Source organism: Hippocampus zosterae, chromosome 9 (assembly GCF_025434085.1).
Source record: "Hippocampus zosterae strain Florida chromosome 9, ASM2543408v3, whole genome shotgun sequence".
NCBI lineage: Eukaryota > Metazoa > Chordata > Actinopteri > Syngnathiformes > Syngnathidae > Hippocampus > Hippocampus zosterae.
The window spans coordinates 7,754,464-8,039,636 of NC_067459.1; the positions used below are offsets into that span (position 1 = coordinate 7,754,464).

Consider the following 285,173-nt stretch of genomic DNA (forward strand, 5'->3'; position numbering starts at 1 on the left):
TGACAGTTCCGGGCCGAGAAGTATATCACCATGTTGTTGCTGGCTCCATGTTCTTTCTTTATTTTTTATCTTTACTAACCTCAAGGTGGTTATTAACTCATTAACTGCCATGACCATTTAGATTCATTTCCTGGAATCCAAGATTGTACGACCACCGACTAATATGTTCATCAAGTGCGTTTTTCAGAGGGTCTTGTTCAGCTTGTCTATTAAAATATATTAGAAAAGCATTGTAATGACCAAAGGATCCCTACAGATGGCACCAATGCATTGGATTGGATTAGACGCAGCTCATGAGTAACAGGTAAAGATCGGGAGAGATTCTCGGCTTGTCACGTCGATTGTGAGGAACAGAAACGCCAACTATAGGCACCTCACGTTCGAACAGCATATTCATATATACAGTGTATGGTATAAACCAGTGTTTTTTGAGGTAATGATGTACGCTGCATTGTCGATACTTTGCATAATTTAATCTTTTGTTCGACATAACGATGCCTCATTTATATTGTGGAATTATTTTCTCTGGACAATGTGTACATACGTTAATCAATATTAATTTGCCCCGCGATTTTCTGTGCACCAGTCTGCAAAAGACAGTTACATCACCCTTAAACCAACCCAGCCTCCTTCAGCCATCTTGTCTCCCGTTTGAAAATAATTACCGTATTTTCACGACTATTCGGCGCACCGTACCAATGGCCGCAGTCTCATTAATGGGTGACATTTCTGTATTTTACACATATACAGGACGCACCGCACGAATAGGCGCAGTTTTAAAGTGGTAAAACATACGCTTAAACATACGGCATGCATGCATGCTAACACGTTCGCTAACACGTTAGCTTGAAGCACACACTGAAGCTCGAAGCTAAAACACGTTTTTAAAAAGGCAACGAAAGCAGAACTGAGTTCGGGTGTATTTTATTTACAAGGTACTCACGTTTTTTGCTCAAGCATCACTCAGAAAGCCATCAAAGTCGTCATCTTCTGTGTCCGAATTAAACAATTGTGCAAGTATCGGTAATCCATTCAAACCGCCGGGTTCCCCCTCGTTGTCAGAGTCACTCTCGTCGTCATGTGGCTCCACGGAAATGATGCCGGCTTTGCCAAAAGCTCGAACAACTGTACTAGGAGCAACGTTCGTCCAAGCAGCTACAATCCATTCACAGATCTTGGCGTAACTAGCCCGGCGCTGCCTCCCACTCTTCGTGAAGCTGTGTTCGCCATCGATCATCCATTTTTCCCATGCCGCTCGCAACTTCACCTTGAACGCCCGGTTGATGCCGATGTCCAGCGGTTGGAGTTCTTTCGTCAAGCCTCCGGGAATGACGGCAAGCTCGGAGTTCATTTGCTTGACTTTGTCTTTGACGGCGAGGCATGGAAAAAGCCATCCGGTCTCTTAACATACACCTCACTTAGCCACTCTCTCATTTTCTCCTCGTCCATCCAGCCCTTTTGGTTTGCTTTCACGATGACGCCGGCTGGAAACTTTTCTTTCGGCAGCGTCTTTCGCTTGAAAATCACCATAGGTGGCAGTTTCTGTCCGTTAGCATGACAAGCAAGAACGACAGTGAAAGCTGACTTCTCGTGCCCCGTTGTGCGTATCGCAACCGTGCTGGTCCCCTTCTTCTCCACAGTGTGGTTCACCGGGATGTCGAAAGTCAGCGGGACCTCGTCCATGTTGGTAATGTGGTTAGGCTGGATGCGTTTGTCGACAATCTTTTTACTGCAGTAGGTGCGGAAAACGGCCAGCTTTTCTTTGTAGTCCGCTGGAAGTTGCTGAGCCACGGTCGTCTTCACTCTCATAGATAGATGGCGCCGTTTCATAAAGCGAAAGCACCAAGACGGACCTCCTTGAAAATGTTCAATTTTCAATTCTTCGGCTAACGTTTTCGCCCTTAGTCGAATGGTGACCGTGGAGACGCTTCTGCCGGCTGCTCTTTGATCAAGAATCCACCGCTCCAGTTGGTCTTCCAACTCTGGCCACCTCGCCTTATTTCCACGGAAACTGCGCTTGGTCTTTTTGACTTGGCGAAGCTCGTTCTCCTGCTTCCTCCATTTGCGAACCATGGATTCGTTGATATTAAATTCTCTGGCGGCTGCTCGATTCCCGTGTTTCACTGCATAACCGATGGCTTGGAGCTTGAATTGCGCTTCGTAGGCGTGTCTCTTTGTGGAACTCATTTTCGGGGGTTCTTGAAAACCAAAACCGAAGTTGTTTTGCAATAATGCACACACTCACCTTTTATACATGTGCTGGTACCTGCTAGAGGCGTGCCTTACACGCCCACCCTTCACTCATTGCCGGACCCACCCCCTGCGTGCCTGTCCTCCCTCACGTCCACCTCTCTTCATATATGTAAATTATGGAGAGAGAGATATGTAAATATAAGTGCGCGGACGCACTTCACTGATTGGCCGACCGATTCCCCGCACTTCACTGATTGGCCGACCTCACTTCCGCCTTTTCTCTATATAAACAGCATGTCGGGTCTCAGCCAGATTTTGGAACTCGGCTCATAGAAAAGACGCATCGCATTATAAGGCGTACTGTCCATTTTGGAGAAAATTTTAGACTTTTAATAGCGCCTTATAGTCGTGAAAATACGGTAGCTTATTGTTCTGCCAAGAAAAAAGCAAACACATTGCTCTGTTGTCCTTTCTTGTAAAATGTACAAAATAAATTGTTGTCGTCTCGTTTGCTGTTCTCGTCATTCCCTGTGCTGTACAAAGTCGCTTCAATGGATTCCATTTTTTCCTGGAATACCAGCTGCTTTCCTCCATGTGACGCAGCAGCCCAGCAAGTGACTCAGTAGTAATGACTGGAATCAGTGGCATGTTTCGAAATTCACAAAATCCTCTCTCTGAAGAAGAAGGGAAACGGCAATAACATTCATCGTGTTGCTAGTGGGACTCAGGGCTTAGCTAATCCGATTGCCGAGAACAGGAAGTAGCGAGATGGCCGTGGTCGGGTGCTGAGCACACGGATAGGAAAAAAAGGATTGTGTGCGTTGGGCATGAATAGCGGCATTTGAATGAACGCGCGCATGCAACAGCACTATTTACATTCCTGCTGCACATTGGAATTTTCTTGCTTGTTGGTTTGGCTGTCCCGTGGCTTGACTCCCAGAATGTGGGAGGAGTGTTGTGTGTCAAGTTTCAGTGTTTCATTGTGTGTCATCTAATCACATTGTGAGGCTTTTTGGTTTTGAAGTTTATAGTTACAGTGTCAAGTTGCCTGATATTGTATGGTTCTCTATCATCAATGGAAAATAAAATGACCCGATTTTTGGTTTTTGAATTTCTTCAGTTCAGCAATTTGGGTTCATTGTTAATCACCAGAGGTGTGAAATCCAAATCTAGAAAGTGAAAACCCTGCCACAGTTTGTCTTTAGCCACATGTGGTTCTACTCAAGAGCTCGTTTACCTGTCGGTTGAGTCGAAGCACCTCTGGCTCAAGACAAACTATGGGAGGGTTTTTACTTTCTGGACTTGGATTTGACACCTCCTTTTAATCACTTTTGATACTTGTCACAACCAAGAGAGGCGCTGTTGATTTGAGGCTGAATTAATTTGCATTCTAAAGAACAACACACTGTTGAATTAATTTAAGCGGGTTACACACATTCAAACAATTTGGTTTGAGTTTTGCATTTTCCCTCCCTGCAAAGTCAGCCAAGATTCCCATGGCTAAAACAATTATTCAAAAAGTTGAAGCAAAGTGTTGCCCTCAAAGCATAGTGTAAATTTTCACACACGGACTCATGTTACTGCATACTCAGGGAAGACCCACTCTGTGTCAAAATAAACTAGCACAGTAGCAGAGAGCTAGGATGAATTTTAATAATAATAATGCCTTGAATTTAAAAGCACCTTACATGCCACCCAAGGACACTGTACAGACAATAAGAAAATACAATGTAAAAATTAGCAAACGAGATATTATAGAAAAACAGGACATAAAATCATAAAAACATAGGAAATGGAAGAGCTATGTTTTGTCGGCAATCCTGAACAGGTGTGTTTTTAGACGGGACTTGAAAGTGGAAAGAGGTGTGCAGTTTTGAAGGTCCGGAGGTAGGTTGTTCCAGAGCTTTGGAGCAGCGTGACTGAAGGCTCTGGCTCCCATGGTGCTCAGTCGGGCAGGGGGCACTGACAGGAGGAGGGAGGACGAGGATCTGAGGGAGCGAGAGGGGATATGCACCTGGAGAAGGTCGGATAGGTAAGGAGGGGCAAGGTTGTGGATGGCCATATATGTATATAGTAAGGGTGTGAAAAATAATCGATATTAATCGATACATCGATGCGCACGTCCGCGATCCGAGTGCATCGGCTCATTCACTGGGTACGACGCGATTGACGGGTGAAATCGCGATTCATCACGATGCATTGATGGGTATCGGTGAAATCGCGATTCATCACGATGCATTGATGGGTATCGGTAAAATCCGTTTCAATCGCCGTTTTATTCATGTTAAACGTCACATACTGTATATGCCCTTTCCTAGGCGCAAAGAATGCACCATCATTGCTTTGCGTTTTGTGTTGAATACGGACGGTAGCCGTGCGTCACATACAGTCCAGTACACAACGAGCGAAACATTATGGAAGTTAGCGCACGCAGCAGCAAGGAAACTACTATATTTAATGCAGCCGCAACATTCAAATCTTATGTTTGGAAATACTACGGCTTCGAAAAGAAAGACGGAAAGCTTGATAAAACCTCCGTAATTTGCAAGGAATGTTGCACTAAGAAGCCATACAACGGCAGCACCACAAATATGCAGACCCACTTAAACCGATGGCACCAGATCACCGACAAGTTTCCCTCCCGCTTCCCCGCCCAGTTCCTCGTCGGACACCGGACAAACTCTTGGTAAACCAGGTCAGGATCAGAAAAAAATTGCCTCTTATTTTGGGAGTCCCCTTGCAACTCACTGTGACCGCGCAATGGCTATAACTAAGGCCACTGCTTATTTCATATGCAAAGACCTCCAGCCTTAGCGTGGTGGACAACGAGGGTTTCAGACAGCTCGTGCACGTTTTGGAACCCAGGTATAAAATACCAGACAGGTCTGTGTTCACTTACAAACATATTCCCGATGTGTACAACAAAGTGAGAAGTGAGATTACTGTGTCGCTGAACAGTGCGCAAAGAGTTGCACTTACAGTGGATGGGTGGACATCTTCCGCTAGAGATTCATATACATATATATATATTATTATTATATTTCATATAAGACATCAGTGAGAATAGTCTGTTTGTGTTTACACTATAGCAACAGCTGTGAGTCTCAGGTGCCAAATTGTTTACATTTTCTTTGCACAAAACCCAATTGTGAAAGGGCTTAAATAAGTTGTTTTACAAGTTCTACTCTTTATAAGGAATAAAGTGGTATCCTTTTTGTAATACCATACTGAATTCCATCTTTTTAAAAGCTTTTTTTCTTTGCTTATTTGCATCATGTTTAATTGCACAATATCGCAACAAATTGCATTGTATCGTATCGGATCACATTGATTTGAACTTAATGTGTATCGAATCGTATCGCATCGTGACGACGGTGAAACGTATCGCATCGTATCGCCAGAAAATTCCATGTATCGTTTAAGTATCGCATCGCTGGCAGTGGATCGTGATGTGTATCGAATCGTCCTCAGTGCTGAGATTCACATCCCTAGTATATAGAAGCAGTTTGTAATTGATGCGCTGTTGAACAGGGAGCCAGTGGAGTTGTTGGAGAACGGGGGTTTTGTCTCAATACTTTATTTATTGATAGAATAATACATATATTGTATAGCTGCAACCCTACAGATGTCCCTGAAAATGTATTCTGTGAAGGCTGACCTCACTATCTGAAACATTGTTCAAGCCCAATGTTTACAGAGCGGCGTGAAGTTTTGTTGGATGCACAAATTTGCATTGACTTTAGGGGAGCACATACCTGAATTCTCCGTGAAAATGTCGGCATGATGGGAATGGGAGGGTGTGATTTGATGTTTCTGCAGCATGAACCACATGCACTAACGTGTTTCAAACACCCTTCAGTCATAGGTTATGAAGACACATGAAAAAAATTTTAAATTCTGTAAAAAAAAAAAAAAAAAAAGAGAGATAATAGGGGATATGTTTCTTTGTCTTTTGTCTACTTGTCAACAGTAAACCCTGCTATTTATTCATTTTGGGTGTAATTCCTCTTTCGTCTACTAGATGGCTGCACACTACTGTGTTTAACACCATCTACTGTAAATTTGAACAAAAAAAGTGGAAAGTATTTCAACTTCCACCAATTTTTTTGCTGGCGAGATTAAGAAAAGGATATTGAATGTTTCAGTCCTGTGCAGTCCTGCTTTTTATGCCTACAGAAAGCAACGCCTGTATGTTAATTTTACAGTGAACATCTTTGGATATATTTATTAATGTACATTGTGACATGATGTGTTAAATTTGTTGGGAAAAATGGGGTATATGTAAACACAGAGGGATCATTACACTCCTACAGTGTGCAATATTTTTGTCTTTTCCACTGCTGTTAGTCTTTCTCACTACATTCAATGTTTAAAAACGGTATTTCTGTGTCGGTCAGGAAAATAACACCTTTGATGGAAGGGGTTTACTGTACTTCTTTTAGATAGTGCCCCCTACTGTTTAGACCTGGACATCATAGAAACCAACATTCCTTGTGTTGCAGGCTACATAGTGAAAATGGGATGTGTGGGAAGACTTTTAGGAATAAGACACGGTTGGATGTTAAAATGTCAATGCAGTTGTTTTATGTTCTTCAACAATATTTGGTTAAAATTAAATTATCATCACAATTGCAAGACATAATGGCATTGTCAAGTATCTGTATTCTATTGGTGAATACGCAGATGTTGACTTGTATATGACCTCAAAAAAGTGGTGTTGATGCATCCCTAATTTTGTCTTTCTTTCAGTGCTTGGTAGAAATGGTGAGATGTAGTGAAACAAATTGTAGCTCCACTTCCAATGCGCCCACCCCTCTCACTGTGCTGATGTTGCAGTCCCTCTGTTTTTCAAACACCAAAGTGGAAGCCAAAATTGGACAACACTCCCACAACAACCCCCCGTTGGCCCCCTCCCCTCCTCACTTACCCCTCCGCTCTCCCGACAAACTAACCAACTCTCCGGCCGAGCCACAACCACCCCACTCCTCCCTTACACTGGTCTCTTGTCCTTATTTGGGTAGAGACGTTCCCAACACTGGGAGGGGAGGTCGGAAAGGGAAAGGGGAGAGTCTATGTCGGGGGCGTCGGTTTGACACAGGGGAGGCAGGAGGAGAAGCAGTGAGCACTCGCAGCCCTTTCTTAATAAGGACATGTCTGGAATGCAGGCCGCACTCTGGGCATAGCACCTCACTTGGCCAAGATCGAGGTGCCCTCTCATCTGCATGTTGTTCCTCCTTATGATGCTCTCTTAGCGGGGGGGGGGGGACAATTCTCCTAGTCATCCCACCCTCCACTCACCACTCTATTATTATCATTTTTACCCAAAGCCTCACACCAAGTACCTACCGTATCCCCTGGGGATGGCTCACAGGAGTGTCTCCTACGGGGGCTCAGTTTGCAGTGTTGAGTTCTAACGCCATGAACTTGTTTAATGGGGTCGCCGCCAACGAGGGTTCGCCTGTTTAATTTAGCCACCTGACGCAGGGTAATTTGTCAAACTCTGGTTGGGGTTTGGTGATATCGTGTTCAGCGTGGCGTGTGACCGAATGCTGCTGCGTCACTGGAGAGCAAAATCAATTAAAATGGTATTCATTCATTCATGGTATTTTTTTCCTCTTAATCTAAGAGGAAGGTATTAATTTGCTTTGCTTGCTTATGGACAAAATAGATTTAAGAGTCTTAAATCTATTTCGTCCATAAGCAAAGTTTCCAAAACTCAATTTTCAAAAAAAGTTTTAAAAAACAAATTTTCGAATTAATGTTTTTTGTGCAAGTTAGGAGGAGTTCCCTAAAAAGATTTTTTAGCAGCGAATTTTCCGAATAGTGCGGTGCACTAGTGGTGAACACATTTACCTCACAGTTGAGAGGTTCTGGTTTTGAATCTGTGCAATTTGCATTTGTCAGGCTTCCTAACCCACATCCCTAAAAGTGTTTGATTATCAAAGACTCTAAATAGGTCAATAAATATGAATGTGAGTATGAATGGCTGTTTGTCTATATGGACATTGCGTTTTACCAGTGACTAGTCCAGTGTGGACACTTCTCGCCTTAAGTTAGCGCAGATATGTTTCAGCTTACTCGTAACCAAACACCAGGGGGACACATAAGTTGTGCCCTGGTCCGCATGGGCACTGGAAATTGAATATATCACCTCAATTCAAGTCAGTCATTGCATTTATGCACACTAAAAATAGGTCAGCCCAGACTTAAATAGAAGTCAAGTGAGTCAACTTCAAAATACAAGCTCGGTCAGGCATTGCTATCCATGTACACTATTACTTGTTGCAGCTGCTGAGGTGCCAGCACGGGGCCTTGCCTCATTAGCCTGCCACCCCAGAGGTTGGGAAGCACAAGAGACACAAGGGGCCAAGAGTACAAGCACTGGGAAAGCAGAAACATGACGAATGGGGGGAGTTGAAAAATTGGATAGTGAATTAGGTGATGAAAAAGGCGGGGAGTAAAGTGGCTTGGGGGCAGGTTTGGAATGATGCGAAACCAGAACCTTTACCTTGGCGCCTCCGTTGGCCACCCCGTGGAGGTCCCGGATAAATAGCCAATCGGGCACCTAAGGTAGTGTCTGAAGGGAAAGGTTCTGGGGTAGATGCTGAGTGATCATCAACAGAAAAATGTGACAAAAACTGACAAGCGCTTGAGTAACGACTGGGGAAGTAACTAGTAAAACAAAGGTCCGTGTCAAAATCTGAATCTGAATCAGAAAGGGGGTTAACCGAAGAGCGGCCATCTTGACAATCAGAAAAATCTGAGTAAAAATGAAACATGGGGCGGTAAAATAGAAGGGGAGCGTGAAAAAGTAGGACAAGTAGATGGTAAAGGTAAAGGTAAAGTAACCTTTAAGTAAGTCAGAGTTTACACAAAGGGTGTGTGGGTGCTCGGCAGACTGAGGGCGACCTATCAAGGAGAAGTGACACGCGGGGTTGCCAGTGAAAAGGTGAAGCAACAGCCTGTGAGACGATCACTACTTGATTGGAGGTGGAGGGGTGGTTAGGAGCAGGTCGTGACATTTGTGGCTCGATGGACTGTGCCCGAGTCTGCTGGGTCCACCACTGGTCAGTATGTACTGTCATGTGATGAGTGGAATTAGGACCCAGGAGCAGACATGACACGAAAGTTGAAAAGTCAAGGTCTTTATCAATGAAAATATAAAGTAACAACAGAGAGTAAGGCTGCATGGAGAGGTCAGGGAAGAGCTGTCACTCTGATGGAAAGCTCGACGTACTGACAACCTGTCACCTAATCATGCAAGTTTATAAACTGTGAGACGTCAAGCCTATATGACAGAATAAAGATACAAATACTATACAGAGTGATCCTTGCTTTCCGACAGAGTTCCATTTCTAAGGCGACAGTAGTAAAGTCATAATTACAGCGAATATTTTTGATTTCATTTGGACATTTCTTCCACCCGGAAGACAATTCAGTTTCATTTGAGCTTGTTCGACTGAAACCTGTTTGTTTTGTTGAGCAACTTTTCTGGTACATGTACAGTATAAGGTTAAATCAAGATTAAGTAGTGTGGCGTAAATCATTGGGAAGTTTGGTATCCGTTTAGTTTTCGATATTTTCCATTTCTGGTGGTCAAAGTAGTAAGCATGTACTTCTTACAGTTTTGAGTTTCAAGGTCCGAATCTCAGCTTAAGGCTTTCTGTCTGTATGTTCAATTTCTGTTTGCATGACTTTTCCTCCGGCTACTCCAGCTTCCTCCCACACTCCAAAAACAAGCACATTGGCCTAATTGAACATTAATTTATGCAAAACTATGAATATTAATGTGAATTCTTCTTTGGCTATCTACTCTGTGACCTGCAACAACCTGGGGCACACTACAGGATGTACCCCATTTCCTGCCCAAAGTCACTTGAGTTACGCTCAACCTTACCCACAACCCTCTTGACGACAAGCGCCAAAGAAAATGAATGGGTGGCTGTTTACATATTTTCCCTCATAAATAATCCCCTGCAAATGAGATTATTTTCTAGCATGCCGCTTTAGGCAAGCCACGAGAAATCACGTTAATATTACGACCCAAACATCATTACGAGAAACATTGATCATTTCTTATTCATCCTTCCCACTCAACTGCATCTGCACGAACGCTTAAGTAGAAAAAGAAGCTCCCTGTGGAGGGAGTCTCGTGGTTACTTCATAGACTTCCATCTGGGAGACAATGCAAGGCTGCGGAGACAGCTTGAAAAACACTTTGGATTTCTGCTCGCCGTCGGCCGCGATCTGTCCGCGTTGAGACACAGTTCCTACAGTTCCGAGACCACAAACATTCTCCGAGGCCAGTCCTGATAAGTGAGCTCTTTAAAGTTCATTTCATGGTCTATCTTGAATTTATTTTCATTCGTTCAATGTAAAGACACAAAATTTGAGGAATGATTTGTCATGATGTCATCTGTGGCATTGCTATATGGAGGATAAATTATTGAACTTGTTGGTACTTTTATCTCAGACAAGGGTTGTTTTTTTTTTTTTTTAGGTTGTTTCTTTCGCCTTATTCAGAGTGTCACCTGATGATGTGTGACTCATCTTGATCATCTGGTGTTGAATGAATAAGGATAACCAAATGGAAGTTAAAGATATATAGGACAAGGTGAATTTATAGAAGCAGTTCTCACCGGGCCTGCATGGGTTTTCTCCGGGTACTCCGGTTTCCTCCCACATTCCAACATGCATAGCAGGCTGATTGAACACTCCAAATTGCCCCTAGGTGTGAGTGTGAGTGCGGATGTTTGTTTGTCTCTGTGTGCCCTGCGATTGGCTGGCAACTGGTTCCCCGCCTACTGCCCGAAGACAGCTGGGATAGGCTCTAGCACCTCCCGCGACTCTTGTGAGGATTAATCGTATCGGAAAATGGATGGATGGTATATTAACAAGTACAAATCATCTTTTTTTGTACGTGACTTCTCGGATCACACCCAGACTGAATATGGTTTCATGTTAACTTTTTCTGGGCCTGCGTACATATGACAGGATGAAAATGTTTCACCAATCGGCGCATTTCTGAATTTTTGGGACCAAAATGACTATTGTCAAGATACGTGCAAATCCGTTGAGAGATTTTTCTTGGGGTATGGAGCTTTTGCCGTTACATTTGAGCGAGAGGGGAGGGAGAGTGACCTGTGCGACAAGCAAGTAGTTAAGCAATTAAAGAGCAGATCGCTCATAAGAGCGATTAACACCCCGTCAAAGGTGTTTTGTTTTTTTCTTGTGCCTTTTCCAGTGTGCGTCCATGCGAGGTGTCGTTAATCTGTCGTGTTCATTTATTGGTTACATTTAATTCCTGCTTTTGATGGATGTACATTAGCGTACATCCATCGGCAGCAGCAACAGTTTGCATTAGCTGGCACTAAATTGGCTTAGCGCATATTGCCTGTTTATCTCATTTAATGTGCCTTATTTCTGTTTCTGTTTGTTTGGATGAGATCTTTATTCAATTTGCTTTCATGTTGCAACTGATTACCCAGCATATATTCAGCAGGTTGTCAAATTTAGATGAGTTGATTTTTGCCTTGCTCAGCATATTAAATGTGATTGTCAGTATTGTATTTAAATTGAACACGAACATGTTACAGTTTCTGACTTGAAGACACACACATTTTATCCGAATCAAACATTTGGAAGTATATGTTCACGTTAAATCTAAGTGGATCATATAAGAATTTTATTTGGTTTCATGTTAGTGTTAGCGACAGTGGATACACATCAGGAATCAGCTCCTTTGTACTTTCTGGTGTTTTTGTGTGGACACTGAATGTTTGTTTTAAGCCGCCATCATCTCACTTTTTATGTTGTGTCTCTCTTGTTACCATCTCTGGTGTCGTAACATCTTGGGACTATGTGTTCTTCTATTAGCATTTTCTTTTGAGGTCTGCCTCTGTAAATAAATAAATGAGGACTTTCATTTGCTTTGTGGAGAATCACGCAAAGCAAAGCGTTTCCTCTTTCCTTTCAAATGTAGTCAAAACTAAGTGCTTCACTCTGTTTTTTTTTTTTTTTTTTAACAGCTTTCCTATCGATCCTTTCGTATTGGGGCTCGGGGTCGGGCCCAGGGTGAGCCGCCACCATTGCGTCCCACGATTGGAGTGCCAACGGAAGCCCAGAAGATGGGCTTGATGGCGGGGACAACGAGGACAAAGCCATCGATGGCGACGCCGAGGGGGTGTGGAGCCCGGATATCGAGCAGAGTTTCCAGGAGGCCCTCGCCATCTACCCTCCTTGCGGCCGGAGGAAAATCATCCTGTCAGACGAGGGCAAGATGTACGGTGAGTCGACAGTAAGACGAGCGATACAGCCACAAAGCTTAAACGGTTATTTGTTGAATTGTTACCAAATGTTTGCTCTCGATCGGATCCAGATGGGATTTCGTTTGACAGTCCAGTTTTCAGTTTGCATTCACATAACAAATGAAATCAAAATCTGACAAGTAGTAACAGCGATGTAAGGACTTAATCATGTAGATTGGGGTCGTCCCTGTTTAATTCAAATTAGATCATATTTGGATTTAAATTTGTTTTCACCTCAGATCTTCTTAGCCGGAATATATATCAATGTCCCTTTTTTCCACAACAGATAAGATTCAACACATTAACTGAGATTTTCAGTGTTGCGTTCCAATTGAATTCTGAACGGATTGAAGTTAGTTCCATTTTACAGCTTTTGACTTTGTATGTTGTTTGACTTTTGGCTTCGAAGTTCCTTTTAGTCAGGGGTTACAACAGCGAGTTACCCGTATGAAATACATTTAGCACAGTTTTTATGCTGAATGCCCTTCTTGATGCAACCCACCCAAGATAGTGGTATGCAGTGACACATTTGCCCATACTAGACACATTTAACGTTCCTGATCATAATACCGGTAAATGAGATTGTCAGGGTTATCTTCAAATTGGATCAGAGATGGATTCAATTGATTTCATGTTGCAGCTTGATAGCTTGATTGGTAGATTTTGTCCAAATCGGATTTAGGTAATGGGATTGTCAAAGATGGATTTGAATCAGAGCAGACACGGACAGAATATAGACTAATGTTAATTCTTGTGACCACGGATACACTTGGCAAATCGTGTTGTACTCCAGTATCTTCAAACTTTACACAACTAAGAACCCTATAATTAAAGAGCATGGACTAGTAATCAAACCATAATTAAAACACTATAGAATTGTGCGAACAAAGCAAACCTGTCATTTCTTTCTCTGGCGCCTATGTGGCAGTTTCAATACGAGAGCCAGTTTACTCTCCACCCTCAATTCTATGCAACAAGTCTGTGCACGTCATGCTGTCACCCGGGGGCAGGTTCTTCCAGTCGCACCAGCACTCGTAGCAGGTTTTTGCTGTTTCGAGAGCATCTTTTTGCTTTATTTACACCAGTCCCTTTCTTTCTCTTTTGCTATCGCTGCAGTTTTAGTCCTGAGTTTGATGCAGGACATTTACAGGGAACTATCACAGTCGGAATCAGGACGTTCATTAAACTGCAGGAAGTGTTGAGCCCCTAATGTCCCGCAGAGCTCGAGATGGATTCGTTTTGGCAAGTACTCATATCGAATAAGTGGCACACAGGTGTGGAGAATTAAAAGCCTCGCCCTCAACTTATTCTGATGTCTCATTCTCATCTCGTCTAATGAGATTCTGAGGTCGGAAATTTTGCCGAGCAGCAGTGATTGTTGATTGACTGGAAGCATTCTGGGCCCTATACTTGGGCCCTGTCCTCAACAATCCTCTCAGTTTTTTCGACAATGAAATGAATCTCTCCAACCCCTTCCAGTAGTGCTTTGTAAATCTTTTTCTTGCCCTTTAATTATTGTCCATCAAGTCCCAAAAAGTTGAAATCGATGCGGCCATAAAGAAACATCAATCACGTCCAACAGAACATGTATTTTAGAAGCATTAGTTTTCATTTTAGTGCTTTTAGGTGGTTTTGCGACTGATGAGATCACATTCCTTGTGGGTTTTCGGTTGGACAAAACTGTATTATTATTATTATTATTATTATTATTATCATATGTGTTATTATTGTTATTACTGCTATGATTGATTGTCGATCAGTCCAGGGTGTATTTTGTCTGCCTTTTGCTCATGTCAGCTGGGAATGGCTTCAGCTCCTTCGTGAACCCTATACAGGCTAAGTGTTCCAGAAACTGGATGGATAGATCCTGAACAATTTAATTGTTAGTATTTAACTGTATTATAATAGATTTAGAAATGTACATCACCTTAGGCCCTAAGAAAAAAACGAGTTTCTCTACAGTCGTATAGTTTATATATTCTGAAACAATTCATTTTGGAAAAATCCCAATTCATCTTTTATTTTGGAATTTAACGCTGAGGTTCTTGTGGAGTCAGGGCTCAAAACAATTTCAACCACTTTTTTCCTGGCTTTCCTTATTGTGGGCGCCATTGGTGAGATGTAAGCATGTTTTCTCAAGATTCATCATAAGCATTTTTTAGCTCATGTTTCAAAATCCATATTCAAATCAGGCATGTGTGGCTGTCAGATTTCTTGCTCGAATATCTGCTGGACAGTTTTCATGCATGTGCTTTCAGTGGTTTTCTCCAAGTACACCAGTTTCCTCCAAACACATGCTTCTTATCTTAACTGAAGACTCTCAAATCATCTATGGGAGTTTGAATGTGAGTGTGAATGCTTTTGTTTATGTGTGCCCTGCTATTGGTGGGAAACCAGTCCAAGGTACAGTATACCCCGTCTTTCACCTCAAGTCACCCACAAGCAAAACGAGGGCAAGCGGGACAGAAGATGGATGGATGGATAGAGCGGTGTTCATGCAAAGGTGACACAGAAATGTGAACCTGGCACCTCTTGACTATGAAGCACACACCGTGCTGGCCGGAAAAATTCTGAACTTCAACAAACATTTTGAGAAAAAAAAAAAAAAAAAGAAAGAAAGAAAAACACTAAGTTTACATGCAGGCGTTTCAGCTGATTCTGCTTTAATTCCTTTTTCTTCGTCACACATTCAACAAGTTTCCTGAAAAAATGCCAGTTAGGTTTGGGAGAAATTCCGCTCACTGTGATTTTTTTTTAATTGTATTTATGATAAGTTTTCACCTTTTGGCATTTAGCCCAAACCTGGCTTAGTGGGATTTAATAGCTCTCAAGTCGTGTTTAGCAGAGGAGTGTTGCATCTACATTGTGCAGTGGTGCGTTGACAAAGAGGCAATGCGCTCACAAATTGGGCCCCCTTAGCGACAAACTGTCAAGACCCCCTCTTGTAGTCCCCCCCTCCCGCTCCCCTATTAACACCATGCCCTCTGAGTTGACAATCCAGTTGAAACTTACTTGCAAGAAGATGACCTCAGATGTCTAAAAGCTGCTTATTTTTGCAGTGTCAGTCTCTCGAACGGCCGCCGAATGGGCGCTAGTCATCTGTGACCATTGGGAATTCCAGACATTCTGCCCAGACGCTTCTGGCTCGGTGGGAAAGCCTTGAAATTTCCATTGCCTTATCAAGGGGCCTGGCTACAAATATCGTTTCGGCTCCACGCGGCCGTCTAGACTTCTCAGTAGCATTGCCAGTCATTTCCATAACGTTGGCGGCGTGGCGGCCAGTTCAAGCAGCTTGACTCTCCAATGTAATAAGTCACACGTGTTAATAATAATGTCGCTTCTTTCTCAACATGAATGATTCTCTGTTGAGCCTTTACAACTGTGATAACAACATTAATTATAAATTATAATTATTAAAGCATTATGCTATCCTTTCAACCAGTTTTTCTAGCCCGTTTTGAAGGGGTGGCCCATTGGCATAGTTAGGATGGCGAGAATGGCTTTGGGGCATTCTTCTGTTTTTTTAACATAGTCTTGTACTAGGCTAAACCGACTGTGCTGAGTCGACGTTTTCAACTATCATTGTTGTCACTTTCTTTTTTGACATCGAATGATTTATAGCCAGGAAATCTCTACCGCGGATACTTCAAGGACTAGCAAAGCAAAAACACTTTCAATGCATTCGCTTCTGTTGTCACACAATTTTGCGAGGTGAGTGTGTGCATGTGTGTGTGTGTGTGTGTTAGCCAAGTTAAAAATGTCACCTGGCTTGTTTTTCTTCAGGGCTGTTTTTTTCACTCCCCAACAGGTGTTTCAAGTACATTCACGTACACACGCACACACACACGTCCACACACACACACAAACACACACACACTAATTCCGCTTCCAATCACTTAGCTTTGCAGCTGTCATTGCTGCAAAGTACTCTGGGTAGTGACAAATAAAACTATTAGTCTTGAGGAAACGGATCACCTTAAATCTTTTTGTAATAAAAGGTGTGCAAAGGTCAACACGTACAAAAGTAGTCCATGTGAAGTTCCACGGTGATGACGGCGCATGCCTGGTGCTTCCCTCTCAACCTTCACTCAGATTTTAGGAATGTTTCCAGTCATTGCAGAGCAGTATGCTAGCAATTTAGGATTACTTCAATGTTATGAGAAAGAGGGGAGGAAGGGCAGAGGCACAGTGGTGGGCTGGAGAGAGTTGCTGGTGGGGAGGGCTGTTATGTGGCGTGAAAAAAGAGATTACCTGACTATTTTAGCATGGAAGTGGAAAATTCCAGTGGTGGTGCGGTTGAAAAAAAAAATAGGATAATATGGGGGGGGGGGGGGGTGGCCTGTCAGGAAAAGAGGTTGCAGCAGTCTCAGGGGGATGTCGAGGGATCACAAAAAGACACGGAAGCAGCACCCCCAGTCGTTTACTCCCGCTGTGCCACCGCTGCCCCCACACAACAGTGTGTTCTGTTGAAAATTACTCATCATAGAACCAGTCCGACTGGCTCATTGTTCTGACAGTACGTGGTGAATCATTCATGATCACCTTCTTGTACTGTTTAGACTCCTCAAATGATATACACGCTTCTTTTTTGACAGGATTCCCATAATTACCACCACTGAGGACATTGTGTTTTAATTGTTTAATTTTGTTTACCTGATTGCTTAACTGCTCAAACAACTTTATTTCCACAGAACCTTGTGAAGGTGTTGTTACGATGGCCAAGTAAGTCTTTTTCTGCTGTGATGGAATTTCCATCCATCCATCTATCCATTCATCCAACCATTTTCTATTGCGCTTATGCTCACAAGGGTTGCAGGCGTGCTATCCCAAGTGTTTTTGGGCAGTAGGCAAGGTACAGCCTGCACTGGTTGCCACCCAATCGCAGGGCACACGTACACGAACACCCATTCGTGCTCACAACTTTGGACAATTTTGATTGTTCCATGAACCAGCCATGCATGTTTTTGTAACGTGTGAGGAAACTGGACTGCTGGAAGAAAGGTCACGCAGGCACGGGGAGAACATGCAAACTCCACACAGGAATGATGGAGCCAGAATCAAACCCTGCACCTCTGCACTGTAAGGCGGACTTGCTAACCATTAATCGAGTAATTAGATAACATTTGATTTATTTTCTAAAACTAATCAAAACGAACCTAGTGCATTTTCAAAAATAAAACAAATACAAATTATCAAACTAATTAAAAATAATTGAAGTAAGAAAATAACAAAAGTCAAAATGTAATAAAAACAAACGATAATGAAAAATCCTAAACTATTATAACCCTGGTGTCTGGGCGTCAGTTGTAGCCCTCGTGCATTGTGCCTTTGATCACTTGCTGGGGCAACTGTAGACATGCTGTTTTGGTACCCATTGCACTTTATTTTCCTGGCTACGTGTCTTTTACACACGCTTTCTTTGTGGCTCTTCACCACCGCACCGATTTAACAGTGAATCACGTAGTATAGTTTCCAAAATGAATTCAGCAAATTCACGAATGCTGAACTTTGAAACTACAAGGTTTCACTACTTCACTGGATTCTTTGGTGGGGCACCACCTGTCATGGTGACCAACCAATAGCAGAGAACATGTCAACACATTCAGGTAATTTAGTCTTCAATGATTCTAACATACATTTTTTTGGGAATGCAGAAGGAAAGAAGGGGTGCTTAGAGAAAACCTGTGCAAACATGGGGAGAACGCGTAAACTCCAAATGGGAAGGCTAGAGCTGATATATGAACCCTGAACCTTGGAATTGTAAGACAGACATGGTAACCTCAATTCCACTGTCAATTTCAACGGGTCTAAATTTGAACAGCATGTCATTTTGTCAGTTTGAAGGAAACTGTTTTCACTACTGAAGGTGTGCAATGAGACATTTGTGCAACCTGTGGCAGAAGTGACAAGATTAAACGTGACAGTTGGTGGGCTAGGCATTGTTCTCCTTCATCTACTTGGATGGTCAGCAGCAGGTGTTGCCGCCTGCTTCGTGCCGGGTCACACAGTGGTGGTTTTTTTGGCAGGGGGTGGACTGCCCTGGCCCCGTCCTCCTCCCCTACGGCCAGGTGGCAGTTGTTGGCAGAGACACTGATTGCTTTGTGTTGCCTCCAAGAGTTACAGCATCAGCTGCCCTTTTTGCCCCCTTACCCTCTTCCCCCCTCAACCGTCAACCTTCCACCCTAGTAGACCCATGGCCCTCACCCCGACCGTAACCCCTGATGTAACCCCTTCGCTTCCCTGGGCTACTGGATATGTGTGTGTGTGTGTGTGTGTGTGTGTGTCTGTGTGTCTGTGTGTGTGTGTGTGTGCGTGCGTGCGTGCGTGTGTGTGTGTGAGCTCTGGCTGTGTTTGCAGGCCCGGGCCAACCAGACTGCCTCGCACAGATGTGTAAGGCTTGGAGGAATGCAAGGAATGTGGAGGCGCCGGAGCGGGCGTGGCCATCCTTTGGCCCCAAGCGAAAAGTGGGCGGCGCTTGTTGGGTATCGGGCAGGCTGTTCGCGAGGGCCATGCTGTACTTTTATGGTCACTGAGAGATGCAGGGCCCTCTGGAGGCTATGTGCTAAAAAAGTGGGTGAAAAAACAGGACACCTTTCCTGTTGTGTTTCTGGATGGAAAGTTCTTGAACAATAGCGTTAATTACACGTGGTACACACTAATGATGCACTGATACCAATTTTTATGGACCCAAAATGGCATTTAATCTTGTAAATTTTAGAAACAGTAATCAAATAAGTAGAATGTTAACAGTTATTTCATTTGCCTCATTTTTTGCTTCATTTCAATGGACAATGTGCTGCTCCTTTTGGATGTACGCTTTGGCTGGCTGGGGTCAGACACATGAATGGATGTACAAGGATATGGTGGTTACAGCACAGTAAACAGCAATACTATTAGTTGTTCTTCACAGAGGAAAAAGGAAATATACCAATGAGTTTTATGTAGTATATGAGTAGTATGTAAAAACTGTCTCTATGTATTGGTCTTTGGACAAAAATCCATTGCTAAAGGGGTTAGAACTGGCCCGCAAGGAGGTTTGATCAGATCAGACCCGCAGGATAATTTAAAAGTGAAAAAAAAATGCATAAAAGACATGGAATGAATATTTTTAATAAGGTGCAATTCATGGAATATCTGCTAGGGGGACACACTCTTTTGATCAGAGGAAAAGACAACATTGTTTTGATCAGAGAAGAAGACAACAGCAGCCACTGAGACAGACCCAGCACAGCAGACGCTATCAAGGACATGTGAATACTTTATTCTTTACACATATTATAGCACTCCCCTTAGTTTGTAAGGTGTAGGCAGGGATTACATTTTATATGCTCGTGTGAATAGTTAAAAAATTCCTTCTTTATAAATCTCGTTTAATCTTAAAAGTGCATTACTATATTTTTCAATACCAATTACTTGTTAAGGTTTTGTGCCTTTGTACAGTCAGTGGGATCAGTTGCAATGCCTATACTGTATGTAAATGATAAAAGTCAATTGCAAATTTGTCTAAGGAAATCTTAGGTGCTTCATGAAATGTTTCTTAAAAGATATTTTCATTAAATTTCAACATTTTCCTCGTGTTCTTGTGCTTCTTTAGACCAAAACAAAGGACAGACACATTATTTTCGTTATTTATAGCAGAGTATGGTAAAATTTTTAATGGTCCGGCCACTTGACATCTACCGAGGCCGTATGTGGCCCAAAATGTGAAATGAGTTTGACACCCCTGCTCTAGGATATAAGCAGCTTTTCAAGCCACTTGTTTGAAGAATTGTTCAAACAAGTCTGCCAAACTGCAGCTTTTTGAGTTGCGTTAACCGCCACCATACAACGTTTGATTTTCAAATTTGTGATTGCCATTCAAATCAAAAGGCACTCTAACCATACTTAATAATATACCATGGCATTAGTTTCACTCAAATATAACACTTATTAGACGAACAATTTATCAGTAGTGACATTTTACATCAAGCATTGGCTTGTGCGTTGCAAGCATTTATCTTCTGTAAAACTGAATCACAGTTGTAATTGACCTCAAACTGTAAAATCCAAATTTTCAATTGTGAAGAAAGTAAATGGTGGTTTGACCCAATTTTTATATTGTAGCATTGATACTCTATTTCAATACGTTTTTTTTTAATGGAAAAAACACGTTTGAATTAAACTGAATTAAACTACCCTCTACATTTACATACACATTGAAAACTGTTTATTTGTGTATTATTGATACCAGTCTCATGTTTTGAGGTTATGGCAGGCTTCAGAGGATTTTCAGATTTCAAACAGGGCCTTGCAGCTCTTGGGAAGCACTGTGTTACTGTTTGATTCTAAACATGCAAGAGAAAAACGTTGAGCAGTTTTCCTAAGTCCAAGCTTATGTCCATGAGTGTGTTTTTTTCCCTTTGAGTAGGTTTGATGTTTATATTGTCACAGAACAGAATAGTCTATGGGTTATGTGTTGAAACCGCGGGCAATATGGGGAGTTCTGCTATGAAAACTGCTGGCAGTGAATGACTTGATCATCTGACCACCTGTGCTTAACTGTCTCTGAGTTACCTCAGCCAACCCGTTTGTTTATTTACTTATGTCTTTGACCATGGAAAAGAACAGTTGAACGCAAGATGATAATTTGCTCATAAAATTGCTTTTCTGCGGAACAATTTTTACCCCACAACCGACCCAATGCCTCCCTTAATTGAAAACCCATGGCTACACCCATGGCCACAGGGCATCCAGACTGCCAGAAGATACAAAGAAACATTTGTAGGACACTTAGGAGCCCTAACTAGAGGAAAAAAAATCACTCTTAACGCATCCGACACCGCAGGGTAATCCCTCAGGATAATCTTTGACATCCGACAAGCTGCCTTTTGCTGACTTTAATTGGAAGGTGTGAAACATGCTGACATTATACGGGATTGTCAGCAAGTGTGTACACTGCTTTAGTTTCACCTATGTGCTGTTGTCCACCGTCTCCGGGATCATATTTTCAGCCCTTGTCATACACCAGAAACATAAGGAGAACCACACGTGCCCAAAATAGACATGCAAACAGTTTGTGCAGAATGTCGCGAGTGGATGTGATGTCTGTTCTGTTTTCCATCTCGGTAATTAGGCTTGTGGTGAGAACCTGCTTACTAATCTCCAATTTAAATACCTGTGGGCCATTACGTGCCAAATCACTCAAAAATCTGATGATTTTAACCAAGTAAAATTGAATTTTAATGAACCTCTCAAAATTTTGGTCTGTCGAATTAGGGATTTTGGAGCTATGGCCTGCTTATTGCTGCTCAAAAAAAAAAATTATATTTCTGAAAGCTAAACATGGTTTAGAGAACACGTGAGATTACCATCCATCCATCCATCCATTCTCTACCGCATATTCAGGGCTGGGTTATAGGGGCAACAGCTTCCCTCTCCTCTGCCACTTTGTGACATAAGAGAAATAATTTACATGTTTTATCCAATCATCCAACTATCCATCCATCCATCCATCCATCCATCATCTACCGCTTATCCGGGGCCGGGTCGCGGGGGCAACAGCTTTAGCAGGGAAGCCCAGACTTCCCTCTCCCTAGCTACTTCTTCCAGCTCTCCCCGGGGGATCCCGAGTCGTTCCCAGGCAAGCTGGGTGACATAGTCTCTCCAGCGTGTCCTAGGTCTTCCTCGGGGTCTCCTCCCGGTGGGACATGACCGGAACACCTCACCGGGGAGGCGCTCAGGAGGCATCCGAATCAGATGCCCAAGCCACCTCATCTGGCTCCTCTCGATGTGGAGGAGAAGCGGCTCGACTCTGAGCCCCTCCCGGATGACTGAGCTTCTCACCTTATCTCTAAGGGAGAGCCCGGACACCCTGCGGAGAAAACTCATTTCAGCCGCTTGTAACCGGGATCTCGTTCTTTCGGTCACGACCCATAGCTCGTGACCATAGGTGAGGGTTGGGACGTAGATCGACCGGTAAATTGAGAGCTTCGCCCTTTGGCTCAGCTCCTTCTTCACCACGACAGACCGATACAACGTCCGCATTACAGCAGACGCTGCACCGATCCGCCTGTCGATCTCCCGCTCCCTCCTACCCCCACTCGTGAACAAGACCCCAAGATACTTGAACTCCTCCACTTGGGGTAAGATCTCCTCCCCGACCCGGAGGGGGCACTCCACCCTTTTCCGACTGAGGACCATGGTTTCAGATTTGGAGGTGCTGATTTTCATCCCAACCGCTTCACACTCGGCTGCGAAACGCTCCAGTGAGAGTTGGAGAGCCCCGTTTGAAGGAGCCAACAGCACCACATCATCTGCAAAAAGCAGGGATGTAATACTGAGGCCCCCAAAACGGACCCCCTCAACGCTTCGGCTGCGCCTAGAAATTCTGTCCATAAAGGTTATGAACAGAATCGGCGACAAAGGGCAGCCTTGGCGGAGTCCTACCCCCACTGGAAACGATTCCGACTTACTGCCGGCAATGCGAACCAAACTCTGACATCGGTGGTATAGTGACCGAACAGCCCGTATCAGGGGGTTCGGTACCCCATACCCACGAAGCACCCCCCACAGAACTCCCCGAGGGACACGGTCAAACGCCTTCTCCAAGTCCACAAAACACATGTAGACTGGTTGGGCGAATTCCCACATACCCTCAAGGACCCTGCTAAGGGTGTAGAGCTGGTCCACTGTTCCACGGCCGGGACGAAAACCACACTGCTCCTCCTCAATCTGACGCTCGACTTCCTGACGGACCCTCCTCTCCAGCACCCCTGAATAGACCTTACCAGGGAGGCTGAGGAGTGTGATCCCTCTGTAGTTGGAACACACCCTCCGGTCCCCCTTTTTAAAAAGAGGGACTACCATCCAACTAAATAACAGAAAATACTCCATAGCCCACTTATGTTGTCATTTGTACGTGTGCCTTCATTTACTTTCAAGATTATACACACAAGATTGACAGTAGCCATGACGTTAACCAAAACAACTTAAGCCTTAAATTAGCCCATTTGCGTCAGGAGTTACGTGGAAATCTTAACCTTACAATGATATATCCATTTACAGTAGCATAAGTTATCAAGTACAACTTTATTGTCAAGTTAACAGGAGTGGTTGTGACTTACCTGTGGAAAATATCAGCCAGGTTACAGTCGTCTATAATGAGTTGGTGTTGTTTTTTTCTGCTTGGTTGTACAGAAAGTATGAGAATATGAGAATTTTTGGAAAATATGTAAATTTTCCCGAACGCCGAGCATATTTATGTTTTGGTCTTGGGCATCGCCCCTCTTGTCGACAATTTTATTTGGGCATGTTACTGATGCACTCCCGCTGCGACTACGTTTCAAAGCATGATGGCAGAAAACACCCATGCACGGAATAAATACTTTTTCTCTACAGATTCCTGGAGGTTGGTGGTTTGCTGCCATTTCGAGGTTTACTAGTTTGCCTTTTTCTCCACACAGGTCGCAATGAATTGATAGCGCGGTATATCAAACTGAGGACGGGGAAGACTCGCACTAGGAAACAGGTAAATCATTTTAAGCGTTGTTTGAGTGTTTAACAAATTTAATGGATCATAGATGCATCATTTTTCAATTAATTTACACCCCTACAACACCGGAGATGCACAATCACCTTTTTAATAAAAAATTAATAACACCAGAATTATTGTTTTCTTCTTGCATCAGTCTTGTTCATGTTAGGGATAACACCATGTTGTAATGCTGGACAGTATATGTATACTGTTGTATATTTCAGTAAATTAAAATGTGGTAGAAATTTAATTTATTTCACTCTTCCGATTCAAAAAGTGAAACATACCGTGGAACTCTGAGACATGAGTTTAATTCGGTCCGCTATATTTCCCATTTTAGCTCAATTCACTTGCCTATCTATGGCGTTTTGCATTTGTTTGTTGTCAATCAGCTCCAGTGAACAGTTTAATCTAAACAAATGTGGTTGTTTTAAATTCTAATTACACTGGTGAGCAGCAAATTTTAATCAGAGATGGCTTTGTGTCCCTAAATGTACTGTAAACATGTCTTTACTTCTTCTCTAGTTAGGTTTGAAGATATTTTCATTTTTCATTTTTAAGTGTGACCTATAAATGCTTGGGATTTCGCCAAGTGTTATAATTTGTTGTCAGAAAAAAATGAACCTAACCCTACATTCATAAGTATTGCGAAATACATGACTACATTTTGTTGTTTTGTTTTTGATTTTTTATTTTTATTATAATTATTGTTATTTTATTATCATGATAATGAAATCCTGATGTACTAGAGAAAACAAATGAGGGCAATTTCAAAATTGGCTCAAAGAAATCATCTACAAAAATTTACTTTCATCCCTGATTTTAAAAAATATAATGTAAAAATTAAAAAAAATGTTGACTAGTGTTATCTTTGTGACATGTATAGTTTGACACTAAACTTTCATCGTTAGTGACAATAATCAGCCTCAAATCTCTTTTCATATGAACTGTTCACAATCTGCCAAAACTGCCGTTTGCTGTCAAATGACTTAAATTCACTGCCACTACACAGCGCTCGCAATCAAAGTGAAAAATCTGAAAACGACTTGTCTCGTATTTCAAGATATCACTGTACCATACAGATTTATTATATGAAGTGATGAAAGAGGAAAATACTTTTCAGAAGTTGTGTTCAAAAACTTTCTCACACCCCCATAGGTGTCTAGTCACATACAGGTGTTAGCACGGAAGAAAGTTCGTGAATACCAGGCTGGTATCAAGGTAGGTGATGGCGACCTGTCCCCCGCCTCTCCGGCGACACTGACTGGGCGTCTCTTTCCTCTTTTGGTTACGGCGTCTCTCTTCCCTTCTTCTTCTTATCTTCTCTCTCCTTTGCCTCCTTCCCTCCCTCTTTGGCTATTCTTCTGTGCAGGTTTCTAGCCACTTGCAGGTTCTCGCCCGAAGAAAATCTCGCGAGATCCAGTCAAAGCTAAAGGTATGCGCTTCACGGCGGGCTCAACTGGGGCTGGACCATACAGCTCGGCTTTGCACTAACCACCTCATTAGAGTCATAGAGCTGAATTAGACGCAAGCTAGGCTGACAAAATCCCGATTTGCATTGAACTAATTGCAGATTTATTGAGGAAGATTCTAAAGAAAATACTCTTGCATGCTGTGGTCAGACAGACAGCACTCTTTAACATCTATGTCTAGCTGACAAGTTTTAAAGGAGACATATGGTAAATGGACTTGTCCTCAGTATATGGTGGAGTTCCCTTCCAATAGTGGTGACATAAGATGATTTTGTGCGGATATCGGAACACTCTATGGTGTAGCGCTAACCCATTACCGACTGTTTATCGAAAACAGAGCAAAGGCTACTAGAGATGTGCATTATAGGCATGTTTTGAAACTTTGTAAAGACAAGCAGGTACCAGAAGTAGAGAAATGTTTTTATGCGAATTGACAATGTTGTTAATACAATCCCCGGTCCCACACAAAATCGACCAAAACGTTTTAAGGTGCATGCCAGGCCACGAGTTGGTGGTGGTCTACACATTCATTTTCACATTGGGCGAGCCAAAGTTCAAGTATTTGGTTTACAGTCAATAAGAAACGCCACTCGGTTTACGTTTTCTTCCTTCATCAGCAACGTACTCCAAATTTGTATGTAATTTGGAATTTGTGTACTCTGCGCTGACACGGTTGTAAAGTCATCATTACAGTAAATACCTGTATTTGTATTTAAGAAAAACAAACAGTAACCCGTAAATACATAACAACGATAAGTGAGACGGTAACTGAGTGTGTTTTTTCTTTAGTTCCCATATACAAAATGTTGGGTTCATGGAGGGTCTTGCCCACCCATTAAACGTAAGATTGTACGATCAAGTGAGTCTTTTGTGAGCTGCCATTTCCAAAATGTGTCTGGAAGGGAGCTGTTCAGAATTTTTGCCGGATTGTTACAGTGGTGCTAATTTACATAACACTGCATCAGCACCGAGTCTCCCCACCCTTGACTTGGGCAAGTTGGGCAAAGATGCGCGAATCGAAAGCACACAGGTCAAAGCGGCAGTCTTGTAAGAATCTATTTCGACACTAATTGACAAGTGTAATTCTGCACTCCACCTCCACAACTGGAAATAAAAATTGATGCTTTTATTGTTTTCACAAATGTTTACTTCTTTCTTCCCACTATGACGAGGTAGTAGCAGCTTGTTTCATTTCAAGCCCCTCCCAAAGTTGTGAGCAGTGAGCAGATAAAACAACCCCCTCAAAACAGGTTGATTTCATACTGGTTTATTTTCTTTTTGGAGGCTCGCACTTGCTTTAGAATGCTCAACAAGCTATTTATCTCCGCCTTTGTCATCATGGTAGCAAAAGCCGTTCTTGACTTAGTTCACTCAACTTGTATGATAAAGTTGAGACACCCATGGGCAACTCCTTGGGTTATCATTTTTGACCGTTGGCGTATATTCCACATGCCTGGATACCGAGGAACTATTTTCAATGATGAAATGAATGCCTAATATGTCTCCTTTAAAGCATAGAGACGGTCTCCACTTAAACGATCGCAACACACGCTGTTACGAGTAGCCCATGAGAAGCTTTTGTCTTTCACGCTTCTGCAGCATGCTCTTCAACAACCTCTGAGACTTGTCTCCCTTCTTTCATCTCTGACCCTGTAGCTCCTCTCTTCATGTTTGTAAAGATGCACATTAAAAAAATCGTCCTCTCTCTTCTCTTATTGCCTTTTATGTTTGTTTGTTTGTTTTCCCCCAAATGAAAATTCACCTTTACATCATATGCCCACAATGTTACATTAACCTCTTACTGGTACGTAACTAATACAGCTGCAGCAGAAACATGTAGACAAGTTACTTTAACTTGAAAGAAAGTGCAGCTTTTCTAAGTTCTTTAACAATAGTGTTGAGTCATTTCCTTTTACACACCCCTTAGCACACCTGAGAATTTGGTGGCAGAAATTTTTCGCGATGTTCAGTACCACTTTTTTTATTTCCAGACCAATACCAGTACTGAATTCTTCAGGTACTGAATTCTTTAGTACTTACCAATACCGATATCACGTACCTGTCACCACTCATACTTTTTATACAAAATTTTCAATTAAACTAATGACAGTTACGTTTCAAATGAGAGCTTTCAATTATTTCTAACAAAAGACAGGACAGTCACCCTGCAATACAGAATTTAAGTCCAAAATAAAAGATAAAGAACTATCTCTGAATTTAGGATTTATTTATAATAAACTAACAAAAGTGCATCATAAAACTGACACCCTGTGGTGTTCTTTGTTCAAAATCATTCGAAGTGCAAAATCGTGAAGGTTAAAACGACACTTCATATTGCACCGAATAGTCACAAATGCATTCTATTATATTTTTTTTCAGTTGATGAAAGTATGTACATCATACATACATTGAAATAAGTACAGCATATGCATGAAATAACGTAATGGAGAAAGTCAGCACATTGAACAACTGAGTTAGCAAATTAACATTTGATGTTGGTGACAGTGCTCTAATAATGCAGTCTAAGAATTAATTTAAACCTTATGAAAAAAATGTATATACTTATAGAAAGTGCATTTTCATGGGCGTCTGAGAGGATTCGCATGGATGGAATTCAAAAGAGAAGCCATGCAGAAACCGAGTTAGCAAATAAACCTGTACAATGTGGGTTGCATTTGCCTGCAGTATGAACCTAGCCAAAATGAACCTAGCCAAAGTCGACCAGGTCAGATTTGAAAAAAATCTGAAATGAGACTGTCATAAAAAAAATCAGTTGCAGGTCGTTTATGAGGAGGGTGAGAACATGTGATCTGGGTCGGATTTGCATGCTATGTGAAACTAGCCCAACGGTAGCGACACACTGCAGCTCAATTAAGATTTTTTTCTTTTTTTCCCCCCATATGCAACACGTGTTTGATTTTTTTTCTTTTTGTGCAATTCAGATTGTTTCAAATTCAACCTGGTGCTCTTTCGTTTGTGAATTTAAATTGGATATGTACATGCTCCATCTGCAATATGAACATAACCTCAACTGCAAGATGAATTTGTGCGATATTTGTGAATCCCAGAGAATTCATCTTGTCCTGAGCCAGCTGATTTACTCTAAGCAGCACCACTAAAGGAACAGTTGTGTTTGTAGGCGGGATATGCAACCGTGAAGAAAAATGTTCTTGGTCGCCAATCAGCTTGATTAAAAAAAATCAATGTCGTGTTATGCAAGACGGTCTTTCGCCACATATTTACATTCCAAAAACGACACCATGATGCCATCTGTACCCATCATCAAGATAACAGGACTCAGCTGGTTAAACATGGTGCATGAGGGTGATGCCATTTTCATTCATTGATGGGATTGGTCAAAGCAAAAGTTTGGTAGGCGTGCTCTTTAACAATACACAAGTCGCAGCATTGCCCAAACAAGTATTGTACTGAATGTCCCGCCTTTCCCGAGCAGACTAGATTGGAGCAGTCCCACATTGATATTGTGGCGAACGCCTTTGAGTGATTCACATTATCCATCTGGCGCTTGCCAGGTTAGTAACAACGCTTGTCTGTGCATATCTGACCGATATCAAAAGCCAAATGTGCACTCCATGCAGGGGGGGGGAGGGGTTGTTGCGTGAGATGGCTGAATTTGCAAAGATGTTTGATTTGACTTTAATTTAATGTCACTTGAAACATGAATTCGACATTTGTGGTGAGAGTAGTACAGTAGTTTATTCATGCAAGTGGCTCATTTGTTACGCGTGGCAACGATGTGACGTCATCTTTAGTGGATGTCTCCATCACCTGAGGAGATCAAGGAGCATCTCCTTATATCCATGAAATATTTCCACCCCTCCCATCTCGCTACTCTTTCCTTATATGCTGATAAAATGAGCTCCTACACACAGGATCCCATGTACTTCCGGAAACACTGCCACGTTATTTTTTTTTTAATCCACATCACTCGACGTTGTGCTTTGTGCGCATGCATGTTACGTCACATATGTGTTCCATTCAAATTAGAAGTCACATTTGTTTTCCTAATATGAATGAGCACGTAAGAAAAATCGGATTGAACAAAACATCTTTATTAGGCCTCACACCTGCTGTGTGAACCTAGCCCAAGTGCTCACTTCACAGCAGTAATCTCTGATGACCCTGGCTAACTATACATCATCCGCAAGTGTAGATTTTACAATTTGTTAAATATGTACTTTGCACACGTCAGTGTCTCCTGCATGAATTCCAGCAAGTCAGTTTCTGTATACGCCATGTAAATGGTGCACATTTCCTGCGCTGGAGTCGAAGTGAAGAAGAGGAGCAGCTTTCTTTGGCCTGGAAGCACTTTGGCTGTGTTCATTCCCATAACTGCACAAATACCCATTGCTAACTGCACGTGTCCTACAAAAAGAAAACTGAGCTGCACAGTTTCACCGAACTTGCGCACTGGGCATGAAAACGGGGCCCCAACACTAAGTACTCAGTCAATAGTATTTGGTGTAACTACTGCAAATCACTTATTTCTGTTTTTATATTCTGTATATAGAAAAAGAGAGAGAGAGAGAGGCGGTCCGGTGATTAGTCAGTGCAGAGGTACCGGGTTCAATTCCATCTCCGGCCTCCCTGTGTGGAGTTTGCGTGTTCTCCCCGGGGTGCCTGCGTGGGTTTACTCCGGGTAGTCTGGTTTCCTCTCACATTCTAAAAACATGCAGGCTGATTGAATACTCCAAATGGTCCCTCGGTGTGAGTGTGAGCACAAATGGTTGTTCGTTTCTGTGTGCCCTGCAATTAGCTGGCAACCAGTTCAGGGTGTCCCCCACCTACTGCCCGAAGACAGCTGGGATAGGCTCCAGCACCCCCCGCGACCCTAGTGAGGATCAAGCGGCTCGGAAGATGAATATATATATATATATACCGGGATCTGTTGCAACCACTCATCTAGTTTGGGGGTCACTGCCCCGAGTGCTCCGGCCACCACAGGCACGACTGTCACTTTTACCTTCCAGGCTCTCTCCAGCTCCTCTCTGAGCCCTTGGTATTTCTCGAGTTTCTCGTGTTCCTTCTTCCTGATGTTTCCATCACTTGGGACCGCTACATCCACTACAACGGCTTTCCTCTGCCCTTTATCTATGATCACGATATCTGGTTGGTTCGCCATTACCATCTTGTCAGTCTGGATCTGGAAGTCCCACAGGATCTTCGCTCTGTCATTCTCCACCACCTTCGGAGGTGTTTCCCATTTTGACCTTGGGGTTTCCAGTCCATACTCCGCACAGATGTTTCGGTAGACTATGCCAGCCACCTGGTTATGTCGTTCCATGTAGGCTTTCCCTGCCAGCATCTTACACCCTGCAGTTATGTGTTGGATCGTCTCAGGTGCCTCTTTGCACAACCTACACCTTGGGTCTTGTCTGGTGTGGTATATCTGGGCCTCGATGGCTCTGGTGCTCAAGGCCATTGAGCCTTCAGGGAGTGAGACCCCTTCAGTGCGGACTACCTTTCCTCTCTTAGTCACCATCCGACTACATTTTTCAAACCCGAATGACATCCCGATGTCGCTGCTGTAGATCCTGGTTGTGTGGATCAGGGAATCTATGTCCCTTTCGCTCTTAGCATACAGCTTTATGTCATCCATGTAGAGGAGGTGACTGATTGTAGCTCCATTTCTGAGGCGGTATCCATAGCCTGTCTTGGATGATTAAATTCCTTAGGGGGTTCTGTCCTATGCAGAACAGCAGTGGGGAGAGTGCATCACCTTGGTATATGCCACATTTTCCTTAAAACACTGAAAATAAAACGTCTCCAGTGTTGTCATTGAACTGAAATAACAATTTTGATTTTTTTGTAGTCATCCGAAATGATGTCTACATAAAACCGTAGAGAGACTTCTGCGCAAAAAGGACCAACAGAATCAATAGCCTGACTGCTGTGTTCAAAGCAAACTTGAGCAAAACAAAATATGCAACCATGGCTTAAATCCACTATAAACTGAATACTCGTTTACCTTCGACTTCACTTTATAATTTTATATTGCTCCTATATATTGCTATTTTGTTGTGTGACAAAATATTTTACTGTTGTTGATGGACAGTAATATTGTGTCAGAGATGATGTGTGAATAACTGCTCATTTAATAACTGCTCATTTATAATGTTCATTTAAAATTGAAAATCAAAATTATTTCAGTAAATATTTGAATTTTGCACAAACTGATTCATGATTCCATGTTGATGAGAGCATTAAAATGGGGAAAAATTGGACAAAAAATATAAAAGGAAATTCAGAAACGATAAAAAATGCATGAGTAATCGCGATTAATTTTTAGTTCGAGTTAATTATTACTGCATTTTTAATTAGATTAAGTATTTTAATAATTTGACCGCTATATATATATATATATATATATATATATATATATATATATATATATATATATATATATATATATATATATATACACACACACACACACACACACACACACACAGAGAGAGAGAGAGATGTGTGTGTTTTGGACAAGGCCGGTGCAACTGCATTGCTAGCTTATTCTTGATGGAGTATTGCTAAAAATCTGACCAGTTTGATGTTGGATTTTTTTGGAATATACAATCAATTGAAACTTAAGAGAGTTAAAGTAAGTTAAACATGTCAATTGAACCTGAAACCTGATCCATCTTCTTGCTTCTCAATTCCTCAGTTCCCAAAAGCTTATTAAGTATTGTTGAAAGGGAAGTTGATGTCATATAGTTTACGAGGTTTTTTTTAAAGGTGCTGCAGACATCAAATTTAATTTGAGTGAATTTTTAAAACCTCCAAAGCAAATAAATAAATAAATAAATATGTTTATAAGAGTTTATCTGTTTGAGCATGAAATGACTTTATAGTATAGTCAAATAAGTGTAGGTTGAGAAGTATTTGAAAATAATTCTATTCTGTTGTTATGTACACTTTACACCTGCTCCCAAATTTGTTGGAGCTCGGGTTTGTAATTTTTGGCCCAAATTCAGTACATGACATTATTTCCCATGGCACACCAATGTATTAGACTACCCTGTCCATTTCCATATGGCCCATAACTCCTATTAAATGCAACAAACTAACGGTTCTTTTCTCTTTTTGTGTTGCTTTAGGCGATGAATTTGGTAAGTGAATCTCATTCGTGCCGTATGCTATGCTTCCCCTACTCGCATCATCGGCACCAATGTACCTTTGTATGGCCCTCTGCTGGCATGGCATCCCCCCAACCTTGCCCCTGCCTCCCTACCTACTTCGCTACCCCAAAAGAAGGTGCGGTGCTCAGGAAACAGCCGTACTTTTGAATACTTTTTTGCATCCTCGCTTGCTTTTTTGAGGTGCTGCTTTGTTGTTTTGGGGCACTTGTCTCTTGAGACAAAAGCTTGGTGCTTTTGCAGACAAAAACGCAAAAAAAAAAATGCTTGAAACAATTCAACTTTAAGGCCATATGTTACTTGTCATTCCCAACTTTTAGATTTAAAATAATGTGACTACATCATGATTCAACTGTTGTTTCGTATGCTGTTCTCCAAACATTCATCAGTGCAATGCTGCTCTACTTTTGATTCTATGGTGACCGCAATAACGCTCCGCTTTTACTTTGCTTTCAAAGTTTAAATGAGCAGTGGAAGCTGTCTTTGGCATTATCTCGAGTTCCTTTTTCACTACTAATGCCTATGTATAACTGAGTTTAGACAGAAAGTCAAGCGCGGTACACACATACAACAATCTTTACTTCTTCTTATAATGTTGAGGACCAAGACAGAGCACCACACACCTATTCATATCTCCAGATCAGGGAGTCAAGTCAACAGTATTTATAGAGCACTTTCAAACAGCCATCGCTGCATACAAAGAGCTGTACATGGAGCAATTTAACATGCACAATAAACAGTAAGACAAATCGGTAATAAAGGCGGTAGAAAGCACCAAACAGTAAAACCAAGAACAAATCTAAGTCATGCTGAGTCAAATGCCAAAGAATACAAGTGAGTTTTGAGGAGGGCTTTGAAGATGGGCAGCGAGGAGGCTTGCCGAATGTTCAGTGGGAGGTCATTCCAAAGAGGGGGACCAGCAACAGAAAAGGCTCGATCCCCTCTGAGCCTCAGTTTAGTTTAGGGAGGGAAAATCAATGTTAACACTCCCCACACCGTAGTCCTATTGCAGAGGATAATCTTGTCGAGGAATCCAGCAATCAGCCGTTTGCTGACCTTGGCAATCGTTAAGTTTCACGTCACAATCCAGGATTTCTTGGCTACGCCCAACTCACTGCTGACCACACACATACAGTAGGGATTTTTGATTGTAAATTCTGTACTTGAACATCGAACACTTAGCGCCCACCCCTCCCCCCAGGGAAGACCCCCACACACACACTCCGGGATAATTTATCAGGACAGTGATCCCTCTTATTTTGCAGTGTTTATGTTCCATAGCACCCCAGCATCAGACAAAATCCATAAAGTAGTGAACAAATAATTATTTCATTTTTAACTTGACAGATATTTAATGTGTCATGTTTCTAATACCAACATATATGCAACCTCACACCACAGGATAAACTTTTATAAACATCTGATCATCGGGCCTTTGCTGACTTTGATGGAAAGGGAGGGAAAATGCTCAAATGTGGCCTTAATTGTCTGTCCCTCCATTTCACATTACAATCACAGAGTGTATGGCTGGGCCTAACTCATCAAGTATATTGACCAGGTTTAGTATTTACGATTGTCAGCCCGACAGAAAAATCATCCTTCATGCACCACACACTTCAGGATAATCTCGCAGGATAATTCTTTGCGGACGATTGGGCCTTTGCTGACAACTCAAATTTGGCCCCATTATGGGTATGTGTGTACCCCGCTTTAGGAATCCTGTGCACATTGTGGCGCCCCCTTGTGTTTGACGTGCCTGCTTCCCATGTGCCGTCACACAGGATCAGGCATCCAAAGACAAAGCCCTGCAGAATATGGCGGCGCTCTCATCGGCACAGATCGTCTCGCCCAGCATGATCAAGAATCATCTTCCACCAGTGCCCCCTGCACCCTACCCGCCAAGCAGAGTGAGACCCCCCACCCCGCCTACCCCCTCCAACAGTCCTGCTTTGTTTCACATGTTATTTTTTTAAACTGAGAACCCTCTATCATTTTCCAGTTCTGGCCCACTGCAATTCCGGGACAGCCTGGACCCTCTCAGGAGTAAGTAGAAGCCCCCTAAAACTCGGGGGGTGGGTGAGGTGGGTGAAGGGGTGTTTGGGACGCCAGGATTTATGACAGTAGACAACTTTTGTCACAGATGCATAAATCATTAGCGGCATTGCAAAGCATAATTAACACGTGACATTTTTGCACATCAGGCTGGTTCTAGAGCTCAACCCGGGAAGGACTCCTGGGCTTGGTCGCACCAGCCATGCGTAAGTTCCCCTCGATAGCTGAGCTCCTGTCGTGAGCACCAAAGCACTGCTACTAACTTCCACACTCTTTCTCTTGTATGTTTCCTGCACCTGATTGACTTCTAAATTGTATCACCCAAAAAATACAACCAAACACGGCCACATGCTCTTTTGTTTGTCTTATTCAAGGTTGGAACACAATGAAGCAGGTGGACTTACGCTTTGCTGGTGCAGCAACACATGCTTACCTGTACACCAACTAGCAGTCAACATTTAAAGGAGAGATATGTTGTTGTTTTTCTCCCCACAATTTAATGACATGTTTTGGGCCTGCTGTCAAAACAATATTCCCAAGAATCAAGAATGACAGTGGATTTTCCTGCTTAATTCATATTCCACAAACACAATATTAATCAGAATGTGTGTTTCAACTAATGGAGCATATAGAACATAGTGTACCGGTAATGAAAATATTTGGGGTTGATTTCTATTTAAGTTTCACTCCACCAAGCCCTATTGCGGGGTGTGACAAGGCGGCCTGATGGCTTTTTTTACCATAACAACTAGGAGCAGAGCAAGCCAAAATGTGAATGAAAAAACAGATAACACGTAAATAAAAGTTATCATTTGTATTTTCCCTCGTGAAGGCAGCGCTTCATCACTCTGTTTCTAAATTCCACTTGTTAATTACAGTAAAGACTGAGGACTACTGCTACTCGTTACAATGATTACTCTTTACATTATTTATACAAATAAAGGATTTCCACATTATTAGATATTTGGAAGTGCCCATGTACAGTGAAGACTCTCTGTAACTTCCACTAACAACTCAGGCTAAAATGAACAGACACACAATTTTGTCTCCCAGTTGAGACAGTAACTGTAACAATACCATCTTGACACCTGTTAGTACTTTCCATTAGCAAGGGCTTTGGTGCAATTTTGTGGCATTATTGGACATTACTAAAAGAACAAAAAGTAGTTCCACAGACAAAAAAATGACTACCGGTAGTTTTGATTTGTGAATAGTGAAACACGAATACTTTGGGGTTCATTGTGCCGCTTCTCAGAAGCGAACTCTAATTTGTACTTTTAACCCTGCAGTTCTGCTTAATTTTCTACTTGAACTTGAAAGTGTTTCTGTGTAGTCCGACCTGTGCTTGAAAATGGCGGATCCGGTGCCAAGTTGTGGGGAGAGAAGCTTTTCTAAAATGGGTGGCTTACAAAAGATTTACTCAGTAGTTCAATTTCCCACTCTTTGTCTGCCCAGGAAATTCACTAAAAGTACAGTTTTAATAATGTGGTCCATTGAAAGCATTCAAGCATATCAGCCAAACGTGTTCTTTCTTGTCAAGTTTGTCTCACCGAAGCATTTGTTTTCTTCTAGTATCAAACCTTTTGCACAGTCTCCCTACCAAGGCCTATCAGGTCCTGTACCACAGTCCATACCAAGTAAGACTAACTATGTGCAGACTGTTAATATATGGTATGACCTGCACTGTGATATGTTAAATATTTGTGTGTTTGATGTACAGGTTACGAGCCCTTGGCACCACCTCCCCCGCCCACAGCTACAGCTGTGCCAGTGTGGCAGGACCGGACTATTGCCTCGTCAAAGCTGCGCATGTTGGAGTACTCTGCCTTCATGGAAGTCCAAAGGGATCCGGACACTGTGAGTTCAGTCTTGGTGTTGTTTTTATAGTATTGTTGAGATAAGAGATATAGTAATGGAAAAAAATGATCACTTGGTGAAGTTTGTTTTCTTTTGTCTGCATTTCATTGTTCTTTTTTGACCATGTTAATGGAAGGAAGAAAAGTCTAAAATTAATTAAAAACATTTTTAAAAAGCAACAGATATTTGAACGTAAATGGTGGAGCAACACACACACATAACAGTACTCACTGGCAGATATTCATTATCCCCTGTGAAGAACACGTAATATTACTGAAGTGTACTGAGAAGTTGTGACACTCATGTATAATCATATGTCAGTATTTTACTGTCCTAAGGTGCACACACCAGAAGGAGCAGCATAATGTCCAGGTGTGCGCATAAGCGGTGCGCGAGTGTGTATGCTGAAAATAATCATGTGCGCGCCAGATACGATTGCCTCAGTACGCATTTGCTTTCCAAGCATATTGCAGACACACTTCTGTGACTGCAGCTCAGTGCCCACAGTGGAGAAGTCCAAGTCAAATTAGCAGCCACAATAATTGCTTTCTAGGGTCAACTTCTGAATAAAAGACAGCAACGTCCATTTATAGTATTAGTTGGGAAGTTTTATTTTGTTGCCATCGCGGCTCGTTGCAATGTGTCATCAACCATTATAGTGGCCTGGCTTCATTTTGCTGCCGCTAACAGAAACAGCGGCTACTTTCGATTGGTAGTAGTGGTGGCGGCGACGGCAGATACTTTCGATTGGTGGCGGCAGCGGCGACAGCTGCTGAACGCGAGGAGACCGCTGACGGGAAAGTAATTTTGTCTTGCTGCGCCGTGTCTTCGACGGTCCATCAAAATACATGAAAGTGGTCTGTGGTTCAATAAACATTGAGTACCGGACCACTGCCCAGATCTATGATGAATCAGCTAGCGGTCTCACACGGTTTCAGATTACAAATTGTAGTTGGTCAATTAATTTTTCAAGGCTGCCATGTGGAAAAACTGAAATGGTTGTCGATGGCCACGCCAACATTCACACACAATTGTATCAAGCATGAATTTAATGTCTTTATTTAATTGTATCATAACTACTGTAGCCTCTGTTAGAGCTTGTTCTTGAAAAATTAAACTTAAAAACTGGTGAAAAAAAACAGTAACATCAAAATGACATATCTCCATTAAATCACTATTTACACAAAAAATAAAATTTCTACAGTGTCTGTATAAGTGGGCTGACATAAGCACACACCACTACATTATTAGATGTTCTTATGCCTACTAAGTCATGACAAGGGCAAATTCCACTTTCCCCTCCATTGTGCAGAAAATACAATTGCTGTTCAAATTAGACTGTTGCTATCACGATGACCACAGTTAGTGTTGTTACTATTCATATTTTTTTTCAAAGTAGTTGCTAGAATGGTCATAAAAGTCTCTGATTACAGCAACAATATATTTGAGTTGGCAACACTAAAAACAAATCGCTGCTCTTGTTCTCTTGCACTGCTGACACACATGCACATCAAAATAAAAGCCACACATACTTGACACTTTAGTTTGACTACAGACTATGCACAGGCCCTACTTTGCCTGCTAGATGTGCTTTAAATCTTTATGTTCATCCATGAGGTCGGCGGCCCAGGAAAAGAATGAGCACTATTGGGGGGGGGGGAAATTAGCACCATACAACAACCTATCGTGCTATTCTGAGAACCACAACAAAATTATGGGAACCCCAAATAATGTCCTTTGAATGGAAGCAAAAGCTACTTTATTTTACGTTTAATTATGTCATTACTGTACTTATGTTTGTAGTTGGAACACACCCTCCGGTCCCCCTTTTTAAAAAGAGGGACGACCACCCCGGTCTGCCAATCCAGAGGCACTCTCCCTGTTGACCACGCAATGTTGCAGAGGCGTGTCAACCAGGACAGCCCCACAACATCCAGAGCCTTGAGGAACTCCGGGCGGATCTCATCCACCCCTGGGGCCTTGCCACCGAGGAGCTTTTTAACCACATCTGTGACTTCAGCCACAGAGATAGGAGAGCCCACCTCAGAGTCCCCAGGCTCTGCTTCCTCCAAGGAAGACGTGTTGGTGGAGTTGAGGAGGTCTTCGAAGTACTCTGCCCACCGGTTCACAACGTCCCGAGTCGAAGTCAGCAGCGCCCCATCCCCACTGTACACAGTGTTAATGGTGCACTGCTTCCCCCTCCTGAGACGTCGGATGGTGGACCAGAATTTCCTCGAAGCCGTCCGGAAGTCGGCTTCCATGTCCTCACCAAACTCTTCCCACGCTCGGGTTTTTGCCTCGGCGACCACCGAAGCTGCGTTCCGCTTGGCCAATCGATACCCGTCAGCTGCCTCTGGGGTCCCACAGGCCATAAAGACTCGATAGGACTCCTTCTTCAGCTTGACGGCATCCCTTACTGCTGGTGTCCACCAGCGAGTACGGGGGTTGCCGGCCACAACTCAGATTGGCCGCCTCAACAATAGAGGCACGGAACATGGTCCACTCGGGCTCAATGTCCCCCGCCTCCCCCGGAAAATGGGAAAAGCTCTGTCGGAGGTGGGAGTTGAAACTCCTTCTGACAGGGGATTCCGCCAGACGCTCCCAACAAACCCTCACGATACGTTTGGGTCTGCCAGGACGGATCGGCATCTTCCCCACCATCGTAGCCTACTCACCACCAGGTGGTGATCAGTTGACAGCTCCGCCCCTCTCTTCACCCGAGTGTCCAGAACATGCGGCCGCAAATCCGATGATACAACTACAAAGTCGATCATCGAACTGCGGCCTAGGGTGTCCTGGTGCCAAGTGCACATATGGACACCCTTATGTTTGAACAAGGTGTTCGTTATGGACAATCCGTGGCGAGCACAGAAGTCCAATAACAAAACACCACCCGAGTTCTGATCGGGGGGGCCGTTCCTCCCAATCACGCCCCTCCAGGTCTCACTGTCATTGCCCACGTGAGCATTGAAGTCCCCCAGCAGAACAAGGGAGTCCCCAGCAGGAGTACTCTCCAGCACACCCTCCAAGGACTCCAAAAAGGGTGGGTATGCTGAGCTGCTGTTTGGTGCATATGCACAAACAACAGTCAGGACCCGTCCACCCACCCGAAGGCGGAGGGAGGCAACCCTCTCGTCTACCGGTGTGAACCCCAATGTACAGGTACTGAGCCGGGGGGCAATGAGTATGGCCACACCTGCTCTGCGCCTCTCACCGTGAGCAACTCCAGAGTGGAAGAGAGTCCAACCCCTCTCGAGAGAACTGGTACCAGAACCCAGGCTGGGTGTGGAGGCAAGTCCAACTATATCCAGTCGGAAATTCTCTGCCTCACATACCAGCTCGGGCTCCTTCCCTGCCAGAGAGGTGACATTCCATGTCCCAAGAGCTAGCTTCTGCAGCCGAGGATCGGACCGCCAGGGTCCCCGCCTTTGGCTGCCGCCCAGCTCACATTGCACCCGACCCCTTTGGCCCCTCTCATGGGTGGTGAGCCCATGGGAAGGGGGACCCACGTTGCCTCTTCGGGCTGTGCCCGGCCGGCCCCCATGGGTGTAGGCCCGGCCACCAGGCGCTTGCCAACGAGCCCCACCTCCACGCCCCTCGCGTCCGGGCAAGGGAAACCCGGAAACCTTTCGATCACACTCCTCAGCCTCCCTGGTAAGGTCTATTCAGGGGTGCAGGAGAGGAGGGTCCGTCAGGAAGTCCAGCCTCAGGTTGAGGAGGAGCAGTGTGGTTTTCGTCCCGGCCGTGGAACAGTGGACCAGCTCTACACCCTTAGCAGGGTCCTCGAGGGTATGTGAGAATTCGCCCAACCAGTCTACATGTCTTTTGTGGACTTGGAGAAGGCGTTTGACCGTGTCCCTCGGGGAGTTCTGTGGGGGGTGCTTCGAGGGTATGGGGTACCGAACCCCCTGATACTGGCTGTTCGGTCACTATACCACCGATGTCAGAGCTTGGTTCGCATTGCCGGCAGTAAGTCGGAATCGTTTCCAGTGGGGGTAGGACTCCGCCAAGACTGCCCTTTGTCGCCGATTCTGTTCATAACCTTTATGGACAGAATTTCTCGGCGCAGCCGAAGCGTTGAGGGGGTCCGTTTTGGGGGCCTCAGTATTACATCCCTGCTTTTTGCAGATGATGTGGTGCTGTTGGCTCCTTCAAACAGGGCTCTCCAACTCTCACTGGAGCGTTTCGCAGCCGAGTGTGAAGCAGTTGGGATGAAGATCAGCACCTCCAAATCTGAAACCATGGTCCTCAGTCGGAAAAGGGTGGAGTGCCCCCTCAGGGTCCGGGAGGAGATCTTGCCCCAAGTGGAGGAGTTCAAGTATCTTGGGGTCTTGTTCACGAGTGGGGGCAGGAGGGAGCGGGAGATCGACAGGCGGATCTGTGCAGCGTCTGCTGTGATGCGGACGTTGTATCGGTCTGTCGTGGTGAAGAAGGAGCTGAGCCAAAGGGCGAAGCTCTCAATTTACCGGTCGATCTACGTTCCAACCCTCATCTATGGTCACGAGCTATGGGTCGTGACCGAAAGAACGAGATCCCGGTTACAAGCGGCCGAAATGAGTTTTCTCCGCAGGGTGTCTGGGCTCTCCCTTAGAGATAAGGTGAGAAGCTCGGGTCATCCGGGAGGGGCTCCGAGTCGAGCCGCTTCTCCTCCACATCGGGAGGAGCCAGATGAGGTGGCTTGGGCATCTGATTCGGATGCCTCCTGAGCGCCTCCCTGGTGAGGTGTTACGGTCATGTCCCACCGGGAGGAGACCCCGAGGAAGACCCAGGACACGCTGGAGAGACTGTCACCCAGCTTGCCTGGGAACGACTCGGGATCCCACGGGGAGAGCTGGAAGAAGTAGCTAGGGAGAGGGAAGTATGGGCTTCCCTGCTAAAGCTGTTGCCCCCGCGACCCGGCCCCCGATAAGCGGTAGATGATGGATGGATGGATGGATGTACTTATTTAGTACATTAGTTTGCGTAATACATTATGTATTAGTACAATGCTGGAATGGGTTACAAAACCATCAGCAAAAGGCTTGGTGAGGAAGAGATGAATTTTGACGCTAATTTAATCCAACATGAAAAACACAAAATAAACATCATTCACACTCTGTCTGGAAATCTCCATGCTCAAGAAGATGTAAATGTGTTATAGTTTCATCGCATGGAAGGAGCCACTAGAGGGCACAATTAATTCATAACAACCATGTGACTCAATTAATGGCTATTCCCCTGAAGGTCAGGGGTTCACATAAGAGGTGCGGTGATATGCATGCTTAGTTAAAATATTCACGTATGAAAGATTTGACTGTTTCAGTGCCCACTTGATTCCTTCAGAAAGCTAATTTGAAAATAAAAGCTGACTAAGGTATTGATATCCATGTCGTACAGTACCTTAGTACTTATTAGGCATTTATTTTGAAGTTCACCCTTGTGGCGCATTGCATCATGGCCTACACTAATGTCTTCATGTGAAAGCGGACCATGGTGCCAAAAAAAGATTGGGCATCGTACCGCTGCTGCTAGAGAACTGTGCTAAATCAACAAGCCAGTGGCGGGCGGTGAGTTTTGGACTTGGGCCTTAAGTGGGTATTTAGTGATGTAATTCACCTCCTAATGTCTTTTTATAAAACAGTAACCTGCCACTTGTGTAGCACTGATATCTTATTTGTCATTCGGAAACAAAAAATAAAATGAAAACTGAAAAAAATATATACTGTATAATCAGTCACAGTAAAATGACACATCTTTACATATTAATGATTAATCACTATTTTATTATAAACATTTACAAAAATAAAACATGTCTACGGAGAGCATTTTTCCCAATATTGCTAAAGTGTTCTGACATGATTGGCACAAACCACTTTTAGCTGTTCTAGGGCTCCCAAATTGTTTCCAGGCAAATTCCTCTTCCTTTGCAGGAAATTCGATAGTTGCAAACATGAGGACAGCAGTTGGTGCAGTGACAATATCTTAAAGTTGGCAAAACTAAAGACGAGTTACTGTTTTTGTTTACTTGCTCTGCCGGCATGCGTGCGCATATAAAAAATAAAAGCAGCACATAGTTTGTAGGTGTTTTAATTTGACATCATAAAGGCTGCACAGACTTTAAAAAGGCTGGATGAGGCTCATAGGCCCTACTTTGTCCAGATGTACGTACTGTAAGTCTTTAAGTTGAGGTCGATGGATTGGATAAAAAAAATACTCACCAAACAACAACAGCTGGTGCTAGTTTGAGAAGCTCAATACAATTCTGTTGTGGCGTACCTCTGCTTCTACTCTTATCATACATGTTTCGTCAAAACAGCTTGATGCTGAACATACAGTATATTTTCCTGCAGGATTAATTGTGCCCTTTCTTGTGTCTCCGTTTTGCAGTACAGCAAACACCTGTTTGTCCACATAGGACAGACAAACCCCTCCTACAGTGACCCTCTCCTGGAGGCTGTAGACATCCGGCAGATCTACGACAAGTTCCCAGAGAAGAAGGGAGGCCTCAAGGAGCTTTATGAGAAAGGCCCTCAGAATGCGTTTTTCCTGGTTAAATTTTGGGTGAGCAATCAAGTTTCATTTTTGGAATTCATTCGTGAGGGTGGTCGATATAAGCCCAGAGAAAATCTCTCTCTCTCTCTCTCTCTCTCTCTCTCTCTCTCTCTCTCTCTCTTTGTCTTTCTCTCTCTCTCTCTTTCAGTGTGTGTGCTTGTGTGTGTGCGTGTGTGAATCTGCAAGTATGGTTCATTGACAAGAGTATCTGCATATGTGACGTGATCTATTAAAAATTTAGGACATTGTTATTCAAGTCTCGCCTTAATTAGCCTGTTTTGCGTGGCTGGTCTTTGTCTCATGCAAATGAACCACTGCTCATCCCGATCCCCTTTAGTCTGAGACGGTGAGCAGCTATCATTCACCTGGAATGTAAAGAAAATAAATCAAGTGCCCATAAACAAAGTAAAATCCGACAGTGCACTCAATACACTTTAGTGGAGTGGAATCGTGTATGTCGCGCAAGCAACGGACACATCGCAGTTGTGTGATTTTACACATGATGGGTGGGCAAGCTCTTCAGATGTCCCTTTTTGAAGGATTACCGGTACATTGATTGTGCTCTCTGCAGGCCGACCTGAACAGCAGCGGGATGCAGGATGGCCCTGGTTCTTTCTACGGCGTCACCAGCCAGTACAGCAGCGCTGAGAACATGACCATCACTGTTTCAACCAAAGTCTGCTCTTTCGGGAAGCAGGTGGTGGAGAAAGTCGAGGTAATGGCATGTCAGGATTGATTAGCTCTGCAAACATGCAGTTTGTGAATTGAGCTATGTGTGTTTTCTCCTGCCCGCCCCTTTGCAGACAGAGTATGCCCGCCTGGAGGGGGGCAAGTGCGTTTACAGGATCCATCGCTCCCCCATGTGCGAGTACATGATCAACTTCATCCACAAGCTCAAACACTTGCCTGAAAAGTACATGATGAACAGTGTTCTTGAAAACTTCACCATCCTGCAGGTACACACTTCGATATGGGCACACATTTCACACATGTGTTTTATTTACGTATCGCTGGTGTAATCCCAGGAAGGCTTGGAATAGATAGGTGTCAAAGTCCAGTCCTGGAGGGCCGCTTTCCCTCTTCTTTTCCATCTCTCCTTGCTGCAAAACACCTAATTCAAATGATCAGCTCATCAGCAAGTGCTGCGGGAGCCCGAAAACGATCCAGGTCAGTTGAATCAGGTGTGTTGCGAAAGGGGCGAGATGGGAAAACAAGCAGGATAATGGCTCTTACCTCTTTATCGGTCAGAAAAATAGCGCCAGGAGGAGCGCTGACTGACTTAAATGTGCGCCTCAGGGACAGAAGTATTACTTTGAAAATTAAAGCAATGGTAACACAAATGAAGAATTAGGTGACTAAAGAAAGAGATTTAAAAAATGTGTGGCTCCACTCCATGCTTGCCTGACTACATTCCCACCTTACCACACCAGACTCATCCTTGCACTTTCAAGTCATTTAAATATCAATGCAACACATTTATTATTGATCCCATTTTTCATGAACTGAATTCAATCCAAGACTTTTTATGCATTGACAAGATTTGAAATTTGCCCTCATGTTAGGCACAAATCCGCGTTGCTGAGATAACACGGTTGGTACTGTATATCAAGATGCTGATTAGACAGCATGATTATTGGACAGGTCTTTCCACAATAAAAGGCTAGTTTGAAGTCATGTTCAGCTCATGAAAAATACAAGCAAAAGCAAATTGGACATTTACGCCTGTCATCACTTCTCTGTCAGTCACGATGGAAGGTCTGTGGGTCTGTCATTGACGGACTCCCATGTTCGCTGTCAGACTGACGACTGGATGTAATTGAAACACTGGCAGAATAAGTGCCGACGGAAGCGATTTTCGGCCATTGACGTAATAATCAACACTATCTTAAGAGGTTACAAGTGTGGAGGTCATGGAAGGCTACCGTGCATTTTCCTACCTGACATTGTTACTTCCATCTCTTTTGCTCCCCTAGGTGGTAACGAACCGCGACACCCAGGAGACGTTGCTGTGCATCGCATTTGTGTTCGAGGTGTCCACGAGCGAGCATGGCGCCCAGTACCACGTCTACAGACTTGTGAAGGACTAAGCAAAAAAAAAAAAAAATGAAAGCATGCCACTCCCCTCTCTTCAGCCAGCAAAACCAGAAACAATACTAGAGAACTAACACTAACACACATAAGGAATTAAAAAATAGTCACACACATGCATTTGACAGACCAGTATCTTGTGCTTAAACGTGCTTTAGATGAAGTGGAGGTACGCCATGGCGCTTGAGAGAACGAGAAGGTGTCGAATGAGAAGATCACTCAGAGCAAGGAAAAAAGACAGAACTGGACCACAGATGAGGAGGAGGAAGAGGAAGTGGTGTTGCAGTAGATCTTGTCAGGAAACAAAAGTGCCTTTTTTTCTCCAAAGATATAATTGCCTGCCACTTTGAATTGCCTTTTGTACTACCTCTTTTTTTTGTCAAATGATAGATCATCACAGGGCAAGTTCATTTGGAACCAAGCCCTAGAGCCTTTTCACACCAACATTTATCAGTGAAAGGACTTGATGCCCTGTTCTGGTACTGCTTGTCTGTGATTTTAATCTTGTCTTAAGTGGGGTTCACACATATCAATTTTTAATATCTTGGTGTACTTCAGATGAGCGGCACAGCACGCCACACACATAACGAGATCTCCAATAATCGCGAGTCTCCTTCCCCAAACCAGATGTCTGTCAAACTACTAAGTCCGACCTGTAAGTGGCAGCATGAGGCCACGGAAGAAAGACAAGTAATAGAAGAAAATTGTGAGTGATATTCATGAATATTGAACAGGGGTAACAGGTACATTCTGGGGCCCAACCCTTTTCAGACCAGGTCAGGGAAGATAGATCAACATAATCTTTTACAGGCATTCGATAATGGGGGAAATGCTCAAATACGGCCTCATTACAGGTACGCATGTATTGCACTTAAATCACACACAAAAGGATTTGCGATCGTCAATATTGAACGAGTTTCCGTTGATAATTGGCAGATAAACGAAGAAAAAATAACACATCTCGCACCACAGTATAATCACTCATATTAATCTTTCAGGGACATCAGACAACTGGGACTTTGCTGACTTTGATTAGAAAGGGGAATGCTAAAATATAGGCCGAATTATCAAGATGAGATATACCCCGTTTTGATCGGTATTGACAACACACATAGGGGTCTGTGATCCTAAATATTAAAAAAAAGGTTTAGCATGTATGATTGTCACACCGACCGTTTCTCAAGCAGATCAGCAAGGAAAATTACTCTTCACCCACTTCACACCACAGGATAATCTTTTAGAGATAAGAGGGCCTTTGACTTTGATCGGAAAGGGAGGTGATGCGCAAACTCGGCCCGATTGTCGGTTTGTGCTTAATTGATTTCACATCACAATCGTGGAGTCTGTGGCTCGGCTGAAATCGATGTTGATCACATGAAAGGATTTGCTGTTGAACAGATATAATATTTCTGATTGGCAGTCCCAACTGTCTTCTAAGCCGGTTGGAAAAGGGGGGAAAAATAAATCTTCACACACTCCACACCACAGAATAATCGTTTAGGATAATTATTAGAGGCATCCGACAATCGGGCCTTTGCTGAGGGAGTAAAGTGCTTCCATTTGGCCCACTTATCTGTATATCATACAAGAATTTGTAATTGTAAATATTGAACAGGTTTAACATGTACGATTGTCAACCGTCTTCCAACAAGGTTGGGGAGAGGGGGAAAAACACTCTTCAAACACCCCACACCACAAGATAATCACTCGGGTTAATTTTTCAGCGGCATCCGACAATCAGGCCTCTGCCGAGTTTGAATCGAATGGCTGAAATGCTCAAGAACATCACGATCTACAGTATATGTGCAAATCAATGATTTTTTCAACCCTATGGATGCTTTTAAAATTGCTCATCCTTCATAAAGCCAGCGCTTGTCCCTGCCCCTGCACGACCACGTCCACCAATCTTCTTGTTACACTGCTTTATTGGAAGACGTGAGTTCGCACAGATGCCCTGAGACGACCAGGGTGGTGGTTGTGGTGTGAGGCAGTGGAGACCAAGTGACAGCAGTGTTTGATTTTTCTGCCTTGACGTGTATGTAGCCCGAAGTGAAAACTATATTGTTTCTGTACTGTGAGTCAAGTGGATCCCTAAAGGAATATGTGTCACATAGGAGTATTTTTATTTTGAGGAGGGGAGGGGATGGGGCTTTATTTGTGATTAAGTGTCCTGGCACAGAAAGAGCAGAAGAGAACTAACAAATTGAAATCAGTGTTTCTTTTGATGAAAAAGAAATTGCATGCTGTGAAGTCATACATCTTCACTCACTATGCGGAGAAGCTTCAGTTTTTCATATTTAAGATGTAATATTGGCACCCATCTCCAACCTGTTGTCTCTGTGCTGCGTGCAATGTGATCATTGATTGTTATTTATGGGTTTGGAAAGCAGATTCTAATAATAAGGGCAATGTGGGGTTCACTACTTAAAGATCATTTTTCCATTGATTTGAAGATGCTTCAACGGAAGTCTGTGCATATGTCTGCGTGTGTGTGTGTGTGTGTGTGTGTGTGTGTGTGTGTGTGTGTGTGTGTGTGTGGCTCACTGGACAATTTCCATCCATCCATCCATTATTTTTCACCGTAAAATTGGACATATTTTGACAAAAGTGCCTGCCTGGCTTTGAATGTCGTATTTTGCAACTTAGACAAACACAACAATAACGCTCCTTGCTCTATGTATTTTTTATACAGTTTTCTTGCCAGTATCAATATTTGTCCATGTTTTGATTCTGTTGTCTTTTTGACTGTGAGTGTTTTGCCTCACTGAAAATGTGTGATTGTGCTGACATTGATAATTAATAATAAGATATATAATGTATCATATTCTGAATGGTGTGGGAAGGTGTTTTGTTGTTTTTGGTTAAGGTTTTTGCCACAATTGTGAATTGCAATTTTATACTTCCAAATAGAGGTTGGACTATGTAATCAAACAAATGTATCTAACAATAAAAGACACATGGTGCCTTTGGGGGCCATTTCCCCATGATACGATGTGTGATTTCCTTTGTCCATTACTTTTCTTCTTTTGATATTATTAGGTAACACAGCATATAACAATCGTATACTAAATACAACATTTTTGTTCATGTTATGATCTGTATCAGAATTTTATAAGTACTGTACCATCCATGATAAACACTGTACATACGAAGCCAAAAGGTGAGGCTAAATTCAATATTTTCCAACATACATGTATTATATATTTTACATATAAAACACACACTATTGTTGTATTGTAACACATTAAAAACGCAAAAAATGCTCAATAAAACAAACAAACAAACAAAAATACTGCTCGAATTAGCCAACTGAGACAACTTCATTTCCCAGAATTCAACGGGACCAGAGATAATACGGAAATCACCAATAAACCGTAAATTAAATGAGTACATTTATCAACTCCCGGTGGTCTTAGAATATGCAATATAAAATGTGTATGTATTTATTTATTTTAATTAAAATCGCCCTTAGGTCTGTGCTTTGTTTTGGAAGCGATGATTCGGATCGGATGTGAAGAACTGAACGGATGCTCCAATGCCGTCACTTGTGAGCAAACATGTCATTCCTTTTATGCGCTCTGTTTACACTTTGACCGTACTGAAGAGAAGCCGCGTTGCCGAGGGACTTGCTATGTCACTTTCAACCATCATGAAGTAAGAATAACTGACGACGTTGTGGGCCCCCTTCAGTCGGCTTAGCTGGCCGGTAGAGCCAGGAAGTATCCTGGACCCGAGACTGTTAGAGCCCCAACCGCGCTTCGCCCCACTGCAAACGATTTGTTCAGGTGAGATAAGAAGAATACACTTTTAAGCCTTTAACAATGCTTTAAAACATGATGAAAATGTATTTTGATACCAAGTCAGTCGGACTACTCTACTTAATCACGATAAAGCGAGTATGTGTAGCTCTCCTCTCGTTTAAAACTTAATTCATTATCTGTAAATTGAAGTAAACACAGCTTTTGCTCCATAAAATTATTACAGTTTGAATTAAATGTACCGTTGTCAAGATTGTATTTGCGACTGTGTGTGGGTACAAAACCAGAATATAACATAAAGGACAACCCTTTGTCTTAAAGGGCAAAGGGTTGTCCTTTATGTTATTATAAATCTAGCTTCCATCAGCCAGATTGACCAGTGCCTGAAAAGGGTCCAATGCTAAGAATGCGATTTCAATTTGCATTACGCGCTAACAATATTCACAAGATTTGGCTTGTGAATTCAAGTTGGATGTGGTAACACTAACTTGATCCATATGTCATGGCCAATACGAGCCCTATATGCCACTGCTGGGCAGAAATCAACCCTCAACGTTACACAGCGTCTTCTTGGCTGTGTGTCATAAAATCGAAACAAAACAACTACTCAGCCATTGTCAGGAAACACGTTCATGAACGCAGATATTAGCATATTTTTCTGTGCTTGTGTGGGGAGTCTCTTCACATTTGGATGAAATTGAGGTTATTTGGAGGTGCATACATGATATGTATTACTGTAATTGCAGCATTTTTATACTGGGTTGCCAGGTGGATTAGTAAGTCCTATGTAAGGTTCAATGCTTGCCTCATTTTGTGGTTACATAAAAACAAAAACAAAGAAAAAGTTTGCTTCAGCTCCATATTGTGAGACTGATTTTCCAGAAAATAGGAATTGCTAAAGTTCTAAATGCAGGTTGTGTTTGAATTAGAAACTCTTCAACGGAGATGGGCAACTTAAATCCTGGCGTGGCTACAATTTTTCTTCAGCTCTACTCGATGACCACAGAGGATGACACACTTCCTAACTAGCTAGATTTATGACAAAAAATGCAATTTTAAATACTGAATGGATGAAATGTGTGTAAAATGTGTGCTCTTTAGAAATTTCATTTTTGATTATACATTTTTCAATGCATGCATAAGATACACCATCCTTACCCAACAACAAAAATACAACGTACCATTCAAGGTAGCATAATGCTTAACAAAACAAACAAAAACAAAAAAACAGGCATGGTGAGACTGAGAATCTCTCTCCATCTACATGACCAGACACACACACGCACACGCACACAACAGCATTTCTCCTTTTTCTATATAAGCAGCGCGTGACCCAAGCTCTGCCTGGTCAGCTTTTTACACCACACACACACGCACACACACATTGTTGTCACATGTTGACCTTGCTAGGCAGCTAATATCAATGCAGCGGTAAATACATTTTGTGTGTTCCTATACTATTACTGTATCTTCCATCCATACATCAGTTTTCTATACTTATCAATCGATCTCAGTTGCAAATTGCACTTGCTTTTGTTAAACAATCCTTACTTAGTGGACCTTACCTTAGTTATTTGTTATGTTTTTTTTTGTTGTTTTTTGTTACCAGATAGTTAAAACAAACAAGTAAAAACAAGACCACCTGTGTTGTTGTGACGTTCGTAACCTTCTGCATTAGGATCTGATGCGCCACAATCATGGATCACAAGGACTCTGTCAGCATCCGAGTGTTCTCTCTCAACTGCTGGTTAGTGTGCACGCACACAAACGCACTGTGTTTTATTAGTAAGTTCTTAGTTGACATTCGGTATGTGCTTTTGTTTGTCAGGGGGGTGCGTTACCTGAGCAAGCACTGCTCTCAGCGGTACGCCATGATCGGAGACATGCTGCTCCAAGAAGAGCACGACGTGGTCCTCCTCCAAGAAGTGAGTGAATACAAAGAACACGTGACATGAAAAGTGTTTGCTTTCAGCAGCTTACATGATATTTATCTGCTCACTTCATCATTGTTTAAACCCTTAAAATTCCAGATTGTTATTCATATCTATATACAGTGATCCCTCGATATTTCGCTGTTAGTTTATCGCGGATTCGGTGCATCGCGCATTTTTTCAAACATTCATGCAAATATTTCAAATCATATACAGTACATGGAGTACAGTACTGTATATGTTGCTCTATGTGACTCGCTGTTGCCTTGCAGCTTCTCACGGACTGTTTGCGGACTTAAAAATTTTATTTTTTTACCTGTATATGTTAATTGGTCGCTACTTTGCGGATTTTCGTTTATCTCGGGTGGTTTTGGTCCCAATTAACTGTGATAAATGAGGGATTACTGTATCTATCTATATCTATATATATATTTACATCTATCTATCTATCTATCTATCTATCTATCTATCTATCTATCTATCTATCTATCTATCTATCTATCTATCTATCTATCTATCCATCCATCCATCCATCCATCCATCCATCCATCCATCCATCCATCCATCCATCCATCCATCCATCCATCCATCCATCCATCCATCCATCCATCCATCCATCCATCCATCCATCCATCCATCCATCCATCCATCCATCCATCCATCCATCCATCCATCCATCCATCCATCCATCCATCCATCCACCCACCCACCCACCCATCCATCCATCCATCCATCCTTGGGCAAGATCCTTCACACTAATGCCTACCTTATACAATGATGAGAGACAATAAAACGAATGATATGCCGGCTCAGACGTCGCCCGGCCAAACAAGGTCTGCGTCAGGTGCTGGGGAACCAGAGCTTGATGAAAAATGGGCTGCTGGAACAAAGCGGAAATGGGCGAGATGCGATAACATGGCTCTGTTGGAATGCTACTACTCAAGCAACCCTAGTCAGAGGGGTTACATGCAGAGAATGTGGGCTAAATGGTTACTTCGAAACCCACAGTCACGGTTGACCACGAAACAACTAGTAGCTCAGTGTTCCAACATCCACAAACGGCAACTGCTGTCACAACTTGAGATTGATGAGGTACAACGCAGGTTCCATGGTGAAGGGCCCCAGGCTGCCAGATCAGAGGAGGAGGTCATACAAGAGATTGGGAGGCAAGCCCCAATGAATGCAGATGATGAGATTGGGTGGCCAGCCCCAATGAATGAAATGCTGAGCGAGGCAGCAACTGGCCTGAAAGCTAAGATCATGGCGAGAATGAAAGCTGGGCAACCTAGAATCCGATTACAACGGCTATGTGAAGTACCACCTGAAAGTCTCATGGAAAGTGTGAATGCAGCACTGAGGGCGATCCCTACCGTAACGATCACAGAAACCAATGAGCTGATATGCGCTTCAGCATCAGTGATCCTGGAGACCCTGGACAATAAGAGCAACCATGGAAGCCATGAGATACGTTACCCACCATGGAAAACACAGTTGGAGGCTAAGATCAAGGCGGCCCGGAAAGATGTGAGTCAATTGACGGAGGCCCAGAGAGGTGTGATGAAAAGGCCGATACCCAAGAGGTACATCCAGATGACCATACCTGAAGCACTCGAAACTGCCAAACAAAGGCTCCAAGCCTTGTCCGGTCACCTAAAGCGGTACACGAAAGAGAATGAGGCCAGACGAATAAACAGGCTGTTCGCAACACAACCTGCGAAAGTGTACGCTCAGTGGCAGGGTCCTAACAACAGAGCTGACCCACCAAGACTGGAAACTGAAAGGTACTGGAAAGGCATATGGGAGAAGGAGGTTGCACATAACAGCAAGTCAAGTCAACAGTATTTATAGAGCACTTTCAAACAGCCATCGCTGCATACAAAGTGCTGTACATGGAGCGATTTAACACACACAATAAACAGTAAGACGAAATGGATAATAAAGGCGGTAGAAAGCACCAATCAGTAAAATCATGCTGAGTCGAACGCCAAAGAATACAAGTGGGTTTTGAGGAGGGCTTTAAAGATGGGCAGCGAGGAGGCTTGCCGAATGTTCAGTGGGAGGTCATTCCAGAGAGAGGGACCAGCAACAGAAAAGGCTCGATCCCCTCTGAGCCTCAGTTTAGTTCTTGGTACTTCTAACAAAGACTGGTCCACAGACCTGAGGCGCCGAGCAGGTGTGTAGGGGCCGATGAGCAGAGTCATTTGCCAGGAGGATGTCATTAGAAACGCGTGACAGGGCTGACTCCGTGCTATGCATCGTCTTGAAACCTGACTGGAAGACCTCCAAGATGTTATGTTCATTCAAGAAAAGTTTCAACTGCATGTGCACCACTTTTTCCAGAATTTTGGAAATGAAAGGCCGTTTTGAAAGCAGTGCACAATGGCTGGTGACCCTGAGAGAGGAGCACAGCAACCTCCCTGAACAGAACCCAGTTACCATAACAGTGGCAGACATACAGGAAAGAGTCTCAGATTTGAAGAACTGGACAGCACCAGGCCTGGACATGGTCCACACCTACTGGCTAAAGAAACTCACAGCACTCCATGAGCGCCTAGCAGTACAAATGAACCAGCTGCTGAGGGATGAGACTCACCCAGAATGGCTAACCGAAGGGCGAACGATCCTGATCATGAAGGATCCCTCGAAGGGTGCAGTCCCATCCAACTATCGGCCTATAACCTGTCTCTCCACAACATGGAAGCTCATGTCAGGCATCATTGCGGCTAAGATAAATGGACACATGGATCAATACATGAACGAAGCACAGAAGGGCATTGGATGAGATACCAAAGGAGCCAAACATCAGCTCCTGGTTGACAGAACAGTCGCACAAGACTGCAGGTCCCGACGTACCAACCTGTGCACAGCTTGGATTGAATACAAGAAAGCCTATGACTCGATGCCACATACATGGATCACTGAATGCTTGGAGTTGTATAAGGTGAACAGGACCCGAAGAGCCTTCGTTGCGAACTCGATGAGGATGTGGAAAACCACACTTGAAGCCAATGGCAAGCCACTTACCCAAGTGTCCATCAAATGTGGGAAATACCAAGGTGATGCACTCTCCCCACTGCTGTTCTGCATAGGACTGAACCCCCTAAGCCAAGTAATCACCAAGACAGGCTATGGATACCGCCTCAGAAATGGAGCTACAATCAGTCACCTCCTCTACATGGATGACATAAAGCTGTATGCTAAGAGCGAAAGGGACATAGATTCCCTGATCCACACAACCAGGATCTACAGCAGCGACATCGGGATGTCATTCAGGCTTGAGAAATGTAGTCGGATGGTGACTAAGAGAGGAAAGGTAGTCCGCACTGAAGGGGTCTCACTCCCCGAAGGAACAATAGCAGACATTGAGAACAGCTACAAGTACCTTGGTATACCACAAGCCAATGGCAACCTCGAACTGGCAACAAGGAAAGCGGCTACGGCCAAATACCTCCAGCGAGTGAGGCAAGTCCTAAGAAGCCAGCTCAATGGCAAGAATAACACCCGGGCAATAAACGGCTATGCCCTGCCAGTGATCAGATACCCTGCAGGAATAATAAGGTGGCCAAAGGAAGAGATTCAGACCACGGACGTTAAGACCCCAAAGCTCCTAACCATGCATGGATGGTTCCATCCCAAATCCAGCACCCTGAGACTGTACGCAAGCCGAAAGGAAGGAGGCCGGCCGGGGACTAGTGAGTGTGAGAGCCACTGTCCAGGATGAAATATCCAAGCTCCATGAATACATCAAGGAGAAGGCTCCAACGGATGACGTACTCAGAGAATGTCTCAGACAATGGGGAACAGAAGATGAGGCGCTGGAAGAGGGACCACCATGGGAGGACAAGCCCCTACACGGGATGTACCACCGGACCATAACTGAAGTGGCTGATCTCAAGAAGTCCTATCAGTGGTTAGAGAGGGCTGGCCTGAAGGACAGCACAGAGGCACTCATCCTGGCTGCTCAGGAGCAGGCCTTGAGCACCAGAGCCATCGAGGCCCAGATATACCACACCAGACAAGACCAAAGGTGTAGGTTGTGCAAAGAGGCACCTGAGACGATCCAGACGATCCGGGAACAACATCGGACATCTCAGTCCAGAAATGTGCAGTGCTGGGAACAGCAAGGATACTGCGCAGAACCCTCAAGCTTCCTGGCCTCTGGTAGAGGACCCGAGCTGAATGAGGGACGGACACCACTCGAGGGGTGAGATGAGGATTTTGTTTTTAAAAAAATATATATATATATATATATATATATATATATATATATATATATATGGCGGCCCGGTAGCCCAGTGGTTAGCATGTCGGCTTCACAGTGCAGAGGTACCGGGTTCGATTCCAGCTCCGGCCTCCCTGTGTGGAGTTTGCATGTTCTCCCCGGGCCTGCGTGGGTTTCCTCCGGGTGCTCCGGTTTCCTCCCACATTACAAAAACATGCGTGGCAGGCTGATTGAACACTCTAAATTGTCCCTAAATTGTGAGTGTGAGTGCGAATGGTTGTTCGTTTCTGTGTGCCCTGCGATTGGCTGGCAACCGATTCAGGGTGTCCCCCGCCTACTGCCCGAAGACAGCTGGGATAGGCTCCGGCACCCCCCGCGACCCTAGTGAGGATCAAGCGGCTTGGAAGATGAATGAATGAATGTGTATATATATATATATATATATGTATATATATATATATATATATATTTAATTGGAATTGTTATGAAATTAAAAAAAATGATGTGGTCATATCATGTGTCTAACATTTTATTCACTCATACAATTTGTCAGGTCAGCATTACAAAGAAATAATTTTAAAATGTGAATTATAAAAGGTTAACTGTAAATTATCGACATTTCACTTTGTAATTTTATTAATATGTGTATATATATATATATATATATATATATATATATATATATATATACATGTAATTCACAGTATACACATTTTTTTTTTTTTTTTATTTTTAAAACTTGTCACAATGTTCGAGCTACATTGCGCTTTTTACTCATTTAACTCCTTAACACAATATAAATTAAATTATTATGAGATAATTGACAGTCAAAGTAACCACCATTTATCTACTTGCTGTCTTACGACCATAAGTAGATATATTTTTTTTCCGCTGCAGACAACCACAAGTTGCTTATGTCATCCTTATTTTCAACTGTCCCATTGATTTTATGTTCTACAGGTTTGGAGCGAAAAAGACTACCTGTTCCTGAGAAAGAAATTGGCCAGTAGCCACGTTCACGCACATTACTTTAAGAGGTAACATGTTTCAAGATGTAATCCTCTTGCAAAATGGTCCAAAAGGTCTTTGATGTGCTGGAGCGCTTTGATCCACCTGCTACATGCTCTCGACTGAAGGATTAACACTCTTTAATTCTCTCTTAACCTGCATACCAAGGCACAAGAATCTAATCTTGACTACTTGTTCATTTAATAAAAAGAAGAAACTCACAATTGTTCAGATGTAGCGTGATGTCGGTCTATGTGGAAACTACTTGAGGTGTAGTATTCCATTCAAATATCTTGTGATGGCTCACCTTTTTTCTTTCCCTCCAGCGGGGTTATTGGCAGTGGTTTGGCTATTTTCTCCAAGCACAGAATCCAAGACACGCTTCTTTACCGCTACTCGCTCAATGGGTACCCATATATGGTAAGTATTAAAGAGAGAATGTATATAAATGTTTGATTTTTCAAAGTTCATTCATTTTTAAAATCTACTGTTCATTTCATTAATATGCAAAACAGTGTTCTATCACATCACTGTACATTTTGTAATTATAATAGTATGGGTTTAGTAATCGCTAATTATAAGGGTCACGCCTCTCCTGACAGGTGGCTGACATGTTTCACCGCCATCCTTTTTGGTGCGATTAATCAAAAGAGGCAAACTTTTGAAAACAAACTTACCTGGATCAATGACTACAGAATGTGTAAAACAATGCAATGCACTCATTTTGTCACTTGAAGGAACGCTAAGTTGTTTGTGATGACATTCTTGATTGCACCTGGCGGTAGGCTAGCGAAGTGTGGTCTCACAGAGGCACCGTAGTACACACGCTTCCAACTTAGGTCACCTCTAGATCAAGCGATGTACACACATTCTTAATAATAATAATAATAATAATGCTCTTGCGACGCGGGGGCCCAGTCTCATTCGGCTGGGTCGTCGCAGTGCGTAGAGCCGATCAGCTTCACCAGGGTCCGCCAATGACCACGGTCATGGGCCAGGTCCGCTGCATCCTCCAGGGTGAGGCCCTGGTGTTTGAGATCCTCTCTGATGACATCGAGCCATCTGGTGTGGGGTCTGCCGCGCGGCCTTTTCCAGCCGGCTGTCGCTGGATCAAATGAGAAGATGGCACGAGTTGGGTGTTCCGGGGGTAATCGGAGGAGATGACCAAGCCAACGGATGCGCCTCTGAGCGGCCAGTCGGGATGCAGGGGGCTGAAGGGTATGTTTTTGGTGGTCTGAGTTGGAAACATGGAGGTGCCAGCTGATGTTCAAGATGGTTCTTAGTGACCTGCTGTCAAAGCCGTCGATCCTCTTGGCCTAGGTCTTGTTTAATGGCCAGGATTCTGCACCATACAGGAGGATGGGAAGAACTGCTGCGTTATAAATGCGCATCTTGGTCTTTTGGGACACTGAGTGGTGGTGCCAGAGGGGCCGCCACAGTGACTGCATTGCCGCGGCCGCGAGGGCGCGTCTGCGGTCAATCTCTGGCTTGAGATCGCCGCTGCTGGTAATAGTGGAGCCCAGGTAAATGATGGAGTTGACAAATTGCACTTCGTCTGTGCCAAAGATCAGGGGGGAGGGGTTGGGTCCGTCACCGATATACATAAGTTTGGTTTTCTGCCAGCTTACTTGGAGGCCCAGCTTTGCTGCTTCTGTTTGGTATATGGAGAGGGCACTGCTGAGGTGTTGGAGGGAGTTGCTGAACAGGGTGGTGTCATCAGCGTATTCAAGGTCGGTCAGGTGGAAGTTGCCGAGCGACACGCCTGAGACTTGCTCCCGGACTCGGATCATAAGGTGGTCAATGACACAGTTAAACAGATGAGGAGCGGCCACGCAGCCCTGTCTGACCCCGCTGTTAATGGGGAACCACTCTGAGTCCTTCCCATTCACACGAACACAGCTCTCTGAGTTGTTGTAGAGTCGCTGGAACAATGTGGTTATTTTGGGTGGCACTCCAAGGTATTTCAGAATGTTCCAAAGGGAGAGGTGGTCGACTGTATCAAAGGCAGCTTTGAGATCTATGAAGGCTATAAAAAGATGTTGGTCCTTCCGAAACTCTCTAACCTTCTCAACAATGAGTCTAACTGCTGAGATGTGATCTATGGTGGACCGGTTGGGCATGAAGCCAGCTTGTTGGGGGCAGCGATGGCTTCGAATGGCGGGAAGGGCGCGGGTGAGAAGGATCCGGGTGAACAGTTTTGCGGGTATGGAGAGCAGTGAGATGCCTCTGTAGTTGTTGCAGAGTTGCTTGTCGCCTTTCCGCTTCCAGAATGGCAGGATGATGCCTCGGGTCCAGTCTGTGGGGGGCTGTTCTGCCACCCAGACATGGTTAATGATGTGGGTGAGCCACTGGGCCATGGAGTCACCACCTTCTTTGAGCAGCTCTGCGGTGATGGCACAGATTCCAGGGGCCTTGTGATTTTTTAGTGATTTTATTGCTGCTCTGACCTCGTCGATTGTGACTGGGTCAGTTTTGCAGTTGGGGTTGGGGGTGGTAGAGTTGGCAGCAGTGACAAGACGGGGGTCGTGGGAACTGGAGGGTGATGAAGGAGGTTGCTGAAGTGCTCTTTCCAGAGTTCAAGGCAGTCTATTTCAGTGGTGATGCGATTTCCACTGGCATCCTTCATGAGGGCGGTCTTGATGTGTGGTCCGATGCAGGCTTGGCGCAGCATTTGAAAGACCTGTCTAAGGTCGTTGCGCTGTGCTGCTGATTCCATGCGTTCGGCCTCTTCTCCCCAGTATCTCTCCCTGTCAGTTGCAATTGCCGCATTCCGTGCTGCATTGAGCCTCCGGTACTCTGTGATATCACCGCGCAGGCGAGCAGCACGGCGGCGGTCAATGATGTCGAGGGTCAGCTGTGAGATCCATGGTTGTTTGGGAAGAGATCTTGATCTTCCCAATACATCCTGGGCAGACTGGTTGACCTTTGATTTGAAAGTCTCCCAGTCTGCGATGTCATCAACGGCCAGAGCGGTGAAGGCGTTGGTGATGGAGCGGCGATATGCGGAGGCAGTGGTGGGGTCGCAGAGGCTGGAAGACATTAAGCGTGGCTGTGGCCTGATAGACGGGTCTGGTCGTATTTTAAGTCTTAGCTGGGCAACCAACAGGCGGTGGTCAGTGTTGCCCAACTGTGCACCTCTGAAGACCCTGCAGTTGGTGACGGAGGATCGCCAGCGGCGGGAGATGATGATATGGTCTATCGCCTTCCGGGTTCTTCCATCAGGGCTATACCAGGTCCAGTGATGGATCTGCTTGCCGGGGAACCATGTGTCGGTGATACAGAGGTTATTTGAATGGCAGAGGAGAAGCAGACGTTTGCCGTTATCATTTGTGGTGTTATCGACAAAGGTGGTGCCAATGGGTTTTGTGGGGGTTTGGTGAGATGGTCCTTCTCTGGAGGAAGAAGAGAAGGTTGCATTGGCATCCGTGAGGATGATGATGATGTCATGTGGTGGGGTTTGGCTAACGAACTGATGGAGTTGGTCGAAGAAGGTGTCCTTCACTGTATCATCGGCGAGTTCTGTGTGGGCATAAGCAACGATGACTGTCATCTTGCCATGTCGGTGGAAGAACCGTGCAGACAGGAGTCGATCGTTAATTGGGATCCAGCTGATAAGTGATTGCAGTGTATGTTTGGACATGGCCAGCGCAACTCCATGGAGGCCCGTCCGGATTTCAGGGCCACTCCATATGAAGCTGTGTTCTCCTTCTATAATTTCGCCGCTGCCTTGCCATCTTGATTCACAAAGAGCTCCAAGGACAGCAGTAAAGGAGCTCCATCCCGAAGAAGCGTTCGGACGTTCCATGTGGCAATGCGCGTCTTCAGGCGTAGGTCAATCCATACTCGTTGGTCGGGGGCGTTCCTATGTCTTGTCTCGGTTTGGGCAGTCTGGTTTCTTCTGGTCGGTTTCGTAACAATTAATTTCTCCTGAGTGGGTTGTTGGCCCTCTGCAGGATAGTCGGATGATGGGGCTGCCATCTCAGCGGCGTACCGACACACCGTTCGGACCTTGTTAGTCTGGAACCTCCCCGAAGACCGGCCCGCCAAGGGAGACCCTACCTGGAGCAAGCTCCAGACGGTAACGCTCTCCGGATCATTGGAACACACAAGCCTCCTTGCCACGGCAAGGCCAGGACCCACAAGGAGGGTCTTGGCCCCCAGGGAGAGCTGGAAGAAGACCACACATTCTTACACAATTTAATTTTTTTTTAAATGTTAGGAACTCAGCACACTACGGGGAAATAATTGGCCATCCTACTGCGAGTATATGATTTGCTGTCTTGGAGATGATTAGCATATCCCATGAACACATGCACACACGTTCTTCCCAAACCAGGTGTCTATCATCGTATTAAGACTGACCTGCTGCAGGCAGCAGGGTAGCGCAGAAGAGTAGTAGTAGAGGTGGAGTTGTTATATTTCATGAGTATTCGGTGCAGCACAATGATGTCGCTTGTAGGCGATGCGCACACACACAAACTGACAAACATAAAAACAAAGGACATTTTCACCATAGTTATATGTATGTATAGTATGTTTTGTTTTTTAACTGTACTGTACAACACTGATGATTTTCATAAAAGCTTTAATTATCATTCTTGATTAAACAATATTTGCTGTGCATTGAAAGAGCCAAGTGAAAGTGTAACAGTTGAAAGCAGACAACTGACACTACAACATCATCAGTAAAATAAATTGTTGCTGACCAGTCTGGAGTGACCCCCGCCTCTTGCGCAGAGTCAGCTGGGAGAGGCTCCAGCTCACCCGCGACCCTTACGAGACCGATGCGGATGGAACAAAGAGCATAATGTTCAGAATGTGTATGTTAAATCGCTCCATGTACAGCACTTTGTATGCAGCGATGGCTGTTTGAAAGTGCTCTATAAATACTGTTGACTTGATAGTTAGTTGGTTTTAATTAGCATTGTATATAGAACACGTGAATTAAAATCAACACTCTTGATTAATTCTATTTTGTTTCTGAAAATATTTTTGCTCTTTTTTTTGTTTGTTTTTGCTAGCTTCGATAACCTGCATTTGATTTGAAGGAAAGGGGAGATGACTGGCTGTTCGGTCACTATACCACCGATGACAGAGTTTGGTTCGCATTGCCGGCAGTAAGTCGGAATCGTTTCCAGTGAGGGTAGGACTCCGCCAAGGCTGCCCTTTGTCACCGATTCTGTTCATAACCTTTATGGTCAGAATTTCTCGGCGCAGCCGAAGCGTTGAGGGGGTCCGTTTTGGGGGCCTCAGTATTGCATCCCTGCTTTTTGCAGATGATGTGGTGCTGTTGGCTCCTTCAAACGGGGCTCTCCAACTCTCACTGGAGCGTTTCGCAGCCGAGTGTGAAGCGGTTGGGATGAGAATCAGCACCTCCAAATCTGAAACCATGGTCCTCAGTCGGAAAAGGGTGCAGTGCCCCCTCCGGGTCAGGGAGGAGATCTTACCTCAAGTGGAGGAGTTCAAGTATCTTGGGGTCTTGTTCACGAGTGGGGGTAGGAGGGAGCGGGAGATCGACAGGCGGATCGGCGCAGCGTCTGCTGTGATGCGGACGTTGTATCGGTCTGTCGTGGTGAAGAAGGAGCTGAGCCAAAGGGCAAAGCTCTCAATTTACCGGTCGATCTACGTCCCAACCCTCACCTATGGTCACGAGCTATGGGTCGTGACCGAAAGAACGAGATCCCGGATACAAGCGGCTGAAATGAGTTTTCTCCGCAGGGTGTCCGGGCTCTCCCTTAGAGATAAGGTGAGAAGCTCGGTCATCCGGGAGGGGCTCAGATTCGAGCCGCTTCTCCTCCACATCGAGAGGAGCCAGATGAGGTGGCTTGGGCATCTGATTCGGATGCCTCCTGAACGCCTCCCTGGTAAGGTGTTCCGGGCATGTCCCACCGGGAGGAGACCCCGAGGAAGACCCAGGACACGCTGGAGAGACTGTCACCCAGCTGGCCTGGGAACGCCTCGGGATCCCCCGGGGAGAGCTGGAAGAAGTAGCTAGGGAGAGGGAAGTCTGGGCTTCCCTGCTAAAGCTGTTGCCCCCGCGACCCGGCCCCGGATAAGCGGTAGAAGATGGATGGATGGATGGATGGAAAGGGGAGATGCTAAAATTTGGCCCGGTTGCTGATATTAGCATACCTGTTTAGAAAGTATGTAAACTCAACCCATGAGGATCTGCAATCGTTAGTTTTCTTCTGTTAAGCACCTAATTCCTGTGCTTCACGATTACAAGTAAATCTTAGGTTCGCTTAGTTATTAACATGACTTCTCCGTCCGTCTTTCTTTGTCATCCCTTTTTTTGTTTGTTTGTTTATTGTTTATTGAACATAAAACATACAGTAATAGTTTGACAGAAAATAAGGTAGATACAAAAGTAAAAAGAAAGAAATCAGTCTTCATTCAACACAGTTATTATGTTCAAAAAACCAGTAAAAAACGTATCTAGTCCTACCCCGTTATGTGTTTATATCTACTAAATCCTTTTTATATCAATCAGAAAAGAAAAAAGTAAGAAGAAGTCTCCGTTAAGGCTCATACTTTACCCTTAACCGTGATATATTTAGAACTTTTGGTTAAGTTAAGTTAAGTTAAGAATACCTTTATTAGTCTCGCAATGGAGAAATTCCAGATTCACAGCAGCAAAGTTATGAAAGGAAGAAGTAGAACAACAAAAAAATAGGAGCTGCTGGAAAGGCAGCCACTCTCGCGGCGCCATTTTGAAGTTTGTATCGGGATTATATACATCCACACCCTGGCACTCTTGTGTCAATTTTCTCTTGTATTCATAAATAATATTTCAATACCTTTCTCTATTTATCAATTTAGTTCTGATTTATCATTATATTTAATGTTTAGAATTTATCATTTTAACTCTGATTGATGTAGGTTGTTTGTACTGCTTTTTTGAATTTGTTTTTCAACTCATCAAGCGATTTACTCATTTTCAGGTCCGTTTCGAGATTATTCCACAGATTAACACCTTTGCTAGATACACTTCTTTGCTTGATGTTTGTTCTTGTTTTGAGTTTTTTGAATAAGTTGGTACCTCTTAATTCATAGTTGCTTTCTCGAATTTCGAAAAACCTCTGAATGTTTTGGCAGAGCAGGTTATTGTGTGCTTTGTACATTAATTGGGCGATTTTAAAGTCAACCAGGTCATGAAATTTCATCGTATTTAATTTGATAAATAGTGGATTTGTGGGTGCCGTATATTTTGATCTATTAATAATTCAAATTGCTTTTTTTTTGTAGTTTGAGAATAGGGAGTGTGTTTGTTTTGCACGCATTTCCCCATATAAGATAAGATAAGATATCCTTTATTCGTCCCACACTGGGGAAATTTACAGCCTCCAGCAGCAAGAATGTACGTAGAAAGAAGAAAGAGAAAAAAAACAACAAACATCTTTCAATTAAATGCAATATGAACACAAAATGGATAAATCGCAGTACTATTTACAATTTTCCTTCACATCATTTAATTACTATTATTATTATGATTGTTATTTTTTATTCATCAGCCTGACAGCAGTCGGTAGGAACGAGCGTCGGTATCTCTCCTTCTTGCAGCGCGGGTGTAACAGTCTCTGGCTGAAGGAGCTACCAAGTGCTGTCAGGGCGGGCTGGAAGGGGTGGGAGGGACTGGCCATCATAGCTTTTAGCTTAGTTAGCATCCTTCTGTTGCCCACCTCCTCCAGAGTGTCAAGGGAGCAACCCAGGACAGAACTGGCCTTCCTGACCAGTCGCTCCAGTCTCTTTCTGTCCCGGGCTGAGATGCTGCCTGACCAGCAGACAATGCCATAATGGATGGCCGAGGCCACCACCGAGTTATAGAACGTCTTAAGGAGTGACCCCCGAACCCCAAAAGACCTCAGTTTCCTGAGTAGGAAGAGTCGGCTCTGTCCTTTCCTAATCAGGGTGTCCGTGTTTGTAGACAAGTCCAGTTTGTCGTTCAGAAGAACACCAAGGTACTTGTAGGAGGTCACCCTCTCTATGTCCATACCCTGGATGTTCATCGGTGCTGGTGAGGACTTTTTCCTGCAGAAATCCACAACCAACTCCTTAGTTTTCCTAGGGTTGATCTGGAGGAGATTCTGCTGGCACCAGTCCACAAAGTCCTTTGTCAGTCCCCTGTACTCCCGATCGTCCCCTTCTGTAATGAGGCCAACAATCGCAGAATCATCGGAGAACTTCTGAAGGTGGCAGTTTGGAGTGACGTGTCTGAAGTCCGAGGTGTAGAGTATGAACAGGAATGGAGCCAGAAGAGTCCCCTGCGGCGCTCCAGTGCTCCAGAGAAGCCGGTCCGACTCACAGCTCTGCAATCTCACGTACTGCGGCCGATTTGTGAGGTAGTCTATGATCCATGCTGTGAGATGGTGGTCCACTCCGGCGTTCTGCAGTTTGCCTCCCAGCAAATTGGGCTGGATGGTGTTGAAGGCACTGGAGAAATCAAAGAACATGATTCTCACAGTGCTCCCAGCCTTCTCCAAGTGTGACAGCACTGAGTGGAGGAGGTAGATAATGGCGTCTTCCACGCCGATGCCAGGCTTGATAGGCAAACTGCAGCGGGTCCAGTGACGGGCTCACCAGTGGTCGAAGGTGGGCGAGGATGAGTCTCTCCAGCGTCTTCATCAGGTGAGACGTCAGCGCCACCGGTCTGTAGCTGTTCAGCTCCTTAGGGTGGGGGGGTCTTGGGCACTGGGACCAGGCACGAAGTTTTCCACAGCTGTGGAGCTCTGCCCAGCTTCAGGCTCAGGTTGAAGATGTGCTGGACAATGTTACACAACTGGTCAGAGCAGGTCCAGAGGAGCCGGGAAGTGATCTTGTCCGGACCTGCTGCCTTCCTCACATTCATCTTCCTCAGTTGGTTCCTTACCTGCTCTGTTGTGACGGACAGGCAGGAACCAGGTGACATACTGGGTTGATGAGAGCTGGTCGAAAGAGGAGGGGGAGGAGAAGAAGTCCTCAGTGAGAGAGGTTGCAGTTTGTGGTTGGGGGAAGGGACAGACGACTGGTCGAAACGGTTGAAAAAATGGTTCAGTCCATCTGCCCAGTCCTTGTCCTTCTCGATCACTGTCTTTGGGCTGTCATGGCTCGATCACTGTCTTTGGGCTGTCATGGCCTGAGATGGTTTTCAGGCCCCTCCAGACACCAGTGACATTGCTGGCCTGTAACTGGTCCTCCAATTTCATCCTGTATATCTTCTTCCCCTCCCTGATTTTTCTTCTCAGCCGAATCTGCACGGCCTTCAGCTCCTCTCTGTTTCTCGACCGAAAAGCTCTCTTCTTCTCCTTCAGCAGGGTCTTTATGTCAGGATTAATCCATGGTTTGTTGTTGGAAAAACACCGCAGAGTTCTGGTGGGTACGGTGTTTTCCTCACAGAAGTTTATATAGTCCGTGATGGTGTCAGTGAGTGCATCAATGTCCTCCCCATGAACCTCGCTGAAGAGTTCCCACCTGGTTGTCGCGAAGCAGTCCCGCAGAGCATCTTCAGCTTCCAATGACCATTTCTTGACCATTCTGGTCACAGTTGGCTGCCTGTGCACCAGGGGTTTGTACACAGGCTCGAGAAATACCAAGTTGTGGTCTGCTCTTCCAAGAGGGGGGAGGGAGAGGGGTTTATATGCCTCCTTGGTATTGGCATAAAACAAGTCCAAAATATTATCGTCTCTAGTGGCACAGGTTACATACTGCTTGAAGGTTGAAAGGGAGGACGACGGAGAGACATGCTTGAAGTCCCCTGAGATGATCAGCAGGGCGTTGGGGGACTGTGTTTGCAGCCTGCTCACAACAGTCATCAGGGCATCACACGCTGCATCACTATTAGCCGACGGGGGGATGTACACTGTCACAGCTATGACGTGTGAGAATTCCCTCGGGAGATAATGGGGCCTGAGGCTAATGGCTAGCAGCTCAATGTCCCGGCTGCAGAGTTTGTCTTTGATCGTGATATGCCCCGGATTGCACCATTTGTCGTTCACAAAAACAGCCAGTTCCCCACCTTTTCTCTTTCCACCCCCTTCATTCCTGTCCGCACGTATGAGTTGGAAGCCTTCCAACTCGACATGTGTGTCCGGAGTGATCGCTGTTAGCCACGACTCTGTGAGTAGCATTAGGCTAGCCTCGCGGTACTCCCTTTGATGTCGCGTCAGCGCCGCCAGCTCATCCATCTTGTTGGCGATCGATCTTACATTCCCCATGATGACGGACGGGAGGACATGTCTGAACTTTCTCCGCCTTGTGCGGCGGTCCTTCCCGGCTCGACACCCTCGTGTCCTCCTCTTCAACTCTCGTGGGATATCCGGTTTGTCACCGGCCAGTAGCCCGCTGTTAGCCCGCCATGCTAACAGCTGGTCCTTACTGTAAACAATGGAGTTGCGTGTGCTATCTGGATCTCCGTTCACAGGATACGTAAAAAGATTAAAGCAAATAAAGGAGATGAGCATAAATGGGGTACAAAACCACGCAAAACAAAATGGGAAGAAGTAATAAATAAAGTAAAAGGACGAAAAGAAACTCAAACAGGGATATGAGCTGCTGGAGAGGCAGCCACTCAGGGGGCGCCATCATCAAAAAAAATATATATAAATTTCCACACAGTAGGTCATATATCTGTATATATATTGCGCGTCGTCCCGCACGCGGTCTGTCCTTCCGTCTGTCCCTTTTCAAAACGTACCTACTTCACCGCGCCGCCGCGCGCCGCCACTGCGCCGCTCAGGCAGTGGCTCACTACGATCGCGCGGGCATCTTAGCGAAAAAATGTTGTCTACCCACAAGCATTGCAATGAAATTGTTAGTTATTTAGTAGAGCTAAACATCTCTTTATTTTCGCGATAAGCAATGAAGATGAACAAAAAGTTGAACCAAGCAACAACACTTTTGTGGGCCGAAGGCCCACCTTACCAGCCTTCCGCAGGAACTAGCTGATGAGCCGCCCGGAGGGCGGCGAACCACCACCTTACCAGCCTTCCGCAGCCAGCCCGCCCTGACAGCACTTGGTAGCTCCTTCAGCCAGAGACTGTTACACCCGCGCTGCAAGAAGGAGAGATACCGACGCTCGTTCCTACCGACTGCTGTCAGGCTGATGAATAAAAAATAACAATCATAATAATAATAATAATTAAATGATGTGAAGGTAAATTGTAAATAGTACTGCGATTTATCCATTTGTGTTCATATTGTATTTAATTGAAAGATGTTTGTTGTTGTTTTTTTTTTCTCTTCTTCTTTCTACATACATTCTTGCTGCTGGAGGCTGTAAATTTCCCCATTGTGGGACAAATAAAGGATATCTTGTCTTATCTTAATCCTATTTCAATTGAGTTTACCATAATTTTAGCTTGGTGTTTGATTGGTCTTGTGCCAAAAAAGATTAACTTCGATTTTTTTAGGTTAAGTGACAATTTATTTCTGTCGAACCAGTTTGTTAATTTGTTTAATTCGTTTTCTACGGTTGTCAGGAGCTGTTTCAGATTTATTCCAGTAGAAAGTTGTATCATCAGCAAATAGGACACATTTAAATTGTTTTGAGACCTTGCAGATATCATTTATATATAAGTTGAATAGTTTTGGACCAAGCACTGACCCCTGAGGAACTCCGTGAGTGATTTTCAGTTGATTCATTTTTTTATTGTTGAGTTGCACGTACTGATCTGTTTTCTAAATAACTTTTTATCCATTTATAAGCTACACCTCTAATGCCATATCTTTCAATTTTTTTTAATAATATACTGTGATCGAACGATACTTGTCAGAAGTGTAGCTTATTCGCCGCCACAGAGGCGATGATTACTGAGTGACCCCGCAACACATTTCGCCGGACTAAAAGCCAGCCGAAGCTCATTGCTAGCTGGTTGGTGTGGCGTAAAGTCATGCACTGACTCCCCGCAGTATGTGGATTGAGGATGCGTCCAGTCTTGCAAATAACCAAAATGCAGCAGGCCCCTCGAATCTTAAGGGTGCAATACATTTTAGGCTCACCACGGGGACTGGTTTGGAGGCAAAGCTGTGGGGCTGGCCATCCTGAACATCGGCACGCTGACCGCCAACTTCTACCTGACTCACGTAAGTGGCCCCTTAAAATTTACGTCTCATCCGAAAATATGCCTTAATGCGTTAATTGACGAGAAATCTGTCCTTGCAGCTGCACGCCGAGTACTGCCGGGAAAGGGACGCGTATCTGCCTCACAGGGTGGTCCAGGCCTGGGAGCTGCAGCAGTTCATCCGGTACGGTTCCATTGTTATCTCCATAATCGTAAAGTGTAGGCATGTCCAGCATAATGCAGTTTCACTTTTCACACATCTGTCTAATCTCTTAAGATTTATTCTAGGCTAGCGCTATATAAGTAACAGGCCATTTACTGTTTACCATCTTGCCTCCGTGGCGGCGACTAAACTACACTGACAAGTATCATTGTCACGAATGCATTATAAGGAGTAATTAACAAAGGGAAAGCCATGCTAATTGTTCAACTAACCTATATAATCGTAAATGAATGTAATTTAAAGTGCTTGGGTGACTGAGTACACTTCACAGAGATCTTGCTGGATGCACGTCAATGCAGAGCGTATTCATCTTTGGTCAGCAAAATCGAAGGCAAAAAGTGTTGGCACTACTGTTGTCAAACAATATGGCTGGATATGGACATGAATATGGCTGGTTGGGTCTAAGTATTAACTCGTATGAAGCAATCGCTATCTTAAAACGGGGAAACCGATTTATTGTGTGTGCTCCTGGCTTATTAATTTGATCACTGCGAAAGGCATAATATGTTTGTGATTTATTTGTATTATCATTTTTAATACACTCAAATTTGTTCTTCAAATGGATAGGATCATAACCAACACACAATACAAAACATTGACTTCTCGCAAGGTGCATTCATGTACCGTCGGACATTTAATACTCAAACAGAAAAAAGTCCCCTCACTGGAGTAAACGTTAATATTTACAAATATTTCAATGTAGGCTTTCTATCACTCTATTGAAGCTGACTTATCAAGAACAATGATGGGGGTGAAGTCACTTTTCTATTTTACATACCGATAATTGCAATTAATTAGTCCATCTTGTCACTTATGTTACCCTACCCGATTAAATCACTCGGCTTCCATTCCGTCCTTGAGTCGAGTGGTTAGGATGTCAAACATGAAATATTTTGAGAACTCCCCAAATGCTTAAATAATAAACGGCAAATATTTTTGTGCCCTAAGACTAAGTCCTGGATAAAACTGAAAACATCAGCCCTTTACTAAAAACTAATTTGTAGTTGTTTGGCTGTCAGCTATTTCACTGCATTTTACTTATGTTAAGTTTTTGCCATGGTATCATTTACTTTTTTTGTCTTCTTTTCAAGGTATATAAGATAACTGACCTGTTTTGTCAGCCGCTGCTTGCTCCAAACGGTAGTTGTTGTGGCACCAAATACTTTGTAAATACTGCATAGCTTCATTCACTGTCAATTTTTACATTATATGAGACTATTGTATGCTAATTGAGACGACTCTACATCAGCAAATATGGTCTTGCTGTACCGCTCCAAAAAAGTGCGACCAAGTCTGTGCTGGTGTGACCAACTGAAAAAGTTGCCCGCAACAGTGCTACCAATGCAAAAGTTAGTGTAAAGCTCTGGGAATTTACACTCTGTTGTTTGCTTAAAACTTGCATGTTTGCTGTTTTTGTGCTCACCTGGTGGCTTGAAGTGGGCTGAGGAGCTTCATATACACAAAAGTAGTGCTTTTGTGTATAGTGCTTGGCCACTGTCATATGGTGTCAGTAGACATATTACAAAACCTTTTGGGGCGGGTATGTTACTTGATGTCGATTTGTTGACAAATTTGATTGGGTTTCATGTTCCTAGTCACACATCCGCAGGCGCCGATGTGGTGGTCCTCGGTGGTGACCTCAACATGCACCCTCAGGACCTTGGCAACCGCCTGCTGACGTCTTACACACAACTGCGGGATGCCTACGCCGAGACCGATAACTTTGACGTAGGTCTTTAGAAACATGCAAAGACTTGGGACTCAAGAAGTCTCATTTAGCGGAAGGTAAACGTTTGTGCTCTAGGCCACAAGGTATTTTGCAAAACGGATCATTCGTAAATTAGGTCAACTAAATAAAGTGCCCCCCAAAGGTGGGAGTGATCCAACTTTGGAGTTTTTTGAGATCCGAGCAATCATTTGGACGATTTTGATGTATTTTATTTTTTGCTTCAACTTGTAAACTCAAACTTGAGATATGAGCTTTGTGCCATGGCAGTGACCTCAACTCACGTCACAAGCAGCAGTTTGCCAAATAGAGAAAGAAACAACTGACCAAAGTTGCCTTAAGAATGGCCCCTGGTAGAATAATGCTTAGAGAATAGAAAATGCCAATGTCGTGCTAACAGTTACCATTGACAGTAGTGGTTTGCTAGTAACAGATGTTAAACACAAATCATAGAACAACTCTGGTGACAGATAAACAGCAATATTCACTGGCATATATTTATGCTCCACAGAAAATGACTAATATTACATCAACTGAATGAGTCACTGTGGTGGTAGTAGTTGTAGTAGACGTCTATTCTTTGTCTGCTTGATTGCATTATACAGCACTGTACAGTGTCCAAGGCGGGCACAGGATGGCAGTATTAAGTCATGCACAAATTCAAAAAATTGTAGTATGGTGCGCTATTCTATATTGCTGTAATGCAATATTTTTGACTTCTAAATTGTATTTATCCACACACACACACGCACACAGACACACAAATTTGAGTGGTATCGGTTACTTTGTATCGGTATCATTAAGAAGTTGAATCATTAATGAGTTGACAACTCGTTCTGGTGTCGTTGGAAAAAAAATCCTGACTTTGAAATACAGAATTTTAGTCTGAATTCAAAGAACGTCCAGGGAATATACTGTGTCTACTGTTGATTTTATTGTTGTTCAACACAGGGTGGTTAATGTCACCCAAATGAGTAACTTTCGGGGAATAGTTCTTGTTTCCTGGCGTGATCCCGATCAATAGACGTCTACCTACCACCTTGTTTAACGCGAGCTGAGTCGATGTCTCCAAATAAGAGTTATCTTCTTTCTACATACATTCTTGCTGCTGGAGGCTGTAAATTTCCCCAGTGTGGGACGAATAAAGGATATCTTATCTTATCTTCTCAAATGCCAAAACGAGAAGTTGACGAGTTGCATGTTTTAGGGATGTGAAGATGGTCTGACTCTCATTCTGGAAAATCCTTTCATCAGCCAGAAGGTGATCGCTCCGTTTGAGAAAGGCATCAGAATCGACTACATCCTCTTCAAGGTGGCACACACATTCAATTCACCTTGTGGCACATTATAAAGGAGACATTATGAACACTAAGAATTCACTTTTCCATTTATTTGTTCCATATAAATCTTTGCTTTTTGCACGGGTGTAGGGTTCTTGCAAAGCCGACATCCAGTGTGTGTCCATGCACACCACCAAAGGCTCCATCCCAGGACAGGCTTTCCCATACTCAGACCACGAGGCTCTGACAGCCGAGTTCACCCTCGCTCCGAGCGAGGCTGGCGGAGACTTTCGGTCGAGCAATCGTGTTTGTGCACTAGGTATTTTTATGACCGCTTGATTCACATTTATCTCCCACAGGCAGACTCACTTTCCGTGCGAATATTGGAGAAAAAAAAGCAACTGTGATATGTGGACTCCCAGCGATATGAATTAGACCAGCCTCAATCGCGCTTTGAGGCCCTCCATACAATATGTTGCATTGTATGACTTTTTACTAATCAACAAATAGATGATGGCAGTCACACTTTGCGAAAGATGTGGGCGATAATCATGAAAGTGTGGAGATTAAAAGGCGAGTCAAGCTTGTATACAAGGAATTAAAAAGGCAACTTTGAATCCTCTTGTCTTCAGGGGACGTGGCCAGACTGGTGGACATATTGACTGAAGCCCGCACTGAGGTAAAAGTGGGTGTGCACTGCGCCGAGCGGATGCGCTACACGGCGGCCCGCATGGCCGCTATGGGCCTGGCCTTGCTGCTGCTGGAGCTTGCCATTGCAGCCGTGCCCTGGCTGACGCTGGGGGCGGAGCAGGCCTTCCCGCTCAACACCTTCTACTTGCTGGTGGCACTATGCTTGGCCATCCTGCTGTGCACCTCGCTGCTCTACGTCTTCTACACCATGGAGCTCAAGTCCCTGCAGGGCACCGAGGACCAGATGAGGCTGTCAGTGGGTGGCCTTCAGGAGAAGCTGAGGGCCTTACCCCGGGCCCAGCCCACCGAGGGTGTGAAGCCCGGCAACATGTTCTGTGCTGAGGAATAATGGGCTTGTTCAAATCTTATCCATCCACTTTCTGTACCGCTTATCGATGCTTTTTCTTAACCGAAATAGTGAATTCTCCATTTAACGACCTCAGTCAAATATTTTAACACACTTATCAGCTCAGGACGTGTATCAGATCTTTCAACAGGTTTGCAGTACAGTATAGTGAACAGCTTTAACATTTGCAATCGTCGACTGCAACTATTTTCCGAGCAGATTAGGGAGAGAAAAACATTTCTACGTTTACATCGCAAGTAATTATGCCCAACTCTTGATTTATTTTTATTAATTTTTTGTCAAATCTGACCTTGATATGTACTCATTCACATTACAAAAACAAACACGACTTACAATGTGAACGGAACACATCCATGATGTGACACGCTTGTCCACAAAGCACAATGCGGAGTCATACACACAAATAATGGTGTCGTGTGGCACAGTGTTTACCGAAGTGAAAATGCTCCCGCGTATCTGCGCTTATTTCAGAATGACAGGTTTGAGGCAGGAAAAGTTCGAAATATTTTGGGAAATGTGATGAAATTGCTTGATCTCATTTCCTGGAGATGTCTTCTAAAGATGATGCATGCAACATATGGAACATTTGTGGATGAATTACGACCATCACCTCAATCATCCACTTAATGCTTCATATTTCTGGTTGGATTAAAGTCAAATACAAAAGTAACACTCGAAACAACCTAGTAGGTTCGCGGACTCTCCACAACCTGCACTAAGCACCTATTTAACTTTTTATGAACATTGGTTGGATGTGTACGAATGAGCATTCTTACTGCAGACACATCTGATGCATTTATGTCCTCATTTTAAAGTGGCCGCGTCAAAAAAATCTGAGTTGTACCATTCACATCATGAAAAAAATTAGACACATGTCGCATATGGTAAAAAAAAAAGGGGTGCTCAAACTTTTTGGATTGAAGATCTACTTTTCGATCAACTAACCTCCCGGGATCTACCCTTACCGGCACGTGCGCGCGCCCGCACGCGCCCTGATGAGAAACAGCCTGAAACGGAGGCATGTGACACACTTCTGCAGCCTGTTAACTATCGTAGCTCAGACGTACCGTTTTATAGTGCTTCCCTGGGCCCTCCTAGATTCCTTTTCTTTGCCCGTGCTTATTTTTAAATGAGACTGATAAGATGATTAGGGTGCAGTATACATTAACACCCAAAAAATATATTATTAATATGTACAAAGACACACAAATGGTTGTTTGTTTTTCTCCTCGACACTCCTCGGATCTACTTGGGACCTGTCTTATATCTACCGGTAGATCAGGATCTACCTAATGAGCACCCCTGCTTTAGACTAGTCAACATGATTTTAATTTAGAAAAAAATGTAAGACATTTCTTAACAGACACACACACTGCACCAACAGGATAATTTTGCAATGTCAGATATTCTTGTGTGTACCAGAAATGTTTTGACACACTTTGCCATTTTGAAAATGTATAAAAAATGTTGCCACAAAAGAAATTTGGATGGCTAATATTAACAGATTTAACATTTGCGATTCTCAGCGTCACCAATTTTGAGATAGATCAGGCGGGAATAAAATGGTATGCCACAACAAAATCATTCAGGATAATCTTTTTGAACCATCAAACCATTGGGCTTTTACTGAACTTGATCATACGGTCTCAATTCTCTGCAATCGTATTAAGATAAGATAAGATATCCTTTATTTGTCCCACAATGGGGAAATTTACAGCCTCCAGCAGCAAGAATGTATGTAGAAAGAAGAAGAGAAAAAAAAAAACAACAAACATCTTTCAATTAAATACAATATGAACACAAATGGATAAATCGCAGTATTGAACTGGATTAACATTCATGATCAGCTTCGGCCGGTTTTAGAGCAGATTGTGGAGAGGTAAACTCGCACCACACCCCGCTGGATAATTGTTAACGGGAATGTGTACCCAGTTTTGCAAATGTAATAAGTAGAAAAAGTGCGGGGGGTTGTCATGGATGAAAAAATGGCCTAGAGACAACCCACAACCTCCATACAGAAAGCTAACCTTGTGAAGCCCCCTAAATTGACCGAAAACCATTTTGCTATTTTAATCTGTAATCTTTTGCTCTTTGTGGTAACTACACTGCATGGTGACAATCCTATAGCGCGAGAGGTTGTGTTTTTTAAGGCCAATGCAAGTTTCATTCCGCCCAGCGACCACTTCGAGGGGGGACCACATGCAGTATTCCCATTACTGTTTTTTACTAGTTATACTTGAACATTCTCTGACTCCATCTTACACATTGCAAGGTGCAACTCTTTTCCAACACATTTCACTCCCGGTGAGAAGTAATTTTAGGAAGTACTGTGTCAGAAGAATTTTCTCAATGACTTTTCTACCATAACATATTGTAATGGACACTCCTTGATTTGAGTCGTAACATCTCTGGATTATATGTGAAAAAATTGTAAATGTATCATTTCAGTTGATCTTTAAATTCATCAATGATAGAAACCTCTTCCGAGTGTAATATAAACATGGCTGGGCCAAATCTTTCACTGCTGTTATCTTAATGTTTTAAGCTTTTGGGGCATTATGAGAAAATGAGATTCATTCCAACGTACTACTGTGTTTTGCGTGATGTTGAAAGCAAAAAATAAAACAATCATGATGGCTGAGTCGCATCTTGAGGGCAACCTCAACACTTTCTTGTCTGAAGATGGGCTAAATGAACAATCACTACACTTACACACTGTTCAAGGTGTTGTTATGAAATTATTGAATTAATTAGTGTCAACCAAAATGTTTGTTTGATATTATGAGGATGTTTTATGTATTTTTATTCCATTCGTTTTGAAATTGCTAAAATACTTTCATGATTGGTCGTCATTTTCGGGTACTGTACTGTAGTCTTAAAATCCCAAGTATTTTTAAGTATTTCTATTCAATGTTTTTTTTTTTTATTTAGTACAGTACAGTTTATGATTTGTGACAATATTTGAAAGTATTTGTTCTTTGAAGTAATTCTAATTCCTCATCCAGTGATTTTGGTTGAAATTGGGCTAAAGTATTCGGCAAATAAGAGCTGTGCTGTCTTCAGGCATGGGGGCTTTTTTTAGCCCTATCATGTGTATGTACTGTTATCAAAAAAGTAATTTAAGAATGAGAATCTGTTTTATGATTCCTCTTATTTTGAAATTGTTACTGAAATACTATGCATTCATTATGGGTCTAATGTTCTTACAATAGCTCAAATAGAACAACAGTGTTGACTGTTGTGCTCTTGTCTTCCAGCAGGTGAAACTGGTATGCCAGGTGCACAATTCAGTGTTGACACACCCAAAGATTATTTAAAAAAAAAAGTCCTACTCAACGTGTCAGAAAGGGCGCGGTCTGGATAAGGTGTGCCAGCCGCCCTCCCCGCTCCACAGCTTCTCCCTCACTGTGTCCCTCCCTCACCTGTCTACCTGCCCGACTTGACTCATTGATCCCCGCGTCGCTTGAGCATCGGAACCTCCGTCACGATGGCCGGCCTCCAACCGCTCAAATCGGCCCTGTCCATCTCCCCCGTGGATGACACCTCTCTGGCCTTGCCCTCGGCCCACAAGCAGTACCGCTCCGGAGAGCAGCGCGTACTGGAGCAGGTGCAGAGCGTGCAGAGGACCAGATCCAGGCACTCCAGCAGCAGCAGGACTGGCTCGACCTCTTTGTCTCCGACCAGTAAGAAGTTTCAGAAATTTGTTCAGCGTTGCACAAATGTCTACTAATTGGCCATGATTATACAGAGCAGCTCTTATAAAGTTCGGTTTGTTGTATAACCTGCAACTATTAGTGCACATACTAATTTGCTCAGCGCAATGTTGCAACTCAACATCCATCATAAGAGAAGGTGTAATCTGGTTAGTACTGTTTATGCAATAATCACTCCATAAATCTGATTTGTTTTCATTCCGTTGTGCAGTGTTCACTCTAAAAGCACTATATTTGCTTTACATTTTAGTAATACCTGACTCATATTTTACCATTGTATTAAATTGCTGTAAATCTGCAGTTGTCAAATGTCTTCCACTTTACCCTCAGTTTAAGACCAAATCCTGCAAGATTGGCATCTGTTTTCAATTCACCTTTTGCTGAATATTTGTTCTTTTTATGTATATTTATTTTTGTGTGTGTGATTTTACAGTGGGCTAATTTTTCACTAGATACACAGAATATTTTTATGTTATTCCTGTATATTTTATTTGATTCCGATTCTGTAAATGTTGCCCGTATTTCATTGTTCAGTAGTGTTAGTTTTTGGTTCATATTTTTATAACCCCCTCAGTCTAACTTTTATTTCATTTTTCATTTTATTATTTCATTGAAGGAAAAATCAAATGATTGTGTGCGCCTGGTCATAGTTCAATGAGCAATTGGTGTATTGAAGGTGGAGCCCATAAAAGTGATATCCGCCATAAACGTTCAGTACTATCGCACTGTTTAGATATTATGTAAGCTCCAGAGGGTTTCCATTAGGCGGGCTTGTGATAGAGCATTTTTATAGCCTGCCTTAATAATACGGTGTAATCATGAGACGGCGCTCGGTGTGTTGCAGTTCTACGTTGTCAAATCCAGACATTGTAACTATAAGCAAACAGGTTTTTCTAATTGCCGCCTCATTAAAATACTATAAACTCCTTTTGACCTGTACGCACCCATACTTTTGAGTATGTACTTCTCTGCAAGACTTTAGATGTGTCCTCCGTCGCCAATTCAGTCTTTTAGGAACATTGTTCCTCTGATTAGTTTGCTCAACAGCTTTGAACCACAGATCAGTCACAACGCGGTCTGTTGGAATTAGAGTGATGATCACTTTGAGATACCGGTAATAAGTCTGCGGCTGCAGTCTTTGATCATGCCCGATCAAACTTTTTTTTTCCCCTTTCCTCTTTCAGGCCCTTTGAATGATGCAATCGTTTCTACTGGAAATGTCTTCTTTGGGAATGGTTACCTAAAAACTGTGAGTATGTTTTAAACTTCAGGGTTAGTCAGGCCTAGTGTTTAGGGTTTTAGTGTTAGTGGAAAAAATACAGTCAGTAGATTTATTGTCTAGTGAAGGCATTGTCTTACGGGTTCGTAGGATCAGTAGGTTTTACTAACCCGGTGGAACCAGGATTGCATCTGCCAAACAGGCAAAAATTGCCGCACTGTTTGTTTTGAGCTTTCTGAAAAGGAGTATCTATGAATTTAGCACTCTCAATATTATTTCTGAAAATTAAGATGAAGTGTGTGCGTCTTTAAATATCGCAGCTGGAAGGCAGATGAAAATTAGGATGCAGCGCTGGCAAAGTAAATGAACTTTTCCACTTTTCCATAAACATTTTTGGGTTAGGTTTAGGGTTAGTTGGTTTAGGGTTAGTCGAATGATCGTAGAGTTCATATGTAACATTTTGTAGGTATTACTTTTGAGTTAGTAATAGTCCAGAAGTATGATCCATATGGTTACGGTTTGTGCATATGCATATGCAATGCATTTGTTGTCCTGCAAACACACTTGTGTTTTGTCCCGACAGGTCCCTCTTGAGAAAAGTCTCAACCGCCAATCATTCAACAGCACACCTAGCGCCAAGACCTTCAATCGTCGCTATGAATTCGGCTACACTCCCATGGGCTGTGTGGCCCCCAACCGTGAAGAGCCCGACCGAGGCTGGCAGTCCTCCTTACCCAAGCGCCGCGAGCTCCCGCAGAGGCTCCTCTCTAACCGCAGCACCTACAAAACGGAGATGCTCCGCAGCAGGAATCAATTCACGGGTAACAGTCAGCATTTCGTCAGCAGTCCGCTTGACGTCAAGAAAACACAGTCCAAGCCTCTGCTGCTGGACAGTCAGCCCAAGCAAAGCAAGCTGCCCGGCAAAGTGGATTCTGGGTAAGGGAGGACGACGCGTTGATGTTCTTCACCTCTTTACTACAACCACGTTTTATCGATTTAGGGTTCATGTAAAGCAAATCAAAACGCTTGTCAACATCCATGTTATTAAACATAAGATAAGATAAGATATCCTTTATTCGTCCCACACTGGGGAAATTTACAGCCTCCAGCAGCAAGAATGTATGTAGAAAGAAGAAAGAAGAAAGGGAAAAAAACAACAAACATCTTTTAATTAAATGCAATATGAACACAAAATGGATAAATCACAGTACTATTTACAATTTTCCTACACATCAGTTAATTATTATTATTATTATGATTGTTATTTTTTATTCATCAGCCTGACAGCAGTCGGTAGGAACGAGCGTCGGTATCTCTCCTTCTTGCAGCGCGGGTGTAACAGTCTCTGGCTGTCTGTTCTGTCCATTCAGATCAAGCGGAAACAGCGCGGTGGCTGACATCACCATGAAAGAAGCCGTCGACTTCCTGTGCAACGAGGATATCGAATACCAGCACCGCGGAGCCTCCTACATCCAGCACAACACTTTCATGAACGACAAGGCCAAGGAAGAGGTGACTTATCTCACTGGCTAAGAGATTAGCGCGATAGCTTCAAAGTCCACATTGTTACTACAGGTGTTAAGTGTTTTGCCTAACACAGGAGGAAAAGAAGAAGGATCTTAGCTGTGTGACTGAATAATCCGATGCCCCAATGTATTGCCCTATCCATTTTGTGTCAGATTTATCATTTTCTGTCTCATTTCACCTCATATATCGAGGGTGAGTTTGAGCTAATGAGAGCTATGAACAATGGACGTATGCGTGATTGAGGATGGAATACTTGAATATTACAAACAGGTGATGAAGCGCAAAGGGATTGCTCCCTTGGTGGCACTTCTGCACAGCTCCAACCCGACCTTGAGGCAGACGGCCTCGGCCGCCCTACGCAACCTCGCCTTCAAGAACAACGACAACAAGGCGGAGATCCAACGATGCGGTGGCATTGCATCTGCTGTGGCCCTGCTTCGTGAAACCAACTCCCTTGAGACCCAGAAGCAGCTCACAGGTAGATCATGCAGTTTATCCTGCTCCTTAATCCAGCTGTCAATCAGTCATAAGGCAGAAATTCTGGGTGATGCTGCTTTTACATACCGATGACTGAACATTGATACGGTGCACTCGGAAAGTAGGCTATAAGAACAAATCGTGTGTTGAATATTGAATATTTTCCAGATTCGCTTCTGAATGTTTTAGGAAACGACATTCATTTTGTGTCCCTACAGGTCTTCTGTGGAATTTGTCATCAGCCAACAGCCTGAAGACGGACTTGCTAAAAAGCACGCTGGCTGTTCTGATGGAACGCATCATCCTGCCTTACACCGCAAGCCCAAAGCGGGACACAGCCAGCGGTCCGGATCATGAATCCTTCTTTCACGCCACCAGCTGTCTGCGGTTTGTTTGTTTGTTTATTGAACATAAAACATATACAGTAATAATTTGACAGAAAATAAGGTAGATAAAAAAGTAAAAAGAAAGATATCAGTCTTCATTCAACACTGTTATTATGTTCAAGGGAGGAGGATGAAGTAAAAAACTTATCTAGTCCTACCCTGTTATGTGTTTATATCTACTAAATCAGGGGTGCCCAAACTTTTTGGATCAAAGATCTACTTTTCAATCAACTAACCTCCCGGGATCTACCCTTACCGGCGCGCGCATGCACACGCACACACGCGCGCACGCCATGATGAGAAACAGCCTGAAACGGAGGCATGCGACGCACTTTTGCAGCCTGTTAACTATCGTAGCTCACACGTACCGTTTTAAAGTGCTTCCCTGGACCCTCCTAGATTCCTATTCTTTGCCCGTGCCCTCGGTGAATTGTACACGAAGCAAACTCTGAATGAGAAGAACGACGATAAAAAATAGAGCGCAACAGCTCTTATCACAAGCTGCAATTGCAAACTCCTGAGCGCTAACAACTTCCGGTGACGTAATCACGCGCCACCGTAAATTTAAGATTTACCTGCTTTATTTTATTTATTTATTTATTTATTTTTGGCCTACATTAAGACAAAAATATATTACTAACATGTACAAAGACACACAAATGTTTGTTTGTTTTTTTTCTCCTCGACAATCCTCGGATCTACTTGGGACCTGTCTTAGATCTACCGGTAGATCAGAATCTACCTAATGGGCACCCCTGTACTAAATCATTTTTATATCAATCAGAAAAGAAAAAGTAAGAAGAAGTCTCCTTTAAGGCTCATACTTTACCCTTAACCGTGATATTTTTAAAACTTTTGGTTTGTATCGGGATTATATACATCCTCACCCTGGCACTCTTGTGTCAATTTTCTCTTGTATTCATAATGGATATTTCAATACCTTTCTCTATTTATCAACTTAGTTTTGATTTATCATTATATTTAATGTTTAGAATTTATCATTTTAACTCTGATTGATGTAGGTTGTTTGTACTATTTTTTTGAATTTGTTTTTGAACTCAGCAAGCGATTTACTCATTTTTAGGTCCGTTTCGAGATTATTCCACAGATTAACACCGTAAAACAATTTGGCAAAATCATCTATTTTGTTACAGACAAATGTTGACAATAAAATAGCCCAAAGATTAAGAATTCAATCATATGCCAAACCACTTGACCTAACTAGGGCCGCGCGGATGCGGGCTATCCCAGCTCTCTTTTGGTGAGAGGCAGGGGACACCCTGAATTGGTCGCCAACTACTCGCAGCGCAAAGATTAAGAGTTGTAGAACCATTTTCACACCGTGTTTGCTGAGAGTGTGGTCATGTCTCACACAACTGAGTGACTCTAGGTATACACCCCCATATACTGCTGAAGCACAGCCCATTGTGTGAGGAATACACAAACATCTTATGAGACAAGAGCAGTATTTTTACTCATGGAGGCAGCACTTCATAGACTACACTATGTTTAAGTATGGAAACATCATCAAACAAATGGAATGAACCTATGCTATTTGCGGGACAGGAACCGAACTCTGCCGCAAATAGCGAAAAAGCCACAAATAATCAATGTCCTTTGAAAGAGTTTTTTTGAATTGCTTATAGATGCCAAAAGCAAAGCATTTAAAATGGAGAGGATCATAAAGCATCAACACCATGCTCCTTGCACCAGGATAGGCAATTTAAATGATGGAACGGGCCCCAAATTTTCATCAATGTGGCCTCGCAATAGTGCTGATGAACCAGATTTATGAGAAAATTTTTTAAAATACGGACAAAATACATTCAATTGTCTTTTTTTATTTAGCCAATGCACACTGGGCTCATCACAATAGCCTATTGTATTTCATTTTTGTAATGCATTTCTCATTGCATGTAGAAAACAAAGGGTTTGAATAATAATTGTGATTCCTCCCATCTCCCATGATAAGGGCTCTCATCCATAAAAATTACGATTCAAGGATGGCATAAAACTGCTCAACAGCAAAGTTACATCAAGTGCAAGAAATATGATTTGTTTTTTCACATTTTATATACATCTTCTAATATACTGTACATATATATATATTTATATATATATATATATATATATATATATATATATATATATATATATATATATATATATATATATATATATATATATATATATATATATATATATATATATATATATATATATATATATATGTATGTATTTATGTATTCCAATGTGTATATGTGTGTTTTGGTTGTGACAGAAACCTCAGCAGTGGAAACCAGAGCAACCGGCAGACCATGAGGAAATGTCGAGGTTTGGTGGATTCCTTGGTCGCTTACCTTGAAGACTGCGTGGATGCTGGCAGGACAGATGATAAGGTAACGACATATTGTGATTCCCAACCCTCACCCCACCCTTTGTTAGTGAAGAGTGACCACCGAAATTGGCTTTGACCACACACGCATCAAGATTTCTGACAGTAACTATTGAACAGGTTAAAATGGACGACTGTATAACCCTAATCTTTTTCCCAGCAGTTCGGGAGCAAAAAAGTCTCTTTTGAAACCCCGATAACTGTTAATTGTCGATATGTGTTTGCCCCAATTAAAATGTATGTTTCCAAACAGTGTGCGGAGAACTGCGCGTGCATTCTGCACAACCTCACCTTTGAGTTGGAATCCGAGGCCCCGGCTTTGTTCAACCGCATTACAGCACTTGCCAAGCCCGTTGGCCCAGTGGAGAGTCAGGGTGACACCGGGCCGATCAGCTGCTTCAATTCCCAAAGCAAAGGCTCTGACAACAAGGTAAGGTGGCATATTTCTATCAACTATCTAATCCTATCCAATGGTGAGCTTCCCCCTTCTGCCTTCAGCGCTACTTTGATTTCCCAGTGGTGGAGGACCCCAACCCGAGTGGGGCCGGCTGGCTCATCCACTCCAAAACCCTGCAGAACTACTTGTCCTTATTGGACTCAAGTCATCGGGAGGAAACCCAGGAGGCTTGCTGCGGAGCTTTGCAGAACCTCACAGCACAAGACGGCATCGTAAGCACCAGACCAGTCGTATTGAAGATGTACGGTGTTCTCTCGCGACATTGCCGTTTGTCGTTTTCCCTTGCGCGACACCATGTTTTTTAAAGTGACCCTTTATCATAGGTCGGCAAAGGTACTTTTCACATTTGAACTGGTTCAGTTCTGATTACTGGTACATGGAAATTTAAACAGGAACAATGTACTTTTAAATGTGTTTATGGCAATACACATTATTTGATAATGCGTATTGACAATAATAATAATACAGCAATGATAATAATAATCAGTCGACTGCCCTGGTTAGCACGTCCACCTCGCCCTGTAGAAGTGCAGGGTTCAATTCTGGCTCTGGCCTTCCGGTGTGGAGTTTGCATGTTGCCGTGCCTGCGTGGGGTTTCTCTGGGTACTCCGCTTTTCTCCCACATTCCAAAAACATGCACGGCAGTTTAAAGGAACGCTCTAAATTGTCCCTGGGTGTGAGTGTGAGACTGGCTGCTTGGATGAAAACCAGTTCAGGGTGTATCCCGCCTCAAGACGGCTGGGATAGGCTCCAGCACACCCGCAACCCACGTGAGGATCAGCAGATTGCAAAATGGGTGGATGAATGACAATAATAATCAAACTAAATAATGTTTTTAAACGTGTTTTTCAAAATATAAACTTGAGTGACAAAACCGTCATGCATTTAAAACAAATAAGCTATCGAAACGGAAAATAAATAAATAAAAACCATCAATTCCGAATTACAAACTACAACGTGTTTGCAAAGGACTTGCAATTCATTGCACAAGGAACAAAGTCAAACAGTAATAAAAGTATAGTAACTACAAAGTACTAATATTTAGTACTAATATATTGATTTTAAAAAATAATTGAAGATGGGTCTTCTTGCTTTCCCTGCCTTGTGTTCAGGTTTCCAACGTCATGAGCCAGACGGTGGTGCAAAAGCTGGACGGCCTGCAGGTAATCACGCCACTTTTGAAGTCAAACAAAGTCACCCTGCAGAGGAACGCTGTGGCGTTGATTCGGAACTTCAGCAAGAATCCCAACCTGCAAGGCATCTTGGGTGAGAAATCACATCAATGCAAATTTATCACAATTTCTTAGGATTTACTATCTAAAAAAAAAAAAAAGACGACACCCAAATGCCAAAAAGCCTAATATTCTATTACAAATATAAAAAAAGCTAATATATTTTATGCGGTACAGTGTATAGCATAGATGTCAGGTACAAAATGCAGCAAATAATCTGATTTCTGCTGCAAATGTGTTAATTTATTCGAAACAAAACATAGCACTTTTGTTGATTTATTAGGTTCAAAACGCAGAAAATTGTTTCTTTGGGACAAAATGGAACAAATTAGTCAATTCATTTGACTCAAAATGGAGTGGATTGCTTCAGGATGTACAACATTAATCAAACATCAGTACAAATGGCAGACTTGACTTGAACTTTAGTTTGACTGTTTTTGTGCTTTCTACTGTCTTTATTAATTTATTGTTTTTTGTCGCTTGCTGTGTGAATTATTTTGCTCCATGTACAGCACTTTGTATGCAGCGGTGGTTGTTTTAAAGTACTCAATAAATACAGTTGAGTTGAGAAATGTAGTGAGTTTATTTGCTTCAAAATACACAAACTACTTGGTTCATTTGGTCCAAAAATTAGCTTATTAGTCAATTGATTAGGTACTAAATGGACAAAGGGGGTGATTAGTAGGTACGTTTTAGCTAAAGAGTCAATTAATTAGAACAAACAAAACTGCTTTACAAATGCATACATATCGAGCATTTATAATTTGTTCCTCCAAGGTCAGTGAAAAGTTACTCAGGTTTTATAAACTTATATGTGGCTATTAATGAGTGAGTTATGGTTTAATAAAGGTTTTTCCGAGCTGTGTTGACGTCAGACATTTTGTTGTTGCAGCTCGCAAGGTGTTGCCTGAGCTACTGGGCATCCTGAGTGCGGGGGCCAAGGAGGGCAACGAGTCTGACGACACCCTGGCCATGGCGTGTCAGACGGCCAACTTCCTGGTGGCCAAGGAGCCCGAGACCAGCAAGCGCCTGCTGAATGGCGGCTTGATCAACTCATTGAAGGAGCTCAGCCAGAACAGGCCAGTAATGCCACATGTCAATTGTTAGCATCTTGAACGATTCTTATTCAAATGTGACAGACCCCACAAATAACAAATACAGTCCAACCTCTTTGCAACGTGCCTCGAGGGACATCACAAATCTGTACGCTATAACCGTAGGACGTCCTACCTGTTTCCAATAAAATGGCCGCCAACCACGAAGTATAATACTGTATGAACATTTATAGATGTAAAAACATGAACACGTATTACAGTATAAACATGTCAATTACAAATACGTGGATACAGTATGAAGAAAAACATGATTTTATATGACATGAAACAAACGGACGTGGTGTGGTGGTCCAGTGGTTAATGCGTCGATACCGGCTCCGGCCTCTATGTGTTGAGTTTGCATGTTCTCTCCAGACCTGCGTGGGTTTTCTGCGGGTACTCCGGTTTCCTCCCACATTCCAAAAGACATGCATGGCAAGTTAATGGAACCCTCTAAATCGTCCCTTGGTGTGAGTGTGAGCGTGAGCGTAGATGGTTGTTAGTCACTTTGTGCCCTGTGATTTGCGATCAACCGGTTCATGGTATCCCCCGCCGACTGCCCAAAGACAACTGGGATAGGCTCCAGTACCCCCGCAACCCTTGTGAGGATAAAGCGGACAGGAAAATGGATGGATGGATGAAACAAACAACTGTAGCATTCTCACTTCCTCTCTGAAAATATTGAGTCAGCAAATGTTACCCGCCATAGGCAACTGCCTGTGCCGCCGACTTCTGGGCAACTCCCTTTCGAAAGTGAGAGACAATTTCAGCCTTCGCAGACGGCAAGATTCGCTTCCGTTTACCAGACTTGATTTCAGACCATGTGCTCAGGACCGCGCCGTGCCTCCGTGAGTTACGACAGGACAACAACGTACCAAGTTGATCAGTGGTGTTGCTAAGCAACAGAGGGGAATCCGGCATGATACATCTTGTTCTTAAGCAAGGCCGCCGCGGCAATTAGCTTCCCACGGTTCGTCGTATCTTGTGGGGAAAAAATTTGGTCGTTATAATGAAGTTTGCATTAAAAAGGTGTTCGTGGTAAGCAAAATCAGCAAATGGTAAATGAATTTCGTGAAATGGGAACTTTGAAATGTGAACGTTGCAGGGGTGAAAACGGGGTACGTTGAAACGTGGTGACTTTTACTGCACATACTGTTTCATGTTTGGTGTCGGGACCCGGTCGATTAGCGAATAGCAAAAATCTACATGTACGTATTGAAATACATTCAAATTATATGGATTGTTATTGGGTTCTACAGAGCTTATTAATGAGCTGATCATTTGAATTTGGTGTGTTTGAGGAGGTCCACATCAAAAGCATGCAGGATAGGGGCCTTCGACAACCAGAGTTGGTGACCCCTGATTCTGAAACATCTGAAAATTGGGCCTTTGCTGAATTTGATCGGAAACGAGGGGGAAATCCTTATTTTTGAGCTGACCTTTGATATATGTTCTTGATCCCGACTGGTTTTCACAGATATTTCCCCAAAACTAGCAAGTCAGCATCTGTGTTCCTCTACCAGCTGTGGTCTGACAAGGATATCCAAAACCTCCTGAAGAGGGTGAGTTTGTCTCCCTGCTTTCACGCCTCTCACTGGTATTCGTGAGAAACAGCTCTCAGGATTAAGTTCCCAGGAATGCGGCGGCGCAGGTTATAGAGGAGGCTTTCTGTGGCGGTTGCACTGATTTTGTCTTTTTCATTTTTGTCCCACAGCAAGGGTTGAACAAGTCATCCTTTATCAACGACATCACCACGGCGGCCCACAGGTCGATTCAAGTAATCGACTAGGATGCGGGGGCCCACCCACTTTGTGCGCGGGGACAACCTTTCTCATTTCATTTTGTGTTCTTCATCTTCTTTTAAAAGTGGATTGGTGAGTGAGTGTTTTTAAAAAGAAAATGTCAATAAAGTTTTCAGGGGCAAAATTGTCCTACATTGACTGGTCGTCACTGGCCCTCTGTCCTGAGCATACTGTCAAAACTAAAGGAAAGCACACTTTTCGCACTACAATCACTCAATCCTTGTTGAGTGCTTAACGTTCGACCTCAACTTACCTTTATTTGGTGCTTAATACAACAATTGTGTCACTGGTTCCATTTATTCGGTATTCAATACATCAGGCTATCAAATTTATTTAGATATACACAATGCAACAAATTGTTCAGTTAATTTCCAAATGATTACGCAAATGATTATTCTCGACAATAATAATAGTATAATAACAAAAATAACAATGAGGATGATGGTGATAAAAACAATTGAAATAATTCAATACAAGGCACAAAATGAATTGAGTTGTTTAGGTTATTGGGTACAAAATAAAAACATTTGCAAGTTTATGAAGTACAAAATGCTTATAACTCGTCAGCTAGGTGCCAATATAATAATAATAATTATTATAAATAATTATACTTATAATAATTATATTATAAATAAATTATAATTTATATTAAATAATTATAAATTATACGGTCGGTGAAGGCCCTCGTTATCGAGGAATGCGGCCCCCAGGACAGGGCGACGGCTCCTTGTGCTTGTGTCTCCGATGACTGTGGAGGCCCAGTCTTCCCCGAAAACCCCGCCCGCAGGATTGACAGAAGTGGGTTGGGGGGCCGGGCGGTTGCAGGGCCCTCTCCTTCCTATGCGCTCGCCGGTCCTCCTCCGCAGCGACGCGTCGAGTCTCGAAGACCCGGACCCCGCCCCGCACAGCCCCACGCCAGGCCACCCGATCCGCAGCCAGGTCAGCCTACTGTGCCGGGGGAATCCGGCACCGCTGAAGATGACCCTTTAGCTGGTCTTTGAATCGTCTTTTCGGGGCACCACGGGGACGGGTGCCCTCCAGCAACTCCGCGTAGAGGAGCTGCTTCGGGAGATGGTCGTCGCTCATCCGCTGCACGTGGCCGGCCCACCGCAGTTGGGCCAAGGTGATCATGGCCTCGATACTCGTGAGGCCAACCCGGGTGAGGATCTCATTATTAGTCAATCTCTCCTCCCAGGAAACGTTGAGGAGAGATCGGAGTCGTCCTTTGTGGAACCTCTCGAGCCTCTTGATGCTGCTCCGATAGAGGGTCCAACATTCGGCGCCATAGAGAAGGGTCGGGAGGACTTATACACCATGATCTTCGTGTTGGTGGAAATGGTGTGATTCCTGAAGACCCGACGTCCTAGGCGTCCAAAGGCTGTGTGGGCTGCCTGGATACGGTGAGTGAGGTCCTCCGTGAGGCCGGCGTCCTGCTGGATAATACTACCCAGGTAAGGGAACGCCGAGACCTGCTCGATGGGTTCGTCGTCTATGGTGATTTGGGGTGGATGATGGTTCAGATGGAGGGTCTTTGTCTTTTTGGTGTTGACGGAGAGGCCAAAGGTCCTGTACGCCGCGGCGAAGCCGTCCGCGATGAGCTGGAGGCCCCCGGAGGAGTTGGAGACCGCAGCATTGTCATCAGCGTACTGGAGTTCGCTGACGGTCGTGACCATGGTCCCCCGCTTGCTCCTCAAACGGCTGAGGTTGAAGAGCGACCCTTCAGTTTGGTAGCGTAGAGTGATTCCGTGCTCCTGGACAGGGGTGACGTGGTGGATGAGCGCGGCGATGTAGAGGCAGAACAACGTCGGCGCCACCGTGCAGCCCTGTTTGACACCGGTCCGAACCGGGAATGGGGGAGTCATTTTGCCCTGAGTCAGGACGCAACCCTTCATGCCGTCATGAAACATATTAAATTATACATATTAAAAATAAAAAATAATAATTATTATTATTATTAAGGTACACAATATGTTAAATCAGTTACTTTATTCATTACAAAATTAAGGGGTACAAAATGCAGTCATTTAGTCAGTTTATATTAACATGCATCCAAAAGCTCAATTATTTGTTTTTTTGAACATATAAACAGATAACAGAAATTTGTCAGAAAGTAAAGGCAAGTAAAAAAACCCTATCTGATACAAAATGGAGCAAGATAAACCATTTATAATGCAATAAAAACTAGTTTATTGCATTGCTATTTTATTGCGACCTTAGTTTATCATGTAGCAGTTTGTCATTTACTAAGATATACAAAAGGCAGTTTTCGGACCTAAAGACTGCTCATTGGCTGTCAAGTTGCTTTTGTTTGGCTTGCAAGAAAGAAAAGAAAAACAATTCTTTCTACTCTGCACAGCGGGTTGATTGCTGAACTTTTGACTTTATCTTACCTTCTGAGGCGCCCGCAGGCTCACTGATGTCGTTTACAATTTATGAGGCCTTATTTTAAACACATTCAGGCACTCGTAAAAAAAGAACAGCCTATATGGATGCAGCCTATAAAAAGCATGTTGACCTAATGCTGTGACATATCAGTTGAGACTGTGGTCGGCAGGGGCAAGTGGGCAAGTGCCCCATTGGGCCCTTCGGATGGCACCGTGTGTCACCCAGTTCAGAATTGCAAATGAGATTCTGTTCTCAATTGCTTTATCTGGATAAATTAAGGTTAAATGAATATGCAATTACGCAACATGCAAGTAATGAGGCATTATTTGTTCTGTTCGATTAGTAAGTTAATGAGGCCCAAAATGTAGTGCGATACTTGATTTTTTTCAAATTGGGGTACAAAATCTTGCTCAGTAGTCAGTTTATTAGGTATGAAATTGAATGAATTGGTTTCATTTTCATAAGTTGATCAAATACAAAATGCATCAAAGTAGTCAATTTATAAATTGCACTTTAAGTACCAAATGCAGCAGCCAGAGTCAATTCATTACGTAAGTACAGAATAGAACATAGTTATCCATTTAGTTAATACAACACCGAACAGGTAAGTTACAGTGGATCAGATATCAAAAGAAAACCTGATTGGTACTCTGGAAACTGGGTGAGGCTAAATTGTAACAATAATAATTAAGAGTAATGATGTTGATGATTTGTCATTAGAGCCTTTTAGTTCCCACAAGTTAAAGAAACACAAAGACAGGAATGATGTCATTTTGACACTTTTATTCATGCAGGAACTTTACTTGACAGACAATCATGGTGATGATTTATTATTTTTAGAAAGTAAGGCGACTGATGAGGAAAAATGAGGACTCTGTGTTGTTGTTGTTACTTCCTCAGGCCTCGCTTGCTGCTGCTGCCCTTTGAACTGACAAACACAGTTAAAATCAGAACATATCAGCGTTGCCTTACCAATTCTGCTTCGCAACAAGTGACCTCACAAACGTGAGGCGACTGCGTGGAAGAAATGGGACGAGGCCTTTGACATACGTTGCTGAATATGCTAGCGAACTAACATTTAATGTTCAAATTTTATTAATCTTTAAACAAGCATGAATGCATACATTTATTGTTGACTGTCATTAGCAGTTAGTGGCTCACAACCCGACGTTGTTTAGCCAAGACTCTTATACCCAGAAGTGACTCAGTGTTAGTTTTTGATTGTAGTTGTACATGAGTGAGTACGTACATTGACAGTTGACAACCTGTTGTCATTTTCGTAAAGATTCTTGTGTATTTATAACATTGCCACCACGGGCTAAGTCGTTGGTTTATCTGCATTCCGATCCTCAGTCAATTTGGGGCGCAAATTTTTATGCCCGGACCAATTTTGCCTCGCCACAAAGTGACATGGCTCACAAAATGTGACGTGATTGGGAAGGACCTTACTCACATTTTATTAATTGGTTTATAATTATGTTCACACGGAATGCGTACGTTTAAATGCGTACATTGACTGTTTTCATTAGCAGTAAGCAGCTAACAACCTGCTGTTTTTAGCAAACACACTTGTTCACATCCAACAATGACTCCATGGGTTACGCAAACAATGTATCAATGTTGTAATCTTTGGTAGGTTTGGTGCACACACTTTTTAATGCTGCACCAATTTGAACCGAGGAACAAGACCAAATGCAATGCAAGAGAAGCTGCCAGCTAATTTACTTATTTAATCATTGGTGTGGGGTTGTTTCTTATCCAGGAATTTAATGCATAGATTAACAGTTGTGAACGGTTAGCGGCTAAAAACTTGCTCGTTTTTTTTTTTTTTTAGCGAACACTTTTGTTCACATCCAACAATGACTTAATGAGCTGGTGTATCAATGGTCTGAGGGGGGAGTCTAGCGTGATTTGGATGGCGGTGGGGTCACCAAATGATCATGTTGCACTCAAGATCTCTCAGCTGTTGTACCTCATACCCTCTGTCCCCCACTTTGGGACCGTCCTCGCTATGCTTGGGTTTGTCACTCAACCTCAACTTTTTGTCCCCCTCGTAGCCCCCACTTAGCAGGCTGGCAGCTGACCCTTGCAGCTGCTAAGGGGCTCACTGCCTTGTTAAATCCCCCACACCGTTTATTTGTCCATGAGATTATGAAGTGATCCATTCAGCATCTCCGAATCTTGATTCATTATTTGGGTGGAAAGCAGGAATATTGACTGACTCTACTTACATTTTCTGATGGTCGCTGACACGGTTCCTCAGCACAGTCACCTGCGTGTGTGCAGTTCCATGTTAGTCACGTCATAAGATTGCAATCTTTAATGTACAAGATGCAAAATTCTGCAGATTTGCCAGTTGATAGTACAAAGAGCTTGTCAGATATTGTGGCTAAGTAGACATTTTTGGAGTGCAAAATGTAAACACCAACAAAAAAATTTACAATGCAGCAAATTAGTCAATTATTGGGGACAAAATACTGCGACAGGGTCAGCTTGTCAATATTCAACAAAATGCAGATTTCTAGACAATTAAGTTGCAGCTTATTTGATATTGTAGATGTGGAAAATAGACCAAACTTGCAAGTTAAGTTGGACACTAAATGGAGTAAATTGGTCGGTTCAAAATTTACAAATAGTGTTGTTATTTGCTACAAAATCAACAGTTCACAATTGTGTACAGTTCACTTAGTTTGTGTTGGATTTACCTGTGGCTTTAAGAGGGGCGGGGATGCCACTGACAGGTGACTGTTCGCGTGAAGTTAAAAAAGCGGCATCGCAGTTTGTTTCAATTGAAAAATCACTCACTTAGTAGTCAAAATGGCACCAATGGTAAGTTACGTTTGTGTCCGCTTTTTTTTGTCAGATCTGTCGAGTTATCATTTAGATTCAATCATGCTTGCTTGCTTGCTTGCTTTGTTTGTCTGCTCTGCTTTGTATCCATAGCGCTTTGTGTTTGCTGCATCGCAATCATAATTAGTTGTTGTTCGCAGTCGGCAGTTTAATCAACGTGGGCAAACGTCAAGTCTTTCAATTACAACGGTGTCTTTGCTTAGTTCTTTTTTTTTGTTGGAGTGTTGCCGAGTCATGTTTGCCTGGCTGTACTAGAAAGTAGAATGATCGTTTTGCGTTACAACTGGAGTTAATTGTACCGGCGATCCGCTTCCGGGTTTGACCGCTGGGATTAGTAGTCCTATGTTAGGTTCTACTTGCATGGTTTCTTATATTTAGACAATTAATCTTGATGACGTTATAAATGAGTTTGATTATACATAAACTAATTCGGGAAGTAATGATGGCATTTACAATACATCACGTAAAATCATAGTTGATAAATTTATTGTTTAGATGAAGGTATTAAGTTTGATTAATTCATGTCAATTATATACATTTACATGATGCATGAAGATAAATACATTTATTTTGTTGTATTTGTGTACTTTTGGGTTATTACCTGCCGTGTGGTTCAAGAAATGATCAAAAAAGTACATAGCGAGTAATCCTTCCATGCTGACTGACGATCCCTCCTCCGAGGGCTGTGAATAACTGAACAGTTTTTTTATTACATACAATGTATGGACAATAAATGTCAGTTTAATAAGTCACAAATTGGAGTAATCTGGATTAGTCTGTTTAGTCGGTGCACAATGTTAGAAACATTTGGTAAAAAATAGTTTTCTTAATTTATGAGGTAGAAAACACGGTTTAATTTATTACAATGGTGCTTTTAAAATATGGGTTTCCAGTCATTTGACTGCGCTTACATCTCAAGTCACCCGTATCTCAAATCGTGTTTTACAAATAAAATGAATGGAGATGTATTGCACTCCTACTTCCCCCAAGATAAATTAATAAAATAAGAATATATTTTTTTGCGAAAATAGCACCTTTTTTAAATTGATCAATGGCATGGAAATAATAAAACAAATTTGCCGCTCCTTCTGGTGTACCTGCCTTGGCCGCTTGTGAGCAATGTAAGACAATATAAGATCGCACAGGATAAAAAAATTCTGACGTGACTATTGTTACAGTGTGTGTACACTGGGGTAGTCGGGTCACTCGTATCTCAAGGTACCAGTGTCGTTATATGTTGCAGCATTCTTTACTAGGTCTAACATGCAGCAAACTAGTCAATGTATCAGGTACAAAATACATGAAGGTAGTCCGTTTATAAAGTGCAAAATATTGTGCTGCAATATATTAAAATGTTTCAGTTTCGCACCTCATATTTCTGCTTCGAGTATTTGTACTGAAGTTCAAACTTCTCCGATTCCAGCTGCCGTATCCAATCCATCAATTCTTTGGCTTTTTCCCTGCATAGACACAAACGTACGTACGTTGATGAAACGAATTGTTTGATTGGGCTAATTGATTTCCACCTGAGTTTGTCCTCCCTCAGGTGCTCAATGTTTAACTCCTTTCGCCTTTCGTTGAGGATCTTCTTCTTCTTCTCTCGCTCCGTTTGTCGCTTGGTTCCCGTCTGTGTCTGGCGAAACCCAACCAAAAATATTAGGAACACCAAATACACATCAGAAATTATTATATTGTATTACTTTATAGCCAGTAAAGGTCAGATTGCTCATGATCGACTTCTTCCTGGCGTCATCGACAGCTTTCTTTTTGGCCTCTTCTTCCTCCTTTCTTGCTTTCTCCTCCTGAGGAAAAAAAATAATGCAACAACGTAATCATGAGTTAATTAAAATGTTTAACTAGTCAGTCATTCTTTTTCAGATTGCCATAATTTTGCATAGCACTGATGATATATTTTTTGTTTGTCGTTGACTCGAGGTTATTCCCAAAGCAAACACCATCGAAGGAAAAAAAAACAACCTCAGACCGTGATGGACTTACGGCCATTTTGTTCTGTCGTTCCCTTTCCCTCTCCGCTCTGATCTTCATCTGCTCGGCTCTCTCGGATCTGCGCTTTTCCTAAAGAGGCAAAAAGGGGAGAAATGGAAGCATGTCGCTGGTTGATGATGTCACCCTGAGGCAACAGGGAGCCTCACGATGCGGTCGGTGAGGCTGAGGAGCTCCTCTTCCTCCTTCTTGCGCTTCTCAAAGTGATCCTCGATCAGTGTCTGGAGCTCCGTCAGGTCTTTCTCCATGCGCTTGCGGTGGATGTCCTGAGACGATGCGCATTTGTGACCGGTCAGTCAATCAATCACTCATGGCCTTTGAAATGGTGCATCAATTGAGTGTCATCATAGAAAAGCCATCAATAATATTAACTCACGTCAAAGTCCACTTTTTCACCATCTGGGATTTTGGGGGCAGCCATACAGGGAACAAAACCAGGCCTGGCCACAAATTTAATCATTACAAAAAATTGGGAATATTTAAGAATGTTTTAAATATGTTGTATATTGTATTTTTATATTTATTTGGTAATAATAATATATTATATGGAATAAGTATCAAACAACCTATAATAACATACATACAATAATACCATTTTGATTTACATAATTGAATGAAACATCTCTTACCTTGACTTCCTCTTGGCATCTTTTACATACAAAAAAAAAGATGCAAAAAATCATCAATAAAAACACTTTGTGCGTGATATTGTGAGCACTTCTTACCGTCCTCAGACTCGTCTCCATCTAGTGAACGTCACAAAAGCATCACAAAAAAGAGTGGTTAAAAATTTTCATAAGGTGCGGTCCCACTCTATCTAAAGTTTGGAGACATTTCCTCATGCTTGTTAAGGAATTTGCCAGTCCTGCACATACTGTAATATTTCCTCTGCATGCACCATCGACACGGATCTGCTCAGCTAATGGACAGAATGAATTGTGTCGCTTTGATGATGAAGTGCTGCCCCCATCAGTGAAAATGCAATCAAATCTTGATGAGCGCTCACTTTATGGGGGTGATTTTGTTAAATTTGGGAGTGGTGGTATTGCGCAAGCGGCACTCATTTACAGTCTGGACACGGAGCTGGTAAATATTTCCAAAGTCTCCAATAACACTAGGAAATATTTGTTACGAGTCAGTATCTTGAAAATTAGTCATTAAATGTGGTGGAAAAGTAATGGTTCGGCTCTCTTAATGGATATCATTAGGTTGTGCAAGTGTACCTAATGAAGTGCCTGGTGGATGTCTATCATTTGGAATGACTGACATTACAGTACAGTTGCCTTTTGCGTGTTAAGTGTTTCACTTTCAAACAAAGAGGTTTTTCCATTTGATGGGGTGGAAAGACAACAGTCAAAAGACAGCTGAGTGAAAAAAGAAGGAAGCAGCTGCCTGTCGACGAGTGCTTTCAGTGATGATGGAATGAAGGTGTGCGCGGGTTTGCTCAGCGCACGCCATTAAAAATAACTGGTGACATCTATGCAAAAATAGACGCAAAATCATAGATGGAGAGTGAGCATTTGCACGAGGCATTCATTTGTTCCTATTTAATATATTTTCTTTTTTTTTTTTTAATGAAAACACATATACTCAAGTAAAAATTTTTTTTCTTGTAATGTTTTCAACAGTGGAAATTGTACTCTATAATACTGTAACATCAAGTAAATGTATATTTTTAAATGTAAAACGTACAAAATAAACAGTTTGTGCATCATTTTCCGCCTCACTTCGAGTCATTTTGCTGCTCCCTCTGGTGCGCCGGCTTTGTCCACCAGGGGGCAGTATAATGCACTCATACATGTAATAAGAGATTGCATTCGTTTGTCGATAGCTGTAGTGATATTTATTTTTCTTTGTAATAATAATTACGTTTTTGTGTACATGTAATACGATTGTTGATAAAAAAAAATAAAAGCTAAATATATTTGGAGATTTATAATTGGCATGAATTTCATACATTTTTCATAATCTACTCTTCAATGCATCTCATAAAAAGTGAAGAATACTCATCTGCCATATTTTATTATAAGTACACAAAATTGATGTACACACACACCCCGGGTGTTACCATATTGTACGTGTTACAAGAAGTATAAGCTGCACCAGCGAAACTACCTCCATCTACCCCTTCATCTTCTGCAGCCTCTTCCTCTTCTGTGCAAAGCAAGCATGAAGAGTTAGCAGCAAGCAAAGCAATATCAACAATTATTTTGTGATGTAACTATAGAACAGAAAATGAAAGCCTGCTCATGGCGCGCAGTGCAACTGCACACAGAAACACATGAGCCGACATTCTTGACTGTGCTGCGGCTCTTTGGCTGGTTCAATGCGGCTCCCGGGCTTTCACATGACAAGTGTCAAAAACGCGCTGGCATTCAAACAACGACGCTGGGTACACTAAAATTTACGATATTGGCCTATCATCAATCCAGTTACTTGATTGACATACAGGACAACCAGTCAAATGGCAACTGAATGTTGACCTTTATGTCACCACTCATGAGCAAATAATGGTGCTAAGTGCTAAGCTAGTCGGCGAATTACCTCTGGTAGTAAGGCAGGGCTGACCAATACATCTATCGCGATCGACCGGGAGCCAGCGGACTGGTCCCAAGTCAACCGTGAGGGGTGGCAGGAGGAAATGGGGGTAGAAAAAAAAATATTTGTGTGTTTGTGTGTTTCGGTTTCATTCATGTTCGGGCCGTTCTGGCTGTTGCTCATCGTGGCGTACGAGTGTGCTTGTATTTGTGTGCAAATGCATAGTTGGGCGCCCGCGTGCGCGTGCATATGCTTGCATCGCGGGAGGTTAGTCGCGTCAAAAGTTGATCTTCGGTCAAAACGTTTGGCCACCTCTGCCCTATATGGCAAGCTGATCCGAGTAGTAAGTAACCGCTGCAGCTTGCCTGCAGACAGTGCCTGCTTCGAGTGGCAACAACGGAATACAAGCCAGATTTGAAGAGGGTTGTATAAAAGAAAGAATGCCAGAAGTCCCCGCACTAAGGCGCTAAGCAACATGCATAGTAAGAGAAAAACTTTATATTTTTGTTTGTGGAATTGGTTGAACAGAGAGTTTGTGTGCGTGACACAGTGCACACAATATGCATTGTTGAAAATGACTGGCCTGTGGTCTTGGTACCGCAAGTGTCAATTTTTGTCGTTTTCTGTTTGTGTGTGTGTGTGCGTGTGCGTGTTTATGAGGAAGGGATGGGGTGATGTTTATGTGTGCCCATATGTATGATGTGGCTCTTTGCCGTAACACAGGAAAATAAATTTGCTCTTTGTCTGACTGGTCGGCCACCCCTGCCCGAGAGTGTGGCTCTGGGTCCTGTTGGGGGTAATTCAATTGGCGGCTGTTGTCTTTTACCTCAAGGGAGGCCCAGGGAGCGAATAAAGGTGTGTGCTTTTTTAGAGGAAATGTCTGGAAAATAGTTCAGGTTGTGTTATGTAAAAACGAAAATCATCAGGATGCATGCAGTTGGGCCCTGATTCTTCAAGGTTGGGACGAGCACCACTAGTGGTGGAGTGGTTCCCTCCAGTGGTAAGCAAATGTCATTGATTTAAATGTCCCCAACTGTGCAGTTTCATTGATTTCTTTTTTTTCCTTTAATTCAGCGCAATAGAATAAGTAAAGTTAGTTAAGTAAAGTTGAGTTGCATTGAACTTTTAATTTCAGCTTATTTGCAATTAATTTATCTCTAATAAAGTAATAAGAAATACTGTATCTTGTACATTTGGCACACCAAAGAGAAGAATGTTGTAAACAACCTTACCAAATTTGAATGATTAAAGAGATCGCCGAGTATATGAAACGAGGCTTCCAAATCATTAAAAACCACGCCACCGTCTCCGCTCTCAAACGCTTTGAGCGTGCCTGCTAATTGCATGGAGCACTCTACAGCTATAAAACACATAATGTATTCACTCAAATCCTCAGGTTGTTAAGGTCTTGCTCGTCTGAAGACCCAAACACAGGGAAGCAGGTAAGGAAAACCAGGGAGAAAATGGAATCCAAAATGTATGCAAGGTGAACTGGATTTATCAAAAACATAACATTTACAAAAAGCGTCCTCCCATCCCCCTCAAAAAAATGCTACAACAGGACTTGACATGACATGAGCTGGGGACGTGACGACTAACAGGAATGGAAAACCTACAAAGACAGAAAGAAACCAGGGAAAAAAATACAAGCAAGCTGAAGAAACAACGAATGACATCTGGACTCGACACGAGAGGCAAAGAGCTGACGTGGAAGACATGAAAGTAAAAAAAAAACTAAGCAATCAAGGAAAATGATGAACCACATGAAAGCAAGACAACATCAGACAAAACAAAAACACATTGACATTGATTGCTTGAGTCACCTTTGGGCTTTACACACATTGAGAAGAAATCAATCAAAAAAATTAAAACTCCATCTTTGACCACAACAATGGCAGATAACTCAAGGGTCAAATTAAATTGAAAAGGTTGTCTCCAACCTCATGAACCGTAATGCTTCTAAATCAGCCAATCCTAAACTGAGAGCCACTCAGCCTCTCACATAGTGACGATTCTTCACAATAAAAAAAAAAAATCCAATTTGTTTAAAGTTGAAATGTGGCAAAAGGCCAAAAAACGGCCCGTCTACTTTCGCAAGCCACTATAAGCCCGCGACGCTGCTTTATTTTAATGCTGAAATGTATGCGACATGGTGGATGAAAACCAAGAGGATGCATCCGGCCACTGGGGGATAAAGGTCAGCACGGTGGACAGCTGCTTATACAGTGGCAACAGGACAAAAATACAAAAGAGCAAAGGAGCACAGAGAAGCCAGCGGCTTTGCGCGTGGCGCACAAAGCATCAGGCTTAGGTGCGCAAAGCAGCCATTAAAGTGGCAGGAAAAACACAAGCAGCTTACTGGAGGGGTGAGCTTTGCCGCCTCAAAAGCCCGCTAAGACTGTACAACAAACTACTGCAAATCACTAAGCGGTAGTTTGAAGGAATTGTGCGGACACTTTACGTTAAAGCATCTGGTGAGAACCATAGGAAACGGAAGTAGCAAATGTGACATCATGGGGCCATACAAGCTACAGTAAATGTATGAGACCACTTTACGTTATGCCATTGCACTTTCTGTCGAGTGAAGTTATTTTTTTGCATCTCTTTGACAATTTAAAAAAAAAACGTGCATCACTACATTTTATTGATGACGCATAGTATGGAACATATTATTATTTACTTAATGTAAATTAAGAATATATTTTATGTTTCATCTATTTTATTTACAGTTTTATTAGCATCATTTGTAATATTACCCTACAATGACATTGAGCATTTATATATAAATCTATCTATATATGTATATACTGTATGAGAGAGAAATATGTACACGTATAGATAAACTTTATAGTTAAATTTCATTGAACAATTAGATTAGCAAAATAGTCTGCTGCGCACATCCGCAGTTCTCTCTGTGCCTGTGTGGGTTTTCTCCGGGTACTCCGGTTTCCTCCCACACTCCAAAAACATGTGCGGCAGGTTAATGGAACACTCCAAGTTGTGTGAGCACAAATGAGTGTTCATATTCGTGTGCCCCGCGATTGGCTGGCAACCAGCTCAGGTTGTCCCCCGCCTACTGCCCGATGTTGGCTGGGATAGGCTCCAGCATGTCCGCGACCCTTGTGAGGATAAAGCGGTTCAGAAAATGGATGGATGGATGGAAGAATCATTCTGTGTACATCCCTGTACATTTTAATGTATAAAATTAGCATTTGTCATACAAAAAAAACATATGATTATCATTGTCAGTCATGAGCCTAATAGCATAATTGTTGAAGTCCTATTTAGCACACTGTCACAATATTAATAAATAAATTAAAATAAAATTATGTTGAAAATTGTGTATATGTCTGTGTAGTTATCCAAGTCGTGTTAATCCGCAAAAGTTGCTTGGAGGCAACTTGACTCTGAAATGTTTCATGACTTTCTTTGTTTTCTGCCAATTTTCCAAAATGACTTCAGCAATTATGCTTTTAGGCTAAGGACATGCATCATTTTACATTTACTGTGTCAATCAACTTACGGTGTTCCCTGCAACACAACACACACACACACACACACACAAAAACAATGCATTAGTCACCCATGTCGCCAACATGTCATCGCACCGCCATCTTTCAATGTACTCACTCATACGAGGCCTCCTCGCTATCCCACATATTGCACCACAAAGCACCTGCACCTTTATAAAACCAAAAAAAGTCATTGTATGCTGAAGAAGAATATCAGAAAACACAACAACTGCAGACTCACCGGACGCTTCTAGAGATGTGGCGGAGTATGAAACGTTCCACGCTGTACCCTCCCCCCCTCCCCGTAAGCTTTTAAACCGGGCGCCGGATCACATGGCGGCACAATGGCGGCAGGCACATACCTGCAAGCAGATGGCGGCAGGCATTGAAATGTACGTTCTCACTGGACGTGCTTTGACTATTTTTACACTGCAAAAAACCTGGGCATGGGCACTATAAGGGGTCATGGGGAGATTAGAAGACGGGCTTAGTGAGACGTGTAAACCTACTCCAGTGGGCTCTCAGGCTTCTTTGATTTGCAAGAAGACTTTTATTGTGGCCTTGGCTCCTGAATGAATGCCACGGTTGTGTAATCACCACCAAAATGGAGCCATGATCCAATCGTGAGCTCCCTCAATGGACCATCATCAACGCTTGATCAACGCGGAAACACAGCTGCATGCGAGAACCTTTCGCACAGCTTGGAAAAAAATAACTGGATTATTAATTGCATGAATGGCACAGACATTGACTGGGGAGTTGGTGAAGTCCACCTGCTACTACCAGAGACAAGTGCAGATGGCACAGCCCCTTTTACACAAGTACGCACTGTAGGTTTTTGAAACACCATTGTTCATATGCCAGGTTTGATCATATACAATACAATACAATACATGCTGATTTATATAGCGCTTTCACAACAGCGGCAGCTGTAACAAAGCGCTTTACAAAACAGTTAACATAAAGTAAAATAATAAACACAACACATAACATAAAACACGGACAGTCATGCAGTTCTAACCACTTTTCCATCACACGCTTTGTTGTTTGAAGCAGTTTGAGATGAAAGAGGAGAGAATCAAAGTGTCCTTTAACCAGTGGATCAGAGACGTCATGCTCAAAATGTGCACACGTCGGCTGCAAGCTAAGTTTCAAAGTCAATAAGAAGCTGTAGCATCCATTGACGAAAAAAAGAGATTGGTTCACTTCTCCTGTCCCATGGAAATCCATTTCAATTCCAAGCGGCGCCTCACGGTTCCAAATACGCATCGGCGCTCTTCGCCAACGCTCCTCTCTCCTCATCCTCAACTTCAGCGGCCATCCATCCAGCCGCACCAACGCCAACTGTCCAACAGCGCTGACATAGCCACTGAACAAATCGGGGTTGTGAAAAATGCTGCCCATTACTGCGCCCCAGTACGCACAAGCGCCCCAGGTCTGTCCAGCACCGACAGTCAATGGCGCCGACATTCCTCCCAATCAACATCTGTGCTGGTACAGGCGTGCTGCCGAGAAGGTGCAACCACCAAGCACAGATACTGCTCCTTCAACGAATGTCGTGGCCAAAAAGCGCTGAAAACAGTCCATATCAGGTCCACACAATGAAACAACAAACAACATGTGACAAAACAAAAGACAAAAACAGCAAAAAAGAACAAAAAAGCATGCTGATATAAAAACTGATGATGTGGCAGCAAAAGCATGGAACTGCTAGACTAGTTAATTTCACACACTTTAAAGGGACAAGTGAAGGGGTGTGTAACGAGTGCTTCCTTGTGCAATAAAAACCCTTTTTTCTTTTTTTGGTGTCTTTTTTTATTGCATGTAGTGCATGTGTCTGTAAGCCTCTAAGTGGCTTACAACAATACCATTTAATACAATTCACATTTGAATCAAATGGATTGTAATACAACTAATTAAGTAATCAATAAAGTGAACGAGGGTGGGCCGGTCGTTGAGTGGGTAGCGCATCGACCTCTCAGTGCAGAGGCCGTGGGTTTAATCCCAGGTCCGGCCTTCCTGTGTGGAGTTTGCATGTTCTTCCAGGGCATGTGTGGGTTTTCTCCAGGTACTCCGGTTTCCTCCCAAATTCCAAAAACACTCTAAATTGTCCCGAGGTGAGAGTGGGAGCGTGGATCGTTGTTCGTCTCTGTGTGCCCTGCAATTGGCTGGCAACCGGTTCAGGGTGTTGTCCCCCGTCTACTGCCCGGAGAAAGCTGGGAGAGGCTCCACCATGCTAGTGAGGATAAATCAGTTCAGAAAAATTGAAAAATTGATCAAGCGAACGATTAGTTAGCACGTCCGCCTCACAGTGCACAGGTCGAAGGTCTGATTCCTGTGCTGACCTTCCTGTGTGGAGGTGCATCCTGTTTCGACTGACTCTCTGCTGAGATGTTTCTGTTGCTTGAGCCTAATCCACCTATGGTACTAAACTCAGTTGCTGGACATGATTTGTAAAGACTCCTACATGTCTATAAGGTCACACAGTCGGCAAAGCATTCAGTAAAAAAACAAAAAACAAAACAAAACGTAAAGAAAACAATAGCTCAAACTCCAGGACAGGATTGTCTCGATGCACAAATCGTAAGAAGGGAACGAAAAAGTGAGTTGCTTTCAAGGTGCATATTGGTCTCCATTGTCTGTAAGTGGAAACATTTGGGGACCACTATGAGTATTCCATTACCTGGTCTAGCCGGTTTAAAATGAGGAATTGGAAGAGAAAAGGCCTCGGTGAGGTCTGCTAGAACTCCAATGTTCTTCTGTAGAAAGACAACCTTACAGAACAACAATAATCTAAGCATCACTCTGTCTACGTTGTGAATTGACAACACCACCATGTGGTCAAGATGAAAACTGACAAACACTTGGCCGGAATGAAAGTGGTCCAAAAAAAAAAGTGCTCAAAGTCACAATCCTAAAATCGCTACATGCTATGATACATTGACTAGCATTAGCGTGACAGACCTACATTTCTTTCAGCATTCCCTGAAGTTTTGTTAAATTTTGAAAAGTCACCCTGAAGACACATGACAGATTTTGTTAAATCCAGACCAAATTTGAATTTGCTGTAATCGATAGAAGATCACATTTTTACCAAGAGGTTTTATCATTGCGTGTGGGCTCAGCATGTGGCATAATTTGATGACTGGATAGAAAACACAAACTGATACCTCCACTCCCAAATACAGCCCCCAAAGCCAGTTACAGGAAAATGACATTCGGGAAGACTTCATTGGTAGAACCACAAAAAAAAAAAAAAACAAAGTCGGAAGGAGCCAGCTTGCTGAAGACAGGTGAACTCTCCAGTTTTGCTCTGAAGAGGCCATTTTAGGGTCATTTTGGCCATTTGCAGAGTTCCGTTAATGTCAAACGCTTCCTAAAGATTTTGTCTTATTTGGATCAAATTTTAACTGCATATATTAATTACATTGACAATTAGATGATGCCAAATTGTGATTTTGAGTTCTTGTCATTGCGTGAGGGCAGAGCCTGGTTGCAAGATTTGATGATTCATCAATAAACTCCCAAAACTCCATTCTTAGCCTCTGAGGCTAGTTTTGTGAAGCACAATGGAATTTGGTAGGCCTGTCCATCTAAAGTAGCAGTATGAAAAAGCTCAGCGATTTTATGGCTATTTAGGCAATGAGCAGCGTCATGTCCTAGAGATTTAGTCTGACTGCTACCAAATTTGAGCAATTTACAGTGCCCTCCATAATTATTGGCAACCCTACGATATGTATTAAAAGCAAATTCCATTTTTATCACGGAAGCATACTCTCATACTGACAACTGAAGACATGATTCACCAGATAAAACAATCCCCAGTCTTCAGACTTCAACCCCACTGAAAACCTGTGAACTTATCTTCAGAGGAGAGTGCACAGGTGAGATGATTCAGGTCAAAACAGAATGGTCAAAGTTCTGTGTTCTTCGTTTTGCGAAACATTTTTGAACAGTAGTTCAGAGACGACTTTAAAATGCACATGAAAAGGAGATAATCATGTCTCAGCGATAAATTACATTTATGTCTTAATTTGGACAGTGACAATACCTTTTCTTAAAAGCAGCATGATTTCTCAGTTTACCTTTGAAGGAAAATCTCTTGGCAGGAATACTTGATGGAATTTCATCATCATCTGATGATGGCCTGTCTTTATTTGAAAATGGTGTCCGTCTCTTGGGTGTTAATTGGCACGGATTATCACTCTCACTTCTTTCTCCTATGGAAAAAGATTTTTTCAAATTGTGATTACACTTATAGAAAACTGAAGCTTTATCACTTTCATTTTTTAACTTTTTCTTAGTCTTTAGAAAGTTCAACCAGTTACGATTAATTTCTAAATGTATCTCAGTGTTCCATTCATTCATTCTCTTCCGTTTATCCAATGTCGGGTCACGGGGGCAGCAACTAAAGCAGGGAAGTTCAGACTTCACCCTCCCGAACAACTCCAGCTCTTGCTGGTGATCCTGAGGCATTCCCAAGCCAACTGAGAGACAGACTTTTCAGCTTGTCCTGGGTCATCTTCAGGGGACTCTGATCAGTGGGACATACCCGAAACACCTTTTCACGGAGGCGTCCCGGTGGCATCCTAAACAGATGGCTGAGCCACTTCCTCTGGCTCTTCTCAATGCAGAGGAGCAGCGGCTTGACTCTGAGCCCTGCTTGGATGACAGAGCTTCTCACCATATCGCTATCTATATGCATCTTCTTAAAAGAGGAAGCCCCCCCTGCCCACCAGTCGAAAGTCACTATCCATGCAATGTTGTAGAGGCATGTCACCCAGGACACCCCCACAATATCCAGAGCCTTTTGGAACTCCGGATGGAGTCTTGCCACCAAAGGATCTTTTTCACTACCTTGATGATCTCAACCCCAACGATTGGGAAGCTTGCCTCAGAGACTCCAGTGTCCTTCCTTATGGGAAGGCATGTCAGTGGAATGCACTGATTCACAACATCTCAAGTTGAAATCAGCAGCAACCGATCTCTCGTAAAGACAGTGGTGATGATGCACTGCTTTTTCCCTTCCTGAGATGTTGGATGATGGCCAGAATTTCTTTGAAGTCACCTAGGATTATTTAAAGTCGTACATTTGATAAAGATTTTTTGTTTGTCATGTTAAAATCTCATCTCATTATGAACTTGTGACATCAAACACAATCGCCCAAATCTTGTCTTTGTGAGCTGGTCATCTTGGTTCACCCCTATTATTTTGCGATTTTTATTAATTCCATCCATCCATCCATCCATTTTCTGAACCGCTTAATCCTCACTAGGGTCGCGGGGGGTGCTGGAGCCTATCCCAGCTGTCTCCGGGCAGTAGGCGGGGGACACCCTGAATCAGTTGCCAGCCAATCGCAGGGCACACAGAGACGAACAACCATTCGCACTCACACTCACACCTAGGGACAATTTAGAGCGTCCAATCAGCCTGCCATGCATGTTTTTGGAATGTGGGAGGAAACCGGAGCACCCGGAGAAAACCCACGCAGGCCCGGGGAGAACATGCAAACTCCACACAGGGAGGCCGGAGCTGGAATCGAACCCGGTACCTCTGCACTGTGAAGCCGACGTGCTAACCACTGGACTACCGGGCCGCCCTTTTTATTAATTCCACTTTTTTTAATAATTCAAATTTATTACAAAGCTATAAGTTGGCGAATAGTTTCTAGGTAATGCGAGAAAATTCTGCTCGCCGTTTGACTGTTGGATTCCTCTAGCCTTTATAAACAAAGGAACGGTGGTTGGTCTCAGAACCAATTTATTTATTATTCATCAGAATAAATCATTTTAATCTCAATTCAAACACAAATGCACTAAAACAAAAAAAAATACCTTTGGAGGAACACTTCTTAGATCTGACTCCTGATGGCTGCTCATCATCATCTGATGATGGTGGTTTGCATCTCTTGTGTGGTTTGCTTCTCTTGTGTATGATGTCACCGCTCTCAGTTTCATCCATGGGTGTGCCTATGAAAAATTATTTTTACGAATTGTTTTTATACTGAAAGAGAACTGGTAGGCTCTATTATCATTTTTTACTATTATCTTATATTTATGTCCACATATGGAATGTGTTAACAAATTCAAAGGTCATCCATGGTTATGAGACCATTCTAAATGCATTTCTATTTTCCAGTCAAATTAAATGTTCTTTGCAGTCAAAACCAATCGCACAAATCATGTCTCATTTCGTGAATTGGGTGGCTCGGTTAACCCCTGTTATTCCACTATATATTGCAACCATTACACAAGACTAACAAATGTCCTCTTCTGACAAGACAGTACATACCATCATCAGAAAGCATGTTTTCACTATCTTCTTCACTCTCCAGCAATTTTTCTGTATAAATCATACAAAATGCAGTTTATTCTTTTTACTCAAACAAAAATTAATAGATGGCAAATACAAAAAAAACAACAACAAACCATTAGGGTCAATCTCGATTTCATCCAAAGTTTTCCCATGAAACTCAGCCACTCTTCCCTGCTCAAGAGCCATCAGGAGTTTGCTGATCTTAGCAAGCTGTAAAGTCTTCTCAGGCAGTCTGTAATATTCTCTATGGACGCTGATGTCATGGCCAAGAAAGTTAGCCAACTGGTCCATTTCAGTGTTCGTCAAGTTGAGCACCGTTGACAAGGTTGCCGCATGCTTGCGCAGTTTGGTCGATGTCAATGCCCTGGGACATGCAGCACCGCATTGCATTGCAAATGTACGGAAGCAGTCCGACCCTCTGAAGTGCGTCATGGCCCCTGGTCACGCAAACAAGTAGTTGTTGTCTTTCAGAACCCCACAGGCCTCTTTTTTTGACACAAGGAGTTCTATGGCACTTAGCATTTTCGGTGTGAGAAGAATGGGTACTGGGCGTCCACGCTTTTGTAACCCGGATAACGGCATGAGGCAATGGGGAGCGGACATAACCAAAATCTATATTGACTCAAAAGAGTAGCGTCGCTAAAAAAAATATTTAATTAAACCGAATTGAATATTGCCGTGGCCCGAGCGAATCAGGGCACAAAATACTAGTGGGGTGTCAGCGAATGAGAGGTGCAGTTTTTCACCTTCGTGACGTCACGAGCGTGCGGCGCAACCTATCTTGGGCTCTTTTTCTGGCGGGACCTGAACGCGAGCGGACGTATTCTTCGCCGTTGTGAGGAAGTGTTTCGGGAGAAAGAGAGTCATTCTACGCAATGAGTGTGCTCAGAGGCTTGAACGTGTTATGCGCATTTCGGTTAAAATCACTTGTTGCTAAAACATAGTCACTTTCCTTAGACCTCGAGTACTGCACTGGGCTAACGTAGTTGTTAGCATTACGTACCGCCGGGATTTCGCCGCCCGTATAACATCGTCGGAGTATCGTTCAACGTTCTTCTGGTGAGTGTACATAAATGTTAATAACGTCTCACAGTACTTGGAATTAAGTAGTTAATATTAATTACTGTAGTTACTTTATTGTGGGCGCTCGTGTGCTCTCGGCCCTATTAGGCCGGGTCTTTTGTGGAGTTTCAATTGAGGACAGCGCTGGGATTAGCGTGCCTTCAGTGGAGTGGATTCCATTACGGTGCCCTGACGTCCAAAAGTGCTGGAAAAGGGGGTACAGTGGTGGTGGCGAGCCAACCAAAGAACACATATATTACATTTGATAAATTTTAATTTATTTTATTTGTGTTGGTGATGTTTAGAAGAATTTATTTTGTACGACAGGAGCTGACAAGAACATTTTGTGCTTAGTTATTTCATTCAGATTGAAAGAAAAAAAATAACTCACACCGGTGTTGAGAAAGGTGATCACCAATTATTTAGTTTGAGGGAAAGGTCAACTAAGAGGTTGAGACTAAATTGTATTTATTTACTTTCTTTTTTCCCCTGTGGTTGTTGTGATAATAATTTTGTTGTCCTGTGTCTGTTTGATGTAAAAGTTAATTGTTTTTACAACTGTTGTCTTGTTTCTTTGCCCATGCCACCCCCTCAATAGTGACATCATTGGCTCCAGTGAATCGAACCTATGCCCTGCGATTGGCTGGCAACCGATTCAGGGTGTCCCCCGCCTACTGCCCAAAGATGGCTGGGATAGGCTCCAGCACCCCCCGCGACCCTAGTGAGGATCAAGCGGCTCGGAAGATGAATGAATGAATGAATCGAACCTAGTGTCCCCTTACTGGTCCAAGTAGAAACCCGTTGTCTACCCATAGTGTTTTATCATCTCCAGCAATTATAAAACAAACGTAGCCCTTGTTACACTTTCCTCTGATGACAATCCTAGTGAAGTGCCTGGAGAGTTTTTTCTCCATGTCAGAGAGTGCCCAGTCCACATCCTCGTGTGGATCAGAAGGGTCTCTTGACACAAATGCAGATAGGGGCATGCTTGACACCTCTCCCTCCCTGCGCCGGTTATAGAGGATGAGCTGGACAACACACACCTTTGTCAGCTCCTTCCAGGCTTTTGTAGAGGAATATTCAGAGAGGGTTTCGTGCCATTTGTCTTGCTCTTGAGTGAGATATGCATGCAGCTTTTGTACGTCTTTTGTGAAGGGCATGACACTGGGCACATTCCACTTTGCTTCCCTGATTTTTCTCAACGCTGTAGCTGAAATCAACTCATGCCACTTTTCCTGATGGACCGCTTCAAAATTGGTGGCATCCTTAACGAGCTTCTCATCGTTTGGGAGTAAACCCTTCGCTTTTAGGAGTTTACATATTTTAACTAATGAGTGTCCTAGTTTGTTTGCTAGTGACGGAATCAAGAAGCTGTTTGATTTACTCTCATATCCGCACGTGAACTTGACGGCTTGAACAGTCTGCATGTACTTCACTGGATTAATGAGATCCTTCATATTCTTCAAGGAAGTCACTCTTCTGGCACCTTGAATCAACCTTCCCAATTCCCGCATCTTCTGTCGCACAAGCTCGTTGTTCTTGGCCGATGTCCCTCTTTTATTTAATAAGTGTTGCCCAAATTCAATAATGAGTTGGTCATTTTTTATTATGTGAGAAATTGGGCCAGGATTCATGGCAGCAATTACTCTCCACAGCTCTTCACTCGTGCTTGTCGGCACAGGTCCTGCGTATGTACACAAGTTCTGAACACAGCTCTTTCCTGGCATGGGGGCAACAGATCCAGGTTTGAGTCTACAATTACTCATGTGTTTCCAGAGAATGTGATGCAAGAAAAGTCCCTGACTGTATACACAGTGCATAAAGTCATTTCCCTCTGACTTTGTAGGAGGACGTTTGAATGGCACCAATTCTCCCTTTCCTGACTCCATAGCAGAAGCATTATGGGCGTAGTTTCCTTTGTTCCGAATATAATCCAATTGCATTTTTCTTTCAGTTGAGCGTTTTGGAAAGCTTACAGCACGAGCAACATCTGATTTATCGCTATGTGCATGTTCTAAGTGCCTTGCGATCTTAGCACAAGGCTTGGAACAATACAAGCAATAATGTCTCTTATCATTCACTCTTTTCCCACCCTTTTTCTTGCTTGGACAAACAACTACGGCACCTGTTCTTTGACTTGAACACTGATCACGTTCTCCACTGGGACCAGATTCTTGATCTGTTCCACTGAAACGTGATTCTTCTGCTGCACATGGATCCTCTTCTCGGTCTTGCGATGAATGGCTCGGTCTGTCTGTCATATCTCGTGTTGTAGAGTCGCAGATAGGGGAATCCATGGCAGCTACATAATTAAAATAAAGATGTTTTGTCATTGAGGGTGTGTTGAGTTGGATACTTGATTGGTTTAGGTCCTATCTAGCTGACAGGACCTTTTGTGTCAGCCTTGGCTGCTCTGAATCACGCACTGCTCCCCTGTCATGTGGTGCACAAAATTTCTTGGAAGTTCAACGAAAAGAAGACAGAGGTGATATTGTTTGGCCCCAGTGGACCTTGTACATTCCATCCTTTAGACTTGGGCCCCCTATCTCCTTATCTGAAATCAATGGTCTCAAACTTGGGACTTAAACTGGACAGTGATTTCAAACTCGATCGGCAAATTGGTGCCGTTGTTAAATCCAGCTTCTTTCACCTTAGACAGCTGGCCAGAATAAAACCTTTCCTCTCACATGAACACTTTGAGACAGTAATTCATGCCTTTGTCACATCCCGGCTCGATTACTGCAACGCCCTGTACTTTGGAGTCAGCCAGTCCTCCATCAAGTGCCTTCAGCTGGTACAGAATGCCGCTGCTCGCCTCTTGACTGGTACTCGTAAGAGGGAGCATATAACTCCTACTTTGGCATCCCTTCACTGGCTCCCCATTCATTTTAGAATTATTTTTAAGATCCTCCTCTTTGTTTTCAAATCTCTGAATAATCTCGCGCCACCTTACCTCTCTGAGCTCATACGCCCCTACACCCCTGCCCGGCGCCTCAGGTCTGTGGACCAGTCTTTGCTAGACGTACCAAGAACTAAACTGAGGCTCAGAGGGGATCGAGCCTTTTCTGTTGCTGGTCCATCTCTCTGGAATGACCTCCCACTGAACATTCGGCAAGCCTCCTCGCTGCCCATCTTTAAAGCCCTCCTCAAAACTCACTTGTATTCTTTGGCGTTTGACTCAGCGTGACTTAGATTTATTTGCTATTGGTTTTACTGCTTGGTGCTTTCTACCGCCTTATTACTTATTACTGATTCGTCTTACTGTTTATTGTATATGTTAAATCGCTCCATGTACAGCACTTTGTATGCAGCGATGGCTGTTTGAAAGTGCTCTATAAATACTGTTGACTTGACTTGACTATGCTCACTGTCAGTATCACTTTTGGATGTTGTGTCAGGGATTAAATCATCTCCGCTTGATTGCGTGGAATAAAAAAGTTCATCTGAATCTTCAGGAACATTGTCTTTCATCTGAAATAAATGTAAAATACTGTTACAATTGCAGAAATATAATGAAATTAATATAAAATTACATTTAAAAACATCTTTACAATGGAAAAAAAGTGTAGCAATAGTAGATTAAAGTGAAAATCATGCCAACAACAATCATGCTCATAAAAGAAATGTCATGACAAAAAATAAATCTTACAAACTCAAATTTTAGTAGAGACATCGAGCAAGCATTTCAGTTATCAACTAGCCTTCCTCCTGTAAAGTCAAAAGATTGTTTAAAGGTGTGTGATTAAAGGTGTGGATCATCTAAAACAGTTGTCAGTTAACATACTTATCATCTGATTGTTTGGGCTCTGAGTACAAAATGAAACTACACACCTGAAACAACACATCAACTGGCAATTCACACACGATCATGAAACGGTGAAATGTGATTTTGTTTACAACTAGAGTGCACCAGTCTCTTCTTTTGAATTATATTTAACCATAGACTCACTTTAATGGTAGGCAACAATCCAAAATACCTCTGAATTGAATTGAGAATTTTACAATGATAGAAATTAGATCTTGCTCCGAGTAACATTGTTTAAAATATATATTTTGACGAAGATTTTAGGTGAAATAAGATGCTAAATTCGTTTAGGGATATAATCCATTCACTAACTATTAACTGTTAATCTAAATGAATTTCCAATAAGTAAAAAAAAATGGTCATTTGTAATCAATTTTGTTTTGCTCAATATGATGGATAAAAACTTACAAAGATACTTTTGGTTCTTCTCAATCTTAGTACATATTCCACAGATAGGTCACTGTGTGTCACTTCCAGATTCTGCAAATAAAACGGAAAAATAAAAATGTAACAAACAATATTTAAAACAGAAAGGTAAAATGAGTCAGATCGGAATCCCCTCCACAGGCAATCTCTGGCTGCTTTTACACACCTTTACTCAAACTGATTTTGTGGGGACATTCCGAGAAAGAATATGTCAGTTTTGGGATTCACATTGAACACTTCAGAATATCATTGAGCAAGACGCCAATGGCCAATCGGATGCAAGTGCTGCACTATGAAATCGGGAAAATATTGGCAGAGTCGTTAAGACAGAAGTTAAATGCATGCCACGGATTTCTGAAAGAAAACAAAATATATTCATGCACATTCCTTCCTCCCCAGGCAAGGTCAGCTTCTTTTGACAAATTTTGACTGAAACAGACTTTGCAAGGACATTTCTGAAAATACGATGTCAGTTCATCCATTTTACATTTTTCCTGACACAAACTTGGTGAATGTGTAGTCTGGGGACACTGAGTGTTTTTTACACACTTGGAAACATGTGGTGTAAGTAAACCATCTAAATATAGATGCACAAATTATCTGATAGAACTTTATCCTGTAAGACTGTTTGATACGTTTTAAAATCGAAGTCATTGTGGGGACATTCGTGTAAACGCTTTGTCAGTTGTTTATGGGGACCATATTGAAACACTTGACAGTTTCCACCCCTCACACAAACTTAGTCAACGAGTGGTGTGGGGACACCGTGAGTGTCCACAAAAGAGAAATTACTACAAAAGACGAAAATCCCTGTGACAAATTCAATCTTCCTAATATAGTCTACTAACACTAACCTACCTAATGCATTGTATGAAATTGCCTGTTGTGCGCAAGTACAGTACTTTATCATGAAAATTACTGTACATCATCACAAATGCACAGTTATAGCGATACCAAATGGAATGAATCATTGGATGGATATGAATATACCTGACGTATGTTGCTTGGACCAGCACTATCACAACAGGGTTCAGGTAAAGTCGCCTCTTTGGGTGTTGTCTTGGTCATCTGGAATACAATTCGGAAAACAAAATTGGAGAATATGATAGAACACATACTGAGCCTCAAGTAAACCATCTAAATATAGATGCACAAATCATCTGGGAGAAGAACTTTATCCTGTAAAACTGTGTTTGATACGTTTTAAAATCAAAGTCATTGTGGGGACATTCGTGTAAACGCTTTGTCAATAGTTTATGGGGACCATATTGAAGCACTTGACAGTTTCCACCCCTCACACAAACTTAGTCAACGAGTGGTGTGGGGACACCGTGAGTGTCCACAAAAGAGAAATTACTACAAAAGACGATAATCCCTGTGATAAATTCAATCTTCCTAATACAGTCTACTAACACTAACCTTCCTAATGCATTATGTGAAATTGCCTGTTGTGCGTAACTATAGTACTTTATCATGAAAATTACTGTCCATCCTCACAAATGCACAGTTATAGACATACCAAATGGAATGAATCGTTGAATGGAAATGAATATACCTGATGTATTTTACTTGGACCAGCAGTATCACAACAGGGTTCAAGTAAAGTCGCCTCTTTGGGTGTTGTCTTGGTCATCTGGAATACAATTCGGAAAACAAAATTGGAGAATATGAAAGAAGAAACCTATACTCAGCCTCAAGTGAACTGTAGACCACATAGATACATAAATCATCTGAGAGAACAACGTCATCTTGTCAAACTGTTTTCTGCAACTTAAAATCAAAGACTTTGTGGGGACATTCTTGGATGCACTATGTCAGTTCTTTATGGAGATCATAGTGAGACATTTTATACCATTATTTTCCTCACACACAACATGTGAAACATGTGGTTTGGGGACACAGTGAGTGTCCACAAAAGAGAAATAACTACTAAATATTCACCATCTGTTATGTTCACTTGTTTCTTGTTCATCATCATCAGCAAAACTGATAAATCGTCATTGGAGTTCCTTTAAGTCGGGGGTGCCCAATCTTTTTTCAATACTGTATATCGACCACACGTGCACACATACGCATCCACACACGCATGCATGCCATAATGGCCCAGAACATAAACAAAACAGACAAACAAAGTAGATACAAGAGTTTCTGAAAAGAAAATCACTGCCGACCTTGGGGACGAATCGACGTAGAGACATGGGACGCACTTAGTGTGCTAAGGGTAAGACCATCACTCCCCAAGCTCAAGTGTTATGTTTTAAAATACTCCAGATTCACATTCTTTGCCAGTGCCATCAGTGAATTGGATATGAAACAAACTTTTTTTCCCCCATTTTAACCCACACCCATTAAGATCGATTTGCGACCAGTTCACAGGTTGATTGCGATTGACAGGCTGGGCACCATTGCTTTAAACTACTGAGATTATTCAATCACACGAAAAAGGGAAGTGAATAAAATGTATCTACCTCCTGGAGCGTGTTGAGTGGACACCCATCATCATCATCATCATCATACATCTGACCCTGAGGCAGAGAAGAGGGTTGAGGAGCCACATCTGTGACCATCATGCTGGTCATCTATAAAGAAAGTCAACAATAATAGAGATTCAGAATTGTTTTTGGTAAATCGGCCAATAGATCAAATTTGCAATTTGCAAGGGGGAGGAAAATTTCTGGTAAATTCAGTCATCCTTTAAGACATTGGTGTCAAACTCATTTTTGTCACGGGCCACACTTATAATGTCCGTTTCCCTTTGACAACCGTGATGGCTGAAACTATATAAAGAAGACAAGAATAATGTTTTATTCAACTATTGTTTCAGTAATTGTAATGAGGGGTTTAGTCACAGGAAAATGCTTACAATATGTCACTGATGTATTACATAACAAAAATTGAAATTTTGGGTACATATTTTAGCAAGTATCATGGAAGTTGTCATCTTTGATTTGCTTTTGCGGGCCACTTAAAATGATGTGGTGGGCCACATCTGGCCCCCGGGCCTTGAGTTTGACACCTGTGCTTTAAGAGATTACAAATCATTTTTTTCTGATTCTGAGATAAAAATTCATTGATCAAGTTGCACTTAACTTTCAACAGTATTTTAGAAATATAATTACCACTTGCTATGCTATTAGGTTTCAGAAAATATTTACAGTCAAACCTCGGTTTTTGACCATAATTCGTTCCAGAAGGCTGTTCGAAAACCGAAACCACGACCCTTTTTAAAAAAAGAAAAATCTTGATTGAACACGTCTGCTCACAATGAAACGCTACACGGGGAAGCGCCACTTTTCCTCGCCTACCCGAGGAAACTTCACTTCCTTGTGTAAGAAGGCGAGAGGAGTCAAGTGGCACATTCAAGTGTGCTCGGTTTGGTCGAGAACTGATTTTCGGTCGTAATCCGAAGCAGAAAAAAAAAATCGAAATTTTTGGTCGAAAACCGATTTGGTCGAGAACAGAGATGTTTGAAAACCGAGGTTTGACTGTATTTGAAATGTGTACCAACCTATTCCAAACACCTGCCATAGCTGATGAATTTGATTCATGCGTCCATCCATTTTCTAATCAGTTTATCCTCACAAGGGTTGGGGGCATACCAGAGCCTATCTCAGCTGTCTCTGGACAGTCGGCGGGGTAAACCCCGAACTGGTTCCCAGCCAATCGCAGGGCACAAATAGGCGACACCCAATCGCACTCACACCTCGGGACAATTTAGAGTATTAGCCTGCCACGCATGTGTTTAGGAATATGGGTGGAAACAGGAAAATTAATTCATATTATTTCCAGTAAGATTCTACTATTCTGATTTCATCAAAGTTACTTCCATTCTTATTACACAGAGCCATTCTGTATAATCGGCAATGTATAACATACTTGTGTTCTCCATGGGCAGTCTTCGCCACCATAATCATAGGTGATTTCTTCTCCCTTTTGAATGTCATTTATAGCAAACAAACATAGATGTGGCTTTCCATCCACATCTATCCTTTTCATCCGGCAGTTTGGCCTCCTGTGTTCATCGTTCACTGGACGCCCAAACGACTCATCTTCTCGTGAAGCATCAATGCTTAACAAATATGTGAGAAAAAACAATATGAGATTATTATCACAATATTCTGATTTGGTATATGCAGTGAAACTCCTCGACAACGAAACCTACATGACACGAAAATACCCAAGCCCCCCCGCCACCCCCGAGTGTGAAAAAAATCTTCATGCATGAAAGCCATTCCCTCTTTTCTGCTTCCCCCTACAACAAAAAGTCCCCGTTCCGTAATACGAAGTCCTTTTCTCCACCGTTGCCGCGCAATGACGTTCACAAAAATGAAAACAAGCATTCCGCTAAAGTCTATTCCAACCTCAGCCTGCCACAGCCACCGCTACTGCTTAGCTAGGAAACGGCAATCGCAACCACCACACTGGCTTACACAGTAGTACGGGAAGTATTTGTTATTGCTACTTTCAGATGCAGCACGAACGTTGCATTGCTAAAATGGCTACAAAACGGACCTTTGCAGACCAAGGACTTCAGAAAAGAAAAGCTTTAACGCTTGAAGAGATAAGTCATAAAAATGAAAGATGGAGGAAGCAAAGTGAAAGACATTATGCAAGAAATTGATGTTATTCAAAGTGAATGCTGATTGTAAATTTTGCTATTTCTTTCCTTCCCTTTCTCTGGACGCCGACCATATGAAGTGTCAAATAAGTGTATGCTCATACTTATGCACTATTGGAATCAAAATAAAAGAGTAAACAGATGTTTGTGTGTTTGTTTACATCTGAGATACAATTAGCTATCGTGAAAATTCCCCTATTGTGGAAAAAGTTCTGGCTGCAAAAATGATTTCGTTTTAGAGGAGTTTCACTGTTGTGGTGCAGAATAGGTGTATAATAAGTCTTACCACCATGTTTTCCCTCTCCACTTGAATGCAAACATGATGTGTGGTAAACTCTTCTTCTACGCTGGCATTCTGCATCATTTATCAGATCACCCCGATACTCAGCAACAAATTGTCCTCTGCTGATTGTACCCTCTGCAAATATTCCACGTCCTGTAGCAGACAGCAACAATAGTTTTTAGGGGGGAAAACAGGCTTGGCAATCTATTCTTCCATTATTGAGAGGTCCATGTTAATTTAGAAAACATATCTTGTAGAATGAAATGTTTTATTTGTTCCGTCTCACATGGTGTTCTACTCAAGACAAGACGTGGAATTAATTATTTAAATAATGGCTTGTTTACAAACTGAGTCGGAACCTGCAAAACTAAGCTCTGGGTTTATATTGAATGCTCATCTGATAATAACTGTATATGTTTTATCCACAGTATAAGCCATATCATCTAATAATCACTCAGCATATAACATCAGACAACACCTTACCTTTGATTGCATTAATGTACCTCACGCACAATTTGCCTGTTTTGTCAGTCCTCAATGAAATGTGGCCAATGGCGTCCTGAAGGGGGCTGACTCTTTGCGGCATTTCAAACTTGAGAGAGAAAAAGAGTTTGCATTGTATTCAGTGAGAATTAATGTACATATTGAACATATAAACACAACATGAAAGACATAAAAAACTAAATAAAAGAAAAAATATCAATACATGTCTTGGTTCAGTACAGTTTACATGCTCAAAGGAAATAGAAGTACAAAAACTTGTCGAGTTGTACACCTTGATCTTTATAAATTTAGGGAGTCAGCTTCAACTTCTTTGATTTGAAATTGTTGAACTGCATATATTAATATACAATACATAGTTATCTATATAGTGCTTTCACAACAGCTATGGCTGTCATATAAATAGCTTTTACACCATTTATGTGCCAAACATCTGATAACAGGGGTGTCCAACCTTTTTTGACCGAAGATTGACTTTTGAAGCGACCAAACTTCTGCTATCAATCCGATCGCAAGCATGCAAGCATACTCATATGCGCGCAAGGCAGTCTGCAACCATGCACACAAGTGCATATGCACGCACACATGCCACAATGAACAACAAATCTTTTCACCCCCATTCTACCGCTCGCAATCGACTTGGGGCAAGTCCGTGTGATACTGGTCGATCGATTCTTCCACAATTTCCATTATTGCCTTATATGTTGCCCTTTCCTCTCTGAAACTGTATTGATATTTGCTTAAAATATTATGTTTTGCAATCTATTTGTAAAGTTTGCGTGCAAATAGTTGTTCTAGAATTTTTGTCGGAAAAATATTGGTCTGTAATTTTTAGGTTTTTCTCTCCACTCTTCTAAATCAGAATAACTTTTGCTATTTTCAGTTTGAATGGGAAAACACTAGTTTTGAAAGACGTGTTAAATAAATACATGAGAGGTTGCACAACGTATTTTAATACTTTTTTATTAATCCCATATCAATATTAAAACAGTATACTTTATTTTTTAAAGTATACTGTCCATCCATACCATCCATTTACTAAACCGCTTATCCACACAAGGGTTGCAGGCATGCTGGAGCCTACTTTTAACAATATTAAATATTGACAAATTATTTACAGAACTAAGGAACATAGTGCAGGAATTGTTCTTTAAATTTTATGTTTTTATATTTACTTTAAGTATACTTTTTACAATTTTAAATAGTTACAAATTACTTCCAGAACTATGGAACATAGTGTAGGACAGTGGTCACCAACATGGTGCCCGTGAAGACCACTTGAGTAGCCCGCCAGTGCCTGGACATTGTGATTTGCTAGTAGAAATTATGATTTAAAAATGCAAACATTGGCAGTACTGTGAGACATTTCGAAACACGATCAAAGTCTGACAATTTAAATCATCAAGTATTAAAAATAACACATCCTCATATTATTGAAGGTATTTTGGACAAATATGTTATTTCAGACGTGTATCAATTTGGTAGCCCTTCACACAATCGGTACACATGAAGTTGCTCTCACCCTCAAATGTTGGTGACACCTGGTGTAGGAAATGTTCTTTATATATTAATTTCATACTTTTATATTTACTTCTTTATGTACACTTTAACAATATTAAATATGTCCAAATTAATTACAGAACTAAGGAACATAGTGCAAGAATTGTCCTTTATTCATTTATTTCATATTCTTTGAATCTGGAATTTCACAATTAGAAATATTACTGTTTAACAAAGAGTGTGCGTGCACTCTATATATATAGCTCATCTCACTTTACCAAAACGATACATTAGCTGAAATGCTTAAGCTTGAACTTTTTCGTAAACTCCATTATATATAATGTGTAGAAAGAGCAGAGAGACTGGCAGTGGCGTTTGAGTGTTTAGCATTTAGCTTTAGCCTAGCGGTAGCCGTAGCCGATCTCAGCAGCCCACGTTTTGTTTAGCTTGTTTCCATCACCTACGCTACTTGCCATACGCGACAAAAATCAACACAAGCTTCGCTCGTCGCGCGAGCGCGCAATGGATTTTGAAACTGCGTTTAAAAAAAGAGTTAAAAAGGAATTGTCACCGCTCGTTCGTTGTCACGTTCGTTGTGCTAGCCGTTAGCCCGAGACTCGGCCATTAGCCCCGAGACGAGCCTAGCCCCGGCTCTTATTTAGGTCTGAGATGCGTGCTACCCGAAAAAAAATACCCCGAGCTTCAATGCTTATAATACATTTGTCTTTTAGAAAGGAGAAGACTTCTCCTAGTTGTACATGTACAAACTATAATTACTTTTTTTTTCAGTCGCCAATTAGCGTAATAAAATAAAGCACTGGGGGAAGCTCTGGCCTACAATCGGGGAGTGTCGCCCGCGATGCTTGTTAATTCATAGAGAATAGCGACAATAGTCTTATTTTAATATGTACATATTTAACATTACACAAATAAATAACTTGTGAATTCTTAGAAAATTGCTTACCTTGCGTTTAACTTTTGCGTCTTGTGCTGCCATCTTCTAGCTTTGCAGACTGCTTCTGATGATCACTAATTGAAAAATCACCTGTCACACTTGTTGTAAAAATCCTTCCATTAGGGGACCAATGGGCGTGGCATATGCGAATTGTGTGTGTGTGTGGAGGAGAGAGTGCAATAGCACCGAATAACCATGTAGGGGGCTGCTGAGCACCATGTACACACACACAATCAGTAAAAATGGTGACTTGTGGGTTTTTAATAAAAACTTCACAGGCACATTCAGGGCAGCCCTCTGATGCTTTTTATACGTTATTCTTATGGGGACCTGCTTTTTTGTCCCCATGAGAAAAATGGTCCCCAAGAGGTGACTGTGTTTTCAATTTTATGTCCCCTCAAAACATGGAAACGAGTCACACACACACACAAAAACATACACTCACACACCTTCCCTCCCCACTCACTTCAAAGGTTGGATTTTCCTCAGAATTTTGGCCCTGCATATTGCTTTAAGAAATGATTTTTATAAGAAGCTAGAGAACACTTCTTAATGGGCGTGGGTGGGGGGCAATAATTTTACGCAGTGTGGCAGTATATACGAGACAGACGGGCAACTCTATATTGTGAAAAAACTCACGTTTCTGTCATCTTGTGTGAGTGGAGAATGAGAGTGACTTTGAATGACTTGCCATAAAAGACAAAAGACCAGCTCAGTTTGTGCTGCGTGTTTATTGGGTAGGCAATGGAAGCGATCACACTGACATAAGCTCAGTGAGTGTTTTTGCATCACCTTCTGCTGAACTGAAATGAATGGAGAGGGTTTCTTCTGTTACAAGATCTACTGGGGAGGACCCTGGGCGTCAAACATCTTTTTGCGGCCTTCCATGCCCGACATGGCCTCCACGTTCTTCCTCCAGTCGCTCACCTCCGCTGTCTTCTCCTGAACAAGACACAGTCAGCTGGGGGGATTTTTTTTTTCATTGTTAATCTCGCACACTGACCTTCTCCGTATCTTCCTTTTTGACCGACTTGAGGTTGGCTCGCAGGTCCAGGGACACTTTGTGTTTGGAGCCCAACAACGAGCGTAGGATGGCGTCGGCCGAGACCCTCACCCGCCGAAGGTTGGGTCGCTTGAACTTCCCCCGTAGGTCCACAACCTTGATGTTCAGGTCTTTGATCTAAAACACACAGCAGAAGAACTCTGAACAAACGGATCACTATCGACATTGTCTGTGTGGCATTTACCTCTCTGGTGTTGTGCTTGACTTTGGCCTCGATGTCGTATCGTTCCTCATCCACCACGTCGATTTTGGAGTGGAGTTCTTCACATAGCTTCTACAAAGACATGACAAGGATGTCACTGCCTGAATACACAAATGGCAATTTTAGGGCCTTTTCCATTCGCTATGGATTTTGTCGAGACGCTTATCACATAAGGCACAGGTGTCAAAGTCAAGGCCCTGGGGCCTGATCTGTCCCGCCACATCATTTTATGTGGCCCGCCAGAGCAGCTCCAACATGTCAACTTCCATGATCCTTTCTAAAATGTCTACCAACATTTTTAATTCTCATTTGTAATAAATGAGAGAGATATTCTAAGCATTTTCTTGTGATCAAACCCCTCATGATGGTAACTTAAATACTAGTTAAATCAACAGTAATTCTTGACTTCTTTATATGGTTTCAGTCATAACGGCCCTCTAAGTGAAACGGTCACTAAAATGTGGCCCACGCCAAAAATGAGTTTGACACCAGTGACATAAGGGTATTCAGCAGGTGTGTGACAAGACCGAAGGACAAGGTGATTTTTGGTTACTTGCTATAAAATGCAAAACTATCAAAAGACCTCTCTTGAAAACCAGCCCTCAACAGACAGCACAGCAGGAGGCATCTCGTAAAATACAGTAAAACAACAAATAGTCACGTCACTCCAAAATTCAGCCCCTGAAGTTATTTAAACTTCGGAACATGGAACTTGTTCGATATGTCGAACATGATTAGTGGCAGAAAATAATCTCCAGAACCCACGTTGCAGAAGGTGCAAGAATTTATTTTGCTTTGCTGCTGCAATTTAGGTTCATTTTGGCCCTTTCCAGGATTCTTTGAAATTCAAATTAGTCTTTGAGATTTAGTTGGATCGCTTCCAAACTTTAACCACGAATACTATCAGTTGTAGGAAACAATCTCGAGAACAAAAGAAACTGTCGTTTGGGCTAGTTTTAAACTCGTCCTGGAAATATTGTGCGATTGCTACCATATTTTAAAAATAAAACTATAGGGATGGACAACCTAAACTTGTCAAGAATTGAAAATTTCTAAAGAGCAAACTAAAATTAAGGGAAAAGCGGCATCTTGAGGTATTTGTACCTGCAGCTCCTTCAAGCTCATTGAGTTGATGTTTAACGGGGGTGCTTTTTCCTCCAGGTACTTTTCCTTCTGCTTCTCTTTCTCCACCAGCTCCTGTTCAAGATCCTCTTTGGCCTTGGCCACCATCAAACTCTGCAGCACAACAACTCTGACTGAAATACCTGACTACTTTCGTATTTGCGCACACAAGATTGAAGCCTCACCTTCAGCATGAGCTTGCGAGAAGCTGATATTTTAGATTTCTTCTGCAGAAATCAAGAAGGGCGCATGCATCACAAACGAATCGGCGCGGTTGAACATGTCGAACGCGGCTTTTAAAGTCTTACCTCGGGCCTATAATGGAAGCATTTGAAACAAACAACGGATTTAGTGTTACGGCAGAGATTCTGTTTCCTAATCAGGATCTAAAAATAAACACAGATGAGAGACGCCAAACACAACACTTACACTTTCTCCGGCATCTTGACTATCTGAGTTGACCCTGAAAGACAAAAATAACACCTTTTGGGGGGGCCCCCAAAGGATCTTAATACACTTTCCACTTCAGAAACATTCCACCGCATTAATGCATGTCTGGCTTTTCCCAGAATGGAACTCCCGCCCCCCTCCAGCGAGTATTTATTGAATTACTCACATGTGGATCTTAGCGTACGTGTGATTCTTTTTTTATGTGTATGCTTAGCTCGCATTAGTGTGAGTTAGTTGTAAAAAAGGCCTGCTGGGTAATATCAAGCTGTCAACTGACCAACCATCCCTGGAACACCCCCTGTTGTCGTGCTCATTGCATTCTCGCCTTAGCCAAAAACAGCCAAGTGATGGCAGACATGATACAGCAACATGGGAGCAATTACTGACAATTTTAAACAATATTCCTTCTTCCAGGAATGCTTTAAGCTTCCTAAAAAGTCAGTCAACGCAGACGTTAGATGACAGATCTAACTCAGTCACCATAGATTCATTCATTCATTCATTCATCTTCCTAACCGCTTGATCCTCACTAGGGTCGCGGGGGGTGCTGGAGCCTATCCCAGCTGTCTCCGGGCAGTAGGCGGGGGACACCCTGAATCGGTTGCCAGCCAATCGCAGGGCACACAGAGACGAACAACCATTCGCACTCACACTCACAGCTAGGGACAACTTAGAGTGTTCAATCAGCCTGCCATGCATATTTTTGGAATGTGGGAGGAAACCGGAGCACCCGGAGAAAACCCACGCAGGCCCGGGGAGAACATGCAAACTCCACACAGGGAGGCCGGAGCTGGAATCGAACCCGGTACCTCTGCACTGTGAAGCCGACGTGCTAACCACTGGACTACCGGGCCGCCCTCCAGCGAGTATTTATTGAATTACTCACATGTGGATCTTAGCGTACGTGTGATTCTTTTTTTATGTGTATGCTTAGCTCGCATTAGTGTGAGTTAGTTGTAAAAAAGGCCTGCTGGGTAATATCAAGCTGTCAACTGACCAACCATCCCTGGAACACCCCCTGTTGTCGTGCTCATTGCATTCTCGCCTTAGCCAAAAACAGCCAAGTGATGGCAGACATGATACAGCAACATGGGAGCAATTACTGACAATTTTAAACAATATTCCTTCTTCCAGGAATGCTTTAAGCTTCCTAAAAAGTCAGTCAACGCAGACGTTAGATGACAGATCTAACTCAGTCACCATAGACTTAATTATAAATACGTTGAGCCAATCCCGAACTCCATTGTCACAATGTAATGTAACAAGCAAAATGTTTGAAATTTTTTTCAATAAAATATTTGAAGACTAACAAACATTCTTAATCAAATGCCCGCTTAAACTGACCCAATGATTGTATTATTTCAAGCACAAAAGAGTTTTTTTTAGCCCTTACCTTTACCTCTTTTGGAAGATGACGTGACACACAGCAAGTGATGCGTGGAAGAAGAGCAGACGGGATATTTATCCCACGCCCGCCTTTGTCCCTCCTCTTTCGCTCGATTTGAATGCACAGGCGGACACACACACATACACACACACATCCATCCATCCATTTTCTGAACCGCTTAATCCTCACTAGGGTCGCGGGGGGTGCTGGAGCCTATCCCAGCCGTCTTCGGGCAGTAGGCGGGGGACACCCTGGATCAGTTGCCAGCCAATCGCAGGGCACACAGAGACGAACAACCATCCACGCTCACATTCACACCTAGGGACAATTTAGAGCCTCCAATCAGCCTACCATGCATGTTTTTGGAATGTGGGAGGAAACCGGAGCACCCGGAGAAAACCCACGCAGGCCCGGGGAGAACATGCAAACTCCACACAGGGAGGCCGGAGCTGGAATCGAACCTGGTACCTCTGCACTGTGAAGCCGGCGTGCTAACCACTGGACTACCGGGCCGCCCTTACACACACACATGACTTCCATCAACAATAAAACAGGCGGCAGTGATGAGGGTACTGGATCTTTATTTTGCATCTCACCAAGCTGGCGTTCGAGAGGCAACAATGTCAAAATCCATAAAGTTCAAGTGTGCTTGTATGTGGCGATTGACCTCTTTATGTTTGCTCTTATTCTTCTCATACACATGCTGGCAGTGAAGTTTGTTACTTTGAAAGAAATGGTGATATCATGGGTTATTTTTTCTAAACTCTTTTTATTATTCTTTGCTTTGTCTGTAGTGATGAGAAAATGAAGCTTCAAGATGCATCATGAAGCAGTTGTGTTTATTTAGACCTCTAGCTAGCACTCCCTATTCAACATCTGGCTAAAAGTACAACCGTCTCGGCATTTCTGAAACCCATTTCTTTTCATCAACAGTGCCATCTAGAGGAATCAAAAATAGACAACAATTGGCTCATGAAACATCTTGAAGCATCATTTTCCCCTTATTTGTTAGCAGAGGTTCTACAGGTTCATAGCGACTGGTCCGTATCTAAAAAAGGAGTATTCGGGTCACTTTGAAAAAAGAAAGAAAAGAATATCAATGATGTGACCAAAATAAAGTCATACTATCGAGAGGGTTGTAATCTTCTTCGGAGAAAAAAAGTCTGTTTTAATCGTCATACCTACAGTGCTTTACAATCTTACAATAATGATCTTTAGTGCATGTTTCACACACAATTTTGTTGGCCTATATTGTGAAAAAAGAAACAACAAACCATATTTTCCCCAAAATATTGCACGTGAAAAATATATGTTTCTTTTAAATATTATGGCTCTCTCAAAATGGTGCCTTTTTAGAGAAGGCTATTTTTCTCATTGTGTGTCCTTTCTTATCAACGCACAATTTTTCTCTTGAACCCTTTTTTTTTTGTCAAAACATTTTTTCTCTCATAACATCAAAATGTGTTTTTCATGTAATTTTTTTTCTGTTCATTCTGCAGCAAACAGCCCACGTAACCCCTTAATCAGCAAAACTGCACCAAGCAACAAATACACTATGCCTTTATCATTAACCATTCTCAAATGACAACCTTTCGAAATGGTGATATATCAAAACTGAACATTTTAATGAAAAAACTCTTAAGGGTTAAATTGTGCGTTATAAGGGTCTAACTAAAAACAAAACAGTAACATGACTTCATTATTCACACAAACATTTACAATAATTGGGAATATTTGTTACTGTAAAAAATGTGCTTTGTTTTTAGTGTAGTTTACTGGTCAAAGGACACTTTGATTCTCTCCTCTTTCATCTCAAACTGCTTCAAACAACAAAGCGTGTGATGGAAAAGTGGTTAGAACTGCATGACTGTCCATGTTATGTGTTGTGTTTATTATTTTACTTTATGTTAACTGTTTTGTAAAGCGCTTTGTTACAGCTGCCGCTGTTGTGAAAGCCCTGTATAAATCAGCATGTATTGTATTGTATTGTATTGTAGCTGTATGATGTATGATGTTGCGTGATAAACGGAAAGAAGCAGCTTAGCTGATGATGTAGACCAGGCATGTCCAAAGTCCGGCCCGGGGGCCAAATCTGGCCCGCGGTCAAATTTCATCCGGGCCTCGGCCCCTGTCATAAAATCAGTGCCGTCTGGGCCGCAGGTTGGGTGCAATGGAACACGTGTTGCATTGACTGAGGTCTCGTAGACTGGTGAGTGATGTTTCATAGAGTACTAGAGTCCCTCTAGTGGCTAAATGAGTAATAGCATTCACTAAATGAGTAATAGCATTTAGACACTAGAGGGAATCACTCACGAGTTAACAAGACATCACTCCGTGTTTATATTGACTGATATGTCATATTTCAAATGATCCTTGCAGTTGTGGATATGTGTATTGCTTGTTCATTTCCCTGTTGTTCGAGTCAAAGGTTTTGTGACTATTGAAAAGGCATGGTGATACATTTTATGTTTCAAATCAATCAATTTGCACTCAGGAGACTTCTGTTTAGGAAAAAGTCAAGTGAATAAGCAGTTGCATGTGATACACCTGTTTCAAATGAACCAAAAGAAAATCTTAAGATTGTTGAATTTAAAATAAAAATGGAAATGTGAAACAGACTGGGTTACTAAAATTTGTTGAACAATATTGTTGTTCAATGTAAAGAATGTCAGCCAAGGTCGGCCCCCCGACATTTTACCACATAAAATCTGGCCCCCTTGGCAAAAAGTTTGGACACCCCTGATGTAGACAAACTTAACTTCACTGGGAATGAGCCAGAGCTCCTGCACCCTGACCAAAACCAAAACCCTTGGGTCCGAAGTTCTTGGCGTAGCAACCTGTGAACACATAGCAGGCCAATAATACAGAGCGATTCAAATCCTTGACTGACACATTTAAGGCTAGTTTACACGGGGGGAGTTTGGTTATTTTTTTTCTTTGTATTTTTATCTCGACCTTTCACGGTATCTGTGATGGGCCATTTTCAGGGGGCTGCAGAATTCCAGAGGCTCAAAGACGTGCTAAGGCTGCCATGTATGTTGCCTCCTCGCCCTTCAAGTTCTGATGGGCCCAACTCCAGTGGGCGTCAGCATGGGGGACACATATGTTGATGACCAGCTTTTCAGCAAATCTAAATAACTCAATCTCTTACTTACTATTGTACCGTTACTATGACTAGTTCTAGTAGTGGAAGTGTTGCGTTTGCCAAAATCTCCAAAGATTGGGCCGGGAATGGCTTAATACCTTTACAGAAGATCTCGCCGTCTCTGTCTGCGACAGTTGTGGACTCCAGCCCTTTGCCGCATTTAGCACAACGGAAGCAACCCTTATGCCATGACTTGGGAGAGAAAGAAATTGTCAAATACAATCTTGAACACAACATTTTAATTGTCATAAAATAGTAAGAGATTTCTCTTACATTACCGCCCCCGATAACCTTCTCCGCCGCGTAGACCGTTTTGCCACAGCGTGGACAAATATCGGAGCTACCAGCTTTCTTGGCGAACTTGGAGGCGTTGGGGTTGTTGGTGGGATGATGCGGAGTTTCTCTGTCAAGAAAATATTGGGTAATATTACGAGAATAGTCCAAAACTTACTTAAATGTTGCTTTTGTGATATTATGACAATATATATAATAATGCAATTTTATGCTGTCAGACATTTTTTTAAAGTTGACAATTACATTTTAGCAACTTTTTTTAACTTTAACTTTTTTTCCATTTAAACTGATTTTTTTGTGTAATGCTTTTTTCCCGATATAATTAGCCATCTGTTGTATAACCTTTGTTCATGTTATAATTGTAATGTCATAAAATTGAGACATTTCTTTGAATATTACCACTTTATTGTTTTTTTTCATTTTCTCTCTTTATGTGACAACTTTATTATAAGATCAATTAAGATTTTACCCTTCTAATACAAATAATATCTTCTAATTTCCAAATTTTTCTGCTGTTTGGGCTTTATTTACTATGCGACACCTCTTGACTTCTAAAAGGATGCTGTGTGATATGGTTTTATTCATTCCACATAAACAATAATACATACAATTCATTTAGGTTTCATCTTACACTGGAGGCGTAATTCCAAGCCCCTCTCCCGTGTCCATGCTGAGGGTCCCTGCACCCCCGCCGAAGCCGTAACCTTTTGGCCCGTACTTCTTGCCGTAGCATGACTTGCAGTAGATCTCGTCCAGGTGCACGGCCACCGTTGTGCTGTCCAGGTTCTTCTTGCACACCACTTGTAATGAGAGGGGCGTTAAAATGTTTCAAATACTGCATTTACACTGAATGTCCAAGTGTCAGATTCCGATTTAATGCCTATTTCCAATTGACCCATTGCAGCCACGTCACGGGAGTGAATTGGACGTAGGGAAAAAGTTAATACAATACAATACAATACATGCTGATTTATATAGCGCTTTCACAACAGCGGCAGCTGTAACAAAGCGCTTAACAAAACAGTTAACATAAAGTAAAATAATAAACACAACACATAACATAAAACACGGACAGTCATGCAGTTCTAACCACTTTTCCGCCACACGCTTTGTTGTTTGAAGCAGTTTGAGAAGAAAGAGGAGAGAATCAAAGTGTCCTTTAACCAGTGGATCAGAAACGTCATGCTCAAAATGTGCACACGTCGGCTACAAGCTAAGTTTCAAGAAGCTGTAGCATCCATTGACAAAAAAAGATGGTTCACTTCTCCTGTCCCATGGAAATCCATTTCAATTCCAAGCCGCGATTCTCGGTTCCAAATACACATCGGCACTCTGCGCCTACGCTCCTCTCTCCATATCCTCAACTTCAGCAGCCATCCATCCAGCCGCACCAACGCCGACTGTCCAACAGCGCCGACACAGCCACTGAACAAAACGGGGTTGTGAAAAATGCTGCCCATTACTGGCGCAAAAAACACAAGCGCCCCAGGTCTGTCCAGCACCGACAGTCAATGGCGCCGACATTCCTCCCAATCAAAATCTGTGCTGGTACAGGCGTGCTGCCGAAAAGGCGCAACCACCAAGCACAGATACTTCTCCTTTGACGAATGTCGTGGCCAAAAAGCGCTGAAAACAGTCCATATCAGGTCCACACGATGAAACAACAAACAACATGTGACAAAACAAAAGACAAAAACACCCAAAAAGAAGAAAAAAGCAAGGCTCTTGAAGAGCGCTTGCCAAAGGCTGCCTACTCGGGCGCCATCTTGGGGGAAAAAAAAATATGGCGACCGAATTGAAGTGGAGGGAAAACGGAGTGATTGAAGGACTGTATAAGTTAATTTTGTCCATCTAGCCATGACATCCACCACTTCCACTGCGGTCTGCTGTGTTGATGCAAATGATCTTTATCTTGTGTTTTCAACGGCGTATCCTCTTACACTGGAGCTTATTTAATTTTCTGTAAGTCTGGACACCTAACAGTTTTTTTATGGCTGCCTGCACGCGTTGCTACGGTCACTCCGGGGGGAGTAATGGTGAAGGTAAAATTTGCTCATGATGCTAATTGACTTTTTAATTTATTTATTTATTTATTTTTACAAATTCCTATGTTTGCGCAAAGCAACATGGGAAATGTAATGATTCGGAGTAAAATATATGAACAAAGATCTACTAACCCTGTAAAAAAAAAAAACCCCAAAAAACGATGCTGCAAATCGTCATATTTTGAGGGCTGCCAGTTCTTTCGGTTGATTGCTGATATTCGTTCTCATCACAATAAATTTTCATAAAGTTGCACTTTTCCCCTCCTTTCACCATTATGTCAATTGTTCTTGCAACATTGACTTTTTATCTTATATCTTGACGTTTTCTCATTTCCATCAAAACTTTGTGTTTGAAAGAATGGGACCCAACATTCATTTCTGTTCAGAGTGGCCGTCATAATCCATTGAACGACCAAATAGTTTCTTGCTGGATTTTGATTACATCAAGCTGGAACTGATACACAATGTCTGATCTGTGGGTTTACACTCAAATCGTCAGATGTCTGATATGTAATGGATTGTTGGTCGAGGCCATCTAGATTCCAATCATTTTCCTTCTCTTTATGCTGCTTGACTAATATCCCAATTATGCCACAAAATGAATTGTGGCACTGAACCCATGCTGTGTAAACCCAGCCTACATCACTGTGAACGGCCCGTGGCATTATAAAAGAAAACAACTGTGTGTCATAGATAAACACTGTGCTCGAGGGTGAGCGTGTGCGCTTTACCCATCCATAAAAGGACAACTTTGTCACATGTTTCCAGCATATCCATATAAGGCACCGATGTGTCAACGCACAAATTTGCTTGCCAGAATCCTCTGAATTCCACACTGACACTTGACACTTATCATCTTTGAGTCGATGGACTTACTGCACAGGAAGCAGGATTTATGCCAGCTCTTTCCTTCGCATTGCACTTCCTCTGCAAAGTAGACAGTCTTCTGGCAGCAGCCACACTTGTTCCCTCCTCCGAAAGGCATCCTATGTACAGTACATGCAAGTTAAACATTCAGTGGGTGTCTCGGTGCAACCACACAATACCTTCACGTGGAGAAGAAACTGTTTCGAAGTGGAAATATGCAAAAGAAGTCTCTTAACAAAGCCTAACAATACAACAATACACTCGGAAAACTTACAGCCGCTCAACCTGGCAGAATGTCAATGGCCTAAATCTACTGGATCGGTCTTTATAAACAGGACATTCCTTTGCGGCAACATCAGTTGACGATAACGTTTTCCTGTCTTTGAAGAGCATTTTAAAAGAAAACCACACTTTGCTACCCTTTGTTACTTCCAAGGGGCAAATTTACTTCGAACAAATGCCTTGGTAAACACTACTCACATGAAAAAAAAACTAACTGTAGCGTGCACTTTTTACATTTCCTATGAATTTCACCTGGAAGCCAAATATCCCTACATTTGTGTGAGTAGTGTATTTTCAGATAAAACAAAACAAAACCTACCTGCATGAATGTAGACTCTCTGGTGGTTCACGTCCAGTCAGAATATCCACTGCAATGATTAGGGCAAAGATCGGGCAGCTCACAGCACACTGATGTGATCAGAGGGAGGAGTTAGATGAGTGTGTGAGTGTGTGTGTGTGTGTGTGTGTGTGTGTGTGTCTTAAGCAGGGAAACACTGACTCCCTTCTCGCTATCCACCTCGTCCAGCTCTTCCTGGGTCATCGTAAGGTCTCTCCTGCAAGTCCTGGGTAGTCCATGGAGCCTTCTCTCAGAAGCACGTATCAGGGAGGTGTCCATGAGGGATACGAACAAGGTCCTCGAGCCACCTCATCTGTCTCCTCTCAATGCGGAGGAGCAGCAGCTCTAATCTGAGCCCCTCTTTGATGACCAAGCTTTTCACCTTATCTCTTAGGGAAATCTGCCAAAGAATATAATTTTGGTTACGATCTGGAATCTTGTTTTCTTGGACTCTGGGTCATGGTAGGAACATAAATCAAGATCAAGAGCTTCACCTTTGAGCTCAGCTCCTTCTTCACCACTGCTTGTCAACCTCATGCTCCATTCTTCCCTCACTCGTGAACAAGACCCTTAATGTACTTGGAGTCCTCCACTTTGGGCAGGATAACAATTTTAAGATTTGCAGTATTGATTCTCATCCCAACTGCTTCACACTTGGCTGTGAACCATTCCGGTGAGAGATCCCGGATGAATGAAGCCCAACGGCACCACATCATCTGTTAAAAGCCGAAACGTCAAACCGTTGTCACAAATCTGGACCACTCAACATCTTGGTTGCACCTTGGCTAGAAATTACTCAAGGTTATGATCTGAATTGATGACAAAGGGCAGGCTCGGTGAAGTCCAACCCTCATTGAATATAAATCCGACCAATTGCCGGCAACTCTGACACAGCTCAAACAGGGAACCACCTGTTCTCGTGCGTCCGGTACCCCATACTCTGGAAGAACCCCCAAAAGATCCCCGGGAACACAGTCAAATGCCTTCTTCATGTCCACAAAGCACTAAAGCACAAAGCATAAAGACAGGTCAGGCGAACTCCCTTGCACCCCTCGGGTTGCTTTCATGACAGGCACCGACTACTTTATGGCTGCCACTATGGCTGTAACAATGGATGCACAGAACAATGTCCACTCGGACTCAATTTACCCCCGCCTTCCCTGGGGAATGGGTGAAATTCTGCCATAGGTGGAATTTGAAGCTGCTTTTGTCAGGGGACTGCCAGACTTTCCCAGCAGACCCTGACAACATGCCTGTGTCTGCCAGGACCCATAAGCATGTTCCCACCCATCAGAGCCAACACACTACCAAATGATAATTGGTTGACAGCTGCACCCCTCTCTTTACCGAGTGTTCAAGAAATGCACCCGCAAGTCAGATGGCACGAGTACAAAGTCAGACATCAAGCTGCGGGCTAAAGTATCCTGGTGCCAATTGCACAGGTGGACAGCCCTATGTCTGGAAAGGTGTTCATTCATGTCTAATTGATAAGCGTGACAGTTATCAACAATCCATGATGACCAAAGAAGCCCAAACACAGAACACTGCTCCGGTTCTGATCGATGGGGCCGCTACTCCTAACCACGCCTTTCCAAGTCTTACTGTCATTGCCCACCTGAGAATTGAAGCCCCCCAACAGAGTGAGGGAGTTCCCAGAGGAACCATTATCCAGGACACCCTCCAAGGACTCTAAACTCTAGAGCGGACTGGTACCGGAGCTCAAACCATCTGTCAAGGTGAGGCCGATTAGATCGAGTCGGAACTTCTCAACCTTGCCCACCTCCTTGGGCTCCTTCCCCGCTAGAGACGTGCGGGATACGGACTGCTAATGTCCCTGCTTTCAGCCGCCGCCGCCGCCGCCAATCTGTTATGCAGCTGACCTTAATGCCCCTTCCCACAGGTGATGAACCCATGGGAAGGAGGACCCATGTTGCCTCTTTGGGCTGTGCCTGGCTAGACCCCATGGGTTTAAGGCCCGGCCACCAGGCGCTCAGCAACGAACCCAACCTCCAGGCCTGGCTCTAGATGGATGCCTCTCGTGCATAATGGAGAGAAGCTTTGTGGCACACGTGTCAAGATGTTGGCTTTTTTTTTCTCCCATCCCACCCTCTAATTGTTTTGTATAAATGTAATCAACTGCCCACTCTTTGAGCTCTCGCCACTTGTATTACTGCTGAATTTGCACAATTTACAGAAACGCTTCAAATGAAGAATATATAGATGTTATATATAAATACAGCGACATTTTTAAAGGTTAGGGAGAGAGCGGTGTTTTTTTTTTCCTCCCCCTTTTTGGTTTTAATCAAGAGACAAGATACAACAGTACATTTGATAGTCGAAGTGCAAAGAAAAACGCTCCAAACAAACAAAAAAGAAAAAAAAAACAAGAAAAAAAGTTCGTACTGTACCATGTTTCCTTTGAATGTTGTTTAGTTTGAAGACATTTTGTTAAATGGAATGTGCTACCGTATGATTTTTAATATGAACATGCCTTGTGAACATGCCTACTTTGGCTAAAGCACTCACACGCACCTGGGTGGGGGATATCAAGATTTCAATCATCATAGCGGGTCTAAGAGCTTTGCTTGCCTGGTCACTCACCGATGATCTTTGCCATAGGGGACCCTGCCATGGTCACACAGCCCCAGACACCTTAACTCCTAGAATTATTGGAACACGCAAACCTCTACCAAGTTAAAGTGACAGCTTAAGGAGGAGCTTGGTCAATCAGTAAACTCTTTATTGTAAACTTTACTGGTTAGTGTAGTGTTTCTCTCCACTCTCAGACTGCCAGTTTAAAAAGTGAGATCATGGATTTGGGTGCTTGGAGGATTTTAGGGTCTCAAAGACTGTGAGATCCGATAAAACGTTTGGAACAATCCAGATAAAACAAGTGAAGGTTCACTGCAATACGTTCCTGAAAAGCTTGACCTCCTCTTTTATTGGTTCATTTGTAACATGACCACTTTTCTCTCTTATGACAGAATCACTTCTTGAAACGTGTTGACGTTTTTTCTTGAAAGTTACGACTACTCTCGACATTCTGATTTTTTTTCCAAGTAATATTTTGGATTTTCTTTCATAAGATTATAGTTTTTCTCTCTCATAACATAATTAAAATTACTATTTTCCAGATTCTGTCCCCTTATTTTGCTGCTATAGAACAGCTTCCACTCTTTGAGGAAGTCGTGCTACAAGATGTTGGAGCAAGTGGTGTTACCCGCCTGTGTCGTCCTCTCTCTCACTTCAAACATCACACGAAGAGACAACGACAACAAACTCAAGACATCTATTTATAGCCAGCCTTTCGGACAGCGCTCACCCTCGCTTTGGCGATGCGTGGACTCATATATGAAATAGGAGAGGGACAGAGAGACAGAGACAGCGAGAGAAAAGCAAGTGACAGGCGCTTGGTGGATTAATCCGGAGGAAGAGGAAGACGATGGGAGGCAAGGCATAATAAAAGGCAGCCGGCACAAGGAGGATACGGCTTTCAGCAGCATCTCGCCTGCATGCGACTCGACCGGAAGATAGGACAAGATAAGGGACGAAGAGGTGAGCTGACAGTGAATCCGACTGCTTGACATTTTTATTGTTTTCTTTGTTTGCATATTTAACCTTCAAAAATTCAGCCATTTGCAAAGATGATGAGGCTTAGTTTTGTTATATTTAGAGGCTTTTTGGCAGGCATGAACATAAACCACAGTCACTAATAAGCTTTTAATGTTTTTCAATGTTTTTAATATTTTAACCTATATAAGATATGACTGTTGCCAAACATTTTAATTACCCCTCCTGTCATCTTTTTTTGTTTCAATGATTTTTAGCCTTACAAAATTCAGTGACAATTATACACCCGATAGCACACATAACCTAATACATAAAAATACAACTTAAAATGTTAAAATATCCTTTTTTTATGTCTTTACAATAGAAAGGGTCACCAACATGGTGCCTGCAGGGCTGGCCTGTTCTACAAATAGATCACTAGTGGTAGGAAATTGTGATTTCCTAGGAATGTTTTCAAATCAATTATTTGGAAACACGTATCGAGATTTATAGATATAAAATGTTGCTTTTTGATGTTTGATGTTTGTTAACGGTGTTAAATAATTATTGATAATGAGAGTGTATCAATCTGATCAATGTCATCACATAAATGAATATTATTCATTATGAATTTTAAAAAATCATTAAGGTGATTTGAGAAAATCTTTTTTTTTTCAGTAATGTGTATCCAACTGACAGACCTATGCATTACTCAGTCGGCTCTCACTTTTAAAAAGGTTGGTGACCCTGATCCATGTCAAGTTTGGTTGCCTGTGATTGGAAATGTGTTACTGAAACCTCAAAGGTGGGCTTGGTTTTGGAGAGGTGCATTTCCACCTCTGTGACACTAGAGGGCACCAGTCAGCAGAGTTACTGACACACCCTGACTGCGTATACGTGTGTGCGTGTGTGCGTGTGTGCGTGTGTGTGTGTATGTGTGTGTGTGAGAGAGTGCTTTAGCCAAAGTAGGACGTGCAAGCAGAGTGTGACATGCACAGTTACTAATTAGATGATAACAATATGAACAACTGAAGCGAGAGGAACGCGGTTATCAGTCAGTGCTGTCATCTTCGTATACCTGCCATGTGCTGCTTTATCTGAGCAGCAGCTCTTATTAACTTGTGATTTTGTTCACCGGGCTTGGGATGAAATATGACAGCTAAGAATTAGGATGTGTCAAGGTCAAGCTCTGTCTGTGCTGCACGTGTATACTGTGGTCATTTAACTGTATATGCTGCTATACCCTGGTGAGGATAAGTGATTTATGGATAGACGGATAGATGGATTGAAAAAAATCCTCCTTACTTATTGCTTGACAGTGAGTCAATAGAAAGATGAATGTTGGCAAAAGTCTGTCTACAAGAAAGGCAATTTTCTCCAATGTGCAAGACGGCCCAACAAAAAGGTGCCAATGCACCTCCCGCCATCTTCACACCAGTGTAGATGTTGCCACATGACACGCGGCCAATGTTAAATTTGGTCTTGATCCATTTGGCTTCGAATAAATTGTAATATTTGAAAACTACCAACACATTGATGAGTATGCTCGGCCTCTAATTCTTGATTTTGGAAACATGTTTACATTTTATTTTTTTAATTTAAAAAATGTCATTTTTTGCGTGTGTGTCAATGTGCGCGTCTGTGTGTGTATATATGCACAGCATATATATATATATATATATATATATATATATATATATATATATATATAGCGAGAGAGAGAGAGAGAGAGAGAGAGAGAGAGAGATACACGATTGCAAGTGATGGAAACATCAGAAATAAGGAACACGAGAAACTCGAGGAGCTGGAGAGAGCCTAGAAGGTAAAGATGACCAGTCGTAAAGATGACCAGTCGTGCCCGTGGTGGTCGGAGCACTCGGGGCAGTGACCCCCAAACTAGATGAGTCGTTGCAACAGATCCCGGGAACAACATCGGACGTCTCAGTCCAGAAATGTGCAGTGCTGAGAACAGCAAGGATACTGCACAGAACCCTCAAGCTTCCTGGCCTCTGGTAGAGGACCCGAGCTGAATGAGGTGTGAGTGTGTGTGTGTGTGTGTGTATACGGACACCACCCCGAGGGGTGAGATGAGGATTTTTTTATATATATATATATATTATATATACACATATATATATACACAGTATACACATATATATATACAGTATATATAATATATATATATATATATATTAAAAAAAAATCCTCATCTCACCCCTCGGGGTGGTGTCCGTCCCTCATTCAGCTCGGGTCCTCTACCAGAGGCCAGGAAGCTTGAGGGTTCTGCGCAGTATCCTTGCTGTTCCCAGCACTGCACATTTCTGGACTGAGATGTCCGATGTTGTTCCCGGGATCTGTTGCAACCACTCATCTAGTTTGGGGGTTGTAAGGAGCGACGGCCCGGCGAAGTGAAGTGAAGTACTCGGAGAGCGGTGGTACACTGTTTTATTTCACCGAACACCATCTCGGCTGAGGAGACACCGAGACCTTCTTTCGGAGTCGTCCGCATTCCGAGAAGTACCCAGGGCAATTGGGCACTCCAGTCTGGTCCGGTGCAGCGGGCCATGAGCGCTGCCTTCAACGTGCGGTGAGTGCGCTCGGCCATTCCGTTGGCGGCGGGGTTGAAAGCAGTCGTATGATGCACAGTCGTTCCCATGAGCTGACCAAGGGCGGTCCAGAGCTGTGACGTGAATGAAGAACCTCGGTCGGAGGTGATATCGTCAGGGACTCCGAATCTGCTGACGCAGCCTTGGAGAAGGGCGGCGGCGCAGTCTTGTGCAGTGGCTCCTTTCATTGGGATCGCCTCAGGCCATCGAGTCGACCGCTCGGTGGACGTGAAGAGATACTGGTAGCCGTCTGAAGGTGGCAGCGGTCCAACTATGTCGACGTGAAGATGGCAGAAGCAACGTCGGGGTTGTGGAAACTGGCCGATACCGGATTCTGTATGTTGGCCGATCTTACTAGCTTGGCATTGGAGGCAGTTGCGAGCCCAGGCTCGTACGTCTTTGTTGATTCCATGCCATACAAACTTCTCGGTCATCAGTTTGGCGGTTGATCTTCCAGACGGGTGTGATAAACCATGGATGATATCGAACATTTGACGTCGGAGCGTTTTCGGGATGAGTGGCCGAGGGCGTTGCCTGCTCACATCGCAGAGTAAGGTGCGTCCGTCGTCGCCAAACGGTACGTCTTCCCATCTCAGGCCTGTGACGGACTGACGATAGTCAGCGGTGCCCTTCTGATCAGCCACTTGGGCGTCGGCGATGGCTCCGTAGTCGACGCCAAGATGGACGGCGTTGATTTCCACTCGTGACAGGGCGTCGGCTACTGGATTCTTTTCACCAGGGACGTACTCTATCTCGCATCCGAATTCTGCGATGGCGGAGAGATGACGCTGCTGACGGGCGGACCACGGGTCCCCAGCTTTGGTGAAGGCGTGTACGAGGGGGCGGTGGTCGGTACGGATCTTGAACGGCGTTCCTTCCAGCAGGTGGCGGAAATGTCGCACCGCCAGGTATACGGCGAGAAGTTCGCGGTCGAACGTACTGTATCGGGTTTCAGGTTGGCGTAACTTCTGACTGAAGAATCCCAGAGGCTGCGGGATACCGTTGATGACCTGCTCCACCACACCTCCTACAGCAACGTTACTTGCGTCGGTCGTCAGCTGAAGCGGAGCCGCCGGCTTCGGGAATGTCAATGTCGCGGCCTTGACGAGGGCGGCTTTCGTAGCTTCGAACGATTTGCTCTGGCCGGGGGTCCATTTCAGGTGTTTCGGGTTGCCGCTGAGCGCATCGTATAGCGGGGCCATGACGTGGGCGAGGCGAGGCAGGAAACGATGGTAATAGTTCACCATCCCAGTGAACTCTTGGAGAGTCTTGATCGTTTTCGGCGTAGGGAACTTGTGGATGGCGTTGACTTTAGCGGGCAGGGGGCGGACTCCGGAAACGTCGATCTCGTAACCGAGGAACTCTACTTTCGACGCGCCGAAAACGCACTTGTCTCGTCGTACTACCAAGCCGTTGTCGCGGAGCAGTTGGAGGACGTTTCGGACGTGGTCGTGATGTTCTGCCTTCGTCTTCGAATGGATGAGGATGTCGTCGACGTAACATACACAGTACGACAGTTCGCCGAGGATGCTGTCCATGAGGCGTTGAAAGGTGGCGCCGGAGTTGCGAAGACCGAACGTTGAGTAGTAGAAGACGTAGGAGCCGAACGGCGTGATGATCGCTGTTTTGGGGACGTCGGGCTCGTGGACGGGAACTTGAAAATAACCTTTCAAGAGGTCCAGTTTCGTGAAGTATCTGGCGCCGTCCAACTCGTTGGTGATGTCCGCGATGTTGGGTAGGGGATAGTGATCCGGTTCCGTCTTCACATTCAGCAAGCGGTAGTCTCCACACGGCCGCCATGAACCGTCAGTCTTTTTTACCATGTGCAGCGGTGATGCCCATGGACTGGATGCTTTCTTGCAGAGTCCCATCCTTTCCATTTCGGCGAAAGCTTGTTTGGCGGCCTTGAGTTTGTCGGGCGAGAGGCGTCGGAACTTGGAATAGATGGGTGGTCCTTTTGTCTCGATATGGTGGAAGATTCCGTGTTTCGCTGCTTTCCCCGGCGTCTGGTGAAGTTCGGGTTTGAAGACGTCGGCGTACTCGGTTAGTAGGTGCTCGTATGGGTCGTTGGTTGTGATTGCACAGGCGTTGACGTTTTCTTGGACCCGGGCGACGAGGTCGGTGGACTGGAACGATTGGAGATTCAGCATTCTTCGGTTGCCGACATCGACCAGTAGGTTATGGTGCCCGAGGAAATCGGCTCCGAGCAGTGGTGTCCTCACGTCAGCGATAATGAAGTCCCAGGCGTATCGGTGGTTGGCGATCTTGATGTGGATGCGGCGGCATCCATACGTGGCGATGGGCGTACCATTGGCGGCCCCGAGTTTGACTTGGCATGGCTGGTTGTGACGTCGGTTTTGGTCTGTGGCGGGGTAGATGGAGCGGCATGCTCCGGTGTCGACCAGGAATTCGTGATTGGAGATGGCATCGGTGACGTAGAACCCCTGGTTCGGGTTGGCGATCGTGCAAACGTAACTGTGATGAGGGTGCCACGCCGCCGGCGTTACTGTCGGCGGGTGGCCGTGGCGTTTTTTGAGAACTTGCAGTTCGGGAGGCAGTTTCTCGCGTCTCTGCCGAACATGTCATGGTAGCTGCAAATACCAGACGGTAGCATGTAGCCGCGGGACCACTGGTTCTGGGGCGGAGCTTGACGGCTATCATGCGGTGGGCCTGGACGGTGGCGCACGGCATTGATGTCTGCGTCCACAATGGGCGGGGCAAGTGCGCTGCAGGCGGCGGCGACCGGCGTCGATTTCTCGGCGGCTCTGGCTGCGGTAATCAGGTATTGGCAGTGCACAATGGCTGGTGACCCTGAGAGAGGAGCACAGCAACCTCCCTGAACAGAACCCAGTTACCATAACAGTGGCAGACATACAGGAAAGAGTCTCAGATATGAAGAACTGGACAGCACCAGGCCCGGACATGGTCCACACCTACTGGCTAAAGAAACTCACAGCACTCCATGAGCGCCTAGCAGTACAAATGAACCAGCTTCTGAGGGATGGGACTCACCCAGAATGGCTAACCGAAGGGCGAACGATCCTGATCATGAAGGATCCCTCGAAGGGTGCAGCCCCATCCAACTATCGGCCAATAACCTGTCTCTCCACAACATGGAAGCTCATGTCAGGCATCATTGCGGCTAAGATAAGTGGACACATGGATCAATACATGAACGAAGCGCAGAAGGGCATTGGTAGAGATACCAGAGGAGCCAAACATCAGCTCCTGGTTGACAGAACAGTCGCACAAGACTGCAGGTCCCGACGTACCAACCTGTGCACAGCTTGGATTGATTACAAGAAAGCCTATGACTCGATGCCACATACATGGATCACTGAATGCTTGGAGTTGTATAAGGTGAACAGGACCCTCTTAGCTTTCGTTGCGAACTCGATGAGGATGTGGAAAACTGCTCATCAAAACTGCTCAGGAGCAGGCCTTGAGCACCAGAGCCATCGAGGCCCAGATATACCACACCAGACAAGACCCAAGGTGTAGGTTGTGCAAAGAGGCACCTGAGACGATCCAACACATAACTGCAGGATGTAAGATGCTGGCAGGGAAAGCCTACATGGAACGCCATAACCAGGTGGCTGGCATAGTCTACCGAAACATCTGTGCGGAGTATGGACTGGAAACCCCAAGGTCAAAATGGGAAACACCTCCGAAGGTGGTGGAGAATGACAGAGCGAAGATCCTGTGGGATTTCCAGATCCAGACTGACAAGATGGTAATGGCGAACCAACCAGATATCGTGATCATAGATAAAGGGCAGAGGAAAGCCGTTGTAGTGGATGTAGCGGTCCCAAGTGATGGAAACATCAGGAAGAAGGAACATGAGAAACTCGAGAAATACCAAGGGCTCAGAGAGGAGCTGGAGAGAGCCTGGAAGGTAAAGGTGACAGTCGTGCCTGTGGTGGTCGGAGCACTCGGGGCAGTGACCTCCAAACTAGATGAGTGGTTGCAACAGATCCCGGGAACAACATCGGACATCTCAGTCCAGAAATGTGCAGTGCTGGGAACAGCAAGGATACTGCGCAGAACCCTCAAGCTTCCTGGCCTCTGGTAGAGGACCCGAGCTGAATGAGGGACGGACACCACCCGAGGGGTGAGATGAGGATTTTTTATATATATATATATATATATATATATATATATATATATATATATATATATATATATATATATATATATATATATATATATATATGAAACATTCAATAATTGTGTAATATGCTTTAAAAATGTATTTCATTACAATTTAATTGGAGGAAATGTCCACGGAGTTATGACGTCTATATATAATGTTTAACCCATGAGGGTGGTGCAGAGGGAGCCCGAGCTCCAAAACATGCTGTGACAATTAAAATCAGCCCAGTTGAACGGTTCTGGCTGTGAGCAAGAGACTGGGCCAAGCCGTTGTGCAGCAGATGGACAATTGGCTAAAATTAGGAACCTTTTCACCAGGTGCTACTTTTAGCTCTTGGAGGGAACGCTGCAGTTCGTCTGGGTTGGCATTTATAGAGAGGGCGCTGACCGTGACGGCGCAGGATGCGACTGGAGCGTGATTATGCAAGCAGGGAGGGGAACACCCAACCCCGAGGCGACTGAAGGATGTTCCGCCCGGGGTGGAAAGAAAGACATGTCAGGAGGATGCTTCACGATCACGCCAGTGTCCACCATTTGAGAGCTTCCACGGTAAGTTGTTATTCTCGCCTGCAACTTCTTCGGATGGCGGTCATTAAGTGTGTAATTGGATGCAGAGGCATGTCCTGTAATGCACTTCTATCGTATGAAGATGTCTGCTGACTATTATAGCCCGAGTGAGCTTCTCCAGACGCTTTTCACTGCTTCGTTTGCCACGGTATGTTCTTGACGGGCATCAGTCAAGCGTCGTTGACTCGAGAGCAAGCGACGCCACACGAGATGCTTTTTCAGTGTAAGCATGCGACTATCCATCCTTTTTTTTGTTTTTGTTTTTTAAATCCCATTTATAGGGTCCTAGGTGAGCTGGACCCTATCCCAGCTGAGTTTTGACAAGAGGCAGGGAACACCCTGGAACAGACGTCAGCCCATAGCAAGGCACTTATAGACAAACAACGATTTAAAACAAAGGGCAGTTTTCTACCTTTAATGAACTTAACATGCATGCAGAAAACCAACGCAAGTGCTGGGAGAACAGGCAAAATCCACTCATGGAGTCCAAATCCAAGATTTGAACCCCAAACCATATTAGTGTGCCCTGCGATTGGCTGGCAACCGATTCAGGGTGTCCCCCGCCTACTGCCCGATGACTGCTGGGATAGGCTCCAGCACCCCCCGCGACCCTAGTGAGGATCAAGCGGTACGGAAGATGAATGAATGAATGAATGAACCATATTAGTGTGAGGCAGATGCCTCAGGTGCTGCCCATATTATGTCTTTTACCCACAAATTACAATAGTTCCCTTATGTCTTAAGAGCATGTTTGATGTGCTTTCGTTAAAATACCCCAAGGAGTATGAATTACACAACATGACACTTTAGTTCCTGACTTGAGCATTCATTCATTGCCGGCAAGTATATGCGTAACATTGGTTATTATATAAATAAGACAAGATAAGATAAGATAACCTTTATTTGTGCCACACTGGAGAAATTTACAGCCTCCAGCAGCAAGAATGTAGGTAGAAAGAAGAAAGAAGAAAGAAGAAAAAAACAACAAACACCGTTCAATTAAGTGCAATGTAAACACAAAATTGATCATTCGCAGTGCTATTTACAATTGTCTTTCACATCATTTAATTATTATTATTATTATTATTATTGTTGTTATTTTTTATTCAGCAGCCTGACAGCAGTCGGTAGCAACGAGCGTCGGTATCTCTCCTTCTTGCATCGCGGGTGTAACAGTCTCTGGCTGAAGGAGCTACCAAGTGCTCTCAGGGCGGGCTGAGGGGGTGGGAGGGACTGGCCATCATAGCTTTTAGCTTAGTTAGCATCCTTCTGTTGCCCACCTCCTCCAGAGTGTCAAGGGAGCGGCCCAGGACAGAACTGACCTTCCTGACCAGTCGCTCCCGTCTCTTTCTGTCCCGGGCTGAGATGTTGCCTGACCAGCAGACAATGCCATAATGAATGGCCGAGGCCACCACCGAGTTATAGAAAGTCTTAAGGAGCGACCCCTGAACCCCAAAAGACCTCAGTTTCCTGAGTAGGAAGAGTCGGCTCTGTCCTTTCCTAATCAGGGTGTCCGTGTTTGTAGACCAGTCCAGTTTGTTGTTCAGAAGAACACCAAGCCCCACTGTGACGTATCAGAAACGTTTCTTGCTCGTGCAACACTGCATCACTGCTAATTACAGCATTCTTAATTTTACAAAACACCATTGTGTACGGTTTCCAGATTTGCTTTTGTGAGATCCTTGTGAGAAACTTTTGAGTTCGCAACTCGTTCCTATCACAAGTGCAGCAGTGTTGTACTCAACCTGAATCGACTGCAGATTTAATATTTCTTGTTGTTGCTGTTGTTTGTTTGTCTTTTTTAACTTGGCTGCAGAAGACGGCAGATGATAAGTCAAACCCGACCTAGTTGGATGAACATGATACAAGACCATCACAAATGGAATCCAACAAAAACCTTCCACAACATCATACATCATCAATCTTTTAAAGCAATGCCTAACAACAGAAACAAATGAACAACAGTTCTTTTTGTCAACACTTTGACTGGGCGGTGTGTGTGTGTGTGTGTGTGTGTGCGCGTGCGTGCACGCACGCATCGTGCATGTGAGAGTTTTTGTGTGTGATCCCTCATGTGTTTTGCAGACTTCCTTTCAGACAAAGCTTTTTGGCCACTGGGAAAGGAAATGAGCAGTGTTGCTATATATAAAAAGTGGATCAAGAGTTGTTGATAAAATGGAAACACACAGTGATAACGCACCCATTCAACTGTTCTTCTGGCGTAAGAGGCAATGGAATAATCCAAATTTGAATACAACCTCACTTCATGCTGAGGATTCAAAAAGGAGAATAACGTCTGAAATGATTCTGCCAGGTTTGGTCATTTATATTTCATAACAAGAGCTTTTTATAGCATTGAGCAAATGGACTCCTCTGAAGTATTATGAGCTGCAGTGAGTGGATCCTGGTGAAAGTATATTTTTATTTATTTATTTTTATTGTGGATGATTAAAGGCTCCCAGCAGCAGACGCCACTGCTCATTGTGCTACTTCACGCTTATCCTCTGGTGGGAAGGGTCACTTTTGAATTTGTGAACCCACGATATGCGCCTAAAGAGGGCACATTTGTTGTCATCGTGCTAACAACATGGTTCAAGATAAAACCAGTGGGATTTTTTGTTGTGAATAGCTAACGGTGTGCAAAAAAAATTGGGAGGTGACATTTCTCTTTTTTACACTGAACTCAGACTACTTTCTGTGAGCAAATTGTCGGATGAGTGGCGTGCAAGTCAACTCGGTGCGCCAGAACTCCCAGAAATGTGCAACACAGCCCCAAAATGTCATGCAAACGCCATCCGTTCCTGTTCCAGCAGCGCAAGTCCTGTGGCTGCAATCCGTTCCTGTTCAGGTGGCGCACATCCTGCGGCCCTCATCCGTTCCTGTTTTGTTACTGGGTCATTTTCACACGTCTGGGATCCGTCCCTTGAGTCTGGGTAGGGGTGGGGTTCAGGATTTGTTTGTTTTGTTCTCCGATTCGGCGCAGCATCTGTTTGTCATTGCCATTATCATCGCCTGCCTACTTAAGGGCTGCTACGCTGACCACTTTCTGTCGGACTGTTGTGTTACTATCATGTTGTTTTGTTTCTGTTGCTGTCATGTTCATTTGTTTGTCAGAGTGGTGCCTTTTACTTCCTGGTGTTTTGTTGTTACTTTGAGTTTGAAATTTTTAGGACTTTGTCAGTGGAATTGACTTAGTTGTTTTCAGTGTACCCGTGCAAGTGTTTTTGTTCATGCATTTTGTTCAGTACGCTGTGCTTCTCCTGTCTCACTGTTTTTGGGCGCTCTATCTTCTCATATCCATGACAAAACAAGTAGACTAGACTTGCACTGTCACGAAAATGAAGTCACACCCGTTTTGTGCTGAATGTTACGTCTTGATATTTGTTTCCTACCTTGTTAAATCGCTTTTGATAAATGTGAGAAATAATTTACTTGATCAATGTTTTCAAATGTATGAATATAATTTGTGATTATAACATGTAATAAATAGTATTTGAGACAATGTTTTCAGATTGGAGCATATTTGTTAAATTTCAGCAGTGTGTATAACACTGGAAGGCTTCACATTAATCAGTATCCAAAAAGTAGCTTTCACTTTCAAAAACGGTTCGTAGCCGCTGATTTAGAATCTCCAATGAACCTGACATCTATTGTTGGAATGTGATCGAAAGCCAGAGTACCCAGCAAAATTTTCAACTTGGTCAGGTCCTATTCCGTGACGGTGTCAATGTTTTTTTGTTTTTAAATGTGACCTATGATTAACCGACAACTACTCTCAGCAAGTAGTTTGTCTAAAGTCAGCTGGAATAAATTCCAGCTGCTCAAGGCCATTATCAGGGCTATAGAAAATGGATGGATGTAGACCATGTTTGTGGAATATGCGGTGACGAAGCCCCCGTTCTCCCCCTGCATGCACTACATCAGGGATCTACCGGTAGATCTAAGACAGGTCCCAAGTAGATCCGAGGAGTGTCGAGAAGAAAATAAACAAACAACCATTTGTGTATCTTTGTACATGTTAGTAATATATTTTTGTGTTAATATACACTGCACACTAATCAGTAGGGATGTGAATCTCAGCACTGAAGACGATTCGATACACATCACGATCCACTGCCAGCGATGCGATACTTAAACGATACATGGAATTTTCTGGCGATACGATGCGATACGATTCACCGTCGTCACGATGCGATACGATTCGATACACATTAAGTTCAAATCAATGCGATCCGATACGATACAATGCAATTTGTTGCGATATTGTGCAATTAAACATGATGCAAATAAGCAAAGAAAAAAAGCTTTTAAAAAGATGGAATTCAGTATGGTATTACAAAAAGGATACCACTTTATTCCTTATAAAGAGTAGAACTTGTAAAACAACTTATTTAAGCCCTTTCACAATTGGGTTTTGTGCAAAGAAAATGTAAACAATTTGGCACCTGAGACTCACAGCTGTTGCTATAGTGTAAACACAAACAGACTATTTTCACTGAGTGTCTTATATGAAATATAATAATAATATATATATATCTATATGAATCTCTAGCGCAAGATGTCCACCCATCCACTGTAAGTGCAACTCTTTGCGCACTGTTCAGCGACACAGTAATCTCACTTCTCACTTTGTTGTACACATCGGGAATATATTTGTAAGTGAACACAGACCTGTCTGGTATTTTATACCTGGGTTCCAAAACGTGCACGAGCTGTCTGAAACCCCCGTTGTCCACCACGCTAGGCTGGAGGTCTTTGCATATGAAATAAGCAGTGATCTTAGTTATAGCCATTGCGCGGTCACAGTGAGTTGCAAGGGGACTCCCAAAATAAGAGGCAAGTTTTTTCTGATCCTGACCTGGTTTACCAAGAGTTTCTCCGGTGTCCGACGAGGAACTGGGCGTGGAAGCGGGGGAGCGGGAGGGAAACTTGTCGGTGATCTGGTGCCATCGGTTTGAGTGGGTCTGCATATTTGTGGTGCTGCCGTTGTATGGCTTCTTAGTGCGACATTCCTTGCAAATTACGGAGGTTTTATCAAGCTTTCCGTCTTTCCTTTCGAAGCAGAAGTATTTCCAAACATAGGATTTGAATGTTGCGGGTGCATTAAATATAATAGATTCCTTGCTGCTGCTTGCGCTAACTTCCATGTTTCGCTAGTTGTGTACCGTCCGTATTCAACACAAAACGCAAAACAATGATGGTGCATTCAATGCACCTAGGAAAGGGCATATAGGCGACGTTTAACATGAATAAAACGGTTGCTAGAATCGGATTTTACCGATACCCACCAAATGCATCGTGATGCATCGTGATGAATCGCGATTTCACCCGTCAAAACGGTTGCTAGAATCGGATTTTACCGATTATTTTCCACACCCCTAATACCCATCAATGCATCGTGATGAATCGCGATTTCACCGATACCCATCAATGCATCGTGATGAATCGCGATTTCACCCGTCAATCGCATCGTACCCAGTGAATGAGCCGATGCACTCGGATCGCGGATGTGCGCATCGATGTATCGATTAATATCGATTATTTTCCACACCCCTACTAATCAGGCTCATTTTCACAAAAAAAATATTAAAAAAATAAAATAAAGCAGGTACATCTTAAATTTGTGTGTGTGTGTGTGTGTGTGCGTGCGTGCGCGCGTCGGTAAGGGTAGATCCCGTGAGGTTAGTTGATCAAAAAGTAGATTCATTCATTCATTCATCTTCCGTACCGCTTGATCCTCACTAGGGTCACGGGGGGGTGCTGGAGCCCATCCCAGCCGTCTCCAGGCAGTAGGCTGGGGACACCCTGAATCGGTTGCCAGCCAATCGCAGGGCACACAGAGACGAACAACCATCCACGCTCACACTCACACCTAGGGACAATTTAGAGTGTTCAATCAGCCTGCCATGCATATTTTTGGAATGTGGGAGGAAACCGGAGCACCCGGAGAAAACCCACGCAGGCCCGGGGAGAACATGCAAACTACACACAGGGAGGCCGGAGCTGGAATCGAACCCGGAAACTCTGCACTGTGAAGCCGACGTGCTAACCACTGGACTACCGGGCCGCCCCAAAAAGTAGATCTTCGATCCAAAAAGTTTGGGCACCCCTGCACTACATCTTTGAAATGTGGCAGACTGCAGTGTTGGCACAGTCATAAAGGGGCCATCCTCCTCATGTTGTGTGAGCCGAAGCGTGTCAGTCACAGCATGTTTCACACACCCGAGGACCATGTCTGCATTACAACCATATGCCGCCATTTGAAGTGTATTTTCTACCTTTGTTGGTTAATTTATTAATTTAAGATATGCTTTATTTGTCCCGCAATGGGGAAAATACAATCACAATTCAGAATTGCCCTCAAGCAAGCGTTCAAGTTTAATCGACCGGCAACTCTGTGGCTCGACTCCTCAAAAGCATCAGTTCCAATTCCCCCCGTCGCTGTTGTTTATTGTCCCATTACGTCAGCAAGTCTGCGGTCAGAAATGTTCCGTCCGTGGCCCAGACGCCCCGTTTTGCACTGTCGCCATTAGTGGGTAAACCATCACCCTTATTATGACTAAATAATACTTCTGCTGCCATTTTGATCTGACATGCTGCTACTTTGTCCCAAAATAATCCAACAGTCATGTGAAGTGTGAGTAAAAATCAGCAGAAGGTTCTTTTGAGACTTGCGCATTTCATCCCCAAAAGGTTTTCCACTGAACTTCATATTTGTTGTGTTAAGTAAATGTTATGCCGTTAGAAATGCAAATTGGTCAAGCTCCCACATTTTTTTTAAGTACATTCATCGCAAGCAGACAACGTGCATGCAAACAGCAAAACATGTGAGCTTGCTGCCAAAGTAATTACATTTAATAACATATTTGGGTAGTTTAAGGATTTAATGAGCACATGGTGGATCTTTACTTGGCAAATGATTCAGTTAGCTAGCTGATTCTGTACCGTTTAAAAAATGTCTTGGGAATTTCTGAAAGCTTTTGACATCTTCTGAAACAATCACACAAAGTTGAATCCTGCGCAAGCACGGACAGAACATGCAAACTCCACATCGAAAGACCTGACTTAAGATTTGAACCTCAACCTCTGAACGGTTTAGTGCTAACAACGAGCCCACTGTACCCCCAATCAAATAATATGGATAATTCTGAATGTAATGAATCCATTTTATTTTGTCTCTGCAGGCGTAGCCATCTTAGAGCAGCATCTGGTTAGCGTCTACGCCGAAGCAGGATGCCTCTCTCAAAAGCTGACCCTAAAATGCCATACGGTGGCCTCCCAAATCCCACCACGCACTTCCAGCATTCCACAAGACGACTTCCGTCCCGTTCCTCTGGATCCTCCGAGCTACTGCTGAGAGGTTCCTCTCTGAGGAACCTTCTGCACCAAAGTTCCAGCGTTTATTCGCAAAGGAGCCCGGCAGCAGCCACGCAGCGGAGTGACGGAACGTGCTCAGCCTACAGCAGCCCTCGCATTCCCAAGAGGGAAGCCTCTCGTTCAAAGGACACCTTGGACATCCACACAGGAGCTCTGCGAGACCTTCAGATTAGAAGGAACACAAACAAGAACTGGACTTTTGGCAAATACCGGCAGAGAAATGTGGACAACGCTCACAGTGTGGCCGAAGCTGCCTTTTCCCGGAGACATCACGCCAAAGGAGGCAATAGGAATGTGGAATCTTTGGAGGGAGTAGGGAGCTTCCAAGGAGATGTGAGGAGCATCTCTGACCAGGGAAAGAGTATTTCCAAAACAAAACTTCCGGGGAGGGTCAACATGGCTGCTGTCGCCCCATTCAGGTACAGGTGAGGAAAGCTATAGAGTATTATCATTAGAACAATTGCGGATAATACACATTTGGTTTTTCGACAGTGCTTGCCCACCCATCAACTGGGAAATTAATTAACCAAGTTAAGATGCATACACACATACCACACGATCTTAACCAATTTTTAAAATGCCAGACCCCACATATGACAATGAAAATAATGTACATGAATGCTCTTACCCCCATATATTATCATATACAGTATCTTAGAATGACCTGGGAGAGGCAGCAACAGTAACACATGGCATTCAGACTGTTGGAAAATACCAATAAACAAATATAGTTGTAATAGAAAAATAAATGGAAGAATCTGCCGTTGGAAATACCTGGATTGAAATTGCACTTAATCTACCTAACATCGGATAAACAAATGAGGATCATCTTTCAGAGAGAACCAATCGCCATTGCTGAAAAATGCTGAAATGTTTCATACGTTGCCTAAGCCGCTAAATGGGTTTCAAAGCAAGCCGTTCAGATATTCACCAGACAGTAATGTCACAATATGGCTAATTAAAATAATTGAGCACTCCCATTGAGTTTCTCCACCCATTACTGAAGAGCTGCCATTTTCTTTCTTTTTTTTTTCTCAAAGGATGCAGTTTACATGGATCCATGGTCACATCAAAACCAGAATCTAAACCCTGTTCTTGGTTGCTCAGATTAGCTAACAGGATACATCCAACAACTACCATAAAAACTCAACTGAAGTGAACAGACATGCCACATCCTGTTCGATTTGGGAGTCCCCAACTTATTTTGAAGCCATCTTTTGAAAAGGGCGGCCCGGTGGTCCAGTAGTTAGCGCGTCAACCTCGCAGTGCAGAGGGACCACCAGGTTCCAGCTCCGGCATCCCTGTGTGGAGTTTGCATGCGTGGGTTTTCTCCGGGTACTCCGGTTTCCTCCCAGATTCCAAAAACATGCATGGCTGGCTGATTGAACACTCTGAATTGTCCCTTGGTGTGAGTGTGAGCGCGGATGGTTGTTCGTCTCTATATGTGCCCTGCGATTGGCTGCCAACGGGTTCAGGGTGTCCCCCGCCTACTGCCCGAAGACAGCTGGGATAGGCTCCAGCACACCTCACGACCCTTGTGAGGATAAAGCGGATCAGAAAATGGATGGATGCATGGATGGATGTTTCGACAAGAATTCATGCTATGTAATTGTCATGGTCATGCTCCCTGCAGTGGAAAGGCTGGTGGTAGGAGTGACAAACAGTGCGGTCCCTATGAGCATTTATTAAGTTTCATCAAGTTTTATTAAGGAATTGTTTTAATTGAAACAAAGGCAAAATGGCATCCTTTTTAAAAAAAAATGTATGTTACTGTAGGTGTCAGGATCAGGAGGAGCCAGGGGGCACCTTAGAGGACCTGAGCGACTGTTCCTCAGACTCCATGGAGGTCTGCTGTGATGATCTTGGTGAGTCCTATACCATCCGGTCATTTTATATAACGACACTTATCCTCAGTCGAGATGCAAGTGAGCCTATCCCAGTTGACGTCAAGGCCAGAAGCAACGTACCCTCTTCCAACTGGTCGCCAGCCAATCGCAGGACACATAAATACAAACCATCATTCACACTTCACATGGCCAAGTTTAAAAAAAACAATAAAAAACTGAATTTGTCTCCCTCTCGTGGCATTGCATCCTCAGAAAGCATGAGGAGAAACAAAGTTTTATTGCCCACAAAGTTCAATGTGGTTGTTGGGCATCTTTCCAGCTGACCTTGTGCATCGCACACGGGCTGCATGTTGTCACAGGAGAACAACTGGCAATAAAAGCTTCACGTTACTGTGCACGGCCCACACCTGTTTTGTGCATCAACTGTTCCACATCTCCACCGCTTTCTTAGAGTCTTTACTTTTTCCTCAACTGTCAACATGAGCATAGTTTCTGGTGTCTGGGGGGTCATCGAGACGCCATTCAAGTCCATTTCCACACTGCGTAAAACTTGAGAAATGTAATGCAGGGAGTTTTCCTGCAAAGTTGTTAAAATAATCTTGTAGTTAGCTCTTTTTTAAGATAAGATAAGATATCCTTTATTTGTCCCACACTTGAGCACACACAGGGTTTCCTCAGTAGGATTATCATGGATTACTGTTCATTATCTATTCTTCAGACGAATTAATGGCCTTTTTGGAGGTTTCAAGATGCCAAAATGGCATGATTTTACAATACACGTACAATACAATACATACTGAATTATATAGCGCTTTCAGGGGTCCTAAAGCACAATTTTCAGAACCGCATGAAGTAGTGCCCCATTGGAAAATTGAGAAATTGTTTTATTTCCATCCATGGACAACTCCCTAGTTTTGACATTTATTACCCTATACCCCAAAACTCACCAGGTCGCTAACATGACCACCGCAAAACTCACTTAGTCGCAGCCTCTGGAAAGTTAAAAAAAAGCAGCGAGTCCCCAACATCTATTTAATTGATCAACATAAAATGGAATAAACGAGTTCAACAAGACTGCATAAAAAAGTGGATAAGATTCCTGCTTGAAAAATAACAGGAAATTGGCCGTTTTGCTTACAAGCAGCAGTGTTATTACTTGTGAAATCCAGGAGTCGTACCTCAACAAATTTCATCCAGGAAATTAGCCCAAATGAGCTCCAATCAGGAACGGGTATTCCAGACAGATGGGCGACACTAAATTGTGATGTGTTTTTGTTTGGCGTCAAAGTTTAGGATCATTTTGAGGACTTGCCAATAAAAAAGGGAATGCAGATGACTCATTCAGCTCTGCTTGCCGCTTTCATTTGTATCTGTTTCTAGCTTGAAAACACAAATAAAATATGTCATATTGTGAAAGGTTGACAGCATCATAAACGCACCACAAATGACTGTTGCCAGGCAGATTTAGTACCAGAAACACAAATCAGTCTTTTCACAGCTGTCACTATATGTCGTATCATATGTTGATACATTATGTGTAGCGGGTAAGACTTGTTTTCATTTCAAAGTGAATTGAAGTTTTTGTTTGGAAAAAAAAAACTAGCAATACAAGTTTAAAAACATGACATTGTAGTTGAGAAAACTATGTTAGAGAATGACCTGGACCATTTAAAAATATATATATATTAAAAAAAATACAGTATACATCTTCTTAATTATCATAATGATTGAGATGCTCCCAAGGGAGACGCCAGACCAGAGACTAAGTGAGTCTGTCAGGAGTCTGGACCGACGCATATTTGAGTGCTTTGATGAGCGCATCAGATTTCATGTCACTTTAGTGTCTGGCTGCTCTTTTTTTTCCTTGTATTTGATTTACAAAAAGAAAGCAGCAACATGTGTCACCAGGCTTCATCAACAATAGAAGAACAGCTGGCTGCAATAAACTGAAGCATATTTTTCACTACAAAAATAAAATTTACACTTACGATTTGTTCATATTAATGAATTTTTCATGACTATTTTTGCGGCACAATTGACGTCTGGTTAGCATGTCCGCCTCACAGTGCAAAAGTCATGGGTTCAATTCTGGGCCCGGCCTTCATGTGTGGTAGTTTGCGTGTTCCCCCCGTGCCTGTACGGGTTATCTCTGGGTACTCCGGTTCCCTCCCACATTTAAAAAACATCCATGGTAGGTTAATTGGTCATTCAAAATTGTCTGTATGTATGACTGTGTGTGCGAATGTTTGTTTGTCTATGTGTGTCATGCGATTGACAGTTGGGATCGGCTCCAGCATGCCAACGACCCTCGTGAGGAGGAGAAGTTCCATTAATGGATGATGGATGAGTATTTTTGGGGCAGATGATGCCTGGTTAGATAAATATGGACTGTGGTAGAATGTCACATTTGCTCGGAGAGCTCGAAGAGATCTTGGAGTTTTTTTATCATTGTAATTTGCGCATGCCAATCTTATGGATAGACTCCAACGAGTCCTTCCCCTATGTAGACAGTGTGTGTCTCCTTAAGGAAATGAGGGGAGTCACTTCCACTGGATGCCAATCAAGTCGGTTATGTTCCCTCCCACAACGGCGCAAACACCCCTTTCCACCTGCGCGTGTTTACCAAAAATACCAAAAGAAAGAAACTTCCTCCCTTCTGCATGCTTACATAGCACTTTGAGCTACACTTGTGCTGAGCATGAAGTTAGGGCCCCTTATGTCAAAACACATCTGTTCCAGTTCAGATCCAGACTCCACATTTGATGGAAGAAATATCAAATCTTGTCAAATCACGTAACCATTTGTCGTGCCTATGTAGATCTCGTATCTCTGCTCCTAAGAGCAGAGCTACTGACACATGTTGAAGCCTTGGCAGAGGTCTCTAGTTTGTGTGCACTCATGTTTACACACATTGTCTCTTTGTAGATGTAATTACCCTGCACTCATAAACACATTTTCAACCCCCCCCCCCCACCTCCAACATGGGGCTCTGATCTTTAATCCACAATGTCGTCAGTATCGCATCATCCGTGCAGCTGAGCGGTTTTAAAATATGACGGACATAGCGCTCGGGAAAGGCCAGCTGTGGAAGAGTCCGTCCCTACACAAATGATGATGCACTGGGATGGTCGCTTGGAGAGGGAATCAAAGCCAGATGTCAAGAAAAGCACTCTGCACAGAGCAGGACACTGCTTCAATGTTTTCCGCAAAATGAACTTCAATCGTACTTTGCCGTCCTTCCTCCACCGCTTGCCTTCCCTTGCTCTGCACTTTACTCACCAGTGCTTCAGCACATTTGCGTATTCCGTCACTTTATTGCTGCAGATTCACTGACTTTGGCGGTGATCATTAATTATCAGTGCTAAAGAGGCGAAACAGAGCTTGATGTTCATTGTGAGATTTTCTTCAACAAGTTCTCATCTAGAACATTGTTTTTCCGCGGACAAATAGCTTGGGGCAACGTTGATAATTTTATCAACAACGTCCCAGTCGATCGTTGTGTTGTGATGACGTCCTTACGGGCTCAAATCAAGCGTAGCGTTACTTCCTTCCTCGTGATGGCGAGAGCTCATCTCAAAACAAACAACATAATTGTGTTCCGGGAAATTTGCTTTATGGAAATTAGTCACCCAAGGACTATTTTACATTCTCTCCTTCGGAACAATCACACTATTGTGCCACTGTTGGGTGTGGGCCCGTGACCTCTAGTCAGACCAAGTTGGGAGGGAATTGAACATATTCCCAGAAACTAATTGCCAGAACAAATGCAGTAGTCCGTGTCCTTACGTAAGTTGCCATCTTAGTGCTTCTTTAAAGAAAAGCACTGGTGTGGATTCGAAGCCTGTTGTGACAGTCTTGGACTTTGGGTTTGCACCATGGAGTATGGTGACATAATGGGCAACACCCCAGAAACACATTGACTTTGAGTCATATAAAGTACTACCACATGACATTATGAAAAATCCTAGGAGCTGTATGTAAGCTTGAAAATATTTGAGCCCACTAAGATTTTTTTTTTTCCTTTACCATAATAGTCTTGATGTTTTTTTGCTTTGCTGACTGGCTGGGTGGAATAAATATCATGGTTCTGCTGAATTTATCTAGTTATTTTGGCTCAAGTTGAAGTTTCCAAATATGTTCCTTCTGCCTCGATAAACGTTTTATGCAGGCCCAAGGTCGCTTTATACAAAAAGCATTACTTTTAATTATTATGGACATCCTGTATATGAAATGAATTCCACTACGGGAAACATGTTGAACTAGTATTTTTAACAGGACAGCACAGTGGTCTACTGGTTAGCTCCGGCCTTCCTGTATGGAGTTTGCATATTCCAAACCAAACTAACTTTTTATAGAATAGTTCTGGGAGTTGCAATGAGTAGCCTATTCTACAAAGTACATGACACTTTTGCAAGGGACGCTGTGGGACCGTGTATGCGTTGTGTGTCCCAGAGTGCACTTCTTCTTGTCAGTCCCCCTCTGTGTGCTGTGTCGTGTGAATTGTTATGATATCTACAATGTGGAATATTTTCAAGTAGGATTAGTCTCATGTGTCAATAAAGAGACAGCATGCTAAACTCTGCTTGCGTGTGTGTGTGTGTGTGTGTGTGTGTGTTGTGTGTGTGAGCGCGCGCGCGCACATATAATTACATGTTTCTTATGCATAGTTTTATGTGTGGTTATGGGCGTGTTAACTTGCTTCCATTGGCACTTGTAACTTGCGCAAGCTCCTATAGTGGACATTTTAAAATCTTTCCATGTATTTATTTTTTGACAAGAAGGCAATATTGCCTTCTTGCCCATCATGTCCTCACTGAAGATTTCAGCATGTTTAAGTGTTATAACTCAACGCTTAAACAAGCAATCTGGATTAGCATTAAGGGTAAATGCAGTTGCTCCAGTTGTTCCAGCGACTGATGCCTCAACAGTTGTTGCTGGGTGCTTTTGTGTGAGTGTGTGTGTGTGTGTCTTTGTGTGTGTGTGTGTGCGTCTGCGCGTGCGCGTGCGTGTGCGTGTGCGTGTGCGTGTGTGTGTGTGTGTGTGTGTGTGTGTGTGTCTGTGTGTGTGTGGGAGAGAGAGAGAGAGACAGACAGAGAGACAGAGACAGAGTCAATATGAGTGGCTTTGCATTCAGAGTCCGGGTGGGCATTTTTTAAAATTTTGCATTTAGCTGATTGTACACTTGAAATGTGTGTCGTAGTCACAGGATCCTAAAAGTTGGTGGCAAACAAACGGATTGAGGCCCAATTACGCTGGTTAAGCAGGCTGCTGTCGTAACCTAGTAAGACCAAGCATTCGAAAGGGAATGCGGTGAGGTTTCCGCCGCTGGTGGATTTAGTGCGCATAGTGTTGTTTGTATTTATATTTATTTTCTACCCTACTAACGCAGGCAACTGCAGTAACATTGCTGCTGATGAATTGCATCAGTCGGCATAGTCATAATAGAGGTGAATCTCTCAACATGCTGCTGTTGGTAATATTTTCAGATTTTTAACATCTTTAAATTGTGAGGGACTCCACACATGAGGAAAGAGTGGACAGCTTCTGAATCGGCTATTGTTCCCTCTTCTGTCACGGAGTCGATGGCTCTGCCAACCTCTGTGTTGACCACACACACACACACATACACACATACACACACACACACACACATAAAGAATTATGAGTGTAAATATTGAACAGATTTCACATTTATCATTGTCGGCCTCCGGGCTCTTAAATCGTTCAGAGAGGTAAAACCACTCTTAACCTGACAGAGACATCTGACAATCAGGCCTTGCTGACTTTGAATGAAAGAGAGGAAAAATGCTGAAATTCATCCCATTTATCTCGCGTGTACTCCACTCAAGGAGACATATTTACGGAACAACAGATTAAGTGTCGGAAAACAGGGTAGAGCAGAGACTTGGAAGGTAAGATCTGTTCGATCTTAAGATCAGCATATGTTTATTTGTGTTATTTCAGGAAGTACAGTATATCATCAAGCCTGGTTTTACCAGAGGAAAGATGTCAATCAGGACTAGAACTACATTGAGCTGAGTCCGTACAGTGAAGGGCCATAATGCCTTTAGTGTTCCTTTTTTTGTTTTGGAATATCGTAATTCTGTCTCAATTTTATATTGTAGATAGATATAGATATGTATATTATATTCAATAATTCTGTCTGACTTTTTATATTGTAGAAAGAACCCCCCCCCCCATGCTGTGAAATAAACAATCAACAATCGTTACATTTCTAGAATACGGATCAAGGAAATTCCTCTCAGTGTCCTGCCCCTAACTGACTAATCAATATCAACAGGCTACAGGGTCAGCTCACAAATGCTGAGTGCTGAGAAACTGCCTCAATAGGAGAGACGATGGGGGTGGTGGCGGCGCTTGAAAGAACAAAGGCTTTTGACAAACCAGGAGAAAAATGCTCCATTGCATCAGACTGGTGCTATTTTTTTTTAATCTTTCCCAGTGAGAAATGCGAGAATGTGCAAATCCAGGGAAAAGCGATGAAGAGGAGAAGGGAGGAGTGGGAGGTAAGAGAGGGAGGAGAAAGAAGAAGAGGAGGAGGGGAGCGTCGATCCGTCTGCCGCCGCTGTCATTCTGCTGCTGCGCACTGCCGCCGCAGGAGGGGTGCGTTTGGAGGGAGGCGTGTGGTGGACGGGTGAAAAAAAAAATAAAAAGAAGAAGGTGGGGAAAAAAATCAGGACGTTAGGGAAGGGAGCGCTTGGGCAGCACTGCAACAGCTGCAGCAGAAGAGAGCAAGAGAGAGGGGAAGGAAGCAAGGAGGAGGAGGTTACAGGATTGCTGCAAGAGGAAACCTTTTTTTCTTGCGGGATTTCTTTGTGCCAGGAAGAAGGTTACAACGTGGAACCTCATTTTTCTCCTTTGCTGCTGATGCTCATCTCTTGGTCCCTCATGCAGCAGGCCTGCTTGGAAGTAGTGTGAAAGGCAGGGAAGGAGATTTCAAGATGGATAGCTCCAAAGCGTACAGCCAAGCAGATGGCAAAGGACTTGGCTTCGGGGCCAAGAGGCCCAAACCTGGGGTGCCTCAGAGTACCCAGCGGGGAGAACTCAAGGTTTACCGGGCGGGTAGCACCGAGGGCAGGCTGCCTGTGGCGTCCAGTCTCCGCAAGCAGAGGTCCATGACCAACCTGGCTGTGCTTACCGACGCCGAGAAGAAGTTGCACCTTTACGAGCCCAAGTGGTGCGATGACATGGCCAAGCCCGGGGTGGCTGGTTTGAGGAAGACGGGCAAGCCAACGGGCAAGGTGCCGGGTGGTGGCGCCCCACTTTCTCGCAACCTCTCCAAGTCGGAGCACTCTCTCTTCCAAGGCAAACACAAGCCATTTGCCCCTCTGGCGGCAGCTCCCGGCAAGCAAAGTCGCATCCCTCGCGCTCCTTATGCGGAGGTCAAGCCCCTCAGCAAGGCCCCAGAGGATGGTCGGTCTGATGACGAAATCCTCTCCAGCAAGGCCAAGGCGGCCCCGAAAAAAACGGGAGCCGCAGGGGATTCTGGCTCCAAGGGCCAGGAGGAAGAAGGTGCGGACAAAGCCTTCCTGAAGGTGGACCCCGAGCTTGTGGTGACAGTGCTGGGTGACCTGGAGCAGCTGCTCTTCAGCCAGATGTTAGGTGAGTGAAGCAGTGTCAGGTTCAAGGAAATATGAGGGTGCTTTGGTAGTGCAGTGTTTCACATTGCGAACTTTTGTGGTGCTTGGATCGTTTTGACCACCGACACTCTGCAACTTGACTCGCGACAGGCTAAGTGATAGAAATGGATGGGAAGTTGTTTCCGTTGATGGTAGTGTAGTGGTTCACATCGCTGACTATTGTACAACTTTGAACGATTTTGATCACCATAGTTGTGTGATTGATCAGGGACTTGTTCAAGGTATAATTGCCCAGTTAGTTGAAATGGGTCCACCTTGCCCATTGAACATGATTAGCGACAGAAAAAGGACGGAGGGAGTTTTCATCATTTGTCGCATACTTTTTTTCGCGATGTACAGGATTGATTTGTTTGATCTGATTTCTGTACTTCTGCAGTTGACTAACATTTTGTCCAAGATGTAGATGCCGAGATTCAACTTGGTTAAACGTGCACCCACAACCCTGAACTGAAAAAAAAAAATGCCGAAAATGGATGGAGGAGCTTTGGCCACTGGTAATTTAGTGGTTTACATGGCTGAATTTTGTGCAGCTGGGCTAAGTCTGATCACTGCGGTTCTGTAATTGACTAGTGGCGGGTTGTACCTAAGCCAGCTGGGATAGACTCCAGCTGTGCTAATCGTTTACAGTCAACTCTGCCAACCTGTTCAGGAGGTAGTCCATGTCTCACCCTAAAGCTGGCAATAGGCTCACCTTGAGTAGCTTGAAAAATGAATAGATGGTGTGGTTGTGTAATGGTTCACCTAGCTGATTACCCTCAAGATCAACTCTACAGACCAGTCGAGGATGTTGTCTGCCTTTGAGCTCAGGTCAGCTGGAATAGGCTCCTAGTTTGAAAAATGGGAGGATGAAGACCACCGCCCAATTCGTGCGAGCCTGAATCCTCAATAGGCAGCTCCACGCCCAAACAGAGCCACTCGGCACCTGCTCGCACCGCACAGCCTCGACAAATTCTGTTCGCATCACAAAATAATCCCACATATTCCCTCAGAAAATGAATTGTTTTCCAGCGAGACGTTTTCATTGGTAGCAATAGTGGTCATGTGCTGTGCTGCATTGTTCTTCCTCTCCCTCAGCGAGTGACTGTGAGTATGACAAACGTGCGTTTTCCGATCAACATAATTGCGAGGGGAAACACAAAAGCACCCGAGGGCGCAGCGGTGAGGATGAGTACAAGCAGCCTGATCTCTCCTGTCAAAACCTCATGTTTGCTGCTCCCCAAACCAGAAAAAAATGCATCGAACCGGTGTGCCAGCCATATTGAATAGATTTTCGAGGCGCAGACGCACATTTTGCCTCCTCTTGGCTCCATTCATGTGTTAGTGTGCTGACAGATGGTTAGCACCCTGTGTGCAAATGGCAGACAGATGATGGGGTCTTCTCTTTTGGTGGATAGAGGTCACTTTTATCAGAAAAGTGTGATTGATCACGGATTCAGAAATGTTTTTGTTCTTTTGCAGGCCCCCTAATGCTCAGTTTTGATTGACGCTGTCAGAGAGGTAATTGATCAATTTGCTTCAGGTTACCGCATGACATCATCCTGAGAGCTTGTTCTAATATTCCAGTGACCTTATTTCGCGACATTAATCGAAGCGAGCGACTGCGGGTCAGCATGATGCAGAGTAGTTCCACACCACCGCAAACTGCAGTCATATTGTTATCTTTGCGACAGCAAGAATGTCCTGCTGCATATCAGGTCTTGAGGATGAAATACATGAATAACATGGTACTTACTGTAAATAAAATCATTAGTTGTGGTATTGATGAGCGCATGTTCCCGGTTACATCGTAATGAATACATTTGAGCTGATTAAACACATTACACATGCTTCGTTAACCCATCTGCATGCCTGTGAGGCATATTGGTTGTTTATTAAGACGCATACATCACAGGTATAGTGCCTTGCAAAAGTATTCACCCCCTTGGCTTTTTAACCTATTTTGTTACATCGCAGCCTCTAATTTGAATTTTATTTGATGGACCTGCACAAAATAGTCTGTTTTCAAGAGAAATAAGAAATATAATTTCATATTTTTTTGAAATTAAAAAAACTAACTCATATGCAAGCTGTATTGATTTACCCCCTTTGTTATGAATCACGTAAAAAAGCTCTGATGCAACCAGTTTCCTTCAAAAGGCATATCATTAGTGAAATGAAGTCCTCTTGTGTGCAAGTGTTACATGAGCTGTCACATACCTTATCTGAAAGGTCCCAAATTGTGTAAAACAAAAACAAGATGCTCCGCTAACCGACCACAGCTATGAAGAACAAGGAAATGTCAGCCTCGAGTCAGGGTTGGGTTAAAAAAAAAAAAAAAAAATCTAAATTTGTGGATGATCCTCAAGAGCACCATCAAGTCCATCATAATCAAATGGAAATAACCCAGGACCAAAATAAACCTGCCAAGAGACGGTTGGTGAGTAAATTCGCAGATCAGGCAGTTGGACATTAATCAGAGAGGCAGCACATAGATGAAACAAAAACAAAACAAAACACTGGAGGAGATGCAGAGTTCAACAACAGAGGCTGGAATATCTGTCCATTAGGACCACAATAAGTCATGCATTCCATTCTTTTTTTTTTTTTTACTTTTAGCTAAAAATACGAAGACATGTTTTGAATTAGCAAACAAGGCATATGGGAGACTCCCGAAAGTTATGGAGGAAAGTATTCTCTTCAAATAGGAGTGAAACGGATCTTTTCGACCATCCAGGAAAACATTGTCTCGTGCATCATCTTCAGAACACCATCCTCACTGTGAAACATGCTGTGAGGATGTTTTCCAACAGCAGTCACTAGGAAACTCGTCAGCGGTGTGAAAGGGAGACAGTGACTCTCTAGAGGAGTGGTTTTTTACCTGGGTTCGATCTAACCCTTGAGGTTCGGTAAATTAGTCTCAGAGGTTCGACGGAGCCTCTGCCATGGAGGTTAAGACACACCCGATTTGTTATGACACGCCTGCTTAGCCATCAGTGGCTGCAGGTGATCACATGGCATTACTTGTCCAATCAGTGCTGCGGGAAATTTAGTTAGCTCAGTAGTCAAAGTGTGACTGTCGTGATCGTACGTCATGCACGGTTCATTTTGTGCACAATTAAAAACAACTTACACTTCTGTCTTGAAATTTTATTTTGTTTTTTTTCCAGTTTCATAAATGTGTTTCCTATGTGTTGAATTTCTAAAAAAAAAAAGAATCATCTTTTTATTTTTCTCTAATGAAGGGTTCGATGAATGTGCATATGAACTGGTTGGGTTCGGTGCCTCTAACAAGGTTAGGAACCAGTCCTCTCAAGTAAAACAAAGTGGGGGGTGAATACTTTTGCAAAGCGCTGTATGTATGGAATTCTATTACCGGGATCCAATTACATTGTTTTATTTATGGCAACTGCTAAATGTCTGGATATTGCAGGATGAATGGGAAGTTCGATTGGACACTATGAATGTGTTTCTACTGCAGAGAAACTGTTGGAAGTGTGTTTTTTTTTTTGTTTTTTTGGTAGCTTCATTGTTGTTTCGTAGGTTTGTGCGATATGATCAATGAACAGTTTTTTTAAAAGACCATATAAAAGTTGCATCGACACAGATTCCAGGTCATGATGATGACAGACTCTCATCCACATAAAAGGGATATCGTTATATTGGCACTAACATAAAAACTAGACATGGAGGGCAGCATGGCGGGGCTGTGTGTTGACCTAACATTTCATCGTAACGATATTTGATCGGTCATGCAAGAGTTTCTCAAATGTCGCAATATCCCCCAAGACTTATGCCGAGAGAAAGGAAGACGGGCATGGAGTCAGTGGTGCTGCCTGCGAGGATAAAAGGGATCATATACTTAACTTGCTGGCATTTTAAGGAAGCCGCTGTCCGCAGAGAAGAAGTACTCCGCACATCTGCAGTGTGTACAGGAGAAAAGCCATCGCTTCTGTCTTTTTTTTAAAACCATAAATCAATGCTCCTGTCAAGTGCTTCCTTGAGATCTCTCTGATCTAACTCTTTGCTTCTTGGAAATTGAATGTGAGTTGTTACAAGGCGCTCGTTTCAAATCGGGGGACTTTTTTTTTTTTTGTGTCGCACTTAGGATACATCTTTCATTTACAGGAAATTCCCACTTGTCATCCACTTAAGAAAGAACACGCTTTCTTTGAGCCGGATGTGGCTATCATTGCGATGTGATAGCCATGATCACTAAATTTAATCATCTCCAGTAGTATAAGCCAGTGTACTAAGAGGTTAAATGTATTACTTTCCACAAAACTTAGCGAGCACCGTATTTGCTTTTTGAAATCGATCCACAGATCCCGAGTCGCAGAGGAAGCGCACGGTACAAAACGTCCTCGACCTTCGCCAGAATTTAGAAGACACAATGTTGAGTTTACGGGGCTCTCAGCACAGCCACAGGTGAGCACAACACCAACAAAATGAACCGTCACACAAGTAGAAGCAGAACTTCACTTTATTAAAAGTAATGAAACAGCCTCAGATCAAGTGCCAACAGCAACATAATAGTCTTCCTTCTGGGATAGTGCCAAGAATGACAGTGTTCCTGTTGTAGTCCAATTTACTCTGGCTGCTGCTCGAAAGTGGCTCTGAATCTTCACCCCAGCCAACTCATCTCATGGGCAGAGACACTCGGTTTGGGGGGGAGCTGGTTATCTTCGGAATTTGCCCCATTGTTTTCTTAAAAAAGGCATTGGTTGTTTAAATTCATACCATTCTGACCCAACTATTCGTATACAAGCAATAAACAAAGTAAAATTCCCATAATACAGTGTGTCCCCTTTAAAGCCTTTAACTCTAGTGATGGGAAATTGATGCATGCCTCTCTCCAAACTGGAGCAGGTCAGTTCAATTCCTCTGCTGATAAATTATCTAACAAGGACGACTAAAAATACTCCAATGGTCGTCGTCGTCATAGTATTTATTGAGGTAACTCTGTGCCTATAGTTATGTAATGACTAGCGCACTCACACAAGATGTTCCCATTCTTGCTGAGAGTACCTTTCAACCCCTTGACCGATATACAAGAAGAAAACTTAACAGAGCACAGATAAATGGGAATACTGCCACTCTGGACGCCTGGTTCGAGTTGACCATCTGAAGTCAAACGCCCCAAAACAGAAATGGAAGTGTACCTAATGCAGTGTCTTCTGCAATTGCGTGTCCACAGCTGTGCGGACAGCAGCAACGTGGGCTACGACAGTGATGACACCAATGCTCGCAGTATGTCCAGCCTGTCCAACCGTTCCTCGCCGCTGTCCTGGCGCCACGGGCAAGCCAGCCCTCGCCTCCAGGCAGGCGACGCCCCGTCCTCCTCGGCGGGGGGTTACCAGGGTTCCAAGACGCTCACCCAGTACGTCGCCCAAACCATGCCGGCTCGCTGCTCGGGTAGGCTGAGCGGGACATCACGTGTGGATCTTCTGGACGACGGAGACCTCAAGTCCGGCTGCTTGAGCGATAGTGACCTTCTGGGGAAGAACCTCCCGGATGATGACGACAACCTCACTAATGGGTAAGTAGCATGGATGTATAGGATGTCCTGTTTCCGTGGCAACAGACATCCTTGTTTTCAGTGGTGACTGCAAATGCCCTTTTTGGTGTCTATTGGCACATTTCAACCACAGCAATGACCTTTTTTTACAATTTGAAGCTATGCCACAAACTGTACATTAATCCCAAAATAATATACAGTCATATAATATCAACGTTCTCTTGCAACATTTCCCTTATTAAAAAAAAAAAAGACTTGGGGGTTAGGGGGTTTGCTGGTTATAAGACTTGCAATATGGGTGATGCTGTTTTCATCACCGAATAAAACTCCGCTTTACAGCGTGTTTGTGATTTTGTCTTCTCTCCAACCTTTTTTTTTGGTTACCAACCTACGTTACCATTCTGGTCTCATTCCATGCTGTCGGACTCTTATATTGCCTGTCGATCACCGGGCCACCCCATTGTGAGGTCGACATGCAAGGCTGTATTTTCATGTTGTTGTTGATATTAGGCGCCACGGCGGTCAACTGGTTAGCACATCTGCCTCACAATGAACAGCTGCAGGATTCGATTCCAGCTCAGGCCTTCCAGTGTGGAGTACTCCCAGAACTCCAGCATTCCAAAAACATGTGTGGCAGGTTAATGGAACACTCTATATTACCCCTGGATGTGTGTGTGAGTGTGGATGGTTGTCCGTCTCTGTGTGCCCTGCGATTGGTTGGCAGACCAGTTAAGGGTGTACCACGCCTACTGCCGGAAGACAGCCGGGATAGGCTCCAGCACGCCCGTGACCCTTGTGAGGAAAGCGGATTCGAAAATGGATGGATGGATGAATGGATTGTTCAGATAATAGCAGAGTTCAGTTGAAGTTGAGGCAGGCAAACTAAAAAGCAGCAAACGGCAGTTAATAAAAAGGGAATCATATTCCCAATGCCCTGTTTTTGCAGTAATTCAACAACTTTGACATACCTGACAGTGTCTTCTTGCAAATATTGAACAATTCTGCTCTGTTCAATAGGCGGTGGCCGGCCACCCGCTTCCATCACTATTCTTGGAAATCAAAACACTCCTTTGTCAAAGTGCTCACAACAGGAGTTTTTTTTTCCACCATGGAGGCAATCTTAAAAACCCACCAGGTTTTCCCTCAGTTATGCAACCAGACCAGAATAGATCTTTTGAGGTACACAAGTCGTTTTGCATTAAGGAAAGAGACGGTTTTATATGGCTGGAAAGTGGAAAATTGAACATGTCAAACGCATCAATGTAGAACTTATTAAAAAAATGTCATACCACTAGGATGCAATATTTTTACTCGTCATTTGATTTCAGTATGGCGCCACGTGCAAAGGCCTTGACAGAAGATCCTCAATAGTGTCATAAAGATCAGATGATGCCTTGGACAAAATATGGTCAAGCGGGACTCTGGAAAATGGTGTGCTTCCAACAGTGCTTCTCTTAGTGCACAAAGCAAGACCCACAAAAGAATGTTTGGATGAGATTGGTATGGAAGAAGCCTATCAAAACTCGAACTTACAAATGAAAGTGAAAGGTCTTCCTACAAGAGTGGAAGCAGTCTTAGCTGCTAGACTAAATATTTCCTGTAGTCAAGCATAATGTGATGAAAGTCCAGTCGAAGTGGAGTAAACGATTATGTCACTGTAATTTTTACAGCCAGGCCCCAAACTTGTTTTTCCCCCCCAACGGACCCATTTCACATGAAGCTGTACTTCGATGGAGCGGCACAGAAACAAAAACAAATGATTAAAAATAATCATCCATTATCGTCACTTCGTCGTTATTACAGGCCATATCAAACTGTCAACAGTCAATCAGTCCATCGTGTTAATGTATCCGCACTTCCGGTCTTGCTTCCATCAGTAAATTTCACCAGTCTTTCTATTATCAGTCTGTCAGTGCCCCCACCCTCACCAAGAGAAAACCCACGTCAAAAACTAAACAAACGTGTATAGTTAATCATGTCGATACCCATAAATAAGTCCCCCAAAATACCACTGAATCACTCTGCCAGTTCCTCTCCTATTGAAGATGCTGTCAGAGGTCAGTTCGAGGCCACCCTGCCGCTAAGGCAGCACTCCTTTTGCCATTAGTAGTCCCCGCCCCTCACCACATACACAATAAATGTGTGAGACGACGGCCTATTGCTCACTGCAAATGCATTGTGTAAAGGGCTTTATTTTGAACACAATAGCCGTAATTAGTGGGAGTCTTGAGATTTGTACTCTCTTCAATCGGCCACTGTTTCTCATCTTGTCTTCTATAGCACAGAATGTTGTAAGATAAAATATCACAGACAGGGTTCCTGAAACATTAAGCGAGGGCTCATTCTTTGTTGCTTGCAACACTAAGATGGGGATTGGAATTGTCGTCTGATGTATGATGTCGGTGACAGACCTCCAGTAACTGTGAGTACAAGACGACAATGGAAACAGCTGCTGCCTGGTTTTTAATGCCCTGGGGGAAGTTGTTCCATGCGCACATATCACAGAATTGGCATGTCAGAGACCAACGCCAAGGTCAGCCACCCCTCCCAAAAAAATTGGTCCAAAAAAAATAAATAACCACCACGTTTTGCCCGCAAAGTGACAAGAAAATACCAGTCTCAGCTGGTAAAAGGCATCACTTGTGGGGGAAATAGTAGGCTCCAAAGACACGCCAAGGTATGAAAATAGTGGCTGCTGTTTTTACTTTTCACCTCTCTAATTTGCAAGGGTGTTTAGTCTGTATCTCCATAGGTTTCTATTTATTTTCTGTATTACAAATCTGCTTTTCTACTCACACTTTAGAAATTCCACGCTACATTTGCAGTCCTACTGTACATCCACACTCACACACACACACACACACACACACACACACACACACACACACACACACACACACACACACACACACACACACACACACACACACACTCCAAAACTCATTGAGAACCGTCGCACCCCAGCTCTTGAAAATAGATCAGGCTGCTCCAATGTAACCATGGCAACAAGCTAGAAATCATCAGTAAGACCCCCCTATCCCTTAGTGAGGCTTACTTCAGCACTTGTGATTAGCCTTTAATAATTTCAATATGAATATCTTAGTCATCACCTATATAAGTATGATAATAATGTTGAATGGCTTGAACTAATCTTTAAGTCAAGTCAAGTCAACAGTATTTATAGAGCACTTTCAAACAGCCATCGCTGCATACAAAGAGCTGTACACGGACCAATTTAACATGCACAATAAACAGTAAGACAAATCGGTAATAAAGGCGGTAGAAAGCACCAAACAGTAAAACCAAGAACAAATCTAAGTCATGCTGAGTCGAATGCCAAAGACTACAAGTGAGTTTTGAGGAGGGCTTTGAAGATGGGCAGCGAGGAGGTTTGCCGAATGTTCAGTGGGAGGTCATTCCAGAGAGAGTGACCAGCAACAGAAAAGGCTCGGTCCCCTCTGAGCCTCAGTTTAGTTCTTGGTACTTCTAATAATATTAATAATTTATATTATAATTATAATTTATTTATTATAATTTATATTTATATATATAATTTCCAGTAGCCAGTACAGAGCTGTACAGGAATAGAACAAGCTCGATAATGTGTATAATGGCTATTGATCAGCCACACTGCACAGGCATGTGTACGCCGCATCATCACTGCGACTTCGGTATCACTCACGTCATACAATACATCATTACTGTACTCTTTTACAGTATATCTCATCCAGCTACATTAGCGAAGCAGTAGCATTTATCTATACTATACTGCGCTACACTTTATTTCTACTCTATCATACAATTACCATACAATTACCATTTTGTTGTTGTAGCATAATGTACCATGCCACATTGAAAAAAAATGACGCTCATATCGAACCTTGGCCATCCAATAAACATACCGTATCGCACCATACCTTGCAATTACTGGTACCACACCCCATATAATCATCATCATCACCATCATCATCATACCATACAATTATCAGGATATATTGTGCCGTACCAAATCATATAATACAAATTCCCAGAGATGGGCACTTAACCCTATTTTGCCGGTCCGTCCTCTGCCCCCAACCAGGTACCCTTCCGTCATCGCCTCTCCGTTTTTATTCACAGGACCGTTCCGTCCCAGCAACGGAATGCTCATCTCTGTCAATTACCACACTATATTGAATCATACAATTACCATTTGGTATCAGATCATACCAAACCATATTATTCCAAACAATTAGCATACCGTACCCTACCATACCATACTATACTTTACTATTACATACCATACATACTGTACCACACTGTATCATAAGGCATTTTAAATTTCTGTAAAATTCCTTATGATATGGGGTCATGGGTCATGTAGAACCTTCTTCAAAAAAGTTTTAAGTGTGTGTGTGTGTGTGTGTTTTGCTAGTAATTCTGTTTTTAAGACATTTTTACATTATATAAGGCAAGAATTAAAATTTATTAAGCAGTATTAGGAAGTCGGCATCCATGCATTGCTAATGGACACCATTCTATTTAACCCTCGTAGTCCACTGCTTGCGATAAATGTAAAATTATGTCTTTGAAGCAAAGGCAAAGGCATTCGGAAAAACACGAGAGAGCTGAAACGTATGGGGTAGGGGGGTTCTAAAATGGCCTAAATTTCATGACGTCACCGGCTGGTAATTCTCAGGCATTGCAGCAATAACAAAAAGTGTTTTGATTCCGTAATCTTCACAATTTACATATTTTGCACCATAGAGACCCATTATAATTCAATTTTTTTAATGCATCGTAAACCTAATGTGTAAACATGCATTTCACGCGATTTTTACGTCAATCGCTTTGTTTTCGCTTGGACAGACGTATGCATGCCACATTGTTGGGTTGAGGTCATTCCAATTGTGCAACTTTTAGGTGGTGCCAGAGGATCGCAAATGAGTTTGCCTTTTTGCAGGAGGCGTCAAACCAATGCATTTTACATGAACACGTCCGGTTGGGATTGTTAGTAGGGCTTGGTTGAGACCTCCAGACACAATTTTTTTTTCCCTTTGCAAAAAATAAAGAATAAAAAATCCCAAAGAACTAATAAAACCTATATATGTATGGATAGCGCAGATGCCTCTGAACATTTTGAGTGTTTGAAAAAAAAAGAATGTTTGTATAACACAAAATACATCATTACAAAAATTGTAAAATGTGTAACTTAGGGTTTTTTTTCATTTGAAGGACCCAAGGGTTAAACTTTGAACAACAGTCTTGCCTAAGCTAACATTAAGTCTATAACATTGTGTGGCTCATTTGTACTGTAAATAAAAGCAGCATGAAGCTATCCAACATGAATGTACAGTGAAATAGTGAGGAAGGTGACGTAGGACATGCGGAGGTCTGGACAGTGTCTCCTGTGTACTATACATTAAGTACACCGCAGCATAGTGGCAGCAGTACAGTGAACACAATGCAGACTGGTGCGGCAAGCAACAGACCCCAACATGGCTCTGGATATGCTGCCATGGCAACCATCCTCCACTGACCCACTGATGGGGCTGCCTTGTGTGTCACTGTGATTGTGTGTGTGTGTGTGTGTGTGTGTGTGTGTGGTCTCAGGATAAAGTGACACAGAGTGACATTTATCCAATGTCTTTGATATCCAGCCTAAGGTCCATGTACTAGTATGCCCTTAGTCTTCTCTAGTAAGACAATGTAGTGTAACAATGACTAGGGGACATTAGAAGAACTGTCATATTAGTTTTTTTGTTTTTTACAGTGCGAGTGCTACTTTTGGCCTGCTAATACTCGTACAGACCTAAAATGGATATCCTTGATATCAGTTACATATGGTCAGTCGAGTTTCCATAAAACCGTTGACGGATGTATTCAATATTAATAGTACATAAATGCTTAAGCAAATTAAACATCCTCGTCACGTAGCTTAACGCCCATGTACTACTGCGCTATTTGTCTTCACTAGTGGGACAACTTTGGCTGAATAGGACACCTAAATATTACTAGTGAGGCAAAACTGCGCACAAGGTGACAATTGGAATCTACTAAAATACTTCATAACGTGATACAATTCTTCCAGTTAACATCTCACACTTCAATAGCAGCACTTGTATAAATACTCTTTCCAGAATGACTGCTGCCCCTATTGGAGGCATGCATTTTCCCTTCCTTTTTTTAAGTGCATGCTATTCCTTCTTGCTTAAAAGCACTGCTTTAAGAAGCTTCCCTGGCAATGTCATCTCCATGGCAACAGAGATAAGGCTGAGTACACGCGCTCAACACTTTGGCACGTATAGTATGACACCCCAAACGGCCTCGCTGGTGGAAACTAAATGCGTACCAAACGAAAGACATTCTGGACTTAATGAAGGGTTTTGCTGCAGTCATCTCATCCCGGATTTATGGTCCCTGCAGCCTGCACTCAATTTCCCTTTTCCTGGCTCGGGTCGGACCTTTTTTTAGAGCCTCGTGACTGTTGAAGCTTCACATGCTTTTGACCTCAATTGTGTCGCTGTTCTGATCACACGTGAGTCCTTCAATGGCTTTGGTCGTTATTTTGCTTAAGATCATTTAGAAGTACATAATTTAAGCTTTCTTTCTTTTTGTGCTTCCTCTGTTTCTCTATTTTTTTTGTCTACGTGCATTTTGTATGAAAGAACAAAATTGTTAAGCTCCAAAGTTTCCGTGTCGTCATTCATCGTAAAAGTTTTGGTCAACTGCATTTTTACCAGTGATTATTGTTTTCATTTCCATTTGACACCTTACTCCCAATGGTAAAGACCGTTGTTATGTATTTACGTGTTAACACACCGAACAAAAATTTAAATGCAACACTTTTGATTTGCTCCCATTTTTTCATGGGCTGAACTCAGCAATCTGAGACTTTCCAGAAATACAAATGGCCTATTTCTTTCAAATATTGTCCACAAATCTATCTCAGTCTGTCTATGTTAGGATAGGAAATTCAGGGAGACAAGCGCAATCCGATGGCTAAAGTTCTGAAATTCCTTATCCCTGGGATATTTTGATGAAAGCAGTTTATTGAGAAAAACAAAACAAAACTGACCTTCAAATGGTTCTTGTTGAGCACTTATGATGGCGAAAGTTTGACAGATAATCTCCATGATGTCCACTGAGAGAATTTTTTTTTCTTTTACCTGCATTGGGGAATGCCTTGTGTTCAAATGTCATCTGATTTGACCAAATTTGTAGGATTTCAGATCAGTATAGTAAAACAAAGTTGAATTCAGAGCTGATGCAAATGGATCATCGAGGATGGAAAATAATAACTTGAAAACATTCAGATGCTCAAATCAGTCTGTTGGAGTGTGTTGTGCCCTGGAGGATCCTATACGTAAATAGTTTTAATTTATTGCTGTCACGTTACACACAAAGCCAGATTGAAAGACATCTGCGGGCAACGTGGCGTTCCCTCAGCAGAGGGTCAGCAAATAAATGACTCAAGAAAAAGAACAAAACAAAAAGAAAAACCACCCATGTTGCTCCATCAGCTATTTAAATAATGAAGCATCACTCACTGCGGCGCTTAGAGGGAGAAAAAAATAAAAGCGAGACGATGTGCTGGCTCATGAGTTGAGTTCATCCTATAATACTTCATGCTTTGACTCCTTTTGCCAAGTCTTCGTTCTCATGCTGACATGGCACTATTGACGCATCGGGGTTAACACTGACCGAAAAGGCCACATCCATCTGGGTGGGGTAAAAAAATAGATCATGAAACATCGTAATTAAAATGTGCACTAACCATACTGTGGCTAGAAATCAGGCGAGGGTAGAGGGGACTTTTAGGTCTGAAGTTGACAGGCAATTTATTTTTCCAGTCCAGCTTTGCTTTGAACCACTGTCTTGGTAACCCTAACACGAAACATGAAAGTCTTTTGTTGTTGTTATTATACAGATATTTACTTACTGATCTGCCTCATTTCTTTCTGTGTGAAGTGCAGACATGGGAGGCTCAGTTAAAACACATGATGCCTCCTGCTTGATTAGTAATACCAAAGATCAGGGATGGGCAACTGAAATCCTGCAGGGGCCACGGCATTGAATCAAGGCGACTGGCTGACTGCATAGGACCACACGCTTCCTAATATCGTTCATATTTCATATTTGATCAGACCATTTTCAATGCATGTAGAAAAGATCCGCCATCCATCGGAACCCAAGAACAAAGGGTGTGAAGCGAACGACGAAATGATTCCAGATTGTCATTTATTTTTTTGCATTATTTATGCAGAGTTCTGTTGCATAAAAATTACCATTCAAGGACTGCACAAAATGGCTTAACAAGAACCCAGCATTAAGTGTAAAAACTCTTTTTTTCAGAATCATAAAGTCACCCAAAATTCTAATATTATTTAAATCATATGCACGTCCTGCATAGTATTTCAAATGCTCCACAAAATATTAGGCCTACTGGTACTCACATTTTAGTGTAGGGCAGAAAGACCTAGTAAGTAAGTGTGTAAGTGTGAGCGCAACTAAGACATGTCTGTGATATTTGTGATTTTCCGACTTGACACTACAGTCGACCCCATGCATATGCAGGGAGTCATCATCCTTGGCTTCACATATTAGTTTTTTATTCATAGTTTGGATTTTCCAAGTGTTTGCTAGGATTAATGTCCCCAATTTCTCTCCCTTTTTTGTTGAATGTCCATCAGCGTTTAAAAAAAGAAAAAAAAATATATATATATATATATATATATATATATATATATATATATATATATTAATTATATATTTTTTTTACTAAAAAAACATTGAATAATCGGATGCTTTCATGAGCAAAAACAAAAATACGAGCAAAAACCGATTTTTTTTAAGACGATGATGCACTCGAGAGGCAGACACAACAATCTTATCAAATACATCAATGAGACAGTTATGCCACCATCTCTGCAAACTGCAACCATTACATGAATACAATATCAAATACAAAATGTCAATGTAAAAAATGAGGCATTCTTCTTTTTTAATTTGTTTTCAATTTAAATTTTTCATTAAACTGGTGCATATGGGCCCAGATGAAACATTCACTGAGTGTATACTCACTCTAGCTGCTCTGATGTGTATTGTCTTCACCTCCTGCAGTGGTCATTTTCCACAGCAGAGAGAGTGCTAATGAGAGGGGGGAGCTCCAACACTATATACAGTACTAGTCATACCTCCCTGGAGTTCCTGCATGGCGTCATGTCGGGAATTTGTGATGCCACAGAAAAAAAGATATATACCGTTTGTGTGTATATATATATTAATCTGCACATATGCAAAAATATAATAAAATATAACATGAACTTTGGAATCCAAAATAATTGCTCAAACTTATTAATTGCTGGCATTTATTGTTAGCCTATAAGATTCCTTGTTAAGTAAGAAAATGCTGACACTCGCGTTCAAATCAAAACTTATTTTTAAATATTTTATTTTGGGCTGCCGTCTCTTTTTAAGCCAAAGTTAGATTCACAAAGCCACAGCTAATCGTGAAAATGTGTTACAACTGTTACATTTTAAATGTCATTTTGTCTTTCCTAACAACGCAAATTGAGAAAATACATCCACATTTGAATCCAAATATTTGGTAGCGTATTAAATTGGCAAATTTTTGCCAAAGAAAGCTAATGAATACTCAAAAAATTATTTACCGGTATTCAAAAGAATTTTAAGGATTGCTTGCATTTAATCTTTTCATTCCACATTACTATATCTTATCAATAATGAAATATGATTAATGTGGTTCAAGTCCACACTGTCACTTCCATCTTAAACATAAAATGTTAAAACCAGAGACAACGCGTCAAGGTTAATCCTCTGAGAGTTTACTGGCAGTTCCTTGCTAACTTTAGGCTTCTTAGCCAGAAATAGCAATTAGTGGGCAACCAGAAACGACGCAAACCGACCCAGAGAGTTTCCTATTAGTTTACCTTTTCCCACATTTCTGAGAGCAGGCCAGCAGAAACTTGACAACCAACTGTGTAATTATACTGGGCTTGAAGGCGTTTTTTTTTTTTCCGTTTAATATTTACCTCCAGGCGCAGTTGTTTAACTCTGTACAGTTCGTTTGACTCAGGCACCCGTGGCCCCACGCAGGGAAGTCTGTTTTCACTTCGCGGGCACCAGGCCCGATGAGGCAGCATCTGTTTCAAGGCGATGCAGGAGGTTGACAGCGGGATGATGGGGAGTGGTGCTGTCACTCCACTTTTCCTTCACCCGGACCAGACCCTGAGCTAACCATGAACCCGTCAGAGGTCTTTTTAAATCAGGCGTGATTCAGCGGCATACCCCGAAAAAGTTTTCTTTAAAGCAACTGTTTATAAAGACTAAAATAAAAGGTCAGAAATGAGCAAAATCACCCGTATACATAAGTCAGACTCTTTTTTTTTTCTCCAGCTAACATCAGGACTCATCGCCTCGACTGATCTGGCCATCATTTGGTCGTCATTAGCTTTATCCATATTTTGGTTCTTCCTTTCAGCTGGGATGAAAGCAGCTCCATCAGCAGCGGACTCAGTGATGGTGACGGCGAGGTCTCGGATAACCTCAGCTCAGAGGAGTTCAACGCCAGCTCGTCCCTCAACTCGCTCCCTAACACGCCGCTGGGATCCAGACGCAACTCTTCCATCATGGTGAGCTGGAAAAACTCTATTTAAAGCAGCAACACGTAACCATTTGACATCGGGCTGGGATCTTGTTCGATTGAATCGATCAATAAAGCGACAAGCTTTTTAGATTCCTGTTAAGAAATCGACAATGTGAGTGGAAACATTTTCACATTGTTTAGCAAAGAAATTGCGCCCTATATACTGACGGGCCAATGGCAAATCCTGCTTGCATGAACATGTGTACCACAACAGTAAAATGGGTGGAGTAATTTTTACTTAGCCACAATTTTAATCATCAAATTTAGTTGGAATTTCAACATTTTGGAGTACAAACACCTTCCCGCCCACTTGAGTGGTAGTAAATCTTCAGAATGAATCCAAATCTCTTCACTCAGAGTCCGTGAGGCCCCCTACTCTCAGCAGTGTAAAATGTAGGTAAATGATAATCTCATCAGATTAAGGTTTGTTTTAATTGTTTGGAGTACAATAAATCTACTTTTTACGCTCTTTCCAAATGTGAATGTTTATCTCTTTTTCAGAATATAATTTTCCTTAATCAGAGTAAAATGTACTCTATGGATTTTATTTTTGCATTATAATTTGTGGATGCAACAGTTCAGAGGCAACATGTGCACTGTGGTCACCAAACACAAAATGGTGTTTAATTTCACACCAAATGTGTGGGCAGGCAACAAAGAGAGCCAACTATGTGTATGTAAGCATTTAAAAAGTAAATGGTGCATATAACTGTCATAAATCTACAATAGTTTGGGGCTTTACATCCTTGTCATTGTTTTCCCTTCCACTGCTCGGGGCAGTTGATTTGTCTTTGCTTCTTTGCCTCTGGAATGCAGCTGAGATGAAGCAAAGATTACAACTAGCAGTGCAGTCGGTGGGAGATAGCAGACGGCACGCAATCGTTATCCTCACTGCGCCTCTCGTCTCGCAGCAGCTCCGGACCGACGCTGAGAAGCGTTCTCTAGTGGAGAGCGGACTCTCCTGGTACAGTGAGGACGGCAAGGCGGGCCGCAAGATGGACGCATGCGGGTACGACACGGGCAGTCTCAAGACAGAAGCGCCAAGCAAGTGGAGGAAGAAACCGCCAAGTCTGAGCGACGAGCTGAGTGTTAAAGAGGAAGCCAGGAAGCCTCAACATCTGGGTGCGTCGGGAAGCTTTAAGAAGTGTCGGAATCCTCCGGTGGGGGTCACCTCACCTATCACCCACACGTCACAGAGCATGCTGAAGCTGGCAGGTGAGATCCATCGAGTCATGGTTTGCTCAAAAATAGATCTTGAGAAGTTGAATGGAGGGTGAAATTGTAGCTCGTGATTAACAGATCTTTCTCACAGTTTCCCTGTGTCTGCATGGGTTTTCTCTCCATACTCTGGTTTTCTCCCACTTTCCAAAAGCGTGCTTGTTAAGGACGTAACACACTGAGCCACAAGGTCGAACCTCACTAAACTGTTATACAGTATGCGGGTTGAGCTACTAGTTGTGATGAGATGCTGATGGTAGGCCACTCGTTTTGGTGCATGGTGCTGCAACATCACAGACGTAACAGCCAATCAAAAATGAACGGGAGCTTTCACATATCAAAATCTGTTCCCATGTTCTAAACAAGTGAGATCCAGCCTGCCGTCGGCAAGCCCGACTAATACAGTGTATTCTGTATACATACATGGTGGTCCAGTGGTTAGCGCATCGACCTCACAGTGCAGAGCTATCGGGTTCAATTCCAGCTCCGGCCTCCCTGTGTAGAGTTAGCATGTTCTCCCCGGGCATGCGTGGGTTTTCTCCGGGTACTCCGGTTTCCTCCCATATTCCAAGAACATGCATGACAGGCTGATTGAACACTCCAAATTGTCCCTAGTTGTGAATGTGAGCGTGGATGGTTGTTTGTCTTTGTGTGCCCCGCGATTGGCTGGCAACCAGTTCAGGGTGTGCCCCGCCTACTGCCCTGAATATGCCTGGGATAGGCTCCAGCAACCCCCGCGACCCTTGTGAGCATTAAGCGGATCAGAAAATGGATGGATGGATGGATGTTTAACTATATTTATAATTTCACATATAACCTACCTGCGGCTGTCACTAAACACAAAGCAATACTCTCTCTTGATGGGAACCCACTTCTTTCTTGACAATCTCACCATGGTTTTGTGGTTCAATAAACATCATGCTGTGGAAAATACAGTATGTGGCGTCTCATAACTCGATACAGCATCGTATTTTGTGCAGGGCTCTATCGCTCAATGCGTGAGTGTGAGTCAGCAACCGTTCACAGGGATCCAATCCATTTGGGTTCGGGCGTGGAACTTAGTTTCATTAAAGACTTAACATTTTCCGTAGTTGTGACTGTGAGTGTGCATGTTTGTTTTTCCGTAGTTAATGTTGTGTGTGATTTGTTTATAACCAATCCAGATTTTGCCACCAAAGTTGTCTTTGATAGGCTCCAGTTCATATGACCCAAGTAAAGTCAAACGCTAGAAATGAAAGAAACAAAAGAAAATGGATTGATACACCCTGTATTTTAATCCATTTAATCCCAAATTTTCCCCACACATTTAAAAGTCAAAATCAGGTGTCATTGGTAGCCCTTTTAAATAATCAGTAATTAAAAAATTTGAGCCCTGTCAATTAAATCATTGTTGTCCTTCACAAATGTGACCGGTGGGATTAAATGGGTTTTAATGAGTTTATGATAAAGTATTGACATTAAATCTCAAGGGTTCACAAATGCAACACTAAATAATACCTATGAAATATTGAGTGAAAAGGCCAAATACTTTAGACATTCTTTCGAAAACATGTCAGGACTCAGTTAAAACACATTCACTACACAGAACTGTACTCAGATAAATAAAAAAAAAGAACAAAGAAAAAATTAAATGGAAAAAAAAGTGACTCAAGTTGTCTTGATGATGTGCCCATATTGGATTTTCATTGACTTTAAAAACAGAGACTTATATTATTACCTTTATACCTTTTTGATTAATGAATCAAAAGTCTGGCAGTGATTCACACGTGAGGCACATAAAAGTTCCCCCGAGTAAACGCAGATGTGCCTTTGCTGATAGTGTAACTTGGCTGGAACGCAAAGGTTCTTTGCGCTTTCATCGAATTCATCATTTTGATGCCCTTTAAACTTTCTGTCCGAATTGTTTCCTCTCTGCAGCGCCAAAAAATGACAAGCCGCAGGACAAATCCAAGATTTCCATCAAGACGGCGGGTCTCCAACGGTCACGTTCCGACGCCGGCCGGGATCATCAAGTGGATACGCGAAAGCCCCCGTCTGGTTTAGTCAAACCCACAACAGGAGCCTCCTTTGGCTACAAGAGAACGCCCGCAGCCACCGGTACCGCCACGGTGCTGATAGCAGGAGGTGCCGCCATCTCCAGTGGCTCTGCTACTGTGGGGAAAATTCCCAAGTCCGCAGGCATGTCAATCAAGCCGGTAGGGTTAGGAGCGCCTTCTGGTCGCAAGAACAGCTTTGACGCCAGCAGCGACGCCAGCTTTCTGGGGCCCAATGTCCGCAACAGCATCCAGTACCGCAGCCTTCCTCGACCCGCCAAGTCCAGCACGCTCAGCGTCATCGGTCGCCCCGCGTCCCGACCCGTCAGCGGTACTATAGACGCCAGTCTGCTGACCCTGAAGCCAGTCAGCATGGCCTCAGCGAGCCCCAGAGTAAAAGAACCTACTGGTTTGAGCAGTAAAATTTCCAATCGGACCATCGTTGTCCCGGTGAACCAGACCGACCGGGAGAAGGAGAAGGCCAGGGCCAAAGCCGTGTGCGCTGATATGGACGTGGACTGTCCTTCCCTGAAAGGAGACGAGGTTCCATCAGAGTCCTCGCGAGAATCCGTTTTGAAACTGCACGGCCTGAGACGGACCAGCAGCAGCAAATATCCCGAACTGTCATCACCCACCACGCCAAGGTGCTGCCATCTCACCGTTAAGGCATCTTGTTACTTGCTTAGATGAGAGGATAGCATTGTAGATGCATTTGAATTGTTCACAGAATCGAGATGTGACTGTGCAAACTGTGGAAAGTCAATACAGATTTCATGGATTCACGCGACAGGAGGGTGCTCTCACATGCCAAAAATAAGATTACATGTTCATTGAAGACTTGAAACTGACAATAGAAAGAAAGAAAGAAAGAAAGAAAGAAAGAAAGAAAGAAAGAAAGAAAGAAAGAAAGAAAGAAAGAAAGAAAGAAAGAAAGAAAGAAAGAAAGAAAGAAAGAAAGAAAGAAAGAAAGAAAGAAAAAATAAAACTCAACCAACCAGAGGGAAAAATACCATTCAAAATAACAGTCGGTAAAATGAATTTTCAAGGAATGTACAATATTTCTGCTTGCATTGCAATGCGGTGTAATGTGCAATGTTGAGCAGTTGCTTAACTTTTGAAGATACTCCAAATCACTGTTGATACAGTTATATTAAGATTCATTCGCGGACCAAATTAATAGTCTCTTGGAGTTCATGCAGTTGAGCAAACTGCCTTATGTCTACTTAAAGACATGTTATTGTTTTACCCGACTAGCTAAAAGAGCACCGGAGCTAGCACGTCAAAGACCTGTCGATTCATCTCGAATACTTAGTATGCTCAATATCATCTCACTGCAAGAGTTACACTGACGCGGCTGCTCTTTTTTTTTTTTTTAACAAACTAATCCACACTTCGGTCGGTGTGTGTACACCACATCCATACATGTGTGTGTGTGTGCAAACTTCTCTGTGCGTCAAGCGGCTTCTCCTTCTTCTGGTAGACTTTCATGCTTATAATTGTGGGACAAATCTAACGACACACTGTAACCTGTATCTACAGCACGCAAAATGGTTGCTGTTTTCTCCGTTGTTTATTTATTTAGTGACTTACTTATTCCATCCATTTTCTAATTCGCTTATCCTCACAAGGGTCACGGGCGTGCTGAAGCCTCTCCCAGCTGTCATCGGGCAATAGGCGTGGCACACTGAACTGGTTGCCAGTCAATCGCAAGGCACACACAGAGACAAACAAACATTTGCGTTCACATTCACACCTAGGGACAATTTGGAGTGCCCAATCAACTTGCCATGCATGTTTTTGGAAGGTGGAAGGAAACCAGAGTAGCCACGCAGGCACATCGAGAACATGAAAACGCCACACAGGAAGACCAGAATCCAACCCTGGACCACTGCACTGTGAGGCCGGCATGCTAACCAGTCAACCACAGTGCCGCCCATTTATTTATTTATTTTTATTATTGAATGCATTTTCTATTGATATCGATCACGAGGCAGGGTACACAATGTTGTGTACCCTGCCTCTTGGCCTAAAAGTTAGCTGGGACAAAATGGATGAGTGCAACAGAAAATGTACGGAAGTAGAAACAAACAAACAAACAAAAACAGAAATAAATTGCTATGTTATAGTCATTAGTAAAGTTGTGGTTCACAGAGCTAACTTTCATTCAGGGATCAATAATTCCTGCTCCACGTTTCAAACCTCGTGACCAGTCCTTGTTGTAATCTGTTTTTCGGTTAGATGGGATAGTCTACAATTCCTATGCGATCCTCAATCAAATAAGTCCATTAAATGAGGGGATGCAGTTGCTGTATGACTTATTTTGCTGCTCGTGTCTTCTTCCTTTAGGATGTTCGTCAAGTCGTTGGGGCGTCCACCTAGTTTAGCTCACCTGGACAAGGTCAACTCCAACAGCCTGGACTCCTGCGTGACCATTCAGGACCTCCCTCCCAAAGTCCCCCCATACTCACAGCTCCAAGACCTGGCTTCCTCCCACTCAACAACCCGTCTGACGCCCAGCCCGGCGCCCGTGCTGCACATCGATTCTTCGGGCTCATATACAAGTGACAGCCTGGTTGGTTCGCCCCTGCTATATCCCAAACTGTCAACTATGCACCGCAGCATGGAGTCTTTGCCCCTGCAGATGAGTGTGCCCTCTCGAGCCAGGTTTAGCCCCAAAGAGTCGCAGGGTAGTGAGAGGGGAGTGGGGACCTGGGGTGCCGGGAGCAGGACATCTCTTAACCTCTCAGAAGGGTTAGTGTCATCCCAATGGCCATTGGAAGGAGTGTTTTAGTTTGTTAGTTTGTTTGAATTGATTCAGATTTGTTCTGCTTTCTTTCCACAGGTTGCAGACCGATAGGAACACCTTGCCAAAGAAAGGCTTAGAGTATGTTCATACACTGACAGTCCTCAGTGTACGATGGTCCCAGAAGGTTTTTTACCGTGATTCGGACTTAAATATTGCTTTAGCATCGGTTTGGGCAGTGTTTTTCAAACGTTATTCATCCAAGGAACCTGCTTTAAGATCCATCTCACAGTACACTGGCACGTTAAACGTATCATAGAAAGTAAATATATTGTAATGAACTAATGGTGATTTATCTGGTGTGGAATTTTGGCCTGTTCATTTGAACACGAAGCTTTTCTGCTCTTTTATGAGGTGGAAACACAGGTTTATTGTGCCACCTAGTGGAGGATTATTTCATACTTCTGGCTGTCCTAAAAGAGATGACCAAAATTTAATTATTTGAAGTATGGAAACGAATATGAATTTTCAAACCAATCAATTGAAATTGGATGACTTCACACGTATGGCTATCACTGATTTAAAGACACCGACGTTCCACCTCTCGTACCTATCTGGAACTCCGTCGTAAACCGAGGAGCCCCTGTCATCACACGTCACTGTTGCGTGTCGTGGTGCTTGACCCTGAAGCGACCGCTCTTGTCTCCCCAAGACGCTGCAGCTCGAGCCTGTCGGAAAATGACGGCATGAAGCCGGGGCGCCGCCACTCGCACAACGCGACGTCCGAGCGCATCAGCCCGCCTCAGCTGCCGTCGCCAACCCGCACCATCCACCTCCTGTCCGCCACCAAAGCTCCTCTCACCAACGTGGGTGAGTGACTTATTACCTACACCTCAACACAGTGGCACTTTTTACAAGTACTGAATCGTGTTCTATCCCTTGTTTTGTACCAGAGGTGATTGCTCTAAGACTGCAAGGGAAGCTCAGCTTCCCCTAAAATGTCAAAAAATAAGTGATCAAATATATTGGTGTACATACAATTGTGTGCACATGTCATTGACCAAATATGCATTTCTGGGAGTCTGGACAGTGGGCGTTTATGGCATGGCCCGGACGCTCAGCTTTTCTGCATGATGATTGGATGATCTCTCTGAGGCTCAATCTCGTTTTGATTGACAGCTGAATGAGCCAATCACCGATCTTTTGGTGTAGGCGTCCGTGGGAGCATTTTTCAATTCTCATTCTGTTCTGAGTTGAACTGGAGACTGCTTCTTCTAATCTTAGCGACACTCTCTTGGTTGAAAACGACTTGTGACAGCTTAATGTTTTATTTCTGGTGTGTTTGACTGTAGTTGCTTGTGTTCGCAGACTGACTTACGGTATATCATCACAGTTAAGACCCTGGAAAAGACAGGGTTGTATGACAGGGTCACAGATCATTTTGTTGAAAAGGAACGGAGAGTTGAATTCACGTACAAATAAACGGAAACATTTTATGATGTAGGCCGAAATTGAGCTTCCCCTCCTTGACAGACCAGCATCTGCCACTGCTTTGTACACTGGGGCGGAGAGAGAGAAAATGACTTTCCTTCATTGTTCCCATGAAGTTGCGAGAATGAAACTTTCCAAAATGTCCTGATACGATGAATAATTAAGAACTTCTTCAAGTACTCTGGCTTCCTCCCACATTTAAAACACATGTGTTCGATTCACTGATAAAAATGTTCCATATGTGAGCATGGAAATGTGAAATTTTGCTGGTCTATTTGTGCCCTGCACTTAGCCAATGAGCAATCCAGGGTTTACCCTGACACTCACACGAAGCTTGACGCTTGATAGTCCCCAGTTTACCCGCACTCTCAAGGAGGACAAGCGCTGTAGAAACAGGACGCAATTATAAACTGTGTCTACTGGGGTAACAAAGGCAAAAAGCAAACAAAGCTAAATTTAGCATTTACTCTTCTCTTTTGCTGACTTGTATGTGAACTGTATCCCTCCACTTTCTGCTCAACGTGTCCCTTTCTTTTTCTTTCATGATAGTTGCCCCAATTTCTTCTTCCGGCACACCGAGGATATCGCGCTCCAACAGCATTGGGCCCCCCGGTGACTGCGAACTTTACGGCTCCTCCCCCCTGGGCAGCACCGTGTCGCTGGCGGAGAGGCCCAAAAGTATGATGCGCTCCGGCTCTTTCCGCGAAACCGCAGATGATGGTGAGCCTTGAGCAAAACACTTTTTAGCGTAGGAGGAAAAGGATAACTTTTCAGAGACCCCCAATAATCAGGCCTTTGCTTTAATTACAGTATATCACAAGAGACGGAAAACAGCTCAACTTTCAGCCAATTGTAATAGACATGCAGCCAAATGAATTTACACCTGTCAATTAAAAGTGACCGATGTTATCACTCAGGGTGACAAGCTACCATGCAGTTCTTTAAACAGGAATCAATCTAGAATTTGATCATGCGAAATATGGTTGACAGAGTCATACTTTTTCTCCTTTTGCAGACCACGGCTCTGTGCTCTCTTTAGCTTCCACTGCTTCATCCAACTACTCCTCCTCAGTGAGTAAATTCTGTTTTCATCAAAATGATGTGCAGGCCTTTCCACTTGAACGATAGCACTTTCAATGACTTGCAATTGCAGCAAAGGATATATTACGTATATTATAATATCGCTCTGTTTATGTTATTTAGTCCAAAAAAACTCAGCCCAAGTCGATGTTTGTTTCCTGCAATTTTAACACCTTCTACTCAAATTACCTCTCTCATTTTCATGCTTTTGCGATACCTTCTGTAGAATGAGGACAGGATCCAAGGGGAGGTAAGGCATCACAACTGGGTCACTTTCTGTTGGATCGGGTCCATTTTTCAGTTGCTGTGTTGTTTTAAATGTGATATTAACGCTACCAAAAGCATACACAGAAGCCATTTTCACACTTCATAGCATTCTCTGAAAGCCACCATCATGCTCGTATTTCAATTCTGCCCATCAGTACGTACAGGGGAACTTCCACATGCAATTCCGACACTTTCCAGGACAAGTCTTTTTTTTATCAACTGTCATAAAATGTAAAACCAATTTAATCTAGCATTCACTTGGTGAGTTCTTCTTAAAGACATAGAAATACTTTTCAGAATAACAATTTCTTAAGATGGTAAATGTTGGTTTTTTATTGTTGCTTTTGATAGCTGTAAGATAGATCTGTACTGGCATTTATTGGGGAGAAAAAAAAGACCAAATATTTTACTCACTGTGAAGGGAATCTGTACAATAGAAAAATTTCACTTTTTGTTTTGAATTACGGAAGTTAAAATTAGTTTTTAATTTTTGGAACATGTTATTAAAAACAAAAGAGGCATCGACAACATAAAAAAAAACACACATACAACAAAACACGCACACAAATGTGTCATTTGGTACATTGCTTAACTGGAATGCAGTTTCATTTCCATAGTTATTTTCTTTACTTTTATTGTGGCCCTTATCAAGGCTGCAAATGTGTTTTTTTTAATGTTTGTACCAATAGACTGTTTGTGACATAATCGCTACTACATGAAACACTGCTTCACCTTTGTTCTGTTCCTTGGTCCATGTAAAATTACAAATAGTAAAAATAACTGTTGAATAAGCCCACGGGTGATCTTTCGTCCTCAGCAAATCCGCAAACTACGCCGTGAGCTGGAATCCTCACAGGAGAAAGTCGCCGACTTGACCATGCAGCTGTCAGCCAACGTACGTATGACTAAGGCCCTCTGACTTGGACTTATTCTCTTTCTAAAATGAAAACAACACCTCTTCCACCTTTACCTTCTGCTTATCCGAATTTACAGCACACTGACTTGATTTACACTGCGCGATTCATGTGACACAAATGCATTTTTTTCCCAGCTGTCAAGTCACCATTCGGAAATGAGTTACGGCAGCATAAAAAAAGGGGGGGGGGGGCAGCAATTGAATTGTGGTATCAGATTGGAAAGAGGCCTTCCAAATCTGAACATCAATAATGTAGATATTTGCCAATTGAATGTCAGTGCATTGTAACCCCGCTATACTGATATTTATAATTGCCTGTAGAAGCCACAAGATAGCAGCAAACCTCTACAAATACCAAAATCAGAGGTCTCCAACCTTTTTGAAACGATAAAGATCTCCTGCTTAGCGACGGATGTATGCAGAGGGCTACCAGTTCGATAGTATGCACTTTTGAAATCAATTTGCTCGAATGACATTCAAATGTTATCATTAATCATTCAAGAACCTATACCAACTTTTAAATCAATGAAGCAAAGACAGCCTGCTCCAACTAAACACGATGTAATGTTTAATATTTGTATTCTAATTAACCGTTGTTTATTTTTTTGTTGTCACCACCCGCTGTCGATATTAGTGGATTTATTTATGTGCCTTTTAGCAAATGCGCAGGATATGAGCATTAAATCGGAATTGGACACGTGCAGTGTAAATCCAGCCGTTAACACCAATTTAACGCTGACTTACTTCCTGTTTTGATGCTTTTTACTTCTTTTCACTAACCCCGCAATTGATCAATATAACACCTCTTCGAATGTGTGTCACTGTGTGCGTTATTCGCACGCCTAACAACCACTGTACTCTCTTTTATTTCTCTTGGCCTCTAATTGACTCGTGGGCTTCCTGCTGCTCGCTGCCCGTCCCCCTCCACTACCCGCTAACCGGTCATTCCCGTGGATGTTGGGTGTAACAGTTAGGCCAGGTTTGTTGGACTGTCGCTTGAGTGAAATAATCTCAAATAGGAATTGTTTGTTTATACAAATGTAAACTATACACGACTCACAAAAAGTTACGGATATTGGATTTTTTGGTTAAAGTTTCAGAATGAACCTAAAGGGTGAACTTAATTTGAACTGCTCTAAAGTCCGTCCAACTGTTTTTGCTAGGGTTGCCACCTTTCAGATGTGGAAATAAGGGTGGCTTTACGGTACTGCAATCATTTCATTGCCAATTAACCCTTTCAGGGACAGCGGTAACTACAGTGGACAGCCCATCCTGTTATCAGGTTACAGGTTATCATTATTGGTGCATGAAAGGGTGAAAGGACAATTCCGTATTTTATGGGTCAGGTGGCAACTTTAGTTTTTGCACAGCTTGCTGTTCTCTAACAAGTAGCTGACCAGAAATTAAAACAATCACAACAGGGTTTCTTAGCCCTAAGTCAACCAATATATCTCCTGGTTATATTCAAATATGTCTTTTACTATGCCCTCCACAATTTGACATCAACTATTGATCAACACACCTCACCATTGTGAGGCGTCCACAGAATGTTCTCATAGTGAAGTGAGCAGTGAGTGTCACAGTCATCAGTAAATTGCAACAGTGATAAAGAGCGACTGAAAGAGTCACAGAAAGGTAAAGACGTCGACATCCTTGGAAATGTTCATGGATCAAACGGCTGTTGAGATTTTGTCATTCAACTTCTTGGTAGTACAGAAACATTGACCATCTCCATTAAAACGTTTGGAGCAGCTCAAATTGAGGTCACATGCAAATGTTACAGTGCATTTTACGTTTCCCCTGAAATTTCATCCAAAAGTTGAACATACCATACATTTTGTGAGTAGTGTTTATACCCCATGATGAGCCGGTGCAACACCATTATCTGTCACGCCATCCACCACTGCTTAATATCCATTTGTCCTCTTCTGCTGTTGGAAGTCATTTTCTGATGTCGTGGACTTGTTGGTTGCAACTGGTGAACCTGAATTGAAACTCTCCATGCATGTCAAACAGGCTAACCTGGTCGCAGCTTTTGAACAGAGCCTGGCACTGATGACGGCTCGCCTGCAGACCTTGTCAGCTTCCTCTGAACAAAAGGTGGGTGAAATGATGTTATGAGACACGTGTATAATAGGAAGCAAATCTGGGAACAAAATACAAAAGTATCCTGGGTGTTTTCTGCCTTTGACACCCTTGAGCTGGTTTTGATGGATGGCTAAATGTGACTTGATCATGACACTGGGCATTTCACCACTGATGTGTTTTGTCTCTCCCAAGGATTCTGAGCTGAACGACCTGAGGGACACCATCGAAATTCTGAAGACTAAGAACACCGAGGCCCATGACATCATTCAGGATGCTCTCAATAATTCCGAAATTGTGTCAAAAGGTACTCTCTCTCTCTCTCTCTCTCTCTGTCTCTCTCTCTCTCTCTATATATATATATATATGTATATATATATATATATAGAGAGAGAGAGAGAGAGAGAGAGAAAATTTAGGTGTGTGCTCACTTTTGTGGCCAGCATTTTGTTGGGATCGTTTACACTGTTAGACAAGCTTGACATTTAACACATTTTAAGTGTCATTTCTTCAATGTTGTCGTTGTACTCACCTTTGTGAGCTATATGAATTGACATTTTTAGCGCTGTCCAGACCTACAGGTGTGTCGCTTGTGCTTCAATCCTATTCAGAACTGCAGATAAATCGTCAGGACTCATCAGAAAGTCTCTCCAGCCTCGCCAGCACCGCCAGCCACACGAGCATGGGCAGTCTCAAGGACCAGGAGGCCAAGAAGAAGAAGAAGAAGAGCTGGGTGAGAACGCAGGCATTCAACTCAGATTAAATGACGAGAACTTTTACCCCGTGACAAAACCAACCGAGTCTTTCCCGCATGTGTTCATGATCCAGCTATTAAGCAACACTCTTGTCTCTCCCTCATGCCGCCACCCATTTTTAATTTCAGGTGTACGAGGTGAGTTATGAAGTCTTGTACATCCTTTCTCTTCCCTTTTTTACCTTGCACATTGTGGCCCTAAGCGCATGTTGTCTCGTGGTGTGCAGTTTACAGCAGCCAGACAGGTCAAATCGCATCTGCTCAGAATATGTACCCTGCAAATAGTGGCATCAAGCACTTGGTGTCTATGAGATTGATAGAAACCATTTTACTCTCTTGCAACCCACTACACAAACTTGTTGATTCTGTGATATTTCTAACCTTGAAATGTATGCCGGGACCATTGTAAGCCGAGGAACACCTTTACGATGTGTTGAGCAGATGTAAAAACTACATCGGGTCTTCCCATCTTCCCTTATCAGTTACGCAGCTCGTTCAACAAGGCTTTCAGCAAGAAGGGCGCTAAGCCAACAGGGCCCTATGCCGACATTGAGGAAATTGCCACTCCGGAGTCGTCAGTACCACCTTCACCAAAAGTCAACCGCATTGGGGCTGATCCTCCGCCATCATCCATGAAAGCCTCAGCATCTGCGTCATCATCTGGGTAATGCTCCCTCTCTTGAACATGCCTAACAATCAGAAGACAAAGTGCAGTATTTTCACTTGAAACATGCATAGGCTCTGTGAGGGAAGTGAAGTGATGGATGACAAGGTTGTGTCTGACCTTCGCTCGGAACTGTGGGAAAAGGAGCGCAAACTGACCGACATCCGACTGGAGGCTTTAACCTCAGCCCATCAGCTAGAGCAGCTACAGGAGACCATGACCAACATGCAGGTATAAATGTATTTTGCTTTACAGACCTAAAGCTGATATTAGAACGGAGAACCTCAAGGCTCCACTCAAGGTCCAATTCAATTCACCATACATACCCTGTTGATGGTAATGTTGAGTATCATACATTAAATGCAGATGCTATATTTCTATATCCTCGCATGTGTTACTCTTCCCCCGATTGATTTAAAATACTTGCTTGACTAGTCACTGTGCAATATAAAAGAAGGCCAGTTCTGTCCTGGGCTGCTCCCTTGACACTCTGGAGGAGGTGGGCAACAGAAGAATGCTAACTAAGCTAAAAGCTATGATGGCCAGTCCCTCCCACTCCCTCCAGCCCACCCTGACAGCATTTGGTAGCTCCTTCAGCCAGAGACTGTTACACCCGCGCTGCAAGAAGGCTGTAAATTTCCCCAGTGTGGGACAAATAAAGGATATCTTATCTTATCTTATCTTATCTTATCTTATCTTATCTTATCTTATCTTATCTTATCTTATCTTATCTTATCTTATCTTATCTTATCTTATCTTATATTTTACTCCCTAAATGATGGACACATCTTTAACATATAGGCTATATTTAATTTTCTATGCTTTCACTGGTTTCGATATACAGTATGTGCTTGTCAATGTGTTTCCCTGTTATTTGAGCATCAATGATGATGTCAAACTGGCATTGATGGAGTGCATCCAGTATCTGTGTTTATGCTCCACTCACCTCAGCAGAATCATTATCTTCGGTTTTATTCCGCATTTGGAAGACACGTGATTACAATACAGTACCTTGTTTTCTCTTTACGCTGCAATGACTAATTACCCAATTTTCACTGTCATTTGAAATGAGAAAAAATAAAAATAAATTGTATCACTTGAACCATGCACTGTAAAATCCAGCTTTCATTACCTTCACATATTAGACTTCACTCTCCTTTACATAAGATCTTACTGACAAGGTATTCTTATACCAACAGAGGACTGTGGACAATCTCAAGGTGGAGAACGACCAACTGAAGACAAGCGGCCTGTCCCCCTGCCCGTCTCCTGGACCCTCCAGTTCTGTCTCCCAGTCCTCAGGTCTCACTTCTCTCGCCAGCTTCTCACCACGACACTCTGTTGCAGTGCGTGATGCCAGAAGAACCAGTACAGGTATAGTTCAAACCCTGTCATGTCAGTTTCATCAATGTCCCCGTGTCAACTATCCAATTGTTGTTTCCTTCCAACAGATTCCATGGATTATGCCAGTCTGTCCTCGCAGCGAGATGACCATCGTGTCAGGGTGGTGGTTTGCATTGCAGATTTGCTCATCTTCAAAGATGTAAGTGTGCTGTTTTTTGTCAGCCCGTAGACATTGTGATACATGTGCATCACCTGCGTTGCAGGAGGTGAAACAGCAGGACTTCTTCCTTGGTACCGTCAGAGTGAATGGCAGGATGGACTGGCCCATGCTGGACTCTGCTGTCAGCCAGGCCTTCAAGGTGAGACAGCTTATTCTTTGAGTATGACCTGGCCCACGCGCAGAATGTGCCACCCTACTAGCGCAAGCAGTGATGGAAACACATATGCAATAACTCCAGATGAACTCCTACCTTTGACGTTTGAGGAATTTGCAATTGTGTGAATGCTGGGAGACGAACATTAACACGACGGGCTCCTCTGTTTATGATACCGACATATAACATGTTGGGTTTACGGCCTCGGGTCTTTTTGAATATGAAGCCCCAAGCTTGCCGCAGTTTTTGCCTCATCACCTTTCTACGGCATCAGAAAATGAATTTAATTAGTGTTTCAACAAGGCTATATAATGTAAAAAGTGACGTGCTGTCAGTACTTTCCGGATACGATGTATATTGACCTATGACCATATCTGACTCATAGTCCTTTAGTTTGAATCTGACTCCATCCTGTGTGGAATGTGCATATTAACCCACCATTTTCCAGATCCTTCCACATTAACAAAACATAGTTTACATTCATTGGAGACTCAAAATTGTCCATACTGTAGGTGCCAATGTGAGCGTCAACGATTGACAGTCTAAAAGTGCCCTTCCGTTGACTGGCGACAAGTTCAAAGTTTACCATCCATCAACTCTTGCTAAAAACAACAACAACAACAGACAACGTGGGACCCAAAGCCCTTGGTTGGGGACTGAAAAATTTTACGTAACTGAAAATGATTCAGTAGCGCAGTATTATCAGTCATCGTGAACTAATCAGGTGAAGCAGTGGTCATCACGTCTGCCTCACAGTTCTGATGTTCAGGGTTTGAATCTCAGGCCATGTCCTCTGTGCTCCAATGTACATCGTAAGCACCTCACAGACTGTATGTATTTACTTTGTACTATACCAGGGACATTGCCATATTTATAAACAAGCATTATTGTCCTGGATTGCTATTTTTTCTTGCCATTTCTTGGCCTTCATTGCCATGTCATTCATTCAAGGTTTATGTTGCCAAAGTGGACCCCACCTCCAGTCTTGGCCTATCGATGGACTCCATCTACAGCTACAGCATGGGCCACATCAAGAGGGTGCTGGGAGGAGAGGCGCCAGAGACGCAACCCTCTCGCTGCATGTCCCGAGGTCCTACCAGCATCACCGTGGCTCTCAAAGGTACAGATACAATTGACCAGTGTTGATGACCAGTTTTATTTTTCACTAGGGTGGTTTTGATCATTATATGTACATTTTTAAACAAATGTGTACCAGAATTTACTAGGTCAGCTAAAGTTTCTTATGCAAGCCCTCAAATGTGCTTGTTTTGATGCAGGCAAATCTTTTGATAAAAAGTTGCAGAGAATCAAATATTTATGACAAGTGTACATCCGAACCGATCATTACTTTTCACATTGAACAACGTTTCTTGGACCACCAATGTACTCTACAGTGCTGACCTGAAAAACATGTTTTGTGGGCGAACACAGCAAAACGATGTAAAAATCTTGTGTTGGTTTTATGGGTCAGCTTAACACAAATGCAAACAACACCCACACCATTATGACAGTCGGGGGAAAAAAATGGGGATTGTTTGTGTATGGTCTCTTGCATTAAAAATATATATAATAACATTAGTTTAGAATCATTAAAAATACACATCCATAACAAAAAAGTATGTGTGTAGCCTGCTTAATTAATTATGGTGAATGATTTTTCACTTTCTGAGCAGATCAGGAAGCAAAAATGTCTTGTAACACAACACTGAATAATCGCTCAAGATAATCTTCTGAAGAAATCTGCTAATCGGGCCTTTACAGACTTTGATTGCAATGGAGGGAAAATGCTCAAATTTCGCCAGATATGTGAGTAAGATGTTAAAAATCATATGTGTGTATTTCATAGAAACAAACAAAAATCTAATCTAATTGACTAATGGTCTCTGCGGAGAAAAGTACAATTCTCCACATGAATCTTGGGACATGTCATTCGCGTGAAGACGGTGAAAAGTGAAGCACCAAATCAAATCGAACACCTGCGTAACTCGATGCCCCTTAATTTTGTACCAACCGGGTCCAGCTGGTCGACCCACCGGTCCCCTGTGGATGTCCGTACGGAACCTCACACTTACGCTAGCTGGTGGACTCACTCACACTTGCAACACTGGAAGTTATTTTCAGAGCCAAATGCTTGGATAACACATTGCTTATGGGGGGGCATGCGAGGAGATACTTAAATTAATCTGTGTGATGCCTTCTTCCTGCCGCCATCGTTATTTCTTTAATGAGCGTTGAACTGAGTACGTTTGTCGTCCTTAACCCTTGGGTCCTTCAAATGAAAAAAAACCCCAAGTTACGCATTTTACAATTTTTGTAATGATGTATTTTGTGTTATACAAACATTCTTTTTTTTTTCAAACACTCAAAATGTTCAGAGGCATCTGTGCTATCCATACATATATAGTTTTTATTAGTTCTTTGGGATTTTGTAATCTTTTTTTTTGCAAAAGGAAAAAAAAATGTGTCTGGAGGTCTCAACCAAGCCCTACTAACAATCCCAACCGGACGTGTTCATGTAAAATGCGTTGGTTTGAAGCCTCCTGCAAAAAGGCAAACTCATTTGCGATCCTCTGGCGCCACCCAAAGGTTGCACAATTGGAATGACCTCAACCCAACAATGTGGCATGCATACATCTGTCCAAGCGAAAACAAAGCGATTGACGTAAAAATCGCGTGAAATGCATGTTTACACATTAGGTTTACGATGCATTCAAAAATATGAATTATAATGGGTCTCTATGGTGCAAAATATGTACATTGTGATTATGGAATCTAAACCTTTTTTATTATTGCTGCAATTCCTGAGAATTATCAGCCGGTGACATCATGAAATTTAGGCCATTTTAGAACCCCCCCATACGTTTCAGCTCTCTCGTGTTTTTCTGAATGCCTTTGCCTTTGATTCAAAGACATAATTTTACATTTATCGCAAGCTGTGGACTACGAGGGTTAAATTGAGGTTGATCAAAAGCAGGCCGCTTATTGTGTTGCTGTGTTTGGCTCAAATTGTCTGGGATGTGAAACTTGGAAATGACATTTATGGACTTACAGAAAAATGTGAACCCCATTGGCGTGGATGATGGTGTTCTAATTAACAGCCCCAAAATAACATTGTCTCAAAATTATACTGGTGTCATTCCAAATTGCAAAACGTACAGGTTACCCCTGTTAATCGCAAGGATTTATTCCAGACCCATCCACAAAGTCTGGGGTATAGAAACCCAATAAACCCAATTTGAAAAAGAAAATGTTAACAGTTATACTCTTCACCCTTTTAACACATTTAAACTTATTCAAACACTTTTTGAATCCACTGTATTGTAAATGTGACCATAAAAAATATTTGCAAGTTCACGTGCATCTTCAGCTGTGCCTCTCTTTTTCCATTTGTAAGGGCATTCAAATTATTAAAAGTAAAAGTACACTCCAAGCTCCCCTAAAAAAACAATCGCTATACACCATACATTTCAGCAATACAGCCCCGATTTCCATAACAGATACGTAGATTAAGTTCCAGAAAAAAATTGTGAGATGCAACGGGGGCCTGGTCAGTGTGCTTAAGTCAGAACAGCCGCACTGCTGCAGTTTTTTTGTCTGTGCGGATTCTCCCATTGACTTAAGTGTGTCAACAACGCACCTACATGAAATATACACACTCTGGGTGGGGCGGCCTTTAACATTTGGTGTGACGCCGACAAATTTCTCAATGCGCACATTCTCCTGAAAAATAAGCGTATTTTGGACTCTGAACTCTGGAAGCTGTACAAAGGCAAAACATCACACAGTATTGCACGTTTTGAATCATTTCACCTACGCTGGAGCATATCACTGGCCGACTCAAAATGATTTATGATGACGTGTGGCTGCGATTGGGCATGGGGGGAAGGGGTCTTGGGGGGGGGGGGCATCTGTCCAAAATACGCTTATTGACTGCCCAACGGCTTGACCACTCACTGAATCATGCCTCTTTGGTGCTTGTACACATGGTGGATGTGTCTGAAGCCTAGGCGGGAGAATTGCCATCTTTTGAAAGTGCGGAAGAAAGGCACGAAAGAATATGCTCCTAAATCAGTCTCTCTCAATCATTATTCTGTTACGCCCCTGACAAATAAGAAAACATTTTGCGCACCCCCAACTCTCCAGTGCAACTATAAATACTATCATTTGTTGAGAAAATTGTTATAAGTTCATCTCTGCATGACATTGTATCATTATCATGAAATAAAACTGAAACATGAAAGCAATATAGATAACTATAGTAGAGATGAAAGTCTTGCGGATTTTCCCGGAATTCTGGATTTTCAAAATTTCATGAAATTCCTTCCGGTAAATTGAGGAAAAATTGGCTGAAATTAATCAGAATATTAGTTGACAACATTGAACGAACACACATTCTAGTTTGTTGTTTTGCTTTCACGAGCATAGCCATGTTTGTGTAAACTAATTCATGCGTGATCAGTCAGGATGAGTGGCTACAATGACCACGTTTTACAGTGCACAGCCATGCAAGTCTAAGTGCACATGGTCTTGTAACCTTCCATGCCTTTGTAAGATCGCAAGGGCTCACTGTTGTAGTTCTCCCCCCCTCCATTGCAATATTTGCAAAAAGCACTCCGGGTGCTTGAAAGGGATCTGTCATTTTCAATTTGTCCATCTTACGCATATATCTTATGACATTCTTTACATCAAAATGAAATGTGAATTCAATCAAAAGGAATTTTGATTGATACACGCTTATTTTACCATTTCGGTCCATTGCAAATCCTTCTCCTGCGGGCCCCAACTACCCTGCCTACATGGTTGCGTGAACGAATGCACGTGGGGATCAGTCACGTGATATCCGGAGTGCTATACTGCCTGCGCACACGCTGACACTGAGAGCATCACTGCCATCTACTGTGTAGTAGTAATAGTGCAATTGCACTTACCTAGTATGGCAAAATAACAATTAAAAACAACATGTTCTCCGGGGTAACTCGCACCTCCACTAGGATCGCAAGGGGGCGCGCCCCACTATTTGAGATCTGGGCTAATTGTAAAGAACCCTGTTATATAAATGCAGAACGTCTTTTGTCTTTGTCTTCATCCGTTTCTGCCATTTTTATTCCCAGGTTTGAAGGAGAAATGTGTTGACAGCCTCGTCTTCGAGGCCCTCATCCCTAAACCCATGATGCAACACTACATCAGCCTGCTGCTCAAACACCGCAGACTCATCCTCTCCGGACCAAGTGGAACGGGCAAGACCTACCTGGCCTCGCGGCTGGCCGAATATCTGGTGGACCGTAGCGCCCGTGAAGTCTCCGATGGCATCGTGGTGACCTTCAATATGCATCGTCAGTCCTGCAAGGTGAGAGGAAACATCGTCACACGGCCTGTCTGATTCTTCAAATTAGCATTTCAAAAACCTTTATTTCCATTCTCTTCCCCCAGGACCTCCAGCTGTATCTTTCAAACCTAGCTAATCAAATAGATAGAGAATCCAGCTCGTCAGAAAATCCTCTGGTCATTATCGTGGACGATATTCACGATCCGGCTTCAGTCAGCGAATTGATCAACGGAGCGCTGACATGCAAATATCACAAATGGTAATCTATGCAGAAAATGACATTTAAAAAAAATATGATACCGTAACACCTCGCCTATTGGTGATTTGCTAATGCCAAAGTTTTTGGGTAACTTGTGCTACTGTCATCTTTTTTTCGTTTTGATGTTTGGTGCACTTTGGTGCCCAAGTTTGTGCCAAAGCAAAAGCCCTTTGTCTTGACTATTAAGGAAATATGTTGAAGTCGAACACCTCGACATAGCAATAAACTTTGTATGTCAGGGATAGGTATAGGTAATTGACATTATATTATCTTTTTTTGGGGCGGGGGCGCCAATAGTATTCTTGTGGGAAATGAAATTAAAACACCTTTTGGCTTGTGGGTGACTATGTTTCCGTCTTTAGTCCGTACATCATCGGAACAAGCAATCAGCCAGTGAAGATGACTGCAAACCACAGCCTCCACCTCAGCTTCAGGTCAGTGATGTAATTCTAACCTGCGTAAAAAAATAAAAATAAACAAGCGTGACATATTGTAGCGGCGGGCCGTGGCTTTCAGACGTCGGTCTTCACGAAGACATCTGACCCCCCTTTGTCTAAGGATGGTGACCTTCTCCAACAACGTGGAGCCCGCCAATGGCTTCCTGGTTCGCTACTTGCACAGAAAGCTGATGGAGTCTGAGGACGAGCGGAACCTGGCCAACGAGGATCTGGTCCGTGTGCTGGACTGGGTTCCCAAATTGTGGTATCACTTGCACACCTTCCTGGAGAAGCACAGCACGTCCGACTTTCTCATTGGTAGGAAATCCTGATCAAAAATTTGAAGGATATCTTGACATCCATGCATGAATGTGTTTTGCCGTACTCTCCTTAGGCCCGTGCTTTTTCCTGTCCTGTCCAGTCACGGTGGAGGAGTTCCGGTCATGGTTCATTGACCTTTGGAACCATTCTATTATTCCTTACTTGCAAGAGGGAGCCAAGGACGGCATCAAGGTGAGACTGTGTGTACATTGCTGAAGTACCGAGTGGGAATTGGGGACTAGTGGTTAGTACATCTGCCTTACAGTTCTGAGGTTCTGGGTTTGACTCCCAGCTCCACCATTCCTGTATTGAATTTGTGTATGGGTTTTTTTCTGTGCATTTTGTTTATCCCACATTCCATAGACTTGCATGCCATGCTCATTGAAGACTAAATAGTCCACAGTGATTTATGTGTGTGAATGGTTGTTTGATGCGGTGCATTTGTGAACGTGTACATAAATGGTTGTTTGTTTCTGTATGCCCTGCGAATGAGCGGTAACAAGTCCCGGCTGGAGCCCACCCTTTGCTCAAAGTCAGCTGGGATAGGCTCCATTTGTGTCTGATAAATGAGCCCAAGCCTTCTTTCAGAGAGTAGTTCCTGTGTTCCAAACACACTGGCCTCTTCAAAAGTTGAACCACGCTATCAGCTTTTCAAGGTTCTCTAATTTTACCCTCCTGTTATGCTGCAGTTCCATGGCCAGAAAGCGGTCTGGGAGGACCCTGTAGAGTGGGTGAGGGGCACCCTGCCTTGGCCTTCTGCCCAGCAGGACCAGGCGAAGCTCTTCCACCTTCCTCCCCCAAGCATCTGCTCCAGTAGCCCCGGTCAGGCCGGCGAGGAGAAGTCACGCAAGGAGACCACGCCCAGCTCCACGGAATCTGATCCATTGGTAAGCGAGATCACCTCGTGACATGCGGCGAAAATGAGTGCTTTTATTTGAAATGGACGTGAAGGTGCTTTCTCTGCTTTTAGATGGCAATGCTTTTGAAGCTTCAAGAGGCTGCCAATTACATCGAATCACCAGACAAAGACAACCCCAGCCTGCCAAGACTGTGAATAAGCTTGCACGTTAAAAAACACTCAAACCGAAAAAAAAGTAATTGTCACTCATTTGACATGACAGCCTGCTGTTCATTCGAGAAAAAAAAAGTTTTTAGGGTGATTTTGAAGCGTCATTCCTACCATGGGAAGTTAAAAGTGAAAATCTTACAGTATTTTTAAGAAAATACAAATGTATTTCAATATATATCCATACACTGTACGTACAGGGGGTCCTCATTTTCTGTCAGAGTTCCGACGATGGCAATGTAACCCAAATTTCTATATAATTCCGAATGCACTGTCATCTACCATGAACCTACAATGACCATAAATTTCCTGGTTCAAATAGGATTTGTCATTAAGACACTGTAAAGCCAATTCTGAGATTTGCTCCAAAATACACATTTGAAAATAATCGCTGAAATCAAGCAAACCCTTAGAACTATGTCACAACCAATTTTGGGGATAAAGCTTTAATCTGTTACCAATCCTTTTTCCTGATACTTTTTTTTTTTGGGGTGGGGGGGGCTAGGCTTTTACAGTGTCTTTGTGACACACTTCACTTGCCTGCCACGCTATGAAAGAACTTCGGTTGCAATTCTGAGTTGACTAGTTTTTATGATTCGGCTAGCTGGTGCCTCCCTTCGGGGCGTGTAAATTCGCAGAACTACGTAGTGGGATATTATTTCAGCCACCAGAGGTTTTAAGCAGATAGATTTTTGTGACTCAAACACGGATATATGCGTAGGCATAAGAAAGAGGCCCGGAGCCTATATTTTGAAGCCTCATTCTATACTGTATATATATTTTTTTTGCAATGTTTGTCGTCAATCAAATTTGGCGGGTTCGACAACAACACTCTTCTGTGGTGTGTCAAATTTAAAAGAAATTTTTAGAGTTCATCTGGAAAGGCATTTTGTGTTCATCCTGAAATTCCTCCTATAACCCAAATATTTGTAAATACCGTGCAGCGTATTCTTACTCGGCTCACACTGTCCGTAGTCTCAAAATGTTGTCTCGCATGTCGGGCTCATCATAATCCGAGGACCCCCTGCATATATTGACATGATTCACTTCAGGTCCGTTGACCACCTGTTTGCCCTCAATGATCTTCTTAGATTGGTGCTAATAAACACTTCAGGTGATGTCCAAACCAGCACAGCCTCCGAAGCGCAGCAAGGGGATACTTTGTGCTCGTCCACTGAAGCTGTTCTGAAATGCAATGCAGAAGGGGAAAAAATAATTCAATAAAAAGAGTATGACAGCACGTTGCTGAAGTTCATATCTGCCGGATCCGTCTCTTCAAGCCAAATGTTACGCATTATGCAATCCCGACTTTCCATCCTGAGCAGGTGAAAAAAATATATGCCTTAACGAAAAAAAACTTCACTGGTGCTTACGTCAGCTTAGCTCCTCCCATTAGCAAGTTTCAAGAGCCTTTCATTACCTGCCACGAGTCCTCAGTTTGAACTTGCATATCCATAATCGCAAATTGGAAAATGTTGCTGTCATACTCTTTTTTTTCCCCCTCTCTCTCTCTCTCTCTCCACAAGTCTTCGAGCACTTATGTATTTTAGCTGCTTAACCTTAAAACACACACAAGCATCCACAATTGCTCCACCAGCAGGAGGAGAATGATGACACACTTTGATTCCACGATCTTTAAACTCAACACAAGGGTTACTTAGTGCCACACAGAATGCACTTGCATCTTAATTTATTTCACTCCAACAATAAAACATCTATTTTAAATAGACTCACGACACGCAGTGTGAAATCCATGCATCCATCATCAACACCGCTTACCATGAACAGGGTTGTTGGAGCCTAGCCCAAATGACTTTGGGGGGAAGCTGGGCTACACCCTGAACTGGTCGCCAGTCAGTCGCAGGGCCCACATAGAGACAACCTTCACGCCGACATTCACTGAGTGGGAAGCGACCCTCACTGCCGCCATACAAGTCAGGCGAGTGTACCACTACACTATTAGCGAGTCGCAGTGCTGAAACATTCATCAAAAACAAGGCAGAGCTTCATTTTATTTTGTTAAGTGGCTACAAGACAATAGAATTCTCTGGATTTCATTCTTTTTTTTCTTTAAGATGCATAGTCTATTTAAAAAAAATGTGAATGTGGGTCCAGATGATTTAATTTCGTGCAACCACTTGACAAAATAAAGCTGAATCAATTGAATTCACCATTTTTTTAAGTGTGAAAAAATCGATTTAAGTTAAATATTAGCACTGCACTTAAGTAAATTATCGGAAAGTAAATATGGTTCTAAATAATGATCCACTAAAAAAAGTAAGGCACTTAAACTTGATCAAGACTGTACTTATCTTTAAAATCAAACAGTTGTAGAAGGTTAAAATGTGACTTGATTGTACTGAAAAGTTAAATATAATTGAATTGTACTTCAGAAAAATTCAATCCACTGTAACATGATGAAAAGGGATTCTGTGTGCCACATTATGAGAACCACTGACCGACATGTATTATTTTTGATGTTTGTGTGTGGCCCTAATACTCCTTCGAAAGTGTTGGAGTTCCTTACAGCTTAATGATCACATGTGAAAACATTGTTCCAAATCACGTATGAGGGTACACATGATTGTTGAAACAACAATCATCAAGGAAACAACTAAAAATATTGAACATGTAGCAAAATTAATGAGTTGACAAGAAGAGAAACAGCCGAGGAGAAAGACTTTATAGCCACCTAGACTTATTTCATCGTCCTATCACATCACACACTTCATCAGAAGAATTTTTTTTTTAAAGTTGCATTTTATCTTATCGACATTTGGGTATGTTTGGTGTTTTTCACGTTGTTCGATGTCGAATATCATGTAACGATTCAGGGTAAGTTGGCCAGATTGTTATCGTTAAATAGATTTTTAGAGTAACTTTTTTAAGAGAAAAGTGGCTTCGCGTAAGACATTGTACCATGCGTAATGACCATGACCTTGTGACAGTATTCGCGGATGGCTCCAGAGTCATGTATTTATTTATTTTTGTGTGTGTGTGTGTATGTAAAATATAGATTGTTCCTAAAATAGAAAATGACTGTATTTAAAAAAAAAAAAAGGGTACACTCATTGCGTTTACTGACTTTGTTCACAGAATGCTCAAATCTGGCCTCGGTGTGTGTGTCCCGCTTTAAGGATGTCATATTGAATGAATTTCACGTGTGTAATCATATCAATGAATGTCCAGACATTTTAATGTGATAACATAAATGAAAAGTAAAAATAAAAGTCGCTTGGTTACGAATTGACGACTCCGATTGGTCAAAGGAGTGAATACAAAGATGAATTTCACTCACAAGATGGGATTTAAAGACATTTTTTTGTATATATGTTGGCCTTGTTAACCCCTACCACCCCCTAAAAAAACTGGACTGGTTGTTTTGCTTATCTTTGTGCCGTAGCCATGACTGGGTTTGTACTATACAGCAACTTCTGCTTGTGATTTTGCCAATGTCGGACGGTCCAGTTGTTAATTCGGGAGTGAAGGGATAACCCGGTGAGCCTTAAAACGATGGTTTCGTCAGGGGCGTCATGTTGGAAACAGGGTAAATCGACCTCGTTTGAAATAATGGTCAAGATCTCCATTTCAAATTGAAACTTTAATTCCAAAAAGGTGGAAAAAGCACTTTGAATGGGCGTAACCCCAAAAACTAAATGGAGGCCGTTACAGGTTGCTGGATAGTCACATTCTTTTTCAGAAAGTTGTTGTCAACTGAACAGTAAATATCGGAGAGAAAAAAAAATGCTATGGGATTTTTTTAAATGTTCAGGATTTTTCTGTGTTGTAAATGCATGTAAACTCGCTATGTGACCACGAGGAAGATCATTTGTTTTTGTTTTCTTTTTTTACTACTCCGATATTTGATATTTCCTCTTCTTTTCTAAGAATCCTTTATAAACGTTAAGTTCTCTATTTTGTACGAAACGTCATTGTAAAGATTGTAAATATGGCAGCGTTCTGGATGCACGGCAAAAAAATTGTTCAGAGTTGGGTTCCGATAAAAACGTGGATAGGTTTAACGAAAAACGCTGGGCTGGCTCCATTACTGTACATCCACCACCCGTACAACCAACCACTGTTTGTTCAAATCAATAAAGTACGTTATATTTCATCGCCTCCATCTTGTCACTTCATTGAATCAAAAAAAAGAAATCAAAACGTCTGAATTCTTGAGCGCCTTAACGCTCTCTGTGCATTCAAAACAAAAAGAAAAACATCTCCAGTTTTTGTGAAATTGTCTCTAATCATGGCCAATCTTTCTTATCACGACAAATTTTGAAAAAGACGTCTGGGACTGGGTGACAGGATGTCTTTTCGTTCCACTTGGTGCCATTTCATAATGAATTACCGGGTACCTTTCGTCGAAAGCTGTCATGAGCGTCGCTGCCATGGTACATAGTACATAAGTGACATGTTTTAATATTTATACTAAATAATTGGCTAATACACTGTAAATGATACAATAAATACATTAGTCATTCCATTTTACATTCATTGGAATAGTTATATGTTAGTTTATTGGAGTTACTCAAATAAAAAATGAGTATGGAGTATTTAATTTTTTTTAATCAAATATAATCAATTTCTCCAAAAAAAGGACATTTATTGTGACTAGAACAACAACTAAAAATGCCTTTTTTGTTTTTCCTTTTTTGTATTTCAAACAAATGGAAAAACAATTGGCTTTTTTTGTTGTTTCTTTTTTTTACATATACAAGTGGCCCGGTGATGCAGATGTTAGCGTGTCGACCTCACAGTGCAGAGGTCGTGGGTTCATGCACTCTAAATTGTCCCCAGTTGTGAGTATGAGCGCGGATGGTTGTTCGTCTCTGTATGCCGTGCGATTGGCTGGCAACCGGTTCAGGGTGTCCCCTGCCTACTGCCCGAAGACAGCTGGGCTAGGCTCCAGCACCCACCACGACCCTTGAGAGGATCAAGTGGATTGGAAATTGGATGGACGAATGGATATGAGTAAAAGAAACAATTTCACTTAATTTTTTTCAATGAGCTTCGATAAGTAATCGGTGAACACGTTTTTTGTTTGTGAACGTTCAACAGAGAAACAACTGTAATAATTAGTAGCTAAGAGTTTTACATATACTTGTACATGTATAAACATAAACAAGTGGTGATGTATGCTAAATATTGAATTATAAAAATACTCTATATTTGCTCTGATTTTATTCAGTATTGATTCAGTAATGTTCATTTAATTGAGTCACTTAACGGGTGAATTCCTTGAGACTTGCCTACCTGATTTTGGAGCTTCAAACTTGCCTCTTTTTTTTTCATTTGTAGCTCAATATTGTGCCGAGCTGAGCGGAGGTGTCAATTGCGCCCATTCCAAAGGGGGCTGGGCCTGTCTCTTGGTGGGGGTCTATTTAATGCCCTTCTCCATTGCAGACGGTGGCATTGGATACAAGTGAAGGACGTCTTATCGTGTGTGTGCGCCAAATAGGAATTTCAACAACCAACATGCCGTCCAAGCCTGCCCCAATCAAGAGGAAACCCGGCAAGAAGGTTGAAAAGAGGCCGCAGCCCCCACCTGAGCCGGAGCCGACTCCCGCTCCCGAGCCAGCTCCGGAGCCCACACCGGTCGTTGAGGCCCCCCCGGCCGAGTCTGCCGCTCCGGCGTCGGAGGCGGCGCCCGCTGACGCCGAGTCAGCTGCACCTGCCGAGGCTGGCGCGCCTGCGGTGGAGGGTGAGGCCCCCGCTGCCCCCCCGACCGAAGGGGGTGAAGCCGTACCAGCAGACGGTAAAAAAAAATAAAAAATAAATAGTCTCCTGTTGAGCTCAGTGTGTGGAACTTGAAGAGTTTCTCCAAATTATGTTTACACTGTGGGAAGATGCTGATCTTTCTGCTTTTTTGGAGACAAATCAAAAACAACTTTCTCACAACAGCATGACAAAGACATTTTAATGTTGCCTATACCAGTGTTTCTCAACCGGTCGGTCGGAATCTAAAAGTAGGTCACGGACAGCTAGTAGAAATAGTAACATGCATTTTTATTTAGATTTTTCTGCTACAGTACTGAGCTGTAGCAAGTTCCCACATGGAACAAATTAGGCAAGCAACAGGAAGTGCAGTTGCCTCACGCTTTAGCCAATAATTTACTCTGTAAACAAGTACAGTGCAGCTCTGCTTTGGTTGGCGGACATCATGGCGAGTAATATGCTTTTAGTGTTCGGGCAAATTCATTCTAAGCAGCTTTTCAAAATACAACATACAATGCACATGTTCTCAGAAGCTACTTTTAAATAAAATGTGTTCTTTATTGTTCTTAACGTCTTTAAAAGTGGGTCGCGATGAAGAAACAGGATAATGCGGTGGCAGCGGTAAACTAAACCATGTGCAGAACACAATTAATTGTTAATTCACACTTTGTTACATTTACAAACTAACCGAGTGCATGCCAATAATAAAAAGGTGGAATCTTTCTTTTTGTCGGAATTGCCTTTATTTATTTATTTAAATTGAGCACCGTGTTGGTGGAATCGGTCCTCTCGACCCCCAAAGTGGGTTGCTATGAAAATTTCTTTGGAGAACGAGCTTGTCTGTCACGTCTACCCCTCCGCCACCACACAACAATTTTTAAATTTAAAATGTCATTAAATTTATGTAGCTCGACCCTCACATGCAGGAGACAAAATACAACACTGGCATTGTCTCACAGCTATGGATTAAGTGTTCAACATCCGGTCTTCACCATGAAGTTGCTGTCTTCACCATGTAACTTGTAATTATCCGAGGTCAATATGAATAGCTTGCACTTCACTTCAATTCAGTTTTGTCACATTTTCATCACCTCCTCACAGATGCTCACTGTTAATATTCTCTTAAATTGTAGACTGTCAAAGTTGTCATTTGGGCATGAAATGTAAACTCCCCGCCATTATAACACCTCGCCAGATGCTCCATCTTCTGTTACCAACACCTGCCCGCCCCATGACGCACCCCCCCCCCCCCCCCCCAAAAAAAGTAGATAGCTGCCGACATGTTCTAAATTGATCTACATTGACTTCTGCACGTGGGAAACAAAATACAAATCCTAATCCAAACATCACATTACAGCCGCACAGCAATTACACAACTCGCTTTGGTGCGTCTGTTACATTGTACGTGATTGAACAATATCGCTCCCCAATGTAGCGACATTTCAAGAAACATTTGTACGTCTAAAGGTCTCCACACCAGATAACTAACACGTTCCCTCTACTTATTTTCTTTCTAAAGATTACCGAAGACTTACGGACTTGCCATTTGAACATTATAAATAAAAGCCTAAACAGCTCATTATCTACTGTTCCACACACTTGCCAGCTAATGATGCGCTCATTTGATCACATACTTGTGTATATTCATAGCTACTACTCTGCAAAAACAAACTGAAATTAGAGCTTTCAAAATCAATGCAAAATACAGAATGCTGAAGTTGCCTGCCAAGATATTGCTTACCTGACAATTTGTGTAAGAAGCAGTTCACTCGCTTCAAGTGTTTCCCCCTCTTAAAAGGGATCATAACATATCTCAAAAACTTATTGAGATTTTACTAACTTATTTTTAAGTTTAGAATAAGTAAGACAGGAGTACATAAATTCTACAGGTGACAGCACAAATAAACTAGTTTGTATTTGTTGAAAGAAATTTTCAAGCAAATTTGCCTCTTTTATGAGCAGATCATTCTGATTTAAACTCGGTTTATTTCCACTCTCTTGATTTGGTGACAAATTTCCTGCCCCTGCCTGTTCAGCCGAAGCTGGTGAGGCGCCTGAGCCCGAAGAGCCTAAAGCACCCACTCCACCACCACCTCCAGGTAACCCTCCCGCCACATAGCGTACAGCTGAACAAACAAAAAGTTCATTTAATCGAAAATTGCCCAAAAAATGACTTTTCTTATCGACGTCCGTAGAGCCCACGAGCGCCCCTCTGGATCTTTTTGTGGAGGATAAGAACGACACTTCAGTGATGATCATCTGGAGCCAGCCAGAGGTTATTGGCCTGTCAGGCCTGGACGGGTACACAATTGAGGTGTGCCAGGATGGAAGTGAGTCCCAGGGCCACACTGGGTGTGCCCGTCTCAAAGCTGGCATGCCAGAGGTCACCCGGTGATATTTATACATCGCCCGCTAGATGCTCAGCTGACCCTTTAAATCATCAGACAAGGTTCAGAGGGGCAGCTGATGAGGATGTTTTTGCTTTGTGCTCGACTCACAAGGTTGTGGACAACTGCTGTGTTTGCAACGCACAAAAGATCACACACTAAGAATGTAGACCCGCTTAGCTCGACCGCATCACAGTCAAAGTCAGAATATTGAAAGACATTCATTCCAACACAAGAAAAATAATGACAATAAAGAAAAAAATATGTTGTGTTTTGATAGCATTGTGAAGGACAAGATTTTTTTAAAGTGACAGGGAATGTTGTAAAACACAAGAAATGCGTAAATTACCTGGAAAAGTTATTAAACACAGTTATAAGATTTTTAAAAAATCTTAAATTGCCTTTCCCTACTGAAATGAATGAACATGTCATTAATCCATTCCAGATTTCAAAGAAACTAAAATGTGCACTGTGCTTTTAATGTGAAAACCAGCCCTGTAATATACTTTAAAAATCTACAATAATGACAAAATTGAAAAGTTGAAAACATTTTTTTTACACTTTCTCCCCAATGCACATTTTGCTGCTCATTCAGGTGTGTGCGCCTTAGCCACCTGAGGGCAGGCTCAGACAAACACGAATACACTGTCCTGGAGACTCAATTCCTCTCACCTTCTCAATATAGCAGGAACATTAGTCGTTCTTGGCACAGGATGGAGAATATACAGTGTATGTCTGTGAGGATCAGAGGTGTAAAAGAAAAAAAATATGTTCTTACATTAAGAAGATATTTTGAGTATCTAGCTTTTTTTTTCATTCAAGCATGTTGTTTATTTTCTTTCAGAAATGGACATGTTTTAAATTTGTGAACATTAGTTTTAATTCTCAATCTTGGTTTACAGTTTCTTATAAACATACTTTCACACCATGACCTGCTGCAGGATTCAATTAAATCAGTGTCTTCTTCCACCATTTCAAAGGCTACACTATATGTGTGGGGCATTGAAAGGAAATGAGAGGAGCCGTTTTGAGTGGCAGTGAAACAGGTTGGCTGTGTTTACGACCACAACGGTGCAACATTTTTTTTTTTTTTTAATGGCCCGGCTTGCACAGGTCTACCAAAATACCAAAACTTAGTCCAGCCCCCCATGCGCCGTTTAACACTAGTTGGGGCACCAGACTTGCATTGGGCACAAAAATAAAGTTCATTTCTCCTGAAACTGAACCTTGTTCTTTCAGCTGAGGACTGGAAGGCAGTAAACGAGGACCTGCAGAAGTCCTGCCGCTACGCCATCAAGAATCAAACTACCGGAGACCGGCTTAAGATCCGCGTGGTGGCTGTGAACGCTGGAGGAAGGAGTCAGCCAGTCACCCTCCCCGAGGCTGTTATGGTGAAGGAGGTTGCCGGTAAGAAATGACATACCCACTGTCAGGTTCTGGCCCAAACCAAATCATGTTTTTGGGTTCCAGATACGCAGTTCCGGACAAAGTGCAATAACAAAAATATTTCTTTACAACCCCCCCTCCCCCAAAAAAAACAAAAAACGCATCAACAAAGTAGGAACAGAAATTGCTGGAATAACAATGCAGAAACAAAACCAATCCAAGGGCAAAGTACAAGGAAACAACAAGAATAAACAAATGAAATGTCAGGAAGCCAATAACGCAAAGCCAAAGATCAAGAGCTAGAAGAAAAAAAATACAAACTAAACTCGTTTTATAAACTGATACTAGATGAGGAAATCCAAAACCCCTATGTCCACCCTGATGAAAGAGGTTGTTGGAAAACACGGAGGTGTCAAAGCCAAAACTGGACAAAAATGTTTTTTCTTCAAATAAATGAATGTGACTCCCTGCTGGCGAGTAATGAAACTGTCACTATTTCGGAAAATTCAAATTCTTTATGGTCATCCTGATGAAGGACGTTGACAGCAAGACGTAAGATACCAAACATTCATTCATTCATTCATTTTCCAATCCGCTTATCCTCACAAGGGTCGCGGGGGGTGCTGGAGCCTATCCCAGCGGTCTTCGGGCAGTAGGCAGTAGGCCAATCGCAGTGCACACAGCGATGAACAACCATCCGCGCTCTCACTCACACCTAGGGACAATTTTGAGTGTTCAACCAGCCTGCCATGCATGTTTTTGGAATGTGGAAAGAAACCGGAGTACCCGGAGAAAATCGGGGAGAATACCCAGGGAGAACATGCAAACTCCACACGGAGGCCGGAGCTGGGATTGAACCTGATACCTCTGCACTGTGAGGTCGATGGGCTAATCACTAGACTACCGGGCCGCCGAGCTACTAACCATAAAGGCCAAAAATTAAGAACAAGAAACTGGTTTGAGCGACAGGTGCTTCTACTCATCCACCAGGTAAACAAACTTTTGAGTAGAGGCTTCTTGGCTAAAGCCAAACTGGGAGACTTTTTACTCTCTGGGCCTGGATTTGACACCTCTGGTTGAAAATCTTTTTTTATTTATATATTTGATTGTTCTGCATTTCAATGCAACTGTTCAATAGGATCACTATATCAGTGACATCAATAAATTAAAATAAAATAAAACATAATGAATGAATGAATAATAGTATCGTGTTTCTTGATCGTGTCTGAGAAAATATATCGCCTGTAAAAAAAATTATTGTGACAGCCCTACCCTTGGTGAGCGCACAAGAATAGAAAGCATTTTATGAATGGTTTCCTTCCAAATGTCTGCAAAGCCGTGGAAAAATAGCTGAGATGACGGTGGTCATTAACGCGCTTGGCGAGGCAGCAAACTTGGGGGAGTTGACAGGCGTCAAGTGAGCTGAGGGCCAGCAGGTGGGGCTCTGTGGTGTGGTGGAGGTTGAATTCTTGTCTGTGCGGGGAGGGGGTTCGACTGTTCTCGGGTGACACTCAAATCTCATGACAGCTATTGCCATGCTGTTTATTTTGGTAGCCATCAAAGGTGTTATACTTTGATTTTGCAGCGCAGCTAATCCGCGATAAGTGACCCGATAAGGCGAATCGACATGACAGGCATTTTCCACTTATTCTCGCATTTGTAAATGCTCATCCAAATCCAAAAAGGAGCGACACCTCGCTTTGTTTTGTAGTGATTTTTTTGTAGCTTCCACTATACAGTACGATGCCACCCCTCTCCCCTACAAGCTATTTACAGTCCCGACATATGCTGTGCCACTGAACACAGCAGGTGGTACCGCCCATGAAATTCCAGCATGTTGTTCTTACTGTACTTCAGATCTCAAAGTCAGCTGACCACGTCTGTCGGCGTTATACCAATAAACGAGACCAATGTGCCAACTCATCCGCCTTGACCCCATTTGTGACACAGAGATGAATCTACGATCTGATTGGCCAAAAGAAAAACCAGCGAATTCAAAGTTGTGTGTTTGTCGCTAACGGCTGCAGTCGAGGATCTGAAAGCAGAGGACAAAATAATATGTCAACACATCAAATCAGAAATCTGATTAGATAAAAAAAAAACACTGGCAGACGCGTGTGTACGTTCTGTGAGATAAAGACAACATATTGCTGCAATATAAATTATTTCCACCTCATTCCAGTGGTTAGCACGTCGGCTTCACAGTGCAGAGGTACCGGGTTCGATTCCGGCTCCGGCCTCCCTGTGTGGAGTTTGCATGTTCTCCCCGGGCCTGCGTGGGTTTTCTCCGGGTGCTCCGGTTTCCTCCCACATTCCAAAAATATGCATGGCAGGCTGATTGAACACTCTAAATTGTCCCTAGGTGTGAGTGTGAGTGCGAATGGTTGTTCGTCTCTGTGTGCCCTGCGATTGGCTGGCAACCGATTCAGGGCGTCCCCCGCCTACTGCCCGGAGACAGCTGGGATAGGCTCCAGCACCCCCCGCGACCCTAGTGAGGATCAAGCGGTTAGGAAAATGAATGAATGAATGAATTAACTTGTAAATGCAGGTCTGTTTCTTGAAAATACTAATTTCGCAGAAAGATTCTGAGAAAAAGAGCTTTTTGTGAAAGGATGCATTTCACGCAGTGTGTTTGTGTGCCAGCGTGTACCTGTGTGTGTGTGTGTGTTTCGCGCGCGCGCGTGTGTGTACGTCAAGGATGATGATAGGACTTTATCGTTGTTTTTTTTTTTATTTCAAAAAGCTCTGTTGTAGAGTTACCTGCTCGTATTTTTCCATGTTCTCAACACCACACTGCTTCCACACGTCACTACCATTGTGCCACATCCCACACCCCACACCCACTCACACTATTTGAGACCAAAATCTGATCAAAGCCATCTAGTGGTGATTTATCATACTGAAATCATTCCCACAACCTCGATACCGACCGAGCCCTTTATTATTAATACCAATGTCCATGTTTTGGCACTAAATGATGGTTTTTGCAAAGCATTAAATTAGTTAAATGACAAAATGTGATTTGGCTCATTTTTGTTCTCAGTGGTGCAATTATGAGCACTTGTTTTGGTCACCTCTAAAGCTCAACCTTAAAAGATGCATTTTCACTGAATAAATTAAAAACTAATATTTTCATCACCAATTAGATCGTCCCAAGGTGCGCTTGCCTCGCTTCCTAAGGCAGAGATACGTGGCTCACGTTGGAGAAAAGATCAACCTCACCATCCCCTTCACAGTAAGCACTTTCAAGACCAGGAAGCAGACCTTACGTGTCATGTGACTAAAGCGTGATGGTGTCCTCTAGGGCAAACCTAAGCCCGTGGTTAGCTGGACCAAAAACGGCCAGCCGCTAGAGAAAGGAAGGGTCAACATTCGCAGCACCGAGAGGGACAGCATCATCTTCATCCGAGCAGCCGAGAGGGACGATTCCGGTGTCTATGAGATGTCCGTCAAAGTGGAGGACTTTGAGGACAAGGCCACACTCACCCTGCAGATTGTTGGTAGGTGAACACCTTCTATTTACTGTCTGTATATATTTGTTTTCCTTAGCAAACAAAATAATCGAAAAATAATCGACACCACCTTCAAATACAGTAAATGTTTGATGTTCTCTCTTTTTGCGAATTTTTACGAATTTAGAATTGATTTGTTACAAATTGTGGTATCCTCTCGAATCAGAATCAGAATCACCTTTATTGTCATTGTATTACATACAACGAAATTTGGCTGCTACTCCTCAGTGCATTTAGTAAAAAATAAATAAATAAATAAATGCTTTACTTCAAGTAAGCTTGGCTGTTTTTATTTTAGTAAATAAATGAATGCCCCGATCACTTTTTCAGGAATAATAGAAACCATTTTGAACAGTTAATCAAATAAAAGCCTCTTTTCAAATAGCCACCTCCCTCAAATAAACAGCTTTAACGCTCTGTAGTTATGCAATTAAGCACTCTCTGAAAAGAAAAAAAAGAAAAACTGAACAGTTTGTCTTCTTATTTGTTTTTAAAAAAGGCCTCCTCCCACATAGAAACCCTTTAAATTAACACCCATCTCTGTAGTAAAATAAATAAACACTAACTGATCATGACTAGTCTTTCTTTTTTAACAAGTAAAGGCCTTCTCTCAAATACACATCTCCCTCAGAAGAACTCCTACAGTACTACATGTACAATCATTAAAATAATAATAATAATAACAAAATAATGAATGCCTCTTTTAAATGAATAGTTGCCTCCTTCAAATACAGTAAACATCTAGTACTCTTTGTAGTAAATAACAATACACACTCCAAGGCCACTCCTTGAGGAAATGCTTTGTTTAAAATGAAACAAAGGGCTCCCCTCAAATAGATGTCTTTTAGTAGTTGTCTGGATTCATGTGTGTGGTACAAGTAATGGACTCATTCAAGTAGACGCAACTTGCAATACTGTAAATGCCTAGTACTCTCTGCAAGACATTCACCCTCTGGACGCTATTTGAGAAAAAAAGTCTTTGTGACAAATAAGGAAGTTCCTCTCAAAGAGAAACTTCAAATCAGGACTCGGTCCTCTCGATAGATGACTTTTTTTTCCCTTTAAATTTTTTTAACTAAATGAATCAACTGAATACTGCAATATCATCAGCTAATCTCATTGTAATCTCATTGGCTCTCATTGTATTGTTCAGTTATACAACTCGTCGTTTGCTTAGAAATGGCTTCCAAGGACGGCCAGTCTATTGATGACTGTGTATGTGTTGAAGACTGCGCATGTGTTGAAGAGCACACATCCCCCGTGTAAGACCTTGTAAATAGATTTTATGTTGCAATTAATAGCAGTATGTTCAAGGGATACTTTACCTATGTGGACAATTTGCAGGAGTAAAACGTTAACATTTTGTGTATAATTAATTTCAAAATATTTAATAACTTTGAAAAGATTTTAAAATGTTATAGCCGGCAGCTCTGTTTGTTCCTTAGACACGTCACTCGGTAACAGTCGCGTGTGTCAACATTTGACTGGATCGCATTATAATAATACAGTAATATATACGGCATTTGTTAACTCTTATGAATTGAAGGTTAGGTTCAGCAGCAGGCAGAATTCTTTCTCAAAAACCTGATGTGTTAGAAATAATAGTAGAAACCCAACGGTTTCAGAGTGGTGCCACAACTCCGGGGGATAGGTGGTTGCAATGTTTATGGTGTTTTGGCTCTTAAACAATTGAGGCACTAGTCATACTCGCTTCACAAAAACGACAACTATTCATTCAGAGAGATGTGTATAAAATGTCAGAAAAACACAATGCATTTCAAGTGAGTCTGGTTTTTGATGGGTTGACTTTGAATGGACACTGTGTTATACAAAACTTTAAAGTTTGAAGGGATATGTATTGATTTAATTATTACTCGAATGTCAGAAAGAATGTGCTTGGTTTCACTCATCTGATCTTTGGCAGAAGGAAGAACATTTTGCTTAACGGCTAATTACTTTGTAGAAAAGCTGCTTTCCAAACAAACCTTTTTGGAACTAATTACATTTTTAAGTTAACTTGAGCATGTATTAGTTCAGTAATTACACTAGAATTAGCTAGGTTCTGAATTTTTGCCTTTATCTGTCTGAATTGGTGCGACAAAGGCATCAAAGTTCATGCCTGACCCTTTCTGAAAATTGTTTAAATCGTGAATTAAATGTCATTAGTTTGACAGTCTTCAAATGTTCCTTTACCAACTTTACAAGCAGGTAATCCAATAAAACTGGAGGTAATGCCACAAAACTGCACTTACTGGTTTCTTGGCTTCCCTGGCCATGAACTGTGTTGTGTGGTGCACAGTTAACATCTGTTCATTTGCAGTTCCTTCCCACTACAACTCACCAAGCCTCCTCCTTTACCAGTGCAGACTAACTGGATTTGCACAAACAGAACCTCGTGAGACGGCATTCGGTGCCCTGCTGTGTCCTTAACCTGGAGCACATGTGCAGAACCGGAAAATGCAAAACCTTTGAAAATGGGTATCACGGAGGCGATAACCATTTTCATGTAAATTTTTTTTTTTTTTTTTTTTTTTCCAAGATGGCGCCCGAGTAGGCAGCCTTCGGCAAGTGCTCTTCAAGAGCCTTGCTTTTTTGTTCTTTTTTGTTCTTTTTTGCTGTTTTTGTCTTTTGTTTTGTCACATGTTGTTTGTTGTTTCATTGTGTGGACCTGATATGGACTGTTTTCAGCGCTTTTTGGCCACGACATTCGTCAAAGGAGCAGTATCTGTGCTTGGTGGTTGCGCCTTCTCGGCAGCACGCGTGTACCAGCACAGATTTTGATTGGGAGGAATGTCGTCGCCATTGACTGTCGGTGCTGGATAGACCTGGGGCGCTTGTGTTTTTTGCGCCAGTAATGGGCAGCATTTTTCACAACCCCGATTTGTTCAGTGGCTATGTCAGCGCTGTTGGACAGTTGGCGTTGGTGCGGCTGGATGGATGGCCGCTGAAGTTGAGGATGAGGAGAGAGGAGCGTTGGCGAAGAGCGCCGATGCGTATTTGGAACCGTGAGTTGCCGCTTGGAATTGAAATGGATTTCCATGGGACAGGAGAAGTGAACCAATCTCTTTTTTCGTCAATGGATGCTACAGCTTCTTGTTGACTTTGAAACTTAGCTTGTAGCCGACGTGTGCACATTTTGAGCATGACGTCTCTGATCCACTGGTTAAAGGACATTTGATTCTCTCCTCTTTCATCTCAAACCGCTTCAAACAACAAAGCGTGTGACGGAAAAGTGGTTAGGACTGCATGACTGTCCGTGTTTTATGTTATGTGTTGTGTTTATTATTTTACTTTATGTTAACTGTTTTGTAAAGCGCTTTGTTACAGCTGCCGCTGTTGTGAAAGCGCTATATAAATCAGCATGTATTGTATTGTATTGTATTGTATAATCTATTGCTGGTTGACAGAGCTTCCTGGTCCTCCGGCCAGCGTAAAGATCGTGGACACGTGGGGCTTCAACGTGGCACTGGAGTGGACGGCGCCCAAAGACAACGGCAACACAGAAATCACAGGCTACACCATCCAAAAGGCCGACAAGAAGACAGGAGTAAGGACCGCACTGGAACTCTGGTCGGCTAATTCAGCCGCTTTTCCATTGTAACGGTTCCACCTCAAAATATCCTGGTTCCACATAATACACTTTTTGGTTGGTTACAATAGAACCGCTTTTCAGAGCCTTCTTCAAAGTGTTTCCAGAACGCAGGTCCGTGATGCCATTGTCATCTGATTGGCCAACAGATTTCTTAAGCAATACGACAAGTAACTCATTTCAGACGCCCATTTCATGGTTTTGAGTGAGCGAGTCAGAGTCAGCCTCCACCAAGGCATAACAATACAGTTGATACAGTACTCAGTACTTTGTTCTACAACAACACTTAATCATATTTACAACTTCCAATGTGCCAATGTGTGAAATTTGCGATCATCATGCTCTGCCCACCGTGGTCATTAGCTTGAATGAGCGTTGGGCTTGACGGTGATGAGGACATCCTCCAGCCGCAGCCCAGAACCTCAGTCATCCTCGATATGGTGGTTGGTTGTGGTCCACGTCTTGGTTGTGGCGGCTTGGGATGGCTGCGGGAGGGCTTCAAACACCGGGCGCAGCAACTCTGAAAGGCAGCAAAATGAATGAGAAGTGAATTGAGAGCTTGCTAGACCTGAAGTGCAGTCGGTAGCTGTGTCACTCTCGCTTAAACCCCCAAATTAATTTGTCGTCAAATCTGTGGCTGAAACTGGACATTTGTGAAATGTTATGGCAGAACCCTACACACTGTGAGTGTCCAGTGGAGTCTTGCACAATTCTTTGGACGCAAACAATTAGCGCCAGTTGTAATGGAAAAGCGACTAAGGCCAGGGTAAACAAGGCCGGTGCGGTGCCAGGCCGGTCTGGAAGCTGTAATGGAAAATGTTTTTTGAGTAGAACCCTGATCCTGATGAGAGTTGTACATGTGTTGGCAGGACTGGTTCACTGTGATGGAGCACTACCACCGACTCAACGGCACCATCTCGGACCTCATTATGGGCAACACCTACAAGTTCCGTGTGTTCTCCGAAAACAAGTGCGGAATCAGCGAGGAGGCAGCCGTCACAAAGGATGAGGCCAAAATCCTCAAGACGGGTGAGACGATAATTTTTTCAAAACCATACAGTCATACCTTGACTCGCGTTGGACCCAACATTCAAGTTTGTCTAGTTAACAGCAGTCACTTGGTTTATTTCAAGTGAAATGTAGAAGGGAAATGGAGCAATTAAAGTCCTGTAATGCCCTCACAGGTGGGCAAGGAGAGTTACAGTCATTGATACACTGTGCATTGAACAGGACAAGCAGACAAAGATATTAATAGAAAATGAGAACACGAGGCGCAACTCTGTCTCCAGACACTGACACCACTCACTCGGCCACCCTACTTAAAGGCACCTTTCCAACACACATAAGTAAATTTACCACTGTAATTTCATCCTAAACTCTCTGGGCCATCAATATATTCCAGGCTTTTTTCCTCACAGGAATTGAGTACAAGGCCCCAGAGTACCAGGAGCATGACTTCACCGAGGCGCCCAAGTTTACCACCTCTCTGGCCAACCGAGCCACCACGGTGGGCTATAGCACCAAGTTGCTGTGCTCCGTCAGGGGATACCCCAAGGTACATTCCTCCACCCCCATTCCAAGTCTTTCACCTGCTTGTCTTTAGCTGGGCCGGATGACTTGGAATGGGGTTGGCATAAGGATGGGTCAGGTCACAACATCCATTGCCTTCATTTTTTATTTAACATTTCCATTTTCTTGATTCATTTTTTGAAATGTATTTTTTTACAGTATCCTCTCACAAAGATGCTTTATGTAAAATAATGTCACATTATTTCAGTACTTGAGTAAAAACGACACCCTCCACACTCTACTTGAAGGAAAGATAATCTTTTTTTGTTACGTAAAGGCCTGCATTAAATAAGACTATCTGGATTAGTGTAAATGGAAAATACATTATTTCAGGAAAAAAAATACCGATACAAATTAAAGCCCACAATTGAGAAATAATTAATTTAGAAAAAAAAGAAAACATTTTTGTTCCAAATAAAGGACTAATATCACATAAATGATTGATACGTTGTTATCAGCTAGTTGATGAACTAACCACTGTCAAAAACATAGTTGTTTTTGTTACAAATAAAGAACTCCTCTCACAAATGTTTATGACTTCAAGTGAATGTCTGGAACGATCTTATTAGTTAATTGAGTAAATAAACACCATCAGGACACGTTTAGGGGACAACCCGTATTTCTGTTTTGCTAAACATGAGGGCCTCATTTCAAATAAGTGAATCTCTTCTAATGAGATATTCTGGATTTTTTATTTCAAGAAAGGCCCACTCTCAATATAGAGACATGTGACACACATCTTAAATAAACACCGATCATGCTTTGTAGTTGAGTAAACAAACACTCTCTCTCGCAACAGGAAAAATTGTGTTTTTATTTCAGTAAACGTCTGCTACTCTATGTAGTTGAGTGAATTAAAAAAAATCCCAAACCACTACTTGAAGACGAACATAACTGAATGTGTTTTTTGTAACAAATAAAGCCTCAACTCAAATTGATGCATTGCTTCAAATAAACACCTGTTGGACCCACATCAAAAACCCATGTAATACATTTTTTTCCCTTCCTCTGCAGCCCAAGATCGAGTGGCTGAAGAACCAGATGGTCATTGGCGACGACCCCAAATTCCGTCAGATCTGTGTGCAAGGCATCTGTTCCCTCGAGATCCGAAAGCCCGTGAGTTTCGACGGAGGCGTTTACACCTGCCGAGCCAAGAACCACCATGGCGAGGTCACCGTCAGCTGCAAGCTGGAAGTCCGACGTATGTAAATAATGAGACATTACTTGAAGGTGGGATTTTTGTCAAGCCTAAAAAGCTACCTTTGTTATAAACAGAGCCGGTTATTCAAGAGGCGGAAAAGAAATAGGTGGCCACATTCATTCACTGAGGTAAGAACTGATCATGGTCAATTTGGGAAGACTATTTCATGGAAGTCTCAAAAACACACTAATTTATCCACAGATGGCGACTGACGCCATGAATTTATTTTGCAACATCCATCCATTCCTGACGCATGTTGATACAGCCCTAACATTAAAGCAGACATCATCTGAAATTGACCCTTTACTTCAGATAAAACTCTTCAGAAATGAAGTACCGTGCATTGATGGAGTTACCAACTGTTAGTGAGAGTTTGTATTTTGTTTTATATATATATGTATATACATATAAATACATTTTTTTCTGAATATGCCGACACGTTATCTACATAAATGCCTTGTGCTTTTTCATAGTTGAGTAAATAAATATCATTTGGACACGATTTTCAAAATAAATAAAAGCACCCTTTCAAATACAAAATCTCGTTCAACTAAACACTTTTAACTGTCTGGATTTGTATAAATATAATTGAATGTATGTGCACTCACAGAGGCATCTTCAAATAGAACTCTGGGACTCTCAAAGTAGAGAAAACAAATCCTTAGGACGGTATTAAAAAAAAGTGAATGTCTTGTAATATTTTTCACAGATAAAATTGACCTTTTTTCAAATAAACCCTTGGTGTCTGGATTTTTACCCATTTTGTCAGGTTTTTGGATGGCTAAAAATGTGATGTACCATTTTCAGCCATCCAAAAACCTGACGTAAGCCCTCCCGCTTTGTCTAAACAAGTCATGAGGTGGTCCAAGTGACCTTCATCACACCCTTTTCCTAACACGGAGCGGCAACTAAACTGGGACAAGGTGCCTGAATGGCGGAATCCATAAATTATATTGGTCATGGCATTTCACTGAAAGAGACTCACATTTTCATGATTCAGCAGACACATTAGCAGTATCGCGAATGGACATGCACATTTGATTTAATTCAAGACGGAGGGTTTTTACTGGATTGTTTCATTTTACTCACACCAAATGCCTGTGCACTAATCTGAGAGTGTTGTGTTTGGAGAGGCAGAGCTTGCTCCCCTTCCATTAACTTCCAAATGTAACCTATGGCGACATGTGCTTGAACCATATGTACTGGCACTCCATTTTCGCTGGACACCGAATATCCTATGAGTGCATTTTAACAACATTGTGAGTTTCCAAACGGTCAGAGTCAACCAGTGCGCACTTGGAGCATATTTCCAAACGTGTCCTAAATTAACACCTGTTGCGCTTGTGGTTATTTGTCTGTGTGTGTTCAATTCCCAAATTAGGAGCAGAGCGAGCAAGCCCTTTGCTCCATAAGGTACGTGACACTTATAGCCTCTTCTAAAATTACACCTCCCCTTCAATGATGAAAACATTTGGTTTATTGAAATGCCTTTTTTTACCCTCTGCAGGAAGGTTCTGGATTCCTTCAAAGAACATGTCGAGTACATGGGGCTGATGACCACACCCCCAAATCCAAAAGTCCTAATCCATGTCCGCCATCACCTTTTTTCCCCAAATGGCAACCCACTCTACATATAACATGTTTGTGTGAATAAGTAATTTAGTTAGCATCCCTGTTGTTGTTTTCAAAAGATGCAGCCGGAAGCACAAAGATGCAAACAGAGCTTATCAATGTATATGCTCACACAAGTTGTGATGTCTGCAAATAAATATCATCTGATCATTTTTCTTAGTTTGTGGCAACAATCTCTACAAGCACACACAATTTCTTAACTGTTATTATGGTGATGATTTATCCTCACGATAACACCCAAGTCCACCATCTACATGATGTCTTGGTCCACCACTGCTCAAAAGAGAGAGTCTTTGGTCACCATAGCAATGAGTGAGACACATTTTCCTCATTGTAAGGCAATATCCCCAATGATTGGACTTTAGGATGTTGGGGATAAATCACTGATTGCTTAAATGAGGTGAATTAGGGTCACCTAGCAAATATTTTCCTCATTATAAGGCTCCTCCAACTAATTGCTTTGTAGCTGTCTGGTTTTTAATAAATACTAGAGCTGTCAGTTTAGCGCGTTTTTATTGGCATTAATTTAAAAAGTTTAACGGGATTACATTTTTTCTCGCGAGATTGACGTGGCATACGTCACAGCGGATGTTACGTTGCTCTATAAATAAACCTGAAACAAAACAACAAGCGCTGCATACGTCCACGCACGTTTGTTTTGCCAGCCAGGGCAGCGCGAGACACTGAAAACGGACACTTAAAGAGTTTATGAATGGAGAGTTTACTTTTAAAAAGTTGCCAGATTGCTCCACTGACAAGACCAAAGTTTATATCATACAGGTATACGATGTATGCCACTGATGCAATTGTTACTTGTTTGGAACTATTTTGTATGGAAGGTTACAGTGTTCTGTGTCCATATAAATAGAGCGGGTGGAGCTTCTCTGTGTTCGTCTGACAGTGACGGTGAAGTTCAGCGGTGCAGTGGTAGCGACCTAGCGAAAATAAAACGTCTCCAGTGTTGTCATCGAACCAAGTGTAGTCATCCGAAATGATGTCTACACAAAACCGTAGAGAGACTTCCGCGCAAGAAGGACCAACAGAATCAACATAGCCTGACTGCTGTGTTCAAAGCAAACTTGAGCAAAACGAAGTATGCAACCATGGCTTAAATCCACTGTAGGCTGAGTACTAGTTTACCTTATATGTGCACTTTATAATGTTATATGGCTCTGTTTTGATTCCATAAAAAGGGCTGTTAAAGCAGCTGTTGTGTGAGAAAATATTTTTTTCACTGTTGTTGATGGACAGTAATATTGTGTGAGAGATTATGTGTGAATAACTGCTTCATATGAAAAATGTTCATGTTAAATTGAAAATCGAAATTATTATTTCAGTAAATATTCGCATTTTGCACGTAGAAAACCGATTCATGATTCCATGTTGATGAGAGCAGTAAAATGGGGAAAAATAGGACAAAAAAATATAAAAGGAAATTCAGAAATGATAAAAAATGCGTGACTTATCACGATTAATTTTTAGTGAATTTAAGTTAATTATCACAGTTGCATTTTTAATTAGATTCAATATTTTAATCGTTTGACAGCTCTAGTAAATACACAAAAAAATTAATGTAAAATAAAAAAGTGTGTGTGTGGGCCTGTGTGTCATTTGAAGCAAGTATTCTACGGTGCCCATTTATAGGCTACATGATCACCCTCAGCTAAAACCAAAACGCATGTCGACTAATTCAAGAGCACGCAGCCACAATAAATTCACTGAATTGCTGTTGGGGCACCGAGCAGCTCGGCAGCCAGCTTTCACATAAGAATCATGTAGCGGTGGCCGTGCTGCTATGCGGTCACGGACTTAGTGGCATAGTGATGATCGGGATATGCATGCACTGATTTAAACAGGCACGCAAGTCAGGCCTATTCTTCTTCGTGATAAACCTTTCACGTTTTAAATCTTTTATTTCAATCATCTAAAAAGATAAGGTATCCACTTAAGTTGGCAAATTCAGTTTTATTTGTACTCGGATGAGAAATGTGCGTTGGGAATAATTGTTCTGTGGTGCCCCCTAGTGCTGCAAATTGGACACGACTTTTGGAGTTGACCTCACCTCATTGATCCATGAAGACCAATACAGCACTTGCTCTCAAATCAACACCTTATCTCAAATTTATGCTTTATTTCAAACAACTGTCTGGTAGTTGTAAGGATTTTAGTTTAAATGTGATCCAGAAATTATTTACAGAAAAATAAAAAACACCTGATGTCTTTTGTTTTATTCATCTCAATAATAATGACACTATGTAGGTATTTAGAGAAAAGGGACTAATTGTATGGTTTTCCTTAAATAAGTACCTCCTCTCAAATAAACACAATAAAAAGTTAGTTGTTGTTGAATAATAAATGCCACCTGGAATGTATTTGGAGAAAATTATTTTGCCTCAAATTCTCCTCTTCTCAAATTGGGGCCTTGTTTGGAAACAGCAATGATTTCTTCCTTTTCCCACATTCATCTGATTTCAGACATGATCCCGTTTTGTTCTCCCTCGTGCCGTTCTGAATTAGAAAGAATTCTCTCACTATGTAACCCCATTGCAGAATTTCATTATCCAGGGAGTGAGGACAAGAAGGCCTGAGACCCAGTAAGGCACCAACATATTCTTTGTAAACTACAAATATGGGCGCTAATTAAAGTATTAAAACTTTGGCAAACAAAGGGTAGAGTGTTTTTAAGACAGATAATTTAGGCTGATGGAACGTTGTGGCCGCAAGTAATGATGCAATGGAGGGTGCCTGAGAGGGTTTTGGCGAGCTTCCCCTGCAGGGATTTTAATATGCGTAATGGTGGAACTGGCACTCGGAGTGAGCAATGCGTCATTGTGTTTCAGTGATTGATGTTCATCTAAACTGGATGGACTTCCAACAGATCAAGACTTGAACAATCACCTTCTACAATTCAGTGCTTGAATTGGAGCATAGCCTAAACAGTCATTACAATCTAAGTTTGATAGAGCAAATAATAATGCCACCATTTTGATGCCACACCACTGCAGTTGGTTTGCTCGGATAGTATCCATCCATTTTCTATTCCAACTGTCTACGGGCAGAAGTTGGGGTACATACTGAACTCGTTGTCAGCCAATCACGGGGCACATATAGATGAACAACCATCCGCTATCACCCTGACACTCACACCTTGGGACAATTTAGAGTGTTCCATTATTTTGCCATAATTGTGTTTTTGAATTGTGGGAGGAAACCAGAGTACCCAAAGAAAACCCACACAGGCATGAGAAGAACATGCAAACTCTACATAGGAGGGCCGGAGCTGGAATCGAACCCTGCACCTCTGCACTGTGAGGCGGATGTGCTAACCAGTTGACTATCGTTTCGCCCCATAAGTAGTACTCACAAGAAAACAGAGTACAGCCATACACCGCATATTCACGGTTCACCTTTCACAAATTAACCTATTGACATATTTTTGTAACCTTTCTGTCCGACTCTAAAATGCCACAAAATGGTACCAAAGACATCAATTTGTCCAAGGATGTGTGCTGAAGTCAACGGATAGACAAGATTTGTCTTTTGGATAGAACAAAACCATGAATTAAATACAAAAATAAATCAAATTAGGACACCTCGGAAAGTATTATGATTGTGAAATGCACATTACTACACATTTGCACAACTCTAAAATGCCACAAAATGGTACCAAAGACATCAATTTGTCCAAGGATGTGTGCTGAAGTCAACGGATAGACAAGATTTGTCTTTTGGATAGAACAAAACCATGAATTAAATACAAAAATAAATCAAATTAGGACACCTCGGAAAGTATTATGATTGTGAAATGCACATTACTACACATTTGCACAAATTGGATTGGATTGGATTGGATACAACTTTATTGTCAAATCAGTGCTGACTCAAATTGAGATGCAAACTGGATGCTAAAAAAAAGCTGAATCAAAAATTTCACATCCCAGTGAGAATTAGTCATTGCATTTTGTCATGTGTTCTAGTTTAACAAGAATGTTTGGATGGCAATGCGTGTGACATATGTATGTACTGTATGTAAGAGCTACACAGCGTCGTGTGAAATGCGCTCTACAAGAGCGAGAGCAAGTGTTTCTGCATGTATGTTGAACCGAATAATGAGCATTAAATTAAACTTTTAAGCAATTGGTCATTAAAGCCCATCTAGTCAGTGTAAAAACACCTTTGTCATTACTTTACTATTGGCCTCTGACACATCCTAGCATGACGAGAGTTTACAAACTTGGACCGGAGAAACATGGACACTCAGGTGAGCTTAGTGCTAGCTATCTGGTAAGAGAGAATGATCAGTTTCAAATGTTCTCAAAAGTAAAAAAAGAACCCTGGGTTATGTTATTGGCCAGTGTATGGTGAAGTATGCTGCAGGTTAAAGTAAGTTATTTTCAACTAAAAAGGAAAACGCAGGTGTATTCACACTTACATAAATGTAGTGTGAGGCTTTGTATAACAATTTAGACACCATATGTTGTAGATAAAGCATTATTTAAGTGAAGTCCGTTTACTATTACGATCAAATTGGATTCTTCATTTTTTGTACAATGATGTGTTTTTCAGCAAATGTAACCCATTTGAGTTGATTTGGGACTTGCTGCTTAAATGATAAACGAATAGCAAACACAGATTTTGGTGGCGAGTTTGAGCTCTACATAGCAATGTATCTCTCCTTTAACACCTCCAAATTTTCTGTCGTGGGCCTCTTATCTGGTTCCTTCCAATTTATACAGTTTCACCAAGTATCCATATGGCCTATGTGTGCTGTATTCCCTGGAGGATGCTGCAGCACAAACAGCTCTCTGCAGCAACGGGACTTGAGCTGGGTATTGATTTCAGATGCCAGAATGAATGGATGCCACTTCATTACATCAATTTAATTAAAAACGGCTACATGGAATTTTCAGAAACAAATGATAACTCATGATTGCATGTCATCTATATTCGACATTAAGTAAGAGCTTATCCAAAATGAGATTTTGTTTTTTTGTATCTGGTGTGTTGCTCCAATTGGAAATGTGTTTAATTCGACAGAAGCCCAATCAGTTTAATATTTCATGCCGATATTTCCATCCTTCCATCCAGGACTATTCTCCTAGCCCTTAGTCTGTCATTACATCTGAAAAGATTAACATGTATATATTGTTTTCATTAGCCTCTGGGGTTGTCATAAAAGTGACCTATAAACTCTGCCTAAAAACAAAAGGCCATGGAGATGTCACTGGTCTGCTAAGACCTTCTTTCGTGCACATTCTTTTGTACGTTTAGTAAGCTATCTTTTTATTTATTGACTTTGTTTTTCAATGTCTTTCACTTTTTGTTTGGAAATGTTGCTCTGTACTTTTAATTATGTGAAGCACATTGAGTTATCTTGAGTATGCAATGTGCTTTATAAATAAAGTAGCCTTGCCTTTCATTCAAAAGAAGGCCTTGGCCCTTGACCTTGATCTAGTCCTCATAAACCCGAGACCTTAGAGCAGACATGTCCAGCTCCGGGCCTGGATGGCCACTGTCCTGCCTGTTTTCCAGCTCTCCCGCCTGCAACACACCTGATTCAGATGATCAGCTCATCAGCCAGCTCTGAAGCAGCATTAGAACAATCCTGATGATTTGAATCAGGTGTGTTGCTGGAAGAGCTGGAAAACAGGCCGGACAGCGGCCCTTGAGGACCGACTTTGGACACCCCTGCCTTAGAGCAAGGGTGTCAAACTCATTTTTGTCACGGCCACTTTGGAGTTACTTCTTCCTACGGAGGGCCGTTATGAAAGGGAAAGCGAATAACTAATCATCACATCGTATTATTACTTGCAAAAAATAAGACATTACTATTGTCTGTTACGATTCAACTATTTGTTTCTTACTTGTTCAATTATTATAGTAAGTGTAAACCAGGTCACAAAATTATTGCAAAATGTCACCGTTGTTTATTGCGTATGACAATGTGAGATTTCGGTTCAGATTTAAGCAAGGATTATGGAAGCTGACACAGATGATTTTTCTTTAGTGGGCCACATAAAATGACGTGGTGGGCCAGATCTGGCTCCCGGGCTTTGACTTTGACACCAGTGCCTTATCTTGATCCATGCTTCACACCTTAGCACACATATACACCTTCCTCTTTCATTGCACCTCAGTAAACTCATGTTCTTATGTGTACACTCTCCACACAGTTACCAGCGGGACCTTTTCTCTCTCACTCTATCTCCCTCCCTTTCTCTATCTCTCTCATCGATTGGCCCAGCTCAGCATCATCTGCATGGATGCAGAAGAAGGAGGAGTAGGAGGAAGGGGGTGAGGAATGCACCACATCAATGCAAACACCTCCCCCTGCTCTTTGACGGGCCAATGAGCGAAGGGTGCCGGGAAATACAGCAGAGGAACGACGCCGGCGCCTTGCCAGAGTGATGGAAAAATGTTGTGAGTGTTTGTAAAGTGTCTCTTGAGGAGAAAATTAAAAAACAAAACAAAAAAAAAAAACTACAAGACATCACCGGTGACGCCTGGACAATGTTTTTGATTCACTGACTTCTTTGGAAGCATCGTTCCTTTTATTCGTGTCTTCTCAGCTTTGACTCCAGGTAAGACGAGTCTCAGAGGCTCCTAACCTCATTACAGGCACAATGAGACAGAACAGAATTAGGAAGTCATTATAAAGGACTACACTGTACTCTGCACGAGCGGAACTTTTACTGCATGGGATGGTGGCTGGGGGGAGAGGGGAGAGGGGGGGGAGTGCTTGCGTTGCTTCATAGTGCTGCTTGCTGCAGTATAATGTTACATAACAAAAACATACGAGTGTGTGTGTGTGTGTGTGTGTGTGTGTGTGTGTGTGTGTGTGTGTGTGTGTGTGTGTGTGTGTGTGCGTGCACGCGTGTGTGTGTGCGTGTGTGTGTGTGTGTGTGAGTGAGAGACAGTTTGTAATAGAGAAATTCGGTTTGTTTATTTCCAAACAATGCAAGTTTATGAATGAAGTGTTTCCTCTAATGTCCATTTACACATGTCAAATGTGCTAAGCCAGTGGCAGAGAAGGAACAGCTCACATCACACTCACTGCACCCCCACTTGTTTTCCTCCCCTCTACGTTGACCCCCACACATTGTAATTAGCAGTTGAATTATGAATGAATTATATGTGTGCTACCTGGTTCAGATGATTGCAAACAATTGCATGTTTGTGATCATGAGATGGCCAAAAGTTGCCTCTACATTTGAACCATTGCTTATTTTTACAGTATATATTATGAGCATTGGTGGAACATGTGACCAATTCCTAGTGCGCACCCTTGTTCTTAGACAAAATTCTAGCACTGGTTCTAGACCTTAGACCTTGTCCTTATATCTTGTGCTAGCCTTTATATTAGACGTATCACTTGTCCAAGCCCAAGGGCTTATATTACACCAAGCCTGGCTTTGATCGCTCAACCTTCGATGTATTCCTTGATTTAGATCACTAATACTGGCCTGTTACCTTAGACCGAGTCCAGGTTGAATGCCTTAGGACTTGTACAACCTCTTGCAAGTAGACCTACTCCTGTCCGTAGTCGCTAGACATATTGTAGTCCATGTCCCAGTCTTCAGAACTATTCTGACCTCAAAATCTCAAACCGAATCCTGGCAGTCGTCATTAGAAATATGAGTCTTGCCTTAGCCCTAATTCTAGTCCTTGCCTTGGCCTGGCCCTAGACATTAGATCTATTCCTAGTACTGATGAAGGAATTAATAGTCTTTTTGGTGCCAGTGCTGGGCCTTGATCAGGCCTAGCCCTCAACCTAGCCTATATCGTAGGCCTAGAGCTAGCCATAAGATAAGATAAGATAAGATAAGATATCCTTTATTCGTCCCACAATGGGGAAATTTACAGCCTCCAGCAGCAAGAATGTATGTAGAAAGAAGAAAGGAGAAAGAGAGAAAAAAAACAACAAACATCTTTCAATTAAATACAATATGAACACAAATGGATAAATTTACATTTAATACAATTTGTAATTTACATTACAAATAGACATTAAACAACATCTTTCGACAGGACAGGTGGTCCTACTCATAGTAGATGGTAATGGTAAATGAACTGTTATGTATGCGCTTTTGGTACTCAAAGCGCTTTATACTGTGCTCATTAACATACTGATGACGCAGCATCAGGAGCAACTACGGGTTCAGTATCTTACTCAAGGACAGTTCGAGGAGGTCACAATGGCCAGGAATTGAAGCAGCATAGTACATTCAAAGTAATTTCACAATGGCTGGAACCTGGAAACGCAACGGACCGTTCTGCACATGAATAATTATTCTTCTATTTTAAAAGTTACAAGATTGGAAGAATTCAAAATCAAAATCACGATTACATTTTGGTTACTCGTACTACATCGTAGACCTCCCCTCGCCCTAGACCAGTGGTTCTTAACCTTCTTAGAGGTAACGAACCTAACCAGTTAATATGCACATTCACCGAACCCTTCATGAGTCAAAAATACATCTCTATACTTTTTTACAAATTCAACATATAAAAAAAACACATTTATTTAAAAAAACTGAAAAAAGTAAATCCAATTTCAAGAGATAAGTATACTTTTTTTTGTTTTGTTTTGTTTTTAACTACATATGATCACGACAGCGGCCCGGTAGTCCAGTGGTTAGCACGTCGGCTTCACAGTGCAGAGGTACCGGGTTCGATTCCAGCTCCGGCCTCCCTGTGTGGAGTTTGCATGTTCTCCCCGGGCCTGCGTGGGTTTTCTCCGGGTGCTCCCACATTCCAAAAATATGCATGGCAGGCTGATTGAACACTCTAAATTGTCCCTAGGTGTGAGTGTGAGTGCGAATGGTTGTTCGTCTCTGTGTGCCCTGCGATTGGCTGGCGACCGATTCAGGGTGTCCCCCGCCTACTGCCCGGAGACAGCTGGGATAGGCTCCAGCACCCCCCGTGACCCTAGGGAGGATCAAGCGGTTAGGAAGATGAATGAATGAATGAATGATCACGACAGTCACACATTGACGACTAAGCGAATTAAATTTCCCGGACCACTGATTGGACAAGCAATGTAATGTGATCATCTGCAGCCAGATGGCCAAGCAGGCGTGTCAAAATTAATTAACATGAGGTGTCTTACCCTCCATGGCAAAGGCTCAGTCGAACCCCTGAGACCGACCCACTGAACCCCTGAGGTTTGATCAAACCCAGGTTAAGAACCACTGCCCTACACCCTAAAATATAATCCTAGCCCTGACCTTAAACCTAATTCTGGTCCCTCAGCCTAGACACAGTCCTTGAACCACATGCTATTTCACCAAGTCATTATGATGACTTTCAAATCAAAGGTGTTTTCCTGATACTCGGAATGACACTTAGCGGTGATGTAACTGGGCTAGAGCAGATGGGATTCCCAATAGAACTCACAACTTTATGTATATATGTATTTGTGTGTGTGTGTGTGTGTGTGTGCGCGCGTGTGTGTATGTGTGTGTGCGTGTGTGTGTGTGTGTGTGTGTATGTGTGCGCTTAATGAGGACTTCCTCTTGGGACAAGGAACAATCATCAAGGAGTGTAGTGCTGCAGCACATTGTCTAACAGCCACTAAGCAGTCACCTTTTTGAGTATCATAATCAACAAAGTGTAGACATACAGCTCAATATGAGTTTTTGTAGCGTGACATAGACTTATGAAACACACCGTGTTCATCAAAATTAAGGAAAAATGAATAATATACTGTCATTATATGAATTTAATGTCCAACAAATTGATATATCCACATTTGTAATAATAAATTAAACATACTAAACAAAAAAAAATTACCATTACAGTATGACGATAGTTAGCTGGCCTGGACAATTTTTTATGTGATGTTCCATTACTAGGAAGACTCCTGTTTGGAGAAGCACGGTAGATGGCCACCGATGCTGCTTGATGGTTCATGAAATGACATTGTGTGCTGCAGCCTGTCATCTTGTCCCTGCATGTACTGCAAATATCTGCGCTCACCATGTAGTGAGTGCTCTTCTGAAGAACATTAAAACAACACTTTATCTTATGTTGGAGGGCTGTGTAACCTTTTCCTTCTTTATGAGGGGACACATTTTTTTAGGTTTTCTCAGGGTCATACATTTCTGAAGAAAAATATGATTGAACAATGGTGTCTTATTGTATATTAGGAGCATTTGTGAGTTTTAGATCTAGTTATATTCTGGCAATTTCAACAGTTTTGGCTTTAGTCAAAATCTTCATTGCAGTCCTTTTCCTTAGATCTATTCCTTGCCATAGACCTTGCATCTAGCTCTGGCCCTAGACTCAGACCTAGCCTTAGACTTAGTCCTGAGTACAACTGGTCTCAGACTTAGACCTACTAATAGTTAAGGCCCTGGTTATTAGACCTTAATTTGTAGCTCTCAGTTCTAGGCCTTGACTTTTGATCTATTACTAGCACTGGCCCTTGTCCTATTCCTAAACACTCTTGTTTAGTCCTATTCCTTGACCTTGAAACTAGCCCTGGATTGTAGAACCTAGTGGGAACTTTTTCCTGGTCCTGGATCTTGTTCTGTCTATTTACCCGAGGTCTAAGTACAAGGACATTACCTGACCCTGATGTTGAGACCTCCTGCTGACCTTAGACCGTAGAACAAGTCCTGGGCACCCTAGGCCTTCAACCATATTGTAGTACTAGTCTGGACCTGAGTCAATAGACCAAATTCTGGACAAAAGACCAAGTTTCTTCCCGAATACTACTCCTTCCCCTTGATTGGCACAAAATACCTCATTTAATTCTATTCCTGATTTATACCTTATACCACAGAGTGTGAGGCTGAGACCTAAGCCTTGTCCTAACCATATACCTAGCCCGGTCCAGTCCAGGTTCCATATAAACACTTGTTTAGAACATAAGGAAATCTGCACCAGAGAAATGGTTTCCATAATTTTGTTGCTGCTGTTTTGGAGTTTATTCAGCAGTTGACTTTCTGTGTACATGCAAGAGCATATATTACCTTAGATATTGACACTTCTTGAGAGGGCGGTGGGGGTGGGGGGGCAATTCCATCTGCCATCTATCATTCTCTACGTTGTTTATCCTATTCACTGTTACGGGGTGATGAAGGCAGGTCACTTGGGGCAAAATTGGGCATATTGTGACAGACAAACAGACAACCATTCAGACACACACCATCACTGAACGGGAACCAAACCCACGCTGCCTGCATCAAATTGACTTTGCCATCAGTGACTCATTTAAATCCTATTCATGACATGTTATGACTTGGCCTTCATAATTGAAAATGTGGATGAATGTGATGGATGTATTGTTTTATTATTGAAACGACATATGAGCAATTCACTAGGGAAATCTAAAGCATAAGACACACAGCAGATAATTACTTTTTTAGTGCCTTACCCTTGTGATTTGAATATTTAATATATTATATATAATGTCGACTCAAGCATGTGGGGACCGGACTGGACAGGGAGGCACTTGGTGGAATAGATCCTCAGAGGTGTCAAAAGCGACATTTTAGCATGATTGCCTCCAGTTCTCATACTGAAAAATATTGAAAACAGAAACCATCAAAATGTATGTATTTTCAAGACTGTCACTGTGCAATCTCTCTCAGCAGATTAACTCTGCTGTAATCACATCTGTATTTTGCTGCAGGATTTGGGATACGTCACAAGAATGGTATTTTCTATGAACATGCATTTATTTGTTTTGGGCACTGAAGCAAAATCAAATACAGGAAGTGAGACATTGGCAATAGGAGTCACCAAAGTCGAGCTTGGTGGCACTAAGTAGCCCCCAAGGACCAAATGAGTAGCCAGCGACCTGTTCCAAATAGAGCTCAACACTGATGGGACATTGTTTTCCAGGAATGTTGTGTAAATTATTATTTGAAAGTGTATACAATGGAAGAGATTTTAGAAAATGTTGCATACAGCATTGTTATTCATGTATCCTAATTATTTGTACATATATACAATTTTTTGTGTGTGGGTGTGTGGCGGTCCAGTGGTGAGCGCGTCAACCTCACAGTGCAAAGGTTCAATTCCAGCTCCGGCCTCCCTGTATGGAGTTTGCATGTTCTCCCTGGGCCCGTGTGTGTTTTCTCCGGGTACTACGGTTTCCTCCCACATTCCAAAAACATGCATGGCAGGCTGATTGAACATTCTAATTTGTCCCTAGATGTGAGCATGAGCCTGGATGGTTGTTTGTCTGTGTGTGGTTGCGATTGGCTGGCAATCGGTTCAGGGTGTCCCCTGCCTCCCCGCATACTGCCTACTCCAGCACCCCCCCCCCCACCCCCACCCCCAGCAAGCCTTGTGAGGATAAGCAGATTGGAAAATGGATGGATGGATATATGTGTTGTGTATTTCACGTTTGTCCTCAGCCTGAGTCTTAATCAAAGCCTGGGACTTTACAACCACCGCCCCCTCCGCAACCCCAGTGAGGATAAAGCAGTTCGGAAAATGGATGGATGGATGGAATATATAAATATCAGCATATTCAGAATGGGTGAGTGGGGGTGAGTCCAGGCGATACCTCTCCTTGCAGCTCGGGTGTATCAGTCTGGCTGAAGGAGCTGCCCAGTGCTGTCAGGGTGGCCTGGAGGATGTGGGAGGGTCTGTCCATCAAGGCTTTTCGTTTGGCTAGCATGGTTAGAAGCTCATCCTCATCCCAATCTTGGCCCTGAACATTAGATCTTTCACCTAGAGTCGTAGTACTGGCCGAAGACCTGAGATCTTAGTTTGAGTACTCAAAGTCGTGTCCTTGCCTTCATCTTCAGAGGAGAGCCCGAAAATAATACTAGCTGTCATCCTGGCCAGAATCCTAGTCCTGGCCATAAGACTTTTGAGCCCTTATGTAAACACATATAAAGTGTAAAAACTAAACAACTGCTCAAGGTTTTCAAATTTAAAAGATAATAGATTTAATAAGAGATAGTAGGGAGTAACAGAAAGTAAAATATTGATCCCATTACATGGGTGTCAATATCATTATCAACACTGATATATGATGTGATATCAACAAATAAAGACAATTCATTTCAGTTTTTATAATAAATCTATAAGTCTCGAAAACAGCCTTTCGACTGTTGTAGAGACAGAATGAAAGAGAGCAGCATGGCGTAGGTAGGAGGACTTTTTGGCCCACATGCCTCGCAGCTGCTCACTGTGTTGCTCCCCTGCATTGCAGCACAGAGGGTGCAGTCTTTTTTATACATCCTGCAGCGTCGCCGCACACAAACAGACGCATACGCACACACGCCTTCTGTCTGTCCTTAGCATCTGGAGCTGTGCTGTATCCATTTGTTCTCTGGCCTTTGTGTGTGTGCTGGAGGTGGAAATGTTGCCATGATGCTTGACCTCAAAGCTGCCTCCCCAAATAATTTAGGAATGGGTTAGCTGCAGGTCAATACCGCATCACGCATTGCACTTAAAATAATCACACTTATTTACTCTGTGTGTGTGTGTGTGTGTGTGTGTGTGTGTGTGTGTGTGTGTGTGTGTGTGTGTGTGTGTGTGTGTGTGTGTGTGTGTCTGTGGTGATGCTGCAACTTTGTCATGGCTTTGCTCCCATCCTGACAAAAACTGTTGAGTCATGAGTCATCTTCAGGGGTTGTTTAACTGACGATGTCTAAGTGATATCATGTGGGGATTGGAAAGAGTGACTTCTTTCACACTGGCCGGAAAATCCATCATTATTACGGCTCTCCCTCCCAAAATGTCACCATTCTGCGTAAATGGCACAGACATGAAATCTCCAATCAAGTTAAAACGTGAAACTAAAAAACACAAAGTAGATAATTTGCCACTTTTATGGGTAGGATGATATGCAATACCAGGAAAAAAGTATGAATTTGTGTGTGTGTGTGTGTGTGAGTGCGTGTGCGTGCGTGCGTGTGTGCGTGTGTGTGTGTGTGTGTGTGTGTGCGTGTGTGTGTGTGTGTGTGAAGTATATATACATCACACGGGATGGATATATTCAGCATTTTTTCTCCATTCAGAGTTAGTCCTAAGGTCCTCGTAATGTGAAAAAAAAATATTTTCCAAATTTTATACACCTCGGAGAGGATTGTTGTTCACAAACAAGTCAGAGTTGAACGATTAAAACAAACAAACAAAGCAAAACAAAAGCCAAGTACAGTGGAGCCTATTTAGAAACAAATCTTTAAATGTACCTAATTTACGGGGTCTTTAAAGCGGGATGTCACCTGTATGTGTATGTGTGTAAGGCAATGCGGTGACAGGGAAGTGAAGTTAAAGCGCTTTATTTCAGCTGCAGCTGTGGTGAAAGCACGATATAAACAACCATGTTTGTATGGTGTTGTATTGTATAACCCCGCCACACTCCAAATTTTAAAGGAGTCTCTCGCCACTTTACTCTTCACGTTAAAAATTATTTTTAAAAATGAACAAAATAAAGCCATATCGGCAGCCATATTGCAGAAAGACACGTTGTTTCGTGTTGATGCGAGAGAGAGAGGGTTTCTCTGCATGCCACACAAAGAAATGAGCTGACTAAGAGGCTTTGTACATGCCTATACTGTGCTGTATATGCCACAGGCACTCATAGAAGGTGTGTGATCAGTTCCCGGCGCATCGACCAATGACAGCACAAGTGGATTTATCCCATGGGCTGATGGCCTGCGCATCATCGCAGCCTCACCCAACACCAGTGTTGTGTTCACCATAACTTTTTTTTTTGTTCAAGCAACTTTTTTGATTAGTTATGATGCACTCCAACCCCACGCCGGCGCTGAAGCAATGTGTCCCCGGTGCGTGGGAGCATGTAAGCCCGCTCGTCCCTCCACAGAGACAGCACCATCAACAGGGACACATTGATTCAATGGCGGCAAGGGGCTGTTTGCAGCCTTGACTGGGTTGGGGAGCCTTATTTTGAAGGTTTCCTGACCCGGTCCGTTGTTTTTTTAGACACATCACAAGGAAGCAGTGACAGCTCAGATGAATGCTGAAGTGAGAGTTGAAACTGTCAAGTAGGTAAGGTTTTTTTTCTTCACTAAAAAAAGACCCTTCTCTGATAAAAAAAGAAACCTTCAACCCTTTTTATCTAATCATTCAATAACAATAATAATAAATCACTATGTTTATCTCCAATTGAAAAAACCTTAGCTACACAGTCAGCGCCTCCAGCAGATGAGTCTCAGCATGAACCTAAGTCCAAGTCAATGCCACCAACACAAGTTTCTTCTCCTCCCTCAGAAGGCAATGTTGATGAATGTTAAAAACTGTATCAGGTTTACAATTCCACAGGGGGTAGGGGCTACTTTGTGGTTTTATAACTTTTGCGGGTGAATCTTGTTCCCTATTAAAACTCATTCAGCACCAGCCAATTCTAGATCAAGTCTGAAAAGATGTTTAAAAATGTCTTTGGGAGTGAATGAGTTAACTGCAAAAAATGAGAGATTATTGTAATTATTGTCAGGAAATCCAGAGTTCTCTGGCAAGACCGGCAAAGTACAAGATGCTGGTAACAATAAACCAGCACAAAAGGAGATCAACGAAAAACACCCACAAAAGGACATACATCATACAAACCAATAACATCACTATAATGAAAAACACTACTTATCTGAGAAAAGATCAAAAACGTGACGAGAGACTATGAGGAAGGAACAAGAAGCGTCTCAAATATACAAGCACTTGGTACGAGTCGTAAGCAAGGCTGAAGAATCCAACATCGAGCTGTGTGCGTGGCAGTCCTTATGTAGTCGGCTGAAAACAATGTGTGACATGTCCACCACTGGAGGATACGCTCTCCACTCCAGATATTACTGAAACATAAACATGAAATATTATACATCACACTCAAAAACATGTTTGTTCAGTTCAGTAAAGATTCTAAATTGTCCACAGGTGTGAATGTGACCTGATTGAGAATGGTTGCTGCCCTGGACATGACTGACAACCAGCCCAAACCTGTTTCTCTTGACAAAAGTCAGTTGAGGTGCAGATACCTTGATTGTTTTGAATGTTTGTGTGAATATTTGTTTATCAATTGACTGGCGACTCGTCCAGGGGCATACAACCAAATTTCATCTGTAATTGACTCCAGTTCACTCATGACCCTAACAAAGTGCAATAGATAATGGATGGCTTTAAGGACTTTGGATGGCAACTTCCTGTTTACATTTCTGCATAGGCTGCTGATCAATCAGAAAAAAAAAGCCACCGCACATGCTCTGTTGTGACGCATCTTGGCACAATTGGGGAAATGTGGCAAGTTTACAAAACCCATCAACTTAATGCGCTCATCCTTTCACCGGCAAGCTGTGGCCCAGTAATGTCATTTTGTGGCATTATTGATCCTCTAAAAAAAGGGTGACATGCTGTGAACGGCATCCCAATGAGGCCCGGTGTAAAAGTGAGGTAAAGGGGGAGTCGCAGAGCAGTAGGTGTGTGTGTGTGTGTCTGTGTGTGTGAGAGAGATAGAGAGGGGATGGTGGGTATTGGAGGAGGCTGAGGAAAAGGAGGAGGAAGGGATGGGGGGGGGTGTTGCTGCAGTGGAGCGAAGTGTGAGAGGAGACTGCAGTCTCTGCTTTACGGAAGGAATCTGACTATGTTGGTGAGCGAGTGAAGCCAAAACCGGTGGGGACGGGAGTGAGGGGGGCGTACACCACAACCACCACCATATTTAACTGGTGAGTTGGCTTTAAAAATGCATGTTTCATAATGATAATATCTGACCAACTATAAGTGTGTGGTAATGCATTTTCCACTGAGCTTTGATTTCAACCAGACAACCCAAGTTATGGAAGTTAAAGCTGTCCATTCATTGCACATCCCAGAGGCCACCTCCTGTCTTTTTTGAATCCATCTGTTTTTCTACGACCAATGATTGCAAGTGTAAATTGAAATGGGAAACTTAAATAAGACTGGACATACAGTACATTCAGGTTGCAGTTATAATGGGCAGCAAGAAAAATGTTGCTCCCTGGATTGGCTGGCTCGCTCGCTGGGCGTTGTGGGCAATTGGCTAGCTGAAGGCTGACAGGCACTTTCAGGATTGCTTAGCAACAAAAAAGAATGGCCAGCAGACGGACGGCGGCATCTACAGCCGCTGCGTGTGCAACTGTATCACATGCTCATCAATAACTGGCAAACTGGTGAGCAGACAAGTGTCCAACCATCATTGAAATGGTCCGGTCAATTAACGTCCTTGAGAGAAATATAACTAATACTAACGAAGCGGCAGTTTTATCAGAAGAGGAAACAAATATGTGCAATTTCTTGGACTGGATTAAACTGTAGTCTCACCTCTGATTGTCCCTTCATGGATCATCTGACATTGCCTTTAAATGACTTCCCTGTTATGTTGCGAGTCAAATTGACCCTGTGAATGCCCGATCTAGGTATACTGCACAATCTGCAATGAGCATGCGCAACAGGTCGGCTATCTTTGATCGCTAATGGCAAAACACATAAGTGATACCTGCAAAAGCTACGGTGCATATTTGTAAAAAAGGATTATATCACAAATATGAAGGATAAATGTCATATCATGTTGGCCACTTTCGAAATGACCAATAGATAGATAGATAGATAGATAGATAGATAGATAGATAGATAGATAGATAGATAGATAGATAGATAGATAGATAGATAGATAGATAGATAGATAGATAGAACATTATGTGCGCAGAAGCTGTGACTTTTGTCTACTTTGTATTTGTCACTTGGACACGGAGTCCTCATGTCGTTGGACGTAACAGAGGAGAGAGTGTGCTCATGCACAGCTCAGATATCCGTTTGATCCGATCCAACACTCAACTTTAACTCCCAAACACAATCTTAAAATTTACACCCCTAATTCCAGTACTAACACAGACTGTAATCCAAGACATCAGACTACATCATGATTTTGAGTGACATCTGACAATTGAGTTTTTACTGTCGTGCTCAAATTCGGTATACTTAAGTGATAGGAATCCACCTATTGAGGACATACCCATCCATTCATAGTTATTACATCATGCTTAATTTTGGCCTGCTTTGTCACCCAGGGACGCTGCGCCTCATCTCTTCTGGCAATGAAGTTCAATCTATTCAGGAGGCCACAGCCGGTGGCCCCTGCCGAGCCCACCGGAGTCACCACCATGGCTAGTATGGCTTCCTCCCCAGCTGCCATCTCCACGGTGGCCGAAAGCTCTGGCAACAACACGGAAATCAGCAAGAACGACATGTTTGAGGAGATCAAGAGCAAGTTCTTGAATGAAATTGACAAAATCCCGTGTGAGTGATGGTTCTGTTCTTTTTACAACATTGTCAAGTGACACGTGTTGAGTCTGACATTTTATTTATCCCGCTAGTACCCCCGTGGGCTCTGATCGCCATCGCAGTGGTGGCCGCTTTGCTGGTGCTCACCTGCTGCTTCTGCATCATCAAAAAGTGCTGCTGCAAGAAGAAGAAGAACAAGAAAGGCAAGAAGGGCAAAGATGGTTTCAACATGAAGAACATGGAGGGCGGTGAGGTATGACTCCTCCTGATGCCTTCCTCAACCTTAACTCAGCCCCAACCCCAACTATCACACTAACCAAAACCCTTGGCCCTAAACAAAATGTTAAAATCTAACCCTAAGCCAGGGTATCACCATGACAACACACCTATTTATGACTCCTCGAGCATCTGACAGTTCCTGACTGAAAAGGACATCACCGTGCTGGAGCCACCACCCTGCTCACCTGATGTGACCGACCCCATGTGATTTTTATTTTCCCCTTCCCAACCTCACGGGGGTCATCACGCGGACCCTTTATGAAGACCTGGATGATGTCCTGATAGCTGTGATGACAGAGTTGGAAGAATCCTTCCAGGAGCGCATATAGGAATGACTGATAAGGCTGGAAAAGTGCATCAGGCGATGCAGGGGGATTACTTGGAAGGGGGAAAGTTTTAGTTTGGATTTGGATTAAATCCTTTATGACACCACTCCGAGCATTTTTCTGACACACCTCATGAAATCCGACCCCACCCTCAACCCCAAATCTGAACCTCTTACCCCAACCTTGAAACTAAACTATATCCTCCACTTAGCCTATCCACAACTCCTATAAACCCTATTCACAAAATGATGCCTAATTCTTGACATATTAGTCATGAAATTATTTATGAGTTTTTTTGTCATTAAACAATTTTTTTCTTCCCCAGTAGTAGTCCAGAGGACCCTTGCATTTGCCCTTACTTGCCAGTGTATTTCTGATCTTGTGCTTGTTCAAACATACTCCTCTGCAGTGAAAAATGACACGTTTTGTTTCAACTAGCGAGTGGGCGATAGCACAAGCTCCACTTGATCAATTAAGAACATACATGTTGATTCATGGCGGCCCGGTAGTCCAGTGGTTAGCACGTCGGCTTCACAGTGCAGAGGTACCGGGTTCGATTCCAGCTCCGGCCTCCCTGTGTGGAGTTTGCATGTTCTCCCCGGGCCTGCGTGGGTTTTCTCCGGGTGCTCCGGTTTCCTCCCACATTCCAAAAATGTGCATGGCAGGCTGATTGAACACTCTAAATTGTCCCTAGGTGTGAGTGTGAGTGCGAATGGTTGTTCGTCTCTGTGTGCCCTGCGATTGGCTGGCAACCGATTCAGGGTGTCCCCCGCCTACTGCCCGGTGCAGCTGGGATAGGCTCCAGCACCCCCCGCGACCCTAGTGAGGATCAAGCGGTTAGGAAAATGGATGAATGAATGAATGTTGATTCATCTGCACTCTAATCGACTGACGCCCACGTTGACCGATTGTGGCTCTTTAATTAAAGCACTTTAATAACATCAGTGAAGGTTCTACACAAGTGTGTCATTTTCCAGAGCGACAGCAACAGCGACCACTCTCTCTCTTGTTGTCTTGTGAGTTGAATCTCTTCCTCTCTCTGCTTTCCTTCCTGTTTTGTGGCTATGTGTCTGCCTTGTGTTTCTTGACCGTGGTGGACCGCCTTTCTACGGTAGGTGGATTGGCTGTTGTGGGGGTTGGCGGGTTCTCTGGAATGGCTTCTTTAATTTTATCTCCCCCCCATTTAATACCTTGAAAAGCCAAGATCTGCTCCGAAGAAGAGGTAGAACCATCTAATGCAGTGATCACAGAGGGACAGTCTAACACCATTAATCAATGCATGTACTACAGGGCATGTTGTGGTGGATTTATAGAAACCGAAGATGACTGCATGAATCCCAACCACTCATGAACTTCTCTGAAATGCCAAATATGAGTACCATACTTTCAGGCTTTAATTTGACAGTAATTGTTGTACAGTCTGCCCTGCGATGGACTGGCAACCATTCCAGGGTGCACGCCAGGGGTGGGGTGGCCATTGGGAATTTCGGGAAAATACGTGAAGTTTCCTGAATGGCCGGTGTATTTCCGGTCCGATCCCGGCCATCCCAGCCCCCAGCAATAGTAACAGGAGTGATTTAACCACTTGTCCATTGGACTTTACAACTTTAGCCTCTTGAACAGGGGGCTCGGGAGAGTGATGGAATGCTCATGATTACGCGCATGCGTTACCTCCACTGACTGGCTGCCCCTTGTCCTGCACTAGCATGTCAGCAGAGCTCAAACGAGTGAACAGAGTTGGTCAAAAGAATAATCTGTTGTTGATATTCATGCGTTTAATTAATCAGGGGCATTAATCAAACTCTAAGGGGCTAAGTGGCATGCTAGTGAATTACGGGGAGGCCCAGTGCATTGAGTTCCATAGTGCTTTGTCATTTGATAGCATCATGTTGTCACTTCATCACCACAGAAACCACAGGACGATGACGATGATGAGGGAGAGACTGGGCTCACGGAAGAGGAGAAGGAGGAAGAGGAAAAGGAGCAAGAGAAGCTGGGCAAACTCCAATATTCCATTGACTACGACTTTGAAAACACAAAGGTCCGTGGTTCCCTATTAGTTCCTTAAAGCTTGTTGAATCGAGAAACCCTTGGTTTTTGACGTTCTGACTTACGACATTTTGAGATTACAAACAGAACGTGGTTGTGGTACCTGAAAACATGTACATTTTCTGCTGCACTGACTGTTTTTCAAACTGGCGCTTTTGGACACTCCATTAGCTTACATCACCAGAGCTATACGGGCAAAGTAACATCACGTCAAAAACCGTAGATTATCTCAGAAGTATTTTTTCTCATTTTTACATGTATGAACAATGTGATCCATGATTTATTTAATTATCTAATTATTTTGTTATTTTTAATATCCAGAAGAGGTACTGGTACTCATACGGCCAAAACGACGCAGAGTTGGGTGATTTCCATCAAAAAGTATGGACAATCCACAAGAGTAGGCAGCTCGGCTACACACAAGCCGTTTTATATTTTGTATGTTGCTTCATTACTGAACCAATGTGAACTGAAACATCATCTGAAAAACACCCACAACCAGGATTTTGATAGTATCAAATCGTATCACACCCATATTATTTGATCTTTTTCTTCCTCCGTATAAGTTAGTACTTGTTTCTGGTAGATGTAATTATTAACCTTCTGTCAAAGCAAGAAATGGACTAATTTTGTTCTGCAACACTAAAATGCAAATTGAATGATGCCAGTGGGGCATTTTTTTTCTTCAGTTTTTCAGGGCTGATTCCGAACCAAGAGTACAAGTGATGAGTACCCGTCAGGCTGCACAGTTTGCAATTTTCTCAGCTGTCAACCAGTAATCACTTGAGTGTCTGCCGGAAGAAAAAATACATCATTTTGTTTGGAAGAGTTGTTGTTATAAACTTTGTGACATTGAGGAATTTAATTCATCTCCAGTCAGTCGAGACGCAAGTTGACTGATTGTGATACATTGTCGGTGTCTGCTAAGAGTAATCCTGACATAAATCAAGCCATGGTTGCATCTTATTTCCATGCGCAGCTCACCGTCGGCATCCTTCAAGCGGCGGACCTCATGTCCATGGATTCGGGTGGGACTTCTGATCCGTACGTTCGAGTCCTTCTTCTACCCGACAAGAAGAAGAAGTTTGACACCAAAGTCCACAAGAAAACGCTCAACCCCGTCTTCAATGAGACTTTTGTCTTCAAAGTAAGTCCGTAAAAGCCCAAGTAAATGAGAGCAACAAAGTCTATTAAGGAATGTATTACATAAGGAATGTACGCCAGGTTGGTGAGGCTGCTTGTCTCAGCGAATAAGGTCTGCAGGGACTCAACAAATGTCTCTGGTACAGTTCTGCCTGTCTGCACAATTGCTGCTGATGGAGAGCCAATCTTACTGGACAGTACCGTGTTTCCTCTTGTGAAATGAACATGTCTTCATTTTCAACATTGCTTAAACTGAGTCCATTTACGTTTTTCACAGGAGCCTGGGGATGGGCACTTGAAGCTATTATTTTGACTGATCACTTATACATCCATCCATGCATTTTCTATACCTCTTCTTCTTGTTAAGGTCATGGGTTGAGCTGGAGCCCACCACAATTGACTAGAACATCCAAGATGGTGCCATAGTTGGCAGCTGTTGGCAAGAGCTCTTCAAGAGCTTTGCTTTTGTTTTTTTTTTGTCTTTTATTTTGTCATATGCTATTTATTGTCCTTCATGTGGACCAGATGTCGAAAGGAGAACAAGCTGTGCTTGATGGTTGCGCCTACTTATCAGCATGCGTGTACCAGCACTGATTGTGATTGAGAGGAATGTAAGCGCTACTTGACTGTCGCCTCTGGACAGGGTTGGGGCGCTAGTGTTTTTTTGTGCCTGTAATGGGCAGCATTTTTCACACGCCAATGTTGTTCAGCAGAGAAGTCGGCGCGGTTTGATGGATGGTTTGTGCAGCCAAGGATAAGGAGAGAAGAGCGCCTGCATGCAGTGCGGATTCATATTTGGAATGAGAGTCGGCGCTTAGAATTGAAGCGGATTTACATGTGACAGGAGAAGTGAACTGATCTCTTTTTTCATCAATGTACGCTACAGCTTCTTGCAAACTTAGTTCGTAGCAGTTGTGTGCACATTTTGAGCATGACGTCACTGATCCACTTGTGAAAGGACACTTTGATTCTCTCCTCTTTCATATAGAACTGCTTCAAACAACAAAACTTATGCAGGAAAAGCGCTTTGTTATAGCTCCAGTGGTTGTGGAAGCGCTTTATAATTAAACATGTATTGTATTGTGTTTGGGAAGGAGGCAGGATGCACTGTGGACTGGTCGCAAATGTGAATGAATTTTTGTTTGTGTTCATGTGTCCTGCTGATGGCTGATGACCACTCAGGGACATATACCACTTCGCTTGACCAAAACCATCTGGAAGAGCTCCAGTTCATGAGCGATGGTTGCATTAGGATGAACAGGATGAACTGCTGATTAGAATCTACCTTTCAGTTGCTGCGGATAATAGTCTGGCTTCCTCTCACTTTCCAAAAACTTACATCAAGTTCATGGAAGACTTAAATTGCCCATAGGTATCAATGTGAGTGTGAATTTTTGCTTGCTTGCCTCGTGATTTGCTGACCGTCAGTCAAATTTCGAAAATGAAAACACCGAGGGTTAGCGCGTTTACCTCACAGTGCAGAGGCACCAGGTTCAATTCCAGCTCCGGCCTCCCTGTTTGGAGTTTGCATGTTCTCCCTGGGCCTGCGTGGGTTTTCTCCAGGTACTCTGGTTTCCTCCCACATTCGCAAAAACATGCATTGCAGGCTGATTCATGGAAGACTCTAAATTGTCCTGAGGTGTGAATGTGAGTGTGGATGGTGGTTCGTCTGTGTGTGCCCTGCGATTGGCTGGCAACCGGTTCAGGTTGGTCGAACCACTACCGGCGAAGACGGATGGGATAGGCTCCAGCAACCCCTGCAACCCTTGTGAGGATAAGCTGATCGGAAAATGAATGAGTGAATGAATGAAAACACTGAGTACAATGATAAATGCAAGAGGCCACATTTACAATTTGAGCAAAAGGTCTGAAATGTTTTTTTTAAACGTTGATTTTTGTTAACCACGCCAGGTTCCCTACGAAGAGCTCGGTGGCAAAACTCTTGTGATGTCCGTTTTCGACTACGACCGCTTCTCCAAGCACGATGTCATCGGCGAGGTGAAGCTACCCATGAACACCATCGACCTCGGACGTCCCATTGAGGAGTGGCGGGACCTGGAGAGCGCCGATCAAGAAGAGGTGCCCACGCAAACTGAAATGATATCATTGTATTGTGACTGTTTGACATTATGTTCAGTTTGAAAGAAGGCGTATTGTGCGCACCCCCCCCCCACCCCAATTTAATGCAGTTGCCAGGTCTTTTAATTAAAGGTATCCGACATTACTTGCTCAAAACACCCAAAAGGATAAAGGATAAACATACAAAGGATAACCGTACACCTGTAACACTGTATTTAAATTCATCAGGCAAGAAGGGTGGTTCTGCAGCATGCAAATGCCAAGTCCAGCTTTTCTTACCGTCATGACGGGGTGGGGGCGGGGGCATGGGAGCTGAGCGAAGGTATTGCAACTAGGTGAGCAGTTGCTTTTTCTCAAATAGCCCAAAGTCGAACTCCATATAGGCCAGGGGTGCCCAAACTTTTTGGACCGAAGATCTACTTTTCGATCAACTAAGCTCCCGGGATCTACCCTTACCGGCACGCGCACACACACGCACACATTAACGCCATGATGAGAAACAGCCTGAAACTGAGGCATGCGATGCACTTTTGCAGCCTGTTAACTATCGTAGCTCACACGTACAGTTTTAAAGTGCTTCCCTGGGCCCTCCGAGATTCCTATTCTTTGCCCGTGCCCTCGGTGAATTGTACATGAAGCAAACTCTGAATGAGAATAATGACGATAAAAGATAGAGCGCAACAGCTCTGATCACAGGCTGCAATTGCAAAGTGCTGAGCGCTAACAACCTCCGGTGACGTAATCACGCGCCACCGTAAATTCAAGATTTACCTGCTTTATTTAATTTTAATTTTTTTTTGTGTGTGTGTGTGAAAATGAGACTGAGGATGATTAGGGTGCAGCGTACATTAACACAAAAATATTACTAACATGTACAAAAACACACAAATGGTTGTTATTTTTAGTTTTTTTTTCTCTTTGACACTCCTCGGATCTACTTGGGACCAGTCTTAGATCTACCGGTAGATCAGGATCTACCTAATGGGCACCCCTGATATAGGCCAACATTTTCACTTGACGGAGCATTACTTCATCGCCAAATTCCTTTGCTGAACATTTGTGCCTGTGCCTGTTGTCATACAATGTTCCCTAATGTTAATTACAGATCAGCATATCATTTGCCTGTGACACAATAGTGCTTCCAAAACTCAGTGTGGGAGCAATGTTATGAAAATTTATTCCACTGTTATATCACAATCCGGTAAAATTCACAAAGGCTCCCTCACAGGCAAATTTTCGGAAAGAGGCAGCTAAATTTAAGATTTTCCACTTTGAGGCTATTTCTGTCAAGCCACTATGTTTGATATTTAAATCTATTTTACACTGAAGTATGACCATACTGGATGAGACACTTCAAAATGGTTAGTTGACCTGTCAAGGGAGAAGCAGCACAGCTGGTCCTGGCAATGGCTGGAGACATGATTTCTAACATTGCTTCATTATTCTTAACTAAACACCAGTCTTCAAGCCTGACAATTTTGGCATCTGTGCTTGTTCAGCCTGAGAAACTCGGTGACATCTGCATCTCCCTGCGCTATGTCCCCACTGCCGGGAAGCTCACCGTCTGCATCCTGGAGGCCAAGAACTTGAAAAAGATGGATGCCTGTGGATTATCCGGTAGGAAGACGATTGATGAAAAAATGCGACAGTAGCTTCAAGTGTGGTTTTAAGTTTTGGTTTCAAACAAAGGTTTGGGTTTCAAATAAGAGTTTTAAATTAGGGTATTTTGTCCCAGAAATATAAAACAATCAGACATAAGACATGAAGTATGGCGTGAGTCAGCATGCACTTTAGCTCCACGTGATAACGTATTGTTATCGTATTGTTATTGTTGTGATAACGCTACGAAAACCATTTGTTTGCCTCACTTTCTGTACCTGGACATGCTGGATGCCGTGGCAGTAAAACCAAGGATCTCTCTCTCGCGCTTGAAAGTGGACAATGACTAATTTATATTCCTGGCTTGTGCAGACCCATATGTGAAGATTCAGCTGCTGCAGGGTGGTAAACGTCTGAAGAAGAAGAAAACAACAGTGAAGAAGAACACCCTCAACCCATACTACAATGAATCATTCAGCTTTGAAATTCCACTGGAACAGATGCAGGTGTAGTATCAAACTTGATCCTTGCACGATTCCTCTATTCATACGAGTCGGTCGATAGTGACCCAAAGTACGAGTTTCTGTTGCACGATGGAAGAGTGGCTAGCAAGTCTCATTGTTCTGAAGTTTGAATCTCAACTTGACCAACCATGCATCAATCCATTTTATGAACTACGTATAATGATGAAGTTTTATTTCACAAAATATTATGCCTGTTTTTCTTGAATTATTTTATGTTATTATAAAAAATATGACTTCTTAAAAAATCACCTTTTGTTTTTGACAACAATGGGACATTATTCCCGTTATATTTCGCCTTGTTTCTAAACAAAGAAAGATTTCATTCATGAAGGTTTATTAGATTTACATGACGAGTCATCACAATCATTTCACAATTTTTAACTGTCCCAAAGTCATGGTAAGGAGGAATCATTAATTTCATGTTGTTTTATTGGCACACCATATATACTTTGTATTTCTGGACATTGGTCAATCGAGAGTTGTAGGGCCCATAACTTGCCATGGAGACATGAATAGAATAAATGAAGATGAAATAAAGAAATAATTATTACACAATATCTTGTTTTAGATGAGCAGGATAAATATTACACACTTAATGTTGAGAAAAGTAGTTTTACTCCTGCCGTGTTGTCTGATCATATTGCTGATCAAGGCCTCAAACAATTGTATCCATTGATTCGCGTAATTATTTATTGCAAATTACTTTGCAAACATTCAAGCTACGACTCACGGACACCAAGGAGTGTGGCTCCGCCTGTTTGAGAACAACTTGTGTTAGGTGTCTGGCAAGTGCTTTCATGACACGTCACATTTATAACGATTGCAGAAAATCCTTGTGGCTGTCACGGTGTTCGACTACGACAAGATCGGCAAGAACGACGCCATCGGGAAGATCTTTGTGGGCAGTAAGGCCACCGGGTTGGGTCTCAAGCACTGGTCCGACATGCTGGCCAACCCCCGGCGCCCCATCGCCCAGTGGCATGCTTTGCAACCTGAGGAGGACATCGACGGTCAGCTGGCCTCCTTAGCGGCCAAGAAGTAACCACCAAAGCCCCTTACCATTGAAGCTCTTCATTCAATTCATGAAACTTTGCATGACTTATCCCGACTTGTCATGAAACCTGCTCAGCAAAAACTCAGTAGACTAGATTCCATTGAGGTTTCAAGGCATCCCATTTTGCATATTAGTGTCTTTTCTCAAGTGACTTGACTGGACTTTGTTTCATGTCAAGATACTTCTAGACTGAAGTCTGAGTTGGATTGAAGTCTGGGTTTAGTTTGTAGAGCATGCTTTTGCCCACCTGCCTACGGCTTTGCACACCAAAGGTATCCTGGCATCAACTTGCAAATAGAAGGAGGAATAGAAGGGTTTTTGGTTCTGCACTAGAATTGTGCTGTTCGTGTCACTAAGGTGGGTTGCCCGTCTATGCATATGGAAAGAATGGAGGATGGTTTGAGATCTGTCTTCAGACTTAAGTGAACATGAATGAGAAATAGGCAGGGACGCTGATATTGTGCCAATTAAAACGACCGCCTGGATGTGAAACCACACTCTACTTAAACCAAGCATCAAGTGAATGAGTCACGACAGTTTCAAAGATTTTTTTTTTAATATTTGGATTTCAGTTGGGATCAGACGGTAAAGGATTGGATTTGGTAGCTATGTCTGAAAATTGGTTGTGAGCAATTTCCCAATCTTTGATTTTACAGCACACACAAATGTTGCTAAAAATGTGTTGTATCTGGATTTACACTGCATGGGTCAAGTGACCCATGACATTTTTTTGCTCCAATTTGACAAAATGTGGATATTTGTCAGGGAAAAATTTGGATATTTTAAATAAGAACTAATCTTAAATAAATCAGACACAGTTTGGATACCTGCCAATGCAGGAGGTGTGTAAATGCACAGATCAACTATTCCCAGTCAGTGCCAACGTGATGGCCACTGAAGTAAGATAAATAATTGCAGATGTTAGCCAGTGGACCTGGACATTGTAACATTCTATATTTGTTGTTTTTTTTATGTACTTTGTACAGTGGTACCTTGACTTATGACTTAATTTATTCTGCATCATGCTTTTTACTCCAAACATCGTGACAATGCGTGTGTGTGTGTATACACACTCACACACACACACACACACACACACACACACACACACACACACACATATATATAAGGAAAGTAGTACTTTACGTTGTCCTGCAGTATAAAAAAAATGTACAGTACATTATTAAACAGTTTGCGCATCCAATTGCAATTGAATGCATTAATGTTTTGTGGCTGGTCTGCCCACTTTGGCCGCCAGGGAGCAGTATAATATAGAGACAGTACATTTAAACTTGATGACAAAACACAAGACTGTCACACTCACTGCTGTAATGTTTATCGGTTTTGCACAGGATAAAGACTGTACTCCTGTGAGGACTGTTGAATAGTCTCTCCGGCTGTGTTGTGTATAAATAATAATTGTAAAAAATGTTTAAATACTACATTATCAATGCCAGGTTGATGAACCCAGATATGGCATTTTGCAATGTACATTCGCGATAAACCTTTCAGAAGGTTATTTGATTTGGTTAAAGACCACAACATTTTGTTTTATGCAAAGTTATCCACTCCGCTTCAGTCTGGTATGGCAATAAATAGCTTGAAGCAAGCAATTGTCCTCCATCCATCCATCCATCTTCTACCGCTTATCCGGGGCCGGGTCGCGGGGGCAACAGCTTTAGCAGGGAAGCCCAGACTTCCCTCTCCCTAGCTACTTCTTCCAGCTCTCCCCGGGGGATCCCGAGGCGTTCCCAGGCCAGCTGGGTGACATAGTCTCTCCAGCGTGTCCTGGGTCTTCCTCGGGGTCTCCTCCCGGTGGGACATGCCCGGAACACCTCACCAGGGAGGCGTTCAGGAGGCATCCGAATCAGATGCCCAAGCCACCTCATCTGGCTCCTCTCGATGTGGAGGAGAAGCGGCTCGACTCGGAGCCCCTCCCGGATGACCGAGCTTCTCACCTTATCTCTAAGGGAGAGCCCGGACACCCTGCGGAGAAAACTCATTTCGGCCGCTTGTATCCGGGATCTCGTTCTTTCGGTCACGACCCATAGCTCGTGACCATAGATGAGGGTTGGAACGTAGATCGACCGGTAAATTGAGAGCTTCGCCCTTTGGCTCAGCTCCTTCTTCACCACGACAGACCGATACAACGTCCGCATCACAGCAGACGCTGCACCGATCCGCCTGTCGATCTCTCGCTCCCTCCTGCCCTCACTCGTGAACAAGACCCCAAGATACTTAAACTCCTCCACTTGGGGCAAGATCTCCCCCCCGACCTGGAGGGGGCACTCCACCCTTTTCCGACTGAGGACCATGGTTTCAGATTTGGAGGTGCTTATTTTCATCCCAACCGCTTCACACTCGGCTGCGAAACGCTCCAGTGAGAGTTGGAGAGCCCCGTTTGAAGGAGCCAACAGCACCACATCATCTGCAAAAAGCAGGGATGCAATACTGAGGCCACCAAAATTTAACTGTTCACTTTCTGCCAAACTATTGCTTGTTATGAAGTTGCCACGACTAAGCTCTTGAAACTCATCATTAAAGTGTAAGTCGAGGTACCACAGTCTTGTTAACTTCCTTGTTGTCACTGCCCAGTGTTGACACTTTGAGGAGTTACAAACATAGGAATATGCAATAATTGGTATGAAATTGGAATCAGGCACTTGGACCTGCAGTGGTAATGTAATTTATGTGTTCCGATTCTTGGGCAACATCTATCACGATCCTTCTCAGACAGACGTTTTCCAAAGAATGTCTGTGCACCGCAGCACAACTTTGTAATTTATGTTCATCTATAGTTATGTGACACCAACAAGTGGTTACCGAGCATTGTACGTAGTGGGAACGACAAGGAAGCCCCCCACCCCAATGCAAGACTACCCCATTTAAAAAGTATTTAAGTGGCTTCAAAGACTACGTAAGCTAGCTCGGATACTATGTTAATACACTTCTATGTCTCGTTCTTTGTTTGCAGCACACGTAGAGAAGAGCATTGTTGTTAGCATCATTAATGACACTAGACTTATTTTTTTCTACGGTTGGCATTTAAAATGATATCAATATCTGTAGGACTTAAATGACAACACATCTAAATTCTACAGTGTATGCGGCGCTTAATTGTGCTAGCCTGGATCAGAAAAGTTGAAAACATACAAACAAATTCACTGTTGCTGTTGTCTGGAAGTAATTTCATTTTCAGTAGTTCAGCATTTGTTACCTTCACAAGTTTAAAGGTATGAGACGTGTCCAGGGCCTTTTGCTTCAGCCTAAAGGAAAAAAAAGTGGCGAAATGTAGCATGCCTAGCTGCGTTTCGTTGTCCTCACAGAAATGCTCTCCTCATCAAAAGTCAAAGAGCCCAATTACGCCAACAGAAACAGACACAATACTTGATATAGCGCTCGGGGTTTTTGCTCAAGCAATTGCCTAAAAGCGCCACTTTTTGCTGTTTGTGCTGACCCTTTTGTTGCCTCAGTCGACCATGTTTTGCATCACTCAAGCTCATTTGTGAATAGGCAACAGCATGAATGTATGAACAACATGATGTAAATAATAGCATGTTTTGAAGCAATGATGTTATGATTATCTTATGTTGGGTTTTGTGTATTTGTGTCTTTTTTTAATAATAAAGCAGATGAAGAAAACATGCACAGACTTGATGTTTCATCAAAATGCTGCCATACAACCCATGTTGTCACATTGTATCTTTAATGTCCTCGATGATGTACCATAATGTTGTATTTTGTCCCATTGTCCTATTTCTCCCATGTCTTCTCTTATATCCCATACGTCCCAGTGTGCCAAAAGGAAAAATACGTCTACAATAACACACGTGAAATAACACGCGAATCACAGCTCTCACTGTCATATTGTGTCCCATTTGTGCCATATTGTTGCCCATTATGTTTCATAATGTGCCATGGTGTCTTGTATTATGTCCCATTTTTTTACTGTAGTATCCCTTAATGTCCCCTATTGCAGTCTTTTTCAAACTTTTTTGAGCCAAGGGACACTTCTTTCATTGAAAAATCTCGCGGCACATCACTAGCTGAAAATGTGAAAAACACGCTTATTTTAACATTTAACGTGTTATATTAATACGATAACCGTTTTTTAACATTGAAGAATGACGTTATAGCAGCTTGAATAGGAATCAAATGAACACAAAGAAAAAAGTATTTGATAATCTTTCATATTTATTGTTTCACGGTCATCTGCATTCATGGCTCACAAATCCGCTTGTCTAGGCTCAACACAAGGCAATTGACTAGCTGTTGCTGCCTCTTAGCGGTATTAGAGGGTACTACACGATTACTTTGTGGGCGACAATCTGCACAGGCATACAAATTATTTAATATTTTTTCCGCGGCACACCACAGGGTTTGAAAAACACTGCCCTACTGCGTCGCTCTTTATTTTTCATCAAAGTGATGTGAAGGACTCATGACTTCAGAAAAAACTTATGAGACTTATGAGACTGGTTTGTTTTTATACCTTTTATTATTCAAACCATCAAGTGAATAAAAATAAGCAATACTGTACCTTGGAAGGTAATATAGAAGTATGGAATGGAAGATGCTTTACCATTTTTGGTCAGTGGGTGGCACCATGAGATCATATTGTAGGTAAGGTAGAAACAGAGTAAACACGTTGGACTTAAAACAAGTACCGCTAATAATAATAATAATAATAATGCAGCAATACATTTAACATACTAAAATGAACTGCAAAATACGTGCAGTACAGTAAGTCTATTTGTGCTGTGCGTGTAAAACAATGTCATTTCTTGGCCACAGTCCCCTCCAAAGAAGGACGGCATGGTCAATTCCTTTGTTTTTGTTTTACTACGTACTAAATATATTTGTGTTTCAGATGAAAAGATGAATATGAGGCAAATGTTCAGAAGTCCAGTTTTTAATCTCCATGTCATTTACACTTAGATGTGTTTAACAAGTCAGGGCTGCGCATCTTTCATTTGAAGCCACGCACTTATCGTGTGAGCAAAAGAATTGGAACATGTGACTGATGGGTGTTTCTCAAGTTTTGCCTTTTTTATTTATTTCTTAAATATTAGACACTGCTTATTTTTGGCTTCGGCTTTGTAAAGCAAACAAGAAGACCAGAAAGCTGTCAATGGGACAAAAGCAAACTATGTCTTAAGCAGAGAGAAGAGGGAAAATTGACCAAAGATATTGCACACAAATTTGGCATAGCCAATTGGGAATGTCAATTTTTGGCAGAAAAATGCATCCAAACTAATTGGGGCGGGGGAAGCTTCATCATGCAGCAAGACAATGCCCCAAACCACACTGCCAGCACAGCAAAGGACTTCATCCGGGGTAAAATTGGAAGGTGTTAGACTGGCAAGTCAATCATCAGACCTTAACGCCCCGTAGACAATGCGTTTTCTGTTGCTTAGTACAATAATAGTTGGGATTAGGGGGTGGGGGGGTCAGTTTCAGGACATTCCACATTGTTGTATTGGCTATGGTTTTCCCTCTTCGATCAGCTTTTCAAAATGGTTGACTTTCCTCCCATCAACATCTCTCTGGTCTTCGTATTTACTTAACAGCAAATGCAGTTTAAACATTTGAAGCCTAAAGCCAAAAACAAGCGCTATCTAGTATTCAAGCAATCACTCTAAAAGGCAACACTTGCACATCAGTCACATGTTCCAGTACTTTTGCTTACTTAAGAAGTGGGTGGCTGAAAACAAAAGGGACTCTCTATCCTGAGCTGTTTAACACATCTAGATGTTAATACTGTACCATGAAATAAAAGTTGGACTCTTGCCTCATATTCAGGGGGAGATTGTGATATCACACTTCGAGCTAAACTGTCACTGTGATATTTATTTCACATGCGTTACATAGATCACTGTTTCCATGGTGATAAACTAGGCTATAAGGTTTAGAATTTGTATGGGAGTTTATGTTCTGGAATGATGATGAATAATGCCATGTAGGCCCTGTCTTTGCATGCGTCGGTGACACACACACACAAAAAAAAAACAGGAATCAGAGGGATCACCTGTTTGTGTTGTTTTCATGAGACAAAACAGGTAGCGAAAATCACATAATCCCTCCTGCGTTCATGTTGGATTAAATCACTTGGATAATTTGGTGATGACGCGGATCAATGCTCCGTTTTCATCCTTCAGTCTTTGGTTTTCTGTGTGAAGTTCTGCTTTGACCTGAGCAATAAAGAATTCAGCAAAATAAAGAAATACATTAAACATTGGAACGATTTTTAAAATGAAATGCAAATGTTCATTGAGGAAATTATTGGAGGCAAAAAAAAAACGTAAAGGCACTTGTCGTCACTTGTTTGAAATGACTACATCATTAGCAAGCAATATAAATTACATGCCTGATGTGTAATTTATCGTATCCGAATACAGCGGTACCTAAAGTTTCAAATTCCTTCTGTGACCCCATTTGAATCTCAAAACGAAAAAAATGACTCCTTCCAAAATACATCACAATTATGAGGTGTTTTTCTTTTGTATGACACCACTGTGAATTCCACCTCTCTTCCCAAATTGCTCAAACCAGCCTCGACCTGCTTTAAAATTCTCAGCCACACCTCCACTGCGAGTGTTCACGAGCAGCTCCATGTGCAGTGTCTTCCCCTCTTCACAGTGATCGCAGTGAATGCTTTCTCGTACATCCAAATTGCAAACAATTTTTGAAATTCCTCCACCATGAGTTGAGGTCTTTTCCCCTTTAGCACTTTAGCACTGTTATAAATCAGTGGCTATGATACGGATTGACAGCTCCAATATCTATATAAATCAGCATGTATTGTATTATATTTAAGAAACGCAACAAGTGGCTCATGATGACATACTCTAGAATTCCTCGAAACCCCACAGTGCCTCTCTGTTTTACGGGTTTATTTTCAGACCGGAGCTGCCACGTTTGTATCAAAGTCTCATTCACGGATGAACACACGAGACGTTGTTCGGCAGACGTATAAGACGGTCGCCGGGACCCCGAGGGCTTTGGCATCACACACAGCGCCACGAGAAGCACAATGGCTGCAAGCCGTGTCAGATGAATGACGACATGATTGATGACAAGAAATAAGGCAGTGACTCCCAACTGGGCCTGGGCTTCGGGAATTCATCAGGGGTTGTCGCAAGAAACTGTACAATGACTTCATTAGTCTCAAAATGATCAGCTGTTTTCCCAATATGATCATCTCTTTTTAATACAAGATATGATCCTGACGCCAGTTGACATGTTGAAAAGGCTGGACGAAGTAATGTAATGACATGTACTGTACCTTCACTTGTTCTTCCATATCAGATATCTTCTTCCTCAGACTCTGACTGTCCTATGAGCGAATAAATAGACTTGAAAATGACAGTATTCTTTCACTCATCACACAGTGGTAAAGGGATAAAAAATGTTCCTCTTTCCTGCAGAATCCTTGAAATGAACATTACTCTTTGACACTCAGTCCACATTAGAAAAATAGAAAAACGTTCAGTTCAGCACAGCCCACCTGTGGAGCATGTCTGCTTCTTGTTGAGGCTCATTTGGACAAATTCTCTCGTAGGAGCTCATTAAATTCATCTAAAATCTAATTTTGCATGTCCTGTTCTGATAAACATGTTCACTCAATTGTTTAGCAAATAGGGTTACCATTCTTTTTTAAAATGATTTTCCAGGACTATTTCATCTGCTACAGTATGAATCAAGTTACTGCAACATACAATAATAATTTCTACTCACAGGCTTTAAGTTCTATTTTGTACATTTAACCAGATTGCTTCAGGTTGTTTTGTATTATTTTGTCATTTTTTGTTAACTTTTCTTTTGATAGCGGCGCGGGCACGAACGACTCGCGAACGACTTGTTCACGACTTCTGTCAAAATAAAATAAGATCTCACTTGGACATTGACATCTAAATGACCGATTGCTAAGTAAACCAAACCGATGAAAGCTGAGTGACAAATGAGCTGATGACGGCAGGCCCGCGTTTTTAAAAATCCCAATTTGTTGACCAACTCACAAGTGATTCTCCACTCAAGCCACAGATCAATTTCATCACAAAGCGCACAGCCAAAAGTGATGCTACCCCCTCGACAGTTCTCTGTCACTGAACAGAGGAGACAGAGATATGTAGGAGGAAAAACCTCACGCTCCATTCACAGCACTACAGCAACACTCTTGATCTGAAAGTCGCCAAATCCTCCTATTCGACAGAGGTGTCAAATCCAGGTCGTGAGAGTAAACTCTGCCACAGTTTGTCTTCATTCGAAGCACCTGTGGCTAAAGACAAACTGTGGCAGGGTTTGACTTTCGGTACCTGGATGTGAGACTCCCGTCAGATCGACGGGTTTACATTTTGGCCGTAGATATTGAAACACTGGGCGGCAGAGCTGTTTTAAGAGAATATGCAATTGTATTGGTTGGTAGCGTCACATGGGGCGCTGTGCTGACGACAAGCAGAGATGGAGCAGAAAAGTGCTACGGCTCCATTACAATCCCCCGCCCCCTTCCCTCCACCCGTTTGTGTTCACCCACATGGCAGAGAAAAGAGCAGGGCATACCGGTAACTTGTAGCAGAGGCAACATTTTTCTTTGTATTCTACTTTCTTTATTTTTGGGAGGTCGTTTTAGCCACTCCGAACATAAAATAAAGTGGAAGTGAAAAAGTGATTCATTCATTTGAAAGACAATAAACAATTCCAAGACAGATTTGACATCACAATTTCTGTTGCATGCAAATCACGTCTGGTACCTTTTTCTCTGTTTCAAGCATATTGGAACCCAGTTCGCTCTTTCTCTCCTTATGCTGCAGTGAAAAAAGAATATATTGAGGTATTTAAATGCATAGCTTGCAATACAGTATGTCAGAGGAATTACACACCAATTGCAGCCATGTGGAAGTTACCTGAGCTCTCTGCAGCTGCTCTTGGATCACAACCAATTCCTGTTTACTGGTTTCCAGTCTAGACTTGAGCCTCTGATTAGTAGCCAGTGCTTTTTCATACATCTGCAAAATTTGCATTGTTTCATGTTTTCCCCCACACATTTAAAAATTGATTCCAGGTGTCCGAATGAAAAGTTTCTAACATGATTCGATCTGTGTATGTGTTGCATGCAACAAACATTGACAAACAGAAATACATGAACTCCCCCCACTTCCAAAATTCCACTATAAAAAAAAGCATCCCAGACCTTTTTGTAATCATTACACGCTATCTCCTCTTCATACTTTTTTCTTGCTGACAATCTGTTCTCCCGTCGCGTGAAGTATGACTCGGCATGGTTTTTCTTTGTGTTGTTGGAGGTGTCCGATAAGCCAGATGAATTTAGTCTGAAAAAGAGAAAAGACTAGCCGCTAGGTCAACTCCAGTTTGCAGGTTTGGCTTGATTTACAACCAAGAAATCCTACCTCGAGAGTCGCTCATGCTGAAATAGAGGAGAAATATGTTAAAGATTTGATGGTATTATCTTTGAATGACATGATTAACGTCTGGGGTGGTGCGGTATGCTCGATATAAAGTGAAATGACAATTACACACAATTTATTCATTTTTTTGAAAATAAAGAGGTAAAATATTAGTGTTTCCTTTCAGAAGTTAAATTGAACGTTTTTTTTTTCTTATTATATTGTAAATATGGAGGTACCATACTGTATATGTTCATTTTTTGGTAGCTTTTTCACATGTTTTGATCATGTTTTATCAGAATCAGAATCAGAATCATCTTTATTGGCCAAGTAGGTACAACACACAAGGAATTTGTCTCCGGTATAACACGCTGCACTAATATCATCGTAAACAACAAAATCATTGAACCATTTTAGAGTAACCAGTAGTTTTGTATTACCATTTTGTGGTGCAAGAAGAGTGACTACGTCAGTGACTGTTCAAGGAGTTAATGGCTAGAGGGAAGAAGCTGTTTAAGTGTCTACTGGATTTGGTGCGCATTGATCTGTAGCGTCTGCCTGAGGGGAGTGACTGAAAAAGGTGGTGGGCAGGGTGCGGGGGATCCAGGAGGATTTCCCGTGCCCTTGTCTTGATTCTTGCAGTGTGCAAGTCCTCAAGAGTGGGTTGGGCGGTGCCAACGATTTTTTCTGCCATCCTAACTGTCCGTTGAAGTCTGATTTTGTCCTTTTTTGTGGCAGCCCCAAACCAAACCGTAATGGAAGAACACAGGATTGATTCGATGACTGCCGTGTAGAACTGTCGTAGCACCTCCTGTGGCAGGCCATGCTTCCTCAGCAGCCTCAGGAAGTACATCGCTGCCGGGCCCTTTTCAGGTCCTGGGAGACTGTGATTCCCAGGAACTTGAAGGTCTCGACGGTTGACATAGGACAGTTGGATAGTGTGAGGGGCAACTGTGGAGAAGAATCTTTCCTGAAGTCCACGATCATCTCTACAGTCTTGAGCGTGTTCAGCCCGAGGTTGTGTCGGCTGCACCAGAGCTCCAGCTGCTCCACTTGTTGGCGGTACGCAGACTCGTCGCCGTCTTTGATGAGACCGATGACCTTGGTGTCGTCTGCGAACTTTATGAGTTTGACAGCTGGATCTGTTGAGGTGCAATCGTTTGTGTAGAGAGAGAAGAGCAGTGGCGAGAGGACACATCCCTGTGGGGCTCCAGTGCTGGAGGTGCGTATTGATGATGTTGTTGCTCCCAGTCTCACCTGTTGTGTCCGTCCCGTCAGGAAGCTGAGGATCCACTGGCAGATCGTAGGGGACACACCGAGGTGGAGTAGTTTGGGGGTGAGGAGTTCCGGGATGATGGTGTTGAACGCAGAGCTGAAATCCACAAACAGAATCCTTGCGTTGGTCCCTGTGCTGTCGTGGTGCTTGAGGATGTAGTGCAGACCTATGTTGACTGCGTCTTCCACAGACCTGTTTGCCCGGTAGGCAAACTGGAGAGGGTCCAGCAGGGGTACGGTGACGTTCTTCAGGTGGTTCAGCACAAGGCGTTCAAAGGACTTCATGACCACAGACGTCAGGGCGACAGGCCTATAGTCGTTCAGTTCCGATGTTTCCGATTTCTTGGGAACTGGGATGATGGTAGACTGTTTGAAGCAGGATGGGACCTCACACAGCTCCAGGGATCTGTTGAAGATTTGTGTGAAGACCGGAGCCAGCTGGTCAGGGCAGACTTTCAGGCAGGAGGGGGACACTTTGTCGGGCCCCGGAGCTTTATTGATCTTTTGCTGCTTGAAGAGCCGTCTCACGTCCTGTTCGTGGATCTGTAGTGGAGAAAAAGAGGTTGGGGGGGTAGGTAGAGTGGTTTCTGGTAGAGGTGGGTGTGTGAGGGAAATGGGGGTGTCCTTTTCAAATCGGCAGAAAAACATGTTTAGTTCATTAGCAAGACCCTTATTGTTCACTGTTTGGGGGGGATGGCATTCTATAGTTAGTGATTGCTTTCAGGCCATTCCATACAGATGCAGAGTCGCTAGCAGAGAACTGTTTTTTGAGCCTCTCTGCATAGCTTCTCTTTGCGATGTTAATTTCCTTTGTCAATTGGTTTCGGGCATGTTTGTACAGTGCCCAATCTCCACTTCTAAATGCGGCCTCTTTCTCTTTCCTGAGTTGCCTGAGTTTGGGAGTAAACCATGACTTGTTATTGTGGAAGGAGCGGAAGGACTTCGTTGGTACACACATGTCCTCACAGAAATTGATGTATGATGTTACAGTGTCTGTGTATTCATCCAGTGTGCCCGTTGAAGTTTCAAAGATGCCCCAATCAGTGCAGTCTAAGCATTCTTGTAGAGCTAGCTTGCTTCATCTGTCCATTTTTTCACAGTCTTAACAACCGGTTTAACACATTTGAGTTTCTGTCTGTATGTAGGTATTAAGTGGATTAAATTGTGGTCAGAAAGACCCAATGCTGCACGGGCGACCGATCGATATGCATTTTTGATTGTTGGATAGCAGTGGTCTAGAATGTTGCCTTGTCTGGTGAAACAGTCGATGTGCTGCTTATATCTGGGAAGTTCACGGTTAAGATGTGCTCTATTAAAATCGCCCAAAATGATCAGGGGTGACTCTGGGTATTTTAGTTCGAGTTTGTTTACTTGTTCGGCTAGCGTTTGTATCGCCGTGTTAGCGTTAGCTTGTGGCGCAATGTAAACACCGACTAGTAAAAAGGAGGTGAACTCACGTGGCGAGTAGAATGGCTTGCAGTTTAAAGACAGCGACTCCAGGTCCGGGCTGCAGTGTGCGTCGAGCTTCGTGACATCAGTGCACCATTCTTCGTTGATATAGAAGCAAATCCCACCACCTTTCGATTTCCCTGATAGCTCCGTGTCGCGGTCAGCTCGGAGAAGGCGGAAGCCGGGTAGATGTAGCGCGGAATCTGGGTGGCGGTCACTGAGCCAGGTTTCAGTGAAGCAGAGCGCAGCAGAACGTGCAAAGGTTTTGTTGGTCTTTGTGAGGAGAAGAAGTTCATCCATCTTGTTTGGCAGAGATCGTAGATTGGCAAGATGGATCGATGGGAGCGGGGTTCGAAATCCGCGCTGCTTGACGAGCACGCCGGCTCGCTTCCCCCTCCTCCGGCGGCGTTTCCATGCTCCGTCAGCGCAGCCGCTCCGCTCGCGATTAGCTCCAAAAAACCTTGTGGATTTTCGCGTGCTGGTGAAAAAAGACCGAGCGTAGACTCCCCAATGCGCAGCAACTTTTATCGATTAAAATGGGGGTGGGGGTGGGGGTGGGGGGGGGGGTTCGTCTCTGTCAGGATATTTTTTTACATACTCTGATGTTCACATGATTTTAAAAAAAAAAAGAAAAAATGGGGATGGTGTGTACAGGGCAAAGGTGGTGCACCATCTCTGTCTGGAATTTTTTTCCTTTCATTGTCTCATGTTTAATGTGTCATGAATTTCCGGACACACTGTTATTTTGTAACATGTCCTGAGAAGTACACTGAAATAAACAGTGGGTGCATTCATTCATTCATTCATCTTCCGAACCGCTTGATCCTCACTAGGTTTGCGGGGGGGTGCTGGCGCCTATCCCAGCTGTCTCCGGGCAGTAGGCGGGGGACACCCTGAATCGGTTGCCAGCCAATCGCAGGGCACACAGAGACGAACAACCATCCACGCTCACACTCACACCTAGGGACAATTTTGAAATTTAGAGTGTTCAATCAGCCTGCCACGCGTGTTTTTGGAATGTGTGAGGAAACCGGAGCACCCGGAGAAAACCCACGCAGGCCCGGGGAGAACATGCAAACTCTACACAGGGAGGCCGGAGCTGGAATCGAACCCAGTACCTCACAGTGGGTACAATTTACTTAATTTTATTTCATCAAGTAGTTGTACAAAATAAAATCAATTGGATTGAGAGACAATATTGAAATACAGGTATGGAAGTAGTTGACTTCAAAAATGTATCTGGATCCAGGTGATTTTACTTTGTGCAACCATTTAATGAAATAACATTGAGTAATTTCAACAAAATAACCTTTTCACTGGTATATGATGGTGACACACTGCGAATAATATACTAAGTCATATTTATCTTAGGGTGGCCCGGTAGTCCAGTGGTTAGCACGTCGGCTTCACGGTGCAGAGGTACCGGGTTCGGTTCCAGCTCCGGCCTTCCTGTGTGGCGTTTGCATGTTCTCCCCGGACCTGCGTGGGTTTTCTCCGGGTGCTCCGGTTTCCTCCCACATTCCAAAAACATGCATGGCAGGCTGATTGAACACTCAAAATTGTCCCAAGGTGTGAATGTGAGCGTGGATGGTTGTTCGTCTCTGTGTGCCCTGTGATTGGTTGGCAACCGATTCCGGGTGTCGCCCGCCTACTGCCCGGAGACAGCTGGGATAGGCTCCAGCACCCCCTGCGACCCTAGTGAGGATCAAGCGGTTCGGAAGATGAATGAATGAATGAATGAATGAATATTTATCTTATCCGTGCTTAAATTTAACTACACGTTCTGATCATGATTGTATGATTAGACAGAGAGAAAGAGAGAAAGAAAGAAAGAGAGAGAGAGAGAGAGAGAGAGAGAGAGAGAGAGAGAGAGAGAGAGAGACTATGACTCTATTAGTACAGCATTCATCATATAAACTCAGTTGCATTTACATCACTACTGGCACAAACTACAATTAGAGACGATTCTTCCGTGCAAAGCTTTCAAAATTCTGAGCTCAGTGAACCCAGCCGAGAGTCAACAAACCCTGAAATAAACATAAAGTAAACATACCCAAAAAAGGCCATAGCCCAGTAGTGGCTTTCACGTTTGGATTTATTACGACAGCCCCCTGAAATGAAACTTAAGTACTTTCTGTAGTAAGCGTATGACATACAACACCATCGAGGGCCATCAAATATTGTATTAAATGCTTGATGAGCCCTAAGAATTGGCATTCTGCCATAAAAGACTCAAGAAAGTGCAATGAAACCCATAAGATAAAATGGGCTAAACAGTAAACAGTGGGACATCTTAACAACCATCCCGCACCTGAGCGAGGTTTATTCAATGTCACAGGGAATTGAAATTTGGACAGTATAATATCTTATGTTTGTCAGGATGGCATGACCAATATATATGATCATATATGACCTCCGTGCCTTTGGAAGCCTTATACACGGGTATTATCAGTATTCGCTCTGAAAGCATCAAAAATAGACTTTGCTTTGGTTGGTTGGTATCATTAGGTCGAGAATGTTGATTTTGACTTGAATCCAACACAAGATGGCCGACAGTCTCGCCTCGAAGCCCTCGATGCCATCTGGACTATATACAAAGAAGCCGATTACTCACGAGCAAAAACCCTGAACCTCACATTGTGTTTCACATTAGTCCCTTGAAAGCTCTAATCCGTAGAGAAAACTCTTGATTTTAAATGAAATACCAAAGAAGAGAGACAAAATGCAAACTCCTCACAGGAAGGCCAGAGATGAAATTTGAACCCAAAATCTTGTCACCTTCGTCACTTTTGGCAGTCCCTTTAAAAAGTGGGCCAAACAGGCAGCTGCGTCATTGCATTTAACGGTTCCATGTGGAAATGTATATGTGCACGGATAAAACAAAACAGCTCATAAAGACACACACCAGGGTGTGTAAACACTCATAGATCTTCCCTTAGACATATACAAGCCTTCTGGAGCTTCAGCAGACAGCAGATGCACTCGGAGGAGCCCCTGGTTTAAATTAAAGGCATATCGCGTATAAACAGACTGATTGAGAAGAGCCTACGTGAGGTGATCCGTCTTCCCTCTGTCCCATTGGGACGACTTGACTCTTGACTGCTTATTCCCCGGTGGAAAATGTGACTTTCCTGCAGGACGAGTGGGAGAGATAAACAGCCATAAATACTGCGACTGAGTTCCCACAAGCCGATCCAACCGCTTCTCTTCTGTCTACTGTCATCCAGTTTTCTTTTTTGTTTTTTGTTTTTTTTTTACACTCTCCCCATGCTCTTTCACTTTCTGCATTTACGTTTCCACATTTTCCAAATCCAACATTTCTGGTTCAAACAATATGTGGGTGTTCGAACCGTTCGAATGTGTAATGTCATCAAATGTTGCGAGAATTCACCTCGTATTATGGAGTCATGTAATATTTGTTGCATTAATGTAGCTTTTGTGTTGTCAAAAAAGTCTTAATTAAATGCATGTATTATTTTTTTTATTCATCATGAAATATAATAGTCCAATGAAAATATTACATTAACTCATTTTATAAATATGTTTAGGGTACATATAATCTGACATATATTTGACATTAAAAAAAGAAATATGGATAATGAATTTTAAACAGATTAACTATGAACTATAATATTTTATAATAACATACTATTATATTTTTACCTAATCTATAAATGACTTTGAGCATCAGACTTTGCCCGCCCCTGATGTAAAGTTAGTTGTTGTTGTGATGACACCACATAGGAGAAATATTGATGACATGTGATGATAATGGTCGGACATGAAATGAAAGTGATAATGAAAGGGTTTGGCTGCTCAAGACAATATGACGAATACAATTTACTGAGTATCACTTTAATTAACTATTTGCCCCGCTATGGTGGTGCTTCCATGTAGGAATTTGGATTTTGCTTGAAAATGGCCCTGGATCATGACCGAGCCTAGTTCATCTGTCATGGGTGGAGAAATTTGATGTGGGGATGGTTATTATGCAAATGAATGACATTTTTTTTGTTTTATTTTGTTTTGTTTTTTTTTAACCGTGGCACAGAATTGCAAAAGGGCTCGCTCAGAGAAACATTTTCAGAAATAGGCAGACAAAATAAAGATGAGTTGGTTAAATTCATACTTAATGGGTGGGTAGACACTCCAGAGACCCAACTATTTGTATGCAAGCTACAAAAGTACATTTTTTCAAAAGATGTGCCCTTTAGCTGTGTCATGGTCCCATTGGCTTGAGCAAATGTGGTTTCTTGCTCTTTAAAGCTGTCAGACGCATCACGGGAATTTATCAACACCAAGAAAAAGATTTATGTCCGACAAAAAAAAAAAAAAAATCTTTGTTCAACCACCTATGCTAGCGACGTATAGTGACAGGCAGAACTAACTAAATTCTCTTCTACTAGATGGCAGAAGGTAAACTTAATCTGTAACCTTTGTATCACCTGTTGCCATTAAGACAGCATATTATCTGTGTTGAACTAAACAATGTGACACTAAGTGAATTGAGACAAGCACATCTTCATTATTTCAGTATAGATACTTTTTTTGGGAGATTTTTCCAATGTAAAATACGTTCCCTGGCCCCATGTTGCCAACAGAAAGGGGATTCACTTTCATACAAATTACACCAGATGCAAAGAAAAGGGCACGCATTGATTGAATTCCTCCACGAGCGTAAAATGAACCCGACAGCTCACCCGCAAGCTCTCGTTGGCTGGGGACGACGAAGATGACGAAGAAGAGTCAGAAGGCGACTTCCTGATGCGTGGATGATCTCTGCTGTGCGACAGTTGGGATGACATGGCTATGGGTTCCTGTAGCCTGTGCATATAGCTTTTCCACGTCAATGAAGGTATACCCAGATGAGGATGAGGAAAAAACACCTCATTTAACCAGGATTCCTGCTTTGATGGTGCGGGGGTCCATTAGATGCTTAAGTGATGGTGAAATATTGAAACTGAAGAGTGGCAGAGGGGGCTTCTGTGGTGGGATAGTGCAGTGGGCGGGCCTTTGTCTGTGCAGCGTGCATCTGGCAGTTCTGAAATGGTGTTCACAACGGCTTATTCAGCATACATTACTGCACTGTTTTCAAAAGGCATGAAATACACTATTGCTATTGTTTTTATTAATTACTGAAATTTTGTATCATGACCCATGATGCATCCATTGTCAATGTAGCATTAGGCTCTGTTAGGAACTTGTTTAGCCCTTGTTTTCCAATAACCCCACTTATTAGCTGTACAATATTCAACCACAGTCATTTACAAACCTGCTCCGCTTTGCTGATAAAATTGTATTATAAACCTATGGCAATAATTCCAATGTGGGTACGTCGCTGACCGGATCAAATGTCAACGTCAAATGTATACTTTCTCACATTTTTTTATTGCGATATCTGAAGAATGTCTTTGAAAAGTGAGGATTCCATTTATTAGGATGTAAATATCATGTCTGGAAATTCTAATGACACCATGGAACCATGCACAGCGCGACACCAAAAATCTGGCTTGACCCCCTTCAGCCCGTCTGAAATGTTTTAATTCATATCTTTATTTAAGTTTATAAGTTTTAAAATGTTTTTTTTTTTTTTTTCAGGTTTACAAGTAAGTACGGTATGCTCGACTGGTTAGCATGTCCGCCTCACAGTGGTGCAAGGATCGATTCCGACTCCGGTCTTCCTGTGTGGAGTTTGCACGTTCTTCCCCGTGCCTGTGTGGGTTTTCTCTGCGTTCTCTGGTTTCCTTCCACATTCCAAAAACATGTATGGCAGGTTAATGGAATACTCAAAATTGTCCCAAGGTGTGATTGTGAGCACAAATGTTTGTTACTCTCTGTGTGCCCTGCAATTGGCTGGCAACCAGTTCAGGGTGTCCACTGCCTACTGCCCGAAGGCAGCTCGGAAAGGCTTCAACATGCCCAAGACCCTCATGAGTATGAGCGGATTAGAAAATAGATGGATCACTGGATGAAGTGAGTGCTCATTCTGTTCCAATACAATGCCTAACTCCATGGTTCTGCTACATGAGGGCAGGGAGGGGCACGGTGGTTTTTCAGTTGCTTGTGCTTTCGGGGCGCGTTTGAAAATAACTCTGAGCGTACACTGGTTCACTGTGACAATTCAGACATGTGCACACACACACCCACATACACACACACACACATATACATATATATATATATATATATATATATATATATATATATATATATATATATATATATTGCGCGTCGTCCTGCACGCGGTCTGTCCTTCCGTCTGTCCCTTTTCAAAACGTACCTACTTTACCGCGCCGCTGCGCGCCGCCACTGTGCCGCTCAGGCAGTGGCTCACTACGATCGCGCGGGCATCTTAGCGAAAAAATGTTGTCTACCCACAAGCATTGCAATGAAATTGTTAGTTATTTAGTAGAGCTAAACATCTCTTTATTTTCGCGATAAGCAATGAAGATGAACAAAAAGTTGAACCAAGCAACAACACTTTTGTGGGCCGAAGGGACCATCTAGTATATATATATATATATATATATATATATATATATATATATATATATATATATATATATATATATATATATATATGTTCCATCATTTACCGAAAGACCCCATTGTATTGCTAATGATCAAAAACTGTTCAATATAATTTCTATCATCACACTTTAATGGTTTATCACAGCCAAAGAATGTTGAGTCATTGCCGTAGCGTCAAATGAAGACATCACAACATGACTACTGTTCCTGTTCTCTATCTTTCGTCGTTCATGTCGTTCTCTCTGTTAACAAACACACAGAAAGAAAACAGTTTTAATTAAGATCCACGACGCGTTTTTGTGTTTCTCCAGCAGGTGGCAGACGGACTTTCCCTCCTGCCGGCACACCTGTTGCCAAACATAATCAGCTATAATAATAATAATAATAATAATAATAATAATAATAATAATAATAATAATAATACATTTCATTTATAAGCGATGTATGTAACAAACTCCAAGATGCCATGCTTCTGTCAGATTATTTGTCTTGCGCACATCCTGTGTACAAACGGCAATTTTGTAAACGCTCAGGAGCTTGTTCCCCGCTCTTGTCATAGTCTTATTGTTCTTATTATATTAGTAGTTAATTTTGCTCCGACGTACAGCATTTAGTGCAAAATTTCACATTGCGATATAACGGGAGAATATGGAATTTACCTCTCACGCTCAGCAGCTTGGAGCACTCGGCTGACCCCAAATGGTTCTCAACATGAACTTTGTATACGCCACCATCATTGGGGCGCACCCTCAGGATGAACAGAGAGCAGACACCACGTACGTTGGTGATGCAGTAGTTGCTGTCGACTGAGAGGTCCACGTCGTCACGGTACCAAGCCACATGGGGCGCCGGGTCACCCTTGACCGCGCAGCTCATCTGACACTCATAGCCTTCTGGAGGTATGTGGTACCTCAATGGGGTGATGAATGACGGCGCTGATAATAAATTCACAGATTTTCTCGGTGGTACAGTCACCTTGAACCTTTCTGTTGTGAAAAGACAAAATAACAACAAGAGTTGTCATACTCATGACTCTGAAACTCCCCTGAAACTATACTGATATTTCTAAAGGTTTGTGGCCCTCTTGATCCTGCACAATTTAGCATTTGGGCACTTTTGGGAAAATCACGTCATTAAAGTAGACACACTTCACTTTCCACAGTTGTGTAGCCTTTGGCAATAAGACATCACTTTATATGTTAGTAATAGGGTGCAATGTTTCAAATACTCATATTCAGCTTTTTCTGTTGAGAAAATTCAGAACAACAAAGAGTATACAAGGTAAGGACCAGGAAGTGCAATTGAGTCACGCTAAACCAACAAGGTCTACACAGTAAACAAAAATATTGTAGATCAGCCAATGGATAGTAGACATTATGACCTAACGTACTGTATCAAATATGAATCGAATCATGTCTTGAAAGCGAAAGAAATGACCAAGTTGAAACTTTTGGCGTACCGTTACCTTTGATCATGACTTCTTGTGCTGTGCGATGGTGACGTATTCTTCAGACTACTTCATTACGCTTTGAAAATGTCATATGTTGGGACTACTGTCACAGCGTACACTTAAAGTGAAAATAAATTGTTTCACAATCCAAACAAATTAGTCTTCAACCGACTTCACAGAATGGATTGTGTCTGACCTGGAGCGTCCACTGTGTTTGGAATGCCATGTGTGACCTAAAATCCTCATTGTTATTCATATTACAAGGAATATCTTCGTTTCAAATTTTATGTGATGGGGTAAGATTAAAAAACAAAAACAAAACAACAAAACAGTGATGAATCATCAAGCTCTAAGTGACAGAAATATTGAGAAATAATCACCTATGTCGATTATATTTTGTAGCTGCGACTCAAATGTGGATAAGTGGTACATGGGTTGGATGCATGGATGGATGACACGTATTTCATATGCAACTGCTGTTACCTCTTTCCTTTTTGATTTCAAACACAGGTGACACAGATGGCGCTGAAATGCCCATGTCGTTTTTAGCAAACACCCTGAAGTGATATTCCCGCCCGGGCACAATGTCCACAACAGTAAACTTGTTGTTAAAGAGGTTTTCTGCCACGGTCTTCCAAGTTTGTTTGAAGGTGTCCCACTTGGATACGACATAGTGCAGCCTGTCGTCCTTCGTCTCGTCTGGAGAGGGCGCCCAGGACAAAGTGACTGTTCCTGGAACGTTCTGATGAAGCTCCACAGGACCTGGAGGCTTGGGGTCATCTGGAATTTCAATTAAGTAGTCAAACAAGAGGTTTCTGACTAAAACTGTTTGTTTGTCAGTTATGCTGGCGTTTACCTGTTACCCTAATTTCCACGTTGAAGCTCGCTTGGCCAACGACATTCTTGACAAGAACAGTATATACTCCAGAGTCGGAGTGCTTAGATGTAGGGATCAACATTTGAGAAGCTTTATCAGAGTTGGTGACTGTTACATGCTTGGGGACTAAAGTACCGTCCTTCAACCATTTGACCTCTGGAAAGGGTGACGCCTGTTGGACAAACATTCTTCTTGAAACACACATGAACTTAGAAATCCACCCTATGACTCTGGGTTACTTTACAGTACCTTAAAGGGGATGTTGAGGCGAACGGTGTTTCCTGATCTGACGACCACGAAGCTCTTCAAGTCGTGATCTTTGAACGTCGGCTGTACTTTAAGGGGCAAAAATCAAAGTACAGTTTCATGACGGTTCAAATGATATACTTGTTCTTCAGCCTCTAAAATAAATGTGTTCCATGAAAGACTTTGTGTTTTATAGTTGAGGCAATGTTATTTGTTTGTACCCGCAATCTTAAATGTGGCAGTAATGCCACTTTTTCTCTAATCCCAAAATCCTTTGGACCTCATTTCTATCCCATGGCGCTGGAATTGATTCAACCGCAGAACATAAATTCCACCTGTTTTGAATCCAGCAATTTCAATACAAAACCACATGGGCAGTGTGCATCAGTGTGTGAACATAACACACAGCTGGAATAAAATGAATTTGGGCTTTCCAAGCGAGTGTCATGCTGTCAAAATGTTACCCAAGATGCTGCTGTTTATCAACTTCCTGACTTAATGTTGCTGTAGCCCAGGGCTGAAAGATTTTAGGAAAAGATGTGCATGGTGAGATTTATTAATTGTAATACTCATTAGCCATTCAGGGCGGCCTGGTGGTCTACTGGTTAGCACGTCAGCTTCACAGTGCAGAGGTGCAAGGTTCGATTCCAGCTATGGCCTTCCTGTGTGGAGTTTGCATGTTGGGTGTGTGGGTTTTCTCCAGATATTCCTCCCACTTTCCAAAACATGCGTGGCAGGTTAATGGAACACTTTCAATTGTCCCGAGATGTGAGTGTGAGTGCGGATGATTGTTCGTCCATGTGCGCCCTGCAATAGGCTGGCAACAGGTTCAGGCTGTATCCCACATACTACCCGAAGACAGCTGGAATAGGCTTCAGCACGCATCGCGACCCTAGTGAGGATAAGCGTATCAGAAAATGGATGGATGGATTCGTTATTCATAGCTGGTTGCTCCCCACCATAACATGGATATAGACAGATTTCTTTTAAAAACTGCATTGAAGAACTAAGCACTTATTTAGGGCTTTCATGACTTTCACATTAGTTGAGCAATTAGCTTCTCCCAATTCTCATGTCTCTTGTTGCCGCTTGGGTGAAAGTGATACTTGTTGGAAGTGTAGAGTTTCTTTCCCGCCACGGAAGCGAGGATTAGTGATTTTGGAGGGTCCAGACTGTGGAGTTGTAGCTGTTACCCATTGCTGAGCAAAGTTTAGCCCGGGCTGGGCAACATAGGTACTTGAGGGACGGTATCCTGGATGTTTTATATGTCTCGTTGCTCCCACACACCTGACTGAAATGATCCGCTCATTAGCAAGCTTTGCAGAAGCTATATAACGATCCTGATCATTTGAATCAGGTTTGCTGGCGCAAAGATTCTGATAAACCTTCCAGGATACTGAAACTCAAGGACCGTATTTGCCCATCCCTGGGTTAGCCTCGAGCATTCAGGACCAGTTGGAAAAAACAAGAACTCAGGGTGGAAGGGTGACGGCGTGACATGGACGCAATTCTTTATTACCGGTAACCAGCTCTGAGGTGATTGGTTAGTGTGACCTATCCACAGGTAACATGCCACTTCTGAGCTTGGGAAAATAAGAGCACTTCGAAAAAAACGTGACTTTAATGATCACAAAGAGTTGTCTGTGATCACGATTTCCATTCATCCATTATCTAAGCTGCCTGTTCCTCGCAACTGTTGCAGGTGTCCTGGAGCCTTTCCCAGCTGACTTAGGGCAGTAGATGTGGTACACCCTGATCTGGTTGCCAGTCAATCGCGGGGCACGCAAAGGCAAACAGCAATTCCTACTCACAATCACATGGGAGGAAATTCAGTGTTCAATTAACCTGTCTTGCATGTTTTTTTAGAATGTTGGAGGAAACCGGAGAAAAACCCACGCAGGCACGGGGAGAACATGTAAACTCCACACAGGAAGTCATGGAATCGAACCCATGACCCCTGTGTGTGTGTGTGTGTGTGTGTGTGTGTGTGTGTGTGTGTGTGTGTGTGTGTGTGTGCGTGTGTGTGTGTGTGTGTGCGTGTGTGTGGGTGGCGTGGGACAGGCTAACCAGTCAAACACCGTGCCACCAAGATCACGGTTTAGATCCCCAAATGATAAATCCTTCACCTTTACTGAAGATTCATAATCATGCCATCAGCTGCTGACAAATATTGAAGAACCCTCAAAATATAGCATGAAAGTCAGGAAAACCAGAATGTATTATATCTGACAGACATGTAGTACGTATGACTGTATCCTGAATGTCATTTTGTTGAATGGTATTTTGTTGTCAGCTACATTAAAATGGCTGCACATCGTTCTGAGGTTTTTCTTTCCCCTCACTGAATAATCCCGCTCCTCTCTGCTCAGTGAACTTGTTATACCGTATCATCCCAATTCCATGATTGAAAGCAAAATTGACTCCTCAAAGAAAATGTCATCATCTAATTAAAAAAAAAAACAATGTAGTCCATTAAATGTATTCTTACCCGGAGGGGGCATGGCAATGATGTGATTGTCAAATCCTTGAGGTTCTCCATCGCCTCCGTAATTAGTAGCAACTACCCTCACCCAGTAGGCACCCATGGCCTTTAAGCCGCGGACAGTATAGGTGGTGGGAGTAATTTGGATGGCATTGCATCGCCTCCAGTCTGGGCTTTCTATCGGTCTGATCTCCACGTAGTAACCTTGGGCTTCATCCTGTGACCCTTTCACTTCCTTTGGTTTAGTCCAAGCCAGCGACAGGGTTGTATAGTCACTGGATGTTACTCTGAGGTCCGTGACTTTGCCTGGGGTTTCTTCAATGACAATAATGTTAGTTAAGGAGACTTTAAACAACATCCTCAGTTAAAAAGTAGAATCCTAGCTTAAAAAGCCATGAGAGTGAGATGCGTACGCTTGGGATCTCTTGCAATGATGGTGTCGCAGGGATTGCTTGGATCCCCTGGACCTGATAGGTTGATTGCTGACACCCTGAATTCATATGCTGCCCCCTCAAAGATGTCCTTCACCTCATAATTGGAGTCTAGGGGGAAACGTTTACTTTTAATTCCTGTATTGGCCAATTGCAGCCCATTAAATGAGGTACATACGTTTTATCGGTCCTCCTTGGTTTACAAGGCTCCAGTAATTAGTGCCTTTCTTCCTTTTTTCTAAATTATAGCCCACTATTTTGGACCCTCCAGTGTTGCAAGGAGCACTCCATGACAGACTAATGCACTCTTTACAGACACGGACCACTTTAGGTGCTGAAGGGGCTCCTGGATAACCTGTAAAAAAAGCTTTCTTGAGTTTTCACTGGTCAGAGGAGTGGCCAAGGCCCATATTAAAGACTTACGCAACACTCCAGCTGCTATGGCTTCTGTCTGCAGATAGTCACTAACACCCTCTGAGTTTTTGGCTCGGATCCGATAGCAGTATCTCCTTCCAGGCTCCACATTAGAGTCTTTGTAAACGGTAGTGCTGCCACTGGTTTCCCAGAGACTGGACCATTTGTGACGTCCAACTTGCTGCCTTTCTATGATGTAGCTAGTGACTGGACAGCCACCGTTATCCTTTGGCGGTTTCCATTTTAATTCAACAGATGTCACGGTACTCTCCACAATCTCCACGGGTCCTTGTGGTGGTGTGGGTTTGTCTGTAGATGGAATCATTATTATGCTACCAGCAACTCATGTGACCATACATACCATCGGTCCCTTTGACTCACCAATGACAATAAGATTGGAACTTGCTTCTGTTGTATCAAATTTGTTCTTAACTTTTATTTTGATCTCGCCACTGTCTTTCCTTTGGCATTTTGCAAGGCGTAGTTTGCTCTCAGTGGCTGTTTTTTCAATTTTCACATTGAGGGCAGGCAATATCTCATCGTCGTCCTTGGTCCACTGAATTTTCAGCGGTTCTTCATCAGAGAATTGAAGCTTCCATTCAGCAGTCTCCCCTGCTTTTACAATCACTGGCTTTGTGAATTTTTCGAGAGCACGAGCGTCAACCTTTGGTGGATCTTTGGGGTAAGAGATGGGGGCGAATGTTGTTCTTAGAGACCCAAGACCCTTTCACCCAAAGGATTGAAATGTGTGTACATTTAATTCTTACCTTGAATATTCAATGTGGCTTCTGATTTACGTCCATCTGACTCAAAGCGGTAGACGGCCCCATCCCCTTTTTTACAGCAATCAATTATCAATTTGTGATAGGCTCCATCTTTAATAATCCTGACCCCGTCGTCATTGTTGAGCTGGTCAGGTAAAAATGAATTTCTCTCAATACTAACAAGCAGCAGTAAAAAGGTATTTAATAATTCACCACACTGTTGCTGGAAGATATCACTCACCAGTTTCTCGTTTTTGTACCATCTTCCCTCAGCGTTTTCAGGGCTTAATTTACAACACAGCTCTGCCCGTCCACCAGTAGTAGCTGTGATATCTGACAACCCACTCACAAACTGAACACCTTGATCTGTAAAAGTAAGAACCAGGAGAAGCTAAATAAGAAAAATGGCAAGGAAATGTATGTGTATATTCCTCTATAAACCACGAGACTTTAGTATTGGACTATCATTGGAAAAATGTTGATACCAGTGGTTCTTAACCTGGTTTCGATTGAACCCCAGGGGTTCGGTGAATCCTTCTCAGGGGTTTGACGGAGCCTCTGCCATGGAGGTTAAGACACACGCGACTCAACATGTCAATTCGTTTTGATACACCCGCTTGGCCATCGCTGGCTGCAGATGATCACATTACATTACTTGTCCAATCATTAATTAGTTTCTGTTTTTGAGAAATGTGTTTTTATGTCTGGAATTTGTAATAAGTCATATTTTTGTGTTTTACAAATGAAGGGTTCGGTGAATGTGAATATGAACTGGTTGGGTTAGTTACCTCTAACAAGGTTAAGAACCACCGGTCTATATCTCTTGCTGAATCAGACACTGCTAGGCCTGTTCGTAATCGCCTTGCGCCTGCATCATCTTTCTGGCTTTCATCATTTCTGCCTCCCAGGAAGTTGTTTTTGTTCTTGACTTTCCACTCACCATGGCCCCCATCATTTTTCCAGCCACAGCCGTCATCAGAGCCAACATCCTTGATGGTATCGGTCTTTCCACTAGAATCTTTTTCCTTTGTGTCTTCTGTCGCCACTTGGAGTTTCTGCACCAAAGCCATTTTAGCCAGGTCATCCTGCTCCTCAGATTTCTTTTGCTTAAGACCTTTATGGGCCTTTGGATCAGCTGAATTAAAATCAAAACAAAGATGTTGGGATTGAGTGTCATCATTAAGTGGTAATGCTAAGTTCATTGTAAAATCAAAATGCTAAATTTTAATTATCAACAATAGTTTTATTAGAGATGTCCCAATCTTATTTATTCATTTATTTTGAACACAGCTGACTTGATGCTGTGAAATATCTTCTTGTCGATGCAAATAACACCAGTCCAAGGAATAGATGTTGCTGCAGACTGTAGGGTTACTGTATTATGCCATTTGCAGGGCCCCTACACACTCTCAGTGCAGCACAGGCACTTTTCCGTTCCAGAAATATAAAAAATATTGAAAAGGTAAACTAGATTAAATGTTGCAAAATGTTATAACTACTGTAAACTGCTTCACTTGTTAGATAACAATCCTCAAGAAGGATATTAAGGATTTAGGACAGTAAAAATGAGAACCAGCTGGCTAACATAAGTTGCTCGATCATTGTACCACTTCTAAAACGCAGGAAAAAGTGGCACATTTCATCACGAATGAGGAAAAGTGCAGGGGTTAGTTCACCGATAAAGTGACTCCACACAGATTTGGGTCCAAATAAACATGATCAGGACATCCCTAATTTCTGTAACGGGAATGTCCTACCTTCCACCGCAAGAGATGCATCGCATGACGCAGTGCCAGCAATAGCATAATATGTTCCATTATCAGCCACGTCACAGTTTTTAATCGTTAACGTGTGTATCAGTTTGTCTTCAGAGACGCTTATGTCGTATTTGTCGCCATGTTCAAGTGATGAGTCTGGCGTTGACCACGTTATTCTGTTGAGGGGTTTTGACAAGACACATTGAAAAGAGGCCTCTTTCTGTTCCAAGGCCTTCACATTATTAATCTTGCTTGCAAACTCCACAGCAGGCACTGTCGAGAAAAGAAACATGTAGGCAGAGGAGATGCATAATAACATTGCACTGATAGATTTTTTTGAACAAGAAGTCTCTACAATGGGAACTGCTTACTTCGGAAGTCACTCGTAAGAACGGTTATCTCTCCAACATCAAGTTGATACAAACCAGCGTCTTCTGGCTGGGGATCTTTGATGGTGAAACAATACGTGTTTCCACGTTTCTGCATGCTATACTTTGACTTTCCATTGCTGCTATATGGGACTTGCGAACCATCCTTGTCAAGCAAAAGAGGTCACGTATTAAGGAGGAAAACGACCATTTATTGTGAATTTGGCTACAATCATAACTCACCTTGTACAAATAAATCTTGCTGTTGGGATCCCGTAAGGTCATGTCGAGGCTAAATTCTGCCCTTCCGCGAGGTTTAATTTCAATTTGTTTCACGTTTCCGAGATTTTCAACAACCTTGAGAAGAAAGAACATGTTTTGAATCGGTTCAAAATAGACATTGATAGGCATTGTTAGAATGGAGCACCTTTCCCTGTTCATCCTCCCTTTCCTTTTTCATCTGATTCAACTTTTTCAGCAACCAGCGAAAGTCCGTAACCCCAAAGTCCAAGCAGATTCTTTCATAGTCCTTCTTTGGTGCACTGAGGAGGATTTCCATGAGTTTAGGATCAAGTTCTCCCTCTTTCTGTGGTGGCAATTGTTTTTTCTTGGTGACGACGCTGGACAAAAAGAATTGGCTTACCATTTGCCACGGTCAACTGCTTACAAAGAATCTGTGTTTCAAACCTACGTTTTCTTGAGCATCGCTCTGAAATCCTGTGGCGCTTGCTCGTCTGCCAAAAGATAACCACTGACAAGTAAAAACAGCAAAGAAGCGTACCAAAACCACCTTTTGACAATTCCTGTTACATCAAGACCGCAAGTCTGTGTCTCACCTTGAATAACACTGAGGGGGATGGAGCACATCGCTGTTCCATATTCATTGGTGGCACAGCATTGGTACGTGTCGGCAAGGTCTGCTGTTGCTTTTGGTATCTGCATGCAGAGTGCATCATGAGTGGAGATTATCAGCTCCAGTCCACTCCAAAAGTATTGGAACAGCAAGGTCAATTCCTTTGTTTTATTTTATACTGAAAACATTTGGATTTCAGATCAGAAGATGAACATGAGACAAAAGTTCAAATTTCCAGCTTCTACTTCATGGTATTTACATTTTGATGCGTTGTAGAAATCAGGACAGAACACTTTTCGTTTGAAGCCATCCACTTGCACGTCCAAGGCATGACTTGGACATGGACATTTTTCAATTAACTGAGAGCCACTCACTTCACCAGACCATTGCATTCTTCAGTTATAATGTTTTTTTCTAGACCTGACTGCAGTCACTTTCAGTTCTCGTATTCCTCCCCCATGTTTTACAAATGACTTTGTGTTTTGGATCAAAAGCAGATCTTTTCTTTCTCAATTCTTTGGCCTTCCCATCACTTTGGTAGAGGTCGATCTTGGTAACATCAGTACATAAAATTTAGGTCCAAAACAAAGTGATTTAGCTCTTTACCTAATCCAGCCCACTTTGTACCTAATCCAGCCCATAATACAGAAACTCATATGTGAAGTTTGGTGGAGATAAGTCATGGCTTGGACTTTCATGGCTGTTTCTGGAATGAGCTCACTCGTCTTCATTGATGATGTAACTCTTGATTGTAGCAGCAGCGTGAATTCTGAAGTCGACAAAACCATTTTGTCTGGCAAATTACACAAAAATGTATTCAAACTAAAATGGGGGAAGTTTCATCAAGCAACACGTCAATGACCCAAAACACACCACCAACATAACAAAGGACTTCATCGGGGGTTAATTGGAAGGTTTTTGTCAATGTTTGTCTTTGTTACTTTGGCTCACTTCAAAAGTGGATGGCTTGACACAAATCGATCCTGAGTTGAAGATGTCAAAACCATGAAATAAAAGCTGGAATTCTGAACTTTTGGCACCTATTCCTCTTTTGATATGAAACCCAAAGGCATTCAGTATAATTCACCATTCACCATAGCGATCCAATACATTTGGAAGAGACTAGACTATGTACTGCACACAATTGTCTATAATCGAATACGAAGCCATATTTTATGTGGGTTGCAAGGTCTGTTCTTTCATATCTCACCTCAAGGATGTGTTCTTTGTTTCTTTCATTATATTTAATGTTGTACTTCTCAGCGTCATTTATATCACCCTTGTTTCGTCTCCATGTGACACTCGGGGTTGGATCGCCAATGACGATTGCTTTGAAAAAAGCTCTTCTCCCTCAGGAATAAAAAGTCACCAACTTTACCTCTAGAAATACTGAGACTGCTTTGTTTGCTATTTTCATTTGTTTCTTTACCCTCATTGACAGTCATGGCCATCGGCTTCCGGTGGAAGTCAGGTGTCGATTTTCCTAGTGGAACACGCAGGACGACCTGAGTGATCATGACGCCTTGCACCTTGGACTTCTTTGTGATCGCCACTAACAGACAAAGAAAATTACTCTGAAATTGAGATAGATCATGGCATCACACTGGAACATACTATAAGCTTATGATAAACCAAAGTTTAGGGTCCTTGGTTTCAGATGGCCCTGCAAGTTATTAATTGTTACAGTAGTTCAATCAAAACAATACAATTACATTGTGTAAAGCACTGCAGTTATTGAATCCGTTAAACCAAATGCAAATATCATAAGTCCCTGTCAATTTCAGGCATTGTCTGTCAATGGTGAATTTCAACATCCAACCATTTCTGATTGCAGTTATATTGTGATTGCACAAGATGGCGCCTTTTCCTTTCAGTTCTTGTGAATAAGAGTAGAACAGTCCCTCTGTCCAAAAGCCAGCAAATGTGCACCAAGGTTTATGATTCAGTCTGGCCAAATGAATGAGCTCTATAAGTAAACTGGTGGATTTGTTTGTATGATGACATTTTATTTCAAATTATTCAATGCATGAGCCAGTGCGTGTCATAATATTTTTAGACACCAGCGAAAACATTCAGTGACATTCAGTTCTCAGAAGCTGATATCTTTGGCACAAAATGTTCATTTGGCACAAAATGAGTGAGAGGCGTTTAAGTTAAATGGGGGTGTGAGGCAGATTCAAGTCATTTGACTATATGAAGATGACTCAACAGAACCTTCATACAACAGGTGTTGAAATAAACACCATCTGTTGCTCTGAGGGAGGCAATCATACTTCATAGGCGCCTCATTTACTCCCACCTGAACTTTGCCAATAGCTTTGTCAATGTGAAATGATTTTTAGTTAATAAAAGTCATATAATATTAGTGTTGGCCATCTGAATGGAGAAATACGGCTGTTGAAATTTTTATTGAAGTGCCCTTAGTGTGTGTTGTAACCTTCGACCTTGTTTGTAAATTTAAAAACTATTTTCCCAACGGATATTATGTCAAGCAGATTCAACTCTCACTATAAAACCGTCAATAACCACCCATATATCGAGTATATATACACCATATTATTTTTTTAGTTTTTTTGGGGGGGGCGTAACATTATACATTATTTAACTCATTCAGTACCAGCCAATTCTAGACCACCCGCCTTTTTTTTAATTTTTGAATTGAATTGAAAAAGTATCTGGGGTTGAACGTGTGGAGTGTGAAAAGACATATAAATATGTCTTTGGGAGTGAAGGAGTTAAATAGGCAGTGTACATGAGTTAGTATTCTGATTAATGTTGCGTTGGTAGAATTAGAATTACAAACATATTTAACTACCTGTTTTCATCCAGACGAGTGAGTGCCACATTTTTGACATTCTCCTGCTCTCTGCTGTCGAGTGTCGACTAAAAAAACGACGTCAACGTGCCCTCGTCAGGGTCATGTTACGAATGTCATGGCTTACCTGTTTTCGGGTTTGGCCAGGTGACATTCGCAGTGCACTTTCAAGTCAAATTCTGTCGACAGCAGAAGGCGGTGGAATGAGAAAATGGCTGCCCCAGGAAGTAGATTAAAATGAATGAATTTATCTGCCTAATACTTATTCTATCCTTCCATTTTCCAATGTGCTTGTTCTCACGAGGATCACGGGCATGCTGGAGGCTATCCCTGCTGTCTTCAGGCAATCAGTGGGGTACACTCTGAACGGGTTGCCAGTCAATCATAAAATTCGTATTCTACTTATACAATATTAGTCAAAATAATGTGTTTAAACTTGCGGTGGAAACAGAATCGATTGCAAATATTTGTCAAGTTGAATCCCTCACGATTAAAGTGCAACTCAAACAACAACAAAAAATAAAGTGCATTGCCAGAGTAACTTGAAATTTGAAGGTTAAGTTAGGTAACCTATTTCTAACTTGCACATGTGTAATTTGCGCTTACCTAACTGGACCAAATGTATGTTACTTTGTACGATGGCTCGAATACAATTGTGAACACGTCCTTATTTTCTGTTGTACTTTTACGACTTTGCCACATTCAGTTGTCACCAGGAGAAGGTACGTGTTAATACTAATAATGACATTATCATCGGGTGTCTTCGTCGACAATGCAGAGTGACGGGAGAAAAAGGTTTCCTCCATTCAGCAGTGGAAATTGAGCGAAATTGCTTTGACAATGTGAAGACGTAGCTCCAAAGTGAACTTCAAAGAGAGACCAGAGCCTCCTCCTCTCTCTGAAGTCACACATTAACGCGCGCATCCCAAGGTTGTCTTATTATTTTACCATTACCATTGAGAGTTTCTGCAAGATTACACCTTCATCATCACATTTGTTTTGGCAGCGGCTCGCCTTCCGTCAGAGGGCATACGTGATGAATATTCATCAAACCCAATGCATCATCTCTCCGGGGTGTGCTCCTTGCTGCTGTGCACTTATATCATTCAAATGCAGACAAGACTTGCGGTAAGCGTGTTCCTCGAGCACTGATTCACGCTAATCCAAAGTCTGCCAGGACGGCAGCCGCTCGTTTAGTTCTGCATACCAAACAATGTTTTTTTGTTATGGACTTCCAGCGGGCTCGAGAAGCCATGAGAATTAGTGGGCTGTATCAAGCTGATAGCCACGTTATGCTGTCAATTTTTCTGTCCGCAGGTTGACTTTTCAGGAAATATCATCTAATTTTCTTCCATTAGGAAAAGTCAGAATATAATAGAATTGGAGACTTAGAAGACATAGCAACTTTTTGGTGCTCTTCCAAGAATTGTGGTGTTATTTTTTGGGTGTCTTTTTAAAATGAGGCCCCATATTATGTTAATTGTTCATATTGACAGAACAAATTCCTAACGTTAATGGCCTTGACAAATCACGCGACTTTTTTGTTGTTAACGACGGTCCCACTGTCAGACTACCAGATAAATATTGTTCTGTCTTGGACCGGACAAAATATCATATTTTAAGTCCATCATGACCAGATCCTGCCCAATTGTTGCGTGTATGGTCCCATTCCTGGATGGTGGGGAGAGGGCGATATGGAATGTGTATTCTCTTAAAAGAACTTGAGAATTAATTTGATACCATGTTTACGCATCAGCTACTTTCTTTGCAGTGACCCAAAATAGCATGAGTTGAAATGCTATGTGTACTTTCATATTTCCTCTTTTGGTCAAGTCACTTTTTAAATACTTGACAACCACATTGTGATTTTCTGCTACACATCCGGTCTCTCGTCATAAGTAGGAGGATACCGTCTTCCTGTTGGTCAATGCCAAAGAACCAATCAAAAGACGACGCCGGACCTCACGATCAATTATTGAGTATGTCACACTCAACACACGTCAAGACAACTCCAAATTGGCTACGAGACACTTTTTGTCTGTGACACATCTGTCGGCTCAAAATTGGGTTCCATTCTGATGTCGGCACAGTAGTAAAGACAACAACAACAAAAAAATAATGTTGGGGTTAAACAGTCTAAATTCCCTATCGTAAATAGGGGCATTAAATATGATTAAAGTGCATGTTTGATTTAGTGCTTATTTAGTTGTAATTTTCCATTTTAGGTATGCGCTCTGGACTGTTGTTTGTAAGTGATTTTGTGTATGTGTATGGTGTTTCTTATGTTGTTTTGTTTTATAATTATGTTTTACGTCTAGACTTTTAATTGGTTCTTATTCTCACTGCTGATATTGTTGTGATATCTGTTATGGTATCCCCCTGCTGCAACACCAATTTCCCTTCGCTGGAAAATAAAGAGATTCAAATTCAGATTCAGGCTTCAGCAAATCTCGTGTTTATTCTGTTTTTGTTTGGCTGTTTTGACTTTTCTGCCACCACACAAAATTATGAAAATGAGTCTCTTTACTTTTTCTTATTTGTAGTATGCATTGATCGGCTTCTTTTTTGCACTAGTGTGTTAGTTGAAAACTTTAAAATGTTCCTTAAAACACAAATCAAGTCAAAAAGGTTTTTGTAATACCGGTACTTTAATACACAGAAAACAAATTTCAGTGATATTTATTTGAAATTCTCAGTGCATTTTAAAAGGAGAGTTTTTTATTTGACTTGCATCATATGATCCATCCATCCACTATCCGAACCGCTTAATCCTTACGGTGGGGGATGTGCTGGATCCTATCGCAGCTGACTTCGGGCAGTAGGCGGGGGACACCCTGAACTGGTTGCCAGCCAGTCGCAGCGCACACAGAGACAATCATACTTAAGGACAATTTGGAGTGATCAAATAATGTACTTACCGTGCATGTTTTTGGAATGTGGAAAGAAACCGGAATACCCAGAGAAAACCCACGTGGCATGGAGAAAACAAGCAAACTCCACACATGAAGGCCAGGACCGGAATCAAACCAGCCCTTGCACTGAAAGGTGGACGTACTAACAAGTCCTCTACCGTGCTGCCCATGAAGTTCGTAACTCTGTTTGGAAGCCAATCTCACCTTTTAGACCATGGGTGTCAAAGTCAAGGCCCAGGGGCCAGATCTGACCTGCCACATCATTTTATGTGGCCCGAGAAAGGAAATCGAACATGTAGGTCACGTATTTGGACGGCTGTCAAAAATTGTTACTGCTTGGAAATGTGCCTTTGAAACCTTAAATGCTTCTTTGAAATCCTGACTGATTACGAACCGTAGTTGTCAATATGACTTGGTGGGCAGCAACGCTGTTTTTGAATGTCAGTGTTTTGGGATTAAGTCCTGTATTGGGACAGTCTCAGTTTTGAAGATTTCAACTCAATTTTATAACCACTGTTAAAAACCAGAATGCTGAAGAGAAGCCAACCCCTCCTTTGAAACCCCGATTGCTTTAAAACCCGAGCTCACACATTTGGACAGCTGAATTTCTTAATTCAATTTTAGCACGCACATCTATGACAAGCTGTAGCAATTCCCTACTTAAAATGTGGTGTGTGCAGTTGTTGAACAGTTTTTGATGTCAACGGAATAGAAGAAAAACGCTTCTTTGCTTGGCTTGTGTTCAGCGTTGCATTTTTCAGTGCTTTTTATGCTTTTACAATTTTACAATATTTCGATTAAGACAATCTACAGACCTAAAATCTTACCTTTTCGTGGCTCCTTGATTTGGGAACTCATTGCCGCAGCCCCAGTTTATCTGTGAAACAATGAAAAACAAATCATCAAATGTGTGGAACATTGCAATATTTTTCTAACAATCGTTTTCGTTACATAACTCCTGACATTAATACTGAAAATATATAAGGAGGTAAAAAATAAATAAAAATAAAAAAAATAGAAAGGAACCCCAAAACTGAGTCAATTAGCCACACCCACCCCCACACACACACACACCCACACACACACACACACACACACACATTAAAACTAATTTTAGATATTTTTGAACTTGATGTACTTGACTATACACGAAGATGTACACTCGCATCGTCGTCACATGACTAAATGTGAACTTTCTGAATCCACGAGCAACAGAGTAATGGGCCACCAAAGTGTGCGACCAGGCCTTTTGGAGGTTGTGCCTCCTTTCGTGTACCACGTGTGGCAAGCTATGATATCCACTTGGCAAAGCGGGAGACGTCCAGACTCGACGGGAGGCAATAAATGCGGAATGTGAAACCCCCGCTGAACGGCTCACCAAGATCTCTTGGAGTCAAGTGGCCGCTCCAACAGAGTGAAACAAACATAGGCTTGGGGGCTGACTGACTTCATTAAACAGTTATGCCATTGCACATTAATCTTATGTCACCATTTTCGATTCACCTCTTTTGGAACACTAAGTTCTTGACCACCAGCAGGAGAAAAAGACGATTCATGACACAATGTTTTCAGAAAGTAAGATAAATCCAGGACCAAAACCTGAGGTGGTATCACTGTATCGGGAAATAACTTGCATTGAAACTCTCAACGACCCTGAAGTGGTACAGTATCGACGTGCAAAGTTTTCAGAGGAAAATAAAAAACAATAACTTCAAAGTAAAAGAAACTTTGTGTTCATATCTGCAAAGTTTGAACAGAGGAAGCCGGACTCTTGTTTGTTGAAGTTTCTCATCTTTAATCTCAAATTCTTTTTCAGTTCAAAAATAGGCTGAATGAGAAAAAAAAAGTTCAACAAAGAGTCCATTCCAGTTACCTCAATTCAAATTTTACAGCTGACAGAGAATCTACATGCTGAAGACGTTGGAAGGTCACACCGCTGTCTTGCGAGATCACAACACAACTACTAAGGCCATTGGTATTCTTGTTTCTGTTGGTTTGGCATCCTCAAAGACTGATTGGTTTTAATTTGTTTTAGTCCCTTCTCTTTGACTAAATAAGAACTACTGTAATCAAAGCATTGCATGCACAGTTAGATGTCACGCCATGTTCAGCTTTGGACTTTCCACCCTATATTTTATTTATTTCAAACTTGTTTTGAGTGCCAGTGCTGGATGTGTGGTTATTTTAGTAAAGAAAGGGCAAATTGCTTCTTTTTTTTTTTGATAAGAATGTAATTAGCTCTGTGTTCATTACACTGGCCCCTAACCGTTCTTTATTTTAATTTAACAGACCATAACAGGGAGTAATTAATGAAAAAGGTATACAATCACAAATTAATCTTTGAACCGTCTTATGTAACTGGCTATTCTAAATCATCTTTAAGCTTATTTCAGTCTCCTTGATATTTATTAAGGGAATTGAACTCAAGTAAAGATTTGATAATCGTCGTCTTACATGAACGTTTACAATCAAGCAGGAATTTGAAATGAAGGCTTGAATAAGTCACACACGAAGATGATCATCTCCTGCTCTGTTGTCTATTAATCATGGTGAACTACTCCCTAAAATAAACCATGACAAATATATATATATATATATATATATATATATATATATATATATATATATACATATATATACACACAGTATATAGACTATTATTGGAGGATCTCCAGTGTCTCAAAGAAAAGACATCAGATATGCAGCAAATATCTTTTGGTGACTTACACTGCATTAGGGTAACATGGATTAACTGTCATAGCAAAGGTTTTTTTTTAATCCCATGTCCATTCTTCAAATTTACCTTAGGCCAACGTTTTCCTGTAATTCAGTTGAACAATGAATGGCAATAATTTTAAAATATTGTCCAAACATAATTCACTCAGAATAAGACTTCAACATGACTTACATTCAACGCTTAGTCGAATTTGTTGAGCCGTCCGTTGCCTAATCTGTTTTCCCGTCTTTATCTCACATCGAGGCCGTTGGTGTCCCTTTTTGTTGGGCAGCAAAAGGCTGAAAGCCCTACGGGGTTGAAATGTAGTTGCTAAAAAGTGACTTTACAGCAGTTGCAAAGGGCGCTGGTTCCTTTTACGCAGCCTAATGAAAACGATAGCCTCACATTTGGACTGGAAACATAATCATGACTTCATCTGCTGTTGGCCACATTCGAAGAACAATATACTGTACACCGTTAAGGATGACAAAATGAAACCTCTGATGACAGGAGTTTTACCATTTGGACAACAGATTGATGATGCTTGGCATGATGTTACTCGTGCATCTGAGCGGCGAGGAGATACATTCTCCCTCTACTGTAACTTCCCACAAAGCGTTGATCCTGAGTGTTACTGCTGGGAGTCTAACAGTGTCCCCTGTCATGAGATCTTTCTTGTCTGGGGCCAAGCTCATCCTGAATGCTTGAATGGTCGCCTACATATCAAAAGACGAAAAAAAAAATAATAATAATAAAACAAATGGCTGCAACACAGTCTCTCTATGGCCAGTAACTTATAATTTGGGCTGTCTGGTTGCTCCTTTTAAAAGTTATTTAGGATAGATCCTATAACAAACTTATCGCGGGTTGGTAACCAAAGAGTGTCTAATGGTCTTTTTACTGCTGTGTTAAAAATGGAAAGGCAATGAAAAATGGCCAGACATAAGCCTTCATAATCCCCTGTGACCTAAAGGCGGCATGTGCCCATACCTTTTAGCCACATAAAAATACAACATCATGTCATTGTAGCCACCTGTTTTTGGTTTGTTTGTTTTGTTGCCAATGAAGAATACAGTGGAGCGTCTTAATTTGAATTTGCCTCAAATTGTACAATCTTGCTGACATTTCCGAGAAAAAAAAAACACACCTTGAAAGTCTCACAGAACTTGGAGTAGGTTGAAATAACATCCCGAGAGAGCACCACATTTCTCAGGAGACTTCAACACATCTTGGTCGACGCCCACATACCTCGCGAGACTACAGCAGTCTAACAGGACTTCCTTATGCTGTATCTAGTGGTGATTTAGCATGTAGACTCAATTCAATTATATTTATAGAGCACTTTAAAACGGCCACCGCTGTATAAAAAGTGCTGTACATGGAGCAAAAATAATTCATACAACAGCAAACAATAAAACAATAAATTGATAACCAAGATAGTAGAAAGCACAAAAAGAGTGAAACTAAAAATCAAGTCTCGTGCTTATTTGTTTATTCTTGGTGTTCCCTAGTAAATTCCCTTTTGTTTATGCATTGTTTTTCCTGGCTCCTTGCGACCTGCAATTTCTGTTTGTAATTTGTTGGTGCGCTTTTGTAAATAAATATTTTTGTTGTCACACTCTGGCTGAGCCTGCATTTCTGGAATCCAAAAACATTATTCGGTTCAGTCCAGTTCACGTAGTTCACGAGTACTTTTGTTAGACCTGTACTGTTAATCCGTTGTTTCGTTAATGTTAATTAACGATGTTAATTGTTAATGTTAATTAATGTTAATGAAATGAAACTAAATGTTTTCTCAAAATTCTACTTCCTTGTGTTTTTGTGACAAGCGATTTTGCATTATTCATTCTCTTTTTCAGTTGCAAGTACTTTTTGTTCATTTTGTATTATCCTGGCTCTTTGTGACCAGCGATCTTTGCACTGTCGGTTTTGCATGTTTATATAATAAAACTTTTAATATTATCCTTGTCTATGTTTATGGGATCCCGTTCTTTCCGGAGAAATATGGAACCTTCATGGGTGCCTAAGACTTTTTCAGAGATCCGACTTTGATAGTCTGTCTTAAATATGTGCCGTTTGGTGAAGCATATTTTCTGAAATGTAACAGGAGCCACTCTGGTGTGATTTTTGGGGGGTGGGTGGGGGTGGCGGGTAGTGACCCTAGCACACCGACATTTTCATCAGTTCTCACATGATTGCAAAACTATTGAGTTTTTGGTAGGGCTGGACGATAATGGGAAAACACATTTATCACAATTATTTAATTGAGTTTGAAATTAGGACGATTAAAACGGTTATACGTTCATTTGAAAACTGAGCATTTATTCTACCATTAAAACTCTACTACCGTATTTTTTGGATTATACGTCACACCGGATTATAAATCGCACCAGCCAAAAAATGCATAATTAAGAAGGAAAAAACATAAGTCGCACTGGAGTATAAGTCGCATTTTTGGGGGAAATGTATTTGATAAAATCCATCACCAAAAACATACATGTCATCTTGAAAAGCATTTTAAAATAAAAATAAAACTAGAGAACAAAAGGCTGAATAAGTGTACGATATGCTAACGTTACATGATGCTTAAACAACAAACTGTGAAAGTGCATGCTATGTTCACGTAACATATTAAGAGTTATTTAGACAACTCTCGCACAAAGAACATGCGAACAAATTTACCAAACCATCAGCGTCACTCCAAATCTTCATGCTCGGTGTCACTTTTAAACAACTCCGCCAACTCCGGAGGTAGAAGATGCAGCGCTTCCTCTTCTACGTCACTTACGTCAGAGTCATCGTCAATTGTTTTTCTCCGTTACCGCCACCGTGGAATGTATCAACACAGGCCGAGAGCACCCTCTTGTGATTTAATGTGAAAATAACGTGATGTGTACAATGTGTTTCACATTTCACACACAAGTCGCTCCAGATTATAAATCGCACCCCGGGACAAACTATGAAACAAACTGCGACTTATACACGACAAACAAACACGACACATTTTTAGTGCATTGAGCAAATTAAAAATCATAAATTTTGAGAGTCGCGTATGAAGCAAGACATGATGACTAAGATAGTGTTTCTCAAAGAATCTGTGCAGTTGTACTGTTGTGTTCAAACTACAAATGCAAGCATGCAGTTGTTTATAGGGTATTTGGGCTCCCCCATGCATTTCATGTGTCCCCCTAAAAACTGAGGTCTGGTGTCAATATAGTGAAGGGATGTGC

The 285,173-nt window shown here is 42.6% G+C and overlaps 13 protein-coding genes and 1 long non-coding RNA gene across 29 annotated transcripts; 6 read left to right on the forward strand and 8 right to left on the reverse strand.

Annotated features, from left to right (window-relative positions):
• Positions 1-7,611: 7,611 nt before the first annotated feature.
• Positions 7,612-48,153, forward strand: tead3b (TEA domain family member 3 b). The gene is made up of 15 exons (XM_052076791.1): positions 7,612-7,645; positions 12,273-12,479; positions 23,942-24,006; positions 25,171-25,233; positions 25,385-25,447; positions 32,600-32,611; positions 34,420-34,545; positions 34,638-34,681; positions 34,840-34,896; positions 36,263-36,327; positions 36,411-36,547; positions 42,914-43,087; positions 43,650-43,793; positions 43,882-44,034; positions 45,052-48,153. The coding sequence occupies exons 1-15, from the start codon at positions 7,612-7,614 to the stop codon at positions 45,163-45,165; spliced, it is 1,458 nt and encodes a 485-aa protein (XP_051932751.1). The 3' UTR covers positions 45,166-48,153.
• Positions 48,154-48,556: 403 nt separating this feature from the next.
• smpd2b (sphingomyelin phosphodiesterase 2b) lies at positions 48,557-75,047 on the forward strand. Its single transcript, XM_052075192.1, has 11 exons — positions 48,557-48,951; positions 50,603-50,671; positions 50,753-50,849; positions 56,038-56,114; positions 56,412-56,505; positions 68,053-68,142; positions 68,222-68,304; positions 69,939-70,071; positions 71,277-71,381; positions 71,500-71,668; positions 71,982-75,047. Exons 2-11 carry the CDS (start codon positions 50,622-50,624, stop codon positions 72,386-72,388), a joined length of 1,305 nt encoding a protein of 434 aa, XP_051931152.1. The 5' UTR covers positions 48,557-48,951; positions 50,603-50,621; the 3' UTR covers positions 72,389-75,047.
• A 507-nt stretch (positions 75,048-75,554) lies between these two features.
• Positions 75,555-86,846, forward strand: LOC127607063 (plakophilin-1-like). The gene is made up of 13 exons (XM_052075123.1): positions 75,555-76,089; positions 77,304-77,368; positions 77,922-78,274; positions 78,709-78,850; positions 79,136-79,343; positions 79,561-79,729; positions 82,010-82,127; positions 82,377-82,553; positions 82,622-82,792; positions 83,693-83,846; positions 84,705-84,891; positions 86,384-86,468; positions 86,621-86,846. Exons 1-13 carry the CDS (start codon positions 75,894-75,896, stop codon positions 86,693-86,695), a joined length of 2,100 nt encoding a protein of 699 aa, XP_051931083.1. The 5' UTR covers positions 75,555-75,893; the 3' UTR covers positions 86,696-86,846.
• A 3,015-nt stretch (positions 86,847-89,861) lies between these two features.
• On the reverse strand, positions 89,862-94,400 carry tnnt2b (troponin T type 2b (cardiac)). Its single transcript, XM_052075292.1, has 8 exons — positions 94,324-94,400; positions 94,097-94,213; positions 93,942-94,019; positions 93,644-93,745; positions 93,470-93,576; positions 93,313-93,403; positions 91,325-91,365; positions 89,862-90,021 (listed from the first exon to the last, which is right to left on the reverse strand). Exons 1-8 carry the CDS (start codon positions 94,366-94,368, stop codon positions 89,982-89,984), a joined length of 621 nt encoding a protein of 206 aa, XP_051931252.1. The 5' UTR covers positions 94,369-94,400; the 3' UTR covers positions 89,862-89,981.
• Positions 94,401-94,672: 272 nt separating this feature from the next.
• On the reverse strand, positions 94,673-100,527 carry LOC127607194 (uncharacterized). 3 transcript variants are annotated; one of them, XR_007964002.1, is made up of 4 exons: positions 100,507-100,527; positions 100,239-100,359; positions 100,116-100,167; positions 99,223-100,016 (listed from the first exon to the last, which is right to left on the reverse strand). It is a non-coding gene; the product is annotated as an uncharacterized LOC127607194 (long non-coding RNA). The 3 variants fall into 3 exon arrangements; XR_007964001.1 differs by lacking the exons at positions 99,223-100,016; positions 100,507-100,527 and adding an exon at positions 94,673-94,693 and having other exon boundaries at positions 100,239-100,428; XR_007964000.1 differs by lacking the exon at positions 100,507-100,527 and having other exon boundaries at positions 99,992-100,016; positions 100,239-100,430.
• A 2,481-nt stretch (positions 100,528-103,008) lies between these two features.
• Positions 103,009-116,119, reverse strand: LOC127607994 (uncharacterized). Its single transcript, XM_052076792.1, has 10 exons — positions 115,483-116,119; positions 114,075-114,185; positions 113,162-113,239; positions 112,597-112,674; positions 111,589-111,660; positions 110,744-110,846; positions 106,290-106,340; positions 105,833-105,967; positions 104,083-104,217; positions 103,009-103,013 (listed from the first exon to the last, which is right to left on the reverse strand). The coding sequence occupies exons 1-10, from the start codon at positions 115,600-115,602 to the stop codon at positions 103,009-103,011; spliced, it is 888 nt and encodes a 295-aa protein (XP_051932752.1). The 5' UTR covers positions 115,603-116,119.
• Positions 107,858-109,726, reverse strand: LOC127607080 (uncharacterized). The gene is made up of 2 exons (XM_052075161.1): positions 108,143-109,726; positions 107,858-108,001 (listed from the first exon to the last, which is right to left on the reverse strand). The coding sequence occupies exon 1, from the start codon at positions 109,706-109,708 to the stop codon at positions 108,143-108,145; it is 1,566 nt and encodes a 521-aa protein (XP_051931121.1). The 5' UTR covers positions 109,709-109,726; the 3' UTR covers positions 107,858-108,001.
• A 4,056-nt stretch (positions 116,120-120,175) lies between the features above and the next one.
• On the reverse strand, positions 120,176-122,434 carry tnni1b (troponin I type 1b (skeletal, slow)). Its single transcript, XM_052075320.1, has 6 exons — positions 122,280-122,434; positions 122,036-122,165; positions 121,833-121,964; positions 120,711-120,800; positions 120,467-120,643; positions 120,176-120,405 (listed from the first exon to the last, which is right to left on the reverse strand). Exons 2-6 carry the CDS (start codon positions 122,042-122,044, stop codon positions 120,304-120,306), a joined length of 510 nt encoding a protein of 169 aa, XP_051931280.1. The 5' UTR covers positions 122,045-122,165; positions 122,280-122,434; the 3' UTR covers positions 120,176-120,303.
• A 1,814-nt stretch (positions 122,435-124,248) lies between these two features.
• csrp1b (cysteine and glycine-rich protein 1b) lies at positions 124,249-130,788 on the reverse strand. The gene is made up of 7 exons (XM_052075311.1): positions 130,640-130,788; positions 130,048-130,157; positions 127,758-127,926; positions 127,106-127,235; positions 126,931-127,024; positions 126,428-126,524; positions 124,249-125,735 (listed from the first exon to the last, which is right to left on the reverse strand). The coding sequence occupies exons 2-6, from the start codon at positions 130,154-130,156 to the stop codon at positions 126,448-126,450; spliced, it is 579 nt and encodes a 192-aa protein (XP_051931271.1). The 5' UTR covers position 130,157; positions 130,640-130,788; the 3' UTR covers positions 124,249-125,735; positions 126,428-126,447.
• A 3,162-nt stretch (positions 130,789-133,950) lies between these two features.
• nav1b (neuron navigator 1b) lies at positions 133,951-199,679 on the forward strand. 8 transcript variants are annotated; one of them, XM_052075000.1, is made up of 32 exons: positions 133,951-134,212; positions 141,283-141,513; positions 148,716-149,327; positions 150,685-150,773; positions 162,718-162,820; positions 163,590-163,931; positions 174,394-174,544; positions 175,470-175,773; positions 177,694-178,453; positions 180,156-180,560; positions 180,652-180,693; positions 181,265-181,422; positions 182,593-182,763; positions 183,059-183,114; positions 183,350-183,373; positions 184,208-184,285; positions 186,323-186,406; positions 186,587-186,698; positions 187,003-187,124; positions 187,628-187,809; positions 187,884-188,040; positions 189,009-189,183; positions 189,261-189,352; positions 189,417-189,512; positions 190,479-190,647; positions 194,639-194,874; positions 194,958-195,112; positions 195,475-195,546; positions 195,671-195,867; positions 195,944-196,062; positions 196,560-196,757; positions 196,841-199,679. In XM_052075000.1, exons 3-32 carry the CDS (start codon positions 148,765-148,767, stop codon positions 196,922-196,924), a joined length of 5,496 nt encoding a protein of 1,831 aa, XP_051930960.1. In that variant the 5' UTR covers positions 133,951-134,212; positions 141,283-141,513; positions 148,716-148,764; the 3' UTR covers positions 196,925-199,679. The 8 variants fall into 8 exon arrangements, with proteins under 8 accessions (XP_051930960.1, XP_051930958.1, XP_051930957.1 ...); XM_052074997.1 differs by having other exon boundaries at positions 133,953-134,212; positions 148,716-149,333; XM_052074999.1 differs by having other exon boundaries at positions 133,954-134,212; positions 148,716-149,333; positions 175,473-175,773.
• Positions 199,680-202,332: 2,653 nt separating this feature from the next.
• Positions 202,333-218,082, forward strand: mybphb (myosin binding protein Hb). Its single transcript, XM_052075341.1, has 13 exons — positions 202,333-202,694; positions 204,691-204,753; positions 204,850-204,984; positions 206,281-206,448; positions 209,574-209,662; positions 209,732-209,927; positions 213,347-213,486; positions 214,398-214,557; positions 214,947-215,083; positions 216,112-216,298; positions 216,373-216,426; positions 217,680-217,711; positions 217,806-218,082. Exons 1-11 carry the CDS (start codon positions 202,415-202,417, stop codon positions 216,402-216,404), a joined length of 1,587 nt encoding a protein of 528 aa, XP_051931301.1. The 5' UTR covers positions 202,333-202,414; the 3' UTR covers positions 216,405-216,426; positions 217,680-217,711; positions 217,806-218,082.
• A 6,151-nt stretch (positions 218,083-224,233) lies between these two features.
• On the forward strand, positions 224,234-248,845 carry LOC127607101 (synaptotagmin-2-like). Of its 3 annotated transcripts, none has more exons than XM_052075194.1 (10): positions 224,234-224,511; positions 235,933-236,161; positions 236,239-236,399; positions 238,661-238,792; positions 239,780-239,947; positions 241,855-242,022; positions 243,522-243,639; positions 243,994-244,127; positions 244,972-246,814; positions 247,656-248,845. In XM_052075194.1, the coding sequence occupies exons 2-9, from the start codon at positions 235,960-235,962 to the stop codon at positions 245,185-245,187; spliced, it is 1,299 nt and encodes a 432-aa protein (XP_051931154.1). In that variant the 5' UTR covers positions 224,234-224,511; positions 235,933-235,959; the 3' UTR covers positions 245,188-246,814; positions 247,656-248,845. The 3 variants fall into 3 exon arrangements, with proteins under 3 accessions (XP_051931154.1, XP_051931153.1, XP_051931155.1); XM_052075193.1 differs by lacking the exon at positions 224,234-224,511 and adding an exon at positions 234,408-234,570; XM_052075195.1 differs by lacking the exon at positions 224,234-224,511 and adding an exon at positions 234,408-234,570 and having other exon boundaries at positions 238,670-238,792.
• A 1,847-nt stretch (positions 248,846-250,692) lies between these two features.
• On the reverse strand, positions 250,693-263,495 carry LOC127607169 (protein phosphatase 1 regulatory subunit 12B-like). Of its 5 annotated transcripts, XM_052075310.1 has the most exons (8): positions 262,028-262,162; positions 260,377-260,458; positions 254,607-254,623; positions 254,390-254,528; positions 254,103-254,204; positions 253,950-254,003; positions 252,485-252,535; positions 250,693-251,390 (listed from the first exon to the last, which is right to left on the reverse strand). In XM_052075310.1, exons 2-8 carry the CDS (start codon positions 260,404-260,406, stop codon positions 251,304-251,306), a joined length of 480 nt encoding a protein of 159 aa, XP_051931270.1. In that variant the 5' UTR covers positions 260,407-260,458; positions 262,028-262,162; the 3' UTR covers positions 250,693-251,303. The 5 variants fall into 5 exon arrangements, with proteins under 5 accessions (XP_051931270.1, XP_051931265.1, XP_051931269.1 ...); XM_052075305.1 differs by lacking the exon at positions 260,377-260,458 and having other exon boundaries at positions 262,028-262,507; XM_052075309.1 differs by lacking the exon at positions 262,028-262,162 and having other exon boundaries at positions 260,377-260,953.
• A 472-nt stretch (positions 263,496-263,967) lies between these two features.
• LOC127607032 (immunoglobulin-like and fibronectin type III domain-containing protein 1) lies at positions 263,968-282,307 on the reverse strand. Its single transcript, XM_052075055.1, has 23 exons — positions 282,136-282,307; positions 280,055-280,104; positions 274,930-275,052; positions 274,711-274,850; positions 273,484-273,583; positions 273,339-273,381; positions 273,075-273,267; positions 272,891-273,004; positions 272,651-272,813; positions 272,280-272,552; positions 271,463-271,657; positions 270,764-270,888; positions 270,526-270,667; positions 270,140-270,433; positions 269,768-270,067; positions 269,523-269,699; positions 269,327-269,455; positions 268,920-269,228; positions 266,435-266,520; positions 266,165-266,357; positions 265,792-266,088; positions 264,518-264,844; positions 263,968-264,100 (listed from the first exon to the last, which is right to left on the reverse strand). Exons 2-23 carry the CDS (start codon positions 280,083-280,085, stop codon positions 264,087-264,089), a joined length of 3,768 nt encoding a protein of 1,255 aa, XP_051931015.1. The 5' UTR covers positions 280,086-280,104; positions 282,136-282,307; the 3' UTR covers positions 263,968-264,086.
• Positions 282,308-285,173: the final 2,866 nt, after the last annotated feature.

What these genes read in the sequence shown, in the direction of transcription:
- LOC127607063 (XM_052075123.1), top strand. Translation starts at nt 75,894, where the DNA reads ATGGCCGGCCTCCAACCGCTCAAATCGGCCCTGTCCATCTCCCCCGTG. An exon ending in GACCTCTTTGTCTCCGACCA is followed by an intron (nt 76,090 to 77,303) that starts GTAAGAAGTTTC and finishes TTCCTCTTTCAG; the next exon opens with GCCCTTTGAATGATGCAATC. An exon ending in AAGGAGCTCAGCCAGAACAG is followed by an intron (nt 84,892 to 86,383) that starts GCCAGTAATGCC and finishes TGGTTTTCACAG; the next exon opens with ATATTTCCCCAAAACTAGCA.
- LOC127607169 (XM_052075306.1), bottom strand. Translation starts at nt 262,159, where the DNA reads ATGCACAGGCTACAGGAACCCATAGCCATGTCATCCCAACTGTCGCAC. An exon ending in CGTGTAATGATTACAAAAAG is followed by an intron (nt 254,205 to 254,389) that starts GTCTGGGATGCT and finishes CAAATTTTGCAG; the next exon opens with ATGTATGAAAAAGCACTGGC. An exon ending in ATATGGAAGAACAAGTGAAG is followed by an intron (nt 251,391 to 252,484) that starts GTACAGTACATG and finishes TTTATTGCTCAG; the next exon opens with GTCAAAGCAGAACTTCACAC.
- LOC127607080 (XM_052075161.1), bottom strand. Translation starts at nt 109,708, where the DNA reads ATGACAAAACATCTTTATTTTAATTATGTAGCTGCCATGGATTCCCCT.
- tnnt2b (XM_052075292.1), bottom strand. Translation starts at nt 94,368, where the DNA reads ATGGCTGCCCCCAAAATCCCAGATGGTGAAAAAGTGGACTTTGAC. An exon ending in CTGAGGGAGGACAAACTCAG is followed by an intron (nt 93,404 to 93,469) that starts GTGGAAATCAAT and finishes GTGTCTATGCAG; the next exon opens with GGAAAAAGCCAAAGAATTGA. An exon ending in GTCAGCGACCATCAGAAAAT is followed by an intron (nt 90,022 to 91,324) that starts GTAAGTAGAGTC and finishes TGTGTTTGTCAG; the next exon opens with TTCAAAGGGCAGCAGCAGCA.
- nav1b (XM_052074994.1), top strand. Translation starts at nt 157,718, where the DNA reads ATGGATAGCTCCAAAGCGTACAGCCAAGCAGATGGCAAAGGACTTGGC. An exon ending in TCATCACCCACCACGCCAAG is followed by an intron (nt 178,454 to 180,155) that starts GTGCTGCCATCT and finishes TTCTTCCTTTAG; the next exon opens with GATGTTCGTCAAGTCGTTGG. An exon ending in CTGTCAGCCAGGCCTTCAAG is followed by an intron (nt 189,513 to 190,478) that starts GTGAGACAGCTT and finishes CATTCATTCAAG; the next exon opens with GTTTATGTTGCCAAAGTGGA.
- LOC127607032 (XM_052075055.1), bottom strand. Translation starts at nt 280,085, where the DNA reads ATGAGTTCCCAAATCAAGGAGCCACGAAAAG. An exon ending in GGCCATGACTGTCAATGAGG is followed by an intron (nt 274,851 to 274,929) that starts GTAAAGAAACAA and finishes TTTATTCCTGAG; the next exon opens with GGAGAAGAGCTTTTTTCAAA. An exon ending in CATAGCAGCTGGAGTGTTGC is followed by an intron (nt 269,700 to 269,767) that starts GTAAGTCTTTAA and finishes CTTTTTTTACAG; the next exon opens with GTTATCCAGGAGCCCCTTCA.
- tead3b (XM_052076791.1), top strand. Translation starts at nt 7,612, where the DNA reads ATGAACTTGTTTAATGGGGTCGCCGCCAACGAGG. An exon ending in CTTGGTCGCACCAGCCATGC is followed by an intron (nt 34,897 to 36,262) that starts GTAAGTTCCCCT and finishes GTTTTCTTCTAG; the next exon opens with TATCAAACCTTTTGCACAGT. An exon ending in AAAACTTCACCATCCTGCAG is followed by an intron (nt 44,035 to 45,051) that starts GTACACACTTCG and finishes TTGCTCCCCTAG; the next exon opens with GTGGTAACGAACCGCGACAC.
- LOC127607994 (XM_052076792.1), bottom strand. Translation starts at nt 115,602, where the DNA reads ATGAAAAGGATAGATGTGGATGGAAAGCCACATCTATGTTTGTTTGCT. An exon ending in CACTCAACACGCTCCAGGAG is followed by an intron (nt 113,240 to 114,074) that starts GTAGATACATTT and finishes ATTGTATTCCAG; the next exon opens with ATGACCAAGACAACACCCAA. An exon ending in GAAGAACCAAAAGTATCTTT is followed by an intron (nt 110,847 to 111,588) that starts GTAAGTTTTTAT and finishes CATTTATTTCAG; the next exon opens with ATGAAAGACAATGTTCCTGA.
- LOC127607101 (XM_052075194.1), top strand. Translation starts at nt 235,960, where the DNA reads ATGAAGTTCAATCTATTCAGGAGGCCACAGCCGGTGGCCCCTGCCGAG. An exon ending in AGAACATGGAGGGCGGTGAG is followed by an intron (nt 236,400 to 238,660) that starts GTATGACTCCTC and finishes TCATCACCACAG; the next exon opens with AAACCACAGGACGATGACGA. An exon ending in ACGACTTTGAAAACACAAAG is followed by an intron (nt 238,793 to 239,779) that starts GTCCGTGGTTCC and finishes TTCCATGCGCAG; the next exon opens with CTCACCGTCGGCATCCTTCA.
- tnni1b (XM_052075320.1), bottom strand. An exon ending in TGAGCTTGAAGGAGCTGCAG is followed by an intron (nt 120,801 to 121,832) that starts GTACAAATACCT and finishes ATGTCTTTGTAG; the next exon opens with AAGCTATGTGAAGAACTCCA. An exon ending in TCAAGCACAACACCAGAGAG is followed by an intron (nt 120,644 to 120,710) that starts GTAAATGCCACA and finishes TGTGTGTTTTAG; the next exon opens with ATCAAAGACCTGAACATCAA.
- smpd2b (XM_052075192.1), top strand. Translation starts at nt 50,622, where the DNA reads ATGGATCACAAGGACTCTGTCAGCATCCGAGTGTTCTCTCTCAACTGC. An exon ending in CCAACTTCTACCTGACTCAC is followed by an intron (nt 68,143 to 68,221) that starts GTAAGTGGCCCC and finishes CTGTCCTTGCAG; the next exon opens with CTGCACGCCGAGTACTGCCG. An exon ending in GAGCTGCAGCAGTTCATCCG is followed by an intron (nt 68,305 to 69,938) that starts GTACGGTTCCAT and finishes TCATGTTCCTAG; the next exon opens with TCACACATCCGCAGGCGCCG.
- csrp1b (XM_052075311.1), bottom strand. Translation starts at nt 130,156, where the DNA reads ATGCCTTTCGGAGGAGGGAACAAGTGTGGCTGCTGCCAGAAGACTGTC. An exon ending in CTTGGAATTACGCCTCCAGT is followed by an intron (nt 127,236 to 127,757) that starts GTAAGATGAAAC and finishes TTTTCTTGACAG; the next exon opens with AGAAACTCCGCATCATCCCA. An exon ending in AGGTTATCGGGGGCGGTAAT is followed by an intron (nt 127,025 to 127,105) that starts GTAAGAGAAATC and finishes TTCTCTCCCAAG; the next exon opens with TCATGGCATAAGGGTTGCTT.
- mybphb (XM_052075341.1), top strand. Translation starts at nt 202,415, where the DNA reads ATGCCGTCCAAGCCTGCCCCAATCAAGAGGAAACCCGGCAAGAAGGTT. An exon ending in GGCCAAAATCCTCAAGACGG is followed by an intron (nt 214,558 to 214,946) that starts GTGAGACGATAA and finishes TTTTCCTCACAG; the next exon opens with GAATTGAGTACAAGGCCCCA. An exon ending in CTGCAAGCTGGAAGTCCGAC is followed by an intron (nt 216,299 to 216,372) that starts GTATGTAAATAA and finishes TGTTATAAACAG; the next exon opens with AGCCGGTTATTCAAGAGGCG.